The 219218-nt window shown below is 35.1% G+C and overlaps 29 protein-coding genes, 1 non-coding gene and 1 pseudogene across 48 annotated transcripts; 15 read left to right on the top strand and 16 right to left on the bottom strand.

Moving 5' to 3' along the window:
- The first annotated feature begins 1913 nt into the window (after positions 1-1913).
- On the top strand, positions 1914-13756 carry LOC110808907 (protein ROOT HAIR DEFECTIVE 3-like). 2 transcript variants are annotated; one of them, XM_022034542.2, is made up of 23 exons: positions 1914-2120; positions 2959-3108; positions 3644-3710; positions 3797-3899; positions 4840-4910; positions 5051-5114; positions 5197-5262; positions 5414-5461; positions 5537-5599; positions 5765-5821; positions 6112-6270; positions 6359-6427; positions 6517-6608; positions 6996-7074; positions 7330-7495; positions 8056-8180; positions 8399-8661; positions 8746-8842; positions 8930-9091; positions 9487-9591; positions 10324-10418; positions 10517-10613; positions 12985-13756. In XM_022034542.2, exons 1-23 carry the CDS (start codon positions 2117-2119, stop codon positions 13222-13224), a joined length of 2442 nt encoding a protein of 813 aa, XP_021890234.1. In that variant the 5' UTR covers positions 1914-2116; the 3' UTR covers positions 13225-13756. The 2 variants fall into 2 exon arrangements, with proteins under 2 accessions (XP_021890234.1, XP_088075126.1); XM_088219000.1 differs by lacking the exon at positions 1914-2120 and adding an exon at positions 2567-2586.
- Positions 13757-17296: 3540 nt separating this feature from the next.
- Positions 17297-22692, top strand: HTH (Glucose-methanol-choline (GMC) oxidoreductase family protein). The gene is made up of 7 exons (XM_022034563.2): positions 17297-17428; positions 17792-18369; positions 18695-19079; positions 20323-20633; positions 20767-21152; positions 21567-22135; positions 22283-22692. Exons 2-7 carry the CDS (start codon positions 18294-18296, stop codon positions 22335-22337), a joined length of 1782 nt encoding a protein of 593 aa, XP_021890255.1. The 5' UTR covers positions 17297-17428; positions 17792-18293; the 3' UTR covers positions 22338-22692.
- A 1388-nt stretch (positions 22693-24080) lies between these two features.
- Positions 24081-30498, bottom strand: LOC110808911 (receptor-like serine/threonine-protein kinase ALE2). Of its 2 annotated transcripts, none has more exons than XM_022034550.2 (11): positions 30007-30498; positions 28513-28596; positions 28133-28258; positions 27684-27890; positions 27523-27609; positions 27318-27428; positions 26831-27202; positions 26444-26737; positions 25642-26034; positions 25308-25551; positions 24081-25067 (listed from the first exon to the last, which is right to left on the bottom strand). In XM_022034550.2, the coding sequence occupies exons 1-11, from the start codon at positions 30077-30079 to the stop codon at positions 24377-24379; spliced, it is 2682 nt and encodes an 893-aa protein (XP_021890242.1). In that variant the 5' UTR covers positions 30080-30498; the 3' UTR covers positions 24081-24376. The 2 variants fall into 2 exon arrangements, with proteins under 2 accessions (XP_021890242.1, XP_021890243.1); XM_022034551.2 differs by having other exon boundaries at positions 25642-26031.
- Positions 30499-36177: 5679 nt separating this feature from the next.
- On the top strand, positions 36178-37308 carry LOC110808912 (Late embryogenesis abundant (LEA) hydroxyproline-rich glycoprotein family). Its single transcript, XM_022034552.2, has one exon. The coding sequence runs from the start codon at positions 36323-36325 to the stop codon at positions 37130-37132; it is 810 nt and encodes a 269-aa protein (XP_021890244.2). The 5' UTR covers positions 36178-36322; the 3' UTR covers positions 37133-37308.
- Positions 37309-38187: 879 nt separating this feature from the next.
- Positions 38188-47229, top strand: DJ1B (Class I glutamine amidotransferase-like superfamily protein). Its single transcript, XM_088219004.1, has 8 exons — positions 38188-38370; positions 38472-38672; positions 39061-39210; positions 39284-39466; positions 42556-42636; positions 45954-46154; positions 46262-46402; positions 46762-47229. Exons 1-8 carry the CDS (start codon positions 38230-38232, stop codon positions 46966-46968), a joined length of 1305 nt encoding a protein of 434 aa, XP_088075130.1. The 5' UTR covers positions 38188-38229; the 3' UTR covers positions 46969-47229.
- A 2109-nt stretch (positions 47230-49338) lies between these two features.
- On the top strand, positions 49339-54416 carry LOC110808885 (cold-responsive protein kinase 1-like). 3 transcript variants are annotated; one of them, XM_022034510.2, is made up of 8 exons: positions 49340-49802; positions 50215-50291; positions 51188-51308; positions 51723-51838; positions 51964-52174; positions 52245-52482; positions 52994-53144; positions 53900-54416. In XM_022034510.2, exons 3-8 carry the CDS (start codon positions 51239-51241, stop codon positions 54254-54256), a joined length of 1143 nt encoding a protein of 380 aa, XP_021890202.2. In that variant the 5' UTR covers positions 49340-49802; positions 50215-50291; positions 51188-51238; the 3' UTR covers positions 54257-54416. The 3 variants fall into 3 exon arrangements, with proteins under 3 accessions (XP_021890203.2, XP_021890202.2, XP_021890201.2); XM_022034511.2 differs by lacking the exon at positions 50215-50291 and having other exon boundaries at positions 49339-49802; positions 51193-51308; XM_022034509.2 differs by lacking the exon at positions 50215-50291 and having other exon boundaries at positions 49342-49802.
- A 227-nt stretch (positions 54417-54643) lies between these two features.
- On the bottom strand, positions 54644-61621 carry ABCG10 (ABC-2 type transporter family protein). 3 transcript variants are annotated; one of them, XM_088219002.1, is made up of 3 exons: positions 61488-61621; positions 56289-56549; positions 54644-56213 (listed from the first exon to the last, which is right to left on the bottom strand). In XM_088219002.1, exons 1-3 carry the CDS (start codon positions 61610-61612, stop codon positions 54779-54781), a joined length of 1821 nt encoding a protein of 606 aa, XP_088075128.1. In that variant the 5' UTR covers positions 61613-61621; the 3' UTR covers positions 54644-54778. The 3 variants fall into 3 exon arrangements, with proteins under 3 accessions (XP_088075128.1, XP_088075127.1, XP_021890179.2); XM_088219001.1 differs by having other exon boundaries at positions 54644-56549; XM_022034487.2 differs by lacking the exon at positions 61488-61621 and having other exon boundaries at positions 54644-57125.
- LOC110808872 (uncharacterized) lies at positions 57839-60858 on the top strand. The gene is made up of 4 exons (XM_022034490.2): positions 57839-58333; positions 59049-59146; positions 59236-59301; positions 59821-60858. The coding sequence occupies exons 1-4, from the start codon at positions 57924-57926 to the stop codon at positions 60684-60686; spliced, it is 1440 nt and encodes a 479-aa protein (XP_021890182.2). The 5' UTR covers positions 57839-57923; the 3' UTR covers positions 60687-60858.
- A 138-nt stretch (positions 61622-61759) lies between the features above and the next one.
- Positions 61760-66089, bottom strand: LOC110808871 (histone-lysine N-methyltransferase, H3 lysine-79 specific-like protein). The gene is made up of 6 exons (XM_022034489.2): positions 65924-66089; positions 64949-65373; positions 64819-64871; positions 64228-64265; positions 62575-63004; positions 61760-62283 (listed from the first exon to the last, which is right to left on the bottom strand). Exons 1-6 carry the CDS (start codon positions 65938-65940, stop codon positions 62008-62010), a joined length of 1239 nt encoding a protein of 412 aa, XP_021890181.2. The 5' UTR covers positions 65941-66089; the 3' UTR covers positions 61760-62007.
- Positions 66090-66420: 331 nt separating this feature from the next.
- On the top strand, positions 66421-69338 carry LOC110808928 (RNA-binding (RRM/RBD/RNP motifs) family protein). The gene is made up of 2 exons (XM_022034567.2): positions 66421-67859; positions 69064-69338. The coding sequence occupies exon 1, from the start codon at positions 66569-66571 to the stop codon at positions 67856-67858; it is 1290 nt and encodes a 429-aa protein (XP_021890259.2). The 5' UTR covers positions 66421-66568; the 3' UTR covers position 67859; positions 69064-69338.
- Positions 69339-72166: 2828 nt separating this feature from the next.
- On the top strand, positions 72167-78173 carry LOC110808878 (uncharacterized). 5 transcript variants are annotated; one of them, XM_088218998.1, is made up of 8 exons: positions 72167-72412; positions 72519-72597; positions 73141-73355; positions 73497-75144; positions 75247-76173; positions 76295-76357; positions 76861-77018; positions 77633-78173. In XM_088218998.1, exons 3-8 carry the CDS (start codon positions 73257-73259, stop codon positions 77834-77836), a joined length of 3099 nt encoding a protein of 1032 aa, XP_088075124.1. In that variant the 5' UTR covers positions 72167-72412; positions 72519-72597; positions 73141-73256; the 3' UTR covers positions 77837-78173. The 5 variants fall into 5 exon arrangements, with proteins under 5 accessions (XP_088075124.1, XP_021890193.2, XP_021890190.2 ...); XM_022034501.2 differs by having other exon boundaries at positions 73497-76173; XM_022034498.2 differs by having other exon boundaries at positions 72519-72692; positions 73497-76173.
- Positions 78174-78180: 7 nt separating this feature from the next.
- Positions 78181-80302, bottom strand: TBL31 (trichome birefringence-like protein (DUF828)). The gene is made up of 5 exons (XM_022034504.2): positions 79717-80302; positions 79304-79475; positions 78974-79173; positions 78726-78872; positions 78181-78583 (listed from the first exon to the last, which is right to left on the bottom strand). Exons 1-5 carry the CDS (start codon positions 80094-80096, stop codon positions 78220-78222), a joined length of 1263 nt encoding a protein of 420 aa, XP_021890196.2. The 5' UTR covers positions 80097-80302; the 3' UTR covers positions 78181-78219.
- A 968-nt stretch (positions 80303-81270) lies between these two features.
- On the top strand, positions 81271-88508 carry IPT9 (isopentenyltransferase 9). 2 transcript variants are annotated; one of them, XM_022034565.2, is made up of 12 exons: positions 81271-81760; positions 82378-82431; positions 83002-83044; positions 83179-83287; positions 84310-84508; positions 84820-85045; positions 85690-85784; positions 86148-86242; positions 86760-86835; positions 87729-87868; positions 87952-88107; positions 88217-88508. In XM_022034565.2, exons 1-11 carry the CDS (start codon positions 81506-81508, stop codon positions 88043-88045), a joined length of 1386 nt encoding a protein of 461 aa, XP_021890257.1. In that variant the 5' UTR covers positions 81271-81505; the 3' UTR covers positions 88046-88107; positions 88217-88508. The 2 variants fall into 2 exon arrangements, with proteins under 2 accessions (XP_021890257.1, XP_021890256.1); XM_022034564.2 differs by having other exon boundaries at positions 88200-88508.
- Positions 88509-91274: 2766 nt separating this feature from the next.
- On the top strand, positions 91275-94396 carry LOC110808921 (malate dehydrogenase, mitochondrial). The gene is made up of 7 exons (XM_022034560.2): positions 91275-91638; positions 92173-92346; positions 92690-92858; positions 93040-93101; positions 93219-93340; positions 93621-93738; positions 93913-94396. Exons 1-7 carry the CDS (start codon positions 91405-91407, stop codon positions 94051-94053), a joined length of 1020 nt encoding a protein of 339 aa, XP_021890252.1. The 5' UTR covers positions 91275-91404; the 3' UTR covers positions 94054-94396.
- A 9339-nt stretch (positions 94397-103735) lies between these two features.
- On the bottom strand, positions 103736-118143 carry LOC110808909 (protein SEEDLING PLASTID DEVELOPMENT 1-like). Its single transcript, XM_088219127.1, is given in 10 exon segments — positions 103736-104121; positions 104929-105051; positions 105130-105306; positions 106700-106932; positions 107075-107098; positions 107101-107236; positions 107862-108053; positions 109141-109291; positions 115151-115365; positions 117596-118143. Coding segments are annotated over 10 exon segments (1977 nt in total). The 5' UTR covers positions 118019-118143; the 3' UTR covers positions 103736-103818.
- Positions 118144-127804: 9661 nt separating this feature from the next.
- LOC148266559 (uncharacterized) lies at positions 127805-137256 on the bottom strand. Its single transcript, XM_088218997.1, has 2 exons — positions 133568-137256; positions 127805-128026 (listed from the first exon to the last, which is right to left on the bottom strand). The coding sequence occupies exons 1-2, from the start codon at positions 135012-135014 to the stop codon at positions 127968-127970; spliced, it is 1506 nt and encodes a 501-aa protein (XP_088075123.1). The 5' UTR covers positions 135015-137256; the 3' UTR covers positions 127805-127967.
- Positions 137257-140298: 3042 nt separating this feature from the next.
- LOC110808898 (transcription factor TCP3) lies at positions 140299-142951 on the top strand. 2 transcript variants are annotated; one of them, XR_015818731.1, is made up of 2 exons: positions 140299-142542; positions 142625-142951. XR_015818731.1 is itself a non-coding variant. In XM_088218995.1 (2 exons), exon 1 carries the CDS (start codon positions 141141-141143, stop codon positions 142470-142472), a length of 1332 nt encoding a protein of 443 aa, XP_088075121.1. In that variant the 5' UTR covers positions 140299-141140; the 3' UTR covers positions 142473-142515; positions 142625-142951. The 2 variants fall into 2 exon arrangements, 1 of the variants encoding a protein (XP_088075121.1); XM_088218995.1 differs by having other exon boundaries at positions 140299-142515.
- A 2080-nt stretch (positions 142952-145031) lies between these two features.
- IQD10 (IQ-domain 10) lies at positions 145032-147025 on the bottom strand. Of its 3 annotated transcripts, none has more exons than XM_022034539.2 (6): positions 146679-147025; positions 146479-146601; positions 146244-146396; positions 145884-146111; positions 145688-145801; positions 145032-145580 (listed from the first exon to the last, which is right to left on the bottom strand). In XM_022034539.2, exons 2-6 carry the CDS (start codon positions 146551-146553, stop codon positions 145299-145301), a joined length of 852 nt encoding a protein of 283 aa, XP_021890231.1. In that variant the 5' UTR covers positions 146554-146601; positions 146679-147025; the 3' UTR covers positions 145032-145298. The 3 variants fall into 3 exon arrangements, with proteins under 3 accessions (XP_021890231.1, XP_088075122.1, XP_021890230.1); XM_088218996.1 differs by having other exon boundaries at positions 146479-146602; positions 146711-147024; XM_022034538.2 differs by having other exon boundaries at positions 146741-147024.
- Positions 147026-147028: 3 nt separating this feature from the next.
- On the bottom strand, positions 147029-147102 carry TRNAI-UAU (transfer RNA isoleucine (anticodon UAU)). The gene has a single exon. It is a non-coding gene; the product is annotated as a tRNA-Ile (tRNA).
- A 2246-nt stretch (positions 147103-149348) lies between these two features.
- Positions 149349-152551, top strand: LOC110808943 (uncharacterized). Of its 2 annotated transcripts, XM_022034599.2 has the most exons (7): positions 149349-149743; positions 149931-149997; positions 150147-150793; positions 150888-151028; positions 151609-151778; positions 151875-152064; positions 152182-152551. In XM_022034599.2, the coding sequence occupies exons 2-7, from the start codon at positions 149970-149972 to the stop codon at positions 152356-152358; spliced, it is 1353 nt and encodes a 450-aa protein (XP_021890291.1). In that variant the 5' UTR covers positions 149349-149743; positions 149931-149969; the 3' UTR covers positions 152359-152551. The 2 variants fall into 2 exon arrangements, with proteins under 2 accessions (XP_021890291.1, XP_021890290.1); XM_022034598.2 differs by having other exon boundaries at positions 149349-149997.
- An 813-nt stretch (positions 152552-153364) lies between these two features.
- Positions 153365-158133, bottom strand: LOC110808906 (sodium/calcium exchanger family protein / calcium-binding EF hand family protein). The gene is made up of 7 exons (XM_022034541.2): positions 157594-158133; positions 156541-156726; positions 156066-156247; positions 155303-155448; positions 154931-155207; positions 154548-154859; positions 153365-153967 (listed from the first exon to the last, which is right to left on the bottom strand). Exons 1-7 carry the CDS (start codon positions 158000-158002, stop codon positions 153719-153721), a joined length of 1761 nt encoding a protein of 586 aa, XP_021890233.2. The 5' UTR covers positions 158003-158133; the 3' UTR covers positions 153365-153718.
- Positions 158134-161571: 3438 nt separating this feature from the next.
- Positions 161572-164234, bottom strand: LOC110808901 (cytochrome P450 736A117-like). Its single transcript, XM_022034533.2, has 2 exons — positions 163261-164234; positions 161572-163150 (listed from the first exon to the last, which is right to left on the bottom strand). Exons 1-2 carry the CDS (start codon positions 164167-164169, stop codon positions 162533-162535), a joined length of 1527 nt encoding a protein of 508 aa, XP_021890225.2. The 5' UTR covers positions 164170-164234; the 3' UTR covers positions 161572-162532.
- Positions 164235-167557: 3323 nt separating this feature from the next.
- LOC110808869 (cytochrome P450 736A117-like) lies at positions 167558-169426 on the bottom strand. The gene is made up of 2 exons (XM_022034486.2): positions 168427-169426; positions 167558-168318 (listed from the first exon to the last, which is right to left on the bottom strand). Exons 1-2 carry the CDS (start codon positions 169330-169332, stop codon positions 167701-167703), a joined length of 1524 nt encoding a protein of 507 aa, XP_021890178.2. The 5' UTR covers positions 169333-169426; the 3' UTR covers positions 167558-167700.
- Positions 169427-170295: 869 nt separating this feature from the next.
- LOC110808927 (sodium/calcium exchanger NCL2-like) lies at positions 170296-174459 on the bottom strand. The gene is made up of 9 exons (XM_022034566.2): positions 173865-174459; positions 172939-173127; positions 172667-172851; positions 172407-172552; positions 172021-172288; positions 171574-171719; positions 171211-171481; positions 170797-171108; positions 170296-170682 (listed from the first exon to the last, which is right to left on the bottom strand). The coding sequence occupies exons 1-9, from the start codon at positions 174265-174267 to the stop codon at positions 170434-170436; spliced, it is 2169 nt and encodes a 722-aa protein (XP_021890258.2). The 5' UTR covers positions 174268-174459; the 3' UTR covers positions 170296-170433.
- Positions 174460-176934: 2475 nt separating this feature from the next.
- LOC110808920 (basic leucine zipper 34-like) lies at positions 176935-180249 on the bottom strand. The gene is made up of 4 exons (XM_022034559.2): positions 178627-180249; positions 178251-178341; positions 177985-178111; positions 176935-177666 (listed from the first exon to the last, which is right to left on the bottom strand). The coding sequence occupies exons 1-4, from the start codon at positions 179229-179231 to the stop codon at positions 177446-177448; spliced, it is 1044 nt and encodes a 347-aa protein (XP_021890251.2). The 5' UTR covers positions 179232-180249; the 3' UTR covers positions 176935-177445.
- A 1081-nt stretch (positions 180250-181330) lies between these two features.
- HGO (homogentisate 1,2-dioxygenase) lies at positions 181331-191193 on the bottom strand. Of its 3 annotated transcripts, XM_088218994.1 has the most exons (10): positions 190723-191190; positions 189894-190124; positions 189159-189238; positions 188916-188995; positions 183511-183678; positions 183214-183389; positions 182968-183037; positions 182738-182892; positions 182156-182239; positions 181331-181808 (listed from the first exon to the last, which is right to left on the bottom strand). In XM_088218994.1, exons 2-10 carry the CDS (start codon positions 189939-189941, stop codon positions 181611-181613), a joined length of 1059 nt encoding a protein of 352 aa, XP_088075120.1. In that variant the 5' UTR covers positions 189942-190124; positions 190723-191190; the 3' UTR covers positions 181331-181610. The 3 variants fall into 3 exon arrangements, with proteins under 3 accessions (XP_088075120.1, XP_021890186.1, XP_088075119.1); XM_022034494.2 differs by lacking the exon at positions 189159-189238 and having other exon boundaries at positions 190723-191187; XM_088218993.1 differs by lacking the exon at positions 189159-189238 and having other exon boundaries at positions 181618-181808; positions 182156-182253; positions 190723-191193.
- A 531-nt stretch (positions 191194-191724) lies between these two features.
- LOC110808873 (TAF RNA polymerase I subunit A) lies at positions 191725-204380 on the top strand. Of its 2 annotated transcripts, none has more exons than XM_022034492.2 (10): positions 191725-192248; positions 194892-195290; positions 195368-195484; positions 195668-195750; positions 196508-196935; positions 198818-198978; positions 201874-201959; positions 202156-202286; positions 203616-203921; positions 204151-204380. In XM_022034492.2, the coding sequence occupies exons 2-10, from the start codon at positions 194940-194942 to the stop codon at positions 204339-204341; spliced, it is 1854 nt and encodes a 617-aa protein (XP_021890184.2). In that variant the 5' UTR covers positions 191725-192248; positions 194892-194939; the 3' UTR covers positions 204342-204380. The 2 variants fall into 2 exon arrangements, with proteins under 2 accessions (XP_021890184.2, XP_021890183.2); XM_022034491.2 differs by having other exon boundaries at positions 191726-192252.
- Positions 204381-206375: 1995 nt separating this feature from the next.
- Positions 206376-209280, top strand: LOC110808936 (ras-related protein RABA1f). The gene is made up of 2 exons (XM_022034580.2): positions 206376-206733; positions 208495-209280. Exons 1-2 carry the CDS (start codon positions 206513-206515, stop codon positions 208925-208927), a joined length of 654 nt encoding a protein of 217 aa, XP_021890272.1. The 5' UTR covers positions 206376-206512; the 3' UTR covers positions 208928-209280.
- A 1827-nt stretch (positions 209281-211107) lies between these two features.
- LOC148266558 (non-specific lipid-transfer protein 1-like) lies at positions 211108-211833 on the bottom strand. Its single transcript, XM_088217036.1, has 2 exons — positions 211391-211833; positions 211108-211250 (listed from the first exon to the last, which is right to left on the bottom strand). The coding sequence occupies exons 1-2, from the start codon at positions 211741-211743 to the stop codon at positions 211220-211222; spliced, it is 384 nt and encodes a 127-aa protein (XP_088073162.1). The 5' UTR covers positions 211744-211833; the 3' UTR covers positions 211108-211219.
- Positions 211834-213536: 1703 nt separating this feature from the next.
- Positions 213537-213986, bottom strand: LOC110824835 (non-specific lipid-transfer protein 3 pseudogene; annotated as a pseudogene).
- Positions 213987-216703: 2717 nt separating this feature from the next.
- Positions 216704-218411, top strand: LOC110825975 (uncharacterized). Its single transcript, XM_022056566.2, has one exon. The coding sequence runs from the start codon at positions 217116-217118 to the stop codon at positions 217845-217847; it is 732 nt and encodes a 243-aa protein (XP_021912258.2). The 5' UTR covers positions 216704-217115; the 3' UTR covers positions 217848-218411.
- The last annotated feature ends 807 nt before the right edge of the window (positions 218412-219218 follow it).

Here is a 219218-nt window from a genome sequence, read left to right as displayed (position 1 = left end):
TAAACTATATAAATATTTTATCGAATTAAAAATAGTATAGAGCATATAATATAACCAATATGTAAGTACGAGAATAAAATATATAATAAATATTTAAATCTCAGTAATATTTAAATTACGTTCAGTAATCTAACTACAATATAATAAAAAAATGTGTAATAAATATTTTAAGTGTTAGTTGAATTGTGGGAGTCCGTCCATTTTAAGTGGTTCTCGAAATTTATTACTTCATTTACATTAGTTTAATAATTAAAAAAAAAAACTCACTACTCTCGTTTATAATGATTTATTATAATGAATGTATCATAAATCAATAATACTAATGTCATATGTAAAAATTCGTAATTATTAAAATACGATACAAGTGTAAAAAAATAAGTCATAATTTATCGCGAGTATAAAGTTAATAATAACATGTTTCACGTCCACCCTCTCTCTCGTTATGTATATAGTTAACGATTTTTTTTATTTTTAATCATATTCAAATTAATCAACTTATGATTAATAAATATTAATATTATTTATCTGTTTTTTTATTTAATTTAGTAGATTATTTCGATTAATATTTAAGATTTTTAATTACATATTTAAACATTTCGTAACAAATTTTTTAAATTTAACGAAAATATAAATGGAATCCTACATAACAGATGACAGATAAATAATTTTATAATTATTTTAAAATTATAGTTTATATTTTTACTAAATGATAAAAATAAAATTCATATTTTTGTTAAGAAACAGATACGAGATAAAATTATTGACTCGAATATTTGTTAAATACTGATTTTTAACTTTGAAAAACTAACATGAATTTTCGATATTTAATATTCGATATTAGATTCAAAATAATATATATATATATTTATTTATTTTCTTGGTTTATCAAAAATAAAATTTATGGTGACAATTATCATATTATAAATATATATATATAAGTGCTGTGAGGGAATGTTGGCCTTAGGAAACTATTAAAGGTGACGCACGTGTGGGACCATCCCACGAGTCACCACCCAAAATAAAAAACGAGCGTGTAAACGACGCGCGAAAGCAAGGCGGCGATCCCACCGTCCACTTTTTCTGTAAAGCGTTGATGGGCGGCCAGTGGGGCCTCAAGAGTCGGTTGGACTCTGATGCTTCGCGGGCCCCACATCGTGACTGACCAAATCTACGTTCCTCCACCGTTGAACCACAAACTCCTGCGTTTGTCGCGGGTCGTGCCCTTTAGCCAATCACGTAATTCCACGCGTACGACGGGCGTACCGGAGTACACGAGTGCACGACACACTTGATTATAGCCTCGTTCGTAAATCCCCGTGCCCCAAATTTTGCACTAAACGAGGTAAATTTGGCTTTTTTCGCATTCGGGAAAAAAAAAAACATAAAATAAATAAATAAATAAACAAAATTTATTTTTATTAATTTTAAAAAATTAATATTAAATAAATGTACGAAACTTTAATTTTTAGTACAAATAATGGTGTGTATATCATTATATATTAGCCATAAAAAGATACGAGAAATTATGTATCAATTTATTTAATTTCAAAAGTAAAAAAAAAACAATTAAAAAAATCTTCAAACACATTTTAAATTAAAAAATATTTATAATATCAACTATCAATAAAAATTTATTGGAGTTCATATAATTTTAAAAATTAAATTATCGTCATGCACGTTTTGAATCGAGAAATGCTCGTGATATCGTCTGTGAGAAATTGATGGAGATCGTTCGTCACTCGAATACGAGAACGGAGGTTCAAAAAAAAATATATAATATTTTATTATAAAGTATACGGTAATTAAACTAAGAAATTTTTAATCCCTGATTTTCGCAGGGTTGAATTTGAACGCCAACGTGGAAGAACAAAATTTTTTTTACTATCTTTTACCCAAAATCAGAAGCAAAAGAAACTGCTTTAATGGAAAAAAATTTCATGCTTCGATCGTAGGACCAGTCAAGCGCACTTTTAAAGAACACAAACAACAAAGCTTCAATGGCCATTTGAGATCTCTCTCCCTCTCTCTCTCTCTCTCTCTCTCCCTCTCTTTCTCTTTCTCTCTCGGATTCGCCCTCGCTGATCTAACAACGGTTATCACTTTCCAAACGCAATCAATGGGTACTCCCTTCTTGTCTCCTAATTCTACCCTATTGTTAATTTATACCAATCTTTAATGATCCGTTTTTTTTTTTTTGTTGTTGTTCTTATTTTCTCATAAATTTTGTCAATTCAGTTTACGTTATGGTGGGACGTGATTGTTTTCAACTCGCTCTTTGCTAATTAACGGAAATGGATATTTATTGTTGCCGTATGTATATATATGTGCATGGGTGTTCTGTTAATTCCGACGGGGTTGTGATTCGTATTTGATTCGGCCGCGATTGATTTGCGATTATTTGTGTTGCTTTTAGGTTTGTTCAACTGATTAAGCTCTATCCAAATAGTAAACTAAGCTGAAACTTGCCTTTTGTTTAGATCGGGAAATGGATTGTGGTTTGTTCCAGTTTTCGTTTGTTTGGTTGCTCGGAAAATGGGAGGGGAGGGCGAGAGAAGTGAGAAATGGAAATCAAATCTTGAATTGTCGGTATGTTGTAGGTTTGAGGTGATTATACTTTTCGATTCCAATAATGTAATGATGGTACCTCCGTGCACTTCTTTTTTGTATCAGAAAATTTAGGTAGGGATTGGTGATGGTTCGAAGGGATAAATTGCTTGACTGTGAATGTGGCATCATCTGTTCTAAAATTTTCATTTTTGTTAAGTAAGATAAAATGATACCCTTATCATTAACTTGTTCTTAAAGCCCGAATGGGCTGTGTCATGTTCTTTGAAGTGATAGTAAGGGAACAACGTAAATGAATCCATTTCAATATGGTACCTGCTCAACGCACCTATATTTTAGCTGTAATTTAGAAGAAGCTTTCACTAACAAATATATTACTCTGCTTAATTGCAGCAAAAAATCATCAGAGTTGCTCGACTCAGCTTATTGATGGAGATGGTGCATTTAATGTTGATGGGATAGATAATTTTATCAAGGAAGTAAAACTGGGGGAATGTGGACTCTCATATGCTGTGGTCTCCATAATGGGCCCACAGAGCAGTGGTATTTGTTATCTCCTTTCGTTCATTCAGCATTTTGCCGACGCTTCTTAGACTAAGTGTCATATTTAAAGAAATGTATTTTATGCTACAATAATAGCTTAAGATTAAATGACTACTGTGAAAAACAGAATAGTGCTAGGTTTCCATTTTTTCCTACATATTCTATCAATTTGTTTCCGTAGGATGCTGGGAATTGTTAATGATATGAAAGGAGATGAGCGTAGATTTTGTGCTGATTTATTGGGAGTGTCGTCAGCAGGAAGAAGGTTTCTGATAAAGTCATAGGTTTTGTATATGCTTTAGCATAGTAGAGTGAGCCTTAGTTCCTACCTGATTATCTGGTTGCCTCTACGTTTAATTTAATTCACTCCGGTCCTTGATAAGTAATTACTGTGAGGATATACACTTCTTTTTTTTTTTTGAACTTGTGATAATTTTTTTATTTATTTTATGTTTTATAAGCGCTTTGTTACTCTGATTTGGATCATAGTGCACAGTACTTGAAGAGCTTTACATCTTTTCCTTGATATTGACAGGAAAGAGTACACTATTGAATCATTTGTTTGGAACAAACTTTAGGGAAATGGATGCATTTAAAGGAAGGCATGTTCATGTTCTTCTGACACTCTTGTACACATTACTTAGCTTTTAATTGGATGTTGGATGACTGATAGAATGCTTGTCTTCAGGTCTCAAACCACTAAAGGTATTTGGTTGGCAAGATGTGCTGGTATTGAACCATGCACGCTGGTGATGGACTTGGAGGGTACTGATGGAAGAGAACGGGGAGAGGTGCCTTTGCATGCTCATATTCATAGCTTCCTTCAATTTCATTCAATTTTATGTCACTTGTTTGATGTATATTTAGTTTTTATTATTTTTGTTCCTTTTCAATGTAGACCTAGCATGATATATTCACATGCGCATGTAATACACTCCTTCCCATAAAGTTTATGATCTATTTCATTTGAAAGTTTATTTAAAAATTACATATTCTAATGCCATAGATTATTTAATGATAATGCATCTTTCTGCCATGGATCAGAAAAGTGTTCGTTTTGACCATGGAATGACATTCTGTTCAGATACGTGGTTTCTAAAATTCGCTTTAAGCATGTTGTGTTTATTAGATAGAAATGGGTTTTTAGATATTCGCATCATCTTTCAGTGATTATAACTCTTGTCTATGTAATTCTGGAATTGGACAATCATACATGGAGATTGATAACTGGGAGATGCCTTTTTTCAGATGCAGTTGATCTAATAATGTAACTTAGGTTTTCCCCCCTTGTTTCATGTGCATAGAGTCATGTTGCATATGCTAATCCTTGGCACCAAGAGATGGCAGTTTTTGTTTTGCTACCCCTATGTTTTAATTTCCCATTGTTTGATCTAAAGCATAAAACTTCATGTTTTTGTGGATTAGTTGATTAAATTCCAGTATAGTGGTTTTCATACTCTGCACGGGATAATTATTATTCAAGGACATTTTTATATATATTCTGGCTCAAATCCCCTCATTTCTGCATCATAATATTCCGGCTTAAGTCAACTTATTCCTGCATCATAGAAGTCATTTTTTTAAGTTTTATCTTTAGTTTGAAAGAACTATTTACTCTGTATTGTGATAAGCACCCCGAGTCAAAGAAACTCTTGTTTTTAAACTTGACAAGAAAAAAAAAATATCAAGGTGATAACTAGTGGTTGTATATGCTTTTTCTCTTATTTTCAGGATGATACTGCATTTGAAAAGCAGAGTGCTCTCTTTGCCCTTGCTGTTTCAGACATAGTGCTAATAAACATGTAAGTTACTATTTATTGCTTTCGTGGCTTGCATAAGTTGGATGGTGCACAAGTATTTTAATATTTTATTGGAATTAGAATTCTGCGAGGTGGCCTTCTATTGTTTATCTGAGTAATCATTTGGATAATTTATGATTTAGGTGGTGCCATGATATAGGCCGGGAGCAAGCAGCAAATAAGCCTCTCTTAAAGACTGTATTCCAGGTATGCTATGATTATTTTGTCTTATGCTAATCTGAACCCTGAAGTTTTGATTTGCTAACTTTGTCGCACCATATGCTAACAGGTTATGATGCGGTTGTTTAGTCCACGTAAAACTACTTTGATGTTTGTCATAAGGGATAAAACACGGGTATGTCTCTTTGTTCTATTGTTTTCTATTAGTAGCATGCCAATACATCGTTGCTTGCTGCCGTAATTCCTTCTTAGCATCCATTAATCCTTCATTTTGGCACTAGGCTCTCACTAATCTACTGACATTTTATCGCATTTTTTTTGTACAGACACCATTGGAAAATCTAGAACCTGTGCTGAGAGAAGATATTCAGAAGGTAAGAAGGATATTTAGCTCCTCTGTTCTTTATCTCATGACATTAAGTGGTAACCTTTTTGACCTTTGTCTACAGATATGGGACTCTGTTCCTAAACCACAAGCCCACAAGGAAACTCCGCTAAGTGAATTTTTCAATGTATGATGTCAGTTAATTCTTCAAAAAATTCTTTGACTAGTCTCTCTGTCATGTTTGTTAGGGGAGATCCAGTCTTAATATTTTTATTACTCTTCGTATCGATATCAACCAACGACTCCAGTTTTTATATTAATTTTGTGTTGCTGCTGTTGATGTAATGGCCAGGTTGAAGTAGTTGCCCTCTCCAGTTTTGAGGAAAAGGAAGAGCAATTCAAAGAGCAGGTGAATTTATCTGAGTATCTTAGGAATATTTGGAATCCAGGCATTAATTCTGTCTTTTTAACGATGGAGCAAAATTTTACATGTATTTTCATTTTTTCCTTGAAAGTGCTGGCCCTCATTTTGTAATGAAATTCCTATTTGTGTTAGCTTTTGCATCCAATTTCTGCAGATATTAAATGCTTTAGGTTCTTTTCTGTTTTGTTTCCAGTTTGACCTGTCACTGGAATAATCTTTTTGCATTCTTTGATGTTTGTCTTTGCGTAGTGAATTTTTTTTTTTTGTAAATGAAGGTTGCTAGTTTGAGAGAGCGTTTCTTCCATTCTATTGCTCCTGGTGGACTTGCTGGAGACCGACGGGGTGTGGTTCCAGCTTCAGGGTTTTCATTCAGTGCACAGCAAATATGGAAAGTGATCAAGGAGAACAAGGACCTTGACCTTCCAGCTCACAAGGTTACCATGCAAAAGTCTACTTAATGAGGGCCATTTATTAAGTTATGCACTCGTGTTGTTCATATCATTATGATGGCTCTATTTCTAGGTCATGGTGGCAACTGTTCGCTGTGAAGAAATTGCCAATGAGAAGTATGCCTTTTTCACTGAAAATGAGGTATGCTGACCCTTTTTTCCCTTTTCCTCAAGGTATATTTATTTAATATCCAAATATGAAACTGTCTAGTTGCTTTAAATTATTTACAGGACTGGCAACAATTGGAAGAAGATGCTCAGTCTGGCCCGATTCCTGGCTTTGGGAAGAAACTCAGCTCAATCCTTGATAAATGCTTAGCAGAGTAAGTACGGCCCAAAGTGTGTACTACCTTTAGAGAAGTGATATGCTAAACTTGCAAAAGGACTTTGGAGATGTACTAATAATTGGTGCAATATACCTAATTAAGAAAAGAAAAAGTTTAGGTGCAACAAAGTTTATGACCTAGTCCTTTGAATTACCTCTCGCTTTCTCTCTCTTTTTCTCTTTCTCTGTCTCTCTCTTCCCCTACTCCCCCGCACGCATACACATGCATGCGCTAAATCCCATCTATTTATACACACATCATAAGTGCATACACGGACTTGCATGCATACTATATATCGTAAATGCGTGCGTGCATTTGTATCTCTCAGAGTATTTGCTGCTTCCTGTCCACTGTCTTTATTGAATTGAATTTCTTTCATTGTAGATATGATGCAGAGGCTACATATTTTGATGAAGGCGTCAGATCTGCAAAGAGAAAGCAGCTTGAAGAAAAATTACTGCAAGTAATACATCTTCTCAAAACTCATGTTCATTCTGTGGAAGTTAGCTCCTGTTTTTCTTTTTGACTGATGGAAGTATCTGGATGTTTGATATGAGAAATCATGGTACAACTGTATCCAGATGTTTGAGTCACAAATTATGTCCTTTCTTTAATAATGAACTTTTGATCCATTTTTATTAAACTTGCCATGAATTTACTTTTTGTTGACTGTTGCTTCTCTCCTTCTGATTTTAACTTGTCCCTTCTGATTTTTCAGCTTGTCCAACCAGCTTTCCAATCTGTATTGGGCCACTTAAGATCTGGAGCCCTGGACAAATTCAAGGATGCTTTTGATAAGGCTTTGAATGGAGGCGAAGCATTTTCTTCTGCTGCTCAAACTTGTAGTCAATGTTACATGACTATGTTTGATGAACGATGTGCAGGTATGGTTTTTCTTGGAAAAAAATGAAAGAATTGCAAGGCGGGTCAGTTTTAGTTTTAATCAGAAACTCATCGTACATTGTTCCGAGAATTAATTTTAATCAAAATAGGATAGGATAGAGTTGGGTAATTGACTATCCTCAATGCTTAAGATGATAGCAACTAATTTAATTGTATAATTTATATTTTACCACAATCTGTCCGGTCAGTTTTAGTTTCTGGTTCATTACTGCATTAACATGTTAAGCTAGTGAAATAATTTGATATTGGAATAACCAAATGGCTAGAGTCTGTGTTCGATAGACTTTTTCCTACCAGGTATAATAGGGTAGGATAGAGTTGGGTAATTGACCATCCTCGATGCTTAAGATGATAACAACTAATTTAATTGTATAATTTCTATTTTACCACAATCTGTCCGGTCAGTTTTAGTTTCTGGTTCATTACTGCATTAACATGTTAAGCTAGTGAAATATTTTGATATTGGAATAACCAAATGGCTAGAGTCTGTGTTCGATAGACTTTTCCTACTGGGCATAATTTTCTTGTTTATGCATTGCAGATACTGTTGTTGGACGAGCAAACTGGGATACATCTAAACTTCGGGATAAGCTTAGGCGTGATATCGATGCCCATATTGTTTCTGTCCGCACTGCAAAGCTATCTGAACTGACTGCACAGTATGAGGTATGATTAAAAATTATAGAGATCTTTTACGTGTGTGTCTCTCTCTGTATGTTTATTATATTGTTTAGATCTCCAGGAGAGTTCTTGGAACATGCTGCATGAAGTTAGGATCTTGTTTCCAGAATTTGACAATTTTTGTCCAATAGGCACTCAATTTAATACAATTGGAAATATAAGCCATTCCTGGAAACATACTGATGAAAATATTGGGTTTGCAGTCAACATTGAATGAGTCGTTATCAGGACCTGTGGAAGCTCTCCTAGATGGAGCTAATAATGAGACCTGGGCTGCAATAAGAAGGCTTCTTGAACGTGAAACTGAATTAGCTGTCTCTGGACTAGCTAATTCACTAACTGGTTTTGATATGGACGAAGAAACTAGAAATAACATGCTTAAAAGCCTGGAGGATTATGCCAGAAGCCTGGTAGAAACAAAAGCAAAGGAAGAAGCTGCCAGGGTTTTGATACGTATGAAGGACAGGTAGCATCTTGTTGCAAAAAATAAACTGAAGGTTAATTTGTTTAAGGTCTTGCTTGATAGAGATTTCTTTAAAAATGCAATCAGGTTTGCAACATTATTCAGCCATGATTCTGACTCAATGCCACGTGTTTGGACTGGGAAGGAAGATATTCGGGCAATTACAAAGACTGCTCGCTCTGCTGTATGTGCTAGTTTATATTAACAAATAATGATTCATTTTTCTTTAAAGTTTCATGTAGATTTTGTTAATTTCGATTTTTCATTATAGTCCTTAAAGTTGCTCTCCGTTATGGCTGCAATCCGTTTGAATGGTGACGCCGATAATATTGAAAGTACATTATCTCTTGCTTTGGTTGATTCTGCAAGCACGACTGCTAGTAATAAGAGCATTATAGCATATGATCCACTGGCTTCAAGCACTTGGGAACAGGTGATTTTTTGTGTGCATAAAAGTAAATTAAATGATTGCCTGCTTTCTTGTTTTGGGATTTTTGGCTGTTCACTCAAGTTGAAGGAAGAAAAGTTTATAAACAACACAGTATATTAGAAATATGAAATCCTTTTTAATGGTCGTCTTTAGTTATTGTGCTAGCCTAAATGAATTAAAAAAACTTGATTAGTTGCCCTCTTAGAAATGTTAATTAATGTTTAAACTGGTAAGCACGATATTTCGAACCGCGGACAAAAAACGTTTTAATGGTTTAACAATTCATTACTTTTTTCCATTAACTGTCAATGGAATTTATTTTTCACATTAGTTGAAATGGATTGATTTCTTTACCCTAAAGCACTGAAAGGATTTTGTTATGCATTTTTTTGCTGCAGGTTCCATCATCAAAAACATTGATCACACCCGTACAGTGTAAATCCTTGTGGAGGCAGTTCAAGGCAGAGACAGAGTATACTGTTACTCAAGCAATTTCTGCACAGGCATGATACTTGGGCTTATTTATTTCACATACAAAAACAAATTATTGGCATTGATTGCATGGGGGCTCACGTTTCTTAAAATAAAAAAATACAAAGAATGGAAGGCTTCTTATTGATCTTTGTTAATTTTGTTTGATTGGTCTGTGGAACTACCTATGGTTAAATAATCCAGATATAGATATTATGATGTTGGACAAGTAATGATAGAACTACATTTATCCTACAATGTAGAGAAATAGAGAGAAAATATGGGGAAGAGAATAGGAAACTAGATAGATAGAGGGCAATAAGTGATAAAGGTGAAGATTTTAAGGGAGAGTAGAAGAATGTTAGGCAGATATGAAGAACAAGAGAGACAAAGGGAGATCCCGGGATCTCAAGAAGAATCAAACTAACAACATAATATTTATATAATAATCATGAATAGTCTACTTAATAACTAAGCTAAGATATGTTATTTATAGGCACTAAAATACAATCAAAATAAGAAATCTAGAATGTAGGAAAATAAGCTAAAAGTAATTGATTAACCTCTAATAGAAAACTAACTAAAAAATATCCTAATTAAATATGAATAATGAGCCTATAATAAATAATTCCTAGATAAGCTAACTACTTTAAAAATTACATAAACGTTACAATTAATAAATATCTCTTATATTAAAATATGACCTTAGAAATTTCCTGTACCACATCAATTTAATTGTTTGTGTCTTTGTCTTTCAATTTCAGGAAGCTAACAAACGTAATAACAACTGGTTACCACCTCCATGGGCCATTGCTGCCTTAATTATCCTCGGATTCAATGAGTTCATGACACTCTTAAGGTGTTATCTTTTATTTATATGAGGGATTGATTTTGTTGGTGTTAGTTATATCCTTCCATTACTGGTTTTTACTTACATCGGTTTCTTTTTTGTGGTAGAAATCCTCTGTATCTTTTCGTCATCTTTGTTGGCTTTCTACTTGCCAAAGCTCTTTGGGTGCAGTTGGACATTTCTGGTGAATTCCGCCACGGTGCTGTGAGTATTCCTTGTTTCCCCTTATATGAGTCTTTCTGTACTCTATCTGCTAGATGAAATTTTAATTTAAACTGATTCCATAGATCTCAATGGATGGAAAGGATTAAGCAGCAGAAAAAATCTCAACTTTTCTAATTTCACAAAAGTTTTCCCTGATATTTCTTTCTAAAGTTAATTATTTGTTGTAAGAATCATTTAATCTAGTTTAATAGTAAGTAGCTTTGCAGTAGAAAAAGGAACAAGTCAATGCTTCTGTGTATGCGTTTTAGGATTTTGTTGATGGAGCTTAGAAAGTCTATCCGAGAGCCATTTTTTGAAACACTGAGTGACACCAGGTTTAAAACATTAGGATTTTGTTGATGGAGCTTAGAAAGTCTATGCAAGAGCCAATTTTTTGAAACACAGAGTGATACCAGGATTAGAACATTAAGATTTTGTTGGAGCTTAGAAAGTCTATCTGAGATTTGATGTTGAGTGACGCCGAGATTAGAACATCAGACATAAGCGGCTTTGGAGTTGCTGGTAACTTTGATAATTCTTAGGTAGCCTTTGGTAAAATAAATAAACTGAACTAGATGAAGTAAGTATGATACTACAAAATAAAACAACATATAGTGGCGGGTTTGGCATATAAAAAACTGGATGGATAAATTTGTTCTCTTAAATATTTGGTGACCAATAAACAAAGCATATGGCAGTTTATGATTATTAAAATGCTCCCTGAACAACTTATGTTTAATTTCAAAATTATCATACATAAAAAAGAATATATGTGCTTATATACAGATTCAAAATTTTTTAAAATAATTGTATTTTATTTTTTATAATTATTCTTTAACAAGACTATTGAACTATTCATATTAATAAATTACTCACAAAATAGTGGTGTTTCAAATCTAACTATTATAGCTGATTATTTTTTTTATAAACGAATGTGTTTCTATTCACAAAGCACCAAGGCGGTGCAACGTATATACGAAAATTTTACACGTTTTAACAAAACATCAATAAGGTCCCCCCAGTCTTCACTTAAAAATATAGAAGTTGACCCTTGTATTATCCCTCTTCACTGGTAAAAAATTGGTAATATGACTTGACTGAGAAGAGTCCCTTGGGACAGAGGCTCTCTACCTGTTCATCCTTGTTTTCCTCAGAATTCCACCTTCGCGAGTGTACTGGGCAGCCTCACATGCTTCTCCGCCTCCCAATCATTTAATTTTGGTTCAGATCAACAGTCCGAACACCATGGCCAAGATGTGCCTCCTTAACTATGATGTCCTTGTCTCGGGCAATGTCAAAATTGAAGGAAATTTCAAACAAAGAGCTCCACCTTCCATCTAGTAGTCCCTCCATCGGCTCACACTTTCTCCCGGCCCAATTTTCCATCAAATGTAGCTGTGAAATGCTCTCTTATTCTTTACAACCCAAGCCCATAGGTTCTCATTGGAATTTTTGTAAACCATGCAAACCTCTCCACCCCAAGTTTTCCCCAGTCACTCGATAAGCTAATTTCCTCTCTTGTGAATCTTCAGATAAAAATTTTTCTGGGAGAGCCATGTTGAATTCCATCAAGGACCTCACACCCAAGCCACCTTCATGATAAGGATGTTTCACCACATCCCAATGCCATAATATGGTATCTCTTTTCGTCTTCTGAATCCTTCTATAAGAATCTGCATTGAATCATCTTGAATCTCTTTGCCACGCTTACATGATCAGTGGCTAAATACATGAAGTAAATGGGGATATTAGTCATTCAGCTTTCAATCAGAATGAGCATTACCCTCTTCGAGAATAAACCCCTCTTCCATCCAAGGAAGTCGCTAGGATTTGACTCACAAAATATGGTGTATCATCAACAGAGAATAAATGACTCATTTTGACCTCTTCACCATTCCTCCCCACCTTCACCCATTCATAAAGGTTCAATGCCCTTGACTCGATAAGTATTTTGTATTATTGGTAATCATTACATTCATAAAACAATATTTCAAGTTATTTGTAGTAAATTATTAAATCGTGTGACATCATTTTTTACCTACCTGCAATTAGTATAAAATAATAAATTGAACTTTCATATGAAAGGTAAGGGGTATAAACAAAAAAATTGTAAGTATTTCAGTATTTTAGAGTTTTATAGTCTGTACCAGCACTTGAACGTATTTTTTCTATAAAAAAGATAGGACAATTTTGTTCCAATCATTCTGTATTTTTGTACTGGTTTGTCCTTTCACTTTTTGCTACCAAAGGTAAGACAGGACATTTTTGTAGTATACAAGACTATAAATTTTGTGCGGTACCTTACTCATTTTTTGAAAGGTATTTTTATTTTGAACTGGAAATGAAAGTTGATGCATGTCTGTTTTTGCAGCTACCTGGTCTTATATCCTTGTCTACCAAGTTCCTTCCCACTGTTATGAACCTTCTTAAAAAACTAGCGGAGGAAGGGCAAACAGTTTCAACAAACAACACGGGCAGAAACCCTCCAGTTGCATCAAAAGGCATCAGGAATGGTGAAAGCACCAGCAGTGAATTTTCATCGAATGCTTCCTCTGGGATAACTTCATCAGAAAATATAGTTGATTACTCAAGTCCCTTGAAAGAAGACTAGAGGAAGTAAGTTAACCTGAAAGCAGGCAGTTGCTTTCTCTTTTTCCTTTTTTACAGAAAAACAAAAAAAAAAAGAAAAGTTCTCATGATGCCTGTATTCTGCTCACTCTGTTGTGGGGTGCTACACCGTGTGTGGTTCACGTATTTCAACTTTTGATAGCATGTGAGAGTTTTAGGTCTTGAAGGCATTGATTTTTGTGCAAGTGCCGTATACCAGGGGGCTGTGGCTTGATGTGGAGAAGCCCCATTAATAGTCTACATATATCTGATTCTAGATTTTGAGTTTTTTCCCTTAATTTTGTTTTCATTGGTTTGTTTAATCAACAACTAGGCATATTTTTTTAACTACCTTATCCTTGATGGCCAATTATGCACCTAAAATTTGTCCCTGTGATTATTGTATCCACAAGCTTGATTGTATCTAAGTGAGAACCATTAATGGACCCTTTTTTATTTTAGTTTGAAAAGGAAATTTTCCGTATTGTAATTGGAAAAATGCTTTTCTGATTTTAAAAGGTACTCTCCATTCATCATATTATTGTTTTTATTGGGAGAAGCTGCAAAGAAGCTACTCATTTCTTGCAAATAACTGGGTGTGTCATAGGGTTTTTTATATATAGCCTTTTCTCTTCACCTTTGTGTGGTTTAACTTGATTGGTGCCAGCTTGAGTTAATTACTGTCAGTGACTCATAATGATAGAGAAGACACTGGGCCTAGTTTCTTAACTCACTCATCTACCAATCTGTGCAGTAAGTTATGATATTTAGACTTGCTGACAGAAAAGAAATGGGTGTAACTCATTCGTGATATTGAATTGGGCCACGTATTGCTTTCAAGTTGCAGGAGTTACATTCTTCTGAAGCTCAATATTCAGATATGCCAGTCTGACCTTTGAAGGCCCTCTAAGGTTCCCCAACATATGGAGGTTTGAATTTCTCTTTAAAGACCCTGTTGGCATGTAGAAATAAAGAGTGAGAAAAGTAAATTTAGAAGAAACAAGACTGCCCTCTCAAGAAAAAGGGCAGGGGAAAAAAAAAAGGATAGAAGATAAGGAAGTAGGAGATTAATCTTATCCATTCTCCACCATGTGCTTGACAATTAGGATACAAAAATGAAATAAAACACTGATTAGCGGGGTCTGGGAGGAAAACCAATATGGGGATTGACAGGCATTTGCATTGGACTTTAAGACTATGTTTGGAAAATATTCTAACTTGTTGGAACTCATTGGTATCTAGTTATAGGAAAAGGTGCATACCGGATTTACGTGGAACTGAAACATCATATATTTCGAATTTTATCTCGAAAGCACATATGTTTCAATTTCGCATGAAATTGTATATCTATCCACAGTTTCTGCCGGTGAGTTCTTGATAATTGCATTGTTATGCCTGGATTAAAAGGGTTCTTACAGTTACAACACACATGAATTTCCACTAGTGCTTTTGTTTTACTTACTGAAATAATTTGAATAGAACTTGAAAACTCCAGGTTCGTGGGTGCCATTACTCTGGATTGGTTAAGTTGGGTGGTGCTCAATAAGTATCACCACCTTCATTTACTTTGGTTTTTGAATGTTGAATAGATGTTTCAACTTATGACTTTCTTTCGACCCTACAGCTTCTTGATCCCAGTGATGCATTTGAATTTAATTACTGCTCTTTCCCACCATTATGTATACATACATATATGTATGTGTTGGTGGGTAAGCTCATAATTAAAATGTCCAGTGTCCATTTACTCCCCTTACCCCCAAAAAATGATTTGAGAGTTGGTGTTTTGTGCTCATTTGGTCTTGAACTTAAAATTGAGGGTGTTGGGGGAAGGGAGAAGTTGACCAGCCTGCACCCCATCTCAGCCATTTTCATATATCATACACACACACACACACACACACACACACACACATGTCTCTATATATATATATGTATATATGTATATATGTCCAGTGTCCATTTACTCCCCTTACCCCAAAAAATGAATTGAGAGTTGGTGCTTTGTGCTCATTTGGTCTTGAACTTAAAATTGAGGGTGTTGGGGGGAATGGAGAAGTTGACCAGCCTGCACCCCATCTCAGCCATTTTCATATATCATACACACACACACACACACACACACATGTCTCTATATATATATGTGTATATATGTATAAATGTCCAGTGTCCATTTACTCCCCTTACCCCAAAAAATGAATTGAGAGTTGGTGTTTTGTGCTCATTTGGTCTTAAACTTAAAATTGAGGGTGTTGGGGGGAATGGAGAAGTTGACCAGCCTGCACCCCATCTCAGCCATTTTCATATATCATACACACACACACACACACACACACACACACACATGTCTCTATATATATATATGTATATATGTATATATGTCCAGTGTCCATTTACTCCCCTTACCCCAAAAAATGAATTGAGAGTTGGTGCTTTGTGCTCATTTGGTCTTGAACTTAAAATTGAGGGTGTTGGGGGGAATGGAGAAGTTGACCAGCCTGCACCCCATCTCAGCCATTTTCATATATCATACACACACACACACACACACACATGTCTCTATATATATATGTGTATATATGTATAAATGTCCAGTGTCCATTTACTCCCCTTACCCCAAAAAATGAATTGAGAGTTGGTGTTTTGTGCTCATTTGGTCTTAAACTTAAAATTGAGGGTGTTGGGGGGAATGGAGAAGTTGACCAGCCTGCACCCCATCTCAGCCATTTTCATATATCATACACACACACACACACACACACACACACACACACACACATGTCTATATATATATATATATGTATGTATGTATGTATATATAATGGTTGTCAGCTGTCGATTGCTGGGTGCGCAGAAAGAAGACAATCCAAGAAACAAAAAACTTGACATGTTAATGCCTTGTTTGGTGGCAACAAAAACTTTCAACGTGCATAGCTAAGCATTGGAGATTACAGTAGTATTGGTGGAGCAGTTGGAATTGAATTTGAAGGTACTAAGGATCGATACTTCAAATTTGACACCCAATCTCCTACTGTAAACAACATATATATATATATATATATGTACGTATATATATATATATATGTAAATATAAGTAATTTTAAAAGGGGAAATGATCTTAAACATTTATTTCCAATGGTCCAAACAGTTTCATTAGTTTTGGTATTTTACGAGGTACTTTCTACAATTAATTTAGATTTCTTTCGTTAAACAATTTATAGTGATCTATCATATATATATATATATATATATTCCTGCACAGATACGTATATTTATACGCATTATAATTAAATGGGTTGTGGGTGTGTGTATATATATACACACATATACATGTAGGTAACATGTACTTTATTTGTGATTTCTTAATATTTAATTGGATCGAGAATCCTACATCTAATGCTTTAATAGTATTAAATTAAATTAAATTAAATTTGTACTCTGTCCACATTTAATTCTCATAAATTTATTACGAAACATAGGTAGTAATTATATATATAAAAAAAAAACACACACACAAAATTATAATTTTGTTAAAATATTTAATAATAATATATTTTAAATTATAAATGTAATGTAATATTTAATATAAATAAATAATAAATTATTTTATAAATAGAAAATAATTAAAATTAATTAATTATAAGGTGGAACTTACTATAAATAGTAACATGAAATTATGTCTTCCCAATAATTAAATTGATTGATTAATTGGTGGGTCACAATTGTAGTGCATGAAAAATTCCTTTTTTAACTCGATCTCACGTCCATAAGTTTGTGTTCATGGCTTTCACCAACTTATATATATATATATATATATATATATATGTTTGTAGAAATATGAGCCATGAACTTTTGTGGGTTCGTTTTCAAAATCGAAATAATTGTGTTTAAATTGCTGAAAATCTTTTGTAAGTTCATCACAAAATCATTTCTGAAAAAAAAAAAAAAAGATTGCCAAATTATATGTAAAAACTATGTGGTCCGTTCAACTTTAATCAAAGCAAATCTTTTTGGCTGCGTTATTAGGTGAAGAACAGTTTCTTCTTTATTAAGTTCTGGTTTCTTGGTAGTCTTATTTCATGCAAGAAAGTCAAATGGGGTTGGAACTAGGGTTTTTATTGCTCCATTCAACAGAAAAATCTCTAGTCACCCCACCCAGTTGATCAATCATGTTCATCCTCAAGTTGGCCTACACTGGTCTCTGTCTGTTGGTGTGTATATATATGTATATGTAAATGCACACACACACACACGCATCTGTGTATTAATAATATATGTTTTTGCAGGTAGACATTTTGTGCATGCAAAAGAAAAGACATTTTTGTACTGTAATTTCTTATTTTTCTGAAGGAAATTTTCAGCTCACCAAATTGAATTGTAATACTCAATCCGGGAGAATAGACTAATTATTATCTAACTATGGAGTAAAGAGAAATTGTATTTGTATCTTGTAAAATTTAATTAATCAATAACTATATATAGCTCGGATTTAATTGAAAATTTCGATCAAATTCACTGTGATTCAATCAAATCAAAAAAGTTTAGTTGAAGATTTCTTACTTTCTGTTCAACAGGAAAAGAAAGTTGAAGGTGTGATTTGAGGAACCTTTACAATGATGCTGGTAGATGTAGACGAAGCATGAGTTGTCATAGATTACCAGTTTGGACGGGTAAGATTTAATCAGAGAAGGTTTGATCTAACGGCCAAAAGTTCCTACTCCAACTGCTGCATTCATGTCGCCATTAATGACATACCAGTTGTAGTATCAGAAGCTCTTAAATTCGGTGGAGAGCTTGGTTCCTTGTGGAAATTAAAGCTACTAGTACATGTTTATACATTCAGAAGTTCTACTGTTGCTGTATAATATATTCTTCAAAAGTATAATTACACATACATATATACACATACATCCGCACTAATACGCATATAAATCTCTATCTAGCTATAGTACAAACTGTATGTGTATATATTAAGAGTTGTTTACACACAAACCAAGGCCAACCAGTGAAAGCCAGGTAGAGGGTATTGAAGCAGAGAAGGAGATTGTTTCTGTGTGCTTTATCTGCTGCTTATCAATGGCTTTTGGTAGGACAGTGAAGCTGCTTCTGTTTATGGTTCTATGTCTCCTCACCATTCTCTCTTCCTCTCAAGGTCTTCTCTCTTCTCTATTTTCCCCAAAGGGTTTCTAATTCTCTCTTCTTCTCTCATCTTTATGGTTTACATGGCTAATTTTCAGTTCATGAAGGGATCAGAATGCAAAACTCATGGTTTCTTTTTTTTTTTTTCTCTCTCTCTCTCTTGATTTAGAATATACCAGTGGTGAAATTTTGTTAGTGATTTGCGTCATTTTTCATGGCTTCTCTTTTGGGTTTTCTGGAAATTTAAACTTATAATGCGGGTTCTTCTCAAATTCTCATTTCACACACAAAGCCAACCAGAATCAACCAAGATTGATGAACTGAGAAAATGGGTGCAGGTGAGAAGGAAGTGTACGAATACAAATACCCATTTATAAAAAGGGCGAGCTCATTTTCACCATCATCATCATCATCATCGTTCTCGTCAAAAGGTGGAGATAATGCATATGATTACATAATAGTGGGAGGTGGAACAGCTGGGTGTCCTCTGGCAGCTACTCTCTCGCAAAATTTCAGTGTGTTATTGTTGGAGAGAGGAGGTGTTCCATTCACAAATGCAAACGTCTCCTTCCTCAAAAACTTCCACATTGGCTTGGCGGACACTTCACCAACTTCTGCATCACAAGCCTTTGTCTCTACAGATGGTGTCATAAATGCAAGGGCTAGGGTTTTGGGCGGTGGGTCGAGCATCAATGCTGGCTTCTACTCCAGATCAGGTCATCGGTATGTCATTTATTTCAATAACCCATATACATACTTGTATTATCATTATTTGCTTTTTGTATTTACACATGATTAGAAAATTTTTAGTACCTGGGAGTTAAATAACAAAATATTTTTGGCCATCAACCTGTAAGCTTCTAGTATGTTCCCTTAATCATCATAGCTCTTATACACACACACATATAATATGTGGGTTTATTAAGACGTGATGTGAGTTGTAGTTATGAATGATGAAGTGGCGATAGCAAACTAATATTGGATCCGGAACCACTAATACTCACCCCTAACAATGGGAGAAGTCATAAAGATCAACGGTTGTTGTTATTTTTCTGATTTTAGTCTTAACGGTCCTGATTTAGACCTACTTCAGTGGTCACCCATTAAAACGATTCATGAGAAAGTTCATTTGCTGATACGTTGAATAGACCCTCTTATTTTTTCTTATATACTCTTTTTTCCCCCAAAAGAAAAAATCTCTGCAAATCTGCTCCTAACTGTTTTTCTTCTTTCCATTTTTCCAGAAATGGAAGGAAAAGAACTATTGGGTGCATATTTATAATAGATGGGTCTAAATATGCAAACGAGTCATTTAAGAAATGGTTTAGTCTCCTTTATAGACAAGTCCATTTCTTCCTATCATACCAACTAAACATCTTCCCTGTAACTATGATGAGGGAGAATATTAACATGCCAAGTTTTAACTTATTGATAGTGTATAACTTGAACCCTAACATGTACTTCATTAGTTTGGGATTAAGGTATTGTGTGGTAGAGACTAAATGGGTTATGTGTGTTGGGTTACACAAACTCTAGTCCAGATTTTACAAATGCACTGTAATCTTTCACCTTTCGTCCATAGGAACTATTACTTTTAACCAAATGTTTTTGTTACTTGTTGAAGCCTTGAATTGTGGCATTCGTGGGGTTTAAGAATGGTGACTTGGTAATTTCTTTTACGGTTGAGATTCTTTTACTGAACTTTAATGCCAAAGAAAGTCATGAATGAAGATCGAGTCATTCAACTTTCACCTGGAAAACCAGAAGTTTATCACTAAACATGTTGGTTTCTAAATGTGGGTAATTATCAAGATTGGTTTGCATTTCCAGTTTTTACACGAAAAATTTCAGATTCTGAACTTGATCTTTACTCTTGACATCAATTATCCATGCATTACGGCCCCAGTAAATATAAAATTTACAATTTCACTGTTGGTTAAACATGCATTCTCTTAGCATTTTGCAGGTTTATCAAGAGCGTAGGATGGGACAGAAAGCTAGTAAATGAGTCATACCCATGGGTTGAAAGTCAGATTGTTTACCAGCCTAAGCTTGCTCTTTGGCAGAAAGCAGTGAGAGATGGCCTTTTGGATGTTGGTGTCAGACCTTTCAATGGATTCACATATGATCATAAATATGGAACCAAGATTGGTGGAACCATCTTTGATAGGTTTGGTCGGCGTCATAGTGCTGCTGAGCTACTCAGTTATGCTAATCCTCAGAGGCTCACTGTCTTGATCTATGCATCAGTTCAACGAATTATCTTTGACACATCGGGTATACATATAAAGTTTTGTTAATAAGCATCAAATATGATCATGGATAAAGGAATGTGGCAGATTTTGTTATCAATGCATGATTTGGGCATGTTCATGTTTCAACTGAAGATAAGGTAGTGTCTCTGATGCAGGGAAGAGGCCAAGGGCTGTGGGAGCCATATTCAAAGATGAAAATGGCAAACAGCATCAAGCATTGCTAAGGAATACGCCGGGCAGTGAAGTGATTTTGTCCTGCGGAGCAATTGGTACACCTCAGTTGCTGATGCTAAGCGGCATTGGACCCAAAAAAGAGCTTGAAAAGTTCAACATTTCAATGGTACTTGACAATGAATATGTCGGAAAAGGTATGGCTGATAACCCAATGAACTCGGTTTTCATCCCCTCTAAACGGCCACTGGAGCAATCCCTTATACAAACTGTGGGTATCACCAATAAGGGTGTGTACATTGAAGCAAGCAGCGGATTTGGGCAGTCCTCTGAAAGCATTCACTGTCACCATGGCATCATGTCAGCAGAGGTAAACAACAAATAATAAGCATTTTCCTACTAAAAAGGAGACTCTTTTCCTATATGGGCAATTAATCGACCTATACCTGGATAATATGCTTAGTTTCTTTCACAATCCAGTCAAAAAATATCAAACCATATAGAGGGGTAAATGCTACTGCCATTCTTTTACCATCTTGTGGCTCTTAAGCCTATTTTTCATCTGGTAAAAACTTGGAACAGATGCTGAACCAACTAATACATAATATCAAGTAGTTATCCAAATATGCAGCTTACCGTGGTGATATTAGAAATGAATCATAACATGGCTTAAGACAAATTTATGTATAATAAGCTGAATAAATGGGTTGCGTTAGAGGTCACGTTTGCTTAAGTTTCAATCTTTCTTTCTCATGGATAATAATTTCGTGATAAATCCCTGCAGCTTGGGCAGCTCTCTACCATTCCTCCCAAACAAAGAACACCTGAGGCAATTCAAGCTTACATCAAAGGGAAGAAAGACCTACCACATGAAGCATTCAGGGGAGGTTTCATTCTGGAAAAGGTTGCCAACCCGTTGTCCACAGGTCATCTCAAGTTGATCACAACGAATGTCGAAGATAACCCTTCGGTCGCCTTCAATTACTTCAGCCACCCACTTGATCTTCAACGATGTGTTGATGGGATTCGCCTTGCTGCAAAGATTGTTCAGTCAGAGCACTTCACAAACTACACACAATGTGATAAGCAAACGGTTGAAAGGCTGCTTAACTTGAGTGTCAAGGCAAATGTTAACTTCATACCTAGGCATACCAACGACACCAGATCCATAGAGCAGTTCTGCAAAGACACTGTCATCACAATTTGGCATTATCATGGCGGGTGTCATGTAGGCCTAGTTGTCAACCATGACCTTAAGGTCCTCGGTGTCCCCAGGCTCCGCATTGTTGATCCCTCAACGTTTAAGCAGTCACCAGGGACTAATCCTCAAGCCACTATAATGATGATGGGCAGGTAACTTACTGAGATATATGATAAACTCGCTTGGTAAAGTAATTCTAAATCGGTTCGTTTTGTTCAATTTCGTTCAGTAAATAGATCAAAATAAAGAAAACATTGCAATAAATAATGTATGTGAAAATATTTGCATTTCATATGCAGGTACATGGGAGTGAAGATTTTGAGAGAGAGACTAGGAAAAGCAGCTGGTGTGTGATTTTAAGGACTACTGGCAGTATTAGTTTGTAGCAGTGGAAATGTAATATAGTTAGGTTAATTTTTAGGGAGCACTTTATAAAAGTATGTAGAAATTGGCTTGCCAAGAGAACTCAGTGTCTCCACCGGTTTGTATTTGTGATATATATATATATATTTGTTGTTATAAACAACTAGTGTCCTTGTTCTTGCTAGGAGAACTCGAAAAAGAAAATATTGATGTATTAATTTTACCATGTTCTATGTCCTCTGTGAACATGCAAAGAGAAGGGAGGAGACATGAGAAGGTTTGACGTCTACTGAGATGTATTTTTTGGGGAATATTATTTATATATATATTATGTATGTATTAAGCTTTTCTGAGTGCATGTATCTTGTTCTTGGCAGCAATTATTGAAGCTTATTACATGGTCTTTCTTTTTCGTGGGAAGGAGGGGAAAAATTTAACAATAAATAGATTAAACACTGGAAAGAAACATAATACATGCACTTACAGCGGGTTGATTTTGGAATTATTTGTAAAGAAACAGACTACTCAATGTTCTTAATGGCTCACACCAGCAACATGAGTATGTATCTTCAAATTACGGGAAGCCCCTCAAGATTTGGTTTGACATACAAAAAACTTCCTGCTTCACCAACTTTACACCCCAACTTAAGGTTGTAAATTTATATGATTAAACAACAGAAAAATCTACTAGAAAAGTAAAGGACATTGAGCTGAAATCTTACCTGCACGAAGAGAGCAAACCCTAAAACAACTGCTCCCATCTTGAAAAGGTGTTGGTTCAATGTTATTGCAGACAAAAACCTTAGTGAGTATATCTGCTACTTGTTCACTACTTCTAACGTGTTATGTTTTCAATGCACCACCTTGTATTTTTTTTCCAAATAAAAGTGGCAGTCCAGTTCTATAGGGGATCTGAATAGGAAGAGATATCTGACAGATTACTTGTTTACTCTTTCTAGTAGTGTTTATCAGCTGGAATTGAAAACTTTGTAAGCTACAGTTGTTTTGTCTACCACAATGACTAAAATACATGGCTATAACAGAAGTAGTAAAAGATGATATTTGGTTACAGAGTTTGGTGAGTGATCTTGCGTTGACACAAAAAAAATCTTTAGTATTTTATGATAGTCAAAGTATCATCATATATCTAACTAAAAAACTGATATACCATGAACGGGATAAGCACCACATCCTTGTACAAAATTATCAAGAAGGATCCAATTGTCAATTTTGGTGCTTTTGGATCCCTGTATGTACTTTTGAGCTGAATCACCGCTTTGAAGGAGACGATGCAGAATTTTATCAACTACACTTACTCCTTTTCTACCAGAGAGCTTGGTGTTGGTTGTCAGCAGATTATCATTCATAGGTTCACAAAGCTGTGAATAAGCAGGATTTGCTTCAGCATCTTTGTTGAATGACATATTGGAAGAGGGGTTAGCTGAAGGAAGAGAGGAGATAGGGTTTTTCCGCAGGCCCTCTTCCTCTTTAGGCTTCCTTTTCTTCTCATTATTCAATAATGGCGTCGTTTAGAGAGTAGGAGCTGGGTTTGAATGGATCCATGCCTGGGTGCTCCAGACCTGGCTGGGTTTTTGGCTTTCTTCTTGTTTTCTTCTTCTCTTTTTCAGCCTCTTTTTCCTCTTTTCTTCAAGCATCAAATTTAACTCATAACTTAATTTTAACTCAAAATTTATTATAAATTTAAGTAATAAGATAAAAATTCAACACATCCAATGAGTATCAAGAACAATAGATTTCCACATTTTCAATTCATATCAAGAAAAGACATTACATTTCACAGAGAAGATTACATTGTTGTTACAAACAACTAATTCTTTAATATAGAGGAATACCAAGAATTGAACCAAAATGAGCTCAGGAATGCACCACTAAAACCAGGCTGCCCCAGTTTTTCAATGCCCTCAATTCACATAATATTAACACAGCAACCACAGCTATATTTTAGGTTTCATCAACATCTATGCCAGACTTGCTTGAAGAGAAGAAATTGAGACTCCCCTGCGTTGATCTTAATGTGATCCTTCCCACAAGTTGAATGAAAACCCATGCTCACTCTTGCTGCCTCTAGAAAAACTTCTTAGTCTCTGCCAAAACTGCCTTCTTCGACCTGGTCTCAAGGGTCCAGAACGGGAATGCCTCCTAGATGTTCCTGCTTCATGCTCCTCAGGTTCTACTGACATACTCAGAAAATCTGATGCTGATAATGCTGTCCCGGTATCATGACTAAAACGATAGGCATATATAGGGAGAAAAGTCTGTGAAACTTCCACAAGCTCACCTGAAAGTTTATTAGCATCGCTATCTATATTGATGGAAACTTCCTCTTGGCTACAGTCTATTGATACTAGCTCCTTCATTTCATCGAATTCATTGCAAACTAGCTTTAAGGCTTGGACAACTTCACCCATAAAGGGACGATGAGATACTTCAGGCTGCACACACATTGATGCAATTGCTGCTACTTTGGCAATGCTGTCATATGAGATGCTAGACTTTATAGCCGGATCAATTATTAGTTCTAAACCCTCTTTACTTGTGAGGAGTGGGCGGCCCCATGCAACAAGGTTTTCTTGGCCTGGTGGCTGTGATAAGTCCACAGGTTTTCTACCTGTCAAGAGCTCAAGGAGGACGACACCATAGCTGTATACATCACTTTTCACTAGAAGATGGCCAGTCATTGCATATTCTGGAGCTAAATAGCTGTTAAAGTAAGAAATTTGATTAGAACAATGCTTAAATTGAAGAAAGCCAAAAGAACAAAGAAGCATCCACATAAAAAGAACCTGAATCTATATAATGTTAGTGAGGTATTGTTCAACTGGAGCATTTACTTGTGCTCCAAAGGGATAGAGGTGTCTCAACAAGTTCATTTAGGTTATTAATCACGATCATATCCAAAGAGTTTCTTTTCCTTAAGTATGTTGATAGAGAAGTTCGTACCCAAAAGTTCCCATTACGTGTGTTGAGATGTGTTTGTTTCCTTCATCCAATGCAGTTCTAGCCAATCCAAAATCTGAAACTTTAGGTGTAAAATCGTTTTCTAACAAGATATTGCTGGATTTAAAATCCCGATGGATAACTCGGGGGCTCGAGTCTTCATGCAAATAGGCCAAGCCTCGAGCTGCACCAAGGGCAATTTTCATTCGAGCACTCCAGTCAAGTGGACCAGTCTTTTTGTCAACACCTGAAAGCATACAGGTGAAATTCAAAAACAAGGAGTAAGTGAGGACAATAACTTTATTTCTTTTCTCTTCTCATATTTACTTGAGTATACCATGTAAATGAGAGTCCACACTTCCATTGGGGACAAGTTCATAGACTAGGCAACGAGTATGTTCTGTGCAAATACCAATCAGTTTAACTAAATTTCTGTGATGCAGACGGCTAAGCATCTCAATTTCTGCCAAGAACTCCCGGCCTCCATGATGATCTTCTCTCTTAAGAACCTTCACGGCCACCTCTCTTCCATCATCTAGAATTGCTCGGTAGACAATTCCAAAACCTCCCTCTCCTATTTTCCTTGAGGCATCAAAGTTATTGGTGGCTCTTTCTATATCATTTATGGTGAAGGTCTTAGCTGTTCCTGTATATGCCAATGTACCAGAACTGCAAGACATTGACGCCGAGCTGGACATGCTTCCATGTGTCAGAGACCTACCAGCTCCTGCTGAATTTGGACAGTTGTTTAGCACAAAAGTAAATTCTGCATAAACTTAAAGATCAAAGAACAAATATGACTGATATTGTGAAGAACGATGATAATCTTAAATATTGGTGTGGCAAGAGAAACGGAAACGAAGACAAAACAGAAACAGGTATAATGACAAAAGTTTGGCGGTGGGATATAGTTCTGGATAAAACATTCACTTGAGCTGGAAACTTTGTTTGGAATTACATGGGATATCTTATAACTTTTTGAAATGCAAAAGGAAAAGCAACTAGCCACCATTATCACAGTACCTGAAACCAAGTGTCCTTTACTGCACAGATCAATGTAAAAACCAAGTTTGTAAAAACATAAACAGAATAGATTAGAAGTAGCAAAGCGCCTTTTAATTGAATGGAAATTAGCTTACCTGATGGTTTTGCAGGGAAGGATACTAAACTCTGTGGAATTTGGTCATCTTGAACAGAACAAGCTCGAAATTTAAAATAAAGAAGGGTAGCAATCCCCAAACATAAAAGAAAGCTAGTGAAAGAAGACAGCACAATCACAGCAATCATACTTCCACTAAGCCTGTCTCTTTTTCTCCTTGACACATCAACTCCTAAAGGTTTTATTGCTTGCCCACCAATGGTCTGGCCATGGTTGGGCCCTTCATCTGTAGTAGAAATGCTTGATGGAACTGAAGGTGGAGATGGGGGAAGACCTATATGAGGCAATTAAGAATAAATGAAAGTCAGGAAAGAACCAGGCAACAATTTCTGTAGACAAATTATTGTAACAAAAACACTTCTGTAACCTGGATAGCGGACATATACAACTTCATAGGCGCCAAAAAGGGAAGACCTGATGAAAACGTCCCCATGCCAAAATTTCTTGTAAATTAAAAATGCAGTAGCATCATCAAATTTCACCCCTCTTGGTACAAGGTTAATGAGGACTGTGCTTCCTTCTAGCTGCTGACCTGCTGCATTTGCTCCCATAATCCGAACTTGGCTGTGGTTCAGTTCAACACTAGATGCAATTTCATTAGCCAGCTCCGAAACCAAAGGGAAGAATGCATATATTGCAACTCCAAGGCGGATTTTAACTTGAATAGGCCACACACAGCCACATGGAGACCCAGGAGGTGTATATGTTAGTGGCTCTGTGCATGCCACCGATGCACAATCTACAAGTAGGATTATTTACAATTATTCTTCTTCACCATGAAAAGTTAACCAGTATATTAAATAAAAATTGTGCATGCTACATAAATTCTAGATTTGTAAATAATAAATATGTACCTTCATTAGGCGGTGGAGGTGGCAGACTCATAATTAGTAATGGTGGTGGCGCCTTCATCTTCTTTAGGGAAGAAGAAGCCAAAGGAGAAATTGTAGGAGGAAGAATTGGCACTAGTAACATACATAAAATTAAACATAACAATTATTTGTAATCAGTAAGGACTCTTAGAATAAGTAAAACACATAAATACCGGTTGTTCCATACTGTTAAATTGACTAGATTCAGTTGGTGATGACATTGGTGCAGGCGCACCCCACATTGGAAAAGGAGGTTGAGAAGGGGAAACTGAACCTGTGGATATTGAAGCATTAGAGAAGGTATCATGACTTTGAGGTTAAGAGCATAGGAACAATGATGAGGCAAACCTCGGTGCCGGTAAATATGTGGAGTCAGATAAGATGGTGCAGAAGCAGAACTCCTGGACTTGTTCTTTGCAGCATGCTGTTTATGAACTAAGACCGGGGGTGAAGAGACAGGACCACGGAGCTGTTTCTTTGTAGGAGCCACAGAAGATGTAGTAGAAGGTGCGAGGGCGATACTTGACGGCCTTGTGGCACGATGTGGGTGGAAGGCTACAACAAAAGAAGATCTTGTTTGTAGGTCTTGGCACGAAACTTAAATCTCATTTGGTACATGAAAAATTTTTCTAACTTTTATTTCCTAAATTCATATGTATTTATGCAAGTCTTTTTTACAAAAGAATGTAAGAGTTGCATAATTCTGAGATAATCAAGAGTACAAACAAGATAATTTTCTAGAGAACACTAAAAAGATTTTAGGATTTTCTAATTTCATCACCATATGAAGCCTTTACCTTTAGCTGGAAATTTGTCCACTGATGATGGGAAGTATGATTCCCTCTTTGGAGAAGTAGGAAATATATTTCCATGCCAGGTCCAGCCAGAGCTGGGAGGGGGTCGAATTGGAGAGAAGGCAGAGTCTAAGCATCACATGGAAACAGATGAAACAACATTCAGTTTGAGAATATTAGATAACCAATTGTGATGAAAAGAATTGTGTGAGTAGATTCCTTAGCCTTAAATTTTTAAGAGCAAGGAAATGTGTATGTCAATGGTCTAAAAGTTTTGAAAGGATAAAGGTAGTGGCACTTAAGAAGATCAGCAAGCTCTCATGCAACTAGAGATGTGCAATCTGATTGATGGTCAATATGGAGGAACGTTTTTCAAAGTTTACCTGGTAGAACTTGTGGTGGTTGTCCAGGGCGGATGGGTTGGACAGAAGATGATTTCCATGAGAAACTCCATGGTTCTGCTACAACTGTTACATCACTATTAGATCAAAATAAAGAAAATAGAGAAAAACACAAAACAAAACTTTTAAGCATTACTAGCCTTTTAGCAGTGCGATTAACAAACTAATTTGAGAATTCCATATTGGGGAAAACAAAAAGGTAGGATTAGCAGGAGTCAATCTCTTGCCAGAGTAGTTCTCAACAATCTTCTTCAGGAAAAAGGGTAATGACAGAATTTCAAGGCTGAATGGACTTGATACACCTATTTGTAGCGAAAATGTATAGAAATATAGCGATAGATCATTCCAAAGTAAGGCTGCTGAGGGCATTTTAAATATCATATAATTTTGTATGAGAATCTAATATTGTTCGTCAGGAAACACTAGCACAACCAAAATATCCAAATAAGAGGACAAACATCTCGATGATTAGAAACAGAATGAAGAGAATTATTCACTTCAATAGCTTAGAAGAGAAGGAAAAAAAGGAATTTTTCCTCTTCAATTACTATTTTTTTCAAGTATGTGTCCATATTCTGTCATCAGTTAATGATACGAACATTAGTTCGAATTCCATGAGGGTGAAAATTTAGCTGGATGAACTCTTTATATAATCATTAAAGTCAAACATCAGTTTAGTTTATATACGGCAAGTGAAGAAAGGATTTCAACTTAGATTACATTAATACTAGAAATCCATACACTAGCATCTACCATTAAGTAGGTTCTGGTTTTCTTCATATTGTTACCTCATAGGAGACAGGCTGAAGGTTAATGAGGAAAAATAGAATACAACATAAGTATAAAAGAAAAGTAGGGGAAAACATAGTTTAGGAAACAAAGAGGGTAAAAGTCTTGAAAAGGTAAGTGATGGAAATTTCAGTCTTTATACAGGAAAAAGGAGACAAGTGGAGGTGACAAAATTGAAGTGGACATAAGATATGATTGGAGCAATTAAACTTGTTGGTTCCGAAAAATTCACTCACTCCTTCCACAAACAATTGGGTGTCGGTTTATCATGGAGCTCAGGAAAAGGTGCCCATTTTTTTGGGTTATCACAAACACCACCAAACAAGGCAGAAGAAAGCAAAGATTAGTCATAATAGAAATCAAAGGTGATGTCGGATTAACAAGCAAAGTAAAAGCTACCATAGATTCCATATAAATCATAGACATACTAACAACATGACCCAAACTAGAATTCCAAATTTCCACCAGCAATTTGGTTATGAAAACTTCACAGCGATATAAGAAGCGATCATCAAATGCAGATTCTCAAACCCTGAAAAACCCTTCGTTTAGACTATGATTGGGAAGAAAAAACAAACCCAGATCTTCAAATTAACTCCCATTCACAAATTTAGAAGAAAAACGATGAAAACCCATTTCAGTGCAAGGAAAGTAGTGTAGAGTACTGAAATGGAAAACCAATTATACCTCTAGATCCATCATCTGACAAAGCACTGATGATTACACAAAAGAAGAGAGCAAACTGCAGCAGCAACTCCATATTTTGGTAACTACAACTCAGGCCGGAAGATCTCCCATGTCTGGCCGAACCAGAACAGTGGAAGAAGATGGTAATGGAGAGAAACAAGCGCAGTGATAGGTTGATCTTTGAGGAGATGCAGACCCAGAAACAGTAATGAGAAACAGAAGAGCAGAGTTAGGTGGGGAAGAAAACCAAAATTAACCTAAGCAAATAAGCAGCAAACAGTGAGCAGTGACAGTGGGTTGACAACGGACAACACTGATTTATGAAGCCAAACACAGGAACAGTTAAAGAATTAGAGTTGGTAGGGAAGAGAAGAGAGAGGAAGATTGCCCAGAAAAAGAATTATTGTTTGGAATCTTTTTGATATGTGGGTCGAAAGTTGGTATAATCTTTGAATTCCATGACATAGATTGCTTCACTTCTCTTTCCGCTAATTACTTTGAATTATGAAATGATTAAAATCAAATATCAGCAGTCATGTCTGATCTTACCATTATAATATATATATATATATATATATATATATATTACGAGTTAGTTTACACAGTGGTATCTTGAGTCATCGTAATTATTATTTCTCTAAACGATATTTAATTGAACTTCTGTTCTTCATGATTATGGTCGTAAAATACTCAATCATTCGTCCTATTTACTTATTTCTGTATTTATTTTCCTTCTTATGATTAACATTAATACAGCTTTTTAATATATTAAATTGATATTTATATACATATACATATATATGTTCTTAAAATAGGCAGCCAAATCTAGCATGCAGATACTGTCTCCATATCCATATAAAAAAAAAAATCACCGTCAACCATTTTATTTCAAAGAAATAGAGATAATTAACAGAGTTGATTAAGGGCTTAACTGTGTCGGTTAAGTGATTAAGCATTCATAAGCTGCGGATTTTGTAAACCTACCATTTAAGATTGGCTCAATCTCTTACCATAATCGACTAATCCTTAACTACGAACGTAACTAATATATATCTTTCACCGACCGACAGTTTATAATATACTCACAAAATAACGAGTTTTATATTCTTATTAATATTTGAATTTATGACATTCAAGTAAATTACAAAACTATATGCTTTGTCAAGATCGAATTATTTATCTTATTATAATATTACATTAATATCTTTATTTATTTATGTACTATCAGATTTTATAAACCTACCACTTAAGATTGGCCCAATCTCTTACTATAATCGCTTAATCATTAACTACGAACATAATTAATATATGTCTCTCACCGACCGACAGTTTATAATACACTCACAAAATAACGAGTTTTATATTCTTACTAATATTTGGATTTCTGACATTCAAGTAAATTACAAAACTATATGCTCTATCAAGATCGAATTATTTATTTTATTATAATAGTACATTAATATCTTTGTTTATTTATATACTATCACATTTTGTAAGCTTACTATTTAAGATTGGCCCAATCTCTTACCATAATCGCCTAATCCTTAACTACGAACGTAATTAATATATGTCTCTCACCGACCGACAGTTTATAATACATTCACAAAATAACGAATTTTATATTCTTATTAATATTTGAATTTATGACATTCAAGTAAATTACAAAACTATATACTTAGTCAAGATCGAATTATTTATCTTATTATAATATTACATTAATATTTTTATTTATTTATGTATTGTCTTATAAATATTAATACTATAAATTTATATATATATTTATTAAATTGGTCAAATATTTCGATAAATCACAGTAAAAAAAAAATGATTTGTTTTATCTACTTGACAAAGTAAATAAAACATTTTAATTAGGATAACTAAATTTGACTTATTTACATATAATTATTTATACATATATACTACTTTGACATATGTATTGAAACTATATAAGCCTATTTAAGTTTATGTCTAAATAAACCTTGTGAGTTAATACTATCAAATCTTTTAACAACCACAATTACAATAAGTGGGTTTGCTCTCTTCTAGCATATAGTGTATGATTATAATATAATGTATGATTATAATATAATGTATGATTATAATATAATGTATGATTATTAAATCTTATCCACCATATATATATATATATTTATATGAGAAAGATAATAATAATAATAAACAAGCAACAAAATGAAATGGGGAAGCATTGATTGAAAAAGGCCCACTATGGTTTCACAAGAATCCAAAGTTTTGTGAGATTTAAGACTTAGGTGTAACAACAACTAGGAAAATAAATAAATAAAAAATAAATAAATTATTTAAAATTAGGCGACACGCGAACACCGATAATAATATAATTAATAAAAAAATTCGTATGCCATACAATCTTATTTTAATTCGTACTCTAATATAAATGGTTAAAAACATTATTATATAATTAATCGATTGATCAACAATTCATAGGATATATATATATATTATGATTCAGTCGTCATTTATTAAAGTAGAATAACGTTTTTAATGATTTTATCACACGATAGTAAGTTAAACATGTAATTATTTTTTATTTTTAAATTCCCGCGTCAAACAAAGAAAAGTGTACGAATTACAATCAATCAACTCTTTTCAATTATCGTAACCAACACTTCTACTTTTAACTACCATGCACTTACTATTAATTAATTAGTACTCTACCTTCCAATAAACTTCACACCATTAAAACCCAAAATCACAAGTTAGGTATAACATGAATATATATATATATATATATATATATAATTAGTTGCCCTTTTCAATAATTGTATCTTATGTTTAGCACTAAGCTAATTCACATTTTGTGCTTGTAAATTGTTGGTGAGTTCCAATAAGCTTCTCTTTGTAATAAGTTAATCTTATTTGTGTTAACTTATTTAAAATTTAGCACAATGTTTTAAACGAAATTAATATAAAGTATTTTAAATTTTCTTAAAATTTAATTACAAAGGTTTATTGATGTTAATAAAGAGTCGAGATATATAATTAAAAATTTAATTTATATAAGTTCGAAGTTCGTATTTTATACTTACATAATTATAGAAACAAAATTTAAAATTTACCAACTATATTGACATAATTTATCAATTCATACATTGTAAATGACAATCATATTATATGTTAGTAAAGTTATTACTGTTAATTTTAATAATTTAGTAGATGACCCACTAAACTGATATTTTATATTTTTCATCAACTCACAACGGTTGAAACAAACTGAAATGACACATAAAATAATCGATAACTGTTATAAAAGAAAAAAAATATTTTTACAGAACGAGCAACTTTAAAATAAATTATAAAATTATTATATTTTATGATAACTAAACTATGATAATATAAACGGTTATCAATACATTCAATTATGATGATGAATGTGTTTCGACATATTCTCTCGTATATAAAAAGAGCACGAATTCTTCTTTCGTTTGAGTCTTCCATCAACTAATTTTTTTATTTTTTTATTTTTGTGCGTAAAAGTTACATAGAGAGAAAAAATGAATCAGAGAATTAAAAATTTTATCAAATAGTCTCTCAATCACGTTATGTCTGTACCATATTCGAATGATACGTAACTTTAACTTTCTGTTATTTTTTTTTCTTAAAACGTTTGGAATTTAATAAAAAAAAAAAGAAAATTTACGATTACTATTATTATTATCGTTATTATCAAGGTTTAACGTTGTTTTTTTTTTAAATAATTTTTTTTCCTTTTAGATCCATGTCCATACTTTCTAACTTAACAATTTTCATATATATATATATAAAGGATTTAAAAATTAAAAAAGAATCTAAACTTGTTAAATCCCTTTTTTGCCCTTCAAAATTTGCTAATCTTTTTTTTTTACCCACCCATTATACAATAATACAAAAATTGGCCCACTTAATATTAAACTTCCAAGGAGCCCACTCTCAAATATTTTCTTCAATTGAATAATCTTCTACATAAAATTAAGCTTGTAAACTAATTAAACTCAATTAAAACCAAATTAACGCAATAATTTGGAGATTAATAAAAGATTTAACTTCAAATTTGGAGATTTGGGCTAATTAATTATTAATTTGTTATGTTTAATTTAAGCAAAACACATGGTTTGGAATTTTTTAATTTCTCCTGTCGTTAGGTGAAGAATCTATTCGCTGTTCCTTTGACAGAATGCATATGATTTTAGATATTATGGTACTCCCCAGTAACACCGTAGTTTTGGATACGCACGTTCTCGAAAAAACAATCAGCACCGTCTGATCTCTTGACTTTTGCGGTCAGAGGGTAGCTTACGATGAAGGCGATGAGATGGGCCCCTCACTTCATAATGGAACGCACGCACGTGCTCGATGTCTTTTAATTAAGATAGACGGAGAGTGGGTAACGTGGAGACGTTTGTGTTTGTTGGAGAGATGGATGTTGTAGACGATATCTACTCTCGTCCGGAGGCGCGTGTGGTTTAACCTCCTGATTATATATTGATCATAAAATCGTGCGGTCAAGATTTTTCTCCCTTCCAAAAAAATAAATGTTAATAGAAAGAGGAGAAAAAGAAAAAAAAAATATTTGTATTACTCAAAACGAAAGATGAGATTACAAAGATGAGCTGTTGATCAACGTGTTTAATACGCTCTCTCAAAATGGATTTTGAATGTTTTGAACAATCAACTTGAACGAACGACAAGATGAGTAAAATAATATAAAATAATGGCTCAGTAAATACATGGATGAGTTGGTCTGTAGATCAAATAGTCATATAAGTTTAATAGCTCCAAAAACAATGTGGTTGCGTATGAAATGATAATAAATCTTTATGCGCTTAATATGGTTATGAGAAATGATTTTTTTTAACACAATATGTGATCGTCTGATTATTAAAAATGAGTATTGGGAAATAGAACATGAACCTAAAAATCACGTAATAGTTGTTGAATCTGTAGTGATTCACTAGAAGTAGTAGTTGAAGTCTTGTATTCGACTTCAAACGAAGAACGTAAAATTATAATTTATTTCTTACATTTCCAAGATATCAATGCAGAAAATATAAAAATCAACGATCGACTTTATAAAATCTACACATGTTGTCCAATTAGCATTGAAAAAAGCTTGCAACTTTAATGAAGACGAGGATGAGAAAACAAGCCTCGCCTGGTTTTGATTATGATAACAAAGAAAATGATAAACTACTTTACAAATTAAATAATTAACTGAGACTGAATCAAATAAATTTTTCTTGTGAAATAACAAATAGTTTGAATTGGCTTAAATTTACAAATAAAATTTTTTACGTGGAAGTATCATTTCGTAACTTTAAGATGTTACGTACGACATAAATTTGATTAAAATAGTAGCTAGAAACTATACGACTGATGATTGCACGTAAAAGTTGGTTGGACATAAAAAATAAGGTAGAGATGTAGGAGTAGGTTGACCGGAGCAGAGCAGCATGAATGAGAATGTATAATTTAACTGGTGGTCAACTATAAAAGATGGGAGTGATGTTGATGGTGGCTAGTCATGAAAGCGCGTCTCTTTAAGGTTTTTTTTTTTTTTTTTTAACATCCTGATTTACTTCATTTTTAATATCCTGATTTACTTTCTTTTAAATATCCTGATTTACTTCATTTTTGACGTCGTGATTTACTTTCTATTTGAAATTTTGATTTACTTCTTCTTTAACATCATGATTTTCTTCATATTTGACGTGTTTTTTTTAAATATTATCAACTTATAAGAAAAGAAAGAAGAGAACTCGAAGTTTACTTTTTTGTTTATTTTAATAATTTTTTAATCTGTTAGTACTCTTTTATCAAATATTCGTTATATATACTTGTAAACTACGAGAATCGTTAAACCAAGATGCACCGATCAGTAAAAGAAGCTACGAAATTTGTTCTTCTTCATTTTTTGTTTTTGGGTTCGTAAATACCTCATGACATTGGTTTTACTTGTTCAATAAAATCTGTCTTGCACATAACAAAATAGAAACCTTAATTCTTTTCCCAAGTAGAACATATTCCGGCCATGAACAAAGATTGGAAATGTGTCCGAGCATGTCAATTACACTCACCCACAAGACGCGTGTGTATATATAATATATATATATATGTATGTATGTATGCATTTGCTCTGGTTATGATGTAGCTGTCTTTCTCTTCGCGATTCCACTTTTGATCAATTGACATTCAACTAACTCTCCTCCACACCAATTACAATTCTTTTTTTCCAATAAATAAATAAATATAATTTTCACTTAAATTCTCTAATTCTCTTTGATTTTCTCTCATACCTCTCACCATGGCCGACAGAATCTACCCTTCAGCTAAGCCCAACGCCAATGGCTCCGCCGCCAACGCCACCACCACCGCCACCACCACCACCGCCAACCCAAACCCTTCTTTCCCAGCTACAAAGGCTCAACTTTACGGCGCCACACGCCCTGCCTACCGTCCTCAACCCCACCATCGCCGTCGTTCTCACTCCCGAGGCTGTTGCTGCTCCTGCTGCCTCTGGTTCTCCCTCCTTATCCTCCTTCTTATCTTCTTCCTCGCCATTGCCGGCGCCGTCGTTTATCTCCTCTACCGTCCGCACCGTCCCACCTTCTCCGTCTCCTCCCTCAAAATCTCTTCTCTCAAACTCACATCCTCCTCCCCCCACCTTGCCACCACCATCAACCTTAACGTCTCCGCTACAAACCCAAACAAGAAGCTGCTCTACTTTTACGACCCCATCACTATATCCCTCACCACCGACGATAACATCCCCGTCGGCCGGGGGACTTTCCCCTCCTTCGTCCATCCCACTAAGAACACCACTCTGCTTAAAGCGGTCATCACCAACGGCGATCAACAACAGCTGGATGAGCCGTCTGTTGCCAAGTTAAAAACGGAGTTGAAAAGAAAAGATGGGCTGCCGTTGAAGATAAAGCTGGAGACGAAGGTGAAAGCGAAGATGGGAGTGTTGAAGACGCCAAAAGTTAGAGCTAGAATTTCGTGCGAAGGAATTAAAGCCAGTGTTCCTACCGGGAAGAGTTCAACCATGGCGTCAACTTCTGATGCGAAGTGTAAGGTTGATTTGAGGATCAAGATTTGGAAATGGACTTTCTGATCACATAACTAATTACAGTGTGATTAATTCATCTTCTTCTTTTTTTTTTTTGAATTTCTCGTTTTTCAATTTTTTTTTTTTGGATTTATTTTTCTGGTTATAATTAATTAATTACATATTTTTGTAAATGGAATTAAAGTTGTTTGTAAAAATGTTTGAAGAGTTTTATTGTTTAATTTTTGTTCTTATTTAATTATTGCCACTAATCAGTTTTAATAATGTATTTATGTATTTAAATAATAATTAATTATAGAAATTAAAAATAGGGCAGTAATTACATTTACCCGCGTCTAAAAATTTATTTAATCAATTAAATAAATCATGTTTCAAAAAGTGAATACGCTCGAACTTGTTTGCGAATTCTGATTTTTTTTCTTAAAATTAGATCTCCGAAAAACTCTTACGTACTTTAAATTTTTACCCGACACTCGATCGAAGTACATATGTAGTAAAAAAAATTGGTGGGTAATTATTTAAATTTGTTTTTTTCTTTAATGATAAGATTAAGATTTGATTATAATACATAATTAATTCCATTTTTGTATTCTTTAAGCCATTATATGTAGATGACAACCCAACAAATCTTAATTGATGACAGCTATATTTTAATTATTTTTTTAAACTAATCATATAAGAAATGAACATGATAATTAAATTAATTTAAATGTGAATTTATTATTATTTCTTTTGTCTGATATTAATAAATTCATAAATAAAAATAAATAAAATCTACATTTGAAAACTCGAATCGGGCTTGAAAGGGTCAGCCCATTTTGGGCCCATTACCGGCCCAGCCACCGCTTTTTTTTTTTTTTTTTCTCTTCCTTTAATTTTGCTTTTGCCTCCGGTTCGTTAAACGACGTCGCTGCAAGCTCATAATTAGAATTACATACGCTAATGGTTACTCATAAATATCAATTAAACCGTTAATCTAGAAGGTTTTTATTTATAATGTCATATGACGTGGCGATGTGTGAGCCACTGATCTTGATGACCAAAGCTTCGGTTGACATTACCGCCATATCCCCACGCTACACTTTTCGCTCGAGCTTTGAGCTCCAGGGACTCTAGAACTAGAAAATAGAAATATACTAAAAATGGCGTTATTACGCCACTTGACCCCTCAGTCTCACTCCCTCTTCTTTCATCCCAAACTTCTCTCCTTCCCCAGGCCAGTCCGTCCCTTGAGGAATTACATCCTGTCCGTTTCTGCAACAATGGCTTCCTCTTCCAAGAAGGTGACTGAAAGCAAGAGCCAGAGCATATTCCAGATTTTTCTTCCCTCTTTCTGTTTTTTTTTTTTTTTTTTTTTTCACTTTTTTGAAAATTATATGTTCAGGTTTTGGTGCCGATTGCGAATGGGACGGAGCCGATGGAGGCGGTGATAGCGATCGACGTGCTGCGGAGAGCCGGAGCAGACGTGACGGTGGCTTCCGTCGAGAACCAGCTTCGGGTCGACGCGTGCCACGGTGTCAAGATAGTCGCCGATACGCTCGTATCTGATTGCAGCGACGTCGTTTTCGATCTCATCGCTCTCCCCGTACCTATCTCTCTGTCTTTCTATCTATATACACGTACAGAAATGTTGTGTGTCAGTTATATGCACAGAGATTCTGCATTTTCATTTTATTGCTGGAGATTTTTAATATGCGAATGACTCCATAAACTAATGGATTATGGTAGGCTAGTTTTTCTTTTTTATTGGACGGTCGGGGGCGTTCGTGACTCTACTCGAGACTAGTTACCTCGTTTTGTTACTTGTTTCGTCGATGAGAAATTAATTGGTTCCGTCTTTGTTTAACATGATATGATGCGACTGACTAACGATCAGTGTCATAAGCCCGCGTTAGCTATTATCTTATTTTTATCTTCGAAAGATGGTTAGATGTTTTGACTCAATTTAATATTCTAAGCATTTTGTGGTGTAGGGAGGGATGCCTGGCGCCACAAATCTTAGAGACTGTGGCATTCTGGAAAGTTTGATGAAGAAGCAGGCTGCAGATGGGCGACTTTATGCTGCTGTTTGTGCTTCTCCTGCTGTTGCACTCGGGTCCTGGGGTTTGGTAAAAGGATTAAAAGTAAGCATTTGTTGTTTCTTGATTGTGTTGTTGATGTTCTATCATTAGTTTTTGAGATATTGGCTTTGAACAGGCTACGTGTTACCCGTCATTTATGGAGCAATTGGCATCTTCAGCAACTGCTGTTGAATCGAGAGTACAACAGGATGGCAAGGTTGTCACAAGTCGTGGACCTGGAACAACCATGGAGTTTGCTGTTGCACTTGTTGAACAGTTGTACGGGAAAGAGAAAGCTGATGAAGTCTCTGGGCCTCTGGTATCTATCTTTTCTTTATACTACCTTTTCCGAGGAAAAAAAGAACATAATGGACAGGATTTTATTATGCGAAGAATTTTGAGCAACGGAGGTACCAGCCTTATTGACTAGGTTGGTTTGGCGGTCAAGCTGGAGTCTGGGCCTTTGTAATGGGAATTCTTAAGTCAGTTCCGGAGAGAGAAATAAAGAAATGAAATTAGGAGCTTAGGCAGAAGGAGATTACATATCTAGCTGGGTGGTAAGAGTCTCCTCGAATGGAGTTAATGTTATAACTTACGGAGATTTAATGTTCTGGGCAAGACACCAGAGATTGATTGCAGCTTGTAATGGTGGTTTGCAGTTTCAATGCTTAGCTTTATTGAGGGGATTGTGTTGACACTTTTTCTTTAAAGTAACTCTATCAGCTAAAGGCTCGATGGAGTTAGTGCGATAATGTCTAGGCAGTCATTCTCTAGGCGATGCGCTAGAGCTTGACTGGATGATGCAGTGACTCTATGGCCTTAATACATGATCTTAGACCTTTAAGGAAGCTTGTTTTTTTGGGATGCTGATCCTGTACACTGTAGAAGTAACTCTGATGGTTCTAGGCTGGATGCCAACTGTATCAAGGTCCCAACCTAGCGGCTAGTCGTGTACCCTGATGGTGCTCATACTTTATGGATCACAAGATGTCTCTACTTCCTGAAACATTAACCAAGCTTGATAAAGGAAGTAAATTTCACCAGAAGCTTGTAACAATTATGACTTGTCTATTTTCCTATTTTTGTTATATTATAGGACCCTACAATGTTTTGGACTTTGTTATAGACTTGTAAGAATAGAGAAATACTAGGTAAATATGTGACATTTATTTGCATCCTATAACACTATTATTAGGGAAAATTACAGTTTTGCCTCTTGTGATTGACCTATCTGAAGAAAAAGATTTTTGTGGTTTGTTTTTGTGACAATTCGTTACCTTGAAAGGGATAAGTACAATATTTTAGTAACCAATGTGGATTTCACACAAACCTCACATGGCTTTAAGAATGTTTTTTCGTTTAAGATTCTTTTATAATTGTCTATATACGGATAAAACTTGAGCGTCATACTCGGAGTTTTAACATATAATAGGAATTTTGAAAGTGGGATTATTTATCAAAATGAAGAAAGAAAGAGAGATTTTTTAAAAAATAATTAAAAAATGAGTTTTAAAGTTATGGAAGACTTATGTCTTCATTTTTTTTTCTGAAATAAAAAGACTTACACAAAGTAACAATTTTTTATTTTGGCTAATGATTGGATCCCAATATTGAACTGTTACAATTTGAACAAAAGATGAGTTTTAAAGTTATGGAAGACTTGCATTGTCTATGGAAGACTTGCGTTGTCATTGAAGTAATAAATTTATCCTATTGTCTAATGATTAGATCCCAGTGTTGAACTATCACAAAAAAATAATTTTATTTTGAAATGGGCGAAAAAACTAGGAGTTGAAATAATTTGCCAATTATCTTTTGTCTCCCAGACATGAGGTTGATAGGGTAGGAAAGCTTGGTTCCTTTGAGTCGTCTTCATACTTTTGCTTGTGAATGTTGGTCTCTGTCTTTTGGATTGACCCTAGAGATAAGATTGTTTTGTCTTAACTTTGTGAGTAAGCTTGATACCTTTACTGGATAAGGCAGTCAGGCTGAAGTTTGACTGCTTGCACAATGAACAGATATGTTTTCCTTGGTCCTTCTTTAGGGCTCTTCTGATTCTGTAGGGAAGAGGTTTCCTAAATGAAGGATTAGAAATTCAGGTAGAAGGAGGTCAATTACCTGGCTTTGTGGCTCCTGTATCTTTTACAATAAAAATGTGGTAGTGGTCTCGTTGAATGGAGTTAATGTTTATAATATCTAGGCATTTAATGCTCTTGAGGAATTAGAGATTGATTGAAGCTTGTAAAAGCTATTGGCAATTTCAATGCTTAGCCCTATTAAGTATTGAATGACTTTGTTGAATCACTCTTAAGTTCACTGTTTTCTGTATCTCTGAACGAGAATCATGACCAACTGATTTGGATCCTTAGTGCAATAGAGATTTTCACAGTTGGGTCTTTCTATAAAGAAAGATTCCATCGAGGATAATTTTTTGTTTAGGCAAATCTGGAAGGTGAATGCACCTTCTGGAGTTGCTTTCTTCACTTGGGAAGTAGGTCGTAGATGTATTCTGATCATCAATAAGCTGATAAGAAAGGGAAGATCATGGTAAACTGGTGCTCTTTCTGTAAGGGACGGAGGAGACTTGTGATGTGACCATATTCTACTTTGGTGCCCCATTGCCTATAGTCTATGGTCTATGGCATATGAGATTCTAGGGTTCAGTTGGATAATGGCTGGTATTATAACAGGTGAGATTTGGATATAGAAGGGTATTATTAGTCGGAAAAAAACATTTAGGGCTCATTCCTCTTGCAATCTTTTGGGTAGTATGGAACGGAAGAAATAGGAGAGCATTTGATGGGGTAGAAGAGGATATTGATAAGATTAGAGCGAGATGGTTCCAGACCCTAGTTTTTTGGTTATGGGTCAACATTTGCACTTATGGTGAAACTGATCAATTTCCTGATTGACATGTAAATAATTTTGATAGGTTCGCACCCTCTTGGTGCTTGTATTTAATGATACTTTATATACTTTTTTATTTAAAAAAATTTGGATGCTTTTCCTTAGAACAAAGTATGGCAGACAAAGGCATAACCTGGATGCTTGGTGTATCAAGGCCCCAAGCTAGCTGTTAGGTGTGTATCGATGTGGAGGTGATATTTTATGGATATACTGATTTCTTTAACAAATCCGTAAAATCAGACGGGTTGTTGAGGCATAACAATATGGAACTAGTTTTCAGTTTATTGAAGAGTTTTTTATGGCCTAGCTTGTATTGGAAGCTGTGGATTTGCAGTCAGAGATGTGGTTCAAGTTTTCTATCTACATGCACATGCATTTTTTTTTTCAAGTTAATGTTTCTGTTGATGTTAATGCATTTGGGCATATGTTTTATCTTACAGCAAATTTGAGCATCTTCACCTTTTCATTTATTGGATTTTTTGTTTATGAATTTGTCCACAGTTGATGCGTTCCAACCCTGGCGATGAATATACTTTTACTGAAATCAATCCAACGAAGTGGACATTCAATAACTCCCCACAGGTAACATATTAGCTTTGATGTATAAAAATTCATATAAAAATACATAAATATTTGCACAAATATATAGATAGTATATCTCCTTTCTGATCAAAACGAACTAGGCAAAAATCTAGGCAAAAATCTTAGGACATTATTGATATGATGTGGGATAAAAATCTTGATGTACGGTAAGCAAAAATAAAATTCTTCAAAAGTTCTTCAAGTGGTTAACCATGTGTCATACTTATACAATTTTACTAACATGTTCTAGTAAGCTGAAAATGTATAAATAATTATGAATTTTTGATGGGGACAAAATATTATAGACAATCATTATTTTGTAAATCTGATGAACTATATAATTGTTTTTCGGAAACTCTTCAAAGTTTTACAAAATATTCTTTTGAACTTGATTCTTATAAGTTATTTTTCTGAACTATTATTATTATTATTGTTTTTGCTTCTTTGTTGCTTTCCTATTTTTTTCTTTGAGAGGAAAAAGGAATTATATTATTGACATACCAAGACACAAAGGAGCTGCTACCCTGTTATGCCATGAAAAGGGCCCTCTGAGAGCCTATGATGATCTTAGTGATTTCTAAGAGCCTAAGGTGTTTACATAGTATCTAGAAGAAGAAAGCTTCGCCCCGTATTTTCTTCTTTGCTTGGTAAGTGGTTTGGAGCAAAAATCTTTCTTTGGATAACTTAATAAGATATTCATGGGAACTTTGCCTTTGGGATAACAATCCCAAGATTATCTCCTTTGGTGGCCAAAGATGAGAAGATCATGGGATTTGTTTTCTCTTTTCTTAAACTTCTCAGGTTGTCTGCAGTGCTGTAGCGCTTGAAACCTGAGCTTGAAATAGTATCCCTTTGGGCATGTGAAGGAAGAATCTAATCCCACTCATTCTGCTGGTCACCATGTGAGTTACATGGACGGAAAGAATTGTTGAATCTTTTGTGACAAAAAGTGCCAGAATCCTTTGATCAGGAATCTGATTAAGAGAAGGATTTGAGTTTTGGAGAGCGAAAACAGAGAGAAGAGGACGGAATTGAGAAGAACGGAGAATAATAGGTTTAGAAAGAGAAGAGAAGTTAATCATTGATTAGCTCGATATTCCAGTATTTTCCAAAAGAGTATGATGATGCCCTTACTTGTAATCTTCCCCTTTTTATATTATTCTGCCCAAGACAGTAGGAAGGGAATAACAGAAAAAAAAAAAAAAAAAACAGTAAAGACACAACTCCAGCAGTTTCTCTGTTGACAGTCAGCCCTTACGTGACACACGGGTCCCTGATACAAAGTCTCTTCTTCTGTGAGCCCATTGGTTCCTGACTTTTAGGTTTTTGTATAGATATCATTCCACTCTTTCTGGAGAGGATCTTGGAACTTGTGTAGATGTTTAGTGTTCCCTTTCTCAGTCTTTTGCTTTCAATGGTTTCTTTTTGATATACTTTCTCTTTTTCTTTTTTTAAAAGAAGAGCTTTTGAAAATTAAAAGTTGTATATAGCTTGTTTAAGAGAGCTTTTAATAAGCTCTAAAAAGAGGTCTTTTACTAAGCTTTTAAAAGAAATAAAAACTTTTTTTGAAATAAAAAAATTTATCTTAAAAATTTCTTTCTAATGGTACATTGATGGTGTATTTCAAAAAATGGCACACTGATGATGCTGGAGCCATGCTTAAACTTTGCTGTGACTGATGCTTGAAGTGATATTTAATCTTAACTACCATTTTTGGCTTTCTATTGTTTGGTTTAGTTACAATTCGAATTTTTGTGTTTTTCTAACAGTTCAATATTGTGTGGTTTTGAGCTTTCGTTGTTTTACATTAAATCTAGTGGTTTTTTGAAGGTATTTGGGTATTTGTACTTGTCTGAACTTTTAAACAAGAGCAGATCAAAGTACTATTAGGTCAAACAATAAAGAAAAAAATTGTAATGTTGTTTCAATTATTAACATTGTTTATCCTGTTTCTTCTTTATCTTAAAGAGCTTTAACACTCGAGCACACTTCGTTTTCTGCAACTTATAAATTAAACTGCCCCCAAAAATAGCTACTAGGAGAAATATTTCAGTTTTCTTGATGTAGGATAGCACCCATGAGAAGCAGTTGCATAAAAAAGAGAACCAAGAAATGGTGATAAGATGCCCCGAGAATGGTCTTGCTCGCTGCTTTTGTTATTATATGTGAATACAAGCGTTCCTGATCAATCATGTTTTGGAATAGAGAAGTTCCCTTTACCTGCATACATTTGAAGCTCCCTTGAGAGCTTTATTCTAGTTCGCTTATCCCATATGGAAAAAGAATGAAAAAGGGAACTTAAAGTTCAGTTCCTCTTAATCAGTCTTCTAAGTTTTAATCACTCCTTAAAAGAGAATAAAGCTAAAAAAAGAGCAAGAAAAATAATGGTCTTTTCTCTAAAAGGAAGTCTGCCTGTTGAAGTTTTTATCAACTTCTAAAACAGTAACATGCCCAAAATGACATGTTGGTGTGTTTTTTTATTTTTTTATTTTTTGAGGTGGCGGGGTTTTTAGAATGTATCAGAGAAAGGTAATTTCCCGTGCTTTATGGGGACATAAAATATTTGGACACATATTGCAAGCCAGCATGTCTCCTGATGCTTCTTCATTCCACGGGTTTTAAGGGTACTATTAGATTCTCTCTGAGTTTATTCTGCAACATGCTTAAGTTTCTCATATTCATATCTCTTGAATTAGTCTGAAGATAGATCAACGTACCTGGTTGGTTTCATTGTAGTCAAATGCTAGACAGACAATTTTTGACATTTAGTACAGCTGTAGAGGTGGTAGGTTCTTAAGATGGAAATTATAAAGATAGAGGTGCATCAAATTGGTGCGGGCAAAACTACAAAAGGGAGTCAAGGACCACTCGTCGTGGATCTAACCTGCATAGGAAAACCTATGAGTCTCTACCAGCCTTTTTAGAAACATGCATATTTGGAGAGAGTTTTTGGTGAATGATGTTTTATATATTTCAGGCTCCTGAATGCTTTTTGTTGGAATGTTTCCAATTCTTCTAGGAAATGAGGAGAGTTTTCTAGTCAGTACTAGATAATATTTGTTTTAATGAAGAAGAATACTCTGCTGAAAGTACCAGTTATCTGAACTTTCAAATGCTCATGATCCCTTCCCTAGTTCAAAGAGGAAAAAACAGATGGAAGTAATTGAACAAATACCGGTATTATTGTCATAGCATCGAGTTATCTTTCATATTATGTTGCTGCAAAAATTTATGGAATGGCCATTTATTTTCTGCTAGATTTTATTTTCTTCAATGAGAACTGTTTAGCAATTCATGGAATATGCACATCTTTTCAGATTCTTGTACCAATTGCTAATGGCTCTGAAGAAATGGAAGCAGTTATGATTATTGATATCCTGCGACGTGCTAAAGCAAATGTTGTAGTGGCTGCTGTTGGGGATAATCTAGAAATTCTGGCTTCTCGGCAAGTTAAACTAGTAGCAGATATTCTCCTTGATGAGGCTGCTAAATTTTCATATGACCTGATTGTCTTGCCAGTAAGTTTTCACTCTAAAAGCAGGGGAGAGGGAGAAGTGAAGTAGGCATCATGCGGCTTTGTTATTATCATTATGAATCTCCTATTCTTACTCTTCTTTTTATACAGGGTGGACTTGGTGGAGCCCAAACATTTGCAAATTCAGAGATACTGGTAAATATGTTGAAGAAACAGATGGAAACAAATAGACCTTATGCAGCAATTTGTGCATCCCCTGCTTTAGTCTTGGAGCCTAATGGATTACTCAAGGTAAGAGCTGTATTGCAGAAAAAGGGTTTTGGTGAAAAATAACTGCTTCTATGTAAACTGTGCTATTTAAATTAGTGCAGGACAATAGTTGTTCCTAAATTTGTACATCCTGAAACTTCCGGGAGCACAATGACGTTAACTTGAACTATACTTCACTAGTTGCATTTTTTGAGCCTAGCACAATACTATTCTTTTTTTTTTTAAATTTTTTTTTACGGTTGCTGGTATTCTTGTGGTTATTTTTTTTCTATACCTTCTTCAGTTCCATTTCTCACCTGTAATAAATTCTTTTGGCACATCAATACTCCTCAACTATGAGACTGTCAGCTGAATAAGGGATTTGTTTTGTATTTACCTAGGGTAAGAAGGCTACAGCTTTCCCTGCATTATGTAGCAAATTATCAGATCAGAGTCATGCCGAGAATCGAGTTGTGGTTGATGGCAGCCTCGTGACCAGCAGAGGGCCGGGAACCACTATGGAGTTTTCACTGGCAATTGTAGAGAAGCTGTTTGGGCGTGACAAGGCACTAGATCTTGCAAAGATAATGCTTTTCACTCGTCAGTAGAGAATGTTTTTGTGAGTGCTCTCATCCCTTTACTCTTTTTTGTAGTCTTTACCGTGAGAACTAAAATGTAAAGTTAGAATTAATATTTGGATATTAGACTTAATATGCCGTTATGTTGATGGTATATTATAAATAACTCGGTTATGAAATAACTCGAGTAACGAGAAATTCCAGGCAGGAGAGTTATTACACTCCTTTAAAAAATCTTAACCCGGAACTGTACTTATTTTGGTACGTCAAATATTTTTTTCTTTTCAGCAAGCATTATCTTCTTGAGGAGTTCATACCACTTGGTATTAGAGTACAAGTAGATTATCCCTAATTTAAGTAGTGTGTATATAGTATATTACAAGTGGGTGGTGTCAAAACTTTTCGTAGCACTTTACAAATTGACTGACATAGTATCGAAAGACATAATTTAAACTCGTACGAAAAATTTTTGGACTCTCGTTTTCTCTTATTCTTTTCTTCTTCTTGTTCGGTTACCATCACTGTTTCTTTATATTTTTATGTTATTGTATTTTCTGTTTAGCATGTACCATCATATTTTTCTCTTACAAAGTTAATCACACACACACACACACACACATATATATATATATATATGCATTGAGGTGATTAAATTGTATTTGACTTTCAAAAGTAGCTTGTTATTTGTCAAAGGTGGCCTTGACAAATTTGCTACTTTTCCTTTTTCGGGTTGATTGAGTCTGCTACAAAATTTTATGTATTTATTGTCAATTTTCTTTCTTTCCTTTTTTTTTTTTTTCTTGAGAAAAGAAAGTACATGTAAATTTGACTAACTCAAGGGACTTAGATTTTGTCATAATCAAATCTATAACTGTGAAAGAGATATATTACATTATAATTTAACGCATAATATTCTTATCATAATGTAATTTTCTAATATTTTATATTTGTACAAAATGCTCATTTTTTTTAAGGGAAACTCAAGATGGTGGATCGTATTAAGTTTAATTAATAACCCAATAATTACATTTTGTTGGTCTTTATATTATCTTAAATATCTGACCTTGATGAATTTATTAAAGCACAGAAAATTCAAGGGTTTGTTTTCGTCGTAATTGCAGGGAGGGGGGGCCGGGATACCGTGTTCGGTTTTCCTACCGCTACCCAAAAATCTCAACCTAAACGTAAGTATTGATGAACCTCGAGAAATATAATTATATATTATTCTCAGTCTAGTTTTGAAAATTATTTTTGGCACAGCTAAATCATGCGATATAACAACGTGTTATAATTGATTTAAACAAGTAAAGTAAGGTGCTAAAATTAAAATGGTAGAGCGTCAAAATTACTTTTATCGTACATAATAAATACCACTGTTATCTTAGCTAGAAAACTTAAATCTATAATTTTTATACGTATCAAAATTAATTTTAATTTCTGGGTTCGGTCGTAATTTCACATATATGAAAAGGGTTTTATATATATATATATATATATATATATATATATAGCATTATGTGTATATTAGAATTGTAAAGAGGGTTTTAGATAGGCACCGAAGAATTTGCTTCTTGGATCGCACAGAGTAAAGTAAGGTGCTAAAATTAAAATGGTAGAAGTCAAAATTACATAATAAATACCACTGTTATCATAGCTAGAAAACTTAAATCTATAATTTTTATACGTATCAAAATTAATTTTAATTTCTGGGTTCGGTCGTAATTTCACATATATGAAAAGGGTTTTATATATATATATATATATATATATAGCATTATGTGTATATTAGAATTGTAAAGAGGGTTTTAGATAGGCACCGAAGAATTTGCTTCTTGGATCGCATCAAGTTGACTTGTTCCTTTTGATATTCATAAAATTTACTTGCAAAAATAAATGACCATCCGCCGTCGTCGTTTTCAAAAAACAAAAAGAACCCCATGACTTTTAACACTATTTAAATTACAAGTCGGCATGTGTCAATTTTAAATTTAGTTCAAAAATAATAATTTTACTTAGCCGTAAAAATATAATTTTTTTTATAAAAATAATAAAAAAATAGAATTTAAATTTACGTAATGGACCCTTTAAAAAGCACTATATTATATGAATTAAATATTTTTAATTCACATAAAATTAAAATGTTTTTATTATGCTTGAAAAAAAATGGACACTAGTTTCCTCCTCCACATTATTATATGTCTTCGAAAAAGTTGTTTGACTTTTCCAAGAGGTTACTATTTACCCAAAAAAAAAAAAAAAAAAAGCTGTGAACCATATACGTATATATATATATAGATATATTTAATGAAGTCAAAATTCAAGCCTACCAAATTAATTCTTCTTTGGAATTTCTATGATATTGTAGTTTTATATTAAAATAATATGTTATTGTTAGAATTATATAAAAATTTAATGAAAACATTACTAATATTAATTTAAATATAGTAAATTGCAATATATAATTATTAAAATCCAGGGGCTTGACACAGTCCAGGTTGTATGTTAGCTGGACCAATAAATTTTTTTTTTAATTTCTATTAATTTAAAGAATTCATATTATGATGTCATAATAAAATATTATTTCATAAAATAAAAATGACATTATTTAAAGGACCAAAATTAATTGCTCATGCGGGCTGCTTTCGATTTTTCTTAATTTATTTTATTTTTTTTCAACTTTCTTTTCTTCTCTCCCTTCCACGAGTTGCTTCGTCAACGACCAACCTTTGGATGAGAAGACCAGTAACCACGAGTCTTCTTGGCAGGAACACCATCTCTTTTATCTCTGTGTTTGCAACGACGGGAACTTCCCATTTCTCATTCACTCTCTTTGATTTCTCTTGCAGTCGCTTCTGGTATCTCAGGTTAGCTAATTGTCTGTTCTCTATCTTTCTTACTCTTCAGCTTCTTTTTTCGGGAAATCTACTTTCTGTTTGGTTGTTGAGAAATGGAGGAAAAGCGGAAAGAAAATGACTTCTGGGTTTTTCTCTTTTTTACTTTCTTTCCTCTCTCTTACTCTTCTTCTTATATACCTCTACACGAGAACATGGTTACTATGACATTTGACTTTCTTTTTCTTTTATCTTTTATCTTTTGTGTATTTAACTTTCTCTTTTGAACCCAATTATCTCAAGGTGCAGTTCTTTAGATCGGAGGATTATAGATTTTTGTTTTCTTGTATTCTTTTTCCTCATAAATCCAGCAAGTAGTTTGGCTTTTTCTGACATATGATGAAATACTGAAATGGGTTGAGCACCATGTTGTGTATTTTTCCAGCTGAGGATTAAGCGATAACAGAACCCTTGGCAAGCTTACGTTTTTGTGATAGTAATTTTCACTCGACGTATATCAATGTAAAATTTCCTTTGGTTGTTACTTTTATTGTCATCATATGGTTAGATACAGAAGAATTGGGTTTGTGTTGACTGGTTCTGAATTTCGGTTCCTGATGTTGAACCTTAATACACACTGTTGACAAAATGATGTTCTCATTGGCAGCTCAGGATATTAAAATCATTGAGCTTAACCCGGCCGCCAGATGGTCTATTTGCTAGAAATATGGGTTAAAGAAGTTGAGTTGAATTGTCTCAGAAAAGAAGATAAAAGAAAAGAAAAGAAATCGTGGTGGATACAGTGTCCTCCTAAAGCTATATTGAAACAAATTCAAAGTTTTATGTAAAATTTATTTGCAGATCTACATTTATTATATGAGAGATGCAAATTCTATAAAAAGATAATAAAACTTGAGCTCATATAAAATGGAAAAATGCACTCCAAATTCTATTAAATTTGATACAATTTAGAATGTCTTGCTCTTTTAATGGATATTTGAATGCATGATTTCAATTCCAGATAGAATTCTGTACCAACTTAATTTTTTTTTATAATTATTTTAGATAGAATTTTCGTTATTTATGGATTTAAAAATGAATTCTGCAGAAATTTTGGATTTGTTTCAAAAATAGCGTACGGTTTCAATGGTGAGTACTTTAATTGTTTTGAAACAACTCCTCCCGGCCTAATTACACATGTAACGACAACTTTCAGCAGTTCTTTTTGCTACATTCTAAAATGTGGAGAGTGATTAATCATAATGATAATCTTCTAATGGTTGAGGGATAGATTTATTTTGTTTCTTCCCCCTCCTTCGGGCTTTTAGTGGTTAATTGAGTTTCTTTAAAGCAGGAACAATTGCTTCTTTTTTGGTCACATGATAGAAGTTTATACTTGATGTTTTTTTTTTTCACAGAGCAGGAGTTTGATTTAAGTGGAGGAACTGCTCCTTGAAAACAAACTGGTTATGACTTGCTGCCCACTTTTCAGCAAGAAGAGAGATTCATCTGCTAACCGAACAGTAGGTATCCATGAAGGTAAGGGATCATTCTTATATCTTTCGTTCTTTCTTTCTCCTGAATTGGATATTATCACTAAGCTCATAAGGACCCAAAATCCTGCATTCATCTATGTGTTTCTGACTTGGCTAAATGCAGTTTTACTTTAACATTTTTTAAATTGAGTGCCTCAAAATTTGAGTTTGAGCAATTAAGCGGTCGAGCTTCTGGATTGTGTCTAATCAAACGTCCAGCTTAACACTTTTAAATAACAGTATTAAATATGGTCAGATGACACACTTACATACTGCATTAACATTAACCAAGAAAATATTGTTACTATCAAGCAAGTTAAAAGATTCTGAATGTCTTATATCTCTTATTTCATGCACAAAATCTGGGGTATAATTTGCTGGATATGGAAAACCCTCTAATGGATTGTTGTGCACACAGAGGTTTCAGGCATCCAGAACACTAAACTGTTTACCTACCGAGAGTTGCAATTCGCTACTGACAATTTTAATGGAGCCAACAAAATTGGAGAGGGAGGTTTTGGCTCTGTATACAAGGTGATTTCACATTTTCTGATTGTCTAATCTGAAGAAACTCGCAAGTTCGACTTTGATATTTGATCAATATTTTACATGAATTATTATCCAATTTTAACCCTTTAGCAATGTTTCATACCGTGCAGGGACAGCTCAGAGATGGTACCATGGCTGCTGTAAAGGTACTATCAGCTGATTCAAGGCAAGGGGTGCGCGAATTCTTGACTGAAATAGATGTTATTGCAGATATAGAGCATAAAAATCTGGTTAAATTGCACGGTTGTTGTGTGGAAGGAAACCATAGAATTTTGGTCTATGGCTATCTTGAGAACAATAGCCTTGCACGAACACTTCTTGGTAACTATCTTCTATCCTTTTTATGCCTTATTAACTGTCAGATAATAAACCTAATCCCTGCTAATTTTAGGTGGACACGACAGCAGTATACAATTCAGCTGGGAAACAAGATATAGAATTTGCGTTGGTGTTGCAAAGGGGCTTGTGTTCCTTCATGAGGAAGTCCAGCCACATGTTGTTCATAGAGATATAAAAGCAAGTAATATCCTCCTTGACAAAAATCTGGATCCAAAAATTTCAGATTTTGGCCTTGCAAAACTTTTCCCTGACCACTTGACTCATGTTAGTACACGGGTCGCTGGAACAGCGTAAGTTACTTTCTGGGAAATGTTCATATGTAGTTCAGTACTATAGGTCATCCACTGGCTATAAAAGTCAAACTTTGTTCCATGTGGAATGTAAAAACTCCATTTCTTACAATCTTGAGGAGCATTATATTATGATGATTGTGTTGTACGATTAATTGATATGTCTGCATAAGAGGGAGAATTTCACTACAGTCAACCAAACTGGACGACCACATACAGGGGAGAATCATTGAATACCAGTGTTCCCTACAGAGACTTATTTTTCATTAAATTAAGGTTTCAATACAATTACAGTGGCTGTATTAATATGCTGGGAGACTTTTGAAGTCCATTTGTACCAACACCTGTTTGGCATGTATGATATTTCACAGGGACTAAGTGCTTGATGGGTCAGCTAGCCTGCTGGATTTTTTCTGTTTAACTGCTCGTCTCTTTTTTTGAACTTAAATTTGATAAAATGAAGTTTCTGGATTTACTAATATTTTCATGTTTCTTTGTGTAATTTATGCAGAGGATACCTGGCACCTGAATACGCAATTAGAGGTCAGTTGACAAGGAAAGCAGATATTTACAGTTTTGGTGTTCTTACATTAGAGATTGTTAGTGGGAGGGCCAACATGAACAAGTATTTACCTGTTGGAGATCAATCACTTCTTGAAAGGGTACAAGTTTTTGAATCTACTGTACTTTTTATTGTTATGGTGTTCTTGGTAAAATTGAGATACTCGTGTTTACTTGCCCTAGAGTTTTGAAAGTTTTGAAAATTGAACTTATTTTCACTATCATACCACCTCTGTGTTTCTCTTTTTATGTGCATTTCCTCGTTGTTTGCATTGATTGAAATAAGGAGGATCCTTAGTTGTTTGAAGGAAAGTCCAAGAAGTCTGGATCTACTTTACTGCCAATAACCTAATGGTCCTTTAAAATGGATATGACCTATATATCCATCGACTGATTTTGCTGATGATGTTTAAGGTGTTAAGCTCATCTTTTTGTGGATGAAGGCTTTTGAAGCTCATTGTTATTGATAAGGGAAGACAAGGAAAGGCCACTGTTTGATGTTTAATTGGCCTTGCTTGTTTTCACGTGGTTTATTACATTTAATTCACACCCTTTGGGTTCGTTTCTCCCACTAGAAAGTTTATTTTCTGCAGCATCTGCAGAGTCAGAATAAAATCTTTGAATGAGGTAGTTGTTCTATATCAGCAGGATGCTAAGCTTCTAGCCTTCTAGAAATACTTTGGAAATTTTACTGATAAATATTATGCCGGAAGATACTGAAGTTGTTACCTCGAATCAAATTGTGTCCTGTACTCTAGTATTTATAGGAGTTACAGAAGATATTCAGCGTGGTTCATTGAACTGAAGTTAGATTTGGATTTTTTTTACCAACATTTTAAGCACTTGCAATCTGCAGGCATGGAAGCTGTATGTAAAGGGGGAACTGTTGGATCTGGTGGATAAATCATTATGTGGAGATTATAACGCTGAGGAAGCTCGCAGATTCCTTAAGATTGGTCTAATGTGCACCCAAGAGGAAACAAAACGCCGTCCATACATGTCTGTTGTGGTCAAGATGCTAATGGGAGAGATAGCTGTGGAGGACGACGAGATATCCAGACCTTGCTTGCTCCCTTGTTTATTTGGCAAGAACATAAGTGACACTATGTCCGACGGTGCAGCCAAACAATCAGATTCATCGTCATCATCGGGAAACATAATCACCTCATATGCTACCATGACGTTCAATTCTATATATGATCGAAGCAATTAAATCATGTAAAATGTATTCTTTATAGATTTGTTTGGTTATTGTTTCTACTGTTGTTTTGTTTTTTCTCAGTTTTCCTGAGGAAAGCTCGATCGGAGCTAGCTTGGCTTTATGGTTATGGAGTAAATACTCGATTGAGTTATTTTCATCTTCTCTTGGATTATTCATGCTGTATATTCTTTTTATTCAGTTAACCTCACTTCGTGCTCCATTTTTCTTCATCCAATCTTCAAACCATATACTTCAGGATTAAGTTTCAATAACTAACAATGGACTGTTTAAGTGATTTTGATTCGCCTGAACTCAATTCATTTCTGCGTAAGAAATATGACATGAATAATGGGATCAAGTAAAATTTTACTTGTAAGGGATGGGGAATACAGGCAAGAATTTCTAACCAAATTACATTTATCTACTGGTCTGATTATTCTATAGATAATTGAATAGAATCATTTGAAGAAAGAACAAAGGGGAAAAGGAAGTAGAAAAAGTAGAGCGGCATATTATAACACTGGGTCTCTGTGTCTAGTTTCTTGTTCTATAGCATCTACACCACAAAATTAAAAAACAGAGCACTCTGTATCCAATTATGAAACCTGTCATCACAGCTAAATTGCTCCATTTCTGTGACTGGTTTAGGTCTTGCTGCCTTAAGAACTCGCTTCCATATAAACTGCATTCTTCTTCCAGGAACTCTAAGCACCTCATCTTGCCTTGCTCTCCCCCATACTCATTTATCATGAAACACTCAAAAGGGTACTTAAATAAGCTCAAGTGGTGCATGAAAATCCAGTAATTTGGTATCTTATCCTTGGCTATAAAGTACCCAGAGAAGAGGAAGAAAGATCCCATGAGGCCTGCAATCACGGATGTTCCCATGATGAAGTTTGGCACGAGAGCACTGAAACATGCTACGAAAGAGTTGGACATCAAAAGAACCAGCCAAACAACCATAGAGTAATAAAGAAATGCATAAAGTTCTTTTCTCAATCCAACTAGCCAGTAAACTGGGGTGCTGAACAGGAGGCCAATCATCAGAAGGAAGGGAAGGAAAACGAAAGTGTTGGCTAAGACGTAAGAAGAAACTCTATAAGCACCTCTTGAAGTTTCTCTTATCAGAATTCTTCTCTCCTTCAAGAAAATTGGTAGGCCTTCTGTTGTAGAAGATAACAAGAAGGTGAGGCTGAAGGCAAAAAAACCAATTCGGGTCTGTAGAGCTACATTTCCTTTATCATTGCCCACATTTAAGTAAATGGTTCCAAGTACCAATCCGGCTAACAAGGCTTGGATAACTCTTGTTGCGAAAAGTTGCTTGGTTCTGAAAATGTTGCTGCAAAATCTTTGTCCTAGGATTAGCACCTCCTCAACTCTTGTGTTGGTGTAGGAAAGATATTTTTCTGTGGGATTAATGAAGTAGGCAATCTTCAATTTGTGATTTTCCCTATCGTTTTTCATATCTTTGAAACACTGCTTATTTAGAGATTCTGAGTTTTGTGTACTTAAACTCTCCACAACATCAATGGAAAACTCTAGCACGTTGACATGAAGAGGAATATGATGGCCATCAAGCTTAAGCCTCTCTTCAAGAAGATTCAGTGATCCGTTATGAACAACAAATCCATTAGAGAGAAGAACAATTCGGTCAAACTGCTCAAGGATACGAAAACCAGGTTGGTGGATGGTTAAAATAATTGTCTTACCTTGCCTAACCACCATCGATTTTAGCAGTGTCACAACATGAAGAGCCGATGCTGAATCCAAACCTGAAGTTGGTTCATCTATCAAGACAACAGCAGGGTCATGAACTAGATCAACTCCAATTGAAACTCTCCGCCTTTCACCACCCGAAATCCCACAGTTTGATCCCTCACCAATCCTTGAACCAGCAACATGATCCAGTCCAAGTTCCTTGATCAAAAACTTCACTCTCATGGCAGCCTCTTTTTTCCCACCTGGTAGTCTAAAAAGTGCACTGTACATCAGCGTTTCTTCAACAGTAAGTGAAGGAAACAAGTCATCTTCTTGTGTAACATACCCTGATATCCTCCTAAAATTGTTACCATCAACAGGCCCGTTATTGACAAGCACTTGGCCTGAAACTTGACACAGTGAAAGTGAAATCTTGCCAGCAAGAATTTCTAGCAAGGTTGTTTTGCCTGCTCCACTAGGACCAGCAATCGCCGTGAGCTCCCCTGGCCTTGCTTCAAAGTTAACACCATTCAAAATGAACTTAGCAGCCTTCTCTTTAGACCAACCACAACAAACCCAGTTGAACTTGTCAAATTTGCTGCACAACCTGTATGACAGGTTCTTAGTTTCTAGTCTGTATGAAGGTTTCCGGGAGCCGGAAACCGGCAAATTGATTGGCAATTCCATTGGGAAAAGAAACAGAATGTTAACGTGAGAGAAGAAATTAAAAAATATGTATAAGAGAAATGTAAAGGAGGATGAAGAGGAGAAGGAAGGAGATGAGCTAACACACCAAACTCTTGTGTTTCCCACATATACAAGTTAAAGAAAACAATGTAAAGAGAGTTGTTGGATTGGGATTCATGGGCTTTAGGCAGTTTTAGGCATTGGTTTATGTTTATCTTATGAAGAAGATGACTTTTGGTATGGAAACTTGAAGATCTACAAGGAACCATAAATGCAAATTTCTGGTGAGCTGAATGTTGACTGTGCAGGTTGGATGTTGGTGGCATCATTCATCTTCCAACTTTAACTTCACACCTCAACAGGTTGTAATTGGAAGCCTATTTTTTTAACATGTTCCATTTGCAAATTAAGGAATACAACATGTTTGGGTTCTTTTTTTTTTTTTTTTTTAAATATAAGAATGTTTGTTTGTTTGTTTTTCTTATATCAAGTTAGATTAAATATTTAATTTTTAAAGTAATTCTATGCATATATTTTAAATAAATGACCTTCATGGACTTGTGTGGACTAATACTCTGTTTGGATTGTAGTAAATGATACGATTTTAATGTATGGTATTTCACGGGTGTGAGAAAATCATGTTTGTTTCAACTTTCAATTGTAACAAATGGTATCTAACTGTCAAATTTGGAATGAATTTTAAAATCATCTAATCGTTGGGATGTGAATGTTATTTTTTTTTTCTTTATATTAATTCTATTTTTATCTTAACAATTTATTATTTATTTTATTGAATATAAAAATTTAATTTATAATAATTATTTATTTAAATACAAATATAAGTATATCGATAAATAATTTAATTTTTTAATTATATATTTTTTATATATCACTTATTATTAAATAAATAGATATGAATAAATTAATAATTTGACTGAAAATACAATCATATAATTCTATCATCCAAACAAATATATGTCATTAACATACAAGCATCCAAATATAAAAAATATTTTGTCGTTCTCATTTTATGTCATTATCATTCAATTTTTGTAATTACTATATATTAATTAATTATCACTAAAATTTATTCAAATAAAATATAAATAAACTAGGGTTTATTGGGCCCAATTAGTGAAGGGATTTTGATATTCTAATTATTCCCCAAAATATAAAAAGAAAGAAAACGAAAATGTAAACCCTCGTAAAACCCTCTCTTTTCTTATATATTGTCGTTCCTAAAGGCCATCCCTCTGTTAGGGTTTCTAATCGTCGAAAAGCTCCAGCATCGACAATGGCCACTCAGTCCCTCTCTCGCTCTCTCCTCACAAAACCCACCAAAACATTTACCTCCATTTCTCTTCTCTTTTCTCGCTCTTTCTATTCTTCTCCTTCTCTGTCCAAAACCCCAACTTCGTTATCCACTTATTCTATCCTGAATCGCATACGCCCTCTCTCTGCAGTTCTCGGTATTCGAGGTGTGGGTTCATCGATATCATCAAGGGTGTTGTCGACCCGAGCTACCTCGTCTTCTCTTAACGACCCCAACCCTAACTGGTCCAATCGGCCACCCAAGGAGACTATTTTGCTCGATGGGTGCGATTTCGAACACTGGCTCGTGGTTATGGAGAAGCCCGAGGGTGAACCCACCAGGGACGAGATAATAGATAGCTACATCAAGACCCTAGCGATGGTTGTTGGCAGGTAAAATGGATGAACTTTCAGGTTTTTAAACGGGGTTTTTTATTCTTTACGCGCAGATAGTGTTTTTTTTTTCTTGAAAAGACGAAAGGCTTTTGATGTTTGTACGTTTTTCGATTCTGTTTTGCTCTTCGTGCTTTTTTCTTCCGTTGTGGGAAGACGTTATGTCAATGGAGGAACAGATTTTGCTGGTAACTGTATAACTGGATTTTGATGCTTGCTGTATTTTAAACACCTGGTGATAATTGTTGAAGATGAAGATTTCCTTAGTTTTCGCGGTCCTAAAGTTTTGATAGGCGTGAAATCTTTTCCCTCTCCTTGATTGTGTTAAAAGCCTGGTGATTGTTCTTGCTAAGGAGTCATTATTTGTGGCTAAAAAAAAAAAGGAATACTTTCAACTGCTCTGAAGGATATTATTTTCTTATTGGGATCTTTTGCTAGTACATGCTTCATTGTATGCTTCAGCTGGTGGTTGGCTGTAATTTACTGGTACTTGGTTCTGATAGAAGAGAAAACAATTGTTCATGTTCTTTGAAACTGTTTTATGCCCCTAGCAATTTCTAGGTTGCAGAGCTGTGCGGTTACTGTACTTGTTACTCTAGTTTTTTAGGAACTGTAATATGCGTTTAAGTAAATAATCGATGCGATCTTTCTCCATTGGCATAGTGACCGTGTACAAAATAGTTATGACTTATGCACTGTGAAATCATTGTGGCAGTGAGGAGGAGGCAAGGATGAAGATCTATTCAGTTTCAACCAGATGCTACTATGCGTTTGGTGCTCTTGTTTCTGAGGAGCTCTCGTACAAGATTAAAGGTATTTTGACTCTAATATGTTCCATTTTAATGCTTATTTTGTTTAAAACTTGGGAGCTCTAATGATCCTTTCTATTTTTTAAACCTCAGAGTTACCGAGGGTCCGGTGGGTTCTCCCTGATTCGTACCTTGATGTGAAAAACAAAGACTATGGAGGTAAAACATGATTGCATCACATTAAATCATGATATCATAGAATGAAAGATTTCAGATATGGGTTTTCCAAAATTTATTGTGATTTGGATTCAGAAACATGAGATACTTCCTTTTTTTTCTTTTTGGCTTTAGCTTCTCAACGTTAATAAAATAGGTACATAGGAATTACTCCTGACTTTTTTAAGTTCTTATGTTAAGCTAGTGAAGTAGATGAAAATGTGAGGTTGTTTGTGGCTATCTAAAATTACAAGTGTTCCTTGCTCGCAATTTTTTCCATAAATATTTCTAAATAAATGTTTGATCAGTTTTAGCTGTTATATGTCCCAGCATTTGTAAGATAGCAAAATATGTCAAGTGAAACTGATAGTTCACTTATTTATTTAGATGTCTGCATATAACTAGCTGTTGATTTTCTTTGATTCTGCATTTGGAGTGAAGTTTTTTTGTTATTGAGTTGTGTTTTGCTGATTTTTGGAACTACTATGCCTGTTTTTTGATATTTGGCTTTTCATTGTCCAGGGGAACCTTTTATTGATGGGAAAGCTGTTCCATATGATCCAAAGTACCATGAGGAATGGATAAGAAATAATAGTCGAGCAATGGAGAGAAACAGACGTAATGACAGGCCCCGTAATTTTGATCGATCAAGGAACTTTGAAAGAAGAAGGGAGAATATGCGAGCACATCAAGAGATGCCCCCTATGGCTAACCAGGGTATGCAGAACTCAGGACCCACAGCTCCTCCCAACATGGGTGGTATGCCTCCAAACAGCAATATGGGTGGTATGCCTCCAAACAGCAATATGGGTGGTATGCCTCCAAACAGCCATATGGGTGGTATGCCTCCAAACAGCAATATGGGTGGTATGCCTCCTAACAGCAATATGGGTGGTATGGCTCCTAACAGCATGGGTGGGATGCCCACGAACAACAATATAGGTGGTATGGCTCCGAACAACATGGGTGGGATGCCCCCGAACAACAATATGGGTGGTATGCCTCCGAACAACATGGGTGGGATGCCCCCGAACAACAATATGGGTGGCATGCCTCCCAATAACATGGGTGGGATGCCCCCAAACAACATGGGTCGAATGCCTCCCAACATGGGTGGGATGCCCCCCAACAACATGGGTGGGATGCCCCCCAACATGGGGCAACCATTTAATATGGGAGGGATGCCACCAAACAACATGGGAGGAATGCCTCGAGGACCAAATGTTGGATGGTCTGGAAATATGAACCCGAACCCGAACCCAAACCCGAACCCAAACCCAAACCCGAACTTTCAGGCTGGTTATCAAAATCAAGGTGCAACACAGAACGCTCAAAACCCGAACAACTACAACTATGATCCAAACAGAGATGGGGGAAATTCTTATTAGGTGTGATTCTGGCAAAGGGAATCAGCAGAGGCTAGTAGGCATGTTGTAGATAAGTAAAGATAATATTTGTCTGGTTCCTAGTGCTAATGTTGAATGCTTTTTAACTTGTTATTTTTTTTGATACGTCCTTTGGCACTCTTGGTAAGAATGCAGAAAAGTACTTTCGATGTTATGTAGTGAATTGGTTTCTTTGTGCTGTGCATGCACTCTTGTTATTCTAATGACTGAATTCTGCAGGTCCTATACTTAGAAATTTTCATTGAAAATTCTAAGTGTTATAATGGGTCTCTTTGTAGGCTGAGTTCAATTCCTTGTTATTTTCTTTGTTTTTTTGAGTAGCTGATATTGGACGGATGCATTAGCTGTTTTTTAGGGCTTGTTAAAACCCATTTGATCTTGGCAAAAATTTTATTATTTTATTTTTATGTATGAAAAATAAGTGAAATTAAATGCCTTTAATTTATTAGAAATAAAATTGTAGGAGTAAATGAATCAGAAACTATTATAAATTATGGTAAAATAAAGTGAAAGACTAATAATATAAATGATCAAAGAATAAAAGTGTCCAAATTGCCATTCTAAAATTTTGAAAAATGTTCAAATTCTATTTTAATTTTTTTTAAAAAAGATCTAAATTAACTCGTAATTTTTAAAAATATATAAATTATTTTTATCTTATTAAAAAAAATTAACATTATCAAATATTAATACAACGTGTAAAATAATATCATGTTTTAATTCATGTAAAAGTCACGCAGACGATACATGGTATTTATGAAAATTCATATAAAAATGTTGTACCTGTGTTGTCGATCCTCCACCATGGAAAAAAGGGTGGTCATGAGCTCTATCAACCAGAAAGTCTCATCCCCCCGTTGTGAACGAAGCTCCATGTGAATCCACTCTATTCCCAGTTCCTCCATCATCAGAGTATCATGAACTTAAAATTTATTAGAAATAAAAGCTTTATAGTTGTTTCTTATGGTAAAAAGTTAAAACACCAAGGCCATCAAATTGGCCTTTACAATTGTTTTCTATATTTTATTACACAGTATCCAGAAATATTAGTTGGATTGTGAGAAATATTCAAAATTTTCCTTCAGAAGAGTATTGACGTAGTAGAATACCTGTCAGTTGAGATGAGAATCAGAGCCTAAATTCTGATCAATTTTAACTTTCTGAATTTCCCATTATACATTTCTAACAACTATCAGCCAGAGATTACAAATGTAAGCATGGCGCGCAGAATCTCTTTTGTTGTTTCTTTTAGCACAGACCTTCTGAATTCTTTGCTCTGCCTTTGCAATAGATAAAATACTTTCTAAAAAACTTCAGTTTGTAACTCTCTCCCTTCCCAACGACCCTCCCTTCCCGTCTGCACCCTGCTGGCTCCTGCTTGATTGCTCAACAGTGATCCAACCATGGATTCTACTCTTCGGTTCTTCGCAGCTTGGATCTGCTCTGCAAGTGAAATACTTTTTCGCATTTTTTCTTTCTTTATGAGCTCTTCATCCAACTTTTCCCAAGCAGGGATGACTGAGATCTCCGCATTCCCTCTACTAGCAACTCGACCTTGCTGGGATCTCTGTCTATGAATCTAAGCATCGTTACAACAACAAAATTAACGAGTGTTTAGAACAAGATAAACATGATATACTGATAATGACAGGATAAACAATAATAGTTCTATCCTAGATTGCCCTGACGTATCAACTCATGCCCAACATAACAGATTATTAGGAGAATCATGAGGATAACGACACCCGTTTCACCTTGTACCAGGGATCAAGTCAATAGCAAATAAACCACATAATTGATTTTTACTTCAATAACTTCTTGGAATGAACATGTTCCAGATAAAATTGCAAAGATCCATGTGTCTTCTTACCTTGGTTAATTTTTGTTTAAGTTTCAATTCTGGGGTAATTACTAACATTTCCTTGTCTTTCTTCGATTTTCTCATTCCCATCTTTATATCTCTTCTTGCTTTTGTTTTTTCTTCCCGCTCTTTCCTCTTTTCAGCAAGTCTTGCCATCTTATCAGCTTTTGCCAAAGCTGCTTTCTGTCCTCTTAGTTTTGCCATCTCTTTGGCTTTTAACTTCTCTGCAGCCAATTGAAGCTGGTGAATAGCTATTTCTTGTTTAATTTTTTCATAGCTATCCCAATGTAGTTCTTGTTGGTCACTCCCTCCTCTTTTAGCAGTTTCTGCTATGCTTTCCAACCATGACAAGAAGAACTTCTCCTTCAATCGTCTCCATTTCAGACGTTTGTCCCAAATTCGCCGAAGTGAAGATTTTATTTTTGCCTTGGTTTGTTCACTGCAAGACATTTATTATCAAAGTAAGAAATGAGAAGCATTGCTGTTTCATGTTGGGAATATTTTGACACTACAAATAATATAATAAAAAGATGGAGCAATATCACGCATAAAACAATATATTTTTTGGTCCACTTTACATAGATGTACAGAAATATCTATTATATACCAACCACCACAAAATACAGGTAGTTGTATGAATACCTATCCCTTGCACCTACCATGACCACTCCTTCAAGACCTAAATTGAAAAGGATAATAAAGACAAACTGTTTCTTATAAAATCTTAATGCCTCACACACTCTTCACCTTCCCATTTTCTTTTTGCCATTCACCGTGCACTCACTACTTCCCACACACACACACTCTTCCTCTTTATAGGAAAAAGGAACGGCAGAAAAAGGTCGGTAGGCTAGACAATAAAGGGGATCATTAAGTGCGGTGGATGGAAAATTAACCATCGCAGCATGAGTTAAAAATCAACATATCTCCCCTTTACACTCGTGTGTTAGAGAGAATAGTTATCACATCCTAACACACAATTAGTCTTGGTTCTCACTGCCATCATATACCAAAATTTATTGAGTTATTATCCTCGGTTGACATTCCATTTCAGATTTTATATTTTCTTCATGATTCACTAATCCTTGGTAAGTGTTTTACTAGGACGCCTATCATGTATGCATACATCAAGAGGAATCTATAACCAAGGAATGTCAGCTTCAAACAGCTACAGTATGCGGATTATTCGGCAATACAAAGAAACAGGCTTGGATATCATCCAACTGGCTTCAAAGTTTGGAGATTTTTAACGCCACTTTCTAAGTTGACAGTTATTCCTACTTCGCAGAGGATGGATTTTCAAGATACCAGTAACATTAGCTAATAGGCTTGCTCTCAATTGGATTCTTTTAGGAGTATCTAAAGAACTCCAATTAAGCTGCAGCGAAGATCCTCTTAATAGAGCTGGAGAAGTCCATTGCAGATCCTCTTGATTCCTTAATGATTATTTTTGCACATATAATCCCTAAAGGAAAATTATGATCCAAGAATTGTCTTCAGTGTTTGGTTGTCAGCTTTGACAAAATTTTTCATAAAGATCCAATCTGAATGCTTAATAACAGTTAGCGTAATTCCTAGTTCCTGGTTATCAGTATACACTATAGTTGAAGACCTACATTACTAAGAAACAACAATGATGATTTGCAAAGCACAGAGAGTTACCTATGTGAACGGGTCTGTTCAACCATCTTTTTCCTCACCTGAAAGTGGTCAAGACAAAAGGAAATATAGTGTTGAGAAAGAAAAGATAGCAAATTACTCTGAGAATGAGAAATCGGATATGATAGAAAGAGAAATCAAAGTTAGTTTACAAGTTCCTCCAAGTCTGTTGGAATCTAGAATATATTGTTTCAAGTCCAGTTAAAATTTTCTAGCTGTCATTTTTTATCTTGTAACAAAATATGAGTCCTTTTTGGTTGAAGTGCGAATTTCCAAATAAACTTCATGAAATTCTTGATTCGTTCTAAATGTAGCCATTATCTGTCTACTTTAGTCATGAACAGTTACAAGCAAATATCCAAAACATCTGCAACATTAAGTGCCATAAGGGCTTGCTGGTATTTGTAAATTATAGAAAGTTATAAATTGGAAAATGTTGCAAGAAATCTTACAAGGATTCATGTGTAAAACAATGAATGCAGACCTTCAGAGACAACTTTATTGGCTTTCCACGTGTCATTACTCGCAACTGTACTATTCATGTGAAATTTAGAATAGAAAATAAAAAATTGCTTGAATCTTACTTGACTTCACCTTGGGGTCCCTTAAGGCTTCTATCGTTCTCCTCTTGATTCGCATGCGAGTCTCTAAATCAGATTAAAACTCCTAAGTCAACCAACCTTCATGGGACTTAAATAACTCAACATATTCAAAAGAATAATACCTTCACTATGTTGCTTGCCTTTGTTCCAGGGCACCTTCCCTTTGTTAGCTAGTCCTATCTTTTTTCTTCTTTGTTCTTCCTTGTAATATGCATCACTAACAACTCCACAAGACTCAGAGAAGTCATTTTCAGCCTCATCGTATGAAGATTGCTTCTCAGAAGTATTAGCACCAACTGTTGGCAGGTGGCACTTGCAAGGACCGGATGTTTCTCTCATATTAGCAGTGGTTCCCAAGATTCCAATAGAGCCCAGTCGCAAGGAAGCAACTAATGCAAACAAAGGAGATATTTTCTTCACACCAAATTCTTGGTAACTCCATTGTGGGATATTCAGTGGACCATAAGAGTATTCTGGCCCTCCAAGAAATGGCCAACTAGGGGAGTCTGGAATGTGGCTGGGAAGCAGATGCGGAACAGGCAATTTCCTGTTAAACGGTTAAACATTAAGCACGTTGTAGATTAGCTCATTTCTAGTAATTGCACTACTATAGTAATAATTGTTGCTTGAAGGCAAGAGTGTTAAGAACAAAATTTGCAAGAGAAGTCAGAATCTGAGATAGGATAATTCACTTGAGTTCAATATATATATATATATATTTTTTCTAAGACTATCAGCCTGCATTAACCCTACATGGACACAAGTATCCAAAACATACAAAATGATTTCATAAACTTGAGTTTCACATCTAACGGTATGTCGCTGATTTGTATGCAATTCAGCAACATATCATATTTTAAAATGAATTGTATGCAATTCAGCCCATCGTCATTCTCAAATTAATAGCTTCTTTCCTCAATCAGATAATGCTATCAGACTTCGAAAGGAATCACATACATATTATAGCATCCTCCCTTAAAAAAAAACTAAACACGACGCGAAACCGGAATCCAAAACAATCATTTAATAGGGCACGGAGAGTGGTATAAACGAAATGAAGAACGGCCGATTACAGAGAGAGAGAGAGAGAAACTTACGAGAGCAAGTACGGCATTGCGGAGGGAATGACAGGCTTTTGAAACCAAATGCAAAAAGCAGAAGGGCAGAAAGATTTTTCAAGCGAGGTAAGAATTATCTTCAACCCAGATAAAATCTACAGGGGGGGATGACCTAACTGAAGCCGAGTAATTTACAGAAACGAATATCGGCCAGATATTGAGGATTGCTTAGCTTATGAGCATGACGTGTGCCGCGTCATTCTTTTGTTGACGTGGACGATTTATTATAATTATTATTTAATTATAAAGTCTTAATGCATAGTTAGAAACCATTTTATCTCTTTAAACCATTTAATTAAACATAATCCAAGTTTTAAATGATGATTAATGTGGATAATTATTTTTAAATAAAATTAAAATAAAAATAATATGAATATTTAACTATAAACTTTTAGCCCACGGGCCCAATCGTCGGTCCATGGGCCGAGAGCAACAAGCCCACCACCAGCGCGCCCTATAAATAGAAAGCCACCAAGTAACGCTGATCACGTGTATCACATCTCTTAACCACCCTCGCCTTACTCAAAAGTCCCTGGCGACACCAGCTAGGGTTAGGGTTAGGGTTTTGTTCCCCTCTTAAATAACAGAATCAATCTTCACTTTTCCTCACCTCAATTTTCTACCATGGATCTAGCCAAGAAGCGAAAGCTCGACGAAAACGGCGTCGGATCTTATAACGATGGCGATTCCTCTCCCAATCTCCTCACCCCGCAAGACGCTCGGAAGGTCATCGAGCGTTTGTCCACCGACCAACTCCTGGATATTCTGCAGGATGCTGTCGTGTGTCACTCTGATGTTCTAGAAGCTGTTCGATCTGTAGCTGATGCTGACCCTGCTCAGCGCAAGCTTTTTATCCGCGGTCTTGGCTGGGACACCACTACCGATAATCTGCGGGCGCTCTTTTCGGCGTACGGAGAACTCGAGGAGGCCGTCGTTATTCTCGATAAGACTACCGGAAAGTCCAAGGGCTATGGATTCGTTACTTTCAAGCATGTAGACGGTGCTCTCCTCGCCTTGAAGGAGCCGTCCAAGAAGATCGACGGGCGCGTTACTGTTACACAGCTTGCAGCCGCCGGAAACACGGGGTCCAATTCGAATGCTCCTGACGTGTCATTAAGGAAGATCTATGTAGCCAACGTACCTTTTGATATGCCGGCTGATAAGCTACTTAGCCACTTCTTGTCGTACGGTGAGATCGAGGAGGGACCATTGGGTTTTGATAAGCAGACGGGTAAGTCGAGGGGATTTGCGCTGTTCGTATATAAGACTGCGGAAGGTGCGCAGGCGGCTCTGGTTGATCCAGTCAAGACGTTAGATGGCAGGCAGCTGCAGTGCAAGCTTGCTATCGATGGAAAGAAAGGGAAACCCGGTGGGCCGACAGGTCAGGATGGGACGGTTCAGGCGGGTGGGCCGGGTGTTGGAGGAGCTGGACACGTCCATGGAGATGGAATGGGTATGGCGCATCCTCCTGGTTCCTATGGTGGTCCTGGAGGCCCCGGTGGGTTAGGAAATTATGGTGGGTTTTCAGGTGGCCCGCCCCCCCTGGGGCACATGAACTCGTCGCTGGGTGGACAAGCACCGTCTTCCTTAGGTGCTGCTGGTAGTGCAGGTGGATATGGGGGCGCCGTGATTGGTGGACCATATGGTGGTTATAGTGGACCAGGTTCTACAGGCTATGGCGGGCTTGGTGTTGCTGGTGTTGCCGCTGGTGCTGGTGGTGGGTTGGCTGCTGCTGCTAGTGGATTGTACAGGATGCCCCCTAGCTCGATGCCTGGTGGGTATCCGGATAGCGGGCACTATAGTTTGTCCTCAGCTACTGCATTTCCAGGTCAGCATCACCAAGCAACAGGAACTTCGCCTGTACCAAGGGTTCCTCCCGGTGGAATGTACCCAAATATGCCGCCTTATTACTGAGGTATTCATAATTGTTTCTTGTGTTCTGCACTTAACTTTGTTGGATTTGATGAGGTGCTATCTAGTTGATTTCATGTTATGTACCTTGCTTCATTTGATGTTTTATGCTTGTGGGAACTTATGAGTTTGGGCCTGTTGTTGATTGTTATTGTCTTCAATGTTCTGTTATCTTGTGGTTGATGGTTTCTGATGTTTGCATTTTCTTTTTGTTATCAGCTTTATTTATTTATTTATTTTTTGTATTTCGGTGTTGCATCTCAGACTTTTTATTTGGGTTCATGGTATTTAAGAGGAAGGTATTAGAGGAAGGTATCTAAGAGTTGAGACCATTAACCCTTTTTGTAGCCAAATGCTTTTTTTTAGAATGCTTCTGCCTCATTTCCTTGGTGTGTGAGTTTGTGTAATTCTGATGTTTGTTTACTCATATACAGATTGTAGATGTTGGCATTATTTTTATGCATGGAAAATTAAAACTTCTTTGCTTTGTGTATCCGCTTGGATTTTGTTTCTCTTAATGTTTTGTTTGTTGAAGTAGCCAATTTTTTTTTTCGGAAAATAAAAATATGCTTACTTTTGTCTTTTACTGATGAGACTTCTGAACATGCAGCCCTGTTCTCTTCAGAAAACAGTTGTAACTTTGCTCCCAAGTAAATAGTCTACTAAAGCATTTTAAGTTGTCTTCTATACTGTTGTATGCATAAAGATGATTTTTTCCCCGTTGATTTTACTGTAATGGGGGCATGCTTCTGGATTTATGGTTATGTTTGTGGATGAACTTTGATGGCAAGTAATGTTGTAGTAGTTGATTGTTAGAAGCTTTTACCTTCTTCAGTTGGAATGTTTAGGCTATTCAAGTTTTTATTACTTTTGTGGCCTGAAATTTTAGTGATTGGTTGTGATTCTACTTCATTATGTCTTAATTTTTGATGCTGTTCAAAATGCTTATGGCTATTCTTGCTTCTCTCTTGCTGCCTTCTATGCCTGCTTGACTGGTATATTTTGTTTCTGGGTCTTGTTTTAAAATTCTTCTGGTGCCATTTCCATTCTTCCATTTGTTTCAATGTCTTTAATTGTTCCTATTGATGGTACTTCAAAAGAGTGTAATACTTCTCCTCTTTTATTGTGCTTACTGTTATAACTAAAGTTTATGCTTTGGCTGATAATGTGAAATGATGGATTGAGTTGTGGATGGGCCTTTGATTCAGGTTTGTGACAGCTTGTTGGGAGCAGATGCTTTTTGTGGTTCTGGTGATTGCCTGATTGCAGACTATATAAACTCTGCCTTGATGAATATATTAGCTGTGCTTTTTCGGCATCTTCTTCTCTTGATCTGCTCCTTTAGGATGTGCGTCAATTCTGAGTGCTGGTTGTTGAAATGACTGTTAGATAGTCCTTGTACTTTTTAAGTGGCAGTTGTTTATTCAGTGACCTGATATAGTTTTAATAATATTATTAGTACTGACATTATTTCTTGCTTTGAGCTGCAACTGTGAATGTTTCTTGTTACTTTTTTTTATTCTCCAGTTTCTTTTGTATCTATCAAATATACATATATGTATGGATATTTACTTAAATTAGGTAAGATGGCAGCAAAATCTGGAGCTACAATAATTTTTTTTTTTTTCAATTTTCTTGAAGAAAATTGGATTACACAATAATCAGATAGCTTGGCTGGGCCATTTTGGGGGATGTGGTGGGGTGGGGTTAGGGAAGGGAATTCCAAAGTTATTTTTAATTCGCTAGCAAATCTTATACAACTTCTCACCATTCTCACTGAAAGATGCGGTCAGATGTCCGGTGGCCTGCTTTTGTTTGGTCATACCCAACGTTAATGTCTTCTGTGCAACTTTCTTTCAATTTAAATGGATTGTTTGGTGGCTTTTGGTTGATAGGCTTATCTTGCCGGTGGGTCTGTTGGATATTGCTTATGATATTTCCAATGGAATTGTTGTCGGGTTGTAATTTTGCTGGCTCTTGGGGTGAAGATGTAGGTGCTTCAGGGAAGCTAATCCAAATATTAAGAGAATGAATTGGTAATTAAACCGTGGCCTATTTTGAGTTGTTTAAAATTTGAGTGTTGATGGAGCAAGTTTCTTGTGATGCTTCCTGTTTCCTTTGCTGGATTGAATTTTGTTGGTTTTGTAATGAGCTTTTATTGGGTTGAACGATAAGAGTGATGATCTCTAATTTGAGTCTTTCTGTGTCCAATTATAGGTATTTGTTTTTTTTTTAAAACATAATTTATTCCGTATGTTCTTCCTGCCTCTTGTGGTGCAAGAACTAGCCATTATACTAAATAACTAATTGAGTGAGCGTCTGAGGTGGCTGTAACATGTGTTGTGAGTTCTAAAAGTGCTGTTAAAATAGTGTTCACTAAAAAATGCTTTTAGTCAAAAGGTTTTTTGGTGTTTGGTAAAAATAGTTGTAGAAAAGTATTGCTGTTTTAAAAAGCAAAAGATGTATGTTTGGTGGAAATGGTTTTTAAGATTTCAAGTGTAAATTTTTAATAAAAGTCAGAATTAGTTTCTAAAAGTTACATGTTGTATCTTTTGTGTCTAGACTTAGTAAAAATAGATATTTGGTTTATGTTTGGACAAAAGCACATTGAATTTTACCTATATAGTTGCAAAAGTGTTTTTAAATACAAAATCCATTAGTACAGATTGTCACACTTCAGTTGCAAAATCCATTACTACAAATCCGTTGGTGCAACGGCGCATATCTTCCTTTAATATAGATCCAGTGTGATCTGTATTCGTCCCTGTTTCTTTGCATACAATGTCAGTACAGCTTATTAATGCAAAACACATCAGCTTTCCGTTCTCTTTTTCATTGTTTTTTTGAGATTATATTTTCATATTCGACCACTATTTATATGATGGCAAAACATCTGAATCTGTGTTTTCATGCTTATGTGGCTTATAGAACCTTGAGAGATACTATGTGGATTGTATCATGAGATGAATGAAGTTGTTTTATTTAAAGCTGATACCTGCAAGGAGCATTTAAGAAACAATATCTTATTGATTGACAGATAAGAGTTTGCATATGGTTAATGCCTTAGAAAATTTCTCCAGTTGCAAGTCTTGTTCATCTTATGCTATGGTTGTGTTTTCTGGTTTAGTTGAGCTGAAGTTGGTTTTATGGATCTGTAAGTCGTAGCCTATAGTGTATGCCATCAATCCTGTAAACACTTTTTGTTTCCCTAAGGGTAAATTAGGTTATTATTAGTCCTAAGATTATCGGTGACTGCTAGGAAGGTGCTAGTTTGGAATGAAGAATCTTTATTCCAAGATTGTATATCAATGGTGTTTGAGAATTATATTTGTTGACTATCCTAGAGTTCCTGGAATAACAAGATATTGTTCTCTAACTGGTAAAAAAAGCTTCCTGTTCTGGTTTTTTTTTAACCTTTGATTTTTCGGGTCGTTTTTCTGTCATGTGCCCCTGAGAAAAATCGGACGGAGGCCCCCAGGACAGATGAGATGGATAGTTGATTTCTTTGACTGGAGCTAATAGATGCTGTGTCAACAGCCTGCTTTCGGCACGAATTGTCTTGCGATCCAGAATATCCCAAAAGTTAAAAAGCCTACAGGTTCATCACTTCTGTCCATTTTCCACGAATTGGAGATTCGCCTGTTCTCCGAATTAAGTTATATCGCCATTTTGACAGTTTGCAGGCTGAGGAATTCCCAGAGGAAATAAGATTTTGCAATTTACTGTCAGCATTTCGATTTTGTGAGAGGCATTCATTATTTCTTCTTCCATTTTTTTTTTTAAAAAAAAAAACAAATTTGATCGCAGAGAAGGAAAGTGAGTATTTTCAGTTGGCTTATTTTTACAAGATTCTAGATTTTATATATATATATATATATATATTCTCTTTAAAATTATGAGAGCTTAGTAATCGTTCTTCTGTTTTAGTGTTGTAATTGTATGAGCAAGACATTTTTTATGAACTGTTGGACAGTCCAAATTCTTTGGAAATATGTCCGTTCTACTGTTTTTATTATTATTACTATTTTAATTTTTGGGTTATTTAACACGTAATTTGGATTACGATTTATACATCCCAATATGTAATTAAATTAAATTTGTAATAATAAAATTATACTTTTACATATTAAAAAATAATTAGAAAAATATTCAACATAATTAGATTCGTATATTTTTTTAAAAATATTTAATTTAAATTGAAGAGAGCAACTGTTTTAAATATAATTAAAATAAAAAATTTATCGAGTGCCAATTCTTTTTAAGAATAATTTAATATTTTCATGCTAATTATTATTATTATTTTGAGGACAGTAAATTTTCAATTAAGGCTGTTTGTATATATTATATATATATATATATATATTTTAGTCAAACCCTAATTATAACACATTTTATTTTCTTTGTTTTTTGAGGTAAAATTATCAGAGTAGAATTCCCTCAGAAGCCGAAGTCTACAAGAGGGAGGAAGGAAGAAAGATAGAAACGGAACGAGTTTCTCGCTTGTAAAACGTCGCCGTTCTTATCGCCTTCAAAATATGAATTTATCTTCTAATCGCTGTTCGTTTCTCCCAAAACCCTCTCTCTCTCTCTCTCTCTCTTTAATTTCTTTTTAATTTCTGGTTACGCCAAAAACCCTCTCAATGTTCCTCCACCCACCACACAGAAAAACCAAGGTATGGGAAAGTGAAGGTCCACGACGATACTCTCCTCCACCACCGGGCTCCGGCTGACTTCAGCTTCCGGTTCACTTTTCTTTCTTTATCTTTCTTTTTTCTAAAGCTTTCTGTCTCAATCTTCTATGATTGATCATAGTTGCTTACTCTTCAAGCTAAACTTGGTAATTTCATCGTTTTCAATTCTCACTCTCTTTATCTATATCTATATATATATATATATATACACCTATACAAGTATGCAATTTTTAGGATGCGGATCGTTTTATTCGTTTGGCTCTTATGCAAGATGCTTTGTAGTGAAATTTTAAACCATTTTCTCATCCTCGTCTAACCTTGTCAATTTGGGTTTGACCCTATCATCGGTTTTGGTTTTTAAGTTTATATTTTTAATTTGTTCATGGTTTTGAAAAGGCGGTCAATTTAGTTTTATAACTTGTTGAATTTGGGTGATCACCTTGGACTAAGATGACAGTTCTTGTTGATTTTTCCAAAAATTTTTTATAGGTTGATCATTTCTCTTTTGGGACTAGCATCTTTACTATTTACAGTGTATCGATCACGATGATATTACGGATGTTAGAATTGCTCTGTATCTCTTGATTGTTGCAGGTTAAGGTGATAATACTTGGGGGCGGGGGGGGGGAGATAGTGCTGTGACTGTTATATCCTCCCCGGCTGTGGAGGTTTCTTGGAAAATTTGTTCCGCCAATCTTACAGTGGCTGTTATGGATCTAAAATCCAAGAGTATGGCGTGGGTTGGGAACATTTACCAGAAGTTGGAGACAATAGGATATGATATGGATGAAATTATGAATCAGAGCCAGGTATTGTTTTTATGTTTGATAAACACTACACATATTTCCTTTCCCATGTAAAAGTGCAGTTCCTGCGAACCTGATTCTGCAGCTATGCCTGGGAGCTCCTTGGTTACTTTGTCACAACTTTTTCACTGCTTTCATGTACAGGATAGAGTCAAGTATGTTGAAAACCAGGTGCAGAACATTGGTGAAAGTGTGAAGAGGTTCTATTCTGATGTCGTCCATGATTTACTTCCTCCTTTAGTGGACCCTGTAAAACGAGAAGGTCAAGTGCTGGCCTGCAAGAAAAATGCTGTGGTTGGTACCCATACCAAGTCAACTATGGGCATTGAAAATGATCATGTTGATGCTGTTAATAAGCAACTCCATTTTAAGGTAGGTAAAACTGGTTCTATGGAAAACCATGTGAATCCTTGCGAGGGTGCAGATATTGATATTGGCTCAGGACAAATTGAGGATATTCCAGAAGTTGAGAAACTTGAACAAGTAGAAGAAAATGTGAAAATCGAGATGTCATCTGCAAGTGGGGTAGTGAGTGTAATCTTATCTGTTGAAGAAGGATTTTCTGGAGGCCCATTTCTCAATGACTTGGCAGATTGCAACCATAAAGATGCATGTGGGTCTTTAACCAATGTTTCACCTGCAACTTCAGTTCATGGCACACAAGTTAAATCCTCTCAAAATGTGGAAAACCATTGTGGTCACATTTGTGTTTCTGATGTTTCAAATACTATTTCTTTTGAAACAAACTTTTCAGTTGTTTCCAATGAGGATAAGATGGTAGAGACTGAAGTTGATTCCTCCAGAAGTTCTCTGCTAAATTGCCACTGTAAAGATGCCTGTGGATCTGGAACCAATGTTTTACATGCAACTTCAGTTTATGATGCACAGGTTGAGTCCTCAGAAAATGTGGAAAGACATTGTGGTAATGGCTGTGTTTTTGATTCTTATATTACCATTGCTTCTCCTGCAACAGACATTTCGGTTGTCCCCGATGATGGAAAGATGGCAGAGACTGAAGTTGGTTCCTCCAGAAGTTCTCTTCTAGAATGCAATCACAAAGATGCATGTGGGTCTATAACCAATGATTCACCTGTGGCTTCAGTTCATGGCATGCAGGTTGAATCCTCACAAAATGTGGAAAAACATTGTGATCATGACTGTGTTTCTGATGTTTCAAGTACAACTGCTTCTTCTAAAATGAACTTCTCAGTTGTCTCCAATGAGGAAAAGATGGCAGAGGCTGAAGTTGATTCCTCCAGAAGTTCTCTGCTAAATTGCCACCATAAAGATGCATGTGGGTCTGGAACCAATGTTTCACTTGCAACTTCAGTTTATGATACACAGGTTGAATCCTCAGAAATTGTGGAAAGACATTGTGGTAATGGCTGTGTTTCTGATTTTTATATTACCATTGCTTCTACTGCAACAGACATTTCAGTCGTCCCCAATGATGGAAAGATGGCAGAGACTGAAGCTGATTCCTCCAGAAGTTCTCTTCTAGAATGCAACCACAAAGATGCATGTGGGTCTATAACCAATGATTCACCTGCGGCTTCAGTTCATGGCATGCAGGTTGATTCCTCACATAATGTGGAAAAACATTGTGATCATGACTGTGTTTCTGATGTTTCAAGTATAATTGCTTCTTCTAAAATGAGCTTCTCAGTTGTTTCCAATGAGAAAACGATGGCAGAGACTGAAGTTGATTCCTCCAGAAGTTCTCTGCTAAATTGCCACCATAAAGATGCATGTGGGTCTGGAACCAATGGTTCACCTGCAACTTCAATTTGTGGTACAAACTTTGAACCCTCACAAAATGTGAAAAGACATTGTGATAATGACTGTGTTTCTGATGTTTCTATTACCATTGCTTCTCCTGAAACAAACATTTCAGTTGTCTCCAGTGATGGAAAGATGGCAGAGACTGAAGCTGATTCCTCCAGAAGTTCTCTTCTAGATTGCAACCATAAAGATGCATGTGGGTCTATAACCAATGATTCACCTGCGGCTTCAGTTCATGGCACACAGGTTGAACACTCAAAAGATTTGGACGGACATTGTAATGACTGCTTTTCTGATGCTTCTAGCACCATTGCTTCTCCAGGAATAAACATTTCAGTTATCTCTAGTGATGAAAAGGTGGCAGATACTGAAGTTGATTGCTCCAGAAGTTTTTCTCTGGATTGCAACCATAAAGATGCATGTGAATCTGGAACCAATATTTCACTGGTGCCTTCAGTTCATGGCACCCATGTTGAATCCTCACAGAATGTGGACAGACATTGTGATAGTGACTGCTTTTCTGATGGTTCTAAAATGATTGCTTCCCCTGAAACAAACATTTCAGTTGTCTCCAGTAATGAAAAGTTGGCTGAGACTGAAGTTGCTTCCTTGGGAAGTTCTCTTCTAGATTGCAAACATAAAGATGCATGTGAATCTAGAACTAATGTTTCACCTGTAACTTCAGTTAACGGCACACAGGTTGAATCCTCAAAAAATGTGGACAGATATTCTGATAATGCTTCTAGCTCCATTGATTCTCCTGAAACAAAATTTTCAGTTATCTCCTGTGATGAAAATATGGCAGTGATTGAGGTTGATTCATCCAGAAGTTCTCTACTAACAGAGCCATATTATGTTTTTACCAATTCACCAGAAACCTTTCCTGAAAGTACAGAATGTTATCATAACTCAGTTTGCATAAGTGGGGCTGTTCTTGATGGTCCAAGTGCTTTTGCATCTTTCACACTGGTCCCACCCCATGAGAGAAAGGTAGCGGAGATGGTTCCTTCGAGAGATGTCCTATCCTTAAATGCAATTGGTAGGTATTCACCCTCCCTTTATTATGTGATATATTCTTCCAACTCCTTTTTATTCAATTTTAGCAGGAGAAGTCACCGATGAAACTGATCATTGTAATTTTTGTCTGAATGAATCTTCAGGAAATAGTAGTGTTGAGTTGTCACCAGCTCAACTAAAAAGTCCTACGTCTTCATCATGCATTGGTATGTCAGAAAAATGGACCATGTGGAATTGTTTTTCTTTTTTTTCAGTTAGCACTTTATCTCCCTTAACTTAATTTTATGTTTCATTATTGATAGTAATTGCAGTCATGATGATGTTGTACTAGTCCTGACAAAATTTGATTTGACGATTCTAACCATATAAAAAGTTGTTATTCTCTCATCTCCCCCCCCCAAAACCTCTGCCGGTCCCTTCTTTTGTGATGAAATATGATCATTGTCTCTTTAAATTCTTGTCCAGGAATTTGATGAACGTCGTGGATACTTTTCGTTGTATTTCTAATCTTCAAATTAAATTCTTATGAAAACATGAGCAACTTTTTTAGTACCCTTAAGTAATTGCTTGGTTACAAGAGGAGGGAAAAATGAGAAAATGTGAAACATAGTTGATCATATTTTCTATGCCACTATACTTTTATGGCATTGAGTAGTATGTCTTTTTAGAGTCTTTCTATCTAATACACTATTTTGAAAATAATGCATAGGAGCTCCATCCTACTCCAGAAATGATGATGTTGATTATTCTAAGTTGGAAACCATTGAATTGTCTGACAATGTGAACCTGGAGAATGGCTGTGATATAGTGGGTGATAGTTTTCTCTATGCTGTCTCTCGTAGAAGCCAGAAACTCAGATCATTCAAGGTTTCCTTCTCTCGCCCTGTCTCTCTGAGTGTAATTCTTATTTGTTAACATTAAGCACACCGGGGGATCTTTCACAAGGTTTCCTACTTTTAAATACAGTATTTTGAATGAGGTTGCTTGAGTTGATGAATATTAACATTGTACTTGACATGCTTTTTTCTCATTGTATTCACAACTTTTAATTTCTTCTGATCAACTTGACCAATTTATTACTTTTTTAAAATACAAAATATTTTAGAAATGGTGATTACTCTTAGAATACCTGACATATTTAATCAGACCATTAGTTTTTAATGCTATGTTCTCAAATTGACAGGCTTTGCATATTGGTTACTCCAACATGTAAGGTGGTTAACATAACTTTTTCCGATAATTTTTGGTCAACATGACAAAAGAGAGCATTTTTTTGAAGATGTTTCTAGCAAAAAAAAATTTAATATCACTTTGAAAAGGATAAATTTATTCTTTCATTTCTTGTTATTCAGTAAATGACATTTGGTTGAAGTTTTTCGGTGCATTTCCTGGAAATGAGCCCATGAGAATCTCAATGCCTTGTCTGAATGCTTTTTTCTCATAGATGATCATCCTAAATCCTTTTCCTTTTCTTTTCTTAGAAAAAGATCCAGGATGCATTTACTTCAAGAAAAAGGCTAGAAAAAGAATACGAGCAACTAGCAATTTGGTTTGGAGATGTTGATATGGGGCCGTGCCAAGATGATTTGCAGAATTGCTTGCCATCAACAGCCACCACAAATTTAGAGACTGGAAATTCACATGGTCATATATGTGACAGTGACACTGAGTGGGAACTCCTATAGGTAAATAAATTGCATCTCTGTGAATAAGTGTAACTGGACTGGTATTCGGCCCCTCTGTTGCTTAATCAGATCAATATATTGAGCTAGATGCTACTCTCTGAATAATGGTCCCAAAGTTCTCATGTCCTCTGATACAGTAATAAAGTAGTTATATCTTAGATCTCAAAAATGTTGGGATATTTCTCTGTCAAATATTATGTATTTCTTGTACATATTTAATTGATTAGTACTAGATTATTTTTCTTTCAGTTTTGAGGTAGAGGACCATTTTGGGCTTTGTAGCATTTTCATTCTTAATGAACAGAATAAAAATTACTACTCCTATTTTCACGTGTCATTGCATGTCTCATGAACTCTCTTCTTGCTTTTCTATTCATGCTGTTCTAAAAGTAGAATTGATTCTTATGACTCTTTAACAAATACGCATACAAGATCTCATTCCATGTATTGGGGACTCCTGGCAAGCACCAATGAATACAATCAGCAAAATGTTTTGGGTCAGATCTCTGTTTCTTTGTCAAGAGTTTGCCTTTTCTTTCCCCGTAAACTGATGTGTGAGCATCCTTTCGGTACTCGGACAATTGGGTGATATTCAAAAACGTGACATTTGTTTTTAGTCCATGCAGTACATCAGAAATTATCTCCATGATTTCAAGATTTGATCCTGTACCCCAGTACGATGAGTCGTGGATAGGGTACATCTCGTTGAAACAATTTTCATCAGTTCCAGGCTTCCACTCCCAGCTCCTACACAAAGGAAATTGGATAGTTATTATTTCTTTGTTGTGTGAAAACGTCAAAATATTGAGTTGGTATAATATCCTGAAACAGTTTTTCGTCTGTTGCTTCTTGTTTTTTGCCCTCTGTGAACTATACTGCAGAAACTTACCACAAATGTGTTGGAGACATGCTCATGAAGAAGACCCTTTGCATCAGAGGGTTGATATTAGAGTCTAACCAATTTGCCCAAGTTCGTAGAGCCAATCTGTATGCAGTGGTGACATTGTACTCTTGGATATTATCAGGTGATCCATATCTGTAAACAAATTCTCATTTTGGTTGTAGCATGTAAAATTATATATTGTAGGTAAGGAAATACTTAGTGGAGAGTAAGGATAGTTTAGCTAGCACTCTCACGTAGCATTGATGATAGGCTTGTGCATCCACCAGACATAGCTCTCAAACACCAAAATATCAACTCCTTGCCAGCTTCTTCCATGTTTAGCAATTGAGTCAAGGTTAACCAGTCTCTTGTGCACCGTATGATTTGTTGCATGATCCGAAATGGATTCTACAATGAAAGGAGCCCAGTAGTACTCTATTGATGCATTATACTCCTGAGTAAAAGAAAAAAAGAATCAGATTGCATGTGGTGTCATATATGCAAATGGAAGAATACAATGAGTTTTTTCTATAATAGTAAACAGTCCAATCTGATTTGAATTAGTACGAAGCAGGATTGTATACCTGAGCTTTAAATATCTTCATGGGAGGAATTCTGTGGAAGGATTTCTTTCCTTCAGGAATCACAGATTGCACCATGCAAACCATTGACTCAAACTGTCCTCTCTGTACTGAATCTCCTATGAACATCAGTCTTTTGTTCCTCAATATGTCCAGTAATTTTAGCGGGTCAAATCTGAGAGATCAAATACATGTACTTTTTTATACCACAAATTCATTCAATCTCCTTTAGTCTGCTGTAGTCAAACAAATGACAAAAGTTGTTCTCAAAGCACTTCAAATGGCCAATACAATACCTTTCGTAGATATACACCAAATTGTCAATGATAGATCGAAATCATGCAAGAGTTTTACTGGGTATCTAAGAAATTGCCAGAAAAATGATAATATATGCACGCACTTATATAGAAATCTACCTGGTCAAATTGCATGAAGTAGGTTGCCATCTCCAATTCTGATAGAAAGAATCAGGCCTCCCATTTTTCTTACAAGTTGTTTGCTTGACCAAATAAGGGCAGCTGCCCTCTGTATAAAGGGGGTATGACTCATTATCCCATACCCATTTTCCTTCGAAAACATTGCAATCATCCTCCATAACATCTTCAACAGAAACGAAGACTGGTTTTCTTTGCCTGTAATCTCCTACACAGTTTCCATACAGCCTAAAAACAATGCTCTGGTTGCTCTTCAAGTTGTCCAAAACTAACCTTGCGATTCCCAGAACAAGAACAGAAGCAAGTGCCACTGGCAAGAGGGATTGAATCCGATGATCGACTAAATTCTTTTGTGTTGTCATTTGGGAATTGATCGGTGATCGGAGTTTGATTCTGTGAGGTGTTTTGTAATTGTTTGGATTGAGATTCAAGCATTAGCAAGAATTACTTCACATGCAACCACCAGTCGGTAAGTTTGTAGTTTAGGTAGTATGTTAGTTTATCAGTGTAGCATCCTTGTGAAGCTTGTTTGCCATTGTGATGTTGTGATGTGATTGAAATAAACTAAGTAAACCATTATAGTTGTTATTAAATTAAACATATTTTTCATAATTTTAAATTTTCATAAATTCGAAAATGATATTATAATTTTTTTTATTAATAAATCAAAATTTTTTAAATTACAAAATGAATTTTTCAAAATCCGAAAACAGTACTAAAATAGGTTTTTAAAGTTGTTTCACTTTACACGAGCATTTTTATATATACACACACACATAAACACGAAATCAACTTCACGAATATAACGATAATCCACTTTACTATCTCTACTCTATACGTTCACGACGAATATAATTTGTAATAATGCAACAACTTTTGTTTATTTTATCGACATAAACACATATACATTTGATATAATGAGTTTCAAAATACATGAAAAGTCTGTTATGATCTAATTTTTTTACTAAACTTTACGACCTAATTTTTATATAAAAAGAGTAAGTTGAATGACCCGACATGAACAACCTTATAATAAAACATCGTATATATATGATTTTCTATTAAATAAAATGTAAAAAAATAATTTTCTTTCTATTACGTTTTTATGATGAAAAAATATTATTGTTAAATACAATAAAAAAATAATCAAAAACAAATTAATTCACTACTTGCATAAATATATTATATATTTGGGCGAGTGAGATTGCCAACGACATATCTACATGTAACGGGATCGTTGAGAGAATGATTAAGATATCTTTAGGTAAAGTCACTCTCGAAGGGATTGATAAACGAAAAATTTGTAAACATACAAGTTTATTTTAAACTCGTTTATCGTTCATCAACGATGATAAATTGTCCAACTAGGTTTAGAATAAAATAAACGAACTCCTAATATCATTCTTATTAACGTGAATAAATTTTGTATATTTATATTATTTGAATGAATTACTAAGATTATATAATAATTCATACAAATTGTGGAATTTTTTATATTATATATGATTTCAAGAAAGTTAGATAAAATTAATCACTATGTTTCATCTCTTTCTTCTTCTCCCACTTCCACTGTTGGAAGTTGTTTACTAATTTAGCCGAAGAAGAAAATCACTGCATAAATATCTCATGCTGTAAAATAATCAACCCAGAAGAGAAACGGGGCGGGGCGGAAAGTAGAATCAACAGGAAGATAACTTTCACGTATCAAATCTTCAACAACAACAGATACCCACCTTCTCCTCTGCAATTCAAACACCGACAAGGTGCGACAATGGCAACTGGGGCATGTGGAATCCGCGCATGCTGCTTGCAACTGCAACGGCACAGACCCTTCCTCGCGTCGTTCGCTAGTCGCAGGAGATTCTGTGCCAACACCACTTGCTCTGTCTCTGTCAACGGTAAGAAAAAGAATGAGAAGGAGAAGGTGATTGTGATATCAGGGCCAACTGGGGCAGGCAAAAGCAGACTTGCATTGGAACTGGCAAAGCGACTCAACGGTGAAATCATTAGTGCCGACTCTGTTCAGGTCAGTGTAGTTAGCTTTTGTTTGGTTGTCTGTCGTACGTTTGGTGGTTCTTGTACTTTTTCAGTCTGTTTCGCTGATGGGAAAATGGAAGGGAAATATAGTGAGTTTGGGGCCTTTCCCTAAGGATTTAAACAATTGAAGTTTTGTTCTTTGGTTTCCGAGGAATGAGGAAATGGGATGTAGGAAGGAAATTTACTGCTCGAGTGTCTGCTTTGATTGGTATTAGTTGGGTTGATTGCTAGGAAAAGAAATACTTGGAATCAACTAAACCTAGGCCTAGCTTTATTTGAGGTAAGGTGTATGCTGAAAATCAATATATATATAATGATAATGATATTGGGATCTTATTTTTCAGAATTTATCATTGGAGTGGTCGAGGTTTAAGGACTCTTTAGAAATTTGATTGAAGGAAAGGAACCAATTTTTCAGAATTGTTATTTTTAAACATCCAAATTCCCACATCTCTAATTTTCGTTTCCACTTCTCATTTAGGAAGGTTAAGCTTTATCCCTCCACAAACACTTTTATCATATTAACATGGATTAATGCACCAAAGAAGTTTAGTATTGATATGAAATACATGGCTTGTTCATGGACTTACTATCTTTGGGTAGCAGGTATATCGGAGTCTTGATATTGGATCTGCAAAGCCTTCACTCATTGATAGAAAGGTAAATAGAGATATATGAGTTCAATGTGTGCTTTTGCTGTGGAAATCTATTTTTAAGCTTTTGAAAATGCGGAAAGCCATTGCTATGAAGAGTTGCCATATACTGACTAAAAATTTTGAGCTTCTGGATACGTTTGTGATGCTCGTCTTCTATGCTTGCATCATCACATTTTAATTAGGACACACAGAATGCGCATAATCTTATTTATATTTTTCTATTTATTCACTGAGAAGTTGGAAGAAATTAAAGTAGTGCATGCCTTGATCTTAGTTATAACTAATCACTAAAGTAGGGTTCTTGTCCCATATTTTATTGATAATAAGCTATGTTTAGACAGGGGACACTGCTTTTATTGGTGACAGATACCATGCATAAATTATCATTCTTGATAGTGAATCAATGAGTTCCAAGCTAGTTTGCTGAATTGATGTTAGACATAGTTCTTGTTGTCAAACTTTCAATAGTACTTTTTTCCCTTGTGATTTTGCATAGCCTATTACTCAGTAACTGAACCTTGATAAGTAGGTGTATGTAGCTAAAGATAATTGTTAGCCCTAATCCTTTTTGCAGGAAGTGCCACACCATCTGGTTGACATATTGCATCCATCTGAAGGTATGTTATCTGTGGAATCATGAAAATGTCAACTTTGATGATATTTATGTTTAATATTGATGATATTTCCATATTATATGCTCCCTAGTTTTTTTTTTTTATTTGTCAATGAAAAAAAGTTTCATGCTTTCCAGAGTACTCGGTTGGGCAATTTTGTGAGGATGCAAGGCAAGTTACACAAGATATACTTAACCGTGGACATGTTCCCATAGTCACTGGGGGCACTGGATTGTACTTGCGATGGTATGTTTCTGCATGTCCTTTAGTAGGTGAGCTTTATGAATTCTTTCTCTCAAATGCTTTCTCCTCCTCTCTATGAAAAACATAAATGCATCAAGGCTCAAACTTCAACACTCAAGAGTGCTTCACAATTTACTACTTGATTTGCTTAAGCTAATGTTATGATGACTAAAGTTTGCATATGCGCCTGGTAAAATAGTTAGTATGCAAATACAAGAATGATTTCCAAGGAAATAAGAATATGAAATTATGCGAAAATTGTTGATAAGGTAGGACCATGACTTCTCAAGTCAAGCAATTTCCTGTTAGCTTCCTATAGTTAACCTTTGAAATTGAAATGCAAATATTCTCTCTCATATCATGTATCCAGTCTCTTTGATAAGCAATTAAGTATATTCTATTATAGCCGTAACAAATAAGTTTATTGCTAGCGCTATATTCTTTGAAGGAGTTAACTTGAATTTTCTTATAAAGATATCTGACTTTTCATCAAGGTAAGATGAACATATTGCAGTCATCAGTGGAAATTTGACTTTCCAAAACATGCGATTTTATAATTCTAAGATTGTATTATTACGATCATGCTGTATGGGGTTGTGAACTTTAGTAAGAAGATTGCGTACTGCATAAATACAGTGATCATATGCAATCTTCTTTTAATGGTGGGACTTCGAGAACAGTGGAAGTTGGAAGATTTGCAATCTTCCAAAACTCTTCTGTCCCACATATTTAATATCTGTGTATTAAACTGATGATGTTTGATACATTGAATTAAAATATCCTGTTAATGTCGAGATTTGTTCAATTCATTTCCTGAACAAATTATCTTAATGCGGTAAAAGTTGAGTTTTAAAAATCCTTTGAGTATTTTAGATGATTTTGTATGCTACGTCAACTTGGTGTTTTGTGGAAACAAATTTTATTATTGTTATTTGCTGTGAAGTGATTATTTTGTTTTTAAGTTATGTAAGAAGATAACTTCTACCAGCATATGTTGATTGTCTTTTCTTTGTTATAACAATTAGGTTTATATATGGAAAACCAGATGTTCCTAAGTCTTCTCCAGAAATTGCTTCTGAAGTACATTCTGAACTTGAGAATTTACAGAGGGATGATGACTGGGATGCAGCTGTCCAGTTGGTGGTCAAGGCAGGTGATCCAAAGGCTAACATGTTGGCCGCGAATGATTGGTACCGCCTGCGACGCAGCCTTGAGATAATTAAAGTCAGTTTGTTATCTGTTACTCTTTCTTTTATATTTTCTGAATGATAAAATACCACTCTCTCTGTCTTTTGCTCTCTTCGTATGCATATAGACAGTTGCACAAAAACATTACGGATGTAAATGTGAAAAATTAATAAAAATTATCGGCAGCTGGTCTTCCAATTAGCAAATTCCTTTGTTCTATAATTCTGTTCACTACCTGGGTTATAAACAAATGTCTAGAAGCTTGTCTTGTGTGCTGACTTATGAATTCTTACTTGGATATGTTGAGTATCTTTACTTACCTTTCCTCAATAATCTCTGTGTGGCAGTCCAGTGGATCTCCTCCATCTGCTTTTCATGTACCATATGATTTGTTCAGAGAGAAATCTGTGTCAAATGGTAAAGATGGCTTTGAAGATATCGACTCTTCTTCTGATGTTCCTGAGCAAATTGTGCCAAACAATTTGGATTATGACTTCATCTGTTTTTTCCTCTCAAGTCCTCGAATAGATCTCTATAGATCAATTGATTTGCGGTGTGAAGACATGCTCTCAGGTAGATAATGGTATTGCTACAAATTTAGTGAATTTATTTTCTTTTGCTATAATGCTCTCAAATTCTCTAGTTTTCCCTGTATATAGTAGAAGTTTCTTTACATAGTAGTAGTTGTGTTTTTTCCTGGTATTCTTCCATATGTGCTCATTAGCCATTCTGGTGAATAGTTGGCTGTATTGCTAGTCATGCTTAATAAAACTTAAGGTGATCATATTTTTTTCATTTGCTGCTTTGTTGTGGCTTTATATGCATGGTTGTATGTATGTTGAGCACATATTAACTTGGCTGTTGAAAGCAGTTTTTTTGCTTTATTTCACCTAGGTGAGTCTGGTAGTTTGGTTGTGCTTTTGAGTCAGTTAACTTTTCTATTTAACTTTTGATGGCTAATTGATTTCCTAAGTATCCTATCCTTCAGTCAATTCCACTATGAGGTGTTTTCTTTAACATCATGAGCAGTTTGATTAATGTCTATTGACAAACAAAGCCCTTGGCTTCAACTCCTCCCACCAAGAATGAGCCATGTTATGGTGGTGTTTGAAATGCAAGTTTAGTGTGTATGTACAATGGGTCAGTTTGTTTTGTGATGTGCAAATATGCCTTAAATTCGTTAATGTTTCCCTTTGATGGATTGTTCTCAACTGTAGGACGGGATGGACTATTGTCTGAAGCTAGTTGTCTTCTTGATATGGGCCTTCTACCAAATTCAAATTCTGCAACTCGAGCAATTGGTTACAGACAGGTATGCCGTTTGTTCTTCCACTCTTTTCTTTCCTTTAATCTATTGTTGCATTCAATGTAATATTTAGAATTTGGTCCTTTATGCAGTCAAGGAGTTTAAAAAATTTGTTTTTTCCTCTTTAATTGTGAACTAAATCTCCAACTACATGTGCTGTGTATAAACATGTCTTCTGCATTTTCAAGCAAACATGATGTCACATGTAACTTATGTTAATTATTGAGGACGGAGAAAAGAATAAACTTAAATTGTTCTACCATACTTCCTGGCGAGGCTTTTACTGGATGTTCCATTATCTGTAATCTAGCTCAATGACTTTTATGACATACTGCTTATAGTATTATCACTATGGTTCACTACTATCAGGCCATGGAATACCTTGTGAAGTGCAGGCAACAAGGGGGTTGCAGTTCTACAAGGGAATTCTATGCATTTTTGTCTGAATTTCAGAAGGCCTCTCGGTAAGTTTTTACTGTAGAATACAATTCATTTTTACTATTGAAGTCCAATTCATTATGTTCAAGCTTTCTTAACATATTATGCATTTAGTAGAAATTGCATAAAAGAAAAGAAGAGGCACGAGCAGCATTATTTACTTAAGTCAGATAGGTAAGAAGGTCTATAATGGAGAAATTTGTAAAAGATGAGGAGGCATGAAAGTATCTGTTCTCTCTTTTTTCTTTCTTGTGGTGCATGTGCGGAAAAGAATGCAGAAATACTAAGGAGTGCAGATTTTAACGTATGATCTGTTTAAACAATGGCAATGTTTGCTGTGTTCAATTAAGGCCTGGAAAGTTTTTTATAAGGCACTTCCTTCAAACTTTTTTCTTTGGGAGAGAATGGCTTTAGGCCAGGATTGTTTGGAGCTCTGAATCATTTCTCTTGGAAGAAATATATCCACTTTAATTTCATTCTCGTTCGTTCCTCTTTCTGTAATTGGCTAAATTGATATTTATCAATTTGCAAATTGTTTTGCAGGAATTTTGCAAAAAGGCAAATGACATGGTTCCGTAATGAGCGTATTTATCACTGGCTAGATGCTTCTAAATCCCTAGTATGTCATGTGCAGTTCATTTTGTTTTGGGAGATCCTCCTTTGTCTTTGATGCTTTAATACCAACCAGTAACCCATAGATCGCCAGCACTTCCCCTTTTAGCAAGACCATAGGGGAATCCAAGGACCTGGATTGAAGTTGGCTACCAAGGGTTTTCTTGTTGGCATGGGTTGGGATGTGGTTGTAGCAGCTCTGTCCTATGGAGAAGGATAGAGAAATTTTAACAAAAAGAAAAGGAAGTGAATTGCTCTGGAAAGATACTATATGCATGTCTTTCTGCAGATAACCTGCCCGTAATGTTCTTCAAACTAAATAACCAACATTACTCTGAAAAAAAAAACATTGATTTGTCTTCTACTTATTCTAGCATGCTCTTTGACACGCATTTCTTTCATACCTGTAGAAAGAGCTCTTTGCTCTTATCGTTATGTCTCATTACTAATAAAGGTGAAACATGAACAAAAAAATTTTAGCTGTCCAAAACTCATGCATCCTAATATTTTGGGGGTAAACTTATGGAAAACTGAGTTTCATTCTCAATTATATAGAGTTTTTATCTAGTATTCACATCACCAGGTACGTTCTATTGAAAAGAAAATGATAGTTCATTATACAGCTTTATAAATGCACAGTCTACGTATTATGAAGTTATAAGTCGTATATTATTTAGTTCTTGAAAACTTTTTGGCATTTGCAGAGCTGATTGGTTGCATGTAATTAAGTTATTTGGGACTTGATGCTTACGAATGTCTCATTGATATTTGGGCATTGGAATTCCAAATTCTTATATTATCTCTTTAATCTTCTGCCATTGATTATTCGTTTTCATCAATAGATTCAATGTTCAAACAGTTTTAACCCTTATGATAATCTCTAGTGTACAACTTTTACAGGAAAAGGTGCTTAAATTCATTTATGATGCATACCATGACCAGACCGGAACTCTAGTTATCCCTGATTCTTTAAAAATGAACAAAGATATCACAAACCACCGAGAAGCTTCTGAACTGAAGGGTTATCGCACCAGGAACCGGTAGGACTAAAGGAGTACCTAAGTATATTTGGTTTCATTTTTTACCCTATCACGTTCACACACTTAAATTTATTTACACGCAGGCAATTTCTTAGTTGTGAAGACTGCTCTGATATCCTAGATTGGATAAGAGCGACTCAGGGATCTGCAGATGAACTTGTACACTCTTTGACTTGAATTATTATATGTAATATGGATTTGGGCACCCGATGAAATGAGTTATTAGCTTCCTCTTGAAGGTTGGTTTTCGGTACCGTTGATTCTTATGGTGCATCAAATCCTTGGAGCTTTATGTTTATGCCTAACTGATATTTTTGTCATTTAACTTCAGATTCCATTGTCTTCCAGTTTGAAGCCAGATTTTTCATGCACAGACCAGTGTTCAAATTCGAATCTCGGGCCTATACGGTTGGAACATGTAAAGTTCTTCATTCTTGGAGTATTTCGACGTCGCCATTTGCTTTTGTAACCTTAGGAAGGACCATTGAGCAAGATTTTTGGACATCTGCTTCAGTTTTGCAATGAGAACTGTGAAGAAAAACTTTTAGGCCATTTGATAAATTGTGAAGGCTGAAAATAATAATATAGTCCTTCAAATAATTTTATATGTTATCGTAAATTATTCGTTATCGTGGTTCAATTTTGCATTGAATAAATTGAAATATATTGAAGGGAATGATTTTTCAATTGAAAATTAAAAAAATAAAATGAATATCGATTAGTTATGTTATATTTATTTTGATTTTTTTTATGTATATATAATTAGGTAAATATAATTTAAAATTTAAATATAAAAACAGTAACATTATAAATTTTCGAAAAAATTTCATAGTCTATAGTGCATGATACTTGAGCTTTTTCAAATATCGTAATTTTGCATTTTCTTAAATATAAATTAACAAAATATTTTAAGAAAAATATGATTTCATTAAATCGACTACATGATTAAATTTTAATAAAATAACTTATAAGATACCATGAAAACTTAAAAATTCTAAAACTTCGAAAGTTTATAACTTTATATTATAATACGAATTTGAGAAAGGTTTTAATCGTGTTAAGTGTAATTTCATTATATTTTTTTGATAGAAAAGAACCAACTACCTTTGGAGTTTTGTTTAATAAATTTTTTATTCTTAACATCTCTTAAAAAATGACGAAAATTAATATATTAAAGAACTTTTTAGACTATCAATTTTCATCACCTTAAAGTTGAATTCTCGTTCGATCGTGTTTGAACTAATTGTAAGTTCATAAATTAGTTTTATAATAATAGTTCGTTATTTTAGACATAAATTAAAAGTTGAGGAGCAAATATGCACTGGGTTAGCTTAAATGGGAAAAAAAACGTTTAATAAATTGTTAGTCAATCTTATAGGCTTATTCTTTAATTTAATTTCTATTTCTTTTCAGATTATCAAAATCCGTTGTAATTTAAGTTATTTAAACTAAGGATTGGATTTTTTTTCTGTATCTGAAGTAGCAATTCCTTATTTGATAAAAAAAATCTGAAAGTGAAGCGTATATTAATTTGAGTTATTAGTTGCGTTCCAAACGCCTATAAATATGTTTTCTTATTCTCAATATTTTTCAATCCTTAGCAACAACTAGTTATTGTCATATATTTTCTCCTGCAAGAATGGCGAGGATGTTCCCAAAGAAGCCGCAACCAAAAACAATCAAGAGCTTAAGAACCCGACGACTTCCTCCTTCAGCCCCTAGATCCAACCTATTTGAGAAGGCAAAACAAATTTTTGTCCTCTATACGATGCAAATGGCGTTAATAGTGATGTCTCCCACAAAAGTGTTCTCCCTTCATTTTCCTGATGGTGACACAACCTCGAATGTCCGTCAGAATGGTGGGGAGGAATCAACATCAGGGTTTAATGAGTGCTCTGTTCAGCACGATGACAACCAGAGTACGAAGTGGATGCATTTGTACAACTTGATGACTACCCCAATTGAGTTGCTCCAATCAGATGAGATAACGATGTTGACTTCAATCATAAACAAAACTTCTGAGAGAATAAGCATATTGCGCCAAGCACTTAGAAATGGAGCTTTTACTCCAAATGGTAATCAGCTTGCTAATTATCCAATTATCCCTTCCTCAGTTGATACTCATGGCCAGGGTATTGGCCGTGAGAATTAAAACTAATCAATTTGGTATTGTGAGATGAGTTCGACTAGGTCATTTTTTGTTACAGGTCTTTACTTTTAAGATGAAATGATTTTAGTCGAACTTCCTACCGTATTAACTGCTTATCATATAATAAATAAAAGAAATAATTTGGGTTTTTCCTTTCGAATATGCTTTTGGATTGACTAATCATGAATGCTTGATATTTTAGTTTCTTGAATGTTTGCATCAATTAATGAATCAGATGTTGCTTGAAATTTTGTGAAAGAATTCTTATAACAAAATCTACGTGCCTAATCATGAAGTACCGGAGACAGAGTATGTAGAATTACGAGCTTGATAATTTCCTAAACAACCTCCTATGGTAAATTATGAGGTTATTACCAATAGATTTGGTGTTTTGACAAATTAAATTTATCATGATATCTTTTGTGTCTCATTTCTTTACTATTTATATGAGACAATATATATAGATAATTGGGAGAAACAGTCAGAAATTCTTATATAGATATATGTAATTTATAATATATTTTACAAAAATTGTATAAAAAATTAAGTCAACTATATAATTTTAAATTTAATTAAAATTAAATATATGAGCTTAAAAAAATTACAATATAATTTTAATATTTCGAATAAATATATAACTTAGTCACATAAAGTAATTATGGATAAAATACAATAAAGTTTTAAATAATATTAAAAATTTTGGCCCGAGTTATAACACTAACTTTTAATGTATATAATTATTTTATTAAACTAAGTCTCGAAACATAAAGATTAAATTATAATTTTTTTAAACGATAAATTATTTATTATATTTTTAGTTAATTTCATACACATTGATAGCAATATTATAAATAAATTTAATATTTTTTAAATTAATTCATATATTAAATAAATTACATAATTTAATTCTAATTTTAGTTAAAATGATAGTATACATATATATAATAAACAAAATAAAATTGAAATAATAATTATTTATTTAAATTTTTTAAATATAAAATATTTTTTTAATTTTTAATTACTTAGAAATATACGTGTATAATTATTTATTTAAATTTTTAGTCTGTTAAATACTTTAAAATTATGCATTGTATAAAATTTTAATTAATTAATTAATTTTTTTTTAAAAAAATGAAAATAATAAAATAATATTTTTTTTTTATAAAATTAAAATAGTGTTTATATTATTTTTAATAATTAAAAATATAATAAAATATTAGAAACAGTAAGTAACTAACTGAGAGAAACCTGTTCGTTTCCCAATAAAAACCCAAATACTCACTCGCAGACGCCGCCATCGGGAACTCAGACCTTCGCCTTTCGTTTCTCCATTTCCACATCTCTCCTTGCTTTCTCAATTCCTTAAACCTAAGATCTCTAAGCCAACATGTCGGGTTGGATGATGGTCAAATCGTCGGGAAGGCAGCTTCTGCGCCGGGGCTACGCTACCGTTGCTGCACCGGAGAGGAAGGTTGCCGTTCTAGGCGCCGCCGGTGGGATCGGCCAACCCCTCGCTCTCCTCATGAAGCTCAACCCTCTCGTCTCCAAGCTCGCCCTCTACGATATCGCCAACACTCCCGGCGTCGCCGCTGATGTCGGCCACGTCAACACCAGATCTGAGGTCCTCTCTTCTCTCTAGATTTGTTCACACGTAATGTACGCTCGTGGAATTTGTGTTTGATCTTTTCCGGGGAAGTTGTTTTATATGGCTTTTTCTTCATTTGATTCTAGGATCTCTTGATTTGTTTATATGTGGATAGTTTTAGGTACTTCGTAGTGTCTTCATTCTTCGTCTAGGTTATTCTTAGATTTTGATTGCTATTACTTTGATACTTTCTCGTGCTATACTTGTAATCGTTATTGACTGCGCCTGTTTTATATGGATTACTTGGTTATAATTTTCCGGTATTTGTTATATTTCGCCTTTTCATTTGTTTGTGCTATTCGATTTCGATTTCTCTTGCTCCGGAAGGTTTTTTTTTTTTTTTTGGTGGTTCCTGCAATTTAAGTTGATATGGTTTACAGTTGTCTTCTTCTCTGATGGGGTTTCCTTTTGGGTTTTATTGTATGCAGTACTTATACATGCTTGATCCTGTTGATAGAAATCCTTTTCTTCTAACATCCTGAAACCTTTTTGCTTATGCGTTTGTTACAGGTAACTGGGTATATGGGTGAAGACCAGCTGGGTCAGGCACTGGAGGGATCTGATGTCGTCATCATTCCAGCTGGTGTTCCCAGGAAGCCTGGTATGACCCGTGATGATCTTTTCAACATCAATGCAGGAATTGTAAAAGGTCTTTGCACTGCCATCGCCAAGTACTGCCCCGATGTTAGTTCAGCTACCCTTTTTTTTTTCTTTATTTATTTGGTAACGGAAATAAAAAAAAAAATCTCTGGCTTATAACAAATATTTCTTTTGTCGATGAAATAGCAGCAGGGCGTTTGGTTTTTTTTTTTTACTAGGGATGCTGGTTTTAAAAAAATTGTTATGTTACAGAACCTTCAGTTGAACTTACTGCCTGTAGATGAATGTCTGGTGTATTCTTGTTATTTCAATCTTCTCGGCTATATAGGTGGACTTAAAACGGTTAAATTTTCAAGTAATTGGAGTTCTCTTGATTTGGTTATGATAATCGGCCAAATTACTGAAATTTGTTACTTTCTGGAGACAGGCACTAGTTAACATGATAAGCAACCCTGTGAATTCAACTGTTCCAATCGCAGCCGAAGTTTTCAAGAAAGCAGGGGTCTATGATGAAAAGAAGTTGTTTGGTGTGACTACCCTTGATGTGGTTAGAGCCAAGACTTTCTACGCTGGAAAAGCAAATGTGCCAGTTGCAGGTCTGCCACCTACTCGATGCCCTTTTATTGTGCATATATTTCCGTTGTTTTCTCTTTTTAAAGTCTTATCTATATGCATTCTATTTCATTGTGTCTCATCAGCATCGATTGTTAAGTTGAGTTATTCAAATTAGTCATAGGAGGTTGCTTTGCTGAATTGAATTTACGTATTTGTGTCTAGATGTCAATGTTCCAGTTGTTGGTGGTCATGCTGGCATAACTATTCTTCCACTATTTTCCCAGGTACTTTTGAAAGTTCTCTTGTGTGCTGCTGGCTTTCTTTCCCTGTTTTATTATTCTGGCTATTATCTTTGTATTTTTAGAAAATGCTAACTATGAATTATGACCAATTATCTCTAGGCCACACCAACAGCCAACTTGTCAGATGAGGACATTAAGGCTCTTACCAAGAGAACGCAAGACGGAGGGACAGAGGTCGTAGAAGCAAAGGCTGGAAAGGGTTCTGCAACATTATCAATGGCGTAAGTTTGGTTGTTTATATAACATTGTGATTTTCTTTCTTCTATTCTCCTTAAATTTGATTGCTTCTAGAAGGTAGATTTATGGTCTGTCAATATCCTGTTTCGTTCTGAAATATCTTATGCAGAAGTATTGTTGGCCTGAATGTATCACTCTTATGACCCTCTTTGTCTCAATTTATTTTCCCTTCCCTAAAACTTGGCTGGTTGTGGTGTTTATTTTCATTCACATTGATGTGAAAAAAATTTGTATCCCCTGACTTGTGTTCCCTCTTGCTTGCAGCTATGCTGGAGCCATTTTTGCTGATGCTTGCTTGAAGGGTCTCAATGGTGTTCCTGATGTGGTGGAATGTTCATTTGTGCAATCAACGATTACTGAACTTCCTTTCTTTGCTTCTAAGGTGATTGAGCTGAACTTCTTTTAAGAATGTAGCATATATGCATGTTTCCCTGTGTCTCCGATTTGTTTGAGTTGCAGTTTCAGTTTATCTCCACTTGTATCTTGGTCCTAATCCAGAAATGCATGGACAGCAACCTTTCTGACTGTATATTTGATTCCCTTTTATCCATTGCAGGTGAGGCTTGGAAAGAATGGGGTTGAGGAAGTCATGGGACTGGGTGCTCTCTCAGATTTTGAAAAGGAAGGTTTGGAAGCTTTGAAACCTGAGCTCAAAGCATCCATTGAGAAAGGAATTAAGTTTGCCAACCAAAGTTAAATAACTTATTTTTGGCTGGCAATTTTGAACTTGTACTTCTGCTGCCATTGGCAGCCATATTTGCAATTTTTTGGTAGGGTGGGTATACACAGACTTCAAGTTCCTTAATAACTCCCATTTGGTTGTTATGGGAGGTTGCGGTATCGAACCTGATTGTATGTAGGCAGGATTGTTCATCAGTTTATGACTTTTTCAAAACGGCTCTCTGTCTGGCATCACAATGTCACATAGCTGCCATTGTAGTTTATGAGCTGGTTTTTCACTAGCTAGCATTCTGTGGTTCTTTTTTGTGTTTGGAGGATATTTAGCATTCAAGGTTAGAAGTCGCTGTTTTCATTTATTACATTCCTTGTCTTAAGCATATGGTAGCGTAGTATACAAGCATTGGTCTCCATTTTCAGGTTGGCGGCCACCACATACCAAAGGATAAGAATATTGTAGATAATGAATGATAAACAACAAAAGCTTCCGGAGATTCCTAAAGTGAAAATTCATCTTGGTGCAGAAGAATATTAGTAAGTTAGCACTTCATATTTTCTTAAAATCAAAAAGGAAAACAATCTGGACTTCTCCTCTTGAGTGCAGTAGAAACTAGGTATTCAATCTGGACTTTCTCCTCTGCGAAGGATCGATCTTGCGAAGAGGCCCATGATCTTGTCGAAAGACTCGGGAGACAGCCTGACACCGTGTTAGATTCCTAGATATGGCAAGTTTGGGTGCTCTGGGGGATCATGAATTGTAGGGTATGCCTCTGTTGATCTCATATTTACTATGTGAGAGGAATTATTCAGCAAAATACTAGATTGACATTTGAATCTGAGGGTTGCAACAGACTTGGGTTTTTTCGTGACTAAAAGTATTGGTGGCATTCATTATACTATATAACCAACCAATGGGCATGGGATTAAACTAAAATTTGACACAATTTTGGAGTAATGTTGTAACACACAAGTAAAATAAAATTTTATTTTATTATTTTGATTTTGATTTATTTGATTTTTATTTAATTTAATAAAAATAAAAATAATAATAATGACAAAATTGAGTAAAAATATTATTTGGATTTAATTGAAATTGATTTTGGAAAAAATTGGTGAAAATTTGGATTCTGGGGGTGTTTTTGAAAAGAAAATCGAAAACCGGGGGTCAAAACGCAATTTAAAAAAATTGTGTCATGTCAGCACCCACCTCAGCAGCCACTTCAGCAGCCCGGTCAGCAGCCCCGGCCAACCAGGACCCGCCGCGTGGCAAGGCAACGCTGACCAGGGAACGGGTCACGTGGGCGATCCCCGTGCGCGCGATCGGACGACCCAGATCCGTTCTCGCGCGCACGGACAGCCCATATCAAATGTGCGCACGGACGGCTCAAATTCACGCGCATGGACGGCTCAGATTGCATTGCGATGGACGGTCCAGATTTAATCCCAATTAAATCGCGATTGAACGGTTCAGATTTAATCCCAATTAAATCGCAATTGAACAGTCCAGATTTAATCTTGATGGACGGTTGAGATTAAAAGGTAAAGGGTATAAATAACCCCACCCACACCTGACCACAAAAACCCTAGCCGCCAGTGCCTCGCCAAAGAAGAAGAACCAGACGCCGGAGGAGCCGACTGGTGCCACCCGCCGTCGCACCGGGGAAGTTTCCAACCGCCGATCGAAGTAAATTTTCTCCTCCTTACTCGTTTTTCGATGCTGAGTCCGCCTATGGCCAAACTGGAGCCAAACCACCGACTAAACGGCCGGAAAACCCAGCCGAAGCCCAGCGGCGTCGCCGCGCCCCTCCTCGGTTTTTTTCTCCGATGAGGCCCTTCCCGGCCTCCGTTCGATGCAAATTTTATACCACTGTGATCACCGTTCTTTTCTCTACAAGTTGATCGGAGCCAAACATCAAAACGCGACTCACGCCGGAGGAGCCATCGCACCTGAGAGCACCGCCGTCGGTAAGTCTCGGTTTTTCGTGATTTTTTTGTCTCACCGATGGCCCTAGGGTTGTTTTATCACAGAGACCGATGCAAGTGTGGCCAAATTCGGCCGAAAACGGCCAACCCGAGGCGAATCGCCGCCGCAAGTGGTGGCGCCGTCGCCGGAGCACGGCGGAGCCGCCGTGCCGGAATTTCGATATTGGCCGAAAGGGGCCATAGGTCTGATTTGGAATTTTTTAGGTCACGTGCAGGTACCGGTAGTGCTTTTTAATTTTTCGAAAAAAATTCAGGGAAATTAGAGACAACCCGTAGACACACTGTAGAGTCGATTTCAGACCCCGAAACAAGTAAGGACCCCTCACCCTATTTCCTATCACGGTATTAAAGCTAAATAAATAATTAAACTGTACTGTGTGAACTTGTTGATGCATAATTGATTAAGGTTGTCAATGGAGCCCGAATCTGATACAGTATTGGTCTGTTATTGTTTGATCTAATTTTTAGTATTAAATGCATATAATATTTGATGTAATTATGTTATGGTCTCGTATGCATGAACTATATTTCTTTTATTATGGTTTGTATTATGGTGAACCCGGTTGTATTGTCTTATTTGGTGTCAATTACTGGTTTACATGTTTTGTATGATTGGATGATTGAGATTAAGAAAAAAGGCAAAAATATTATGTGAATTGATAAGTGGATAATGTGGACAGCCTGACTAGATATCCTGAGAGATGGTGGACGGACCGGGTCCGTAGGGAACCCTACCGGGAACATGGTCTCTCATACCAGACGGGGTATGGAGATCTTATGTATTTTGGCGCCCATACAGGACGGAGTATGGGGATGACCCGTTTCATCCTCATACCGGACAGGGTATTGAGGTTCATGGTTTTGGCACCCATACCGGACGGAGTATGGGGACGGCCCTGGAATCAGATTGTAAATGTTAATGGTTCACGTGTAGAGGTGACCCCCTATGGATCCCCAGGGATACTAGTAGGCTGATAAAAGAGGAAATCTGTTTCCTGATGATTGAAATGTAAAGGTGTGATATATGTTATGTTATAAAGTGTGTATGATTTCATGATATTATAAGGTTATTGTTTTCATATATTATTTTCATGGATCTCGGCGAGGTAAGTGGACAATAAAAGATTTTATTATTGATAAATGAATTTGTTATAAATTATGCTCCATTGGTCATTTTTGTTTTCTACCCACCTTTACTTCCGTGGCGGTGAGATAGTGTGATGTCTTTACTGGGCTGGTGTAGCTCATTCCTTATTTAACTATTTCAGATCAGGAAGACATTGTTCCCAAGCCCGTTCCACAGGAAGACGGCGAAGGGGACGCCTAAAGACTCCATAGCTATATTTATAGTTCTTATCTCGAGTATCTCTTTTAGTTAGTTTGTTCTTTCATGTTTTGAGTACGTTTTGGTTATTGTGTAAGGGATGTTAATCAAAATTTTTATTACGCTTCCGCATTTGACATTTTTAATACATATATTTCATTTAAATTTCCGGGGCCGTTACAAATGTGAAGAAATTGGAAGGAGGTTTCAATGCCATTTACACATTGTTTAGCAAAACAAATTAGTAGAGTTCGAAACTTTTATTATTTGGATTGAAGAAGCTTTTTTCATGAGGCTTCTTTGTTATCTTTTTTAGATTTATCTTTAAATAATCAATAAATTGTATCAGTTTAGTCACGAGAAAAGTTTATTAAAAACTCAAATTAAAAGGGTATCGTATTAACAAAATAATAAATGAAGTCTTTTAGAACTTCGAATTTACTATGACACTGAATTATGCTCAAATTCGAATTTTATAGAATATAGATGAAAATGTAATATAAATAAGACATAAATTTAAATAAATTAGTAAAATAAGATACAGATCGATTTATAATATTTGATTTCATAAAATCAAAGATTTAATTCTTACACACTAATAGAATTACGGCGATTAAGTTGAGATAAGTTTCAACGAATTTTTTTACGTTTTTACGTAAAAAAATATTTCGTGATAAATGAATTCTTTTATTTAAATTAACCCCAACATGTTAAATTTTGAATTAATATTTTTGTTATAAAAAAATTTAAGAAAGTGAGATAGAGACCATGTACTCCACTTCTATATATAAAATATATATAGCCATCAATAAGGTAGTGACCCATTGAAAAAAGTAGTGGGGTACTACATATTTGCTATTACTAAATACATATCATATAATATATATATATATACACATAACACATGTAATTTTCTATTTAATTTAAGGTACTTTTACTGTTAGTATTAGACTTTAGATGAATTAATTGGTCCCTCAAATTACATCACTGAATCAAGTGGGATTAAAGTAGTCATCACAAAAAACATATATATATATATATATATATATATAAGACTAAGGAGTGTTAATTGGGAATGCCAAGAGGCAAATTCATTAAGGTAGTCATCACAAAAACACAAGCAAAAAAATTAATAATGTTGAAAATAGGTTTATCAAGGAAGTAATATACTACCTAAGTTTACTATATTTCGGATCGAGATCTGAACTTAAATTCCCGATTCGATAATAAACATAGTATAAATAGTATATATATCAAGAACTATTTTGATTGAATTGTTGATATTCTATTTACGCGACAAGAGTTACAATTTGAGTTGAAATGTATTTTTACGTGTTCGAAGATTATATATATATAGATATTATATTATAGTTTGTATATATATTATAACTCAAAAGAGAAAACGTACATGATGTAAGCTAGTGCTTTTCACAATATACTACCTAATTAAAGAGAGATATCAGGAATTGCTTAATGGAGCTTAATGGGTCAACTTGCTTAAAATTAAGTTTTCTTCTTTTTTTCCATTTCGGGATAATTGGCTTACTAAAAGTGAAGGTGATCCATGTAGATTCTATGAAAATATTATATATATATATTTATATATATGTACGTACGTATATAATATAATATACTTACATATGGAATGAAGTTTGAAATTAGAGATGAACCCAAAACAATGTAGTTTCATGGAATAGAGAAATTGGAAACGAAAAAAAAAAAAAAACAAAAGATGGTTTATTAATGGTGGTGAGGATCAGGTCCTCCGGGACTAACGCGTATGGACTGATCAAAATGGCTTCCGATTTGTCTCTGTAAGCTGGCGCTCAGAACTTGCTTTGCTTCCTCCATCATCCTCACTCCATGCTCACTCCTCTTCATCACATCAATACGTATACTTTCTGCACAAAAAATACATGACACCAAAACTATGATTATCAATATGCAACTCCAGAATCTAAACCTACCCATCTTCTTCTCTCACTTGATTTCACCTCTCTCTAGATCTCCTATATATATATATATATATATATGCATGTATGTCTAATGTTCTTTCTCTCTACATATGTAACTGCTTAAGTCTTTCTGATGAGTTCAAGCTTGGACTCTCATATATGGGTGTGTGTGTCTATATATATATATATATATATATATATATATATATACATTTCCTGCCCATTACTTTCTACTTTCTTTTCCATTTTCTCGTATTTTATTCAAACGAGATAACCTTTACATGCACTCAAAAGTCTATCCTTACAGCTTTTCTTTTCTTTTTTTAAGTTAAATAATCATAATGTTCTTGGATTAGCTTTTGTAAATAAAAGTTATATTAATTTATGATTTGGGTAACTCATCGTACTGAAACAAAAAATTTACAGAGAAAAATTTCTTAATCTATATAACTATAATTACTGTCTAAAGGGTTAGTGAGTTCCTGCCATAATCATTGGAATAATCTATATTATTTGCAGCTACCCAGAGAGTAGCAGAAGCAATTCTCTCTCAGAATACCTAGAAAGTATGAATTATTATAGTGTGTAACTTTTCTCTAAGGATGAAACATACAAGATTTCAAACTACTCCTGTAAACAAAAAAAAGTTACTCATTAAAGTTTTATTGATGTTCTTCTGTTGTTTAAGTGTTAATTTTATACTTAATCTTGGTCCAAGATTTAACAAATCCTTCACTGTTCGTTAGTCTTGATCCAAACTTTAACCTACTTTTCTTATTGCAATGACTTGTGACCAAGAAAGTTAAGGAAGAAAATTAATGCCGGCTTAGGCCAAATAGTGCCGGGCTGTTGCTTTTCGCCGCCTCTCTCTTTTCATTCACGTAAATAGAAAAAAGAATTAACCCCACTTGTCCATGTTAATCCATGTGAGTGTTTTTTTATATGTATATGTATATGTATATATATATATAGTGAATTCTAATCTTAAACTCTTTATCTTTTAAAAATAGTTCTGTGCCGACCACCCTTTTTGGCTTTATTTTCTTTTTTTGTAAGTTCAGAGAGAATTCATATGGACTGAATCAACATCAACCAAAGGGCCTCTACTAGGTTGCTTTTTTCACTTCTCTTCTTCAATCTATCCTCCGTACAAGTTTTCAACTGTTCATTTGTTTTTTCTTTCTTTGCTATCCTCTAATATAATTCATTGGTAAGTGTAAGTATATGTGGTAATATACATAATCATACGGGCAAATAAGATATGCCAGTTTTCGTAGATTGGTTCAAACTGGAGGCTTTCTCCCAAATATAAATGTTAGGCTAGTAGGATCATGTATGAACTTAGAATTACTACAAACACTATCTTCTTTAGCCAAAAAAAGCCATCCTAAAATCAAATTTCCTGTTGTTGGTATCTTCCATATTCTCTAATCTACAACTCCAAAAGCCGTACTTCATGAATGTATAAACATATTATATATGTATATATATGTATTTATATATTCTCCTGTTCCAATGATTCCAGAGTGGGTTCCTCCAATCCAATGAGAGCAAGGGAATTTGGAGCAATCCATTAAGCAATTAAGTTGCACACTCATTCCCCAAATATTGATAAAAAAAACTATGCTCCATGAATGTCATCTCAACGTTTAGATGAAAATTTCAAATATCACCAACCCATATCAGGTATATCTATGTCTCTGTTTTCATCAAGTTCTTTATTACTTACACCTCTAAAGGCTAGCTTCTAGGAGGAAGAACTTTAACACCTGTAATTCGATACTCCAAGACAGTCGTACTTTCTATACAATTCTTTTGAATTGCATCCTTTCCAAGCATAGTCTCCAATGCTCAATTTTCCATCAATGCAGGTAGTGCATGTTTACAGAGCTCTGTTTTTCACAAGTACATATAATATACGAAGATTCTAAAAATAATGTGCTTAATGGTCGACAAGATGCAAGTTTCTACATTGCCAATACAAACATTAACAATAGAAAGATTATTCTAGCACCTCATTGTCGCTTATTTTGGTTATCTAAAAAATGCGGTTAAGCATGACAATTTTATTACTGTTAAAAGAGAAATAACAAATATGCAAAAGGAAGAACTGCAATAGTTGAAATATTTCAGTGCTGGATGCCAAGTAATGTTATTATTTATCAATTGACTATTGGATTCTATAACGTCTTTGATTGACTCTGAAGAATTAAAAAGGACAAAAAGGCAGAAGTCAGAAAGCTCTCTTGTAATTTATAATTGCAGGAACAGTATTGCTTTCAGAACAATAAAATATTTCACTAGCTAGTGCAGCCAGATAAGAGCATTTTGTCTTTTGCTTAATAGTGCACAAGTCATCAGCGAACAATGCCAAAATCTACAGATAATGACAAAACTTAACCATACAAAGAACCTTGTCCTTAGGCGCCTAAACTTTTCCATTATTTAGGAAACTAATGTTTTGAGCCTATGCACAGAGCAACATAAGCTCACAAATATCGAGTCTCCACTGGTTGTTTAATTAACAAAATCATATGAATGAAATGGTTGCAGGGTAACAACTATTACCAGGTTCGCACAGTTGCCGGATACGCATTGAACTGCACCCGATCAGGTAGCAACTCTGAGGCATCATAGCTGGCTTCAGCTGGCATCATGACCAGTTCTCTTGGGGATCTCTCTTTCCAGTCTGTAAATTATTATTCCACTTAATCCAACTTGCATCAGAAAATTTAGATGACAAAATTCATCAGATTCAAAGAAAAAAAAAACTTAACTATAGCATATTACTATTGGACATTCAATTAGATATGTCCAATCAGATAAACTAGTTCCATATCCAGCTGGCTTCAATGTTCAAACAATAACAAATTAAAGTTCATATTATCACCACCCACAGCGTCATGAAAAATAGTGAAGCACTTCCAACACCAGCAACAACAAAGAGAACAATAATTAAACAGACCTCTTAAGAAAATATTTGAAAACTAATCCATAATGGGTGCAAAAAGCCACCAATCTATTCATTGACATGTCAGTCTATACACTAATGCAGTTGACTATAGCAGCTGACCTAAATCAATTCTTAATTGTTTTGTTAGTGCTTGAAGGTAAGCACTTCAATACTCTCAAACTTGTTCTCATTGATAAAAGATGCAATGAACAATGAATACTTTGATCTTAGGCCACTAACTTTATTAAGACATAAAATACTAAATCTTCATATTTTCCTGAGTGGGTTTCAAGTTGATTACTCCTACCAATTAGCTGGCCCTCCATGATCTACATGCTACAACAAAAATTCAAAACTGCAAACATCTTTTCCTTATGTTGTTTTCTATTCTTGATAAAAAATTTATGTTCATTTATTTAGTTCTTTTCTCAATATCTACTTGAAAGGTTTTAGTGGCAGCTTGCTCTGAACTACTTAAAATATGGCAATTCCTGTAAGATAAGTCCTTTAACTTTGTATACCTGATATAAAATATTATCAATGTCAAACCTTTAATTAGGAATACACATAAACACCAAATGCTGCCATGTAACATACATAATAATGATGTACAAGTCACAATCTCATCAAAGTAAACCAATTAACTCAGAATGATTAAACTGAGTCCTAAATGCACATCCACAACTTTATCTCCCTCTCCCATCTTCTCATCCCATCTTTCTGTGACAGAAGAAAACAAGAAATAACGACAGTGGATAATCAAGGATATGTTAAAAAATTACTTTATTATCATATGCCTATGATGATTGTGGAGGAGAATGTTCTTCAACCAAAAGGAGTGAGAATAAGATAAAAATCTAGACTTTCTTTCAGGTGTGTTTTTTAGTCAGAGGATATAATTTTAAAACTACTTCTCTGATTAAACAACTTTACTTTTTCTCCAACAAACTCAGACACATTATTTATCCATTTACTTATTCATTTCTTTTTTGAAAAAGTATTGATTATTCATTTCTTCAGTGATCAATTCAAATATGTATTTTTTTAATCAAATACTTAAGTCTTTTTTCAATATCAACTTTGTGGTGGCTTGCTCTTTACCAAATATATTATTTCAGGGACTGAAAGTGCATGGGGAGAAGTCAACAAGGTAACAAAGTTGTAAGTATGTGAAAATATGTAGCTGAAAATGTCATAAAAGCACATTTTATTAAAAGAGGAAGCAACTAGCATAAATCAAAAAACAACTCATTTGAAACTTCAAGAGATTAGATAACTAAAAATCAATTCTTGATAGCCAAATTAAGGAAATATATTACATTAAATTTGAAACAATGAGGTAAAGTTATGACATTTGCTTACCTCTTTCTCTAACTCATTGCATTTAGCTGCTGCAGACTGCTAGAAGTAGTTTTATAGAGTTATTAAGTAGGTTAGGGAAGTTGATTAAGATAAATAAGTAAATAAACCAGTAGAACACTAAATCTCCATGAAAGATTTATTTCATTAATTAATACAAGAATGTAAGTCTAAGTTCAAGGAATGCATGATATACAATATTACAAAAAATTAGTCAGGCAGTAGAGGTAACTGGTCCACTGTGCAAAATGTACCATTAGAGTTGTTGGCGCTCAAGAAATAGTCAATTCTATCTGCATTAACTTTTTCCCTAGCATCATACTAGTCATCAATCCCAGCCTGGAAAGGAAGGATGCGCAGACGGACTTCTGGCTCTTGACCGACTGTCTCTGATCGTAATTGATATTTTTGAATAAGGTCCACTTGAAGAGTTATAATGGGGGATGGTCTGGGAAGTAGCTCCACAGGTTTCCCTTTTGGGATTACGACCTGCTCAATGGCTACTCTTGCCTCCTGTAAGATGTAGAAAAATTGCACAGGAGTCAAATGCCATGCAAGTGGATTGAAGTATGTAACATATTTGTATGAACAGGAAACCATATTCTGATTTATGGCATCCCATGTTGCTCTAAATACAGATAGTGCCTTCATTAAGATAGAAGAGATGTGCAAGCCTTTGCTGATGGATAAGATCCAAGAACTTTGCAAAAAAACAAATTTCAAGTTCCAACAGTGCATTGACAAAAGCAACGAAGCAAGTTAGCAGATGTCAATAGAAGAACCTTGAAGTATGAATGACATTTAGGATTTACCATTAGGGATTTGGTTTTAGGAATTAGATCAATCTAGCACGTTGACTTTAGTTTTTTAGAAGTGATCAAAATTTATTTTCTTCTTAGTTAATATTGTGGCCTACACCCCGTTCCTGATTCTTATCTTCGGAATACAGTTGGATTTGGAAGAATAATTGCAGACACAGAGAAATTCTCTTCACAGTCTCTCCTTCTCTGTCCTTTACTTCTATATTTCTCTCCACCTTTCCACTTTTCTTCTCCATTTATTCTCTATCCTTTTTATCCCTCAAATTCTTCATTGTCTTCTTCCTCCCATGTAATTGGTATAAGTAGTTCTTTTACTTTGTTTCTTTTGTAACTTTGTTTCTTCTCTGGAGGATAGCTTATCCTCCTTTAGTTTGTATATACTTTCCACCCTTCTAATGATATTTTCTTCTTCTATAAAAAAATAAATAAACAAACTCTATTGAATTGGTTTGTCCAAGAAAGAACCGCTTGGATGGAGAATCAAGATATAGATCTTCACCTCCAGGGCATCCATCTTCTCTGAAAAATTTACTTTATCTTCTGACACGAAATCCTTCCGCTTGTCTTCACGGTCATCCACTAATGTTCGTATTGCCTTTGTCACCTGCACGATCGAGCTTGTCTACAAGAAAGATAGTTTGAATAGTATAGCAGATGTATGTCGAAAACCCTGCAGGGGAATGTAAATTCTTCTGTTTACCTTTGTCACATAGATGGGTATACCATGAGATTTAGCAGCTGCTTGAATACGGGGATTCTTCTTGAGCTTGGAATGCAAAGCAAGTAAAGCATCTGCCTCACTGATGTTATCGATTAATTTAACAGCAGCGTCCATCTCCAACTGCTTGATCCCCTGAATAACAGTTGTCTCTGTAATCTAGATAGAAACCCTGCTTGTAAGTCCTGAATCTAGTAGTTTTTAACCATGCACTATCACCAAAAGTGCTAACAAAATGTAAGTTTATGATACAAATATTTGAAAAGGATAAGAAATCAAGAAGATGATTCCCTGACAAGTGGATTCTTTTGTTGATAAAATGTTTTACAATGTCAAAAGAGGAAGTCTCTCCTATATTTATCAACAGATGTCACGCAAAGAACATCTGACTACATCATATAATTTTTGTTCACCTATCTTAGAATTGTTTCAGAGGGAAGTTTTAAGCAAAGTTCACGGGTAGTATGGATTGATCAGAAATGCTGAGGTTTGTAATGTTTAACATCTAGGATATGAGTCATGTTTGCATCTTAATTAATCATATACTTGGGCGATATTTAAGATAATTTAGATGTGGGACTGACATTTTTTTACTCCTGTATCAGCCACCAATTCATAGGTATGCATTTGCACATAATTAGTCGCTTATTACATGTTCAAATGTGCTGATCAAATACTTAAAAAAATTATTAATAATATCATGTCATTTTCAAAAAAGAGAAAAACAAACATGAATATCAACCTAACCAAAGTGAGATATCGAATGGCTGTTCAATTTTTGTTAAACAAAAAGGTATTACAATATCATAAAAATCCACAGGAAAGCTTGATTATAAACTCCAAAGCAAAGCACTTAAAAGGATGAGGAATTTCATTTCATTAGTACTGAATTGTTTTCAGGAGACGTGTGTAGTGTAAAACTAGCTCTTTAAATTGTTGCTTATGAGGAAAAAACTTTTTACATTTACGGAAAACTATCACGTTTCTTAATCCTCAGTATGAGGGAAAAATATAGTACATGTCTAGTGGGGAGGAATGATCAAGAACATTCTTGTCCAGCTAAATTTGTATGGATGAAACAGGAGTGGTGAATGCATCTTTAATTTCCTAAATAATATAACTATTAGTTCGTGAATGTTCTCTTTGCGAATATAATGATCATGAAAACTCCATAAATCCTTTTCTTGAAAAACTAATACCACTTGGCACATTGAAATACAAGTCACCTATTCATATTCAAGCATCCATGCCAGAGTTAAATAAGAATAGATGGTGATATTATATGCTTTTCTTACTTCTTTTCCTCTTTTTTCTTGGACCAAAAAATCACTTTCACATTAAGGTAAAATAATTCAACTGAGGCCATAATTCAAGAAATCTGTTATGTGACTGGACCTCCTAATACACTACATACACTTTAAGGTATAAGAGTTAGAATTCTGTTGTCATCATCCCAAATACGAATGGGATTTGAATCTATAAGAATAGTAATGGTAAAAGGTGTAATAAAAGTTGGGAATAATTCAAAAAATGCAAAATGATGTTGTCTTACCCCATAGGTATATAAAAGAAGTTGCATTCTATCTACCAAGTCGACTTCCATGGTTGAAGGAAATTTAGAGGGGAACCCATCCTGGACAGTGCTTTCTTTGTCCAACTCAGGAACATCTCCAACCAATGTCTCGTCTGACTTATCAGAGGTAATGACAGTTAAAGCTTCCCCTTTTGTAGTCTTCTCTACTCCTTGAGAGCTTATCTTGAGAATTTCAACATTTGGGAAAAGACCTTGGCCAACATGAAGTGAAAACAAACAACATAATGAGGACCACTTCACCACTTAACCACAATTGTTAACTTTTCAGAATGGTGACGAAAGATGAATTAGCTTGGAATCCCCTTATTCTATACTAGATGAAGAGAAAGATACCTAAAAGAACAGCATCAACTGTGCTTCAAGGCAACGATGAACTCGCAATTCAGTCTTCGAAATGATCTCTACTCCACAACTAAATGTTGGAGGTCCTTTCCTCTCAAGCACTGACTTTTGAACACCCCTCCGATTTGCTTCTTCATCCCCTAGAGTGACACTCTGAGAAAATTCTATTAATTCAACTTACCAGAATACTCATGTACTTCAACCAACATCCTCATTGTCTTTTGTAACCTTATTACTAAGGAATGAGGTCGTTATGCTTACCAAGTTCGATGATCACGGACCCCACAAAGAAATTATCAAATTCCAGAAAAAAAACAAAGAAACAAAATGAAAGCTGTCTGACATTTTACTCATTAGCATGCTATACTGAAAAACTTAAAAGGATACACTGATCTCAAAAAAAGGAAAGAAAAAGGGATACATATGAAATTATTTCAGTATTGCGATAATCTATTCTTTTAAGTAGTTGCTTTACCTTTCCAGACAAGAAATCAAACTAAAAGAAATATTTTTTCAATTTAAAGAGTTCCTCAGTAGTATTTGTGTCCACAGTACCTAAAACATCATTCCAGACGGCAGTTTGATATGGTAGGGAACATGCAATTATTTATCCAGTCAATCCTAGATTATGTGTTTGCTCTCACATCACTAAAAGTAAAATAGACTGCAGTATCCACTGATGCCATAACAAAGTCCCCGACAAATGGAATGGTGTGATGCTCTTGTGAAATATATATTAATATGCTGATAAAGATCTTCATTGATAAGAATATTCCACCTGTATTCCCCCAACAAGGATCTCTAATGATGGATTCATTATCAAATTTTCTATTGTTGCTCCATGTGCAGTGGCAACCAACTGAATTCCCCTTTGTGCAATTGTGCTTGCAGCCACTGCTTCAAGTTTAGTACTAATTTCATCGATCACAATCACTTGAGGCATGTGATTCTCAACTGCTTCTATTAATACCTGATTAACACGAATTCATAAAATAATTGCCAGGTAGGAAACGTTTAATCAACTCAGATAACAAAACTATACTAGTAATAGCTGCCTCACAAATTACCAATTTAATTCGAGAATGAGAAATTAACCATTTGCACCTTTAGATTGTTGTAAATATGTTAAAAGACAGTTGGAAACTTCCCTCTAGGAGAGCATAAATTTCTACAATATTCTATTGTAACCTAACCTGGATATAGGACCTGCCAGGCCAGGACAGTCTATGCACTCTTAGCATGTTTGTTGGCAATGTAAATTTTCCAAAGTCCACGGAGCAAGAGGTGTAAGAAAGAAGATTTGAGGTGTGCCTTGGGTTTCAGCTGGTCTAGATATCCATATTAGAATTACAAATTCAAATGCCTATTGAAGAGAGCAGATCGACTTTGTGACGAGTACATTGAGTCCACAACCTTCTGAAAGTAAATAACATGTTTATGTTACCACAATGCAGCCTCAGATTTGTTGCATACTTTTAATTTTGTTCTCTTCCCATGTCCAGATACCCAAAAGAGAAGGCTGACTAAACATAAAAACCCAAATTATTAAAGAAAAAAAAGTCATATCAGCTTGAATTCTGTGAACACTGTACATCTTGAATCAATCTCAAACTGAAGTAACTTCTGTAGGCCCATGCAACATCATTCCTGTTTTCATACCCATAACTCTGCTTGGTAGACCCTGACATATCTCGAAATCAATCTTAAACTGAAGTTATTTCTGTAGTACCCTTCCCCCTCCCCTCCCCCGACCCACAACATTATTCCTATACCCTTAACTCTGTTTGCTAGATCCTAACACAACAGGAGATAAGGGAAAAACAAAGGAGAATGAGAGTGCTGGGGCTGGACACCTTTACTGTTTCTATACCCCTTAACAAGATAAGTTGGCTCAAACCTTGCAATTTCCACCAGCCAATCATATAGAAAAAGTAGATTATCATAAATAAAAACCAAGCAATTGTATTGAGACAAAATAGCTGATAAATTATCAAAGATAAAGAATTACTGCAGCTAAACAAAGAGCATAGAGAACATCTTGCAGTTTGATATCTTACTTCATGTTGCATATTAGAGTCAGGCACTTGCATTCGTCGAGCATTACCTATCCCTGCATGAGGTATATCACCATCACCACCTATCTCATTGGATGTGTCAACAATCATGACACGTTTCTTAAAGTCATTTGCAAGCATCCGAGCTATGTCCCTGTACATGTACAGATACCGTATTATGCTGCTAAAAGTGCACCAATAACTAACGGTTATTATTGTAGGATGACAAACACGTGCTATGGATATTTCTACTTCACCACCACAGATTCACAGGTGAAAACAAGCCTTAGGGGACCTGTATTATTTTCCCCAGCACATTGCATGCATTTGTAACAAAAATGACGAAAAGGAATGTTGATAAATGTGTAGATATAAAAACATATTAAGAAAATGCTTGAACGATATATAATTGCAAAAATGGGACTCATATACAAACCCGAAAAATACACCCTAAGAAAGCTAGCTCAATCAAACAAAAACCCTATAGGTAGAAGAGAAATATGGCAAAATTTCAAAAGCCTTACTCATGGCTCTTATATGAGAGAACAGAGAGAAAGAAAGTGAAGAGTCGATCAAGAGAGAGAGAGTGAGAGAATCCCTTGAGCTAATTGTTTTTTATCCTTCATTCACTAAAATCATGCCCATTTATAGGCAACATTGGTGGTAAGGAGAGCGTATAACATCCATGCAAGGTTGTAACAGGCTGACTGGCTGGCAAGTCGATCGGTGTCCCGATCGTCACCTGTTTCTGTTAGCCAAAACCCTAGTTGCATGCTATTACAATTGAAAAGACTATCCTACCTCCGTATAATTTTTATCTTTTGCTCTTGTTAGTCTTTTCCCATTTTACCCTTTCTTCTACAATAAACTTTTAATGGTTTGTTTACAATACCTTCCCCCTGAGCATCAACCTTGTCCTCAAGTTTGAGATTTAAAAATTGTTGCTGGAGATATTTATAATCTTCCCAAGTACATTTTTCTGGTAGAGTGTCTTTCCACTGTATAAGATTTTTTTTTTACATGCAGTATTCCTCGTAGGATGACCCAGTCTCATAGTATTTGTTGGGATTGAACATTTAGTACACCTTCTGCATCACCAGGTAAGTCGTCTATCACCGTGTCTCCTCCTTTAATGCACTTCTTGAGTTGTGACACGTGGAATACCAGGTTGATTCGAGATGAAGGGGGAAGTTGAAGCTTGTAGGTCATTGCACCAATATTTTGTATTATCTAAAAGGGACCATAGATGCGGGGTGACAGTTTGGATCTTTCTCATTGCCTTACTGACCCTTGCTTGAATGGCTGAAGTTTGAGGAGTACCTATTCTTGTATCTTAAAACTTTGTTCACTTAGATGATTGTTTGCATATTACTTGATTCTTGATTGAGCCTTCAAGAGTTGTTTGATCATTCGATTAGCATCTTCTTGTTCAGCAAGTAGTTCTTCAACTGATAATGAAGTTGGTAAAGGGTCTACGGTATCCAAGAAGTGTGGAGGTACATACCCCTAGAGTGCTTGAAAGGGAGGCATATTGAGACTTGTATGGTATGTTGTATTATACCACCACTAAGCAGTGAATAGCTATTTTGTCCATGTTTTGTGTTGGTTATGAGCCATGCATGGGAGGTACATTTCCAGACATCGATTGAGTTGCTCTATCTGATCATCTTTTTGAGGGTGATAGGCAGTATTGAAATGAAGACTGATTCTTACTGCTCTCATCAACTCCTTTAAAAAAAGTCTAGTGAATAAGGTCTTTCTACCCAATTCTATGTAGCTTGTGGACAGCCTCCATGTAAAGATAAGCTACTCTTTGAGCCATTAAGGAATGGCGCAAAGGAATGAAATGATCGTACTTGGTGGACCAGTCCATTACCACTAGAATAGTGTCTTTATTCTCGAATTTGGGTAGTTGTACAATGAAATCTATTGACATGTGAATCCATTCTTGGGAAAGTAAGGACAATGATTGTAAGAGTCCCGGGATAGGAACATTTTCAACTTTGCAACATTATCAAGTGTCACATTGTTGCACCCACTAAATAATTGTTTCTTTATGTTGGGCCAGTAGAAATGTTGCTTGCCTTGTTCATAGGTGGCTTTGATGCCTGAGTGACCTCCTATGGCAAAGTTGTGACATTGATAAAGGGGTTAATGTGGTAGCTCATCATTATTTCCTATGACTAGTCTCCCTTTGTATCATTAAAGTCTATTAGAAAGATGAAAGAGTGGCTTGCTTTACGGAGATATCATGAGCTCTATAAGTAGCTGTTGCATAGAACTTTTGGACACCTCACACATCCAAGCAAAGGTAGTAGCGGTGACCGTGTTAAAGAATCTCTGTGGTGAAATCCTCATGTTCTCTTCTGGGAAAAGCATCTGCGACTGTATTGATTGGCATATCCTTGTTTATATTGGATGAGAAAATTCCATCCCAGTAGTTTCATGATGTTTTTTTGTCGGACTATAAAGGACACTCTTTAATCCAAGTATTTGAGGTTGCGCTAATCTGTCCAAATGACAACTGGAATTCGTTCCAAGTGGTGGTGCCACTAAGAAACCGCATGTAATACATTCACGAGTTCTTTCTTGTACATGGACTTGGATTGGTTTCTGGGACTCAAGGCCTTATTTATAAAAGCTAGCAGTTGACCTTCTTGCATCAAGACTGCTTTGATCCCCTTGTCACTGGTGTTTGTTCTATGGTGAATGAATCCCCAAATTTTCGGAGTCTCAATACAGGGCTAGAAGTCGTTGCCCTTTTTAATTGTTGGAAGCCTTGATGCTTCATTGAAGTGCTCATTTCTTTAACAAGTCAATAAGAGGTTTAGCAATGACCCTGTACTATTTAATGAATTTCCGGTGATAGCCTATTAAGCCTAGAAATCCCCTGAGAGCTTTGAGAGTTTGTAGGGATGGTCAATTGACCATGGCCTCAATTCTTGGAGTCTGTTTGCACCTCTTACTGAGATGACGTGCCCCAGATATTCTACTTCAGTTTGCATGAAGCAACATTTAAATTTTTTCATATAATTTGTTTTTCCGCAATATCTTCCGTACTTTTTCAAGTTGAAGCAAATGCTCTTATTCACTGGAGCTGTAGATTAGGACATTGTTAAAAAAGACAATAACAAGTTTTAGACGGAATTCTTTGAAAACATGATTCATGAGAGTCTAGAAAATGGTTGGGACGTTGGTGAGACCAAAAGGTATAAGTCTAACTTATAGTGGCTCTAATGAGTCTGAAAAGCTGTTTGGTGAATGTCTTCGTCCTTAACACGGATCTGGTAGTATTTTGTTAAATCAAGTTTTGAAAAAATAGAAGCACCATGTAACTCATTAAGTAACTCATCAATAATGGAAATAGGAAATTTATCTTTGATAGTTAACAAGTTGAGTTCTCCGTGATCCACACAAAATCTCCATGTTCCATCCTTCTTTTTGACCAAGAAGACTGGAGATGAGAATGGATTATGACTGGCCAAATGATTGATTCCTATAATATCTTCTATATTTGTTTTCCTATTTCATTCTTAGGGAAGAAGGAATACCTATAAGGACATATGTTAACGGTTGCCTCTTCTTTGAATAATGATATGGCATGGTCAAATTCTTTGGATGGAGGCAAACTCTGAGACTCCTTTAATACATCCTTCTTTTGGTCTAGCAAGGACTCTAAAGGCTCATTACGGCTCACAGTGACTCGGACTTCTAGGTCAACCTTCATAACTAGGAAAACAGTCCCTCCTTCCATGATGTGTTTTTGCTTTCCCCATTTCTTAGCAGAGGTCTCTTTTATGTTGATGGATAATTTTCCACTTGTGTCACTCCCTTTTAGTACTGTGAGGGAGTTGCCATAATGAAACTTGACAGTGGCTTAGACAAAATCGAATATCACAGGAAAAAAAAATGCTTCATTCAGTACACTCCCAATATCATGTCATGCTATCGAGTTGAATTACATGAAAGTTGTATACATATATTCTTGCATTATTCAAGTAACCTCCGGGCATTCAATACTGCTTCTGATTTGCTGTCCCTTTGCGACCATCACCATAAGTGGTTTGCTACTGAGCACTCAATTTTTAATTCATCTAGCAACAATTTTATCTAGGAAAGAATGTGAACTTCCACTGCTCAACAAAACCAGTACACCATACGCGTCCAACGTCCCTCTGATTTTAAGAATGCTGCCTGCTGAGACTCCTCTTGTGGCATGTATGGATAAAGGTGTCTGTTGGGTTTTCTTCTTCCTTGGTTGCCTGCTAGTAAGGTACTTTTTCTATCGTGTCTTCCTGGTTGGGGACTTCCTCTACTTTTACCATAATTTTATTTCGGTAGTGTTGACTTGGGAAATAACAGTCACAACATTTATAGCATGATGTTCTTGGAAGCACACTCGGAGTTTTGGGCTGTCACCATCCTCGTATCCTGCAAATGAGTAGGAAGTTCTCTCCGCGAAGTATAAACTTCTGAACATATTGATTATAGATTACTCTTGAAGCAGAGCTCGCTCAACGGCTTGATTGAGTGAGCAGGGTTTGAGAAATCCTGTCATTGACTGTAGGAAGATTTAGACCACTAATGAAACTGGAGATAAAAAATTTATTTGAGAGAGTTGGATTTTCCTCATTTATTAAGGCATACAAATGCTTAAAAACACTTTTGATATTCTACACAATTTCGGTTTGCGTCATTTTGTTAAATTCTTTATGAAATCCTTTCTCAAATGACCTCCAAATTTTCAGCAAAACTCCTCCACGAAATATTCCAACTCATCATTTTTTGCCAATCACCCTTGGTACCATAAATCCACAACTTCTCCAATGAAGAGGGATGCGACTTCCACTTTTTGCTCATCAGGGTGTGATGCACCAAAAAATGCTTATTGCACATCCTTACCCATGCGTCTGGGTTTACTCCTTCAAATAATGGAATTTCCACCTTTGGAAAAGTAGTGGAATGGGGTGAACCAGTTCAGTTCAATGGAGCAAGTGAACTGATTCAGTTCAACGTATCCTGTGGACCAGTTAGGTTCAGAGTCTCAAGTGAAATGGTCCTCATTTTCTCATGCAACCCGTTCTGAGCTTGTCTTATACCAGTTTTTTCATCCGGGTGGAAGGTAGTCCTTTCACCCAACTCCCACAAAGGCGAGGAGGATGGTATTCCCCTTCGCCCAAATGCCTCTGATGCTGAGGGTCTCATCACGTCACTGAGAGGAGCTCCGCCGCTAACCATCTTCACAATCATATTTAGTTGCTACCAGGATTGATGCTGCGATAAGTTTCGTTCGGCTCTGATAGCTCTCATACCATCTTGTCAGAAGTCTTACTCATGACTCTGATATGAGATAACAAAGAGAAAGAAAGTGAAGAGTCGGTCGAGAGAGGAAGTAAGAGAATCACTTGAGGTAATTGTTTTTTATCCTTCATTGACTGAAATCACGCCTATTTATAGGCTACAATGGTGGGAAGGGAAGTGTATAACATCCAAGCGGCCCTGGTGATTGTAACAGCCTGAAGGCCGACAAGTTGACTGGGTAAGGGTCCTGATTGTCACCTGTTTCTGTTACCCGAAAGCCTAGATGATGCTGTTACAATGGAGAAGACTATTCTTCCCTGTATAATTTCTCTCTTTCGCTCTTGTATAGCCTTTTCCCATTTTATCCTTTCTTCTACAATCAACCTCAAGTGGTTTATCTACTTATAAAGATAGGATCGCGTAGATTGTAAGATTTTCAATGTAATATTATCAAACAAAATTATGTAAGCCCCATGCTTGTTGCGATAATGTGCATAGAAATTTCAAAATAATTAACTCCAGTATTTTTATCAACTGAGGAGGAATAGTACTTTAACAAAACTCCTTGGCTATATGACATGCCTAAACATGCTTAAAAACTCCAGCAATTGAAGGGAGCAAACAAAAAGAAATAAAGAAATAAAGAGAGACCCTAGTGAAAAGCAAAATCATGGGAGAATATTAAATGCATCAGACTAATAAAATGACCTACCTGATAATTGTTGTTTTCCCCACTCCTGGAGGACCAATAAGCAACAGGGAAGCCCCATCTTGAACCAAATCCTGCAGAAGACTAGCACTTCCCAGTATTGCTCGACCAACACGACAAGTTAAACCAATAATTGTGCCCTTTCTATTCCTGATCACACTAATGCGGTGCAACGTCTGGCTGATGCCTGCTCGATTGTCAATAGCAAAGTCACCAACCTGCAATATGTGGTTCCGGTAAATGGAAAGCAGATTTTCTCCTGGAGAATTGATCCAAAATAATATTTCTTTTGGGAGAAGCTACTTAGTTAAAATTGTGGATGAAAGAATGAACCACTCTGTTATGGTCCCAATTAATGGATCTAGTTATGGGACAATTAATACATAAATCAGTAAGAAGGACAAAGTTATTCTTTGATTTTATGTCTTTACCTGTTTTTTGATCTAAATTAAGGGCTCGTTAGAAAGAGAGAACCCTACGATCTCTAAAATAAGTACTTTGCTTTAAAATTCTTCTTCATACATAATCTGTCCTAAGGATAGCAAATCTGGTTTTATTACAATGGAAGTGTAGGTATTTGCAAGTTATTTCCAAAATTTAGTAACTACCTTGTCTAATCCCCTTAATCTCTTTCCAGTAACAATCCATAATTTACCTAATATCCCTACATAATGATCTTACAAAATAAAATATAGAAAAAATAAAACAGAATATTTTTACAACTCGCCTACATCTTAGTTGCATGCTAACATTACTTCCTCCTTTAAAAGTGCGCTGTCCTCAAACGCAAAAGCCGATGCCCAAGGTGGATCCTTTCGCCTCTCAAATCTTTCTTAAACGAAAGTGTTGGCTGTGAACAGTTCTTCCACTTCAAGATAGAAGTGACGCTCACATCGGTGGTCGGGCGTAAACTACTCATCACAGTTGAAGCAGAGGTTCTAGGCACGAGGGACAGAAATTTGCGGCCAGATTCAAGGTCTAGTATCATCAATGAAACGCGGCCAGATTCAAGAATAAGAGGGAATGTCACAAGAAGGCGTTGAAATACCCACTCCTATTCTGCTGTGGTCAGATCTGTGGGAGAATGTAGTTCCACTTCTAAAACAATATAATCTCGCAGGAAACTTTAAGAAAATTTTCACTTCCTGTTCGGCCGTCAATGTGCTCGCCTGTGCCAATAATAATCCAAATTTCTTTTGATCCTCAAGAATAGTCTTTATTTGGCGCAATTTGCTAAGTTCGCCCAGTAAGTTACTTCTAAACGGTGGCCAAAATCTGAGTTGATAAAAATGCTTAAATTCTGGCTACTGCAAATTAAGCCTATCAAAATCAAACTTCATGAACCAAAGTTGTGCTTCAGCTTCAAGATGAAAGGAGGCCAAGGAGACTTTACCATCATCTAGTGTAAGTTGGTGTTGAAAAAATATTCACAGGGAACCAACGATGGTAAGGGATCTCCAGAACCATCAAAATAGGGAAAGCCCAATTCGGCGTAACGAGGCAGAAACGGGGTCTAGCCACACTGGGAATTTTCTTTCTCGGGCATTTCGTGCTCGGCAGAATCTGCAGCACCCAAATGGCGTGACTGCTAATGGTCCGCCTAGCTGCTTCCTTCACAGGACTCCTTCGAAGCAATTCTGGCGAACAAGTCTTCCAATTTTCCCGTTGAGGTTTCAAACTTTGATTTGTCGTGTGCCCAATTCTTTTTATAAGTGTAAAGAAATTTCTCATGGATTGTAACTCTCCCATAATTATTGGCTTTAATACCATTGTCATAGTCCCAACTAATGGATCTAGTTATGGGACGACTGAGATATAAATCAATAGGAAGGACAAAGTTCTTCCTTTTTAGATTGAAAATAAGGATACGCAAGGAAGAGAGAATCCTACAACCTCTAGAGTAAGAAATGTACTCTGCTTTAAAATTCTTCTTCATGCATAATCTACCTTTAAGGACAACAAATGTGGTTTTATTACAACAAGAGAGTAGATATCCAGAAGTTATTTTCAGAATTTAGTAACTACCTTGTCTAATCTCCTTAAGTTCTTCCTACTAACTAGTATAATATTCTTATGAAATAAAATACAGAAAAAATAAACCAGACCATTCTTGCAAATTTTCAGAAAGTATGTACCATTCCCTTCGGGTGTTTTGGTTCATTTTTATACATTTAGATTACAGATAAAAGTATGCAGATTATCATACAAGATATATAATATATTCAAAGATAGAAAAGAAAAAAAGATAGCCAACATAAAAATACATGTATTTTTATAAGATTAAGCTAAAAATTTGAATTTTGAGATACTTGTGAGTTACTTCTTCTCGTAAACAAGATTGATTAGTATACTATCAAATTCTTTGCCAGACAACAAAACGTTACAGAACAATAAGATCCACAGAGAACAGAAATCAAACACTTAGCGCGCAATAACCAAAAAACTTACCTGAGACGTAGCATTTTCAATATCCTGCAAAGTAATCGCATTCTCCGATAATATAAAATCCCCAGTTGGAAATCTAGCCAACGGTCTTCGACCGAAATCCATGACCACCTCAATCAATTGATGACGCTCCGGGTGCTCACTGACCTTTCTTCGCATCTCCTCCGGCAACAGCGCCAAAAGGCGGTCCAATTCGGTATTGAAATCATCTCCAGTGGAATTAAAAGAAGACGCCGATAAAGAAGCAGCAGCAAAAGATGCAGAAAACGACAGAGAAGAAGCCAGAAAATTTCTCAGGTGACAAGAAAACGGGCTCGGAAAGAAATGGAGGGAAGAGGTGCAGAGTTTAGATTTAAATCCGGGGTGTGTACGTTGTAAAACTAAAGGAGATGAGCTACGAACATTAAGCAGAGGAAAACAGAGCATCTGTATTGGCGCGAATTCGATCCTCGGGCGTTGACAATTCTCTTGGTAAGCGATGGATTGGCTGGTTTGCTGTTTATATTTTCTTCTGTTTACAGTCGTCTTAAAATTCTCTGAAAAATAAAAAATTATATTTTAATATAAAATATATATACAACAGTATATACCTCCCTCAAAAACATTAAGAACTTGTCAAAAAATAGTGTTTGTGATTTTTTTTTGAAGTTTTTCTAAATCCTACTTTGAAGAAAAAATTATACGAAAATGATAAAATATATATATATATATATAATATAATTTTCTAAAGGGTATGTAAAAAGTTTTAATTTTTAATTCACTTAAAAAAGTCTCGGATGAATCATACTCTGGTATCTAAGAGTATAATTTGTTTCTAATTTTTTTCATATTAAGATGATCGAATTTTTAATTATTATTTTTAAAAAATTATATAAAAATAATTAAAATATATATATAATATAATTTTTTAAAGGGCATGTAAAAAGTTTTAATTTTTAATTCATTTGAAAAAGTCTCGGATGAATCATACTCTGCTACCTAAGAGTATAGTTTGTTTCTAATTCTTTTCGGATCAAGATGATCGAATTTTTAATTATTACTTTAAAAAAATTATGCAAAAATGATAAAATATATATATATAATATAATTCTTTAAAAAGTTTTAATTTTTAATTCATTCGAAAAAGTCTCAATGAATCATATTCTTTTCAGATCAAGATGATCGAATTTTTAACTTTATGTCGAAGTATCTTTCAATTCTAAATAAATCATAACACGATTTTGGTACCATTAAAAAAATTTGTTTAAATGTTTATTAGATCCATCCAAGAATAAACTCTCAAAAGGTGATTAGAAACATACTTTCCGACTTTGCCAAATCGATAAACAGAAAACCTACCACCTACTACTTTTAACTCAATTTTCTCTCGTCATACAACTTGGTTGGTTGCCGCCTTTTACGTGGATGGAAAAATTCTACTTAGAACTTTCCATCAATATAAATTAGAAAAACTTCATGAAAATTATGTAAAACTACTATCTAATTCTCATATATTATCTATTAATACGAAGAAATTAATTAATCTTAACATCGATTTTATACTTCTATCGTAAATTTTGTATATAGTATCTTTTTACGTTCGTGTAAAAAAATAAATATAGAATTTATGACGTAATAGTTTATTAAAAAATAATTTAGGAAAACTCTTAATACTAATATTCAATTAATTAGTTTTCAATTTATATTATTTGTTGTTATTTATTTATGTATGATATGTATGTATGTATATATATATATATATATTTTTTTTTTTTCTTTACAATTTCCGGTCATTAAACTATGGCACTCATAACATGTCATACCCTCCACAAACACACAATGAATGGAGCTTACATCTCAAATTTCTTTATGTATGGCTATGGTAGCTTGGGTCACCATGAAAGCCCATTTATCCTCTCCAAAATTCTTTTGGCATGTATATAATTTCTCTCTCTCTTTTTTTTTTCTTTTTCCTAAGATATGGAACATACCCTTATATAATTAAAAATCAAAATTCAATCCTTAAAATAACGGAAAAAAGTTCGATGAAAACTAAGATATAGAAAAAGAAATATCGGGTAAAATTTAGGACAGAATTTGCTAATTAAGTCGAGATTATCTTATCATAATTCTCAATGTGCTCTTCCCAATTTTGGTTGAAATTCTTTAATTTCTTTTAAAATTTCATATGTTTTGTTTTTTAAAAGAAAATTCTCTTGCAGTCTTTCCTTTGTAAAACTATTTTTGTACTCTTACATTAATTTAATAGTTCATCAGAGTTAGATCTTATGTTAGTTCACGACATTTGAATAAAATTGTGATTTTCTTAAATGAACGGACCTAATTACGATAATATCTTAAATCCACGATTATCTTGTAATTTACGTTCTTCACATAGGTCCACCTTTTACTTTATTTCCTTCCTCTTATCCTTTCAACTACAATATAATTGACGTTAGTAGTTCTAGTTGTCACATTAGCTAGTTGTCACATTAGCTTTCAAGTTTACCTAATCTCAGTGATAAGTTTAGTACTTGTGGTTTCTACTTTAGATGAAAGATTCCGATGGAAAATGATCCAAGCAACGTCAAACCTTATAAAGTAAAAAAGAATTTATTGATAAGCACTATTAACATTATTTATCTTAATTTAGGTGTTAACAGATATAAAACTGTCAAATGAATAAGGTTGTCTAACCTATTATATATAAAAAGTCGGACCTAGTCGGATCAAAAACTAAAAAAAAAAAAAATCTAGTTTTGCAACCTAACTTGACTTGTAGATTTGACCCTCTCGTGCCAAGCCTAATGGACCATTAAGGATGACTTCGAGTCAGCTCATAAGTCAAGTGAGTTATCTAAGTATCTACTTGTGTACAGCTATAAACATGATACGTACAAAGTAAGAAATGAGAGAAATGATGAAGGAGCGGAGGACGAAAAGGGATTTAAGCAGAGAAGAGATAGGCAGGACGAAGGAGAGCAAGATGAGAGAGAAAGAAACAAGAGAGAGTGAGAAAGATGTTCTTTTAGAAAAGAGAAGACGAGAATGTGAAGGCACGAGAAGATATGTATTTAAAAACAAGGATAAGAATAGTTAGATTTTAGTTGCAGATATTTGAGCGTTCAATTCTTATCTCTCTGTTCGGTAGGATAAGTTCAATGAAAATAGAATTCTTTCTATTTAAATTATTAAAAAAAAATTGAATTATTGAAAAGGAATTCTCATGGTTTTTAACTTATTTAATTACTAAAAAGACAATATATAATTGAATAAAATATCATATTTTAAAAACCCTTTTGAAAATCAACTATTTTTTCTTGACAATGATTTATCATATGTATATATACATATATATTCATGTTTAGATATTTATTTCTTGAAAAAATCACTTAAACTTCTATTTGGCAGGAAATTCAAGGATGTCATTTCATTGCTTCTACACTAAATATATATATATATATATATACATATAAACATACATATATATATATATATGATAACATGCACGCATGCTGTCACCGAAACAGCAAATGTGGCAGCAGCTTATAAATATGACATCTCACGTCGTGATATCTACATCTCTTTATCTATCTCTTCCTTCTTCATAAAGATAACCAATTCTATCTCTCTCTCTCTCTCTCTCTCTCTCTCTCTCTCTCTCTCTCTATATATATATATATATATGTGTATATATATACAGAGCTACATATATATCTAATATAAGCGCATGTGTGGTTTGTGGATTCCAGGTTGTGAGGGCTCCTCCTGTGGGACATTGGCCAGGGAATTTGAAAGCAATATAGAACATATATGAAATTACCTCTGCATGGATCTACATATATATATATATATATATGGTCAAGGCATCTCCCCCACACGCAAGCTTTTTAAGTATGGGGTTACACAATGAGTACAACAAAGCGTGAGTGAAAGGATATATATATATATATGTTAATTATTTTAGGGTGGTAAAATTAATGTCCCACATCACATGACAGTGCCCTATCAATTTTGATGTGGGCATTAATTTCCTCCACATATATATATATATATATATATACACATACGTACACACATATACCAGTTCTGAGCCAGCCATACGAAGAAGAAACCTCTCATCAGTTAATTGTCGCTTTGCATCCAAGCTTTTGCTTTTGAGATCCCACGATCTCTTTACATGAATTCCCACTTGCAAATTAAATCAAAAATACTACTTCAAAATTTCCTCTCTTTTTAATACCTGTGGGTCCTTATCTTTTTGTTCTTGCTGTGTATACATACGCATATATATATATACATATATATGTATATGTGTGTTTTTTGGAGGGTGTGGGAGATATGGGATGGACGACGACTTGACTGATTGGATTGACTTGAATTCTGGGTTATTGCATTCGTAACACTCGCCGAAATATACTCGTTAATTAGGTTAAACATTCAAATCTGATGGATTAAAATCATTTTCAGGAGTTTTAATTTCTGTGTAAAACTGAAGAAGAATAATTGTTTGAAAAATATGATCAGAAAAACAAGTTGCCGACTGTACGTACATTAATGGCATTGATTGCGCCATCAACATCACTTAATATAAGCGTGACTTGGATGTGATCAATTCTCATTTTACATCCCCTAGCTAACAGCTGGAGTTGGACCTTTTTAAATACATACATACATACATACATACATACATACATACATGCATACGTATACATATATAATATAAAAGTAGAATTTGTAAAATAATATATCTTCCCCATAGGCCTAAAGGGTGGCTTTTGTAAGAGACTCTGAGTTAGATGAACTTGTTCGGGCTTTAATATCGTGCCAGACAGTCTCAAAAATTGTAGTGAAGCACTACTATATACACACATATACTTATAAATCACATAGATATAGTGTATTAACCTTCAAATTCTCAAGTCACACCTGATTAAGTGAATACCCATTTGATTATTTCATATATAAAGCCGAATATATATATATATATGTATGTATAAATACACATATAATGGCCTCGTCAAATGTCTCTTTCTCAACTTTTTTTTTCAAAGAGCTAGATCTGAAATTTATGGTCCAAAAACACTTCGTTTTTCCATAATGATAAAAGATGGAAACGTACCTTACTTGAGAACCTTTTAACACAATATACATGTAATGTACTTAGCACATGTCCTTATAGATTCCATAACATCATTATATATAATTCATATATATATATATGTGTATATGCAGCTAGCAAACCATTTTTCCTTATATGTTTTTTGTAATTTGTGCAGATACATATACACATGTACATGTGTATATGTATCTGTGTATACGACAAGTTAACAATTTGAAACATCCTCTGCCATGCATGCGTGCCTGAAATAAAATTGTATCAACGGTTTTTCAGTAACTGAATATTTACAGTCTTTTGCAGCTTATAAAGTTTACGACGTATATATATATATATATATATATATAATATTGTATACATACATATGTAGATTCTGATAATTTTCCCGAGAAAGAATGGGAAAATTTTCCTTTATCCTTTGTCGATTGTGGTGGAGTTTATTGTAGGCTGCAACTCAAGCAATGACAAAAAATCAAGCTTTGTGTATATATGTGATGGCTGAAGGTACTCACATTCAAGCAATTTAAAATCATTCATATACATATATATACATATTATATATATATGAAGATATCCCATTAAATATAATCCATAGATATATATATATATATATCCCCAAAAAAAGAAAAGAAATCGTCCCAACTACAATTCGAATGACTTATTCCCCTGTAGCTAAATAAAAGAATTTTACTCCACTACATACATACATATATATATATATATATAAACACATATATATGTGGTAAGAGCTGGAAGATTAAACCAATGGTCTTTGTCCCAGTTACAAGAATGGGAAAAAAAATCTAAAAAGGAAGGTTGAGATTTTCTAAAAAAGAAAAAGAAATGGAAAATTACAGTAAGAATTAATTTTCTAAAAAAGAAAAAGAGTGGTATATCCTGTACGATATATATATATATATATGGTGATAGTGTTGGATCACGAGCCTGACCTGCTGCAGAAGAAAGGACAATTGCTCAGTTTCCCTTACCTTTACTGCCTCTCTTCTTTCATCTTCATTGAAAACAACATTTCATCCTCTGCACCTACATTATATTTACATATGTATTATATAGACCCCACTAAAACTACTACAATAACAAGAAGCCTTCCCCCCGCAGTATATTTATATCCGTTACATACATACACTCAGAGGCACACACAAATATATATACTCACACACACACACACACACACACGAAAGGGATTAGGTTGGATTAGGAATCAGGCAAAAGATTAGACAATTGGCAATCTAATTCAAATTAAGCTTAGTTTAACTTTGATGTAAAAGGTTCAAAGGATTCAATTACTAACATTAAACCCCTCTAGCTTCATGTACTTAGATGCAAATATGTATATCACAATTAGGGTAAACAACTATATATATATATATATATATACACACACAGTATTATTTTCTGTACAAAGGCTATAACTCTATTTCTTGGTATGATAGTTGTTCTAAGAGAAGTTAATGGGGAGCTATTGCGCTCAATCTTTAAAACAATTCTTTGTATATGTTAACAGATATTTTCGTGGCGTAGACTTTTAGTATATTGATAAATTGTATTTCTATTCAATTAGTCATAACACTAATAAAAACGTCAAATTAATACACCAACTATCGTGCAAATCAAACGGTATACGAGTTGTTGATGCAATCCGTACATTCAGACTCTTGTTTAATCATGTTACACAATTATGTCTTACAAATATTTTAAAACCTACGAGAATAACTTTTTCTTAATCTCTATTCTCGATTCATTTATTTGATAGTTAGAGAATTTATAATTAAAACGAGTTCAACATCAGAAGATATTTTACTCGTCTAACAACATTAAATGTTACGGAATTTCTGTCCTACCACGCAAGTAAATAGGTACAACCAACCTTAAATGTTGTGGAATTTCTATCCCACCGCACAAGTAAATAAATATGTTGTACGAAAAATTTTAATAAAAATTCTTAATTTTTTAAATAAATATGTTATACTTACACATCAATAATACATAATCAATATGTTTACGACGACTATACATATAAAACATACAATTCAACATTACAATTTTGTATTAATTTGGATTAATAGGATATAGTTTTCTATTTTGATACCATGAAAGAGAGATTAGAAAAAGTAGTCAGCTACGAGCTGAAAGTTGACTTTATATATATATATATATATTATATATATATATATCAATGATTTATAGTGGGGATAATTAGTCACAGATGCCGTCTTTTAAACGTCGAAGTATTGAGCATCGATCTTGTATTGTATGTATGTATGTATGTATGTATGTGTGTGTGTGTGTGTGTGTGTGAATGTATAAATATTCCTCCCCCACATCATTACACCACTCCCACGTATGATTAACTCCATTGACTGCCACCAACAGAGTCACGTCTCCTCCCAAGGTACATATGTATATATCACATATATTATTATATAAAACAATTCATCATGTGAATATAAATATAATTGAAAAGATTGATGGCTTGCTAATTATGCTATTTGAAATGAATTCTCCATATCTCAAAGTTGTAAATCTTCATGTATGTATGATTAATTCTTTTGATTCTTTGTAAATCTAAGATATTTATTTTTATCATTATATATATATAGTAGATTACTTTCTATGGTAGAAAATTGTTACAAAATGACATTTTTTTCTCTTTTATATATATATATATATATATATATATATAATCGTTCGATCCTTAAATTTTTCTTGAGAATAATGTATTATTTTTGTAAAAACTAAAGAAATCAATACATAATATCTTTACTCCGTTGAAAAAGAGACTTATAGCCTTCACATCATATCCAAGCCGAAACCTAACAGAAAACAAAGAAAGTATAGAAACCCTAGAGTTATTAACGTGGCCGCGAGAAGAAAAAAACAGGAAAAGAAGAAAATCTGATTAAGGTTTTCTTGTGAAGATGAAGAGGTACTTATACCTCTTATTCTAGTGCACCAACGACCATTAAATGGTGTATTTTGGCTCTCGCACGGATGCAGGGTGTGAGAGATTGGGTCGGACATGTGCAAACCGTCTTTTACAGGTCTATTAATATTCTCCCATCAAGATGAAGAATAGATATTTTCTGTTCACATCTTGATTATATGTTTTTTGATATGTCAGTCAGATAAAGCCTTTCGTTGATTTTTTTTCTTTGTTGATTTTAGCTTTAAAAAAACTTTCACAATATAATAATTAATATTTCTATTCAATAAATTATTAAATTTTGAGTACTATTTTATTAAATTCATCGTGCCAATAATTACACTTTTACTTCAAAAAAAAAACAAATTTAAAAAGTAATTACAGTAGCTGCTAAAAAGTATTTACAAATTGATTCTCAGTTAATAATGTGAAGTTTCTCCTTTCTATTTATCTTTTACAAAAAAAAAAAATCAAACAAGATTCCTTCTAACTTATTTCTAACCCTATCGGCATCTTTAAGAACTAATTAAAATGGTCTCGACAGAAGCACCAAGTCATAAGAAAGAATCTCTAATTGCACTTAATCAATCGAATGGCGTTTCTTAACTATCTCCGATCGACACTTACCTCAACAAAACAACTATTTAAGAAGTTAATTCTTAATCTCGATAATTTTTTTCTATGTTTTTATTAGTGTTAGCTCATCAAATTAAAGTACTGATATATTTAATCCCACGAAAAACACGTAGATTACTTGCTAATTTCATCAAAATCAAATGATTTTATCCGACAAATTTAAATGGAAAATGAAAAAATAGGGTCTTAGAGTTTGTATTATTTTCACAATTTTTACTAAAAAAATAGAGCATAAGAAAATATCTTATACGTACGGTGAAAGAATAATTTTTGGGATATTTTAAAGTTCAAATGTAATTATCATACACGTGACGCATGTTCTTTTATTCTTTTGTTTTGTTCTTAATTTACCCAAAAGTTCTTCTTTGGGAATATGAAAAAATATTAATTTCATAATTAACATATGAGAATTTTAAATCTTAATTAATTAACCCTTTAAATCTTAAAATTAATCACAAATTTATAAATTAAAAAAATCGACAAAATTAATAATTCTACCCGTTATTAGAAAATATAATTTATCTTTAAAAAAAAATAAAACGAGATATCTATCAGAAGTATATATCGCATCGGCATGATATAATGCTTTGATCATATATATATATATACATATATATATATATGAAAGATATGGTAGATGTGGTTGTAGATAAATACAACAAAAAGAAAAAAACATGAAAATTTTAAAAAATAATAATGTCCTTAATTATTATTAATTAAATCTTAATCAATTGATTATGTATACTTCCACCAAATAATCAATAAATTAATTAATACCCACATCTAAATATATAAATATATATGTATATATATATATATATATATATATATAACTTGTTATAAAGATTCTTATGAAATTAAGAACAATCCAAAAATCATGACATAATTTCCTACGTTATTAATGAAAATGAATTATAACATAAAAGCATAATGATAAAGCACATAAGACCAAATCCACAACTTTTTTCCCACTTAATTTTGGTTTTTTCTGCTCTAATCATTGTCCTTTTTAATATTTATTTTCATATTTTCCCATTAAATATATATATATATACATATAGATATAGCTTCTTCCATTATATTTATATAATTACTACCCTAATTAAACATTAATTTCTAATTAATACCATATGCATATGCAAAGTGATACCAACCCTTTCGGTGATTTGGAAGGTCTTTAATTTCAATTATTAATAATAAATCTATCGTACCCATTTCATTTTAATACCCTAAGTTATATATATATATATATATATATATATATATATTTGGTTATCTAGAGGTGGAACCTCCTATTAATTAAAATTAAATAATAATTGGAATTAATTATATCATAAGCAATCAACTTAATTATAATTAATATTACTTAATTAATAAAATTTTACATTAATAATAAATTATCTTATTACATTAATAATAAGCTCATGCACGACACAAGTCTAATATTTGTTCTAAATTATTTGAAAATTTGAAAAAAGTTCTTCAATTTTTATTAAATTATTTTCCAAAGAATCTGTAACGGCCCCGGAAAATATTAAAATGAAATGAGTATTTAAATATATCGAATGCGGAAGCGAGATCAAAATTTCATTTAACATCCCTTACACGAAAAACCAAAAACGTACTTAAAATATAAAAGATTAAACTAACTAAGAAAGAAACTCGAAAATAAAACTATGCGTATGACTACAGAGTCTCTAGGCATCCCCTTCGTCGTCCTCCTGCGGAACGGGCTCGGGAACCATGTCTTCCTGATCTGAAATGGTTAATTAAGGAGTGAGCTACACTAGCCCAGTAAGAACATCACGATATCTCACCGTCACGGAGATAAAGGTGGGTAAAAAACCACAAAAAGACCAATGGAGCATAATTTACAATAAACTCGTTTATTAACAACAAAACCTTTTATCAATAATAAAACTTTGACCATCCACTTACCTTGGTGGAATTTATGAAAACAATATGAGAAAAACAATAACATTATCATAATCATTGAATAATCTAAGCTGTAAAACATAACACTTATCACGCCTCTTGTAATTCAATCATTGTACAACATATCTTTTTCTCATTTACCAGCCTACTAGTATCCGTGGGGGTCCATAGGGGTTCCGCTACCCGTTAACCTTTAACATTCATAATCAGTTTCCAGGGCCGTCCCCATACCCCGTCCGGTATGGGCGCCAAAACCATGAACCTCAATACCCCGTCCGGTATGAGGGTGAAACGGGCCGTCCCCATACCCCGTCCGGTATGGGCGCCAAAACCATAAACCTCAATACCCCGTCCGGTATGAGGGTGAAACGGGCCGTCCCCATACCCCGTCCGGTATGGGCGCCAAAACCATAAGATCTCCATACCCCGTCCGGCATGTGAGACCACAATCCCGGTAGGGTTCCCTACGGACCCGGTCCGTCCACCATCTCCCAGGATATCTAGTCAGGCTGACCCCCATAATACAATTATCAGTTTACACAATCTTTCATTTTTCCTTTTCCCCAATCAGCATCATCAATTCACATTTAAACAAGCAAATCGTAATTCATACCAAACAGACAACATACAGTATCAGTTTTTTCAGTCATTCAACCCATAATTTATAAAAACGTAGTGCATGCACACAAATCTGTAAAATGAACACATCAAACCTCATTTTGCATTTAAAGCTGTAAACAGGCCAAATAACAGTAAATCATCAATCACACTAGACTCGGGCTCCATTAGCAACCTTAAGCAATTTCACACATGCGTTAATTCAAGAAATACTGTTTTATCATTTTGAACTTTAATACCGTGATAGGAAATAGGGTGAGGGGTCCTTACTTGTTTTCGGGATCCGAATACGATTCACAGTGCGCCTGCAGGCTGTCCCTAATTTTCCCCTGAATTTTTCCCGGGGAACTGAAACACGCTCACAGTACCTGCACGGGTTCCAAAAAAATCCAAATTAGGCCCAGGGCCTCTTTCGGCCCAAATCGCAACTCCGGCACGGCGGCTCCGCCGTGCTCCGGCGACGGCGCCGCCGCTGGCGGCGGCGAGTCGCCTCGGGTTGACTGTTTTCGGCCGTTTTTGGCCGAATTCGGCCACACTCGCATTGGTCCTTGTCAGAAAACAACCCTAGGGCCCTCGGGGGGCCAAAAAATCACGGAAAAACGGAGCTTACCGGCGGCGGCGCTCTCGGGTACGGCGACTCTCCGGCGAAGTTCGTGTTTTGGTGATTTGGCTTCGGTCAACCTGTAGAGAAAAGAATGGTGATCACGGTGATATAAAAATTGCATCGAACGGAGGCCGGGAAGGACCTCGTCGGAGGCAAAAACTGAGAGGGGGCGCGGCGGTGCCGCTGGGCTTCGGCCGCGTATTCCGGCCGTTTGGCCGAGATTTCGGCTTCGATTTGGCCATAGGAGGAATCAGTGGGGAAAAACGAGTCGGGGGTATGAAATTTACCTCGATCGGCGGTCGGAAATTTCCCCGGTGCGGCGGCGAGTGGCGGCGGGTGGCGGCGGTCGGCCTCTGGTTCGTCTTCTCCGGCGAGCGGCTGGCGGCTAGGGTTTGTGGTCTGGTGTGGAGGTTCTATTTATAACCCCTTGCCTTTTGATCACAGCCGTTCATTTTGTTTTAATCTGGGCCGTTCGTTTTTTATTGAATCTGGGCCGTCCGTGCGATTGAATCTGGGCCGTCCGATCGCGTGATTGATCTGGGCCGTCGGATCGCACCCACGCGGATCGCCAGCGTGGCTCCTTTTGGAGTGACGCGGTCTTGCCACGTGGCAGGCCCTGGTTGGCCGGGACTGCTGACCGGGCCTGCTGACGTGGCTGCTGACGTGGCCGCCCCCTTTTTTTTTTTTTTTTTTTTTTTTTTTTTTTTCCTCCTTTCCGGGTGCTACAACTCTCCCCCCCATAAAGAAATTTGGTCCCCAAATTTGCCTCATTACTCTTGATCAAACAGATGAGGATATTGGGCCCTAAATTCTGATTCCAGCTCCCAAGTCGCCTCCCTAGGCGTGTGGTTCTGCCACAAGACTTTTACAAATGATATTTCCCGGTTACGGAGTATTCTGCTTTCTCGGTCCGTGATACTGACCGGTACTTCTTCATAAGACAAGTCCTCTCGGAGTGAGAGCGGTTCATGAGCCACGACATGAGAAGGGTCCGGATTGTACTTGCGCAGCATAGATACATGAAACACATTGTGAACCCGGGAGAGCTCAGGGGGCAGTGCAAGTCTGTAGGCGGTGGTACCAATCTTGTCTAAGATTTCAAAGGGTCCAATGTATCTGGGGTTTAATTTTCCCCTTCTGCCGAACCTACTAATTCCCTTGAAGGGGGTGACTTTAAGAAACACCCGGTCACCTTTCTCAAAGGCCAGGTCCCTCCTTCGGGTATCAGCATAGCTCTTTTGCCTACTCTGAGCTGTCTGGATGTTCTTCTTGATCTTAACTATCTTGGACGTGGTTTCTTCCACTAAATCCGGGCCAAACAATCTTCTATCGCCCACTTCCTCCCAACAAATCGGTGACCTGCACGGACGCCCGTAAAGCGCCTCGTATGGGGCCATGCCGATGCTTGTTTGGTAACTGTTGTTGTAGGCAAACTCTATCAGGGGTAGATGGTCGTCCCAATGGCCTCCGGAGTCAAGGACACAAGCTCGGAGCATATCCTCCAGCGTACGGATTGTCCTCTCTGATTGTCCATCGGTTTGGGGGTGGAAGGCAGTACTGAGGGACAGCTTTGTTCCCATAGCTTGCTGGAAACTATTCCAAAACCGAGAAGTGAATCTGGGATCCCTGTCGGATACCACTGTTACTGGGACCCCATGCAGTCTGACTATTTCCCGGACATACATTCTTGCCAACTTGTCCAACGAATCAGTCATTCTGATGGCCAGGAAGTGGGAAGACTTAGTGAGTCGGTCAACAATTACCCATATGGCATCGTGTCCCGATCGTGCCTTGGGTAGTCCCGATACGAAGTCCATGGTGATGTGTTCCCACTTCCATTCTGGAATCGGTAAAGGCTGAAGCAACCCCCCTGGGCGTTGATGTTCTGCTTTGACCTGCTGACATACCAAGCACTTAGATACAAAGTCGGCTATATCTCTCTTCATCCCATTCCACCAGAATCGGGGTCGCATAGTTTGGTACATTTTTGTACTTCCTGGATGCATGGCGAACCTTGAACTATGGGACTCTGTCATGATGTCTCTTTTTAATTCATTGTCGTCTGGGACACACATTCTGTCCTTGAAACGAATCAATCCGTCGGCAGAGATCTGAAATTCTGAGTTCACTCCCTGTTCTGCATCCTTCTTGCGGTTTACTAGGGCGGAGTTGATTGACTGGGCTTCCTTTATTCTTTGGATTAGCTCGGGTTGGACTGCTAGGTGGCTCAAACATGTGGCCCTCTTCAGATCTTGCAGTCGAACCTGCTGCGTAGCCCCAATGGACCTGCATTCCGAAACCATCAGATGGGCTAGGGTGCCTGCACTCTTCCTACTGAGGGCATCGGCTACTACGTTGCCCTTACCTGGATGGTATAGGATGTCACAATCATAGTCCTTGAGGAGTTCCATCCACCTTCTCTGACGCATGTTGAGATCCTTCTGAGTGAAGATGTGCTTCAAGCTCTTATGATCGGTGTAGATCTGAAAGGTCTCTCCATACAAATAATGGCGCCAGATTTTCAAGGCGTGTATGATTGCGGCAAGCTCCAAATCATGGGTAGGATAGTTCTTCTCATGATTCTTTAGCTGTCTAGACCCATATGCTATAACCTTTCCATGATGCATCAGGACACAACCCAGGCCCAGATAGGAGGCATCACTATAAACTGTATACCCTCCTGATCCACTCGGTAGAGCCAGCACGGGTGCAGTAGTCAGTCGCTTCTTCAACTCTGAAAAACTCCTTTCGCAGTTCTCATTCCAATCAAACTTTGCATTCTTCTTTGTGAGTCGGGTTAGAGGGGCCGCTAGACTGGAGAACCCTTCGACAAACCGGCGGTAATAACCCGCCATCCCTAGGAAACTGCGAATTTCCTTAACTGTTGTCAGCCTTTCCCAACCAAGTACCGCTTCAACCTTTTCGGGGTTCACCGACACCCCTTCCTTCGATATAACATGTCCTAGGAAGGCGGTTTGCTCGAGCCAAAATCCACACTTGCTCAACTTTGCATACAACTTCTTTTCCCTGAGTACCTGGAGGACTTGGGCAAGATGATGAGCATGTTCTTCTCTACTTTTTGAGTAGACTAAGATATCATCGATGAACACGATGACAAATTTATCCAAGAACTCTCTGAAGATTCTGTTCATTAGATCCATAAAGATGGCCGGGGCGTTGGTTAGCCCAAACGGCATAACCAGGAACTCATAGTGTCCGTACCTGGTTCGGAATGCCGTCTTGGGGATGTCTTCTGCTCTCACTTTTACCTGATGGTAACCTGATCGTAGATCTATTTTAGAAAAGACCTGTGCACCCTGCAACTGATCGAAAAGGTCATCAATCCGGGGGAGAGGGTACTTGTTTTTAATTGTTACCTTGTTTATCCTTCTATAATCAATACACAGTCTCAACGTTCCATCTCCTTTCTTTGCAAAAGTAACCCCGGCACCCCATGGGGAAATGCTGTGTCTAATGAAGCCACTGTTTTGTAGCTCAGTGATTTGTTTCCTTAGCTCTTCCATCTCGATGCGGCTCATTCGGTAAGGAGCTACCGAGATGGGTTGGGTTCCTGGCTGTAAGTCTATGGTGAACTCGACCTCTCTGTCCCCTGGTAGACCGGGCAGTTCATCCGGAAATACGTCTGGAAAGTCTCGGACTACTGGAATCTCTTGGATACAAACTTCCTTCTTGGGTTTACCTAGTTAGGGAAAATACAATATCAACGCACTGGGAATTAAGAAGAAAAGAATTTGTCATTAGGGAGAATCAGTACCGAATAATTTTATTAACTTGTGAATGGTTCCTCGTTGGGAGGATTAAATACAATCTTTTTATTAAAGCAGTCTATGGTGGCGTGATACGCCGCCAGCCAATCCATTCCTAGGATTACATCAAAATCCCCTGTGTCTAACCCTATCAGGTCTACCCTCAATTTCCTATCTGCTATCTCCACGGCACATGCCCTGTAGACAACCTCTCCTAGTAATGTCTCCCCCCCAGCGGTAGATACAAACAATAATGAATCAAGTCTATCAGGTGGTACACAAATTTTGGAAGCAAGAACATGTGAAATAAAAGAATGTGATGCACCAGTATCAAACAAAATATGAGCAATGTGGCCAGAGATAGTATACATACCATGTACCACGTCCGGGTCTGCATCGGCATCCTTCTGGGTAAGGTTGTAAACTCTGCCCTGGATTGGAGGCCTCCCTTGATTCTGGTTCCTAGGACACTCCCTCGCATAGTGCTGGGTACTGCCGCATATGCGACAGGTGTTGTTGAGGCGGTAGCAGGGTCGGTCCCCATGATCCCTGCCGCAGTACTGGCAGATCTTCCCACGAGCTGCCCCCATAGCCTGAGGAGGGCCCTGAGCGGCAGGCCTGGGTCTCTTGCTGGGTTGGACCGGCATGGTAGGCGCTGGCCTGCGGAGCGGGGCTGAAGGTCGGGAACTTCCCGCTAGCTGAGGGCGGGTGTCGAAGCTCCTTTCTATGATCTGCGCCTTTGCCAGGACTGCCGAATATGTCTCGAGCTCCATCACCAACAAGTGCTGTCTGATCGCCGGGCGGAGACCCCACTGGAATTTCCTGGCCTTTCGGCCCTCATCCAACAATGTCTCCGGGGCATGTCGGCCCAGCTCCAGGAACTTGCGGGCATACTCCGACACTGTCATATTACCCTGGACCAACTGAGCAAATTCAATTTCCTTTAAATGTTGGATGTGCTTAGGGAGATACTCCGCATGGAAAGCCGCTAGGAACTGCTCCCAAGTAACTGGTACAGGCAGGGTGGCCCGCTTGAGCTCCCACCAGCGTACTGCTTCCCCTACCAGCATGTAGGAGGCAATGGCAGCCCTCTGCTCAGGAATTACTCCCAAGGTCTCAAAGGCTCGCTCAGTCTCCGCCAACCAGTATTGGGCCTCTTCAAAAGAGGATTCCCCCGAAAAAGTAGAAGGGTTCAGTCTCCTGTACCTCTCTATGAAGCCAGGGTCGATCAAGGAGGGAGCGGGGTCCCGAGGTAAAGGAACTGGGGCCGGCTGAGGGTGAACTGGGGGACCCTGTGGTGGCGCCTGCTGATGGGGTGGGGGCACTGGAATGTGCTGTGGCGGTACCTGTTGGTACCGTGGCTGTGGTACCGGGTCGTACCGCGGCTGTGGTGCCGGGTGGTACTGTGGAGGAACAGGCTCCTGCCGGGGTGGCTCGGGATCAGCCTGCTGTAACGGGGGCTCAACCTGCGCTAGCGGAGGAGGTCCGGGTAACTCCCTTCTCTCCTCTTGCCTTCGCTGAGCAGCTACGAGAGCTTCCACCATCTCATATAATCTGTCCAAATCCTCCCGAAGCGAATTATCTTGGGCCGCTCGGTTTAGTGGGGGCCTTCCTCTCCTCATTTCTGTGTACCTGCATTTACAAGGAATGGTTGAGTAACGACCAATCGGTGAGTATTTCTTTAAAGGACTATAGTGTAAGGGATGGGTCCGAGGAAATGCGGCTCTGATACCAACTGTAACGGCCCCGGAAAATATTAAAATGAAATGAGTATTTAAATATATCGAATGCGGAAGCGAGATCAAAATTTCATTTAACATCCCTTACACGAAAAACCAAAAACGTACTTAAAATATAAAAGATTAAACTAACTAAGAAAGAAACTCGAAAATAAAACTATGCGTATGACTACAGAGTCTCTAGGCATCCCCTTCGTCGTCCTCCTGCGGAACGGGCTCGGGAACCATGTCTTCCTGATCTGAAATGGTTAATTAAGGAGTGAGCTACACTAGCCCAGTAAGAACATCACGATATCTCACCGTCACGGAGATAAAGGTGGGTAAAAAACCACAAAAAGACCAATGGAGCATAATTTACAATAAACTCGTTTATTAACAACAAAACCTTTTATCAATAATAAAACTTTGACCATCCACTTACCTTGGTGGAATTTATGAAAACAATATGAGAAAAACAATAACATTATCATAATCATTGAATAATCTAAGCTGTAAAACATAACACTTATCACGCCTCTTGTAATTCAATCATTGTACAACATATCTTTTTCTCATTTACCAGCCTACTAGTATCCGTGGGGGTCCATAGGGGTTCCGCTACCCGTTAACCTTTAACATTCATAATCAGTTTCCAGGGCCGTCCCCATACCCCGTCCGGTATGGGCGCCAAAACCATGAACCTCAATACCCCGTCCGGTATGAGGGTGAAACGGGCCGTCCCCATACCCCGTCCGGTATGGGCGCCAAAACCATAAACCTCAATACCCCGTCCGGTATGAGGGTGAAACGGGCCGTCCCCATACCCCGTCCGGTATGGGCGCCAAAACCATAAGATCTCCATACCCCGTCCGGCATGTGAGACCACAATCCCGGTAGGGTTCCCTACGGACCCGGTCCGTCCACCATCTCCCAGGATATCTAGTCAGGCTGACCCCCATAATACAATTATCAGTTTACACAATCTTTCATTTTTCCTTTTCCCCAATCAGCATCATCAATTCACATTTAAACAAGCAAATCGTAATTCATACCAAACAGACAACATACAGTATCAGTTTTTTCAGTCATTCAACCCATAATTTATAAAAACGTAGTGCATGCACACAAATCTGTAAAATGAACACATCAAACCTCATTTTGCATTTAAAGCTGTAAACAGGCCAAATAACAGTAAATCATCAATCACACTAGACTCGGGCTCCATTAGCAACCTTAAGCAATTTCACACATGCGTTAATTCAAGAAATACTGTTTTATCATTTTGAACTTTAATACCGTGATAGGAAATAGGGTGAGGGGTCCTTACTTGTTTTCGGGATCCGAATACGATTCACAGTGCGCCTGCAGGCTGTCCCTAATTTTCCCCTGAATTTTTCCCGGGGAACTGAAACACGCTCACAGTACCTGCACGGGTTCCAAAAAAATCCAAATTAGGCCCAGGGCCTCTTTCGGCCCAAATCGCAACTCTGGCACGGCGGCTCCGCCGTGCTCCGGCGACGGCGCCGCCGCTGGCGGCGGCGAGTCGCCTCGGGTTGACTGTTTTCGGCCGTTTTTGGCCGAATTCGGCCACACTCGCATTGGTCCTTGTCAGAAAACAACCCTAGGGCCCTCGGGGGGCCAAAAAATCACGGAAAAACGGAGCTTACCGGCGGCGGCGCTCTCGGGTACGGCGACTCTCCGGCGAAGTTCGTGTTTTGGTGATTTGGCTTCGGTCAACCTGTAGAGAAAAGAATGGTGATCACGGTGATATAAAAATTGCATCGAACGGAGGCCGGGAAGGACCTCGTCGGAGGCAAAAACTGAGAGGGGGCGCGGCGGTGCCGCTGGGCTTCGGCCGCGTATTCCGGCCGTTTGGCCGAGATTTCGGCTTCGATTTGGCCATAGGAGGAATCAGTGGGGAAAAACGAGTCGGGGGTATGAAATTTACCTCGATCGGCGGTCGGAAATTTCCCCGGTGCGGCGGCGAGTGGCGGCGGGTGGCGGCGGTCGGCCTCTGGTTCGTCTTCTCCGGCGAGCGGCTGGCGGCTAGGGTTTGTGGTCTGGTGTGGAGGTTCTATTTATAACCCCTTGCCTTTTGATCACAGCCGTTCATTTTGTTTTAATCTGGGCCGTTCGTTTTTTATTGAATCTGGGCCGTCCGTGCGATTGAATCTGGGCCGTCCGATCGCGTGATTGATCTGGGCCGTCGGATCGCACCCACGCGGATCGCCAGCGTGGCTCCTTTTGGAGTGACGCGGTCTTGCCACGTGGCAGGCCCTGGTTGGCCGGGACTGCTGACCGGGCCTGCTGACGTGGCTGCTGACGTGGCCGCCCCCTTTTTTTTTTTTTTTTTTTTTTTTTTCTCCTCCTTTCCGGGTGCTACAGAATCTTATATTAATTTTTTAATATAAGCTACTCTAACATAATCCAAGCCTTAAATAACTTATTATTAATTTTTTAATATCCTTAATCCTTGTCGTCTTCTAATTTAAATAAACCATATTATAAATATATATATATATATATATTAATATAACAAAGATTAATTAATGTTGTTACGTTTATACCAAACAAGAATTAACGAGCATACCATTACAAGACTATTATACTATATATCTATATCTATATCTATATATATATATATAGAATATTAAATAATCATGCACATAACTTCCAAAAAATTTATTAAGGGCATGTTTGTTTTCTAAAGAAATGAAAATTGAGACTTTTAATTTAAAGTTTTTTCCTTTTAATTAATGTCATGAAAATAATTTCAGATTTTGACGGGTCATTATTATAATTTCTACTATTTTTTTACTCATAATTTTCAATTAATACTATATAGATAATTACATATACCCCAAATATATATATATATATATATATATATATACTTGTTGATGGCTCCATCTAAATCGTGAAAACTATGTACTAATTAGTTTTATCTATAAAGTTTAAACAAAATTCCAAAACTAATAATAAAATAAATTAAAGTTTATCGTATTCTATTTTTTTAAATATAATATAATATATGTTAGTCTCGTAACAGATAATAACTCAATTAGTATCTGTTGACTTTTAATTATGCAATTTTTATTTTGCTTTTATAATACATAATATTCGAAGATAAGTACTTTTTCGAATAATATCAAAATTTTCTTCTCTAATTTTTTTAATACATAATATCCCTTTTTGGGTTTTTTTTTCTTTTTCAAATTTTCTTTTTAATTAATTTCTTAAGACTGATTATTTTTGCCTTTTTTAAAATATATATATATATATATAAAGTATGGATAAGGAAATGTGTAGAATCTATAACATGTTGCTTCCAAAAAAGGTAAAAAGATTCAAATTCCATTGACAAAAGAATTAATTTTTTTTTTGTTGGGGTTTGAATTCAAATATGTATATTTGATTTGGTGTTGCTTACAATTGACTACACCATTATCAACCATGAAAAAAGAAAAGAAGAATAAATGAAGAAAAGAAATATTTGATTCCTTAAGTAAAAATATCTTCCTCCCTTTCTAGGAAAATAAAATAAATTTTCTTATATATATATATATATGTGTGTGTGAATGTATACAAACACACTAGATAAAAATCATAAGATAATGATATTCTCGTGTTTAGAAATTTAAATTGCATAAATAAATGTTTGTATATTTTTATAACAATCGATCATGTGTTAAAAAAATTTACATGATTTGAGTTCGGATATAATTCAGTTACTGATATATATATATATATATAAACACCTTTTATTCTATTTTTGAATTTTTAAAATGATCTTGGTTCACTTAGTCTTAGTTACGATTCCAATAGAAGTATGTAGCTCTAGTAATTTTGAGAATAATTAATCATAAATTAAGAAAACTTCATGAATGTGTGTACATATATATATTTATGTAACTCATAATATTTAGTTAAATTATATGGATACCATAAATGTAGGCTTGATGGGAATGCATAACTTTTCAATTTTGAGAAAATGGTGTACAAGGGAAATAAATTTGATTAAGAAATCTTTGAATATGATTGATTTGCATAAGAAAGGAAGAAAGGGATTTAAGTGTATTTGCCAATTGAAAGTGTTATATACATATATATATATATGTGTATATGTATTAAACAATAAATATAGATGAAGAGATTCAAAAATTGGGTCCAAACTCCAAAGAGGGATAGTATTAGTGGATCAAAAATGATGAAAGATCAAGAAAATGTTATGATTATATCAACTAAGTATAGATTATAATATGAAATTTGATTATGGTGGCAATAAGGGTATAACAAATTTAAACTAGAATGGCATATATATTATGATTTAAACTAAAATTTTATATGGTAAGATCCAAAATTAGATTATGGTGATACAAAGTTCTAGAGTGGTTCATTCTTACCCATTTGTCAAAATAAGATGTTATGGTTTCTTAAACCAAAGAAGAGGGTGATTAGGTCAAAATAGGTGCTAAAGGGAAGAATGAGATTGTTGTGTGAGGGGAGAAGTGATGGTGCAATTTGAGATGTATGCAAGGAAGGAAGGGGAGAGAGAGAGAGAGAGAGAGAGAGAGAGAGGGTATGTGAGTAATTGTGAGAGGGGAAAGAAAAGAACAATTATACCAAAGCATTGATGTCATACAAATAGGCCTAGAAAAAAGTAGAAGAATTGAAAAAGGAGACATGCCCTTGAGATGCCATCTTGAGCAATCCAACACACAAAAAGGTGAGTTTGGGAAGAAGGAAATTGAGGGAAAGAGAGAGAGAGAGAGAGAGAGAGAGAAAAAGATGGTGTTGTTTCTTTTAAGTGAAGCAAGAGAGAGAGGGAGAGAGAGAGAAAAAGGTGTGAAGAGAGGAGTCATTTTCAAGAGCATCCCACAGAGGCTCTCCTTTGAAGTGTTGTGACACCTCTTTAACTTGTAACTAGCTAGGAAGTGAAAAAATAAAAATAAAGATGGGAAGATTAAAAAAAAGGAAAACCCAAATAAAAAATGAATAAAGAAAGGGTAAAGAGAGTTGAAAAGGGAGCCAAATTTAGGTGGTGATGATGATGAGTAAATATAATTTAGAAGAGGGAGTGTGGGTAGTACAAGAAGAGGCAGCAGAGACAGTGATGAAATCACAGAGATCTTTTATCTCTTTTCTGACCAAACACTGCCACCCTCACCACTGCCATCATCAACCTCTCCTATACTAATACCTCCAACCCAATTCCTTCCTCTTCCTATATTTACTCTCTCTCTCTCTCTCTCTCTCTCTCTCTCCCTCTCCAAGATATGAACAAAATATGATTAAGTTTCTGGAAGGAGACTCTTCTTGAACTTGAACAGCTGTTATTGTTTTTGGGTTTTAATTTTTTTTTTTGTGGGAGAGAGGGGAGGGTGGGGGGGTGGGGAGGGGGGAGGGGGTGTGTCAAGTCAGGTGGGTGTCATCAATATCACTAGTTTGGTTTGGTTGGTGCATAAAAAAGAGGCACAATTACCAAAAGGTGAGAGAGATTGGAGAAGGAAAAGAAATGGGTTAGGCTGCAATTAGGATACTGGTCTGGTTTTTTGCCTTCTGGGTTAAATTTTCTCAGTTTTTTAGGGTTTATTTTTTTTTTTTGGTTGGGTGGTGTTATTGTTAGGGTTTGTTTGATATGGAATTGGAAACATTGAATGGAAGAGGCTTTTGGGAGAGGCAGCAGGAGGAGAAGTATTATCAGGTTTCATCACTGTGGTGGGAGCTGGACAACAACAACAACCAACAAGAGGAGAACACCATTAGCAAGCTGCAAAAGGAAGATAGCGAACAACAACCCACAACCCAATACTAAGTCTCCTCCATTAAAAGCTGGAACAGGAATATATCAAGGTCCTGACTCTGGATCCTCAAAGGAATCACTACCCTCATCATCATCATCTTCAACAACATCATCAACAGCAAAGACAGCAAGAAGAAGAGGAAGAAGAAGAGGAGGAAGAAGAAGAGGAGGAGGAGGAGGAAGAAGAAAAAGAATCCCAGAGAAAACATCTCCTTGTTCAACACCAACAGCAGCCTCAAAGCTTCTCCTCCTCGCATCATTACCAGTACATTCTGAACACAACCCAGGCTCCTCAAAACCAACTTTTATATGGAGGAGAAGAGTTAGATATTCCTCCTCAACCTCCCAAGAAACGCTCTTATCGCCCCTCTATTTCTCCTTCTTCAACCTCTTTCGCCCAACAAGCAACCCAATATGCGAGAAAAATGGAAAACAGCCACCATCAAGCAGCAACATCGTCGAGACTGGGGTTAAGAAACGCCGGCGGCGAGATTGTGGAGGTCCAAGGAGGCCACATTGTACGCTCCACCGGAAGAAAGGACCGCCACAGCAAGGTCTGCACGGCAAAGGGTCCACGCGACCGCCGAGTTCGTCTCTCCGCTCACACCGCCATTCAGTTTTACGACGTTCAAGATCGTCTCGGCTATGACAGACCTAGTAAGGCTGTTGATTGGCTCATCAAGAAAGCTAAAGCCGCCATTGACAAGCTCGCGGAGCTTCCTCCCTGGAACCCAGAAACCTTAAACATTACCACCAACACCACCACCGCAACCAAGGCGCCCAACACCAGTAAGAACCATCAAGAGCAACCAAGGATCGATGACAGGGAGTATCAGTTCCAACTCCACCATGGTGGCACTACTGCTATGATGGATAACGTTGCTGCTTCTGCAGCTTCTGGTGGGAGTTCTGGCGGGAGTAGCGGGAGGAGGACGACGCCATTGATGGGTAACGAAGTTCAGAACCTCCAACATCAACAACAAACGCAAATGAGCGAGAACCCAGATACCGGTTCCAGTTTTCTGCCACCATCTCTGGATTCTGATGCCATTGCGGATACAATCAAATCCTTTTTCCCAATGGGCGCATCAACAGAGCCACCATCTTCGTCCATACAGTTTCAGAGTTACCCACCAGATTTGTTGTCGAGAACAAGTAGCCAGAGCCAAGATCTGCGGCTTTCATTGCAATCGTTTCAAGAGCCGATGCTTCTGCAACACCAAGCTCAAACTCAGGCTCATCACAGTGAACCAGTCCTATTCCCAGGAACCACCCCACTGGGGTTCGATGCGGCATCTGCTACGGCCGCTGCTGTGTGGGAGCACCATCACCACCACCCAGCCGAAATCGGAAGGTTCCAGCGAAATGTGTCTTGGAATACTGGTGCAGAAACTGGTAACGCAAGTGGCGGTGGAGGAGGTGGGTTCGTGTTCAATTCCCCACCGACACCGCCATTGCAGCCGTTCTTCGGCCAAAGCCAGTTATTTTCTCAGAGGGGACCCCTTCAGTCCAGCAATACGCCTTCAATTCGTGCTTGGATAGACCAACCCATCACTGCTACCGATCACCCCCACCACCACCATCACTATCAATTCCCCTCAACCATCCATCCTTCTGCGATATCCGGCATTGGATTCGCCTCTTCCTCCAGCGGATTCTCTGGGTTTCGCCTTCCAGCACGGATTCAGGGCGAAGAAGAGGAGCACGACGGCATCCCCAACAAGCCGTCCTCTGCCTCCTCTGATTCTCGCCATTGATGGAACTATCAACATACGATCGAAATCTTTTCCCTTTCACCAGGTGCTACCTCCATAACACATTTCTCGCGTATGTTCACTTTTTACTCATTGTCGATTTATTACCCTGTTTTCACTTATGATCTTCCTATCCATTTCCGAAAATCTTTCAGGGCTCATTTCAAATAATCTGCTGGGAGGATATAGTATATATGTGGAGCTGTTAAACTGGACTTAAAGACCAGTATATGAGGGAGAGATTTTGGTCACTTTGGATTCGATGGCCTACACCGGGGCAAGAATAAATCTGGTTATCTTTCAGGTTTTTTCATCCCCCGGTTTGTTTTAGCTTCTATCAGTTCGATTCTGTTGAAGAATTTGGTTTCCTGTTTTGAGTGAGCTCATTGTCTTGGAGCTCGACTTTCTTGTTTTGGATATCTTTTGGATTTGCTATCTGTTAATGCTGCTAGACCTTGTATCACATGGCTACTTTTTGTGCATGTCCTTTCTTTCAGTCAACTTATTTGCTAGAGTTACTATTTGAGAAGCGAACTAGTGTTTTCTCAGTAGATTTGATAATTTCCTCAACTGGAGCAGATCCTGTAGGTAAAACCTGGCCTTGTTTTTGAAAATTCTCACTAAACAAAGGCATATACCCAGATCTGGAAATATAGAAAACTAGTAGCATTTTCCCTCATCTAAATCCTATATGCTTTTGATCTGAATAAAATGGGAGAAGCTAATTAGGGTCTTATCGTCAGTCCAAATTCTAAAAGGGTCCATGTTCTTGGTGTAGATAAAAGAGAGGTATATCTTGTTGATTGTTTTTTGTTGCTTTACTGCTTTTCCATGCCTCCACAAAAACTTCCTTAAACCTGCAAAAAGAATTGAAAGGATGAGTCTTTTACATCTCTGTCGTTGCTCGCCCATTTGGGGACACACAGGGAGAAGTCATTTTCCATGATCCGTAGGATTTATTAGGACAGGGAGAGAAAATGGTAGCTGGTTTTCTCAACCCAATGTCCGTTTTCGCTGTTAAATAATGAAATATTTCTTATCTAGAGTAGAGAATCTTGTTCTTGGAGTTTCATCTTGACCTATATTCCTCTGTTTTACTATTCAGTAATGAGTTTACCAAACTTAATTATGAAAGAACCACGAAAAGTCAAAAAAGATGAACAAGAAGAATAAATAAATCCTGGAAACCCTTTTGGCCTTCTTGAAGAAAGTTGAAAGCTTTACTCTCACTGAAGGCTTTAATCAGAATATCATCATCTTAGAGACATCAACTGCCAAAAGTAGGTGAGTGAGAATTCTCTCGTGAAATCTATAGGTTTGTGCTATTTTAGACCTTAAATGTTTACAAGTGTGATGCATAGAGGTGATGGATTTAAGTTAACATGTCCTGAAGCCAACTTTAGCATTAAGATCGGATTTTGTGTTGGGTAGGGGGGGCGGAATCTATAAGTTCTTGGTCTACAATCAAATATGTAAAGGTAAATTTAGCAGGTCAGAACAACTAAGTCAAAGTGGTTGACATTTGCAGGGGGAACCATGAAAGGGGAATTGGACGAGCACAATTACAAGCAAAAACTCACCTATTGGAAGAAGAATACATAGATAGATACCACCAAAAGCTATGGTACTTGGCCATCCTGTAAATGGTCCCCTACCTACCCTACTCCCTGTTAAATCCCAGTGCCTAATAAAAATCTCTTTGAGCTTAGCTGGAAACTTTTATTTCCCCAGTAGGTTATAAAAAATTTGAGAGAGATAAAAGAGGAACTCTTGGCTTATATTGAGATAGTGACAATTTGTTCTGTGGTTGTTGGTACTTCTTTATAGTTGGTTCAAGTGTACTCCAATCCAAAAACATCTGCATAATATTGCTGAAATTTTTGAATGAAATGAGTTCTCGACTGCAACTACAATAAATTGGCTCTGGTTTAGTTGCCCACCATATCCTATTATCCGATTTTCTGATGAAACAATGCGTATGTGATGGATTTGATTGGTGAATAAATCCATTAATAAGTATCTAGAGAGACTTTCACGAGGGAAATAAAGTTCCCTGAATAATGAGATTTTTGGCGGGTTGTAGATCATATGAGATCACTGATTATCTTTGTCGAGGAGGTGTAGTTGGCTTGGCCACTTGGCCTTTTACCTACCTTGCAACAGAATAATGAATAATTGGATGATAATTAATGCATAATGGACATATGAGCTGGAGCATTATATGTATATTGAGTGTATTTCCATTATTGTCTGCAGATGAGTGAAAAGATAGAAATTTCTTTTTTATTTTTTCAAAAAGAGATTTTACTGTTTTTCCAATTGCATCCTCTTGAGAAGAACTTTCTTTTGGGTGGGGGGTAAATTCTTGAGAGCCAATTTTGATTGATGGAAAGTACAGCATTTGGAGTTTTTAACAGTAACTTTCTTTTGGAAGGGGGTAAATTCTCAAGAACTACTTTTGATTGATGGAAAGTACAGCATTTGGACTCTTTGATGAAGGGGGAAATTCTAAAACTATTGATCCAAGAATCGAAATTCTGGGATTCTACTTTCTTTTTAAGAAAAAAAAAAAAAAAAAAATCATGAGACCTCATGACATGCACAGAAATTTTAGCAAAAGTACTACCTTATCTTGCATCACAAAAAAAAGAAAGGTTGTATGTACCTGTTCTTGTCAGATCAATCCAGACAATTAACTCTCTCTCTCTCTCTCTTATATTATCCACATTGTACGCCTTTGAAATTCACACCAATTCCGAAATCGACAAAACTAGCACACAAAAAAGCAGAAAAAAAGATGGCCGGATCACGAGCTCATGTACCAACAAGCTATGGATTTGATGGAGTACCCTTTTTAGCCTTTGTAGTTTCCTTTCCATTTGACAAAGCAGGTTTAACTGAAGCAAAAACCTTCATGTCTGGGTGCTTAACGAGTTTGTCTGCCATGCTGGTCTCCCCTAAATAGCCTTTCTTTGATTTGGGCAGTTGAGCATGGACCCTCACCTCCCATGGGCGAGCAGCCACCCATCGCTCCGTCCAGCTCCAACCCCAGTTTTCTTTGCCGAGGCTGTAGGAAGCCTGGCCGAGATACTGTGTTGGGTTGGCTCTCCACTGCAAATCATGTCAACTTTATATATGTAGTAGACATACATATATATATATATATCTCAAACATTAAGTAGGGAGGAGAAGTTTTGAGGTGTTCATTTTAAATTAACCTGATGAGAGAAGGCATAAGCCATTGCTCGCTCACGCTTGACAGCCGCTTCTTCTCTTTGCTGTATCCTGGCAAGGATTTCGTCCATGGTTTCAGAGCCTCCGCACCACTCCACCTGCAGATTAAAACAATGGTAGGGTAAACACGAGGAAAATTTAAAATCCCTCCGGCATGATCATGAAGCCTTAATTTAGTACCTCCAATTCATGAAGCTTAGTGTCAAGTTTCACTTGATTTTCCAACTTCTTTTGCTTAATCCTGCCCTGTGTAACCATACACAGGCGACGTGCTCTGATCTGGGACTGTATATTGCACCAAGAATGTATATGGCCGAGGGCGGTTGATGTCTGCTTTTTAACAGTATTGCCTTGAACCAAAATGTTAAACCTCACTGCTCCCTTTCTTCTGCAACACTGTTTCCTTGCCTGCACGAGGTATACATGAAATGCTAATTCTTAAACAGATTCACCTAAGAAACATTACTTGGGAATAATATGTGAAACATGATTTTATTGATTTCAGACTCATAACATATTTCCAAAAGAAATAATATGTACCAAGAATGCCCGAAAAGCATTTTGGATTCGAACAGCAGCTCGTGCTTCAACCGACACTGGTGGAGCACGAGTATCGTCGTGGGAACCAACAATGGCAAGATTATTCGAGCCACTAGAATTTGCTTCATTTGATTTCTCGCTGGTTGAATTTACCTGCTTTCAACCCATGAGACTCCTAATCTCCAACAAATACAAAGATATGTATGAGGACAACTGCAGAGAAAGAGTATTAAACCTTAGTCGGCTTAGATGTAGCAGTCTTAGGTTTCTTTAAGCCAATTAGTGATCTAAAGCAGTTTGCTGAACCCATTTGCTACTTCGATCAACAATCAAATAAGCACAACACACCAAATAAAACCTGCCATAGAAAATCCCCATCAGAAGCAGATTGAAATTGAACCCATTTTCAACAGAGTGATAAAAAAGAAAGATTACATGAATGCACAAAACCGAAGTGAAAAACTATGCAAAAATTAAGAAGTTAACAAGAATCCCACCAGAAGCAAAAGAAGAAAAAAGAGAACTGGGAAACAAAGAATGGAGGAGGAGATAGCAGAGGAGGAGGAAAACATGGGGTGGCTTAGGTGAGAATGGGATGGGATTAGCAGTAAGTTACTGGTACATCCATCAACTCAAATTGACAACCCAACTAAAGTTTGAAGACGCTGTTTCATCTCTTGGAAGATCAACCGTCAACAGCAACACACAATAATACCACACGAACAGAAAACATATACCAAAGATGTACATAAACACAAAAAAAAAAAAAAAAAAAGAGTGAAAAATGGTCCCGGCGGGGCTCGAACCCGCGACCTTCGGCTCATAAGACCAACGCTCTAACCAACTGAGCTACGGGACCTCACGTACTATATTTAGGAGAATTAAAAATTAAATTAGTTTTTCTTCTTTTGAAAAGAATTCTACAAAAATGAAAATTAATTTCATTCATAAAACAAAGTCTAAAAATTTAAAATAAAAACTTCAAAAAATTTATATCAAACTCATTAGTCCAAGCCATATATGTATATATATATATATATATGATTAGTTTTAAATATGAATTGACCTAAATTCATGAGTGGAATGGAAGTGAAGGTGACAAAACCATGGCATGGACTCCTTTAAGTTACAAGAGTCATCCAAGTGAGTAGGACATTCCCATCACTTACAAGTGTTGGGTTGCTATCTCATACAAACTAAAGGGCATCACCCATGTGCTTTATGTTAAAATATACATACACACACACACATATATATATATATATGTGTGTGTGTATATAATGAAAAAATACAATTGATAGACCCTTAAAAATTCAAAAGATTTTATGAGTTTTAAGCACGTAGAATTCTCGTATCCTCGATTTCTCTTTAATAGTCATATATTGTTATAAACTATAAAGTAAGTTTCTATAATGCATGATATGCGTTTGCACGTGATATTATTTTAGTATTTTTTTATATTATAATTTATATAAAAATAATATGGAACGTTACCTTACAATAATAGTGTAAAATTTATAAGCCATAATAACAAATGTTATAGTCAAACAAAAGTCAAACCCCATCCTTATATTTACATATATATTTTCACACTAATTTTGCTTTTATCTTGAAAAATTATACGATGTTATCACTTTATTTTTATATTTAAAAATTATTTAATTTATAATTTTATAATGAATTAAAAATTAAATTCTATTTTTTTTATTATTAGATACACTAATTTATTTTATATATATATTTTTAAAAAAACTAGTTAGTTAAAATGAAAGATTATGATAATTTCAACTATTTAATAGACTTCTAACCCCACGAGCCATCAAAATCCAAGAATATTAATTCAAGTTTGAATTTTTTTAAATGAAGAAATAAGATATGTATATATATATATATATGTATGTATAAGATGATGAGAGAGAATCTTGTTAATAAAATGCCTAAATGGTTTTGTATATCTATTAAAATCTCGAGAATTTATACTATTGATAAGTGATTGTTAGAGGTGTCTTCTTTAGTTTCTTTGAAGACAAAAGCTTTGCTTTCTTCCCATCAAAATCTAGAGATGGTTGTGGGTCGAGGTGGGCCATTTTTGGAAAGACGAAGATAACATTTGCTTATTTCTACTACATAAAAACAAGCACATAATATTTTTCAAGTTTTGATGAAATCTTACTTTTCTGCTTGCTCTTCCTTTTAAGTCTCTCTGTGGGACCTAACCTTTCCTCATTAGCAAATTCACGCTTGTTATAATCCATCCTTTGGGTTTGATTTTTACATTGATTTACTTTAAATCTATTAGAGAGTTGTTTCTTTTTTATATTAAAGAAAAAATTTGAAGGCAATCAAGAACAGTAGATCTAATTCTCCTTAAAAATAGAAAACAGATTACTTCAGTGTGTGATTTAGATGAGTTATTATTGTTTGATTTTGGCTTATCATATAATAATTTTCGAATAAAATATAATTTGGATCTCATAATCTCGACAACAAATTGGTCTAATCTACGAAAATTGAAAATGATTTTGGTAAAATCAATTCTGGGTTGTTCAAAAAAGTTAAAATGGGTAGATTAAGGTATGAAAGGAATGAAAATATTGGAAGATGAACAAGTTAGGAAATTCAAATTTATTTGGTGTAGTTTTAGGCAAGGATCTTGACATTGTGATTGCATTATTTACAAGCAAACAGCTTGTAATGGCCTTACATTATTGCTCTTCCCCAACTCTTTTCTACAAATGCTATGGCTAAGAAACCATATGGTTAGCTAGATTTATATATATTTAGAATCAACAAATAGTGTAAATAGATTGAAAGATATCATCAAGCTATATGGTGTGTGTAGCATATATAACCCATGTGTAAGAAATAACAAAGCACACGAATTGAAGGAGAAAGTGGGTAGTGGTGAAATCCATTTTTTACAATTGGGTGTGGACCCAAAAACCCAAAAACTGGTGTGGGATCCAGAGGCTGCAGAGGCCAGCACAGGGTAACCTAAAAATGGAACAAACGAGCCAAGGTGACATTAGTTACTCAGCACTGTCTTGTAGCTCCAAGAAAAATAATAATAAGTAGAATAATAATTTGAGGGAGAAAGATGCCAAAACCTAATAAAAGGGAGAGAGACTGAAATTCAGAAGAGTCGGTCTAGGAAGCAAATAGGGAGTGGAGCGAGGATTTGGGCGATAAGTTTGAGAGAAAATATATTCATAGTTAGTGCCTTAGATTTGCATGTGGCTTTTAAATCTCTCTTTTTTTTTTTTTGGAACGAAAGATTGAAAATTTAAAACTGGCTATTTTCACTATATATTTGATCTGATCTGTCTCTCAGACAAGAAATTTTGGTTGGAGAAAAATCTGAAACTCTTGATACTCAATATCTCTCTCTCTCTCTTTTTCTCTCTCTCTCTCTGCTCGTGTTCTTCATGGAAATTAAGTTGGCTGTGCTCCTGGGTTTGTTCCTTTAACCGATCTTCACTTCATTGCCAGCGAGATTTTGGGTAAATCTTGTTTTTTTGAACTTCTGTTCATGTTAACTTTCTCTTCAGGTTCTCCTCTTTTTTATTTTATTTTTATTTCTCTATTTTCGAAGTTGTTGTATCAAAACATTTTTGAGTATCTCTCTCGAAGTTTGTGCATCTGGGTATGTTTACAAAAGGTTCCTTGCTTGTCCTGTTTGATCATAAGATAAGAAGAACAGCGCAGCAGGAGCAGGAGCGTGGTGTGATGGATGACAGCATGGAAAACCAAAAATGTGTGTCCTTTTCTTATCTGGGTTTTCCCAAAATTTCTTATATGGCTACATGTTAGTACTGGTAGTGTCATGAAATTCATGATCTGGGTTCTCTTCTAAATCTGGTTTCTGCATCTGGGTTTGCTGTAAATTTTCTTGGGAATTGTTAGTTTTAGATGGGAAATCAACCAGAATGGCACTAGAAGATCATAGCCAGAAAGGCAGCAATAGTGCTAGTAGTATTGCTGGTGGTGATGGAAATCTAGCGAGATCTTCCAAGAAGCAAAAACCTAAAAAGGTACCACAAAGAGGCCTTGGTGTGGCGCAGCTTGAAAAGATCAGGCTCGAGGAACAACAAAAGAAAGATGCAGCTGCAATTTTGCCTTCTTCACCATCAACTATCTTGTCCCAAACAAAATCTCCATACTTTTCTGTACCATTTCCAGGCTATCATAACCCCCCAAATCACCCTTCTTCTTCTTGTTCCTCTTCTTCAATCCCATTTTCATCTGATCATTCTTCCTCAAGTTCAATGCTTAGGCCACCTCCACTTCTACAAAATGTTGATGGTGTTGGTACAGACACTGCTCCATTTACTAATTCCATTGGCTGGTCACCTGTTCCACTTCAGGGAAATGCTAATGGTGTGCCTAAATTGTGGAGTCCTTGCGAGTATAACCTCGAGAAGGAGAGTTCAGGGGTGGATCCAGGTTTGGCTTGCCGGTCAAATTTGATTGTGCCTTATGAATTGAATCCCATTTGGCCTCTGCCTAGCTTGATACAGAAAGCACAGCAATGTCAGCGAGCTTATTCTATGGTAAGATATTTGCTTCTTGAAAAAAAAAAAAAAAGAAATTGATATGTTTGTTGATTGAGATTAGAGAAATTTGATGTTTTGACATGTTTTATAGGTGAATGCATCATCGGCAACTTCAGCATCATCATCATCATCAACACAATCATCATCTCTCTTAAACAATTTCCAGATAGAGCCCCCTTCAAACCAAAGCTATTATAGCAATTATACATCTCCTTGGCCAGAAGAGGAAAAGGTATGTTCTGTTTGCTTCTTTATTTTTCTTCTTCTGCCATGGGATTACCAAATTAGGGTAAGGTTTTCTTCTGCTGGTATTTATCTTTCTTAGCAGGCAAAGTAGAAAGAGTAGGAACTTCATGTCATTTGCTCTTGTACATCTGCATTTTGCTCATGTTATATGTAATGAAGCAGCTAACTCGGCTAAGCCTATTTCATCATGCATTTCTTGAGTTATATTGAAGTACAAATTTTACTTAATGAAATAAGTAATTATGGCAACTATCCCCAAATAAAAAAAAAATGTCTCAATCTATTGTTTATACATTAGTATATCCTCAAAAGCTGCTAGACTGCAAGCATTAATCAAGCACAGGCTAAATTTGATCGCTAAAACTCTTAACTTTCGTTTATTGTGAAAGAATTGCTTGTGGAAAATTATCAAAAAAGCTTAATCAGACCAGAATATGACCAAATCTGTTATTTGTTCGCTATTATTCCAGTCTTTAATTTCTTTTTCTGTTGTATTCTATTGGATTAAGGCAAACTAATAAATGGATATTGGCTTTCATGCTTGGTTTGATTAAAATGTAGTATAGATGGTTGGCTTCAAGAGGTCATATCCATTCTCTCTAGACAATTCTTCTGGCCCTTTATTTGACTGCAAATTTCCTCCTCTTGTTCACCATCCCATCAATAAATCAAGCGAACAAGCTTCACATTGCAATGGAGGCTCAGTTTATCTTGAATCAGGAAATCAAATTTTCAGGTTAGCTGATTGAAAGCTGGGGTTTCTTAGTTGCATTTTCTTATTAATTGGTTGAAAAGTTTACATTGTTTTCTATGTTGCTCAATCTCCTTGCAGAGACAGCCTTACATGTCCAACTTCAATGTCAGAGTTGTATTCAAAACAAAGCAACAGAGAAAGTGGAAGTTCCAATAGAGATTTTCTCACATTAGCTCCTCCTACAATCTCAAATATCAAGCACATATCACCTGCTAATCTTGGCTACAACAATCATGAATATCCTGATTTTGAATCACCACCTTACCAAGTAAGTCCGAAAAACAGCTAGTACCCATCTTCCATTTTTGCTAAATTTCTGCTAGTTCCCTAGTTTTCTGTTCCTTAACAAGCTTGCTGCGGTTGTTCTTCTTCTAATTATTAAAAGGTAAGCACAGAAGATTCGATCATCAAGCAAGGACCTAGTCAATCAAATCAACAGCAGCCTTATTTTAGCTTCTTCCCACCAGCAGCGAAGCAGATTGACCCAGCAGCAAGTAGCAGTGTTAGCAATTGTAATGTCGGTGAAGTAGGAGAAGGTGTTGATCTGAATTTGAAGCTCTAGGTGGTTAAAATTGTTCTCTTTCTCATTTACAGCCTTTTGAATGGCCATTTTATTTCACTATGAAACTCTGTACTAGCAGCAATACCAGTTTCTTTTCCATTTTCCTTTGTTATATTTCCATTTGACATGTAGGTGAACAATTAAACATACCCAGATCTTGCATATATATATAAGCTTGAATTTGAAAGAGGAACCCAAATCTTGGCAATAGAAGTTTTGAATGCCTCAGGGTTTTTGCCAGTTCCTCTTTTGCTATTGGTATGCTAGGTGACATTGTGCTGGACTGGATTAGACACACATTTTGGAATATGAACTGCAGGACTGGAGAATCTGCTCTTGCCTTTTATTGGGTTTTGTTTAATGGGTCATTAAAATGAATTTAATTAATTAATTAATAATGATAAACTAATATATACTAATTTTATTAATTTAATTAATTAGTAATTTTTTTTGAATTATTTATTAAAATATTTAAATATGGTTTTAATTTTTTGAATTAAAATATTAAAAATCGAAATACGATGAAAATAACTTGAACCCAAACTATGCCTCTCGAGACTAAAGAGTTAAACCTAAACAACAAACTGATTTGAACATTACATATACGTGAATTAGTGATTCAATTAACTCTCGAGTTGTTTATACTTGATGTTAGAAAATGAATAAATCGGAATTTTTGTCTTATGGTGCATATTTCAATTAAAAAACTCAACTTGATATGTCGCGATTCTACTGGAATTAACCCTAACTTGTTCATTTGATTTCATTAATCAAATATTATTAGTTAACCATTATAAATATATAATACATCTATAGAATAATAAATTATATGTTTTCAGTGAAGTTCAAATTTATAATTTTTAAATCAAATCGTAAAAATTTTAAACACTACAGTACCGTATTTACAGTCTCGAACTTTAACAGCTCTGAGATAAAGACAATAAGGGAAAAAGAAATTCAATGATCTGATGGGTTGGCCATGGTATCCCCCTTCTACCTCCCTGGATTTTCAAGCCTGTCTCTACCATAATATGAACTCATCAATTTATTACATATAATTCATCAACTAGCAGCTTCCACTTTACTAATATCTGGATATGAATCCACAAATATCCTCCCTAAACACAATAATTAAAGACCAAGAAGAGCTCAATTTTTTCTGATAAAAAAAAAAAGAAACAGGAGTTCAAACCATGAAGTAGGAAAAAAAAAAGTTTATTGATTTCAGTTACAATAAACTTGGCCAAGTAATTCTATAGATATATAGATACAGCCACCGCCCAACGGTTGCTAAAAACAACATAAGAACATCGCCAAAAAGTAAACTCGAAGTCCCAACTGATAGAGAGTCTAAAATGATCTATGACCAGCCACAGTAGTAATCAAGAACATAAACCAGTGCCAAGGAGAATGGATAAAGAATGAAAGCCACCACGCAAGTCCAAAGCGGGAAGGTTGTGCGATAACTGGCAAAGACACCCATCAAGATGCAAACAATAAAGATAACCAGCACTTCAGATGAGAAATCCCATATCAACCCCCTAGCATAAACAAGGGCTAAGAAGACTGATAGACAGAGCACATTGTTCATTGTTACTGCCCCATATAGCTGCAAGAAGAAACTCAAATAAGAAATTTAATAGTACACTATTTAATGAACAAAGAGGAATAAGGTTGTGATAATGGTAGTAAAGCTATACTCCTCATCCCTCTCAAAACTACCTCACTCTGGTGTAGCCTATGAAGGGATCATTTACCTCTGCGAGTTTCACAAATTTATAGCCCCACTGACTGTAGCATTTTTATTACCTCACACTAATTCGCTTCCACATGTCACTTTGGGTGAAATGCGATTAATACAACACATATTTAGAAGTGAGATCTGCATCACGTGTTCAAACCTTTTCGTCTTCAAATGGCTACTATGATATTGTCTGCAGACTACAGAAACTAAAATAGCAACCAGATTGTTTTTTCCCCTTCGTTATTTGTTAGTCACTTTTATCTCAATTATGAAAGATTATTGAAATATTTAAATATGCAAATATATCTTGAGAACCAAGTCTGCACATTTAAGAAAACAAACTTCGAGCTGAAACGTACTTGGAAGTTGTTAGACAGCTGAGATTAATGGAGCTTAAATCTTAGCTTTATCACAAAGAAAGAAAGAGAAAAATAAGAAAATTTACCTCAGAAAACGTCAATGAGGCTGTCCTGAGCTTTTTATGAGTAGCGAAGATAATTGCTGACACGGCTTCACTTGAGTTGGTAGCCAAAGGCAATGCAATAAATGAGATGAAAAAGGAAGGAATACTTGTTGCAATTGAAAAGTTGTCAACAGCATCAACCAGAGGATCAGCAAATACAGCGGCAATAACAGTCCCCACCAACAAAAAAAGAACTGCTTTGATGGAGACCCATTTTGAGTTTTCAACACCGTCCTGACCAGCCTCATCATTTTGCGCATTGATGCCTAAGAAATGATGCTCCCTCCTTGTTTGCTGCAAATGAAACTCCAATATGAATCAGCCTGCATTGACTAAGCAGTAAGAGTTTTATTTGTCCAACTTACTTGGTGAAAGTCATCTATAAACTGAAGTGTTTCGGAATCAGCAGCAGATGGACCATCCTGAGTCCTCCTTGCCTCGTTAAGCCATTTTTTGATACCATTAATGAATTCTTCTATATCAACATGATCATCATTAGAGGTATCAAAGTCTTGCATTAACTTATGCACAGCATCATCCTTATCCAAGTCTAACTCTAGAAATCGAATTCCCAAGATGAATGCTTTCAGTTCAGTCCTTGAAAGACGTTCATCTTGATTTTCATCAATTGTAGCAAACAGCCTGCAACAGTATCCATTAGAAGGGGAAAAAATGACATAAGTATTTAATGAGTTAGTCAAGGGTACCGGAAACTAGAATTATTAAACAAAACTGACTTTTGAATAATGTCTCTATCTGGTTCACCATCATCATCCAGAAGCTTTCCTAAAGCATGATGTCTCAAGTGTTTTAACAGTCCTGACATGACATGCTTGTGCCTCACATAAGCAAGCCGTCTGCTCTGGATCTTAGGTTGAAAAACCTACACAACATATACTGAAGAAAAGTTATGCATTAAGGAGGCAAAAAATTTCCAAATTTTAAATTGGCAAAACAGAAAATTCTTAGTATCTCTGCTTCCTGTTTGGAATGGTATAAAATTCCAAACCTTTCATGTTCCATATCTATGCATAGTCACTGCATGAAGTACACATTAATCATAGATGGGACACCCACTGACAGGGAAATCTGGACATACTTCCTCCTAAACCAACAAATTGTTATGCAACTAGAGGAGATTTAACATTCTAAATACTCAGATTTCAAGATTTAGAAATACCATCTAAAGGCCAATGTAGAACAAACTTTCACAAATAACTAGCACAAACTAATTATTGTCGATGCTTTTTCACAGTAATATGATGATAATTATTGTCTGTGATTGTTCTAGAATAAACGAAACAAAAGACAGTAGACCTAGACTACCAGATGAGTAACTGCGTATAAGCTTACAGTTTTACAAAATGATAAGAGAATATAGAGCTTTCTAGTTATTACAGGAAAGTTCAATAGAAACAGAATGAAGATTTAGTTGTAGAATTTCTAATATCAATAGAACAAACAGATGGTACTTAGAATGCTGTATAAAAATATCATTACCTGATAAAGACAATAAGAAAACAACATTAGGAGAGATATTATGAGCGCAATCAGGACACTTAAGTGCCTTCCTGAAGTTGAATTCAGAAACTGTGGTATTTGAACGATGATAAATGGGATAACAGATATAACCATTATCCTTGCGGCATAACAAGTCCAAATATCGGTACTGACACCTGTACCTGCAAGAAGGGAGAATTTGATTAAGCAGTGAAATTAAACACAGATGTTTGAATGTTAGTTCAAACCAGTGGAACTAACACTTTAAGCAATTTTTAACCATTATAGATTAAGCCAACCAACTGAAACAATATACCATCAAAGAGATTGTTAACATTACAATTGTGTGCAACAGATTCACACATCATGAGAAAAATTACAAAGACAATACAAAATCAAATATGAAACTCATAAAATGTAAATCGTTAGATGATCAATTGCATTAAAGTCCAATTATAGAAGTAGAGTTACACACCAGTTAAGCTAAATCCTTTTGTCAGTTGTTTGTCGATTGCAATTGAATCTTGAAGGTCACACCTGCCAACGATGATACAAGATCCCCATATTATAGTAAGAAGCATGACAGTCGAACCAGCCAACAAGCCCATTCCAACAGACACCTGACTTTGAGCAGTTTCTTTAGTTCCTGAAAGTCCAGATACTGTACAAAACAAAGGAGTTAGTGCAAATGATAAAAACCACAAAAAGCCATAGAGATGAAAGGCTACATCTCTACATTCAATGCAAAAGATGTAACCTTTTCAGATTATCAGATATGGAAGAGTGGTATAAGAACTATAAACAGCCAAAAGAAATCACAACACGGCTGCTCCAAAGTTATTATCACTACGCTGCTTACGTTCTTTCATCTTTAAAATTTACAAGGTAACAAAGCACCTGTTATCAACAACTCATGAAGAATATTTTTCAATATTTCCCTTTTTCCTTTGCCTTTTTTTTAAAAAATTTCAGCCCAACCATTTTCCTGTAAGAGCAAAACAGGATATGCGAGGATCAAGGACGACAACTCAGATTCTTTTGAGGAAGAAAAGGAATCTGAAAAGAAAAAGAATTTATGCAAGACTGATTTCCCAGAATTTTTTAGGCAGAAGAACATGTCTGACAATGGTATAAATCTAAAATTTAATTTCATTTTCTTAGTGTAAAGCCATAAAAGCCATTTCGACGATATAAATCGAAATACAAATGAATTTTAAGATTCGAATTTCTTTTTTTTTTTCGTGTCATCCCTTTTCTCATAAATCAAACGGAAAGCGATGAACCCAATTCACTCTGTCACGTTTTGAGCTCAGCTGTTAACCTTTTTAGTCTATCTATAAAAATCCAACGATGGTTCTTTAAATCTTTCTTTCTCTCCCATTTCTCACCTTTTCACTTTCTCAGCATCCAAACACCGGAAACCAAAAAAAAGAAAAAAAAAACAAAAAACGGGAAAACAAATTGCATCCAAGCAATCAAAAAGCCGAAAAAGAAATAAAAATTGAATTAAAAATGAACTGAATAATACCAAGAATGAGCATTGCATCCGGGAGGGCTCCGAGCATGGGGAGGAACAAACCGCCGACGAGTCCAGGACCCAGGATCTCGAGCAAGAGCTCACTTCCAGCAGATAAATATGTGGCAGCCAAGAACATGAGGTAGCCATAAACGGCGATGAGGAAGAGGTTACCAATCGCTGTTGTGGTACAGGGCAGGAAACCATACGTCTCCTCACAGGATTCCTCCTGCGGAGCCGATAATACCCAAGAAGAAGAAGAAGTAACAGGCTCTATGACCAGGGGGACAGAGTGATTGGGTGAGGCATGGAGACCTTCGGAGAGCAGATCGGAGGACAGTAGACGGGTGGTGAGAAAGCGGCCATGAACCGCGCAGCAAAGAATAAGGAAGAAGAAGAAGAATAAGTGCTTGCTAAACATGGCTATGGTGCAAAATACAGATTGGTGTAGACGAAAATGGAGGTAATACACATATAGAGTTACAGAGTGTAAGAAAAACGTGTGTGAATCGCGGATGGATGGGAGATCAGGCAGCAGCCCAAGCGGTCAGGGGGGAAGTAACACCTTTGGATTTCTTTTTCTTTTTTTATTCAAAATAATCTTTAAAACAATTGAAATTAAAATAATTATTAAAAATTATTTTATTAAATAAATAAATTTGTTAAGAACATGTTTATAAGTCTAGTTGAAGAAATATATGTATAAAATCCATCAAATCAACAAAAATCAAATGATTTAAATAATTTCCAAAGTTATATTGGAAACCAATCAATATTTTTTTAATTAAATTTATTTATAAATATATTAAAAAAATTTAAAATAGTTAAAATATAATATTATCTAAAATATCCAATAGTATTTTTGAAATAAATTCAAAAAATTAATTTACTTTTCTTTTCTGTCTCTAATTTTTTACATAAAATATCAGTTATAATCATGCAGATTTTTTTATATTTATTTAATAATATCATAATCTTAATGAAATTTGAAATATATTATTTTAACTATATATGAAATTTCATATAAATCTATTTTTTTTGTTAGCATAATATAATTTATAAATTTATTTAAAAAATTAAAAATAATTAAAAAATAATATTTTATAAAAATTTGAATAATATTTTCTTTATTTACTTAATTTTTATGTCTCTTTTTTAATAGAAGATTTTAATTGTAATCATGCATATTCTTTTATACTTATTTAATTATGTCATAATTCTGATAAAATTTAAAATATATTATTTTAACTTTATGTGAAATTTTATATAAGTCTAATTTTTTTCGTTAGCATAATGTAATTTATAAATCTATTAAAAAAATTAAAATAATTAAAAAGTAATATCATATAAAATACTATATAAAAGTTCGAATAGTACTTTCGAAATAAGTTCAAAAAATTTATTTACTTAATTTTTTTTGTCTATTTTTTAATAAAATAATTTGATTGTAATCATGCATATTCTTTTATACTTATTCAATAATGTCGTGATTCTAATAAAATTTAAAATATATTATTTTAATTTTATATAAATCTAATCTTTCTTGTTATCATAATGTAATTTATGAATTTATTAAAACAAATTTAGAATAATTAAAAAATAATATTATATAAGAGTTTGAATAGTACTTTCAAAATAAGTTCAATAAATTGATTTACTTAGCTCTTTTTTTTCTTTTTCTTTACATAAAGTTTCAGTTGTAATGATACGGATTTTTTTATATTTATTCAATGGTATCATGATCTTGATAAATTTTGAAATATATTATTTTAATTCTATATAAAATTTTATATAAATTTAATTTTTTTATTAGCATAATGTAATTCGTATACTTTTTTAGTTGAAATTACGTATTTACGAATAGACTTGAAAGCATTTACATGATTACTTTAAGTAATATTTAGGTTATATTAAAACAAATAATTTTTTTTAAAAAAATTCATTTAGAATTTATATTTAATTTGAAGTTAAAGATTGTGAGAATATTTTTAAAATAATAAAAATTAGTTTCACATAAAAATTACCGAAGAACTCGAACAACTATTTTTAAATTTCATTAAAACAATAAAATTTTAAATACATTATCCAAATTTCAAATGAAATTTCATATTGGATTATTATTTTTCATGTTATGATAAAACTTGGATAAGATTTTAAGTACGTTGAAATTTCATATTGAATTTATAAGATTTCAAAAATATGAGTAATTTGAATATTAAATAATTAAAATCTAAAAAATAAGTACCATGTAATAAATATAAATAATAACACACTACTAACAAAAAATCAAATTACTTTAATAATTAATTAAAAATTAAAGCATAGTACATAATTTCTTTGTCCTTTTTTTTTTCTTTACCAAATAAATAATTTTTCATTATATCCCAAGATTTCTTCTTTCACCCCCTTGTTAATTATGATATTAATTAATATTATGCTATTATTATATTGTTAATTACTTTTATTAATTTATTTACTTTTACACTATAGTTTTCATACAGTCGATTATTACGCATTCATTAATTATATTTAGAGAATCAATTATACTTTTTCGATCCTTTATGAATTGCATCCTTATCGTATTTCTCTAACTGATCTTGTTCGACTCACTAGTGATAACTTAATCGGTGTATCTTAACTTAGAATGTGTAATATTTAAGTTTGTGTTATTTTTTATTTTTTAATAAAAAAATTAATTATATTTAGAGAACAATTAATTATAATTAGATAACATTTTTGTACTTTTTTTTTGGGGGGTAATTCAGATAATTTGAATGTGTGGTATTAATGTAAATTTGAAGAAAACGAGGGCCAAATTGTAATTATGTTGATTTTGACTTTGACTTTTTCAGAGACACGGGGGTATCCAGCGTAAACGGCAGATTTCTTGCCAAAAATATCCAGCGTGGATTACGAAGTTATCAGAAAGTTATGGCTTCAAAGACTGACACGTGTCGCGTCGTACATATTTTACAAACGCCGTCCACGCTCCGTTCCGTTGGATTCGCGCGGCGACGGGACACCCTTTGACTTTTTTAAACTAACCACTCTGTACGGTATAAATATCGGATCAAATAATTTTTTTTTAAAATAAAATAAACATATTATTAATTTTTTATAATTTTTTTTTTAATTTAAAATTTTAGAAAACGAGTAAAAATATAGTTTAATATAAAATAAAAAATAAAAAATAAAATAATTACTAAGCACTAATAAATATATTGAGATATTTATTTAATAGCTTCAACTACTTTAGTCTCTAACGTGTTGGTGGGACTTTGAAATTTCTACAAAAAGTTATGCCCACACCATATTTTAATATACAATTATTTTAAATTATTTTTTTTAATATTTTAAATTACTTGAATTATTTTATTGTATATATTTACAATATACGAGCATAAATTATTTTATTTTTATTTTTTTAAAAAAATACATGTTACGTTATTTATTTTTATTTAGAATGATTTATTTAGATTGCAGGTACTGTAACTACAGATAACTATCTCGTGACACAATTCTAAATTTATTTATTTTTTTTTGTAAGTGGAGTTGCATACCTTTCGATGTTGCATCCTTCAATATAATTTTTTTAAACATTTTTGGATCCTTAAATAATATACCAAATGACCAATAAGGGCACTCGTTACTGGCGTCATCTCTTCATCCTATGCACAACGTTTGTTCTGTCATTATATGGGCACTTGTCACGCCCTAAGTAATTCCCTGGATTTGATGAGTTAAATTACAACTTTTATGACCATCTTCACTTATATCATCATCAATGACACCATTCTCGCACAATTTTAGAGATATATCCCCGTGTATCTCATCGTTTACTTAAACTTTACTATTGCGTGATCGTTATTTTTAGTTGGATTTGTATTATTTTCTTCGCGTTCTTCCTCTACTTCATTATAATTGAGAAAATCAATTTTCTTAATGTAAATGGGATGATGGAAAACATCTCGTAAGCAGGAGTCAGTCATCTCTTATGAAGTTGCTGTCGGGTGGTTATGACCTTAGCTCAATTGGAACACATCATTTGAGAAAAATGTACGTCGTATCTCCGTTCCTTGGATATCTTACGACTTTTTGACATATTTTTGTCATTATTTAAAATTCGTAATGCACTGTCAGTTATGCTCGCGTGAGGCAATAATAGTTATATTCTCGTCATGCCGTGCTCGTATAATCCGAATCAATTACAAAGTTCTTCAACGTAAACCACTCAAATTGGTCTAACATAAACCATTATATTCTTCCCTCTCAAGCCTCTTAAACTAAAGACCAAAGATTAAATCCAATCCAATTAAGACCAAACTTCAAAGACCCAAAACTAAATTAGTCTCAAAGCTCAAATCTCAGTCAACTCAAAAACCTAATCAGCCCATTCAGAAAATACAACTCAGTCCATGTAAAACCAGCTCATTGATTTCCCTCAAAACGGTATCTTTGTTTGGAGAAGATACTTCTGTCTTCTCCGGTAATCAGTCCATGACAGAGAAGAAAGAGAGATGTAACGAGGCAGCAGGTAGCGTGATGAAGGTGAGGATGATAAAAAGTGTTCGACATACACAAGGGAAGAAGGAAAGGAGCAGGTGCAACGAAGACGATGATGGTGAGAAAGTGAGATGTTTGACAGAGAAATGATGATGATAGCTGGTGATTCAAGGCAGAAGGAAACAACGCGACCAGGGAGTAGGAAGATGAAGTTAATGGCATTAGTATAAAACATTTATGCATTTGGATTTATTCACCAGACTCGAGGTTGTATGATCCAAATGAAAAGAAGTTGGATTCAAGGACGGCTATCTACTTTTTTAATGGTTAACTCAGAGCAGCTTTTATTGAAAAATATTATCCGACCACTGTAAATCATTCAGAACATAAACATCAAGGTCCTTAAAAATGGAAAAAAATATACAATAAAAATATTGTGGACAACATATTAAAAACGAGGTGGTGAAGGGATAGCAATAAGAGGAAATTTCCTATGAACAGAAATTCCAGCAGATTCAGTCAAGTCAATTCCATGTTCTTTTGCTCCACGATAAGGCATTGGTTTCCAATCGCATTTGTGTAGAACATTTGCTAATATCATCTCTATAAGTATTGTAGCAAAGTGGATACCAGGACAACCCCTTCTTCCTGCTCCAAATGGAATCAACTGGAAATCATGTCCTTTAAAATCTATACAACTGTTTAAAAACCTTTCTGGTTTGAATTCCTCTGCCTCTTCCCATGAGTCAGGATCTCTGCCGATTGCCCATGCATTGATCAGAACTTGAGTTCCTGCCGTAATGTCATATCCTCTTACATTCGCATCTTTAACGGATTCTCGAGGCATTAGCAGCGGAAGAGGAGGGTGTAAGCGAAGAATTTCTTTAATCACTGCTTTCAAGTATTTCATTTTACCTAAATCCTCTTCTATTATATTTGACTTATCACCTGCAATAGTTCTGACTTCATTACGCAATTTCTTCATAACTTTGGGATGTCTTAAAAGCTCTGTCATTGCCCATTCGAGAGTTGTAGATGTTGTATCTGTTCCTGCAATGAACATATCCTAGACGAATATGTATAATTAGTCATATTCTGTAATTGAAAATTACAGGTGCGTGTGCGAGTTTTTGTTAGTGATTCGTAAAAAAAATTAAGAAGATAAATGATTCTTACCAAGATAAGAGCCTTTATGGTAACTCTATCAATAGGAAATCCAATCGTGTTTTCTCTTTGAATCCAGAGCAAGACATCTACAAAATCTTTCGAGTCTGTATCTTGAACATCACCATAATCACTGGTATTACTCTTTTTCTTCAAATGATTTACATGTTCTTCCACTATTCCCTCAAAAAGATCATCAAGTTCTTTTGCTAATTTCTCTAATTTAGTATTCAATCCATTAACACAACTAACCCAAGAAAGCCATGGGATATAATCTCCAATATCAACAGTACCAGTTAGTTGAGCAAACCTCGTCAGAAGCTCCTTAAGCTTTTTCCCATTTTCCTCGTCTCCACCATACTTCCTCCCGAAAGCTACTCTACACAATATATCATTTGCTAGTACTGTAAAAGTCTCACTCAAATTCATAGGTGAACAGTAAGATTCTTGGATCTTCTTCGTCAAAATCATTGTCTCTTCTTCTCTTACTTTTTGAAAACATTGAACCTTTTTGCTACTCAATAAATGTATCACGCATATGCTCTTCATTTGCCTCCAGTATTCACCATAAGGTGCAAGAACAACATCTTTACAATTGTAAACTAATTTATCAAAGACGCTTGATTTAAATCGACTCGAAAAGATATTATCATGGGTTTTCATGACATCGAGAGCAGCATGAGCGGAGGAGATGACAAGTACAGGAACGCTGCCAAAGTGAAGCAACATGAAAGGACCATACTGTTGAGCCAATGCCCGAAGAGATCTATGGGGAGATGATCCTAGTCTGTGAAGGTTTCCAACGATGGGGAGCTTCGGCGGAGAAGGTGGTGAGTTCTTTTTAGAAGAAGAATAGTATCTGAGGAAGAAATATCGGAAGAGAAATATGAATAAAACAGTGAACCACAGAGAATTCCACATGATACTCGTAATTTCTTACGTTTTTTGTGATCGTATATAAGAGGACCTTCCAAAGAATCTTCAGGTTTTCATTACAGTAATTGCTGTACTATATTATATATAACTTTTTTAATATATAACTTGCAGACCTATTAATCATAATTTAATTCATGTCATGTGGGGGAGAAGTCAACAAATCTTTTTTAGTATAACTGCGCCATATCCAACTGGCCCGATCTATTTGTTTGCATTCAACATCAACAATAAACAATGGCCTTGCACTGTAAAAAATATATCCATATATATATATATACATACTTGATTAATGCAACTGTTACACCAAATAAGAGTATGGGTTAATATATATACATGTAAATATATATATATAGAGAGAGAGAGAGAGAGATAGAGAGTAATTAATTCCGTATAGGTAATGCAACTATTACACAATAAACAATGGCCTTGCACTGTAAAAGATACATCCATATATATTTGATTAATGCAACTATTACACCAAACCAGAGTATGGGTTAATATATATATACATGTATATATATATATATATATATAGAGAGAGAGAGAGAAAGAGTAATTAATTCCGTATAGGTAATGCAACTATTACACAATAAACAATGGCCTTGCACTGTAAAAGATACATCCATATATATTTGATTAATGCAACTATTACACCAAACCAGAGTATGGGTTAATATATATATACATGTATATATATATATATATATAGAGAGAGAGAGAGAGAGAGAGAGAGTATTATTGTAGTAATTAATTCCGTATAGGTAATGCAACTATTACACTATAAACAATGGCCTTGCACTGTAAAAGATATATCCATATATATTTGATTAATGCAACTATTACACCAAACCAGAGTATGGGTTAATATATATATATATACATGTATATATATATTTATATGTTTCTTTGAAGTCTTACTTTAATTTTTATTACTTACAAAAGAAAAAATTCATTTTTTCATAATTTATAATATATATTTTCATAGACATTTTCTAAAACATATAAATTAATTATAATACTATTCTACATATAGTTTGTGTATTAAAATTACGCAATATAATGCCGTGAAATTATAAATTTAAGAATTTAAATATAAATTTTAATATATAATAAATAAGATCGAAATATTTTAATAATTTAAGTTTAAATAGAACGTCTTGAATAAAAAAAATATCACGGTTTCTATTTTTTTCAATAAAATCATCACGTAGTAAATCGACAAACCTTAAAATTATGTCTCTTTCTTTTTATGTCTATCAATTACCGCATGTATTGCGCGGTGGATGTGATACTGTAAACTATTATCTCGATAATAATGACCAAATTAATATTTACGGTGAATTTTTTATTAAATAATCATGCATTATTAAATTTAATATATAATTATTTTAATTTTATTTTAAATATATATATTTTAGGTTATAATAGTAAATATCTTTTAAAAATATAAAGTAACATATGGTTTAAATATATAATAAGGTTTTATTTTTTTTTAATTAAAGGCTTTAATTTTATTTTCTTAAACAAATATTTGTAAACGCCATGCCAGACACGTGTAAATGCTTCGCCCTCCCAAACCCTAGAGCCTTGTGAAGCATGATTCTCAACCCCGGCATCTATCTTTCCGGGAAGCAGACAGGCGAATCTCGACAGAAATCGTAAAGCTTACGTAATGGTGGAAGGAGAAGTTAGAGATGGGGATTGAATGGAGAGGAAAATGCAGAAGAAACCCAGAGCCAGAGTGAAAAGAAGAAGGTAATACTAGAAGAGTACAGGCATCTGTACTTTTGTAAAGGATGGGTGTGTACGTATTCATTTATATATACACGTATATAATATACATGCAATATAATATATATGTGTGTGTGTGTGTGTGTGTGGATGGGTGTAAACATACAGGAGCTGTAGAAAGGTCTTCGTCTTTTGAATTAAAACGAGCTGTAAAAAGGTTAACTGAGTAGGAGATGACTGCAGGCTGCTGGGTTTCTCCTGGTACGACTCCAAATAATAACAGGTGTTTAGCGTTTGGAGACTGAGATGAAGCAAAATTACAACTACTCATTCACGAGGCTGTCAAAGCGATGTCATCCCACGAGCCAGGCAAGTTCTAGGGTTCTATGGATTTTAGTCCCAGAAGGATCTTCAGATGGCCGAAGGGAAGAAGAAAGAACTGCCTCCCAAACGTCGTCGTTTGAGGTGTCGTGGGAAGGGTTGGGCCATCTCGCTTTTGGGCTTTCGATATGGGCCCAATTGTGGGTTCAGAAGAAAAATTGGGCTTCCCTTGTTATAAATTTGGAAATTAACTTTCATAAACCCTAAGCTTTCTTTAAATATATATATATACATACACACATATATATATATATTGTATTACTATATTTTATAATAATCTCAAACTAGATATGTAAAGTTCTTTCCAAGTTTTGATTAGTTTATTAAATAAAAGAATCAATTTAAAATTAAATTTTAGTCACGCTAATAATGTTAAAAACCTTACGTTATAAATAATATCTTCTCGTTAGATTACAACTTAAAAAGGTCTATTACTGCATGATTTGAAAATATAATAACGATGTTGCACGGAATCAACAATATTTCTTTTAAAAAAATTTGAAATGAAAGATTTTAAAAATATATCTTCTATATTTAGGTATTCAGATACATTGACATTGCTCTTGAAGTATACTTGAATTATTATAAAAAAAAGTATATCGAGAAAGTATTAAAAAATTTAACGTGCATAATTATAAAGCAAGTGACACCCGTATTGCTAAAAGAGTTCATACGTAATCTAAATTATTGTTGCATGAATGAATTTAAGGTAAAAGAGATGCTAAAGATTTCTAATGCATCGGCAATTGGGAGTCTAATGTATGTTCAAGTTTGTACACGTTCAAATATTGTATATATTTTAAAAATGTTGGAAATATATTTGAGTAATTTGATAATATACTATTAGAAATCGAGCAAAACAAGTTATGTAGTACTTATAAAAAATAAAGACTACATTCTCACGTATAAGAGATCAGATTAATCGGAAATTATCAATATTTTGATTGGATGCCAAGTTATTATAGAACTATATCGAACTATATCTATCTATTAGTTGGATGAATTATTTTATAGAAGGGTGCTGAGTAAACATTTATAACTTTTTCTACTACAGCACTAAAGTTTATAACGTGTATTATAAGACATCTAGTTATACAATATGATTATAAAATTTTTATTAGAGATCTACATCGAGTTATATCTATCTATTAGTTGGATGAACTATTTTATAGAAGGGTGCTGAGTAAACATTTGTAACTTTTTCTATTACAGCACTAAAGTTTATAATGTGGGTTATAAAACATTTAGTTATAGAATATGATTACAAAATTTTTATTATTACATTGACGTTTTTTGATGGAATTTTTAAAACATTACTAAAAATTTACAGCGTAAACAACGGCAACATCAAATGAATCCTTAAAAATGAAACGGTGTTCAATGAAAAATATTACAGATACAAATTCATAAACAAGGTGGTGAAGGAACAGCAATGAGAGGAAATTTCCTATGAACAGAAATTCCAGTTGATTCAGTTAAATGAATTTCTTGTTCTTTTGCTCCATGATAAGGCAATGGTGTCCAATCACACTGGTGCAGAATGTTTGCTAATACCATCTCTATGAGGATCGTAGCAAACTGGATACCAGGGCAACCCCTTCTTCCTGCTCCAAATGGAATCAATTGGAAATCGTGTCCTTTAAAATCTACACAACTATCCAGGAACCTTTCTGGCTTGAACTCCTCAGCCTCTTCCCATGACTCGGGATCTCTTCCAATTGCCCATGCATTGATCAGAACTTGAGTTCCTTCTGCAATGTCATACCCTTTTATATTCACATCCTTAATGGATTCTCGATGTATTAATAATGGAAGAGGAGGATGTAAGCGAAGAACTTCTTTGATCACTGCTTTCAAGTATTTCATTTTACCCAGATCCTCTTCTAGTACATTTGACTTGTTACCTGCCGTGGTTCTAACTTCATTCTGCAATTTCTTCATAACTTTAGGGTGCCTTAAAAGCTCTGTCATTGTCCACTCCAGAGTTGTATATGTTGTATCCGTCCCTGCTATGAACATATCCTGGATGAATATGTACAATCAGTCATCTTTTGTAATTGGAAATTAGAGGTACATGGTGGTTTTTTTTGACAGATTAGTAAAAAAATTAAGAAGGTAAATGATTCTTACCAAGATGAGAGCCTTTATAGTAACTCTATCTATAGGAAATCCAGTCGTGTTTTCTTTTTGAATCCGAAGCAAGACATCCACAAAATCTTGAACATCATCATAATCACTAGCATCACACTTCTTCTTCAAACGATTTGCATGTTCTTCCACTATTCCCTCGAAAAGATCATCAAGTTCTTTTGCCACTTTCTCTAATCTAGCATTCAATCCGTTAACATAACTAACCCAAGAAAGCCATGGAATATAATCTCCTAGATCGAAAGTGCCAATTAGCTCAGCAAACCTTGCCAGAAGCTCCTTAAGCTTTTTTCCACTTTCCTGGTCTCCACTACACTTCCTCCCGAAAGCTGTTCTACACACTATATCATTTGCAAGTACTGCAAAAGTCTCACTCAAATTCATAGGTGAATAGTAATAAGACTCTTGGATTTTCTTCAACAGAATCGTCGTCTCTTCTTCTCTTACTTTTTGAAAAGATTGAACTTTTTTGTTGCTCAACAAATGTACCACGCACATGCTCTTCATCTGCCTCCAGTATTCGCCGTAAGGTGCGAGAACAACATCTTTACAATTGTAAACTAATTTATCAAAGACGCTCGATTTAATTCGACTTGAAAAGACGTTATCATGGGTTTTCATAACATCGATGGCAGCATTAGCAGAGGAGATGACAAGTACAGGAACACTGCCAAAATAAAGCAACATGAAAGGACCGCACTGTTGAGCCAATGCTTGAAGAGATCTATGAGGGTGTAATCCTAGGTTGTGAAGGTTCCCAATGATGGGGAGTTTTGGCGGAGAAGGGGGTAAACTTTTTTCAGAAGAACAATAATACTTAAGAAAGAAATACACGAAGAGAAATACAGACAAAACGCTGAAGCACAAAGAATTCAACATGATACTCATCTGATTTCTCTAGCTTTTGTGATAATCTAACATCTAATTTGCTAGGATATATACATCTATATATATATATATATATGTAGGACTACGTTCTCAAAGATCTTCAATTTTTACTGTAATAATCATTATAGTGTATGATATAAAGGCTTTGAGTACCTGCCTACATCATTGCACAGTGAACTTTTTGAATATAACTTGGACACTAACTAATAATAGTTTTATTCGTGTCGGGGAAGTCTCAAAATCTTTGGTAACCAGACGTGTACGCTGCTCAGAATCCAACAGGTCCAATTTTATTGGTTTGCATTCAACATCAACAGTAAACAATGGCATTGTACTGTAAAAAATATAGCCATATATATATATATATATTGATTAATCCAACTATTACACCAAACAAGGTCACGGGTTTACATATATATATATATATAGAGAGAGAGAGAGAGAATATTTTATAGTAATTAATTCCGTATGGGTAAATCCAAACCTTATCCAGCCTCTAGTCAAAGATCAAATTATGTTTGGAAAATTGTAAATATATCTACCTGAATTAATTATAATAATATGATATATATATATATATAATTTGTGTATTAAAAGTAAATAAGACTTTATGTTCTTGAGATAAGATAAGTGCCGTGGACTTTATCTGTTCGGATGGTGGTATTTCGTGGTTAATTAATGTAGAGTATGGTGTTAGGATAATAAAATTATGTTTGTTTCCTGATAGTACGATTATTCGAGAATGTTTCGTAGTATCCGAAAGATAAATTTTGGACGAATTTTTAAAATTACTGATTCGATAGTTTTTGATCGACTCATATATTTGCTCCGGTTATTATCTCGTTAAATTTTGTTAATTTCCGTTTTACCCTAAAAAAAATCCTTATTTGGAAATTAGTTGTGGATCATTTGGGTATTATGTTCTTCGTACCATTTGAAAATTTTCTCATAATGGTAAGAACCTTATGCTGTAAACAATAGCTTCTCATTAGATTACAACTTTAAAGGTCTAATGCTGCATCATTTGAAGATTTAGGGCAGAAATACAATAAACAAAACAAAACAATGAACAATCACATAGCCTCTCTAAGATGATTTATATCAAACATAATTGACGACATATGTAAGAATATAAACAAGAACCAGCGAGGAGGGATAAAGAAGGAATGCCAGAAATGCAGTCCATCTGGGAAAAGTTGAGCAAAAACTTGCAATGACACCCATTGCAGCACACACGATCGCAACCACCAGCACTTCACCAGAAAACTCCCATCTCAATCCACGAAAATAGATTAATGAAACAAACAAACAGAATCCCAGAATGTTATTCATGAAGACTCCACTGTATATCTGCATATCAAGAACCCACATACATCAAAAAAATAAACCTATCTTCATTCATTTATATAGAGGTTCGATATTATGGAAGGAGAAAGAGAGAGAGAGAGAGAGAGAGAGAGAGACCTCAGAGAATGCTAAAGAAGTAGTTCTTGATTTCTTCCGGTAAGCTGCGGTGATTGCTGAAGTAGCAAATCTAGCATTGGTTGCTAATGGGAGCAACATAAATGATACAAAGAAAGTTGGAAGATTTGCAGCTTTTGAGAAATCTTGAACGCTAAATATTAAAGGTTCAGCTAGAACTGCTAGTATGGCTACTCCAAAAACCATGCTTCCTATTGCCTTCAGCCATTTTAATATTGACTTCTCATAATCTCTTTCCCTCTTATTGCTATTCTCCTCATTCACCAATATTTCATCAGTTTTCTCCCATGTTTTCTACATAATAGTTAGTTAATGCATGAGCAATACATAATTATTACGTGAATATAATGATTAATGTGTATGTGTCTGTGAGTGTGTGCGCTAACTTAGACTTACTTGATAATCGTCGTCATCTCTGGACTGGTCTTCGTCATTATCACGGGGAGGAGTTTGTTGTGTTGATGTGCTGATCAATCTTGAAAATTCACGAGTGAATTCTTCTCGGCTTATATTACTATCTTCATTGGTGTCAAGTTCTTGATTAAGTTTGGCTACGATTTCGTCTGGATTTAAGGGAATATCACCAAACTTGATATCTTCAATAACTTGTTGCAATTCATCTTTTGATATGTAATTATTTCCATCTCGATCAATCCTTTCAAATAATCTACACACACACACATACACATATATATATATACACACGTAACATATCAGTCAATCTAGAGTATCCAGGTAAAATGAATGTTAAGTAATTACCTTTGTATACTGTCTTCATCAGGGTTACCATCCTCTTTGAGGAAGCGTCCAATTGCATTGCTTTCAAAATGTTTCAGTATTCCTTCTATCAAATTTCCCATTATTTCCCGTTCTCTTTTTTTGTTCTTAATCAAGGGTTGTAAACTCTGTCAATTACAAGTAATTAACAATTATCACCACGTACCTAGTAAAGAAACCCAAGATACATATATATATATATATATATATCTCATAAGCCTAGATGATATCTAACACATGTATGTGGTTTCTCATGATCTGCATAATCAAAGGCTGTAAATTCTGTCAATTACAAGTAATCACAATTATCACCAACATATATATATATATATAAACGCAAGGCCTAAGTGATATCTGATATATGTATGTGGTTTATCATGGTCTGCATAATCAACATGAGCCTAGCTATATATATATATATATACATACCTGGTGATATACATCCTGCAAGGATTTGTGATGAGATTGGTTGAGTTTGAGGTTATGGAAGAAGAGCTTAGTCCATCTTATGAATCCATGAACAAATTCCTCCCTAGTTATTTTGTTGTCGCCATTAACGTCAAATTCATTCATAACTTTTGCAACTGCACTCTTCTTGTCGACTTGTCCTGTTGGAAATTCAACCTTGTGAATCAGCTTTGTCAACTCTGAATGCGATAGTGTCTCATCCCCATCAACGTCAATTTCATCAAACAGCCTGTAACATATATATATATATATATATATATATATATAAATGTCGGTACGTGTATAATTAGTTTTAAATATTGATAAATTATTAAAGCAATCATGATGAATAACTAATACATATATACCTCTTTATAGCGTTTACATCGGGTGCTCCATCCTCAGTGAGAATTCTGCCTTGTGTTTGTTCCTCCACAAGTTTTAGAATTCCCAACATTAAATGCTCAGTTTTAACAAACTCCAGCTTTCTTTTCTGAATCCATGGCTTAAATATCTGCAATAACATTACCTCTATTAATTACGTATATATTGCAAACGTATATATATGACCAGTATGGGTGTGTAATTATTGCATACATGAGTGTGTACGAGTGTATACAGGAAGTACCTGGTAGATGAAGTAGACAAGCAATAAGAGAGAGGAAATGGAGAGGGCAAACAAGAGAATAATTTGACGGCCTGAATACGAACTGGGGAAGAAATTGAGGAGTTGGATACTCAAAAATGGTAATATTGACACCGCCATGATCATTGCACTGTAGCGGGTCTTTTTATCTGTATGTACACCAAAATCTGTATGCATATATGGAAAAGCTTTAGAAATATGTATATATATATATATGTATGTAGGAGAAAACAATAGAATGCATATATATATACCGGTGAAGAAATGTAAAAACTTGTGGAAGCGTGAATTTTGATTAGGATGGTGATGAAGATTTTGTCCGGCAAGAATAATGCAAGTTCCCCAAAGAACAGTGAGAAGTAAAATTGAGGAACCCGCCAACAATCCAACTCCAGTAAACACGAACTCTTCAGCAACCTCTTTGCCATGCAAAAGTCCTGATGCTGAAAGTTAAATTCAATATTACAGTTCATTAATCTATAATATATATATATATATACATACACATATATATAACAGAGCACTAGAAATAGAAGCATGACAAATATATATATTGAAGCCGCACACACACACACACACACACACATATATATATCATACTACGATTAATATTAAAGTGTATGATCTATTAGTATTTTATGAAATTACGTAGTTAATCAGTTACTTTCATCGTTCTTATTTTTTACTTCTAAATAATAGTTTGCAGTTTGAAGTCTGGTTATTATTCAAATGGAAGCATATATATATATATATATATATATAATTTACGTGAATATTTAATTTCGTACTGGCCCTGATGTTAATTAATGAATGGCCAGCTGGCTAATGTTCTTCTTAATAATACGGATTAATGGAGAACAGCTAATTATTCCATTAATCATTATCTCCATTCAAAAAAGACAGTGACTGATATATTTATTAAAATGAAGTAGACAAATACTTGATTTATACATGAATACTTAGATCATGTCTAGTTCATGTATACATACATACATACATACATATATATATATATATACGGGGCAAAGTCAACCAGTTTTGGGGAATCCAGATATGCACTCAACTCGCCAATTTTTTTTCCATCTAATGTCGCCAATTTTTGTTGTCACTTACATACAAATTAAATGAACTAGGATATATATGTATGTATATATAGGTATATGTATATATATGTACGTACCAAGGAGAAGGATGGCCTCAGGGAGAACTCCAAGGACATGGACGGCACTAGCACCGAAGACACCAGGTCCAAGAATCCTGAACACTTGCTCGCCGCCAGCAGCCAAGTAGATTTCTCCATGAAACAACAAATACTCATACAGCATTATTAGAAACAGATGCCCCCATATGCTGCTTGAGCATGGCAAGAATCCATACATTTCTTCACACGATGATGATGATGGATCCATTCTTATTCCATTCAGAACTAGATACTGGCCGCTGCTGATGCCGTCTGATACCAACCCATTTGACCCCCTACTCTTCTTCTCTTCCAGACCTCGACTTTGAACCCCATCAATGGCCAACAACACCAGAACACCAACTACCAGATACGCTACTGAATTCTCGGCTTTCCTCCCCATTTTTTTTTTATCTGGGTATCGTGTACGAAAGTAGAAATCCAGGGCTTTGAGGTGTATATATCTATATACAGATTAAGGTTTGTATTTATATGTGTTTGTGAAGCAAATTGTTTGAGAAGTCTTCTCACACAAAGGATCAAAGAAGGCCAATGGTGATTGACAGGGTGCACTATTGACTTGATTAATATTGATTGTCAATTAGTATTTACTTCCATGGTCTACAACCATATTATATATATATATATATTAATTAGGTTAAACATTATCTAACTAGAAGGACTTATACATTCGTAAAAATATATTCAAATCTACCTTATTAATTATAAAATTGTGTGATATATACATATACAAGTTGCACAAAAGTTGGTCAAATTTGATTTTTAACAAAAACTCATCTTCTCTCTTTTTTCAGTAATTTTTTCTTTAGTGGATAAAACTTATCTCGACAGTGATTTAGAGTTAAAATAGTATAAAATAAACATATAAATAACCCTAATGAGCCTAAAGAAATGAAGTTCAAACATAAGTCGGTCAAATGTGATTTTTAACAAAAACTCATATTCTCTCTCTTTTCGGTCTCTTTCTTTTTAGTGGATAAAACTTATCTCGACAACGACTTAGAGTTAAAATAGTATAAAATGAAAACATAAATAACTCTAATGAACTAAAAGAAATGAAGTTCAAATATGAATTTTTATATATACGAGAAAACCCAAAATCCGACAATTTTAATATGCGACGACGGTTTTACATAATAGAAATTCATTGAATTTAGAGAAAATCACACTTTGGGATGGGATGATATAAGATTGAAAAGTATAATATATAAATCATTGAAGAAATTAAGTTAAAGTATGTATACATATTATATATATATATATATATGTGCAAGCATCACTAGGCGATGATGTAGATGAGCATTAACTAGTTGAATTGAAACTCCAAAGTTCGTCCTCACAAGACTACGACCCATATATTCTGATATGAAAAATGGGCCTTGAATAGTATGTATATATATATATATATAATATTTTTATTATTCATATAACTAGAAGGTGGGTGGGCCGGGTCTTGGAAAGCCCTTAATGGTAGAGAATAAAGTAGTCGAAAGTTATAATTGGGTTAGGCTTATACACTCATGAAAGTTATAAATTATTGAAAAATAAATAAATAAATGTATTAAATTTAGTGCATTTGTGTTTTGTATGTATATATATATATATATATATATTATAAATAATTAAATATTTGCAAAAAATTAACAAGCTACCCACTAGAAACAACAAAGATCTAATTAACACTACCAAAATTTTGATATGTTTATATGTTTACAAATTAACAAAATAACTAAGAAAATCATATAAATTAAAATGATTTTTATAATTAAATTTGGAAAAAAATAAAATTCTTAAATGATTTAAAAAGTTATGGGTTGAGAAACTTGTAACATTTTAATTATACATTGATAAAATATATATTGTAACTTAAATCATATATTATAAGTAATTATTATTGAATTAAATATCTAATATATTTTTTTTTTATAACAGACTAAGGTTTTAAGTCAAATTATGTTCTTATATATATTTTTGTTTGAATATCGTGTTTTATTGTATTATAATTGATATATAATCATTAGAGTTTATATATCATTTAATTAATGAATATATAAATTTTTATTAAAAAAATCATTCATTAAATTTTAAAAGGTTTCTAGAGCTAATAATTTACACCCAAGTTTTGGATGCATGGTACGTAGTTGAGATTAATATAAGTCAATTAAAAGAAGGAGGAGAGTCTTATTAGTTAGACTCCACCGATTTAGAACTGGATCAAAGTCAATACGGACAAGGCTTTCTGTAGCAACACTTGCGTGGTTGCCGGGGTGGGATTGCTAGAGATGACCATGGGAGATGGTTTGGAGGTTTCTTTCGAAAGATTGACACTTGCTCCGTCTTACAAGCTAAACTTTGAGGAGTTTTGGCCAGTCTAGAATTGGTTTGGAGTCTTGGCGCGTGCCACATTATTTTAGAGATGGATAATACTATCGCGATCTAAGCCCTGAATAGAATTTTGAACAGAGAATTGATTCTCATCAATGCTAACTCTAACCTGTTTCTGATTTTGAAAGCTTGGTTATTTAAGAATTAGAATATCAAAATTCAACACGTCTACCGCGAGAAAAATCATCGGGCTGATTTTTTATCTAATAAGGCCCTTGCTCGGCCTCCTAACTTGTAGACAAATATTATTAGAGTTTTCTCACGTAAAATGTGCAACTCTTAGTCTTATCTTGTTTGATTACTTGTGTATTTTCTCACTCTCTCGTATTTTTTTTTTTTTAAAGAATGTAATAGTTATATTTTTTATTTAAGCAAAAACTCGTACTAAATCTAGTTTTAATAACTTTTGGACTAATTCAACACAAATATTTTGGTAGGGATTGATTTGTACAAATTAAAATGGTGTATTAATATATCGATTATATTTTTAATCATACGTTTTAATATACGTTAATGATACTTATAATAACTTTTATTTTTAGACAAATTATGATTTCTCTTTTTTTTTTAAATTTAATATAAAATAACCTAAATAATATTTATAGTAAAACTATAGAATTTAGTTATTAAAAATCGGATCGAAATACCCGTTAAAATAAATAAATAAACAAATACACGAGACATCTATAGTTAATCACAACTCGGTAATGACAGAACTTATGTTCTTTCATACATCCCAAATACAATCAAATTACCCAAAAATTTAATTCCCCTAAAAACTAAATAAATTCAATTTAATTTAATTTTTTTTAAAAAAAAAGCTCAATAAATTAGAAAATTACATAAACCCTGTTAGAACTAATAACCCTTCTTCCTCCACTCCAAATAAAACAATAAAAAAATTACACACAGACAACATTTCCACAATTAATATATATATATATATATTTAAAAAATAATTATTAGGTTAAATTTAAAATTTAAAAAAAAAACAATTGTTGTCATCTTCCACCCAATCATAGGCGTCCACGTGTCCTTCAAACTTCGAGTTTGTCGTGTGGCCGGGCCCCACCAAAGAAATAAGAACTAAGCAAAGAGACAGCAGTAACAACACATCACGTGAAATTAGCAGATCCCCCAGTTGCAATTTTTTTTTTCTTTCTCTGTTAATTAAACTAGCTAAGAAGCTGCTCCGTGTCCGTACAAACCATGGAGTCAGCGCTCGGCGGCTGCTGCTGCTGCTGCTGCTGCTGTTGGTGTTGTTGTTGTTGTTGATGATGATGATGATGTTGGTGTACAGAAGGTTGTGTTTGTGAGCTGTTCATCTTCTTCAGGTTCTGTTGGTGATATACTTGTCTCAATCTCTCTATCTCCTTCTTTAATGCCTCTTGATGGGCTGTGTGCGTAAATTATAAACGCATATAATTACACACACATGTATATACGTATAACACATGAGTTAAGCGTGAAAAAGGAAACACGAAAATCAAGAATCGGAATCCCCACACGAAACCCATTACATGTTAATGTAAATCAAATGATGATTCAGCTTTATCTAAATTGGGTAATGAGGAAGCAAACTCTAGCTATATTATATAATACATGTGTGTTCCTGGAAATACTGTTCATCACTTTATATATATATGTGTGTGTGTGTGTGTGTGTGTGTGTGTATGGATATGGAATAGTGATTAGAATGCTGAAAACGTTATACCATCTTTGAAAATCTTGTCCTGAGCCAAAGCAGCGATGCGTTGCTTCAAGGTGCTGTTATCGACGTTAAGAATCAAGCGTTGATGATCCAAGAATGCTACTCTCGGTGACAATGCCGATACCTCCGTCTTCATTTTCCCAGTAGTAATTAATTAAGATTAATTAAGGTAAATCATAACAATGAGTAGGAAATTAATGTAATAATAATTAATTATACATATATACATACATATATATATATATATATACGTGTGATTATAAAGAGACCTGTAATGTGGTTACGCTTCGTTCAAGCTCCGAAATGTATTGTAGCTTCCTCACTCGTGATCTCTGCGCCGATTGCCGATTAGCTAAAATTCTGTTCATTATTATCACAAATTCATAATTAATTAATCAAATTTGAAAAGAAACAAGAACAAAAAAAACATATTTCGTATCAGATTCTACAAAGAATTAGTTTATCTCAAAGTTGATTATCAATGCAAGATCCTATTTGATTACCAGATGCATAATTAAACAAGACTGTAATCAGAAATCCCTGCTGGCTTCTTAAATTCTTACATGAGTTCATGCATAAAATCAAATAATTGTAGGTTATCATCTTTCATTCATGTAAAATGTATATATATAATCACGTACGTACCTTTTGACCCTTTTAGGGTCAATGATGGTATCCCCAATGTTGGAGAGCTGTTGGAATGGTGGTTGTGGTTCATGAGATTTATTAATGCATGGACTCTCCACCTCGCCAGGTTCTTGCTTTAGCTGCTGCGGAGCCAGACCATAGTCCATCACCGTTTTCTCCTCGTTGTTGCTGTTCTGATCGGACGGCGTGGAAGGGTTTGACGTCGCCGGCGGTACGGCGATGGAGACGTCGTCGGAGAACATGGACAGCAACTGTTCGTCGTCCAAACGGTCAAATCCATGCATGGCATTATCATTGCCACTATTATTATTATTCGCCGCATTATTGTTATTGGTACTTTCGTTTCTGGTTTCCTCCTCATCGTCGGCCAACAACGGAGCTTCGAGGAAGGCGATGGAGTCGCTAATGCAGCGGCGGTGCGCTCCGCGGCGGGCGGAGGAGAAGTCCATGAACTCATCAATCCAAGAGGGTTGGTGGGTTTCCGGCACGGCGGCTGAAGCGGCGGCGGCCGGAAAGAAAAAATTGGATGAAGTCATTGTGGGTTGGTGATGAGGAAAAGAATTAGGCCAATTGTGGGGGACTTTGGGCGGTAGTTGTGCCATATTGGTGGACGAAGAGAGAGAGAGAGAGAGAGAGAGAGAGAAGTAGAAAGATGGAATGGATGGATGGTGGGAAAGAGAAAAAAAATAAGAAAAAGTGGGTTATGTAAGTTATAACCAGAGCTATATATCTATATATATGTGTGTACGTATAAATGTAAGAGATAATAGTAAAAAACTAATTAACCAACAAGCTGATCAGACCCTCTTTTAAAGGGGTGGGGGGGGAATTGTGTTTCTTTTTTTTTTTTTAAATGTGTGTGTGTGTATATATGTATATGTATATGTAGCAGGTAGCTTGTGGGTAAATAGATATAGGGTGAGTGTAAGTATATCTGTAAGCATATGTGTATGAGAAAAGAAGAAGAAGAGTCACATGGGAAGAGACAGCTAGCAACAGCTGGGGTTGGAGGTGAGGACTCAACGGTATTTCACTGGAAAGTCGCAGTGCGAGTTTAATAAATGGAGGAATCAGCAACCACGTGCCGATGTGACCCCTCTCCTTGCCATCAACTTATTATGCCCCATTATCTGCCACTCCCAATACACTACATCTACATCATATATATATATATATATTTATATATGTCTCCCCTCTCTCTAATTTTTATCATCACACACCCACACACACACATATACATATATATATATATATATGTTCTCCACTATAAATATACCATTCAATACAAATACTCTCTATCATTATACATGTTATATTTGTAGAGATACCCTTCTCAATTTAGACTCTGATTTGTTTTGGGTTTTGGGTTTTGGGTTTTTTTTTTTAATACATTCCCACAATTAAACAATATTCCTAAGAAAACCCAGAGAAGGTTTTTATAAGTGAAGTAAAATGAAAGTGTTGGTGTTGTGATTAATAATTAATTAGTGGGAATTAGAATTAGAATGAGAATTAAAACGTATTTAATAGGATGTGGATGAGCTGTGAAATTAAGAAAGAGAAGTAAGGAAAGAAATTATGTCCTCCTCATCCCCCATGTGAATTCTTTGTAAGAGCCCACCATTGTTTTGCTTTGTCCCCAAATCACACTCACATGGGGGGTCTGCTCTCTCACCCTTTCCCCCCCCCCCCCCCCCCCCCCCCCTCATCTCTTTCTATATAATATAATATAATATAATATACATATATATATATATTTGCAACTAAGAAGCCAGTGGTCCAACAACAAGATTAAAAACTTTAATTGTAGAATTTAGTATTGCCACTGCCCAAAACATTCAATCCTGTTGTGGGTAATATCTAATTAAAACATTGGTTAATGATTAACAAACAACTTTGCCAAAATACCAATATTCTATACTGATAATTAGAGGGGGGGGTTGCATGTGCGGGATGCCATGAGTAAAGAGAATTTTAATTGTAAGTCATTATCAATTCTCTTAATTTTGGGATCCCCCCCAAAATTCTAAGTTTTAGTACCGTACTTGGAGAGGAGAGGGAGAGAGATGAATACAAGAGTAGCATTATTGCACGTGGAATGAAGGAGAGAAGGTCCTACCTGTTCCTTTCGGATAATATAATGTATAGATACAAAAAAAAATTTTGCTGCTGAAAAGAAAAAAGAAAAAGAGAAAAGATTGGTGAACTCATCATCACCATCATCATCGTGCACTTGCATTCCCCATCTGCAATCAAACTCTAAAACTTTTTATTCCTATTCCTCCTTTTCGTTCTAGGAAAATTCTTTCAATCATCGAGTTAAAAAATATATATATATGTATATATATGAATACACCCATGTGGCTCGCTGTCTCTACGAATAAAAGTCATCTATATAGTACTCAAATTCCAGCTTTTTACGGCCAACAAAAAGCAAAGAAATTATACTTACCTGGGAAGCTTTTACCCCATTCCTCTTCAAATTCTGTAACAAGTCTTGAATTCAAACTCAAATGCACCAGGTTTTCCGTCGATGATTTGTGAATGTCTGTCTGAGTTCGGGTGCATAATAATCTTTACGACGAATCCAATTTTGTACAGGATATCAGTCGGCGCATGCTCTCTTAGAAGACGTTTCGTTAATGCTCAGGGTCTATTACATGCCTCAAGGCACACCGAAAAAGAAAGAAAACCGAATATATATACATGATAATCAAGTCTTTTTAACTCTTTTAAGGTAATATGTTTTCTTACACTGAGGGAGATGAAATATGGTTTCACTTGTTCAACTTACACATCAGCAAAGAGGAAAGAATACATACACCGCTCAAGCAAAAAGCTCAAGAATACCTTCCTAAACTTGCTGATCCATTCACGATTAGTACGTTTGTGTTAGTGCTATTGTGTATATACGTTCGGAGAAAGGTCATGCTCTAGGCTCATGTTTTTCACCACCTTCTCTGCTTTCAGTACTACCGCGCTCATTGCTTTTCCTTTTTTGGGATTTCATCTTGGAAGTGGGATTTCAGTCCAATCCAACATTGGTAATAGTCATGATCCATAAAGGGAGACTCAAGAGCTGAACGGCAGATTCTAGGGATCAGACATGACTCGAACATAAAAGCCATGGTATCCGTGATTTTACATGGTCCTGCTTCATTTCCAAGAGCAATGGTTGCCTGCAAATCATATTAAACGTTTAGAGCGGACTCCTCCACTCGTGGTTGAAAGCAAAGAGTGAGCAATCAAATTTAAGCAGCAACAGCATATAGATCTAGCAACCATTATACCATTGTAAAAAAAGGGAGGAGTTAAATAAAGCTCATGCCAATTTTTTTTAACTTCACAATTTTCAACAATATCAGTTTTAAAATCACAATCAATGATTGCCCTTTGGTGAAGAAATTTTAATTCCAGCAGCCGGGTGTAGTCCAGAGTTCTTATATATGGATTAAAAAACCAGAACCCATAAGAAAGCAAAATCAAGCTATAAAAGTCTGTAACAGATTTGCGTTGAGAAGTTTACTTCATAGGTCTTGGTATCAGGACCATGTGGGGTCATGCAGCTGTGAAGGCTTGCACCACCTGGGAGAAAGCCATCAGCTTTTGCCTGCAAACAACCTTCTGCTTGAATTTTAACAGCAAATGAAAGAAGTATAATGAAAATAAAATAAAAATTGCTATTAAAATTATGGATACTAGAACAAAGCTATAAAACCTAAGGAATATGCAGTCATGCTATTCTCTGTCTTCCTGACAGATATCAGCATCAATAATGAACCTATATTCCAAAATTTCTATTGAGAAGATTTTAGAAAACATACAACACAAGAAGTAACTAAAGCTGATATATAGCTGCAGAAACATTAATATCTTATGGTGCCATCCATGACATTAAAGAAAATTATTTGCTTCGTGCCATCCATGACATTAAAGAAAATTATTTGCTTTGTGCCATCCATAACATTAGAAAAAATTATTTGCTTTGTGCAATCTCTCTCTGCCCAACATCAACATCAACATCAACAGCAACCAATATATTTATTGAGTTTGAACTGCTAAAAATCTGCAGATGATAAGATAAAAGTTAATACATAATAAAGGTTACCTCATATCCACCATAAACCAGGCCCATAAATTCACTCATACAATTGCGATGATAATATGGAGGTCTGAAAGTATGCTCAGCAACCAACCATCTGGGAGGGAATATAACGAAATCAAGCAATGCCACGCCAGGCTTATCAGTTGGTGCTGTCAAAACTGCAAGAAACTGCATAAGTTTTACAAGAAACTATGCTTCTAGAGTTAAAGGTATCCAAGGCATGCAACACCCACCTGTATTAATTGATGGATCACTATGATCAACCAAAACAGTATTATAAGGACAGAACTTTCTGAGATCATACTGCAAAAGTATGTTTTCCCGTCAAAACCTTGCTAAGAGAAACTTGTTAAAGTTTGTATACATTATGTGACAAAAATAAGACATAGAAGGACAAAAAGCTGCAGGCTAAAATGCCCCAGTTTTCTTGATGTTGTACAAAAAAAAAAGATCGTCAATATAATGAATGATAAACTGACCTTGTAAGGGACATAATTACCATGCCAAGCAACCACATTGAAAGGAGAGAAATCTTGTTTCGCAGTGAAGAGTTCCCCTCCAAACTTTTGTACAATAATGTACCCTGGACGGTATCCCTCTTCAAACCAGGCAGTTGGAGAAAGGAAATCTCTTGGAGCAGCAAGACCATTAGCACCTAAACATAATAAAAAATTGTACTGTAATTGTGGTTCAAAGTGCCCGCAATAACTTCCATTGAATAATAAAATAGAAATAAATTTTTCGTATAGCTCACATCTGAATGGGGTATTACGTACCTATTGGTCCAAGGTCAGGAAGTTGAAAATGGGTTCCAAAAATCTCAGCAACATAACCACGAGATGGGCCATCTGGCAAGTCTACAGCAAAACGGAACCCTTGAGGTAAAACAGCAATTTCTCCAGGTGATACCAGCATTCTTCCGCATTCAGTGGTGATCCATAGCCCTAAATATCAAATACAGTATGGAGTCTTAGAAGCAACCCCTGATATATGGATATAAAGTTCTGGTCACAGACGAAGTATAACCAGCTCAACAGACAAAGTATTACAAGCTGCGAAAAAAAGTCATAAAGCTGATTTTTCCCCAATATTTGGGAAATTCTGGAATTCCAATATTTTGTATATGTTCTTTCTTACAATAAGGAAGCTGATAAGATAGAGAAGCAAGCGGAAACAAATTTATGTTTTTGTCAGGTCTCCTAGTTTGAGATCACAGGCTTGTCTACTGCAAAGTCTTGAAGCAAGCATGCAGCTTGCTCGCTGGACTCATGATCTTATGGCCTATTATCAAGACAAGTTGGAGAGAGTCCACGAACTCTAGATAAATCGTCAACTTTTCATAAATTTCTCGGATTATTTACCATTAATATAGAAGGTATCTATAGGGAGCTCTCCTCCTACAATTCAGTATATTGACCTAACAACTTAGGTAAATATAAAAGATGGTGACAGGTCAGGTTTGCAGCGGATTCCGCAAAAATTACGAATCTGACCCGCTTTGAGTATTAGAAAATTCAAACACACCCCTGATCCACGCAGGTTCTATAAACTCATTTTATTTCGCTGCAACCGAGTTTCCAGAAAAACCTGGCCTGACCTGGCTCGGATTAATATATAAACATATTACATATACACTTGAGTCAGATTTGGATAGAATTTTTTGCTTATACATCTTAACCAACCCAACCCAACCCAAGTGGGTCACAATTTTTTTTTACCTAGTAAATTAAGAGAATGATCTAAATAACATTAAAGGAATTTCCTATTACAGATTTCCTTAACAATGTTAAAAACAACCTATTATAACATAAAGCTAGAAAACTACTTACGAGAATTTCTTTTTATTTGGCAATGCCTTATATTCAACTAGTTAAGATTTCCAATTTGCATATTGAACTCTAAAGCTGAAAAACTCTGTACTACTGTACCTTTTATACCTCTCTGATTTATTCTTACGGACGTTTACGGAGAAGTCTTTCTGCCTTTCTACTTCTTGATGTTTCCTCTTAAGTTAATACACGAGATCAGAGAAGCAATTTGTTTGTTGTTCAATCTGGTGCGTAATATCAGTCCCTTCCTCCAAAAAGTTCTTGTCCACAAGCACCAAGCATAAATGGCGCTGAATCATTCATGGAATCTTCCCATAAGGCATCTGCAGATGAAATGACGTCCCAATAGATTACTTTCCTACGCTACCTAACCATTGGTCAAAATTTCTTGCAACATAAGAATAATTTCGCTGGAATGAGTTGATGGCATTGTAGGCTCAACAGTCTCAATTCCATTAACATGATACATGGAATCAGGATTCATTGGTTGTTTCAGATAACAGTAACTTGTAAGCCACTTGGCGTATATTGACCTTAATGGAAAAGGAACCATAAAACTTGGAGGATGTTTCTTAGAAGTCTTTGATGCTAATATTAGTTGGCAGTAAGGTAAAGCTTCAACAGTACTTGAACACTAAATTGAGAACCCTACTCTGATGTTTGTCATAGACCTAATTAATTGTTTTCTAGGCTTGAAGAAGGCCATCTCGCAAATCAGACAAGGATTATAAAGCTCAAAATCCATAGCCTCCAACTTAGCTTTACCAGGATAATATGAAAGGAGTCTTTGGCGGCGCACGACCACAAACAACCTCAAAAGGAGAGGTCTATAGAGAGGTAATAAGACTCATATTGCAATGGACAATGAAGTCCTATTCGTTTAGCGCTTAGGATAGTAACTAGTGAAGAACTTTATGTACATTATGATGGTGCAATTCACCACCCCGGTTTAGTCATACAATCAGTGTAATATGTGAAGCTAAATAATAACTCATGCCACACAGCGAAAGGGCTCAGGCCAGAAGTGATCGTAAAGGTGACATAATCATTACTCACAATCGACTCGAGCATGCCATAAAGCTTAAAAATGGAAAAGAGAACTATGCATGCCACACTGGGATGAGATAAAGGGCAAAAAATAAGGATATTGGGGAATCTGTCCACCGTAGCTGATGAGACCAATTTACTATGAGAACGAGGTAGAACATCAATAAAATTTATGGATATATCAAGCCACACATGGCCAGAGACAGGTAGGGGTTGCAACAAAGGAGCAAAACAACATCTGGAACAAAGTAATTAAAGCCAAGGTTGGAACAAAAAGCAACAATTAGTACTCTAAAAGTACTAGATTCCCATATGGTGTTGGACTATCGAAGAAAATAACTTTGGGAGGGGAGGATTTCCATGGGTGTATCCAGTGGAAGATGGGATCAGGCAACAGGGTGAGTTTTTGACTAGATGGAGCACTTGTAAAATGATTTCCTACAATTTGTTCCTTAGCTTAGAATAAAGAGACAACATTGACAGGAACTTTCTACAATCTAGGGAGTAATGGTGTCTGGATGTTGGACCTGGCCAGAAATCTTAATAATTAGGAGATGAAGGAATACATTAGTTTATTCCAATATTTGTCCCAATGTGAAAGTCCAAATGAAGCCCTAGACGAGCCAATTTGGAAGCACAATCCAAAAAGCGCATTTTCAATGAAGTCCTACTAACTGCATTCAGCAAGAGAGAAAGAAGTATTGCGAAACTCCCATGGAAACAGATTTGGAGGATCAATGCACCACCCAGAATGGCTTCTCTACTTAGGAAGCGGCAAGGAAATAAATTTTGGCTATAGATAATTTGATTAAAAAGTAAAAAACCATTGTGAAGGGATGCTACCTGTGTAAGAGAGAAGTACAGGTCAGACAATCATCTTCTTCTTTGGTATTTGCTCTGAGATACGGCCCACAATCTTTTGGTGATTAATTAGGTAATTCCTGACTCGGTAAAAGAAAAGATTTAGGTGTAGAGAGGCATCCACGGGGATAAACACTACAACAAGAATCTAGGTTTTATCCCTTTATTTACCTTTGGGTTATTTGGAAAGAAAGAAATAGAAACATTTTAGGATATAAAATTTTCTTTTGATAATATTAAGGATGTTTGACCTCAGACACTTGATGTTTTTTGATAGAAGGTCATCATCTCTATACTTTTAAGGATTTAGAAGACTCAATAAATATGTTGATGGATTTGTAAAGCTCCATAAGAGATGCACGTTCTTGCTGTCTACATATTTACAAAATACTAATTTTACTCTCAAACAATATGTCTACTTTAGGATCTTCTTATTTTGTCTATTTACTTTACTTGATGAAATCTCAAAATCAAGTATTGAAATATCAAAAATAGAAAAAATATAAAAATCAGAATTTGTTTTCCTAACAATCGAAAGCTAGTGAAACTTGCGATTCTCATGAAAAATACGAATGCTTCGAAAATCAAACAATGTGTCTATTTACTCTAAAACAATGTCTACTTTAGGATCTTCTTATTTTGTCCATTTACTTCACTTGGTGAAATCTCAAAATCAAGTATTGAAATGTCGAAATAGAAAAAATATAAAAATCAGAATTTGTTTTCCTAACAATTGAAAGCTAGTGAAACTTGTGATTCTCATGATAAAATATGAATGCTTCGAAAATCAAAGATTCTGAAGAATAAGTGAACCAAATAAGAACCACAAAAATTCATAAAAGGAAAAATCACCAAATATTCATTATTATTGTTAGTAACCAACTAAATTCGGGGTCCGTATCTTTGGTGGGCCTCTTTATTCTCTTCAACAAGAATTCCACCATCTTCAATTTCAACAATATCATTGCTTACAACTAAATTAAGAGATCTATCACTAGGAGACTCAACTTATGCAGTAGAAATTATAAATCTTTCACAACCTCCTTAATTACATCATCTAGTAACTTGTCATCATTTGTTGAGTGGTAATGGTGATCTCCTTTGTTACTTCACGTATTAACATTTTCTCATGAGTTGTATCATCAATATTGGTGACATCATCTTGTTGCATAGAAAGGAACAGGTTGTTGCATATGTTGATCATTACATTATTGTGATCCTTCATAGGATGAATGAAGATTTTATTGACTACATCGAGATGATCTAAATTTAGTGGCACAACTTACAAAAACTTTCCCTACCAACCCATGAACAATCAACAAAATCTTTTTGTTATCTCTTCAAACACTGTCCAAGACTAGAGAGAACAACTCTACCAAATGTACTAATTTTCTTGTATAAGGAAGGGGTCATAATCTCCATGTATGAGAGAATATTCTTGTATTGAAGTCGAATAGACTCCAGGAAGTGCTTGAACATTTCTATAATTAATTCTTCATAATCAAGATTCAATATCACCATAGATAATCTAATTCTTGCAATCATTTCTAGAATTAAGATATATCTAACATGTGATTGCCTCATTCTATCACCTAATATTTTAAATGTAAAAACAATTAGCTTAAAAACCTTTCTATTTGGGCATTCATGATAAGGAACATCTAAAGCAGTTATTTTAGTTAATTCATATATACAGTAAGCAACCTCAAGCTTCACATTGATATTCGAGCAGTAGAGAAGTTGATCACAGATCAGGGCTCTTTAAGCAATAATGCTTAAATTGATCAAAAAGCCAAAGGTCACTAGGTGAATGAGGAAGGTTAGTAATATTTCTTATTTGGGATTGAACTGTATAGCCAGAACTTGTTCTGCTACTGAACTTCGTGCTTGTACCTTTTCCGGCTCTACCAGTTTCTTCTTACATTGATATGCAAGTCCTACATCTTTTGCATCTTGCGATTTCCTCTTACATTGAGACACAAGATCATCAAAACGAAGTTCCATCTATCGTTTCATCTTGTGATTTCTCTGTTGAGTAATCCAGTGTATAATAGTTCCATAGCAAAGTTGGCACTATGAACCCATCATCCACTACTTTCTATAGGTTTTTTTTTTTTTTTTTTCTGAAATACCACTACTTTCTATATGTTGTTATAGAACAAAGCAAAATTCTAAAAGTTTCTACACGTTCTTTCTTAGAATTCCCAACTAACTTATAGCTTCCAAAGGTCTTTCAAGTGAAAGAAAACTGTGTTTTATTCATCAAAGAAAAAAAACAAAAACATTAAAAAACAAAAAAAACAATCCATAACGAGAATTTTTTTCATAAAAGATCCATGACAATACTAACATGGAGAAGTAAAAGCTTAAAATATCTTATTAAAGGAAGCCAGTCAAATAAAAAGTACTAGGATTCAACTTCAGAAAAGATCATTGATGCATACTTCCTTTTTGAGGGACTATCAAAAAGTCCCCATCTGCGTTACAGAAGGCACAGTTATCCATTGACTTATTGGCAGTATACCTGCATGTGAGAATATAAATTGCATATTAGAACTCTCGTTAGCCACAAAACATTTCAAGATCACTCAAGATATCTGTTTAGCAGGAATTGAAACTGTATAACCTCTGTGATCTCATAAAAATATCTATGATAAGGAAAACAGAATTAGAATGTGGAGTCTCACAAATTTTGACATGGATGAAAGATGTATGGGCAATCCATATCTGACACGAAGTGAACTAAGATCAGGGAGCTCTTCTGTAGCTGGCCGATAAATAATTTAGCAGAGACTAAACATATCAACTCAAGAACTAGCAAATAATCCATCAAACAGAGAAAGTATATAGATATATATTTATATTTATATTTCAGACGCTATTATCTATTAAGTAAACACATGCTATTTCACTTTATACATGAATGGGTAAGTGATGAACAAATTTGATAAGAATGTAAAACTACAGATCCATGTATGAAGCCCCGAAAAAATTCAGCTTATTGCGGCCCCAATAGCTAATATAGTAGAGGCAAAAAAAAATACAGAATTCATACAAGTGCACATGGTCTCATGATCAGAGAAATTCATGCTTTCATCCTTTCCATGGTTTCTTGTAATGTAAAACACACAAAGATAGGAGCAAGATTCCTAAGAACCGACTCTTCTACAAAAGCATCAAAAAAATAGACAACATACATACATCATTAATTGTTAATGAAAATATAGTCTTGCACATACAAGTGAGAATAAAAAATGAAGTATCTAAAATATCCGAAAAAGCAACAAAACATCAACAAACTTGTTTCCTCAACAAAATTAAATATAAACCAATTTATTTACTGTATATGTCTAGGGGAGCAGACGATAGTTTTGAGATCAGACTATATGCAGGTAACAAAACAATCCTGAAATACCAATTACATGTGAATAGCATATCCATGGCGAAGAAATGAGCTGCCCGCTCCACATATAGTGTATAACCCATCAATGAAATCAGTTGGCGAGTCAGGCGTATCTACAGGCTTCCATCGGAGCTGAGTAGGAGTTGTGCAAGTGTTGGACTGGTCAAACTCACTTAAAAGCTTCCCATGAACTGGTATACGAGGCTTAAATGGTTCGTGCGTGACAGAAGGCTTGATTCGATAGAGCCAACTGCCCAAAACAATTTCTTTCTTCAGAGACCACAGAATTTTAAAATAATAAAATCTCTAGCATGAAAAATTTAACGCCAACTACACATACCAGGTTAGAAAAAATAATAAAAATAAAAATAATAATAATAATAATAGTACCAAACACCCTTGTAAACTTAATGTGATTTAAGGCTACGTTTGGAACAATCAAGGAGTGAGTTATGCCAATTGTCAAACCACAACAATCAGAGTATACTGTTTTCAAAATAATGAAGATAAAAGTTACAGAACCCTTTATAATTTACCCCAAAAGATCCAACGAATTCAAGGTCAACACTGAATGAAATAAACCAATTTACGTGCCGAAGGACATAATTTAAAATTATTACAATCATAACATGAATGAATCTGTTCGCTTCCGCAATCAATTATCATATACAAACACCTTCTCTCCGGAGGCGTACGACGAAATACCGCAATCATAATTATTATTTAAGCCAATCGCCAAAAAATAGCAAATACTGCTCGTTCAAAATCAATTAAAATAAATGTCCAATATAGTACTAAAAGAAAACAACGAGACGAGATACAGGAGATATTAACGTGCGTGCGCGTACCTGCGTTGATTGAGCTTGCGAGGAGATGTGAAGGAAGTGCCAGAGATCTGCTCAGCGTAGAGGCCGTAGGGACAGATGAGAGGACTATTCTGCTCGCGCGGAAGAGCTCCGGCGATCGCCTCAGACGAGAAATGGTTGCCGAATCCCGATTGGTACTCCACATCGCCGACAAAATTCGCGCCGTTGATTTTGCCGACATCTTCTTCTTGTCGTTGTTGCTTTTCCATGACCGAATGGATTCCTCTCCGACGATCAATCGCTTCGATTAGCTCTCCTTGTTCTCTGCAAGTCTGCACGCAGAGATCGAATATACAACTGGGAAAACGGTTTTAACAATGGGGCAGAGAGAGAGGATAAGGACAGAGAAGGGAGATGACGTGGGCCGGTGATCCATTGGATAGTCGTGTGGAACCGAGCAACCTTGTTATAGTATTGCGCGGCAAACACCCAAGTAAAGCCGCCTTATATAATTTGTATATTTCGTAAGTTCGGTAGCAAATGTAGATTTTAGTATTAATATAAAGTTTTATTTAGGTATATTTTGGACCGACACGTGAAGCATTTTCTCTATTAACATTCTCGGACGTTTCAATTATTACTATTATTATTATTACTACTAAAAATATGTTTAGATGATAGTTTATTAACGTACGTCACGTAATTTTTAAAATTATTTTTTTAAATTATTAAATTGTTAATTTCGTATAATTTAAATAAATTTTTTTTTATATTTACATTTATACCCTCATTTTTTTTTCTTTGAAATGCAATGCCTCTTCTTCTTTTATTTAATTGCATATATATATATACACACACACTATATTACCACTTTATTTTTTTTATAAAATTTATTTATTTTATTATATATGATTATATATAGACATATATTTATATATTTAATTATATATATATTTGTATATTTAATTATAGATATTTTTTATTTTTCTATTTATTATTACATATAATAAGATATTAATTAAATAGATAATTTAAAAATCAAAGTTTTATCCACCTTAAAACCTAAATTATCATTCAACCCAAATTAAACATCTTCCATTTCAAAATTCAAATCCAAAAAATCCCATAGCCCGTTTAAGCCCAAACCAAAAGCCCAAATCAGAAACACATCAAGACGGCACCGTTTTGGAGGTGCTTCAGTTGTTCGCTTCCTTGTCCCCTTCGGCAGCGTGAGGGGGAGAAGCTGCGAAGAGACAGAGAGGAGCTCGCAGAGGACAGCGGTAGAGAGAAGCTTCGTGTCTCGTGACGTGCTCTGAAGCCTCTTTGGGCTATATAGGAAAATTTTGGAAAAAGGAGGAGGAGATTTTCGGAATAGGAAACAGAGCAGGAGAGAACAGATGCCGAAGAGAAAAGAAGGGTGCTTTAAATTTGAGAGAAGAATTTGAAACTGATGGGATTAGAGTGAAGGATCGAAACAGAGGTGGTTCGGTGAGGGTGTTTCCGGATCTTAAGGAAAAGACAAAGCAGAGAACTTGAGCGAAGCAGAGGTGGAACAGGCGTGAATTATAGTAGGTAAAAAGTTTGTTTTCGTATTTCTCGTCTTTATAAATTGAATAAGAATGAATTGTTAGTTGTTTGATTGAGTTAAATTTGTTTGAGGCTAGCTTTCATGTTTGAGTCATCTTTATGTATGAAACCTCTGTCTCAGTTCTCTTCTGCTTCAACTCTGAGTCTTAAGGAATTAAGCTTGCTGTGTAATTGACAGGGTCTTCTCTGGTGCTTAGTTGTATTTTGGTTGCTTAATCTTTTGTGATTTCTTGGACCTTTTTCTTTCTCGGTGTTTTGATAAATTCTGAAATGCAAAATCAGTCTATATCTATATATATCCTGTTTGACTTGAATGTGAAGGAATTGAGTCTCAATCATAAGACACACTGTTCGCATATAATTGATCCTTTAACTTACTAATTTCGCGAGCTACTTTGGGTGATTTGTTCTGGGTTGTTTTAATTAATACAAACAACTCAATTTACTTATGGGGTCTTGCGTACTGTCCTAGGCTTTGAAATAAGGAACAATGGGCTATGTGGGTATTGATTTGGCATGCTACCTTTTGTTAGTGATTAAATCTTCAATTGTATGCAATATAGATGATAATACTTGCTGTCCAGGAATGCTTCAGTCCATCAAAATTTTTAGCCGGGTGTTTCAGTGTGGAATATACTCAACTTTGATGCGTGGGTGTGATGTTTGATTAAGTTTAAAAATGGAATTTTGAAGGTGGAGGACGGCACGCCAAAATTAAAAAGATTCGTCACAACAATTGCAACAAAATGGTTTCTTGTATATGCTTGCCGTCGACTTAGGACTTTTAGTTCAGATCGACTTAGGAACTTTGGTTGGGATGTCTTTTCTTGGATTCTTCCGTCTCCTTTTTGTGTATACTTAGTGGTGTCTTTACATTTTTAATTTAAAGCAAAAGTAGGAAATTTTTAGATAGCTCAAAAAACCTATGCTACCGGATGGGTGCCTTACACTTTCCTACCTGAGACCATTTTGCAAACTGAATTTTCTCTAAGATTGACCCATGTGCGTTTTGGGTGTTCAATCCCACCTTAAATGGATCAATGACGACTTATTAGAGTTTATTGAAAATTCTTATTTTGGCGGAGTTTTACATTGCGTCATGGTTGTGATAGGATTTGTGAAAGCTGCATGGGGCTTATATGTTGTTCGTGAATTTATAAGCTGATTGAGTATTTAAAGTAGTTGATTTCTTTTCTCTTTTCTTTTAAATAATTATTTTGTTTGGTCCTGAAGTGCGTGCTTGGAGAGAGGTCCGCATATTTCAATTTGTTTTAGTCTGCATGTTATTTTACTTTATTTCTTGTCTTTTCTAATTTTACTTTTGGTCTTAACTGAAAATAAGTGAACCAAATTATTTAAAACTGTGTCACTGGTTGGGACCCCTCCCCTTTCTGTTTCATTTTCGTACTTTGTTTCTTTTAATTATATTAATAGTTGTTTTAGGTGTCTAGTTGCACCTTAAAAGAACTAGGGCTGATCCCTTTCAAATTTATTGAATTTTTTTTTTCGGAGACACCTTTGCGACAGATATCAGTTGAGCAATGCTAATAAATATCTAAATTTTTCGTTCATGTGATTTAATTTGAGGTCCTTAGTGAGGGGCACGTGTCATATGGTCTAGATACTTTTTTTTAATCCCACCAACTGTTTGATGAGAATCTTCTTATTAGTTATAGAAGATGCTTGGTTCCTCTGTTATACCACTGGTTTTTCTTTTTTAGATGAGATAGATGGAAACTATATGAGATAGTTGTTCTTATAGTATGTGGCTGAGATAGATGTTCTTGTGCAATAGAGATGCAGATAATGGAAAGAAAAAAAATGAGGGTGTGTTTTTTCGTGTCTTGGCTTGTAAAAGGCTTTGCGTAGTTTTTTCGCTTCTCTTTTCTGTGTCTGTGTTTTGAATATAGATTGTAGTCCAATGTACCTTGATTTAAGATGGTTGTCATACTATTTGGAGTTTTATTCTCCAATTAATTCATGGTTGGGAGTTTGGATTGAGATTGATCATGCTTGAAGGATATCGTATTTTAGTGAAGTTTGCTAAGAAGAGTGGCTGTGCATTGGGTGTGGATTCCCAGAGGTATTGCGATCAACTCCTACATACAGCACATTTCCCCCATTTTTTCTTTCCAATGGATATAACACAATCAAGGTATTTACTTAGTTTAGTGGATAGTAACCTATATGATTTTGTGAACACTTGTCACCAAGCTAATTGGTTGAAAGTCAGACGCCTTTCTAGATTTGCTCTTTTAGGAACTACAGTAATAAATATAGAGTTCATATTCATATATTTATTTTACCATTGGTGAAGAACTCATCGAAAACACTAATAAGGTAAATATTTTTTGTACATGGGTTGACATCCTCGTGTTGCTTGTATAGTATATTTTATGTTATATTTTTTATCTAAAAAATAAAGATTTTTTGCACATAGAAAACTTTTGGCCATTTAACAATTATGCAAATGGATAGGCGCCTTACCTCTTTCCATCCAATACCATTCTGGGACCTACTTTTCTCGTTTTTAGATTACTGTGTTTGGATGATTGATCTAACTTTTAATTGGATCTATGGCATGCTAAGGTCTTTTCTCTAAAAATTGTTGTTCTTTTTTTTAGAGCCACACACATCACAAGGGTAAGATTCAAGAGGTAGAGTAGCACTAGATGGAAGTTTTAGAGTCAATAATGGAGGAAATCACCATAGGAGGAGAGGAAAATGAGGAAAAGCATGAATCTCGGAAGAGGAAGTGCAGTAATAGAATCCAAGGGGATGATTCTCTTATCTCTGATAAGCTCGACAACAGAATAATTCGATCATTGACGAAGCCATCTTATCTTCTAGGGCTTGGCCCTCGCTCGAAGAGCTTTCGCTGGGAGCATCGTGAGAGGTTGCGCAAGATCCTGTGTGAACTCTTGGGTCAACACAATTGGAAAGAGGCAAGCGGTGTGCTAAGCGTTCTATTACAGGGTACTAAGAGAGAGAAATGTCCTCTATTGAACCGTTTTAAGTATTCGGTATGAGCTCGTTACTCCAGACATTTTTTTGGTAACGTATTTAATGTGCATTAACAATAAAAAGGAAATATTTGTAGGCTGCAATGGAGCTTCTCAAGTATGTACATGGTGAGAATGTCAACCCATTACGGATGAAGAACATATACGATACTTGGATTAGCAGGACAAGTTCCAGGAAAGATGTACCCATAGAGGTATTTGTTAGACTTTTTTTTTGTTTACTGTTGTACGAACTGGACTATTTTATGTGCTCATGTGTTCATGATTTTAGCAATATATTATATATTCCACAACACAGACGGGTTCATATCCTTTAGATTGGTTCATCTGTGCACTCATGTAGATTGGTGTTTACTAAAGATTTGCTTGTTGTGCAGGATAGATCTTTGGTTTATTTGGAGCAGATTCTTTTCTTTCTTTTGCAAGGGGATGAGGAGGATGCATCTCAGGCTGCATCCAGGTATTTTCTCATCCAGATATGGCTTACTAATTTGTGCACATGCTGAAAAAGTTGAATAGCATAATACTTACTTTTATGGACACTTGATCTTATAGTTGCCTAAAATAGTGTTAATTGAAGCAACTTTAGTTGCAAGATTTTCGGCATGCTTTAAGACACAACACACACACGCATGCTCATATGTAAATTACTTGGTTTATTGTGCTTATCGCCTTTTCATGCTTAAGAATTCCTAATTTTCTATTGCACTACTCTGTCTCCTTATTTTTGTCTCATCTAACACAATGTGATTCCAATAACCAAAAATTTTCGTTATGTTGTGAGGCTCAAGAATTTTGGAATGCAAGTTGGTCTGTGTATGAATCAGATGCTTCATGAGATAGGATGACCTTAAATCTTAAGGCTACTGTACAAGGAGTTTCTCTATTGTGACAAAGCATAAGTTAAATATTTGCCTTCTTAATTGGCAAATATGCTAAAATAATCTTGCACGGTAATTCTTTTTAATCATACATGTAGAATCATAGTGAAAGCATGTTGACTCTGTTTGGATATAACATGGGTAAATTTGTGTAGTTGCAAATAGATTTACCTATTCTTGTTTCCAGAATTGCACTGAATTTATGTTTTGAATTCTAATAATGAATCTCATTTTGCAGTTCAGTAGGCAAAAATCTGATAATGATTCTTATATATAGATATTGTAATACAAATTTAAGGAACATCTGAATTACTTATGCTGTTTTTTTTTTTCCAGCCTGATGCAGCGTCATGACTTTGAGAACCACCCTTTGTCATATATGGTTTTGGGCTTAACTTTCTATCAGCTGTGGTACTCTAAATTCCTGAAGGAGATTAATTGTGAAGATGCTGGTCAACTTGACAGCCCTAGTCAATCCAACACGTCAGGAACTAGATTCAGCAATCAAGTTGGGTCAATTTACAGTCATGAAACTAGGACTATCATGAGACATGATTCAGAAACCTCCATAATGAATGACAAAAGGATATCCATGGAGTTCGAAAAGAACCAAGACAGAGCAGTTTCTATGGACAAACTGGAGAGAGAGAATCTCCCACAACTCAGCAACCCATTTGGCTTTTCTGTGTCCTCTGATGAAAATCCAGGCTCTTTCCATAGTAATGTGGCTCATAAATATGATGCTTCTTTTTTCTCTGTTCTTGGTGAGTTTCAATTTCTTTTGTGTGTATTCTCCTTTGTACTACTAATTTAATATGTTGGTAGGTATTTCTTTACCTATGCCTGCATGTTACTAGGTAGATCTATAGGATATAGTTGTCTCTCATTTTGCAACTCTCTCTCTGAAATTCGAAATTTTCAAGGGCCAAGTCGCCACTGGCATTGAGGCAATTATTGCTCTTATTTCACTAGCTATTTTTTGGGTTATGCTGAGAGAGAAAACGAGAGATTTTCACAGGCTACAGGCTACTTGATAAGAGCTTTTTCTTTATGCGTTCAGCTTTTCCATATATTTACAGACAGTGGCAGTGACTCACTTAACCAATGCTTCAGTGGTTACCCTATTTCTGATTTTTTTCGAATTAGGGACCTCATCCATAGATTTTTTGTATTTATTGTATGGATGACACTCCCTTGGTTTCTTGTGAGTAATACTCTTTTCTTATTCAGAATGGCCTCCCCCACTGGGGGTGGGCGGGAAGAGATCCTGAAGTGAAGGCTAGCCTAGGGATTTTTTTTTTTTTCTGAGAGTACCCTAAGGATTTACTGGACCAAGAAACAATTTATGAGCTAGTTTAGCTGCTGTAGGCATACAGAGGCATAAACATGTGAAGGGGATTCGAACTTATGAACACAACAGTAACATATGGATCCAAGGATTTAGGTTTAGCCATGATGAATTTATTTGTCTTATTTTCTTTTGTAGAAATTGCCAGAACCTGAAATCCTTTTAGTTATTGCTAATTTTGTGAGAGGAAAAGATAGGATAAAAATGTACCAAGGGGTGTCACTTGTGTTAGTTAAAAAGAGAAGAGATCCAATAAATTGAACATGTTGACCATATCCACCTCACCTAATGCAGCATGCTTGAACAAAATACAGAGCTTCCTAAGGAAATGATCCTTGGTGGAAGGAAAGGGAGAGGAGATATAAAACGTTCTGCAGTTTCTTCCCTCTAAAATGACCTAAAAAGTAAAAAAAGGGAATGAGGTTGATGAATTTCTTGTCTGCTTGGTTATCGGGCTGCCACTCAGTCCTCAATAGACCCACTGATTGCCAAAGACAAGTTGAGGAGGTTGAGAACTGGGTCCCAAAATCTACTAAACACCATACATTAAAAGAAGAATATGGCTGACGGATTCACACTCAAGCTGGTATTTTCTTTACTCCTCAGAATCAACCTATAAAAATCTGTGTCAAATAAATTGCCACTTTCACTAGAATAGGACAAAGGGACATAAAATAAATAGGGAGATCAGAAAGTGCTCTCTTAATTTAAAGTCTTGTGCCCTAAGCAAGGTAGATCCGCTTCAACCTAGTCAGCCCCTTCTCCATCTTACACACATAAGGGACCCAAATAGCTGCCTTCGTGACTTTGGCACCAAGAGGAGGCCGAGATACTTGATAAGGTTAATTGGTAATTTTTGTAGAGATGATATGTTGTCGGGTTCTAATATTTTCTTAGAGCAAGTTTCGGCAATATGATTTGCTGTTAGGATCTAGTATTTGGTTGGAGCAAATCTATTGTTGTCTTTTGCTGAACTGAATTGAGCCACTTCTACTGAAAAATATCACGGAAAAGCATTTTATTGCCTTCGTTCTTGTTTTTTTTTTCAAAAAAAATAAATCAGATGTACATATCTGAAATATTTAGAAGCTGTTATTTTGGTGGAGTTATAACCTGTTCAGTTTCAACTTCCCTTCTGCTTAAAATTCTTCAGGATGTTCTTAAAGTTGATAATTTCTTGTTACTTTTGTTTTTTACTAGCATATATATTTTCATCAAATCTTCTGAAAAACTATATCTTTTTAAAATATATTTGGATCATATAATGCATATTGAAGTTTTGACTTGTGTTGTTTAAGATGGCCTTGCTTCATGGTTGTTGCCCTTGCGATTACCTCAAAATCCTGAGTACCATATGCAAATGCTTAACGATCCTTATTATAAGGATGCCGTGAAGCATCTGCGACTTGCTCTTTATTCAGTGCCTCCTATATTGGCCGCCTTACATCCTCTAATTCAGGTAAAATAATATATATAATTTTTTTATATGAAAGGAATGCATGTTTATTACATTTGTGACACATTGATTAAATCTGTGCCAAGTGCATAGGAAAGTCGAGAATTGAATTAAGTTGTGATTATTTAATTCATAATGCTTAAAATTGAATTACTGTTTGTACGAGGTACAAAAATTGAGGGTTGTGACACTTGATATGAATGATAATTGTAAAACTACTGTAGACAGTGAGATCAGGCTGCCCATTTTCACGAATAAGTTCAGCATTTTGTATCATAAATTGAGAGCATGGGGTTTTACAGCACCAAATCAGATTTATATCCTCTCTCCTGCAATTATTTTCTCCTGCAATTTCTTTATACATTTGTGCTGCACTGATGTATGAATCACATTGGTCATATACACATGCTAAAATTAACTTGGTGACAATTGAACCTAAAGATTTTTTTCAAATTTAAGAATCAAACATTGTCTAAAAGAATTCCAACTTTTAATATTTGAGTCAAATGACACTGCTTTCCGTTTCCTCTATCCTGTGCTTGCGCTCCCTGGTACATCCACAACAACTGGTTGATAATTATACTAATTTATGGATAATACTAATGCATGGATAGTTCAATCATCCACTTATAAAATAAAGATATTTTTCAAGTTGAGTATGTCAGTATGTAGTATGTACTACTGTCTGCTTTTCGAGACTATCCTTTTCCTTGCAAGGGGAAGCTGTGAAACCTTTGCAAGTTTTAACCAAATAAACAAGGCTGAAAGTCTTAAGGTGTTTTAGGCTTCTCCTGAAACTTACTTCAGGTTGTCAAAATTTTTTTTCCTTCCACATCACTGCAATAGTAGATATCTGCAAGATTTCTTTAACACCGGTGGTTGCCCCCAAATCTTTCTAGTTGATTCAGTTCAAGCATTGCTGATGCTTTTTCATTTCTTCCTGAAGAGACAAATAGGCATCCAAGGGTCTTTCTCCCAATGACCTGGAGATTTTTTGTTTCACATGGTTTTTGTGCTGCAAATGTTCCTCAGATGTCAGTTAATCCATTTTATGGCAAGGTTTATGAAAGGTTCACTTGTGGAAAGAAGAATACGCAAGAGTTTTAGCTAAGTGTCTAATTCTATGCATTATTTTATTTATTTGTTTGTGGGAAGTGTGTCTTGTCTCATTTAGTGTTGCGTCAGTTATTGTTGGTTATTAGGCAGCTTTTTATGTTTGAAAAAGTATTATGGGTCTACTACTCTTTTGTAGTTATGATCCTAATTAGTAGTAACTGTCCTAGGTTAAGGCCATCTATTCAGAGAATAAAATATGCAGAATATTATTTAATTATTTAGTCAGTACTTTGAACTCCAGGAGCCATTCTGGTCTCTTTTAATTAGTCCAGACATTCAATCAAATAAGGTCAGACAGGAAGGTAAAACCATAAATTTTTTGGTTCTTCATCCTTAGGCTTTGGTATGCAAGGATTCATAACTAGATCCAGGGCACAGGATTCTAATGTTTTGTATATGTGCTTGGTTATTGGTAATTTTCTTTTTGGGGTATAAAAAGGAGAAATATTGTTACAAAAAAAAAAAAGAGAAATACAGAAAGGAGAAGGGATCAGTCAACGGCAACCTCAAAACTAGAAAGAGTAAGGGGAAAGAAAAAGGAAAGGAAAATCATTCACGATATAATCTCAGTTGTCTAGTCACTTTGCAAAGTAATTAAGAAATCCCCAGAAATAGACCTAAGACTAAACCCAAAGAAGACTCCAAAAGAACTAGTCTGTCCCACAGCAAGGAAAAAAGGGGATTGGAATCAATTTTTGATAACTTTTTACATTTTCTCCAACCACAACATACACAATCCAGAAAAAGAAGCTTCAGTAACATTTTTTTTCATCCTTGCTCACACGACATTATTCTGTTGATGATATACATAGAAGCCTTTAGCTGTCTACTAGAAATTATTAGGTTAAGGCTTATCAACCATTAATTTTAGGTGCCAAATTTTTCAGTTAATAGTATATCTAAAGGATTTTCCTTGAGAATTAGAACTGCAACTACTTACATATGCAGTACACTTTGAATCATTACCTCTGCATTTCTCGGCTTTCGAAGGAGTCGAATCTGATTTTAACATCATTAAGAATAACTGATTTAACTATTTTGGTTCTTATATTTTAGGGCATAACGTTGATTATTTTGACGATTTAGGTAAATTTGTAGATATGCTAATCGAGATGTAAATTCTGTATATGGGGGGTGCTCCCTTAACACCTTTTTATATTAATACTACTCTTACTTTTATTTCAAAAAAAAAAAACCTCTACATTTCTCTTTTTTTTTTTTTTGAAAAAAACCTCATTTCTCTTTTATATTCCAACAAGAGGTTTCCAGGAGAGCTTGTGGTATGTTACTTGTATGCATTTGTTATTTTGAGTATGTTTAAAATTGTTGGAAAAAATGTATTTAAAGTAATATGATGCTTTAAATTATTTAAATTCTTATTTAAAAAATTAACAGTTGTATCTTTGGATAAAATATTGATTTAAAAAATAAACTGATATTTTTAATAAACAGTTATTATTAAAGGAGGATACCAAGAGAGTAACTATGGAAATTAGTTAAATAATAGATAAAAAACCTGAAAGTTAGGATTAGAGTGAAAGTCGCTTTTGAGAACCTAATCAACATTCTACATTTTATGCTATCAAATAGAATTCTAGTACATGGTACGCAAGCTTATGCTATCAAATGCAGATATTAGTACATGGTACTTAAAACTGTCTATGAGCAATAAATAAGCAATCTCAAATATGCTTATGAATATTCTGTATGTTGTGGGTATTGTAATTCGGGTTTTTGCTTGAGTAAAAACTATCATCCTCAGATTTTCCTACTTTGTGCCAGTTATTGCTAATTGGAGGTCAAATAGACAGTACAATGAATGAAGTTGAGAAGTTCTGTCATAATTCAGATGCGGCATTTGCTTTTAGGTATGAAGTTCTTTTCCAAGACTTTTGCTGTTATCGAAGAAATTAAAGAAGATTGGCAGGGATGTCAAGAACTAAAATATTCCATTTGGCTAGAGAAGAATTGAAAAATATATGCATAATTTCCCTTGAAATCATTCTGAAAGGATTAATAGGAATGTTTGTCTTTTTTCCTTATAAACGCATGTGCTTTGTGCAGAATAAGGACTGCTATTCTTGAGTGTTTCAACCACAATGATCCTATGCTTTCAAAGTATTATGAAGACATATTAAAGAAGGATCCAACATGCAATCATTCACTGGAGAGACTTGTCAAGATGCATCAAGATGGTATATCATTCAAGAACTAATCTTGCTTGTTTAAACCATTAACTATGCCTCACTTGTTCTTGATGGTGATGTTGTCATTCTTCTTACATATTTCAGGTCTAGTGTTTTGGTATCCAAGTTATCTTTACTTATTGTTGATAAATGGAATAACATTATAAATCTTTAAAGTCCTCTTATTTGGCTGTAGGCTGATGCATAGCTTTCTTTTCTAGCCATTTTAAAAAGATTGTAGTCAACATTTGTCCTGGAACTTTAAGTGCAGAAAATTGATTTCATTCCTTCTCATGTGTTTTTAGCAGTATTTAAGAATCCTTAATCATATGTAAACATTCTGATTTTTTATTATTCAGATAATTTACAGATGATGAAAAAGATTAAGATTGGCACGAGTAATAATCTATATTTGGGTTCTAAGAATGATACTCACCCAGGAAGTCTGTGAAACCAAATTTGAACTGTTTTAAAGTTCAAATTTTGTTTATGTACTTTCACATATTAAAACCACATTTCCAGTAATGGTATAAATATTTCCTTCCTAACAAAATCTTCAAACTTTCTCACCTTGTAATTTGGTGTCTTCTGGTCAATATCAGATATAAGCTCCTTTGTCTTTTTGGTCATAGATATCTGTGTTTGCATCTGAGGAAATATGTTTATTTTAATTCTCTTTTTGGCACCCCTTGCTAGTACATAGACTGTGAAAATGCTGAAGCTCAAAACCCTGGATGTTTGCACCTGTTGTCACGGTCCTTTGTTTGGATCTGGTTAAGGGGCCTGAGAGTGGAAAGCCCCGAAGCAAGCTGGCTGGTTGCTTACCAGATTTTTGCCGGTTCTGGCCTATGTTGAGGCTCTTAAAGACAACATCCAATATTTAGAGTATATCTCCGATGTTAGCATTAATAGCTAACGAGCTTTATTGATAACAATAAACATATATGGAAGGAAGTTCTAAGAATTAGTATATTAGACTAATAGGGTTCATGGACCTGCGAGATCAAAAATCCAACTCCTAAAATAGAATAAAATGTGCACAAAACCTAGGTAGAGTCCTAATTCAACACCTATCAGTTCCTACAAGAACCTTAATGTTTAGCAAGGTCATCGTGCACGATACAAAGGACAACCCTATAGAGTCTGATAATATTTCCTGTCTCTACCGTGGGTCCCTCGTGCATCGACTTTTGCAGAAAACCTGTCGATTGTAACATTTACCCTCTCCTTGAAATCTTCAAGTGCGTGTTGATTGGTGTGCATTTACCATTTGTTATATTATTTTTCATAAATTATTTATGGCACTATAGTCTGATATGCTTTGTCTAAATTCTGCAGGGGACTATAGTGCAGAATCCCTACTGGAAATGATAGCTCTGCATTTGGATGCTAGCCATGCCGAATGCACCATATGGAAAGAATTTGCTTCATGCTTCCTTAAACTCTCTCTGCGTGATGAGGATACTCTCTCAGCATGTCTGGATGGCAATGATGGAGTGCAAAAGCAGCGGTTTTCCGTCCGTTACAATAGGACACCAGAAATATTTACTGAGAGGAAATCAGGAAAGGCTTGGAGGCTAAGATGTAGGTGGTGGCTGAAGCGTCACTTCAGCAACAACATGCTTGCATCAGAAATTGTAAGAGGTAATTCAGTGTCCTTTTATCATAGAGATACTTTGCTGTTTACCACCTATGGCCTAATGCATTATACTAGTTTGGGTTTCCCTGCTCGAACCAATAGATCATACATATAGACAATCGACTGCAGCTTTATATGGCAATTCCACCTATGCCCAATGCTTAATTCTAGCTTTTAGCGTTTAGTAGTCTCATTCTGCTGCGATTAAGCTAACTCGCCGTAAATTTGCAACAGGTGACATGCAGCTCCTAACGTATAAAGCAGCATCGGCATCCCATATGTATGGACAAGAGTTCGGCTATGTTTTAAAGGTGTACAATTTGTTAGAGAATCAAAACGATAGGGACTTGTTCATGTTCTTGAAGATGCACATGCTGTATTCCATTAGAATTCAGCAAAGCTTGCAACAGAGAACTACTTTATGAATTGTTGTTTCAGTTATTTAATTAAATTAATTTTATGCATCATATAATCCTATAGTTTGGATGAGTTCCTGGTAGTTTTCCAACAGGAGATTGCATGGGAGCTACAAAAATATGTGAAATCTGTGAAGGGTTATTTTTATTAACCCGAGATTTTGCAATATTGTTCGCTAGAAGTGTTTTTAGTCAAAATTATTTTAAGACGTGATAAAAATAACTGTAGAAAATGTTGTTATTTAAAATATATATTTTTAAAAAAAAAAATTATTTTTGAGATTTAAAATTTTTCTTAACATTGGAAATTATTTTTTAAAAATTAATAATAATTTTTGTATTTAAATTTATTAAAAATATAATTTGATCTTGACATATGATAAAAAAAAATTCTTAAGAATTAAATAAAAAATTAATTTTACCATACAAAATATATAGAAAATTATTCACAAATTGATGTATAATATTGTACAAGGAAGGTTCCAAATTTTATTCTAAAGATATTTTCTTTGTTAGAATTTATGAAATATGTTACTGATACATAAAGATTAATTTAATATTAGGTCAAAAAACACCAATGAGTTCTTTGTTCATAACGTTAAATAATGTTGCAAACAGAAATTACTGAGCCTGAAAGTCAAGAATATCCGAAAAAACTTGATCACCTAAATGGTCGGTGTAACAATAAAGGAGAAAGTAATGTTAAAGAGTATTTCAGATGAAGATTGCTGAGTTTCTAGATCAAAAAATACCAATGAGATCTTCGCTCATAATGTTAAAGAGTGTTGCAAATAGAGATTGATGAGTCTAAAAGTTAAGAGGATCCAAAAAAATTTGATTACCCAAATAGTCGTTGCAACAGTTAAAGAGAAAGTAATGTTAAAGAGTGTTGCAGATGGAGATTACTGAGTTTCTAAACCAAAAAATACCAATGAAATCTTCATTCATAATGTTAAAGAGCATTGCAAATGGAGATTGCTGAGTCTAAAAGTTAGGAGGATCCGAAAAAACTTGATTACCCAAATGGTCGGTGTAATAGTTAAAGAGAAAGTAATGTTAAAGAGTATTACAGATGAAGATTACTGAGTTTCTAAACTAAAAAATACCAATGAAATCTTCGCTCATAATGTTAAAGAGTGTTACAAATGAAGATTGCTGAGCCTAAAAGTTAAGAGGATCCGAAAAAATTTGATTACTTAAATGGTCGGTGCAACTGATACTTTTTCTGTAAATATGATATATCTCGACGTCCCAATCACGTTTTAAATAAGTCTGTATCATTTGAACCGAGTGAGAATTAGTATCGATGTGAACTCATTTATGTATAATCCCTTGAATTAACAAAATAATAATAATAATAATTAAAAGTATATTATATATATATATATATAAATATATATGCTAAAAGCAATTAAAATTGTACCCTTGGGGGAGTGGTGGAAAGGCTGTGGGTAATGAACTTATTTTGTCCATACATATAAAAAAAAATTGAACTTTACTGAATTTATTAATTACAACTTAAACTAATTTTAATTATGTATAATATTTATACATATATGTGTAAGTATGCGTATGTATATGAATGACTAAAATATATAGAAATAAGATATTCAGAAAATTGTTGTTGATCTACATATGGTAATTAATTAAATATTTAGATACATAGTCGACATATATTTTTAAAATATATAAGTATATATAGTATAATGTATTTGAGCATAAATTATTTATTGTGGTTTCTTAAAATATATTAATTAATATAATTATATCAAAATATATTCAATCTAATCTTTTATTATATTTCTAAAAATGAATAGTTAAAAAAAAAGAAAAATTAATTAATTTTTAAATGATGCATATATATATATCATATTATATATATAATTATATCAAATTTAATTTGCAAAAATTATTATTATTATTATTATTATCATTTATAAGCCTATAAAATAAAATCGAATTGGGCCTAAAACCCGACCCGTATACCCATGGATCTTATTCACGATCACGCGTTGCCTTTTCCTTACGACCATCTCCAAATTTGAACTTCTGAGTCTCTCTCTCTCTCTCTCTCTCTCTCTCATTCATGTCACCAACCTCCACAATCTGATTCATTTTTTTTCAAAACCCATCCGTTTCTATCGAGAACCCAAGCTACCAAAGCGGTCCGGGAAGAGAGAATGGCGGCGTATAGAGCAGATGACGACTACGATTACTTGTTTAAGGTCGTATTAATCGGTGATTCGGGTGTTGGCAAATCGAACTTGTTGTCGCGATTTACAAGGAATGAATTCAGTCTTGAATCCAAATCCACAATCGGAGTGGAATTCGCCACGCGGAGCATCCGTGTCGACGACAAGATCGTCAAGGCCCAGATTTGGGACACCGCTGGCCAGGAAAGGTGTATCTCTGTTTCTCAAACGTTTTTCCTTTTCTCTTATTTCGGATTTTAGTTTTCTGTTTTATGGGTGAGAAATGGTGGGGAAGGAAATTGTTGAAATGGTGGTTTCGGTGTCAATATCTGCTTTTTGGATTTCGTTGGTTTTTAAGAGAATTATGGGAAAATGATCCGACTTTTCTGTTTTTTGTTTTGTTGCCGAGAACGTGAGGATTCAAGTTTTAGGTTTCCAATGTTGTTGTGAGTGGAGTTTCGGAGACTTACATGTGTTTGGTTGGTTATCTGAGAGTAGCTGATGGAATTTTGTGATTTCTGTTTGAGTTGGGACGTGGGAGGATTTTGGAATTTGCGCATTAATTTTGAGACATTGTTCATAACATCTGTTTCTTTGATCGAGTTTATTTTTCAGAATTTGAGTTCGTGTTGTGTTTCATTGTCAAGAATAATGCAAGGAAAATTTTAACTTGTAAGTGAAAGAAATTTGGAATCGAGTGTAGATCGGTAGCTTGTTTCCTGGGGAAATGTTTGGAAAGCGAAAGGCTTTTCATCTTTTACCCTCTTTGGTTTCTTGGAAATTTATGTTAAATGATTTATAAGTGGGAAATGTCTAAAATTGGGTGATATGGGGAGCTTGTTTCCTAAGAAAATGTATGGAAAGCGATACGCTTTTCAGTTTTTCCCCTTTTTAGTTTCTTGGAAATTTATGATAAACAACCTTCCTATTTTAAATTTAGATTTAGGTTCAATTTAGATTTAAGATTTCTGAGCTTTTCCGTTTCTTGGAAGTGTTTGCAACTGATGAGATTACATTTTTGTTTCTAAATTTGTTCCTACACTCCGTACTGGATTTTGGTAAGGAGAATGTAATTGTTTATAAATTGAGAGCATTATCTTTTTTAGTGGTTGGACTATGATTTTCTGGTTCCTGTCAGTTTCAAATCAATATTCGATCTTCAATGGTAGTTGTAAACTCCAGCTGTAAGGGTAGTGTTCTTGGTACGTTGGACTACAATGAGAGACTTAGGATAAACTTGATGCGATTTGGACCTGATTTCAAATTGAGGAAGTTATTTATTGTATTTTGAATACTTGCCTAATTGTACATGATGCATTTCCAAGTTCTAACTTTATAAGAATTTTGAGCTGCTTGCTCCTTTTTTTTCTTTTCTTTTTTTTCCCTTTTTGAGAAGGGGTGGAACTAGGATCTGAACTCGAGTCATTGAGCTCCAAAAAGGTAGCCTCGTGCTATACGAGCAAGATACTCCTGGCTTGTCCAGACTCCATACTCCAGACTGTTTACACTCCCATTTTTCAGATTTTCCGCAAACGCCTTTTTAGAAATCAGGCAATTGTTTATTTAAAATAATAAGAATAATAAATCAGGTGATTGTACAGCTTGAAGACCGACTTTCTTTTATAACACTATTTACTTTGAAATTGGAATAAAGGATATCCTAGAAAAATGAAAATGCAATACAAGAAGTAGAACAAGAAATTCTCTTTCTTTTGTGGTGACCATGGCTACAAAACCAATATATTACAAATATAATGTTGACGTTGATCTCTGTTCTCCAAAATCTCAAAGTTTATTTCTTCCTTTCTTTCCCAGCTATATAATTCATTTAGAAATCAAATATCCAATATACTAGTATTTTAAGGTGTTGTTACAAAATTAGATAGACTATTTTTTCAGTGACCACTTGTTTTCATGAATGTCAGGATATAAAAATTTTAAAAACTGACCACTTCTTTTGCTACTGACAGATACCGGGCGATAACAAGTGCCTACTACCGAGGAGCTGTTGGTGCATTGCTTGTCTATGATGTCACCCGACATGTTACATTTGAGAATGTTGAGAGATGGTTAAAGGAGCTACGGGACCACACAGATGCTAATATTGTGATCATGCTTGTCGGAAACAAAGCTGACCTACGTCATTTGCGTGCTGTCTCCACTGAAGATGCTCAGTCCTTTGCTGAGAGAGAGAATACCTTCTTTATGGAGACCTCTGCTCTTGAATCCATGAATGTTGAGAATGCTTTCACTGAAGTGCTAACCCAAATATATCGGGTGGTCAGCCGGAAAACTCTTGATATAGGAGATGATCCGGCAGCGTTGCCTAAAGGACAAACTATTAATGTTGGAACCAAGGATGACGTGTCAGCTGTCAAGAAAGTTGGTTGTTGTTCTGCCTGAATTTCAATTTGAAATTTGAGGTATCATATCACATGCTCCTCCGTTCTCCCTCACCTGCCATATATTTATATCAAATTATTTTCCTGTGTAATGGTCCATCTTCCCATCTTTTTCACGCTTTCATTAGTGTGTTGGATGCCTTTTCACAATTTGGATTCTTGAACAAAATGCAGAATTCTTCGAAAATACCTCTTTTTTTTATTTGTAGTAATACTAAAGTAGTTCACTTATCTCTTTCTCATGTATTACTTTATCCATTTTTACTTGTGTAATTCTTGTATTTGCTTCTTTAGATAGGAGTTGGCTTTGAACAATTTGGTTTTTTTGTATTTGATAAAAATGATTTGTTGGCAGTGCTTTGATGTTTTATCTTAGCATATATATAGATATAAAACAAAAATATACAGATATAAAAATGATTCTCCATTCTTGCTCATAGCTGAATATTTTGAGCTAGCTCTTTATCAAATACACATTTTCTTCATCATGGTGCTCCAGGTGGTGACCTCTATCTATTACTCCGTGCTATCTGTTCATAGACATCTGTTCATTGAATACAAAACTAAAAATTGGTGCTGAAGGAAAAAATATGTGCTACTGCCATTTTACATAGTGTCCCAGCTGAATTTTGCAAGTTTTGTTATATATATAATATATATTCTTTTGAGTAGACAAGTATTATCATATGATATGCATGTCGAAGTGAGTATGTAACATATATATATCTTCTCAAAGAAGAATGTACTGCATTGCTTCACCCTTTTGGATGAATTTTGTAGTCCCTCTCTGCACCTTTATCACAAGCGGAAGAAATGAAAAAAGGAAATTTCCTTTCCCTCGACTCACTAAACGCAACAGAAGAGGAAAATGCTTATAATTACAGATCGATCAAGTATCCAACAAAATTTGCAAGAGAGAAAAAGATTGACTGACAACAAGTAATTTATTTGTGTTGGTGTTGTCAAATAGTTTTTTTTAATATCTTGCAAAATCTTCCTCTTCTCTCCCTCCCTCCCTCTCTCTCTCTCCCTCTCTCTCCCACTCTCACTCTCCCTCTCCCCTCCCTCCCTCTCTCTCTCTATCTCTCTCTCCCTCCCTCCCTCCCTCTCTCCCTCCCCCACTCCCTCTCTCCCTCTCTCTATCTCCCTCTCCCTCCCTCCCTCTTTCCCTCCCTCCCTCTCCCTCTCTCCCTCCCTCTCTCCCCCTCCCTCCCTCTCTCCCGCTCCCTCCCTCCCTCTCCCTCTCCATCCCTCTCCCTCCTTCTCTCTCTCCCCCTCCCTCCCTCCCTCCCTCTCCCTCTCATAAATAATAGTATGTTATTTATTATCTATATAATAAGTTTAGTACTAAATATTTTTAATATTAATCATATATCACTTTAATTTAAATATTTTACCAATTACACAAAATAAGATTTTAAACAATTCTTATTATTATACTTAATTTTGTTACCTTATTTAATATATGTTTATTAAATACATTTATATCACTCTAATTTAAATATTTTATAAATAAATAAAGTTATTTCTAAGTAGTTATATACTAAATATTACAAATAATTATTTTTTATGTTACGTAGTAAATATAGATTTTTTATTTATAGATAATCAATAACATACTATTATCTATATTATTAATTTATTTAAACATAATTAAATTGAATATCAAATATATAGTTAACTATAATTTTAAAATCATAAGAAATTAATCACTAACCCAAAATTATGTGTTTTTTCTTTTCGATAATTTCTTTCACCTTTTTATATTCTTAAAATTATCAGTAACTATATCATATATAAATCAAATATGTTTCCTACATACCTAATGTTGCTAAATACCCGCAATATGTATCACATTCGAATATAATTATATTATTTACCTATTCGATTCATTTTAAAGTATGTCGGTTTTGACCTTGATTATTATTTTTTTTTAATTTATGTTCTTATTTCAATATTTGTAGAGCAATTCCATTTTGATCATGACTCCATTGATTCTGATTAATTTTGTCTCGGTGGTAGTTTACGCAACATCTTGTCTCGATATTTTGGTGTACCCTAATTTTATTTTTTATACGTAATGCTTCTAAACTTTGTTTTCTTAATTCTCGTTTAGGTTATTTCGTAACATATTTCTCGTTTAATTAATACACGAATAAATGAAATCATAATTACGCTCGGTTTGTAACAACAGACAAAACTTTTTATTCATATAAATCTTCAATCATACATTGTAACTCACAAAGATACACGAATTAACCAAGTCTTGTCGTTCTCTAAACATTCAAACTCTTTAGTACAGAACTCCCATGGTCACTGGTATGCTGCACATTACAATAAGAACCCATAAACAAAGTCGGCTGAAATTGATTTCTTTAAATACATACATATATATATATATATATATATATATATATTGAAACCAAGTTAAAGAAAAAGCTATAAAGAAACTCGTAAAGATTACCTGCTGCAATTAATGTCTGGGACGATGGGAAAAGGAAGACTAATATCGCAATCGTGAGGAAGTTCTTTAGCTCTCTCAGGCTTGACTCCAATGGAATGTGCAGCCTTTACGAAGCAGGTGCATAACTCTCTACGATCTTTAGTACTTCCAGCCATCTTATACACAAGTTGAACCGCCATACAACATAGCGTACAGGGTTTGTCCGGACCTTCACCCAGCAAAAAGGGCCGGCATGGCGTCAAGGTGGCTAAAGCTTTTGCACAATCCACAGCAGCATTCACGCTGACCATGCTCGCCATTAGAATCAATAAACCAAAACCCAGTACGCAAAACCCTCTCATTTTCTTCTCCATCTTATCTCTATTCCCTCCTTGATCAACTTCTGCTGTTGAATTGAACTGGTATTGGATGATAGAGAGAGAGAGAGAGAGAGAGATACAACCTTTGCCCTCTATTTATAAGGAGATATATATAACGTACCCTTAACTTTCATCATCCATATTAGATGTCAGTTTCCATGTGTTTAAGAACTAATTATGAAATTAACATTTAATAGTCAACAAAATGGTGTGATTAGGTGGTTAAACACGTTATAACTCATCTATTAATTTAAGCAGTTACACAATTAAAGTGTTTAAGTTATTTAATTAGTTTTTAGGATTAATATACTGAAAAATTTGAATGGTAAATTTTATATTTTAATGCAATTTTTTAAGATTTTAAAAATATAAAAATTGCAATTTTTGCTTAAAATTTCCTCTAAAATAGGCTAAATTGTGAAATTGTCAATTTGAGAAAAACTAAGAAATTAAATAAGAATTGTGGGTTATCATATGATTTAATATGTTCGTTTTAATAAATTTTAAATTTATAATTTTTTAATAATATCGTATAAATCTCATCAATTTATATTTATCTAGTAGAAAAATTATTTCAAATGCTCGAATTCGACGTTTTGATTTTTTTTTTTTAAGTTGAAAACATACTAAGATATATCATATTATATATGACCTTATATCTTAGTATTAATATTATAACATAAATCTTGCTAACGTATTTTGATATTAAAAAAAATTGTTTCAAAAAGATTCTCGAATTTTATGTTGCGATTTTTGGAAGTTTTAAAAAATTTAATGGTGAATTGTTTCGTATTTTGATCTGTTATAGTTATACAAATATTGTAAAAGGCACGCGAGTAAGGCCAACGGAGCTATGTGCATTAGCTTACAAGGAGAGCACGAGTAGCCTAAGCCTAATGTAGAGTTTTAGCCAACTCTTTTTTTCCTTCTTTTTTTCTCGTTCTTTTTTCTAATTTGTCTTGTTCGTATTTTAATATTTCGATCTCTAATTTGTCTTATTCGTATCTCGATATTTTGAAATCAAACGTCGGAAATCAATTCGTATCTTGATAACTTTATATTAACATTCAACGTTCAGAAAATGAAAAAAGAAAAATGTTTTGTGTTTGTGTTTGTGTTTTATTTACACGCATTATTCATAGGTTACGTAGATAATTGGAGGAATTGTAGTTTTGTGTTTGGATTTAAAAGTCATGTTGTCGATGTAACCTTCGTTGAAGTTGAAACAATGAATGATTGTTGTGGTGTGTGGGCGTGAAGTAAAATGAAAAGGAAAACATTTTTTTATCGGTTACAAAAATATTTTGAATTATTATCGTATTTGTTCTTCCATTAAATCGAGAAACGACTAAGGTATCATGAAAGAGTCGTGTCCGACGAAGCCCTCACGAGGAATTTTTTGTGTAATCTTGATATTTTTTTTTTATTTTTTTATTTGTTTTACTATATTTTTAATTACTCGTATCTTGTAAGTAAATTTAATTAGTAGATCGAACGTTAAATCAATGGCAATAGCACGTGTACTTACACGATAATTATATTTTTTAATAAATTTTTTTATTAATTTCACACGTGTAAATTAAATCAATAATTAACATATTATACCCTCTAATTAATTTCGTTTTGTTTATAGTTTAGAACATCTTATCTTGTTTAATTAATACACAAATATAAGTGAAATCATAATTACGCTCGGTTTGTAATAACAGTCGATACTTTTATTCACATAAATCTTAAATCATACACGAATTAATCAAGTCTGGACGTTCTCTAAACATTTAAACTCTTTAGTTCAGAACTCCCATGGTCACTGGTATACTGCACATTACAATAAGAACCCTAACAAAGTCAGTTGAAGTTGGTTTCTTTAAATACATATATATACATATATATATATATTGAAACCCGAATTAAAGAACAACCCACAAACAAACTCATAAAGATTACCTGCTGCAATTAATGTCCGGGACGATGGGAAAAGGAAGAGTAATACCGCAATCATGAGGAAGTTCTTCAGCTCTCTCAGGCTTGACTCCGATGGAAGGTGCAGCCTTTACAAAGCAGGTGCATAAGTCCCTACGATCTTTCGTACTTCCAGCCATCTTATACACGGTTTGCACCGCCGCACAACACGGTGCACTGGGTTTGTCTGGACCTTCGCCCACCAAGAACGACCGGCATGGCATCAAGGCGGCTAAAGCTTCTCCACAATCCACAGCAGCATCCACACTAACCATGTTCGCCGTTAAAATCAATAACCCAAAACCCAGTGAGCAAAACACTCCCATTTTCCTCTCCATCTTCTTTCTCCTCCGATCAACTCTTACAGTCGAACTTAACTGGTACTGCTTAATGAAGAGATATATATATAACCTTTGCCCTCTGCTTATATAAAGTGATTTTCTTCTGTAACGCATCCTTAATTTCATGGAAAGCAGAGTTGATGCACATCGTTTTTTCTGCATCCATGTTTTAAATGTTAATTAATTATGAGTTTAAGAATTAATTATGAGTTTAATGATTTGGTTGGTTAGACGTTAAAAATTTAGTGATTAAGAATTTAATAAACAAGTTTGAATGGTCAAATTTTACATCTTTTATCAGTTATAATTATGATTAACCAGTTATAATTATGATTAATCAGTTACATAATTATTATTATTATTATATACATTTTAATTATTTTTTTAATAATTTTAATACCAAAACGTGAATTGTTTTATGAGGTTCCCAGTTCGAACACTCAACATTTCGAACGTTACAAAAACTTTTTTTTTTTTTTCTAAATAGAAATTAATTTTTAAAAATTAGAAATTTGGGAATTTGAATCATAATAAATTGTTAATTTTCTAAGGCTATTTTGAAATAAATTTAGAAAAATTTTTTAATTTATTTGCAAATTTTAATTACAACGAAAAAGGTAGTGAATTTTTTTTTAAAAAAAATAATAATAATAATTGAAATCGTAAGTAATTAAATGCAAAATTCAAAATAATGTAATTCAATTATCCATTTTTTTTAAAAAAATACAGTTTCTTATGTTGAACTTTGGGTTGTGCCGAAAATGAAAATTAATTATTTCCAACGTTATTTATTTAAGTTTCGCGATATCTCTGAATTTCTTTTTAATTTTGAACAAATTTAATTTCGATGGTAAAAGTGTTACAAACTGATCAATATTGGAAACTCTCGTGATCTAATTCGATTAAACTAAGATTATCAAATCGAATTGAGTTGAGACAGGATAGTCAATTCATCAATTCTGATACTTGTACTTTCTAAATAATATGTATAATATAAGAACCAAGCAAGATTCTTAAAAGAAAGTTAAAGCTAAAGAAGCTCAAATAAGAAAATGAAGGAGCTTGGGTGCCGGTCAAAAGTTGGGAGAGGGATTAGGAGTCAAACCTTCCAAATGGTAGACCACATGAACCATGATCGGAGAGTACCAACAAAGCAAAAAATAAAAATAATAATTAAGAAAGTGAGAGACTTTGTTGTAGGACAAAAAGTGGTCTTGATATGTAAGTGAAGGGTGGTCCATAAGACATGGTGACCTCGAATGGACCTCCATGGAAACCCAAATGGGAGACAAAGGGAGCTTCCTAATGCCCCTTCATCCTCACTTCTAGGATTTTGATCCCCCCTTCCCCAAGTGTTTCTTTTTCTAAAGAAGAAAGAAAAAAAAAAATGGGCAAATAATTTTTTCGTCCAATCAATTTTTTATACATCGAGATTAATTATTTACATTGGGATTAAAGATTTAGGATCAAGTTTTGCAATGTCTTCCTCTAAAAAAATCTTTCACGAATAAGAGTAACCAAAAAAAAAAAAAAACCTTTGTATATTTTGTTAAAGTTACAACAACAGTCAAAATGTAGTGTTCATTTAACCAGATTTACAATAGCAGTCAAAATGTAGTGTGTATTTAACCGAATTTATTGTCTAAATTTAATTTATTAAAAGAGATGATAGAGTTTATTTTTACCAAGTAAAAAAGTTGGTGACACGTTAGCGAAGAAATTAGTAGCAGGATAGTGAAGAAGTTAGTAGCAAGCAGGTTAGTGAAGAAGTGATTTACGTTGATTGTATGCTTATATAAGATAGTCCATTCACATCAAATGAATTCATTTCTTCTTAGTTTCATTTCTTCTTTTCTAATATACCTTTCATTGAGTTTATTTCGTTTATGTAATATTGAACAGATTTACTGAATGTATTGAGATTAAGAGAGAATTTTGCATAATTTCGTTCTAAAAAGATGGAACTCTAAGATCATTTTTACAATTCAATATTTATCTATTAAGAAATCGATAATCTTAAAGTAGTCCGGAGTATTTTGTTATTTTATATTCACATTTAGCAGCTTAACTCATTTTTTATAGACATAGAAGTCCCTGCAAAGACTTAGTCCTCCACAACACCAGAGCGAAAGCTTTGTCCGTCATCCCATCATGCCGCTTTGCCTCATGGCAGCAGGAGTCCCAACATGCCCAAATGAATACCATACGAGAAAATCCAAAGCAATTCCAAATCCTATAAGAATTTCATCAATCTTGAGTTACTTTTATCATATTTTTATACTATTCAATTTAAACATTTTAAATTAAAAGATGTCAATCACCAAGTACCTCTGTTTAAGAATTTAATAGTCTTGATATATATAACATTATATTGGTACTTAAATAAAGATCCTTTTGCTTTCTCTCATCAAAGACCAGAAAGCTCTTCTTTTGCTTTTGATGGAAGAGAATTTTTGGGAAGATGTGTTCTTCAAGAATGATAAAAAGACTGTGTCTAAGTGGGAAAAAACCAAAGAGGAGAAGAATTAATAAACAAAAGAGTTTGATTTGATTATTTACCCTTTAAAGATTTTGCTTTAGGTTTTCTCATCTTGTACTTAAAAACAATACATACTTAAAATTTGGTTTCTATGGTAATTTTTTATATGACCCACCAGATTGGATGTGTAAAAACATGGTGGGTCGTTTTTGATTATGCTGGTTAGATATGATGTGGGATCTTTTCTTTTGGTGTGTATATTTTAAGACAACAGTAGGGGCGAGTGTCCTCAACACTTGAGTAATATGATTGTTATACAGACACAGGAAGAACCCCATTGACATGTGCCAGTTTAGTGTTTGAGTTGGCCAGAAAATGAGTTCATGATGCACACCACCAAATCCAAAGTCCCCCATCAAAGTCAATCATCATCCAACAAAATACCCAATTCACCCACTTGTCCTATAATCTACTAACACTACTTTGTGTGTGTGTGTGTGTATATATACTCTTGAGTTTCTGACACTAGCACTGACACTGACACGGACCCAAACCCAAAACACCATCAAATTCGAAATCCCGGCATGGAAAACCGCCGGAAAAAGTCGAGTTCCGGTGAGATCTTCTCCTTCCCTAGTACCCCAAATGAGGACAGCCAAAACTCGGACTTCGAATTCGGGTGCTTGACACCTGACTCTCCCTCTCAGGATCCTCACAGAGACTCCCCTGCCGATCATCTCTTCTGCAATGGCCGTCTCTTGCCACATGCTTTTCCCAGCCCGCAGCGGACGGCGATGGCGCGGCTCACGCACAGCAGCTCTCGAGCCACAAGCAGGACAAGCAGCGTCAGCAGTAAAGACTCGCTAATGTCGTCCAGGAGCAACAGCACCAACAGCAGGAGCAGCAGGAGCAGCAGTTGCAGCAGCGCGAGAACAAGCTCTAGCGACAACTCGGAGAGGAGAATGCTGTATTACACCAGAGTTTCTTCGCGCAGCAAGAACTCCACGACAATGGCGAGCAAGCTGGTAACTGCCCAGTTATATGGGTCTTCTCAGAGATGGCAGTACATCACTCCTGTGCCCGTTGCAGCTCTGAAACGCGACGGTTCGAAGAGGAAAAACAGCGTTTCCGGCCGGGTTATTATCGGGAAAGAAGAGTTGAAAAAGACGAAATCAAACGAGTTGCGTAGAGAGGAGAAGAGTAGTAGACGCAGGAGTACAAAGCCTGGGCCTTGCAGAAGATTCTTCAGGTCTTTGTTGCTAGCCTGCAAAGAATGTCACGCCATGGAACCCTCAAGAAAAGATGATTTGCTATAAGCATAATATCCTTGTCTGCGACGAATCCTGAAAATTTTGAGCTTCCTTTTTCTTTTCAACTCATTTTCTTGGTTGGTTTTGCTTTTAGGTTTCGGAAATCCAAAGGAAAATTTGAAGGATTTTCGAATCTTCAAAGAAAACATCAAAAGGGTCTTCTTCTTTTCTTCTATAATTATTTGGGTATGATTTTGTTCTTGTAATAATCATTGCAAGAAGCGTATCGTGTTCTGTAAAGGTAACTACAACAATCACCATTCCCCAGTGTTCGCGACAAGTAATCATCAAAATTCAAACATCACAGAAATGTTCTTATTTTTTTTCTGCAAAGCAAATTCTATGACAGGACATGCTTGTTCTGGTTTGAAGTTAAAACCCAGCTCTCCACGATTCACGTACAGTGCTGGTTCATCTGCTAACTGCTTTTGGGTGAAGTAGGTTTGGATTTTTCTACTAATTTTTGCATGCTCTTGCAGGCTTTAATATCACTTGTAGCTTCTCTGTATGTTCAGATTGGGTCTTTAGTTTCAGGCTGTGACCCATTTCTATTGATCCAAAATTTTACTACACCCTATTTCAGTGAGAAAATCAACTCTACTATTCATTCAATGACATGGGTATTTCTATCTACGTCTATATGTATTGTAGTTCCATATCCTTATTAGTAGGTTGGATTATATTAGTGTACATATACAATCCAATGGATGAAATGTATAAATGGGTAATTGGGGTTTGTTCCCATAGTGGGCTGCAGGGATCATCACCGTCTAAAATTCTCCATCACCCATGCTTGCTAATACGAATATAATGAATGTTTTAAGAGCAATCAGAGGATGCCTATTTTCGTCTCTTCCTCACAAACCTGTATTAAGAGTAATTATAGAAAAGCAGCAAGCTGGCACCATTGCAAAATTTCAAACCTCAATAATCAACTATCAAACTGTACAATCACATTTTAAAATCCAGCATATTCTGCCAACTAATTTTCGTTTTTAACGGTAAAAAAGTTAGATCGGGTATTAATTCGTTCATGACTATTCAAATTAACACGGTCTAATTATTACACAATGTTTTATTCACTCAGTTCGTAGTAACTCACTCAAACTAAGTCTGACTTGATTAACACAGCGTCGTTAGCATGTTTAATAAATTAAGTTTCATGTTCGCTAAACCAAGTATTATGAGTTAGTTACGGTCGTTTTATCCGATCCTTACTGTCTAAATTGAGAGAGAGTGGACAGGAAATGTTTTTCGCTTATTGAACAGGATTCTATGGTCGGAGCAAGTTGAGTTTGATGTCTCCATCCAGCTACCCTGCAAAAACGTGGCTTGACTACAAATCACTTGGTTTCATCTCTGATTTCCAGCTTAAAC

Source organism: Carica papaya, chromosome 4, assembly GCF_054855325.1.
Source record: "Carica papaya isolate Zhongbai chromosome 4, ASM5485532v1, whole genome shotgun sequence".
In the NCBI taxonomy this organism is placed as follows: Eukaryota; Viridiplantae; Streptophyta; class Magnoliopsida; order Brassicales; family Caricaceae; genus Carica; species Carica papaya.
This window is presented reverse-complemented; position numbering and strand designations above follow the sequence as displayed.

Bases quoted from the DNA above. Each gene is read 5' to 3' on its own strand.
- LOC110808898 (XM_088218995.1), top strand. From the start codon at position 141,141: ATGGAAAACAGCCACCATCAAGCAGCAACATCGTCGAGACTGGGGTTA.
- LOC110808921 (XM_022034560.2), top strand. From the start codon at position 91,405: ATGTCGGGTTGGATGATGGTCAAATCGTCGGGAAGGCAGCTTCTGCGC. The intron at 92,347-92,689 runs GTTAGTTCAGCT...TTCTGGAGACAG, and splicing joins TCGCCAAGTACTGCCCCGAT to GCACTAGTTAACATGATAAG. The intron at 93,341-93,620 runs GTAAGTTTGGTT...TCTTGCTTGCAG, and splicing joins TCTGCAACATTATCAATGGC to CTATGCTGGAGCCATTTTTG.
- HGO (XM_022034494.2), bottom strand. From the start codon at position 190,949: ATGGAAAAGCAACAACGACAAGAAGAAGATGTCGGCAAAATCAACGGC. The intron at 190,125-190,722 runs GTACGCGCACGC...TGTTTTGGGCAG, and splicing joins CGCAAGCTCAATCAACGCAG to TTGGCTCTATCGAATCAAGC. The intron at 183,679-188,915 runs GTATGCATCAAT...TTTGATATTTAG, and splicing joins GATAGTCCCTCAAAAAGGAA to GGCTATGGATCACCACTGAA.
- LOC110808943 (XM_022034598.2), top strand. From the start codon at position 149,889: ATGTTTACAAAAGGTTCCTTGCTTGTCCTGTTTGATCATAAGATAAGA. The intron at 151,779-151,874 runs GTTAGCTGATTG...ATCTCCTTGCAG, and splicing joins TCAGGAAATCAAATTTTCAG to AGACAGCCTTACATGTCCAA. The intron at 152,065-152,181 runs GTAAGTCCGAAA...AATTATTAAAAG, and splicing joins TTGAATCACCACCTTACCAA to GTAAGCACAGAAGATTCGAT.
- ABCG10 (XM_088219001.1), bottom strand. From the start codon at position 61,612: ATGATGGAGGAACTGGGAATAGAGTGGATTCACATGGAGCTTCGTTCA. The intron at 56,550-61,487 runs GTACAACATTTT...CCTGTCATACAG, and splicing joins GTGGAGGATCGACAACACAG to GTTGTGCAGCAAATTTGACA.
- LOC110808878 (XM_022034503.2), top strand. From the start codon at position 73,257: ATGGATCTAAAATCCAAGAGTATGGCGTGGGTTGGGAACATTTACCAG. The intron at 76,174-76,294 runs GTAGGTATTCAC...ATGAATCTTCAG, and splicing joins CCTATCCTTAAATGCAATTG to GAAATAGTAGTGTTGAGTTG. The intron at 77,019-77,632 runs GTTTCCTTCTCT...TTCTTTTCTTAG, and splicing joins AGAAACTCAGATCATTCAAG to AAAAAGATCCAGGATGCATT.
- LOC148266559 (XM_088218997.1), bottom strand. From the start codon at position 135,014: ATGTTAAATGAAATTTTGATCTCGCTTCCGCATTCGATATATTTAAAT. The intron at 128,027-133,567 runs GTATGTATACTA...TAACCATTTCAG, and splicing joins AGACCCGGACGTGGTACATG to ATCAGGAAGACATGGTTCCC.
- LOC110808907 (XM_022034542.2), top strand. The intron at 6,428-6,516 runs GTATGCTGACCC...AATTATTTACAG, and splicing joins CCTTTTTCACTGAAAATGAG to GACTGGCAACAATTGGAAGA. The intron at 8,662-8,745 runs GTAGCATCTTGT...AAATGCAATCAG, and splicing joins TTGATACGTATGAAGGACAG to GTTTGCAACATTATTCAGCC.
- LOC110808872 (XM_022034490.2), top strand. From the start codon at position 57,924: ATGGCCACTCAGTCCCTCTCTCGCTCTCTCCTCACAAAACCCACCAAA. The intron at 58,334-59,048 runs GTAAAATGGATG...TCATTGTGGCAG, and splicing joins CTAGCGATGGTTGTTGGCAG to TGAGGAGGAGGCAAGGATGA. The intron at 59,302-59,820 runs GTAAAACATGAT...TTCATTGTCCAG, and splicing joins GAAAAACAAAGACTATGGAG to GGGAACCTTTTATTGATGGG.
- HTH (XM_022034563.2), top strand. From the start codon at position 18,294: ATGGCTTTTGGTAGGACAGTGAAGCTGCTTCTGTTTATGGTTCTATGT. The intron at 18,370-18,694 runs GTCTTCTCTCTT...AAATGGGTGCAG, and splicing joins CATTCTCTCTTCCTCTCAAG to GTGAGAAGGAAGTGTACGAA. The intron at 19,080-20,322 runs GTATGTCATTTA...AGCATTTTGCAG, and splicing joins TACTCCAGATCAGGTCATCG to GTTTATCAAGAGCGTAGGAT.
- LOC110808901 (XM_022034533.2), bottom strand. From the start codon at position 164,169: ATGTGGAATTCTCTGTGGTTCACTGTTTTATTCATATTTCTCTTCCGA. The intron at 163,151-163,260 runs GTAAGAATCATT...ATATTCGTCTAG, and splicing joins CCATAAAGGCTCTTATCTTG to GATATGTTCATTGCAGGAAC.
- LOC148266558 (XM_088217036.1), bottom strand. From the start codon at position 211,743: ATGGAGAAGAAAATGAGAGGGTTTTGCGTACTGGGTTTTGGTTTATTG. The intron at 211,251-211,390 runs GTAATCTTTACG...TGTAATGTGCAG, and splicing joins CCAGACATTAATTGCAGCAG to CATACCAGTGACCATGGGAG.
- LOC110808906 (XM_022034541.2), bottom strand. From the start codon at position 158,002: ATGTTTAGCAAGCACTTATTCTTCTTCTTCTTCCTTATTCTTTGCTGC. The intron at 156,248-156,540 runs GTGTGTAACTCT...CCCTTCTTGCAG, and splicing joins AAAAGGATTTAGCTTAACTG to GTACAGGTGTCAGTACCGAT. The intron at 154,860-154,930 runs GTAAGTTGGACA...TTTCATTTGCAG, and splicing joins TTATAGATGACTTTCACCAA to CAAACAAGGAGGGAGCATCA.
- TBL31 (XM_022034504.2), bottom strand. From the start codon at position 80,096: ATGACAACACAAAAGAATTTAGTCGATCATCGGATTCAATCCCTCTTG. The intron at 79,174-79,303 runs GTATACAATCCT...TCTTTTACTCAG, and splicing joins TGAAGATATTTAAAGCTCAG to GAGTATAATGCATCAATAGA. The intron at 78,584-78,725 runs GTAAGTTTCTGC...TCCTTTGTGTAG, and splicing joins ATGTCTCCAACACATTTGTG to GAGCTGGGAGTGGAAGCCTG.
- LOC110825975 (XM_022056566.2), top strand. From the start codon at position 217,116: ATGGAAAACCGCCGGAAAAAGTCGAGTTCCGGTGAGATCTTCTCCTTC.
- DJ1B (XM_088219004.1), top strand. From the start codon at position 38,230: ATGGCGTTATTACGCCACTTGACCCCTCAGTCTCACTCCCTCTTCTTT. The intron at 38,673-39,060 runs GTACCTATCTCT...TTTGTGGTGTAG, and splicing joins TCGATCTCATCGCTCTCCCC to GGAGGGATGCCTGGCGCCAC. The intron at 39,211-39,283 runs GTAAGCATTTGT...GGCTTTGAACAG, and splicing joins GTTTGGTAAAAGGATTAAAA to GCTACGTGTTACCCGTCATT.
- LOC110808936 (XM_022034580.2), top strand. From the start codon at position 206,513: ATGGCGGCGTATAGAGCAGATGACGACTACGATTACTTGTTTAAGGTC. The intron at 206,734-208,494 runs GTGTATCTCTGT...TGCTACTGACAG, and splicing joins GACACCGCTGGCCAGGAAAG to ATACCGGGCGATAACAAGTG.
- LOC110808928 (XM_022034567.2), top strand. From the start codon at position 66,569: ATGGATCTAGCCAAGAAGCGAAAGCTCGACGAAAACGGCGTCGGATCT.
- LOC110808920 (XM_022034559.2), bottom strand. From the start codon at position 179,231: ATGGCACAACTACCGCCCAAAGTCCCCCACAATTGGCCTAATTCTTTT. The intron at 178,342-178,626 runs GTACGTACGTGA...AATAATGAACAG, and splicing joins GACCCTAAAAGGGTCAAAAG to AATTTTAGCTAATCGGCAAT. The intron at 177,667-177,984 runs GTATAACGTTTT...TTACGCACACAG, and splicing joins GGACAAGATTTTCAAAGATG to CCCATCAAGAGGCATTAAAG.
- LOC110808869 (XM_022034486.2), bottom strand. From the start codon at position 169,332: ATGAGTATCATGTTGAATTCTTTGTGCTTCAGCGTTTTGTCTGTATTT. The intron at 168,319-168,426 runs GTAAGAATCATT...ATATTCATCCAG, and splicing joins CTATAAAGGCTCTCATCTTG to GATATGTTCATAGCAGGGAC.
- IPT9 (XM_022034565.2), top strand. From the start codon at position 81,506: ATGGCAACTGGGGCATGTGGAATCCGCGCATGCTGCTTGCAACTGCAA. The intron at 84,509-84,819 runs GTCAGTTTGTTA...TCTGTGTGGCAG, and splicing joins GCAGCCTTGAGATAATTAAA to TCCAGTGGATCTCCTCCATC. The intron at 85,785-86,147 runs GTATGCCGTTTG...CACTACTATCAG, and splicing joins GAGCAATTGGTTACAGACAG to GCCATGGAATACCTTGTGAA.
- LOC110808912 (XM_022034552.2), top strand. From the start codon at position 36,323: ATGGCCGACAGAATCTACCCTTCAGCTAAGCCCAACGCCAATGGCTCC.
- LOC110808927 (XM_022034566.2), bottom strand. From the start codon at position 174,267: ATGGGGAGGAAAGCCGAGAATTCAGTAGCGTATCTGGTAGTTGGTGTT. The intron at 173,128-173,864 runs GTACGTACATAT...TTTAACTTTCAG, and splicing joins TGAGGCCATCCTTCTCCTTG to CATCAGGACTTTTGCATGGC. The intron at 170,683-170,796 runs GTCTCTCTCTCT...CTTGATATGCAG, and splicing joins CTTCTTTAGCATTCTCTGAG to ATATACAGTGGAGTCTTCAT.
- LOC110808885 (XM_022034511.2), top strand. From the start codon at position 51,239: ATGACTTGCTGCCCACTTTTCAGCAAGAAGAGAGATTCATCTGCTAAC. The intron at 51,309-51,722 runs GTAAGGGATCAT...TTGTGCACACAG, and splicing joins AACAGTAGGTATCCATGAAG to AGGTTTCAGGCATCCAGAAC. The intron at 53,145-53,899 runs GTACAAGTTTTT...TGCAATCTGCAG, and splicing joins ATCAATCACTTCTTGAAAGG to GCATGGAAGCTGTATGTAAA.
- LOC110808873 (XM_022034492.2), top strand. From the start codon at position 194,940: ATGGAAGTTTTAGAGTCAATAATGGAGGAAATCACCATAGGAGGAGAG. The intron at 195,485-195,667 runs GTATTTGTTAGA...CTTGTTGTGCAG, and splicing joins GGAAAGATGTACCCATAGAG to GATAGATCTTTGGTTTATTT. The intron at 196,936-198,817 runs GTGAGTTTCAAT...GTGTTGTTTAAG, and splicing joins TTCTTTTTTCTCTGTTCTTG to ATGGCCTTGCTTCATGGTTG.
- IQD10 (XM_022034539.2), bottom strand. From the start codon at position 146,553: ATGGGTTCAGCAAACTGCTTTAGATCACTAATTGGCTTAAAGAAACCT. The intron at 146,397-146,478 runs GTTTAATACTCT...GGTTGAAAGCAG, and splicing joins CTACATCTAAGCCGACTAAG to GTAAATTCAACCAGCGAGAA. The intron at 146,112-146,243 runs GTACATATTATT...TACCTCGTGCAG, and splicing joins ATGCTTTTCGGGCATTCTTG to GCAAGGAAACAGTGTTGCAG.
- LOC110808871 (XM_022034489.2), bottom strand. The intron at 64,872-64,948 runs GTATTATTCTTT...AATCTGATTTAG, and splicing joins AGGCAAGCAACATAGTGAAG to AGACTCGCATGCGAATCAAG. The intron at 63,005-64,227 runs GTAACTCTCTGT...AATGTCTTGCAG, and splicing joins GAACAGACCCGTTCACATAG to TGAACAAACCAAGGCAAAAA.
- LOC110808911 (XM_022034550.2), bottom strand. From the start codon at position 30,079: ATGGAGTTGCTGCTGCAGTTTGCTCTCTTCTTTTGTGTAATCATCAGT. The intron at 27,203-27,317 runs GTACATATTTAT...TCCTACTTGTAG, and splicing joins ACCTCCACCGCCTAATGAAG to ATTGTGCATCGGTGGCATGC. The intron at 26,738-26,830 runs GTTACAGAAGTG...TGCCTCATATAG, and splicing joins TGTATATGTCCGCTATCCAG to GTCTTCCCCCATCTCCACCT.